Raw genomic sequence first — 202,075 nt, forward strand, 5'->3', positions numbered from 1 at the left:
ACCGTCTACCCTGCCTGGCCCAAGACTCCCCCTGCAAACTTGAAAGGACCAAAGGAATCCCACACCACCACCCCATGAAGCCCCCAGCACCCCTATGTTTTCAGAAAGCATGACATCATCCTTTGCACAAAGGGAGTTGGAGCTGAGGTTGGTGTGTGTGTGTGTGTTTAGGATACACTTCCATCAGTTCCACCGCTCTGCTGAATAGAAACTCCAGTTTCCTTGTGTTTTTTAGAAGCCTCGTTGGCACCAAACGGTCCTGTCTGTGGTTATGAAGTATCTGACTCTGACAAACACCAGTGTGATGTTGTGTTTTTGTTTTAGGATGCTAGTCATGCTAATGACGAATGTGGACTGGGCCCTAAATGTCTGTAGTGAACAAATTACTTCCAGCCTCCAGGATGCTGAATCTTAGCACTGAATGCTAATGAAGAGTCTGGCTTTAGTTCTCTGCAAGGTGAACATTTGGAGACCATTTTAAATTGTTGGTGACAATTGTTCTCAATTGGATACATGTAAAGCACATGTGTCAAACTCAAGACCCGGGGGCCAGATCCGGCCCGCCACAGCTTTTTTTTTGTGGCCCTCTAAACTCTAGACACATAAAAAGAACATTCAAGATAACAGCTTTTTGCAATCCTGTGTTTGTGGAAATTCATGCAAAATCAAGAGGTCTTTGCACTTTTTGGTACTAATGAATAATTGTGAGTTTATCGCAAATTTCCCACAAAAATCGTCTAACACATTGGGTTTAAGTGATGCTAATTCCCACCTGTAGGTGGCAGTACTCCTTACTTGCCTGATTTTATTTTTTTGTTACTTATATAAATTATTGTCATTTTTGTTTTTAAAATACCAAAATTTCCACTGAACTTTATATTTTGGTCCATCTGATGTAATTTTTAAATATTAAATGATTGATAATTTGAGTAGACTTTTTACCAAATACTCTAAAGTAATTTCTTGGACGGCTACTTTTTACTTTTACTTGGGTAAAGATATATTGAAGTATTGCTACTTGATTACAATTACTTGCTGCTCTACCACCTCTGAATATAATTAATCTGTATTGTAGCTGGATTACTTTCTTGTGCAAGTAACCAAGAAAGTAATCCAGCTACCAATAGCTTTACAATAATCAACTCAAATAAGAGTAACAACGTATTTGGTAAAAAGTCTGTTCAAGTACAGAGTAACCGATCTAACTATCAATTATTTAATATTTAAAAATTACATCATCAGATGGACCAAAATATAAAGCTAAGTGGAAAATTTGGTATTTTAAGGATCAAAATGACAATAATTCAAAAAATAACAAAATCAGGCCAAAGAAAATTTTTCCAAATCAGTTTCTTTCAATACAAAACAGCAGGTGTGCGTCTGTATCTGGTGAATTTTTGGTTAAAACTTGTTTGTTTTTCATTCAGTAGGTAGAAAATCCAGAAATTTTACTCAAGTAAGAGTAGAGATACTTCATAATAAAATTACTCAAAGTACAGCATAGTATAAATACTCCTAACAGTACATTTTTCAAAAAAGTTACTCAGGTAAATGTGAGTAGTAGTTACTACCCAACTTTAGTAACTAACTACTATTTCTAGGTAAGTGGTGGAGATCCAAACAGAGATATGATCCTGTCAGCGCCTCGGTCAAATTCGCTTTTAGATGACAATGAGCCCTGCAGAGGGCAAAGAGAGAATCAAAAGCACCAGACGGGCTGATGTCACGGCCACTGACTCGTAACTGCCACTCCCAACACACAGACACACACCCCCCCACACACACTCCCGTGTTAACAACCACTTAGGTTAAGATATACCAATATCCACAAACGTAAACTAATCTCTGGTTTGGCTTTCACATTCTGCGTCCGCAGAGGTGAGCACCGTCGCCCTCCGCTGTTTAACGGGCCGTCCGTTTGCCAACTGTTGCTTTGAGGGGGCCAGCGCGTCAGGCGTCAGGGCTGGGATTTGGGAGGGAGGGCCGGTGCCGCTGGATCAGACAGATGGAGGGGGGTCCGGCTCCATTCATTTAGCTCTATGAGAACAACAGAGCCCCACTTCAAACAACAAGAACGCAACCTGCTGGCCCCGACGTCTGCGAACAAACATGCAGGCACGCACATGTGCTTTTATTAGAATGTTCTCATTTGGACTACGTTCACTCTGCAGCCTGAAGTGACCCAATTCCGAAACACGTTGAGTCTGATCTTACAGTCTGAACAACACAGATCGGATTTTTTTCAAATGTGACCCAGGAGATTCGGATATACGATACGTATCCAATCTTTTAAAATGTGACGTGAGTCTGAATGGCCAGGTCGCATTCATCCGACCGGAACGTCATGGATACTTGACAAATATCACTATTCTGCTTCCTGACATGTGCCACCAGGAAAAAGACTACAAGCCCGTTACAGCATGATGTAATGCGTGCAAGATCCTAAATCCCTGGTGGAGGGCAAAAAGCTGCTCACTAACAATAACTAGCATTGGTTTTAGCTGTCAAGTTATCAATATAATCCGCTAAATCTTAAATGTACGCATGACATATAAAAGAAAATTCGACGCTGTACTTTGCTACTAATTGTCAGCACCACCACAACTACATAACAAGGAAAAGTTTTAATTAAGAAAAAATATAGTGAAGGAGAGGGAAATAGTTCAGTTATGATAGCTTGACTATGACAACCGTAACATGAAGATGTGCTGCAGAATTCTGTGTGTTTTGGTTCAGTTACAAAATAAAAAGAAAGGCGACCCACACACCAACTCTGACAGATCATCAGTAGAGCAGGTGTTTAAATTAGCTAATCAACCACCGCTCTATTAGCCTAGCTAATCTACCACTTATTAATAATCGCAAATTAAACATCAAGCCTAAAAACACAAACCTGTAATGAACAGAGTGTTCTGTTCTTTGTGTGTGGGAAATGTGTGAGTGTTTTTGGTGTTGAATCCTGAAACCTAAAGTGGCGTTGTTGTCAGTTGCTATGGCAACGAGTCTGCATGTACTGTAGCCGACATAGGGAGCGAGAAATATGTGGTTTAAAGTCGTTCTTCAACGGGTTTTCTGTGTTATTTTTCCCTTTGCTGTGATGCAGGGCACTAAATTAATAATAGCTACATCTCCAGGTTTCATTTAGTTAACAGGATCACGGCAGTGCGGCTACAGATGGCGGGTAAAAGAATCGTCTTTTCACCCTCCAGCGTTATGTGCATGCACTAGACTTCCAGTTGTAAACAACTACATGTATGGGGTCCATAATGACGATTAAGTTGTTAATGTTCTGGCTCCAGTCGGACAACAACTTCAGAATCGTAAGATATGCTCCTCCATTAGCATCCACGTTTACTTCCTCAAACTCCGAGCACTTCTTCTTCTACTTTTTTGTGGCGGTTGGCAAAACACTGAGCGTGCTCTCTATGTGTGACGTTATTGCGCCCTCTACTGCGCCTGTGGGACACTGTCAAGTCGTTGGCAGGAAATCACATACAAGTCGCATGTATTTGGAAGTGGGAATGACTTGAGAAAAAAAAAATGAGAAAAAAAAAATCTGATTTCACCAAAAATTGGTCACTTCAGGATGCAGTGTGAACGTTGCCTTGATCTGACAACTTTTACCTAAAAAGTTAGGTACTTTCAAAGAACAGAAAGTTAGCACCCGAAGATAAAGATATAATCTGCCAAGCTGACATGCATACACCAGGGAATCCAAACGCAGCACCCTTCCCGTTCCTAAACCTTCTCTCCTCCATGGGACTACCTCCTCCGTTACCACCCAAACCCACACCTCCCGCTCCGAATTCACTGGCACTTCCAGAAAGCTCCGAGGCGCCAGCGGAGTGGGGCTCATCTCTAGGGAACAATAAAGCCTGATCTTCATAAAAACTTCAAAAAGGCCTCGCCAAGTGTTTTATAGGTGCTTTAAAGGTTTATGGGCCCCGGGGAAGGAGAATGAGAGACAGAAATGAGTGATGCCGTAGTGGTAGGCTTTATTTTCTCCCACCCACTGTACACGCATATACAAAACCCCTCACACACGCGCTGGAGCCAGCATGTAAGCACACACGTACGCTGCTGATAATCTGCCGCTAGCCAGGAAGCTGGAATCGGCTGGTGTTGAAATGACAGGTGATGCCCTCATTGTGTCAGCATAAAGTCCAAATTACATTCATTTTTCATTTAGGTTTTATTATGTTATGGCAGCGTATCCCTATTATTTGAAAACAAGTTGAAGCTGCTGTTTCATGTAAAATCAACTTTTTTTGCGCTTTAGTCAGCTCCTTCAGACTAGCCAGCAGCAATTAGCAAACACCTGGTGGAACTGTGCATCATTATACAAGCTACCTCTGAGTAAAATGCTGGTAAAAACGTTGTTAAAGGGTTAATAGAGGAGCCATGTTGTGATGACTTTCAGAAGGCAGAGTTTCAGAAAGAGCAGGAGTTTTTAAAGAGACAAAGGACCAATTTTAAGGTGCTTAATCAGGAAGTCAAATTTCTTGATACATATAGTATTTTTTTTAAACACAGTTACTTGATTGTGCTATAAAATTTCACCCTGTGCCTGGAAAATACATCATTTTGCCCCTTTCATTCTTCAAGACACGGGTGCAGAATGCTTACACTGCAAAAAACCCCACAAACCTTAACAAGTATTAATGTCTAGTTTCTAGTGCAAATAGCTTATAAGACAAAACTAACTTACAGTAACTTTACAGTAAGATATAGAGGCTTGTTTTAAGTCAGTAATTTCTTAATATTGATGAAAAAAGTTTTAGTTCCTCTGGCAGATTATTTCACTTACAATGTCATTTTTCCATGTTTTTATTGATGAACCAGTACTTTTGCCATCAATATTAAGGATTTATTCACTTAAGTCCTATATGTTGCTGAAATGTTACTTGTCAGTTAGTTTTGACTTATTTCCTATATAAGATATTTCCACCAGAAGCTAAAGAAATACTTGGTAAGATTTGTGTTTTCGACATTTCTTACCGAGTTGCTCACAGCAATGGACCAAACTATTGTGTGAGGCATGAGAACATTTTTAATTTTGACATCCATGGATCAAAGAAGTGAAATAACTGAACATCATGTTGCTATTGAAAATAACTTAGTTAGATTTTCTGTCTCCACATGCAAAATATGTTTTGTGACAGAGTATTCCAGATGGTGTTCTCTTTCAACAAAATGAAAGGAATCCATGCTCAGACATGAGGGCGCCGACCAATCAGTGAACCGTCCAAGTGCGTGTTTGGATTTTTTTCAGTTGAAGTGATTGGTAAATAATGTTGCGTTCCATTGGATTTCAGAGTATTCTAGTTTCCCAGTTGGAGAAAACCAGTGGACCACGTTTCGAAGTTGGAACACCTACATAGAAAGTCAGATATTTCTCTGAATGCAATATGGCTGCCTCATGTGTGACGCATCTTGGCGTCTTGTTCATGAGGATTTGTAGGATGGAGTAGGGGATCTGTTGTAATGTCGCCATCTTTTAGAGGTCTTTCTTATATGTTCTCTCTTCTCAATCCATCTTCCTGGGACAATCCTCACTCACTGTCACTACATATCAGCATCAGGCGTAATGTTTTAGGTTCTCCACCAGTTTCCTGATTGTCCGTTACGAGTCAGTAATCATGTAATTCCTTGATCTTGATGGACTTTCCAGTTTCCCTTTTGTTGATTTTCTTCAAGCCATTGTTCTAATCTGTATTACTGCCCTTTATGAGGGAGATTAAGCCTACTTGTCTGGAGTAAATACCAACATCTTCCCCCACATGCATCAGTCCAACAGGAGAAGCTAACAATAATGCTTACCTACCACATCTTAGCTTGGATTTCCTGTCACTGTCTGCAGCACACAACCGAATTTATACTCATCCCACCATGTTGTCGCTAATCTGATTCTCTATAAACCAGAGGCTGATATTTTTTAGAGATTATCAGGGGATGGGAGTAAACTTTACTGTTAATCACACGACTGGGATGGTAAAGGATAAAAAGTTAATGGAACCAAAACAGGAGTGAGAACAAAAGAGTTATGATGACAAATGAAACATAGGACAGGCGCCGCCATTTTGTAGTTCTTTTTAATAGACTCACACTTTAATGGAAGTCAAAAGAACTACAAGGCCCAGAAGCACACAATGTTTCCTGTGTTTGTTGTTTTGATTAAAGCAGAAAATGCCTCCCTGTATTACCACAGATGGACTATTCCTGTTACCACATCTTTTCAAATAAAACTGCAGAAGGCAAAGTAACCTAAAACAGAATGGGGAGGAGACCAAATAAAAGTTAGTGTAAAGGCTAAATGAAGAAGAAAAACGGGGAGCGGTACAGGAGCGGGAGTCATTTTACTGGAAGTGGGATGGGATAGAAATCTTTTTCTTTTTTTTACTCTGGCTTGGGATTTGGACAGGAAAAGATTTTTTTCTGCGGCAGTGGGATGGGAGTGAAAAATCCACTCCTGTGTCATCCTCTAACATAAATCCAATGTTGAAAAGAAAACTTTCAAACGGTCCCTTTGATCTTTAAATGTTTCAAGCATTGAAGTCGCAATTTTTTCTCTGTCTGAGCCAAAAAGCAAAGCAATGACACTGATATATTCCAACTGTGGTCATGAGACCGAGACCTACATCTTCAAAAAGCAGAAGTGGAGCCTCCTGCATAACCTACAAGAGTGCAGCAAGTGGTTTTCTGATTGTAAGTCAACAAAACATTTGTATTTTCCAGCAGCCATTGTACACCACATACAGCAGTAAAACCAGAGTTAATTAGTAGTGAGTTACAGTTATTCAATCACATTTACTTGAGTAACATTTTTGAAGAAAAAAACCCCGAAAACTTTTAGGAACATTTTCAATATGCTGTAGTTTTTACTTGAGTAATTTTATTTTATTCTACTCTTACTTGAGTAATATTTCTGGATTTTCTACCCACTGAATGAAAAACAAACATGTTTTAACCAAATTCTCAGTTTCATAAAAAACCTGCAGTTTCATAGTTTTTTTATTCTTGTTATTGAAAAAACTGATTTGGCAAAATCTTTTGCTTGATTTAATTTTTTTGTTACTGATATGAATTATTGTCATTTTAGTCTTTAAAATACTAAAATTTCCACTTAACTTTAAATTTTGGTCCATCTGATGATGTAATTTGCAAATATTAAATGATTGATAATTTGTTCACTTATTCAGTACCTGAGTAGACTTTTTACAAAATACTATTTTACTCTTACTCTTGTAATTTCTTGGGCGGATTCTTTTTACTTTTACTTGAGTAAGAATATGTTGAAGTAGTGCTGCTCTTACTTGAGCACAAGTGTTGTGTTGGAGCTCTGCTTGGGTTTCTAGGTAACGGGGCAGTGCCTGTTGAATTTTGGAGGTTTTCTAAGTTTCTCAAAATGGCTGGTTGTTTTTTAAAGCAGTTTTATACCCAAATGAAATTAGAAAAATGTCCAAAATGTGAATTTTGCATAATAACTGCCATTACTAACTTCTGTAGGAATCAAAAGTAGCACAAGGAGTGGAAGTAGATCAGGACCCAAAAATCTGTCCACTGTGCCGGTGAAGTGATTTTCAGATGGACCGGAGGTCGTATCAGATGCTACGAGCTGTTTGCACTCATCCAGTTTCTGCAAGGAATCTTAACAACCTCCGAATCCGACGTCCATGTCAGTGGAAGTGCTCATAAAGGCTCATATCAGATGAATCCGACTGGTGCTGGACCTAAACCTGCGCCTGCTGTTGGACACAGGGATTTGTCGAGTCACGAGACGCGCTGCGTGCCGCTGCGAGGCGCATTCCACATTGAATCTCTGTTTCTGAGCATGAATAGCCGCTATTCAAGGCGTTTTTGGAATGTTTTCTTTATGCGTATTCAGATATGTGCCAGAGGTTATATTTAGATCGGGTCCTCCTGGAGTCAGAAGGTTTAAAATTAGGAGGTGTCAGAATTCCAGTACAATTCTTAAGTTACTGTCAATAAATGCTAAAGGGCTGCTCTTAAAGGTGTAGTGACTTGGCAGGCGTTGCTGCCTGGCTTGTGTGTGATAAGATGCTTGAGAAACATGTGTGGATTTGTCCTGATATAGCTTAAAAGTGTAAATCTTCCAAATGGTACACACGTGCATTTACACATCCATATATCAAGATTCTTGAGTGGCCGCTGTGTGCCAGTGCGTGTGTTTGTGCGTCCTTCTTCACATTAATGTTTGTAGGATCTGTTGACAGGGAAGCATGCAGCATTTTATTTGCTCAAGGGCTGAAAAAACACATGGGGCTAGCAAGGGAGCACTGTGATATGAGCCTGCTGAAAGCAAGCTGGCGAGCCAGAATTCAACCCCGGTATCATGAGTCAACTAAGCATATAAACACGCAGCGCATAAACAGGAGCGTGCAACATAAAAATGTATTAATGCAAAAGTAAAAATAGCCATTCTGCTGCTTGCTGACTTGCAGGATATACAAATGGAGGAGTTTTTATCTTTAGAAGCAGGAGTTCCTCCGCGTTTCTTTGCTGACGAATATTTAATCGTACATTTAAAGCTCTGGAATATTCACAGTTATTAGTGTCTTTTGTAAAATGTGTGAAAATGTGTAGATTTGGCATCATTTCAAATCAAACTTTACGTTTCCTATTGTAGATTACCAAACCATTCTACATCTACAAACACCAACTGACTGGATCTCATTGACGACTGGGTGCACATATTTAGAGCAATTCCAGTTTCTATTACAGCCTCATGGGGGCGATAAAGCATTTTGTCAATGGTGGGAACCGCAAACTAAAAATGAAAGCAGCGCTAATTCTAAATATTGTACATAGTGATGCTAATGGAGTGAATTCAACCATGTGAAGCGAGGAGAACATGTGGAGGCTCTTAAAAAATCATAAATGGGATTTCTTGCATGTTTTTGTTTTACTAACACGTGTAACCATGCACTGCAAAACAACAAAATCTTGGCAAGTAGTTTTGTTCTAGTTTCTAGTGCCCTTAAAATAAGGCAAAACTAACTCACAAGTAAACTTTTGGAAATGTAGAGGAGCTTCTTTTAAATAAGTAATTCCTTGATATTGCAGATTATTTAACTTGTAACAACACATTTTCCCCATGTTATAAGTGTAATAATCTTCCACTGGAAGTAGCACTTTTATATGAATATTAAGGAATTATTGACATCAATCAAACTCCTATATCTTGCTGAAAAGTTACTTATCAGTTAGTTTTGTCTTATGTTAAGTGTACTAAGATATTTGCACTAAAAACAACAACAAAAATAAGATTTTTTGTTTTTTCAGTGTTGTATCCCTCTGCATACCTAACTTGTTTGTTGGTTGTATGCGTAACATTTGCTCAATAAACTTTCTTTAAAAAAAAGAGAGAAAGCGAGGAGAGGAAACAGAAACAGTCTTCACTGACTTCAAAATAAGAGCATGAACGTAAACATCCAAGTACTTGAAGGATTAACAGTCGATAACTGAAACTTCAACACAGATGTCAAAATTTATCCAACTAAGTTTACAAATTAGTGCTATAGAATTTATTTAGAAAATTTAATTTAGAGGTAGTTGAGTGTGCTAAATGTTTTCAAGGTTAGCAAAATGCTAATGTGCAAAACAAAATCTCAGAACCGCTCTTAGCATGTTAGCATAAGTGTGCCCACCACTGTGCTTGCTTGTAGAATAATAAATTACCTGAACAACAAAGTGACTTTTTCAAAGCAAACCCTTTCACTTTTTGCTTCCTTTGGTCCCTAAGTGACAAATTATTGTTTTTCTTCTTTTCACAATCTGACACGTTTGTTTTTATCCAAACATGCGTCAGCATTCAGACTTAGAATAATGTTGACTGAGAGTCTGCAACTGACAAAGGCAGTGCTAAAGAGTGATGTACAATAGTTTGAAAAGCAGTAAATCCTTCCATCATTGTTCATCATTGGTGACCGAGTTGTAGCCTAAACGAGCGTGGGATTCATCCTGCAGCTGCTCGCCATCCCGCTTTCATCGACGGGGTGGCAAACGACGCTGAGGTCACCGCCTACAGGCAGAGACAGCCGGCTATACGTCACCCTGATCATTATCAGATGAATTAATGGAACATGTAGAAGCATAGATAAAAACATAATGTGCATCCAGTTAAAGTTTAAGCAGCAAGGACAGAATGCTACGGCTAATTTAAGCTCCAAACAGGAAGAGCTCAGAGGTAACAACCCATAAATGAAGCCAGAAAGTTCCTACGCTCCCGTACAGCAGATCTGTTAAAAAAACAAAACAAACTAGGGCTTTTATTTTGTAATATTCATTTATTGTTCAATAAAAATAAATTTTAAAAAAGTGACGTGATGTCTCCTTCATGACTTTGCCTGATGGATCCACCAACAGTTCCTTGTAAACACAGGGCTGTATTTTTACCACACCAGAAAGGAAACTCAAAACCTTCTTTTCCCCTCATTTCAGAGCCCGTAATGTCACTGACTTTTGACATCTCCAGTGGTCACAGCCCCCCCCAACTCTCTGGTTAGTTTCACATTGAGGGCAGATACAGTACATTCATCCCCTGATCTCCTCGGTTCAGTTTGAGTCATTTGTCTTTGCAGATGGCCGTCGTAAAAAAACAAAACAAAAAACAAAAACACGAATAAAGAGGACATCTAGCCGCTAACACGAGAGCTGGAGCCATCAGTAAAACCAGTTACGACGCATTAGAACATCTTTATACAGCAGTTTACATGTAAAACATGTCTGTGAATGTGTAAGAAAGGTCAGCTCTGTAAACAGTGAGGACGCGTCTGTTAGCGCCCCGCTAGCAGGTTCAACATGCTACAGTAACCGAGTCAGTAAACTCAATAAACTCGATGCTACATTGTACTCGTTTTTATTTACAGTAATAAATGCTGCTGAGCCTGCAGGCAAAATTTTGGAGCAGAAAATAATTTCATCTGGTGCAAAAATAGTCAAAGAAAATGAAAGATGAAATGGGAAATGTAACATAATTCTGTAATATTTTAAAAAGGGAATGTTTACGAGGCTTCGCTTTTGTGCAGGAAGATCTGTTAGAGTAGCCAGAACTGTAAACAAATATTCATTAATACCTTACTGTGGTTTCTGGAACATAAAAACTCATAACTAAAGTCATTTGAATTAAATTAAAAAATGCATCTGAGAAGGTAACAGTAGATACTTTTATTACACTTCAATTTTTTTTTCTCTTTCCATCGTGATCAGAGAGCTAACAAGCTTTTTTTTGCTTTCTTTTTAAGCATCAAACATATGGAATCAATTTTGTACCATATATATATTTACATCTTTTTCCATCTCCCTTGTTTTCTGTGGTTGGACAATTTATTTTGCTTCTAATTAAACTTTTTTTCTCAGTTTAATCTGTTTTAACTGTTTCACGTTATCAATTTTGTTACAGTTATCTGACATATATGAACATCTGAATCAGGGATGCACCGATGCAAAAAAATTGGGCCAATATTGATAATATTACCGTTATGAGCAATAACCGATATTTACCAATGTTATGCATATTTCACTACCATTTCGACACCGTTGGGGGAAAAAACCCAACCAGAAACAAATAAAAAATAAATATTGGTTGTATCGGCTGAGCTTTATGTATCGGACCAAGACCGATACGTTCAATAATGACTGGTATCGGATGTTGATACCGATATTTTGGTGCGTCCCTAATCTCAATATCTGGAATGGCATGTTCTCTTGTGTTTCTAATTTTTAAATATTAAAAATGCAAAAAAATTAAATTTCCTAGGAATTCTGATCAACTTAGAAAAGTGAATATTTTTTTCCTACCATTTTGATAGTAGGGTAACTTATTGTAGCACCAATAATTTTGTTCTAAAATATAATTTTTGTATCGAGTCGCCAGTGCTCCATTGTCAGTGTTTTAGACAGGAAGATTTTTGGTGGCGCACCGCCTCCAACCTCCATGTTTGATGTGTAAAACTTTTAGTTTCTGGGGAAATAACTGCTAAATATGATGTTTTAAGAGCTTTGTGACATTTTTCAGATTGGAGACACCAGAAGACCCATTTGGTTTTAACCCCAAACAGGTTAGCCGCTATCTTTAGCATTTTGTATTTGTCTGAATTTATGCTAAATGAAGACTAGCTAAATGTCTAAATGTGTTCTTACGACAATGTGTAACAAAGCTTATAAAACTAAAACAAGCAACATTTCCTGTGCATGTGTTTTTCAGACAGGCCAGTGAATTTCTACAGAGCCTCACCTCGCAGGTGAGAACCTTTGGTTTGCCTTCACTCGTCTTCTGTGACGTGCTTTTAAATGCTTGTTATGAAACCAAGTTTGGTTTATCTGCAGAAACACAGAACCTCCTAAAACCTTAAAAACATTCCTGCTGCATGTGGAGAAGAGCTCAGCGTGAAGTGCAACAAAACCAGAGACGTGGTTGGCGAGTTATGAAGAAGTCCTTCAAATCAAAGCAGGTGTGAAACATCCAACTGATGCATGATCAGGATGAAACTTACAGCTGCTCCATGAAAGGTCAAAGGGCCAGAATGGCAGCTAATGAATGTTTGCGTGATATCTATTTCAATTTAAATCAACACAATGGAGAGTATTGCTTCTTTTTCCTTGTTTGGAAAATCAGCTGGTTTATAGGATCTATTTTAGCTAGACTAGTCGACTTTAGAGAGGACAGCACCACCGAATTTTGTGCCAATGTTCATTATTTCCTGCTTGGCTGCTAAATACCAGGCAAGGGAGAAACCAAGAGCGGCTCTGACCGGCTTACAGGTCAAGTTTCCTCATGTTTTACCTCTGAACACGTTTCAATAATGCATCTCTGGAAACCAAAGCCTGAAGCTCTTTGGGAGTCGTAACATAAAAAGCTCATAGGAAAAGACTTTTCTGTTCGCAACGACAGCAAATTAGGACCACTATGTAGAAAAAAAGTACATTTCTGACAAAAAACTGAAGTTTTGAGATCACAGAGATTTTCTAGAGAAAACTGGAGATGTGTGAGCTTGAAAAGTCAAAAGATTTGCTAGAAAAACAATCTGAATTTTTTTAAATTAACCTAAAATTTTCTAGACCAAATATTCAGAGCTTGAAAAGTAAAAAAAAAAATTGCAAGAATAAAATCAGAAAATTGGAGATTAATCTCAGAAATTTTGTAGAACAAATCTTGGACATTTCTGAACTTCAGAAGTAAAAACAAAATCCTAGAAAAGAAAGTCAGACAATTTTAGATGGATTTCAGAAATTTTCTTGAAAAAAATTCAGAAATTTATAGGTTAATTTAACAAAATTTTAAGAAAAAGCAAAGAAATTTCAGAGCTCCAAAAAAAAAAGGCAAAAAAAAACAACCTCAAAACAATCTGAGAAATTTTCTAGAAAACTCTTCTGATTCTGAATTTCAAAAGTCTTAAAGTTTTTTCAAGCATATTTTGAACATTTTGGAGTCTTATGGTGTAAATTTACTCCTCCTTTTTTCTACAAAGTCCCCAACATGCCGTCGTAGTGTGACGATGATGATGATGAAGTCATTTTGGAAACGCACGCAGCCCAAAGTGCTGGTTTCAGCCGTGCCAAACATCAGACTGTGAGATTTGCTCAGTGTCACAATCTTCTGCTCAACAATTTCTGACAGCATGAAGAAAAAAAAAGACTTTTTCTCTGTTTCATGTTGAGCGTTCATTTGGCGTCCATATGAGGGTCTGATGTTCGTAGAAAAAAAGCTCTTCTGTTTGGGAGAACACATTTCACAGAAACAGATTCTCAGAAAAAATAAAAACACTCAGAATGTCACAGTTTGCAGTCAAAACAACAAAGACGGCCGAATTCACGGATTTAAACGCAGGTTTAAAAACCTGAAGGCGCGTCACACCGTGGTGGCCCGGCTGTGTTTGAGCGCTAGAGGAGAGTAGTCCTTGATGCGAACGCACAGTTTGCCCCGCAGCCAGGGGTTCTGCAGCTCCAGGGGACAAAAGTCGTCCTGCAGCCACTTCTCCCTGTTGTCCACCACCAGCACCAGGCCGAAGTGCTTCACCTGCTCCGGGCCGTAGCTCACACACTGCTGCTGCTCCTCGCCGCCGCCCAGCAGGCGCCGGGACACCGCGTTCATCTCCTGCACCACCAGCTGGATCATTTCCCGGGCCGTCGTGACCGAAGTTACGCAAAGCTGCAACACAAGGAGAGGAGGAGGAAGAGGCGACGCTTAGCTCAGCTTCAGACAGACACACACAGCAACAGCAACTAAAAACAGATGAAAATTAAATAGAAACTCAGGGAAATTATTTTAAAACCCCACAAAGTGCTACGGGTCAAACTAAGAAAAAAAAGGAGAATAAAGTTGTGAGAGAAAAAAGTCAAAATGATACGAGGATTAGGTCGTGGAACAAAAATGTCATAAGAATAAAGTTGTAATACTACGAGATAAAAGTTGCAATATCAGAAAAAAGTCATAATAATATAAGAAGAAAGTTGTAGTATTATAAAAATAGTTGTGGAATAAAAAAGTTATGAGAAAAAAGTTGTAATTATCTGAGAATGAACCGCCGGAGCTGAAAATGTTACAAATATTGGAACTTTGGTCCCAGTCAAACTGAGTCTAATAATAATAATAGATTTTATTCATAAAGTCTTTTATATCTTTAGATCTCAAAGGGCAAGAAACAAAAGCAAAACAAGCGATTGTAGTGGATAAAAATACTTAAAGAAATTCAATAAATTAGGTGTGAGTGTGTGTGTGCATGGTTGTTTGTCCTGTATGTCTTTGTGTTGCCCTGCGACAGACTGGCGACCTGTCCAGGGTGTACCCCGCCTCTCGCCCGGAACGTAGCTGGAGATAGGCACCAGCAACCCTCCCGACCCCATTAGGGACAAGGGTGAACAGAAAATGGATGGATGGATGGATGAAATTCAATAAATTAAAACAGCTATCTAAGAAAATGAACCAAACATTTTGCTAAAAATAAATGTCTTAACTCCTTTTTAAGCAGTGGGTGGATTGTTGTCATGGAGGGCATTCCGTAGCACCTAGAACACCGGTGTCAAACTCCAGGCCTCCAGTCGCTGTCCTGCAGTTTTTAGATGTGCCACAGGTACAAAACACTGGAATGAAACGGCTTCATCACCTCCTCCTTGTGTAGATCAGTTCTCCAGAGCCTTAATGACCTAATTATTCTGTTCTGGTGCAGCAGAGGCTCATCTAAAAGTTGCAGGACTGCGGCCCTTGAGGACTGGAGTTTGACACCCTTGGCCTGGAGGAAACAGGCTGGCGGTGCTGCGGTACCTTAACGCTGGTCTCGTTGGGCAGACCCGTTCGGTACTGTGGGTAGACTCTGAGCGTGGCGTGGCAGCCCTTCCTGAACACGGCCGGCGACGGCGAGTTGAGTCTCTGCGTGCCGCTGTCCTCCGATAGCGTCCGAGCCGGCGGACGCTGAGGCGCACAGCGCTCGGCAGAGCAGCAGCGGTCCACCGACGACGGCCGGTCCCACCGGCTCTGCGGCGAGGCAGAGGGGGAGGAGCGGTGGGGGTGCGGCTGCTGCTGGGCCGACGTGCTGGACGGGAACTCCAGGCTGCTGGTCCTCACGCAGAAGGCCTGCCTCTTCTCTGTGATGTGCAGCAGTTCGATTTGCCTGCTGGGGAGGATGAATTCGCTGTCGAACAGCTCCGGCGGGCCCCTCCGCTTTTCCCGCCCCAGCTGAGGCTCTGAGGCCTGGAGGACGTCCGGCGTGGAGTCCCTCAGGGGGCCGTGCCCGCCGGCACCGGGGCAGCTCAGCCCCCCTGAGCCGCCGCCGTCGCTGCGCAGGAAGCCGCGCGGCTCCAGGGGCGCCGAGGAGGACAGGGGGGACGGGGGCAGCAGGTCCAGCTCACGCGGGCTCTGCGCCCGGCTGGAGTCGTAGTCGCTGTCGGTGGTGAGGAAGACTTCAGAGGAACCCTCTTCATCTGACAGACCGGGATAATCTGATGGAGGTAATAAAACAGCAGCAGTAAACCTACAAAGCCTCGGAAAATGATTCACCAAAAGTAATAAATTAAAATGAGATCAATATTTTCATCATAATTTATCAATTTTCTCTTTCTACCAAAAACTGGATGATAAAAATGTTCAGTCTGGTGAATTGGTCTCAACCTTCTACAATTTTGTTTGCAGAGACTAGATAATTCATCTTATTTGTTGTTTTGTTTATTTTTAATTTATTAATCTCTGAGAATATGCTCTTGCATTATAATAATATTGCCGTTATATTACTTGAAAATGGTCTTAAAATAACAATATTATCGTTTATTACAGTAACTTCCAGGACATTTAATCATCCAGAAACATTTGTTATTGTGACAGACCTAATAACACTTTAGCTTTTTCACATTTTGTCAGATCACAACTACTGATGCTCCGATCCACTGTTTTCACTCCCGATACCGATATCTGATGTATCTGTCGATACTGATCCGATAAGAAAAAATGGCTGAACTTATTAAAGCGATTCTTTTTCTGAAACATAGATGTACTGACTTGCATATTAATATGATAACTCTGCACCAGTGCAGCAAGTTTAAGAACACCAACAGCTGCATAAGTTTGGTCAAATATGCAAAAACAACTTTCAGTGAAATTAGGAGCAGAACAGCTGACGTAAAATAAATATGAAACTGGTTCAGAAAATGCAATTAGAATCTCTAAATATAAAGAAAAAACTAGACTGAATAGATTTGCCCTCATGAATCAGGCAGTTTTTTTCCAATACTTTGACCGATACCGATTCCAATATTTAATCGGTGCAACTTCACCGGGATTTAGTGATAAATCAAGACTAAGTAGTGGATTTTTTTAAATAAATACAATTCTGAAGAGTGTGGCATGCACTTATCTTTAGCTTCCCTTAGTTAATACTTTACAGTTCCAAGACTTCTGCGATACGTTCACTATGGCTTTATTCTCATAATGAAAAATGGCTCTAATGCTTTAAAACTTTAAAAAACTCTTTGACAAAATGTTGTAATAACGCATTTTTGAACGGGACAAATGTTTCTGCGACCGTCTCCAGGTGTTTCTGACCTGAGTGTTTGCGGCAGGGTTCTGGTGAGGGCATGGGGGAAGGCATGAAGTCCGGCTGGGAGGAGGTGGAGGCCGGTTTGTCTGGCAGAACCTCTTTAGAGAAGTCTATGATCCAGCTGATGGAGATTCCTCCTATGGGCTGCTTGTAGCGGGCGTACTGCAGGGCGTCCATGATCCACCGGGCGTCCCGCCACATCTCCTCCATTTGCTGCAGAAAATCAATTCAGCTCATCATGAATATCAATGCATATTAGGGTCTCTGTAGATAGACAAGGGGGGAAAGGAATGTAAAAATATCTAATCTCAGAAATTTTCTGAGTCTGAAGTTACAATATTTTCCAGAAAAAAGTCAGAAATTTTGAGATTAATCAGAAATGTATTGAAAATTGTCTTGGTAAACCTCAAGTAGTGTTAAAAAAATAGAATAATTTTTTTCTCCATAAAAAAAGGTAAGTTAAAAAATATGATTGAATGAAGTCAGGTTAGTACAATTAGAGCAATTGTAAATTTAAAAAAGTACATGTCCTCCCAAAAATTTAAATTTCAGAATAATCTAAGAAAATTCAAAGAAAAACTGAAACGTTTCTAAGTTTGAAAAGTTAAAAATTGACTGGAAAGAAACTCAGACGTTTTGAGATTAATCTGGAATTTTTTGAAAATTGTTGCAATAAATGTCAATCAACAAAAAAATGATTGAAATATATTTTTTACTATGTTCTCCATCAAAAAAATGCTGAGCTTGAAAAGTGAATTTTTTTTTAATCTTATCTTGAAATAGTTTTCAGTATTTTTTAAAACTGTTTTCTCACGCTTTTCAGGCTGTTTTCCCACGAGAGAATAAAAAATATCAGTAAATTCAGAAACATGATTAAACAAAATGTAACATTACAACAGAAATTTTGAAATTTCTTATAAAAACAAGGACATTCCTGAGTTTGAAACGTTTGTCAGAAATGTGAGAACAGAGATGTTCTAGAAAAAAACTTGGAAATTCCTGAGTTGCCAAAGTCTAAATTTGTCACAATAAATTTAAATTAATGTTATAAAAACGGATTAAAATATAGGATTTCTTTCTTTTTTCTTTTTTTTTTTACTGTTTTCTTCTTTTTTCCACCAAAGAATCAAGAAATATCAGTAAATTCAAAAATCAGATTAGATAAAGTCAGTTAGTTCCACGGCGTTTTCATGTCTCTGAAGTTTACGGCTGCATTAAGTCCAATCTGTGCAAATTTTCCTGATGGTGCAGCTGATACCTGCATTTGCTCCTGGACCTGCTGGTGCTTCTTCTTGGCGGCCAGCAGCTCGGCCTCGGAGAAAGCTTCCCGCAGAGCCTGCTGCGACATGAGCGACTCCAGCTCCAGCAACGCCGACACTCTGCAGTACTGGCCGATGAAACCGGGGCAGTACGCGTTAAAGTGGACTGGAAGGACGCAGAAACACAGAGTCAGGAAATACAGGAACCCACAGCAGTGTGTTAGGGCTACTGTACGTGGAAAAGTAACAGAAGGAAGAGGAAATTACACTCGGAAAGATTTTGAGACTAATCTAAGACATTTTCTAGAAAAAGCTTGGAAACTTCTGAGTTTAAAAAGTCGAAAACTTGCTAGAAGAAAACTCAGAACTGTTTATATTAATCTCTGGCATGTTCTACTAAAACCCATCAAATTTCTGAGTTTCAAAAGTAACAATTTTGGACTCAGAAAGTTCCATGTTTTTTCTAGAAAATTTCTAAACTTTGAAATAAAAAACATTGCTAGAAAAAACTAAGAAATGTTCAGATTAATCTCAGGAATATTCTAGTAAAAATTTATGAGTTTCAAAAGTTTATATTTTTCATTCAGAAATGTTCATGGTTTTTCTAGAAAGTTTTAAGTTTGAAAAGTCAAAAATTTGATAGTAGAAACTTTCATGTAGAAACATGAACATTTCTGAGTTTTAACAGTAAAAAAATTAGTGAAATTGCTTTTTTTTTTTCTAGAAACCTTCTGAGCTTTGAAAGTCAAAGATTTCCCAGTAGGAACTCAGACGTTTTGAGATTAATCTCAGACGTTTTCTAGAAAAACACAGATATTTCCCACTCCTAAAAGTCAAAAAAATTTAACTCAGAAATGTTTGTTTTTCCGAGAAAGTCTCTGGGTTTGAAAAGTCGAACATTTGCTAGAAAAAACCCTCAAATGTTTACATTAGTCCCAGAAATTTACTAGAAAAACCAGGGCAATTTTAACTTGAAAAGTCGAAAACTTGCAAAAAGAAAACTCACAAATTTTTAGATCAACCTCAGACATTTCTGAGTTTCAAATGTCAACAATTTTTATATTTAGAAATGTCCATATTTTTCTAGAAAATTTCATTTTTTTCTAGCAAATTTTTGAACTCAGAATTATCCATGTTTTTCTAGAACATTTTATAATTTAGTCTCAAAATTACTGAGTTTTTTCTAGCAAATTTTTGACTTTCAAAGCTCAGAAATTTTCTTAATTTTTCTAGAATTCTTTTGGCAGAAATATACTCCTCTTTTTTTCCCTCTTCATTGGCTCTAGTCCTCTGTTCGCCGCTCTGTTCCAGGCTTTGGTTTCACCTGATAAAGTCTGTGGTAAAGAGTGAAGCCGACTCCTGATCCACTGACCGAGTTCGAAGATCTGCAGCGGCAGCGTGAGGAGTCCGGACCGGGGGGAGTACGGGTGGTTCTGACCGGGAGCCGTGCACACCTCATCTGAAGGTGGCAGCAGCAGCAGGAAGGACACCTTTTCTCCAAACTCCAACACTTCCTGGCTGTAGATCCGGAAATCCTGAGCCTGGAAAGACACAGAGGATTCAGCAAAAGCGCTGGAGGATTTTTACATTATTGTTCTCTCTTAAAAAAAAATAATCTGTGGACACATTTCTGAACTCAACTATTTACAGGGAGTTCTTTATATTTCACAGCACAGGCTTCACTTATCAATGGTAGTTATGCAGAAAGTTCAATGAACTGTTTTTATATTCTATAACTGCTTCAAAAAGTTTTCCACACTGCAAACCCACTAAATATTACCAAATATTTTTGTCTAGTTTCTAGTGCAAATATCTTAGTTACTTGTAAGTTAGTTTTTTCTTATTTTAAATCTATTAAAATATTTTTACGAGAAACAAAGCCAAAATTACTTTGGAAATGTAATTTTTTTTTTCAGCATTCTGTTGATTTTCTTTGTTTTTTTTAAATTTATTTGGTGGAGTAATATCTTCACTAAGTGATGCAAAAGTCAAAGTAAAAGATAATCATCAATAAAAGGTGGAACGCCAATGAAAATGGTTCAATATCTTTTAGCTATTCCTTATTTGCTGTAGATACTTTAAGCCAGACAAAAAAAAACAACCATGAGCCAAAGAAAAACTGTGGAAGAAAAAACTCTGCAGAGCAACTGATTCAAACAAAAACTGCATGAAACTTTGGCTGCTGGGAAGAAAAACGGCGACGTTGGAGGTGGTAGAGAGGTTTTGCTCAGGACTTCACTTTAAGATGCTGCAGCGGTGAAAGTGCAGCAACAAAGCTGATTGATTTTATGAGACTAGTTCTGATCATCACCTCTAGACTCACCTGGTTTCCAGGAACATTGATGTGCGCCATCAGATCCCTGACTGCGCCGCGCAGGTCGTGTAAGAGGCGATGCGGCGCGCTCTGAACGTCCTGATCCATTTCCAGAGCTTCATCCAGACAGCTGAGCGCCTGAAGCCACTGCCACTCCTCTCTGAGGAACAAACAAACTGAGAGTTATTACAGCTTAGTTACACATCTGCTGTCCATGTTACACTAATAAATGCTTCAGGGACCAAGAATATATGGCAGGAATATTTAGGTGTGCATGCTTAATAAGACTGAATGAGAAAAAAGTCAGATTTCTGAGAAAAAGTTGGAATTTAGAAAAAACATAAATTCTGAACTTAATGTCAGAATTCTAAAAAATATCAGAACTGTGAAATTCTGAGAAAAATTCAAAATTTGAAAGAAAAAAAATCTGAGATTAAAGTCAGGATTATTTTTTTCAGTCATTCTAATCCTTTCCTGTAAACTTTAGGAAATTCAAAAAAGCACAACATTTTTAAGTGTAAAAATGTTCCTGATTAAATGAAGGTGTGTGCACCATTAGTTTTTACAGCGTAGACTCGGAGCTCTCCCACCTGGACACGTTGGCGTTGTCCCGTATCTTGGTGTGACAGAGAACGTTGGGCAGTTTCTGCGGCACCAGCACCCTGATCTGCTCCACTGACGTGCAGAGCTTCAGGTAGCCCAGGTACAAACCCGGAGACAGGAGCTTCCTGCTGCGCCTGTGATAGGCCAACTTCTCCTGGGAACAGCAGAGAGCATGCTGGGAAACATTCCTGGAGACTCCATCAGAATACACTCGTTTCCATGTATCAGGGCTGAAAATAATCCGTTTTTTCATTGTGCAATTTGCTCATAACGCGCCACAAGACAAATACTTTAGTGAGCTGTGGTTTCGACAGAAGACTCTCCACCATTGTTTCAGAACCACAAGAACAGAACCAGCGCACACTGGAGACGAAAACAGCATTGCAACAATGCTATCAGGTTTACCGGCTATGGATGGAAATCAGCTTGTGGTTCCCTTCAATGCTGCGACTTCAGCGAACAAAACATCAGTTATATAACATTCAGTAACAACAGTTGGGTAATAATTACAAAATCCAAAATGTATGAAAACACAGTAAAATACCGAGCACTCACTGGGTGTTCATTCATTTTAGTCTGGTCAACTGTTCTCACAAAGAACGATGATTGATGTTTGTTTAAATGGGTGACAGCGATCAGAGGGACTTGTAATTGGACGCACTTATCAGTTTACAGATCTATTACTGCGGCCTCATGTTTTCTACATTTCTCTGAATGAGATGTTTCAAAATATGACAGAAATTTCCAAAACAATTAATCATGTTAATCGTGATTAATCGATTATTGAAATTAGCAATAGTTTAATTGTTGACTAGAGAATACAGACTCAAAAAAACGCCACTTGGTGAAAAGAAAACCATGTAGAGCAGCAACAAAGCAAAAAACTACAAAACATAAATAGATATTGTATTTAAGATTAAAAACTTTGGTCTGTAAATACGTTTTAGCTGGAAGTCCTGAAGTGGTTTGTTATTATTATATTTAGGCAGTAAATTTTTATTTTCTTAATTAAAAAAGGTACTGAATTATTTGTTTATTTGCATCTTTTTCTACCAAAAGCCCTCCATCCCATTCCTTACTGCTGAGGAAACTCTGAGAAACAACCTCAGAAATAACCATCATCTTGCGGCTGATCTGACTTCTGATCAGTTTTTCTCGCTGTGTAACTCACGTGGAGCGTGATGAGGAGCGTGTCCAAAGCGGTGGGCTCCTCGGGGGAGGAGATGGACTTGCGCTGCAGCTGGAGTTTACAAAGCTGCGTCCAGCGCACTCCGTCCAGGTTGGGGCAGGCGTTCATGTCCTTCAGCAGGACCAGCAGCGCGTTGCCATGTTTGTCTTTGATGGGCTCAAAATACACCTGGCCAAGGTCCTGCGTTCCCAGCATTCCCTGAAAAACAGAAAAGTGCCAAAGAGTTATCATAAAGAGGGAGATGTCAGGTGATGGTTCTGAATATTTGCTTGTAGAACCATCATGCTACCTGCAGCTGGGAGACGGCCTGCAGCATCTTCAGACGGGTCTGCAAGGTACACGAACAAGAGGACTGAGAGGCACTGAGACATTGCTGGAGCCAGGATATCTCCTCCCATAAGTACGACACCTGCAACAGAATTATGATTTAAAGTGGATTTCAACAAGAACTACACACAATTTCCAGACTTTGGCTGTTTTGCCATTGATCTGGCTAATGCATCATCTTTCTTTTAGTTATCTAATGCAGTAATTCCCAACACACTGTCCTGCATGTCTTAGATGTTTCCCTGATTTAAGACGCCTGATTCAAATGATGCAGCTCAACGAAAGTCTGTTAATCTAAATAATAATGTGTTCCTGAAGCAGGGAAACATTGAAACATGCAGTGCAATGTGGCTTGAGGACCAAGGTTAAGAAACACTGATCTGATGTTTCAGACTCACCTTGGAAACCTGCAGATACTGTTTAATGTGCATTATTTTCAATTTTTACACATATTTAGGCAAAGAAATGTTAGAAAATGTGACAACATCTTATTTGAACTGATGTGCATAAGACTAACATAACACCTGTCATGAGCATGAGTCTTCATGACTGCAGCAGTGAAGTCTTATTTGGTAGATAATGACGTTTAAAAGCAAAGTTGTATTAAAATTTAAATTAAAAGTGTCATTTACCAAATGAAACTTGGTGACAACAGTCAAACATTCATGTAGACTCCTTCGTGTTGTCAGTCTTATGCACACCAGTTCAAATAAAGCCAGGGTTTCCCCAGTGTATTATAAGCCTGGCGGGCCACCAGGCTTAACTTGTGCCGCCATCAGGCTTAGCATTGCTTATTTATTTACGCTTTTTAAATGTTTCCATTTTTTAAGACTTTATAGTTGGTGTTCAGATATTAATCTTCCAATAACACATAATTATCAAGTTATATTTTCCAATTTTCTGTCAACTTTAAGCATTTTTTAACTCAAAAACATGGCGGGCGGCTGAAAGAATGACAGCCGAGCGCCCCAACCACCAGGCAACTTCTTGTTTTCTACCTTCGTAAACCAAAGGAAGTCCTGCATTAGGCTGCTGGAGTATGAATCTTCTATCTCCACCACAGGAATCTGGTCCTCTGGCGTCACCAACACGTTGTCATCTCTGTAGAATATGGAGGTCAGGTAGAGACCTCTGGAGAGGAACACAGCAAGAAGAAAACCCTGAAGTTTAACAACTAAAATTAGTGCAAATATTGAAAAATAAAAGTTAGCTGCTGGAAAATAATGACACATCTTAGAGATACAGACTAAATAGTTAAAAGATGAACGTCTAATGCTTCTTATTGAACGTTGGCTTACCTTTTCAGGCTTTTTACGAATTTGCTGGTGGGTTGGAAGAGATGCCGGAGGCTTTTGGATACAGAGTGCTTCCTGCCTTGTGTTGGAGCTTTGCATTGCTCTGTGGGAAAAGATCGACTTTGTCTTCAACACATAAGACGTTTGTCCATTTAGCAAAAATATGTCTATTTGTACTCATTACTGATGTTGGTTTGTAGTTTGATTGGTTTACTTGGTTTTAGAGAGATTTGAAAAATTAATTATAATACTGGCTTTTCACCAATTCATGAACTGTTAAATCATATTTGATTATATCAACCTGTCCTGTGACTGCAGGGGGAAATCTGAGTTATTTTTCCTTTTGCTATAATCTGGCACCAAGCATCTCCTTTCAAAAGGTTAAAGAAAAGTTGTACATTGTTTCTGTGTAGATGAAGAAATAGTATAATGGTGCAAGAAATAGAACGTTTCAAAGAATACGACCAAATGTCAAAAGGTTTTACTGGCAAAGCAACATTAAAGCTTAGCTGATGTGGGCAGAGGACCCAAAACCTGTACTTAAGTACCGCAGTAGTGATACTTCAACATAGTTTTACCCAAGTAAAAAGGTATTTGGTAAAAAGTACCAAGTAACTGATCAAATTATCAATTATTTAATATGTAAAAATTGATGTGATGTGAAAATTACATCAGACAGACCAAAATAAAAAGTTAAGTGGAAATTTTGGTATTTTAATGACCAAAATGACAATAATATAATATAAAATAATATAATATAATATAATATAATATAATATAATATAATATAATATAATATAATATAATATAACGACAAAAAAACAATCAGGCAAAAAAAAGAAAGTTTCCAAACCAGTTTCATCAATAAAAAAACTTCAGAAACTTTAACAGGAACTGCAGGTGTGTGTCTGAGTCTGGGGAATTTTTGGTTAAAACATTTTTGTTTTTCATTCAGTAGAAAATCCAGAAATTTCACTCGAGGAGAGATACTTCAAAATAAAATTACTCAAGTAAAAGTAAAAAATAAAGAGTAGAAAAAGTACTCCTAAAAGTAATTTTTTTGTTTTCCAAAAAAAGGAAAAAATTACTCAAGTAAATGTAAGTAGTTACTACCCAACTGCAGCTGAGACTCTTATGATCCTGAGACAGTAACTCGGACTGACCGCCCCGTTTCCCTCACTGAGCCGACACTCGGTTCTGTTCTGTCCTGACGAGGCCCAGGTTTAAATATTCCAGAGACAGGCTGACTGACAACAAACCTGACAGGTCCAACAACATGGCCGACTGCTTCTCGCCTCTCCTGCTCTAGTGTGGTGCAGCACAATTTAGCAGTCATGCCGGCAGACTATTGGCCTACAGGGAGCCACTAGCTCCAGCCGTCTCAGGGGAGCACTAACTGTGTGTACATGTGTCTGTCTGTTTACATGCACTCACTGTGGCGGCCTTTGAGTGGAGTCCTATGTGTAGACTCAAGAAACTTGGGTAATTCATGCAGTTGTGTCTTAACCTTTAGCCATTAGCTGACAGGTAGGTCAGTTAGGTCTGCAGGGAAATGTTTATTTTTACTGGGCCACGAGGGGGTTGGAGGCAAGAGGGGGGGTTTATATATATATAGATATATAGATATAGATATAGATATTTAGGCATGCATGTATGTAGGTCTGAAGCGATTAATCAGATTAATCGTTTTAACTCAATTACTGAAATAATTGCCAACTAATTTAGTAATTGATAAATCGCTAAGTTTAGTATCCAGTCTGGTGAAAACCATATTCTGAGCAGGTAATCAATAGATTAACTGGTTATTAAAATAATCGTTTGTTGCAGCCCTAATATATATGCATGCTGGCAGTTGGGCTAAAACATTTAATCACAATCAATCACAGACAAAATAAACTTACAAGTAACTTTTCAGCCAGACGTAGGAGCTTCTTTAAGTCAGTTATTGATTTATATATTGCTGAAAAGTAACTTGTAAATTAGTGCAAAGATATTTGCACTAGAAACTAGACCAAAAATATTTGGTAACATTTTTGTTTTTGCAGTGCAGTGTGTAGGTTTACCCTCATTAGACACACAGAGCATCCCAGGTGATAAACCTCTTCATCTAAGATGCAAAACAAACTAATTTCTTCACGTCAAGGTGAAGTAACCAGAAAAAGTTTGCATCTTTTGCCCTCACCTTCCCATCAAACATGGGGGAGGGGGCTCTGCTGGCCTCAGTCCCTGGTTGACACTGAGTAAGACAGACAAGTAGGGCTGACTGCTGGGGAGGCTGTGTTAGTCAAGGCCTCTTTCACAGTTTAATTAATAGTGTTTGGACAAGAGGCAGAAGGAGGTGTGGGCCATAAGCCAGGCTGGGATGAGGCGTGGGGGGAGGGGAGGGCCAGAGCTGAACGAGAGAGCATGTGTTTGGATATTTGTGTCCGTTCGTGTACGAGCCCGTCTATCTTTACGTGCAAGTTTACAGTATATGTGTGGACAGTAGACAAGACGGCTAGTTCGCCGTGGGGGGTGCGAGAGGGAGGCAGCGGCAGTCAGTGTTAATTTATGCTCTCCTCAGACTCCAGCCCGAGACTCGTCTGTTACAGGAATAACAAACATGACCCGGGGGACACGCCACCTTGACTACTGTGCCTGAACTCTCAAGCTCAGTCAGTTGCCGCCTGACAGACCGAGAGCCACTCAATACTGACTATTATATTGCATCTGAGTCTGCCGCTAATGCGGCGCAGCCACAGAGGACAATAGTAAGTGGTGTTTGAGACAACTTTGCTCAACGGTAAATGCGGCTCGCTGCCAAGCGAAAAGGGGGACGGCGTGGACAGATTCTGACACTTATGGGACCGGCGTACAGGCGGCAGTGTTTGGGGATATAAACAGCTTGAGTGTGAGAGATGTTGATCTGCATTTTGTCACAGAGAGAGAAGTATTCAGCAGCGAGGGCTGAGTCATGGAAAGACTCAGGAGGGCGAGGGGGGCTGAGCGGCGAAGACAGAGGGGAGGTGGCATGCCATCTCGGTGTGTGCGGAGCCTCAAGTACTTGTCATGCCTCAGATTGTAAAGTGTCTGTCAAGGTGAAACGAAACACAGCGATTAGTGAAAACGTGTTGCACCTGCGAAGCTGAGCTGTTTTCTTAGGGAAAATGACTGGAGTTTGACTGAACCTGCAGCTCTGCTCCACTGACAGCTGCTTGGGTTAGTGGCCGAAGCGTTCAAACATCTTAGTACACGTAAAATAAGACAAAACTAACTGACACATAACTTTTCAGTAAAACATAAAAGCTTATTTTAAGTTATAAATATTAATAAAAAAGTTCTAGTTCCACTGGCAGATTCTTTCATTTGTAACATGAAAAAATGACTTATGTGAGATATTTTTTGATCAATATTCAAGAAATATTGACTTGAAACAAGCTCCAATATCTTACTGAAAAGTTTCTTTTGCCTGATTTTCTTATTTTTTTGTTTCTTATAAAATTATTGTCATTTTGTTCCTTAAAATAACAAAATGTCCCCTTAACTTTATATTTTGGTCCATCTAATTATGTAACATTTAAATTTAAAATGATTGATAATTTGATCAGTTACTCAGTTCTTGAGTACTTTTTTACCAAAAACTTTATTTATTTACTACAATTTCTGGCTACTCTACCCACCTCTGGGATTTTCCATATTGTAAAACACAATGTTAAGAAAAATGTTAATAAACTAAAAGGGATAAATTTAAAAGATTTTTGAAGATGAACTTGAACATGTCAAGAAAATCCGAGCTCATCCCACTTCCCCATGCTGGAGATTTTAGTTTAACAGTAATAATAAATAAAGTTATCTTTAAAATGAATCACTCAAGTGACATCAAGGCCCAACAGTAGACTTAGGTGTCAATAAAATAAATCTGGTTGTGTGTGTTGTTTTTGTCTAAAGCAAACTTTGCTTTAATTCTACTTTTTTCTATCTAATCATAAGAAATCATAGTCAGTCAGAGAGAGTCATGAAACAGGAAAAGCAGGTTTCCTGGAAAAAGAGGAAGTAAGTTTCCAGCCTGTAGATTTATAAAAATAGCTGAGACTATTCCTTATTTTAAAGCATGAAAGTTTAAAGAATGAAATCTAAACATTTTGAGTAATTTGATAAGATTCAAAGTAAAATACTTATATTAATAATGGTTTACTTGTAATAATATTTACACGTACATTTGTGGGAACACTTACAAGAAAAACAAGCAACTGTAAACTTTGGTATCAAATAATTAGAATCATGGATTATTCTTGGTTTCTTTTCAGAAAAACATCTGTAATAACTCACATTAAGATCATAATAAGAGTAACTAATAAGTTTTGGTTATAAAATTATAAATGAATGCTAAATCAGAGAAGCTAAAGAAAATAAATGTGATATAAATGTGATTTTGACATTGAACTTGAAATGGTGTAAAAGGTGTAACTGCAATTAAACATCACTGATATGTTGGAGGTAGATGGTAGGTGAAAGGTGAAAGGAAGGGAAAAAGGGGAACTAACAGGAGAGCAGAGATGATCAACGCCTTATTTAGGTAAAAGGTTGTGCAGGCAATGGACATAGGAGGTTGAGCAACCCTGACATTAGCACAGACATCAGGAAATGTCTGTAAGACAGTGATGGATATGAGATCATCTGTCTAAGCAGACAGCCAATGAAAACGCACCAAAAGGTGGATAAACCCTATATAAGGTGGGTGCAAAAGAGGAACCTTTGGTTGGATCCTCCGGGCAGCTTCGAGCCAAGATCGAGATGGACAAAGAACTCTGCAGCTGAAGAAGAGCCGGGGCCACAGAGCCGAAGACTGTCCTTCTCATGGAGACCAACCCGTCAGGCCCGCAACATGTGGCTTCAAATCGCACTTCTCTCATCGGCTGGGTTCAGACCCCAAAGACAAAGATGAAGACAAAGGCAAAGACGAACAACAAAGGCAAAGAAGAAGAACTGATGCCTTCCTTCCTGCAAATCCTGTGTGACCTCACCATCCATGCGGAGAAGAAGCTCATCAGACCTACAGAGATTCCTGCCTTCACTGATCAACATCTTCCTCCTGCTGCAGCACCTTCTTCATCATCAAGCCAGGTCTGGGGTTCGAAACGCCAAACTCCGTCCGTCTCTCTCAAAGGTTCCCTTTTTTAGTTCTCAGTGTCAGCAGTAGGGAAAGATAGACTAGATGATTGATTTACTTATTTGATTATTTCTGCTACTGAATTAAGCTGTACTGACCCTTGCAAAAATGCCTTACTAATAAAATATTTAGCATAAAGAAAATCTAAAAGATGTTGTGGACATTCAGTTAATGAGTCACCTTAAAGTTCTTTGATGGTTGTAAAATAGCTATGATGTTTGATTCTGGAGAGGAAAAAGTTTAAAATGTTTTTAGGTTGCTGGTAGCCCAAATTTAAAACGTCATCCTTGGGACTCGCCCGAGTCACTAAAACCTACCTGGTTCAATAACAAATGCAAGTTGTAAAATAGAGAACGAGCGACCGTTAACAGGTGTGCTCTGTGAAACTAGTTGGCTGTAGGCTGCTCAGTCTGGCTAATTCACAGGGGGAAGAAGGGTGGGACACCTGGATGTAGGCCGTCAGATAACCAGGCGAATCGTTTCTCGAAACCAGCTTAAACAGAGTTTACTTCAGTTCTGGACAGGGTAAATCCCAGCAGATTTAGGAAACTCAATTAACCCGTTAGAAGGAGAGCTGGTAGCACATCTCCCCTCTCAGAAGAGGAAGTAGAGAGTGAGAGAGTAGAGAAAGAAGGGGGAGGGGGGGTGTTGCGCAACAACAAACAACATAAACATTCCCCAATTTCAGGATACAAACATTTCCAGTAATGAGTAATTTAAAGATCTCCTCAGGTAAACTGTCATCGTAATGTTGAGTCTGCTGTGAAGATGCGGTCAGAATAAATCACCATGGCAGGCGCAGTGGCGATGAGCTTCTTTAATCTGACCAAGCAGCTGGTCCAGCGCCTCCTTCTGGCCTCTCTGGCGCGGAGGGTGGCCGTCGACGTCCCTCCAGCCTGCAGAAAGACGACAAAACGCCTCAGAAATCAATCAGATCTTAGAAACTCATAAACATCTAATGAGAATTATATGACAAGTGAAGAGGAAGTGGTGATAAAGCAGCAGTATTGGACATTTTGTGAAGAAGACAAAACCACACAAAATATTTAACTATATTTTCGTACAAAAAGAATGAAATAAATAAATATGTCTACTGCAAATATCAGCTGTGTTTCATTTATATCAATTCACATTTTTTGCTGCTATACAGCTTGCCAAAGCTTCCATTATGTGCAATAGAAGAAGACAGAAGATAGTTTGGGACTATTTCACACTACAGTGAAAGTACCAACCAGACATTTGGCAATTTCATTAGGAATCAAAATAATCTGTTTTAAATTGTGTAACAAATAATTACTGAAACGTGTGGGACGTCCACGCCTGAATCAACAGTCCCACAAAAACAATGCATGGAACCTTTTTAGTCAGTTTCCATGCTTTCATCCAGTTGCTCCGCAAAGTTTGAGCAAACTATTAAAGATGACCTATGATGCTTCCTGTAAAAGGTTAGTACAGATCTACTGGCTATATGAAACATGTTCATTACATTGTTTTATACAAAATAATTCATAGATGATGAAATTTCTGTTCTCTCAGAATGAGCATTTTAGGGCGTCCTGTCACTTTAAATCCAAATAAGCTGCTGCTGGCCACGCCCCCAAAACTCAACATTTACGTGAAAACAGCTGCAAACAGATGCACAATTATACAACCGCACGTCATTGAAAAGCAGAAGTGGAGCCTCCTACACAACCAGCAAGAGTGCAGCAGGTGGTTTCTGGATGGTAAGTAAACAATAAACACTTTGCCTTTTCCAGCAGCCATTGTACAAGTCACATAGCGGTAAAACCAGCTGGCTAAATGTGCTGCAGCTCTGCTAGGGGCAGAGCAACAGCCCTAATTGGGGTTGCTTGGTAACAGGGCTGTGGTTGCTTGGTGTGAATGATGTGACATTTCAGAGGTTTTTGAAAGGGCTCATTTTCCAGTCACCAAAAAACATAAATATTTTGCCCAAATAACACCTGGCTGTCTGTTTTATTTGTTTTTTTTTTAGGGGGTTGGGGGTTAGAAGCAGCAGAAACCCAAATGGAAATACAAAAACATGCAAATGCATAATGGATGCATAAAATTGCATAATGGATCCCCTTTAACCAAATGATCCAAACACACTGAAAAAATTATTGTCCTATAAAAACAAACCCAATCTCTCTTGTTATACAAGAGAGGCTATTCAGAAAAAAAGACTCTTCAGCACATTTTGTGTGAGTACAGGAGGATGAGTCAGCGATAACCCACCCCTGACCAACCATCACCCTCATCCCGAACCCCACCTTCCTCCAGAGCCCCCGGCGGGTGCAAGGGGCCAAAACACGGTGCGCTCTATTCCCAGAAAGGTGCCTGTCCCAGCAAGACAAGCGGGCCCTTTAATGGGCGTCTACGGCCCGGCATAAGGCCCCCACTGTTGGGGCCGTGCTGCTCGCTGCAGCACAGACATGCAAATATTTCCAGTGGTAGGCCCAAATGGAAAACACAAACACGCAACATCTAAATTAGCTCCGAGAGAGGGACGGAGGGAGGTGGGCGAGAGGGAAAGCCTAGTTTCTCTAAACCGACACCACATACACACACAGGCTGAAAAACAGCGTGTGCTGATGAGCACAAACATGTTCATGTGTTCCCCAGATGTGCCAGGAGAGAACCAGTAGAACCGCAAAGACAGTGTGTTTGGCTTGTTCTCTGTTCCAGTAGGAATGTAACAACTGGAGAAACTTTAACATAACCAAGAGAGAAACACAGAGGTTTGATTTTAACAACGCATTTCTTTTTCAACGAATACACACTGTGACGTTACAATTTACACGCTAAGATTCACATTGAAAGACTAACTGTCCATCAAATATTGTAAAAACTGAGAGAAAAAAATCAGTCGAGTTATTCATCATTAAAAAACAGAAACTCATCAAAGTGAACATTGTGCCAAGTTTTTCCACTGCAACATTTTTAATCTGATTTCTTCCACTAATATAAATGGAAAATTGTGCTTGTCCTATCAAAATAATGTAAACAGTTTCACTTAGTAGCTTTTTTTGCAGAGCCTGCAGCAAACAGAAAGGCAACTTGACACCAACGAACTCCACATTTTCTAAAAACATCTTCCAGCCAAATAAAGGAAAGAACAAGGAAAGAGAGGAGAGCATGGAGTGGTGAACATCTCAGCTGTTACACATGACTCCACGGTTAATGTGTTGGCTGAACCCAGAGCTCTGGACGCTGTGTGGGCCCGGCTGGCAGCTCAAAGAGCCAGCCGGGCCCACACAGCACATTGACACCACGGCAACACTCACTGGCATTTACAGCTCTAGACGCCCGCCATACATCCTGACTGGATGCGTGGCGGGCGTACATGCAGCAGAGAAAACGACCTGGGACTTTCTGACGGAGTGGCGAACCTTCAACTGGTCTGCTGAAACTTAATATGGGAAATAAACATACAAACATGTTGTTACAGTGATAATATGACCATTTTTTCTCAAAATAATTTAAAGGAGATCTATTATGATCTCTTGAACAGGTTGGAATAGGTATATAGGCAATACCAAACATGTTCATTATATTTTTTGCACAAAATCATTCTCAGATAATGAGATTTTATTCTGCTCAGTTCTGCCCATTTTGATTTGTTTTAGGGCGTCCTGTCACTTTAAATCCAAATAAGCTGCTGCTGGCCACGCCCCCCAATTCAACGTTTACACACACATGTGAAAATGGCTGCACAACTACTGAACTGTGCATCTTTGAAAAGTATCAGTAGAGCCGCCTGCACAACCAGCAAGAATGCAGCAAGTGGTTTCTGGATGGTAACATCAAAACACTTTGTCTTTCCCAGCAGCCATTGCATGCAGCGGAAAAACCAGCTCACCAAACGTTCTGGAGATCCGCTTGGGTTGCTAGGTAACCAGTGGAGTTCTGCTGGGGTTGCTAGGCGACGTTGTAATGCCAGTCGAATGGGACTTAACAATCGGGAGTTTTTTGATACGGCTTGTTTTCCAGACACCAAAATTCATGAACTTATTGCTGAAAAACAGCATCGTGATTTTTTAAAGCTGTTTTTTGACGCAGTAGAAACAAACATGGAAGCTTAAAAAGGGTGAATTTTGCATATCTGGTTCCCTTTAGAGTAACGGTAAGTTTAACTTTTGTTTACTGCGAATTGAAAAATTGTTTAATTTGATTTAATGGTCGTATCAGAGTTAAATTAAAAGATTTAAATTTAAGATTTGACAGGTAGGTTTATTTTGTAAAGCTGCAAAGTGTAATCTTCTTCCTTAGTTGTTGTGTTGCCATGGTTACAATCTGATGATCTGAGTTTAACCTTTGTGTTTGATCTCTGCTTGTTCTCACAGAGTTTTTAGCAAATAATAACCAATTAGCAGTGATTGCCTTAAAGCTGGACCAGTTGAACTTAGCCTCGTCTCCAAGAGAGAGAAAATGAGAATATCATCCCAGTCTGTGCCTTCGTCAGCGTTTTGTCTTCATGAAACATGAAAACACACTAAACGGAGACTTACTGGACGGTGCAGCGCAGGCCGGGGTGGAAACCTTCGGCGGGCCCCAGCCCTTCATGTTGTAGGCCGACACCTGCACATAGTAATGGGTTCCCTAAAACGGCAGCAGAAACCACAATTTACTGGAACAACTCATTTTATAGACTCACATTACAATTATTATTACGATTATTTTATTTATTTTGAACAGACAAAAACACAAACAAGAAAAAATAAAACAAATTACGCAATTTTACACGATTTGTTTGAAAAGGAGATACAAGATCTTTCTTTCTTTATTTAAACAAACTCTGTTTGAATGACACTTAAACCTCACAGTGTCATGAACGGTAGAGTGGAGGTGGTGAGGCGAATGCAGGAGACCCAGGATGAGGTGAAAGTAAAATGAATTTAATGGCAGATATCCAGAATAAACACAGTCCAATAGATCCAGACACCGGGCAGCAAGGCCGAGCGAAAGCCAGGGCTGGACACCGGCAGCACCGGGTCAACGAAGGACATAAAGACAGACTGACACTACAAACGACGAGGGCCCGACGAGGAACAAGGAACACAGGTGGGGTTAAATACACAGAGGGTAGTCAAGGAAACGAGACACACCAGGACAACAGGGAGACTCAGAGACAGAAACTCGAAATAAGTACACAGAAAAACACAGAACATAACACACAGTCTCATCCTTAAATGTACAATTATTTAAACATTTTAACATCAGCAGCATTTTTGGTCCATTTTTACCAATAAGCTCCTTTTCAAACACTTTTTAAATCTGGTTTATTTTTATTTGATCCATTCCATAAACTGACTCCACACACTGAAAACATACAAAAACTCTTTGGTTGTTTTTTTAAAGCCCTTCTTCTTTTCTATCATAGCATTTTTTTTTTAATACTGTGTGGAAGTTGATGGTTTCTTACATTAAATATGAATTTCACAGTTTTAAATTTTCCAGAATTTGAAAACATTTGATTTCTAAAATAATTGTTACCATTACCCCACTTTATAGAGTATTCAAATGTATTTATTTATTTTGGTTTTGTTTTGTATTTGTTGCCCCAAACGTCCACACAATAAGTCAAATGTGGTACAACGAGAGTATTATACAAAATAAATAAAGATTTGTAGACCTTATTCCAAAGACAGCAACACTTTTGATTAGTTTTGATTTTATTCTGTGGTTTCCATCCAACATGACACCCATGTATTCATCTTTCATTTTAATTGGTTCCAAATCCAATTAAACTGACATGTAGTTAGTTAAAAGGTTATTTTAGGTGAAGTAGATGTAAATCTCCATGATCGGTCCTCTGTCTGAGCTCCAGTTTGGAGACAACGAGGCTCTGGTTTCTTTTTTCTCAGCCCAATCAATTAGAGCAGCCGCCAAGATCCGCTGACCCCACCTTGACCTCTGTCATGTGACAGGAGAGCCCTTTGGTTGGGACCTTAAATGGGGGGGTGGGGGCGGTTTTTCTCACATAGAAAACGAATAAAAATGAGCGTCCACTTGTCTGTTTGCTTCAAAACGACAAACATAAATCAGTAAGGAAACTGAGTCCCACCTGTTCCTCAGCCAGGAAAGATAAAACCTGAACAAAGTCTGATTTAAAAGACTGCAGATCTATCACAGAAGAATCTAGAAATATATCTTGAATAAAATACTAAATACTTTCCAGGTTCAAGCTGGTGTGTATATAATAGTAAGAGCTGACTTGAGGGAAAATGGCTTGTAAATTTCCTCACTGGTTAGACAACAGCTGGAGAAGCAACAACACAGTTGTTTTCGGTTGACTTGTCATGAATAAACTCCAAAATAAAGAGCGACTGCAGATATTTTAGCTGGTGGTGAAAGAAAACTGCAGCTGCTTCAGTAGTTGCAGATGTTTATCATGGTTTACCGGGCTGAATATGTCTGTCTATTGACTCTCTAAGCAAAGAGGCTTCAAATAAATTCATGTTTTCTTGCAGTACAATAATCCTCCACACAGAAAATAGTAAAAGTTAGAGATTGGCTACATTGCTGACCATTTGCTGGTATGCATGTCAGGAAAAAGTCTTTTCTTTCCTAATGACATGGAAGCACTTCATGATCAATGTTAAGTACGGTGGAGGATCCATCATCCTGTGGGCCTGTTGGGAATCGGGAACTCGTTGATTTAACTGATTTTATTGGTTTCGGCTAAGAAAATCAAAATTCAGCAGGATGGTGATCCAAAAAGTTTCTCCAGAAAGAAAATCAAACGTCCTGATGGTAAAATAGAAATGAATAAAGTATTAAGGGAAGTGAAAAGTTTGGCATGAGGGATTTTTGTAAACACAAGTATTTATAAGTGAGTGATTGAGGCAGTTTTTACCCCCAATCGGTTCGATTTGGGACCAAAACTGAAACATTTGTTACATTGTCAGCTGATGTGGTTCTCTTTCGTACTGCACTGAGTCAAACAAACCAAGCTTTTTAAACCTGTTCCCCTCCTCGCCTGTGGGGGTGCTGCACCAAGAACCACTGAAAGAAATAACATAAAAACCTCTGAAGAAGACACTGAGCACAACTTCCTGTTTCACAAAATGCAAACAAAGATGGAGTGACGTCAGATTTTAGTGGTTGGAGGATTTCTCCTTTTTCTTTAGGTAAAAAACCAAGAGCCATTTTTCCTGCTAGCGCTAGCCTAGCGAGTTTGTTTTGGTTGTGCTTACCCAGAATGCCCTTCGCAGAAATTTACTTCCTGAGCGGTTTCTGATCCGCTTGGTGTTCACATATGAATTCAAGAAACACCAGAGTTCACTTAAACCAAACTGAGGCTTTTAGGCGGACCAGAGTTTGCTTTTTTAGTGCGCATCAGAGTTTATTACACTTTCCATCTTCCCAAACAAAACAAACCAAATCCACAAAATTAAGAAACCTAATTAAAGATTTTTCTCCTCTGAGATTTTGCTGCTGCCGTCGGAGAATCTGTTTTTACTTTTCTTTGCACATTCTCACCAGTGTTGACAATAATTCTAAGTGGAAATTTGATCCAAAAGTCATTTAAAATGAAAAAGTAAAACAGTTTTTTTAGGTGCGAGTTCTTAAATCTGTCCCTGTAATTCAAGCCAGAAACTAGAAGCAGAAAAAAGGCTAAACATTAACAGGTTCTAGAAGAACTCACAGAAGTCAGTCCAGTGATGCTGCACTGTGGAACGGCTGCATCGTCCACCATCATTTCACCCAGCATGGGGCTGAATGAAGGCGCCGCACTCCAACACACTTTAAATTCACAACAAGTTCCAGCAGATGTTAGTTAATTAGAAGAAACGTTTAAACGGTATTCAGTCGATAAACTGAACAAAAGTTTCAGACATTTCCTGTAGGTGATGCTGACCTTTGTACTTGGTGACCACAGCAGAGTTGACACAGGCAGGTTCGTGGAAGTCAACCTGTAAACTGGTGCTGCTGCTAACAGACAGAAGAACTACGCTGGGAGCATCTGGAGGGTCTGAAGAGGCAGGAAAGCAGAACAGAGGAGTAAACTCAGAGAGAAGCCTTTACAATCTTTAATTCAGGCATAACTTCTGTCAACTGACAAAGAGTTAAGGCTGAGACCGAGTCTGAGCAGCATTGGTGGGCAATGCTAACTAAAAGCTAGTTGCGCTAATACTAAAGCATTTGAAACATTAGTTTTGCTAACGCTAAGGAGCTATTCTGACATTATAGGGCACTAATGTGCTACAAAATCACTGTATTTAGTGAAAATGATCAATGAAGTCCTTCACCAACACAGTAATTAGTGAACGCTAACAGTAATGAGCTAATTTCAACCATGTTGACACCCACATTGCGCTCTGCATCACAAAGCAATTCACATGTCAATTTTTGCATGTTTTTTTAATCAACAAGTCTGATGTTTGTTAATGTGTTGTTTGTTTCCTGTAAACCTCATTTGTTATATACATATTATATTGTATATATTTATATAACAAAGTAAAAAAGACAAAAATAATGTGAGAAGAAATGAAACCGCTACGCTAACAGATTTCAAAATAAGAACATGAGGACAAGCCCAACTGCTTAAATAATTAACAGTCAATAATAAAATCTTTAGTCAACTGAAAGTCACAAAACTTTATATTAGCGCCTTTAGCATTTAAGCTAAGTGAGCTGAGTGAAACATTTGTGACATTATTAGCAGTGGGTTGGCAGAAGTGTGCCCACCACTGCTTGAAGTTGTGATTTTTACACTATTTACCCACCAAACTCATCCTATCACAAAGGCAGGATGATGAAAGTAAGAAAGTCAAAGCATAATTTATATCCGAGGAGTTGTCATCAGCTCGCAATCACATGGTCTTCCTCAGTTTCCCAGGGTGGAACTCGTTACCTCGCCACCGGCAGAAAGTCAGGAGAGGAAACATGCTGGACAAAATGATGAAAACTAAAAATAACCGCTGGAGGAGAGACATCAAATCCTTACTAGCATGCTCAAAACCCGTCTGCATGCGTCTGAAGAGCCGCAGCCTCCACTCCCAGGCCTTCAGATGTCTCTCCTGGTCGGACCCCTCCCGTTCGCTGGGACCCTCACTGCGGACCTGGGCCTGCAGCTCCGACACCCGCTGCTCGGCCTCCTGCACCAAGGTGGCCAAGTGCACCGCCCGGCCTTCCAGGCTAACAACTGAGACACACAGAGAGAGAAACCGGTGAATGAACAGCCACCGTACACATCCAAAACTTTTCTTTATTCATTCCAAAGTGAGCAAATTTAACAAAACATATGGAGCCCCTGCATGTTATTGTTTATATCCGGGAAATTTTATGCATGTGCACAACGCTGGGCGGCAAAAAGACGATTCTTTTACATGTATTTACTTAAAACTAACTCCTTTATCTTTCTGAATAGTTAATTTGATTTTATTTCAGGTGTATTAAGATTTTAGCATTTGACACTAGACTAAAAATACTTGTTAAGATGTGTTTTTGCAGTGTATCTCTCTCTCTACAGTAAATTTTTTTATGTCTGGAAAGTTTTGCATTGCATTTTGATTTCCATATTTTTCCTATTAAGTAGGAAGATTTCTGTCATCGTGGCATTTCTGAGCTGGTGTGATAAAGAATCTTAAAAGGTTTTTCCACCCAAATCTTCGCCATTGTAGTGCTTGTTGCCCATTTCTTTTCTGTTATTAATTTGGTCTCTTTTTCAAATTGCAGTGATATGAAAATTTGAATTTCTTTCAAACGGATCCAAAAGCCTCAAGTTCACAGCAACTTTGTCACAGAAATAAAAATATATGTATAAATTTGAGGTTCATTACATTCTCAGCCAAATTTATTCTTAGCTCCCACTTTGAAATATGCACCCAAAAAAAACCCCCACAAAGGAAAGCCGCCATGCTGCAAACCGCTTCAGCAGGCCACTTCTGTTTAATTCCTGTTTGCCAAAATGCTGCGGCAGATTCTCCAATAAAGTTCATTTATTGTGACTGAGCTGCCTCTCTCTGGGGATGACATCAGCTAGAAAATAAGGGAAAATGGGGCAATGAAAGTACGAACGGGTGAGAGAGGGAGGAGTGTCCCTCGGTGCGGTTCCAAGCGGTGGGAACACGCACGAGGGAGCATCAGCTCAGATGGCTGCTGTAAAACTTCTTGTATTTTTTATTTTTTTGCAAAAATTATGGAAATTTTTGTGTCACCGTTCTATTTATATAATGGAACACAGCCTGACAGAGACAGCAGAGGAATGTTTTCTTAGAGAGGTTTAGGGTGTTGCCACAATCCAGCGAACAATGAAACCCATCACTGCAGTTAATGAGATGTAACACCCCATGAAAATACTCAACCTGTGGCTGTGCAGCCGGCGATAGAGGCTGCGGAGGCAGGAGACCCAGATCAGAGACGTTTGCACGCTCCGCTGGCAAAAGCATGCAGATTATTTCAAATAAAAGTCTGAAAACGGTTAATATAAAGACAGGGAGAAGACAGTAGCGAGCTGAACTCCTTTGGTGGCTGCTCGTTTCTTGGAGTGTTTGGGACGGCTGCGGGTCTGTGTTTAGTCTGTGTGGTCTGCGTTTGTTCATTGTGGATTCCACTGCTGAGCGTTAGATTCCACTGTTGACAGTAAGTTTAGAGCTCCGTGTCAAAATGTCCATTTGGGTGTTTAATTCTCCGGCTCCCTCCGTGTCTCCACAGCGGCTCTGAGATGCTCTGAGAGTCCGAGTGTCTCAGGGACGCCGACTCCAACTCACTTTATCAGGACTCGGTATCCTGGACTAACATAACCACAAAAACACTGAGTCTTACCAAGTATGTCTGCTCTAATTTCTTAGTGCACTTGAAATCAGACAAAACTAACTTACAACTAACTTTTCAGAAAGAAATAGGAGCTAGTTAATAATTTCTTAATATGGATGAAAAAGTGCTAATTCTATTGGCAGATTATTTATGGGAAAAATGTCTTGTTACAAGTGAAATAATCTGAGTGGAACTAGATCTCGGTTGCTAGGTGACGGGCTGGGCTTGGCTGGGGTTGCTAGGTAACGGTTCTGGGCTCTGCTTGTGTTGCTAGGTGATTTGTGACATTATATTCAGAAGGTTTTTGAAACAGCTCATTTTCTAGACACCAAAAAACTTATTGCCAAAAAAACCCCGTCTGGTGTTGCGCCTCCTTTTTTCTTTTTTTAGGAGCAGTAGAAACTCGACTGCAAGAACAAAAACATGCAAAATGTGATTTTTTCACAATAGGTCCTCTTTTAAGAAAACAGAGGAGAGGTTGGCAAATCCTAATGAAGAGTTTGTTGTTCTTCTTTCTCTCCGTTAGCCGTTCATGCGTGAACACACAGTCTCATGAATGATTTGGGTTCTGGATGGAAAGCCCAATCAAAGACCAAAACTTCACTGATCACCACTTTCCATTCAAGTGTTTTCAATTTAATGATACCTTCATAAGACGTCTGGTTCAGAAAATGCATGTGGGGGTGTGTGTGGGTGTGTGTGTGTGTGTGCGTGGGTGTGTGTGTGTGTGTGCGTGGGTGCACAGGTGAAAACACAAACAGCCTTGGAGCCTGACTGGCGAGTTCTAATCATTACCAGAGGAAGGGTAATGTTTCTTGCTAAGATATTTGAAGTAGAATCCAGACCAAAATTACTTGGCTAAATTTTGTGCCCCTGCACATTTTCACATTATCTGTGAAAATGTGACTTTTTGTTACCTGCCACATTGACTACAGACTATAATTTGAAATCCAGTGAGGCTGAGGCAGCAGTGGAGTAACAGTAAGAAATACTGCCACCTCCAAGTGGGAGTTAGTATCACTTAAGCTCAATGTTTTTGACCATTTTTGCAAAATAATATATTCAAATTTTATAACTAACATGAAAAAATTCTGCTATCAGTAGATTTTGTGTGAACTGATTGATGAAATTTGGCATCTGGAGCCACATAAAAAGCCGAGGTGGGCCAGATTTGGCCCTCAGGCCTCGAGTTTGACACGTGACTTTTCGTATGAACAAACTTTTTCACGTGTGATTTCATTTGCGTTTTGCTCAAAGGAAACACCGCCATTGTGAATTAGTATTTTTTTGACATTAGAGAAATTTTGCGCAGCTTGTGTTGGAAACGCGGCTGCAGAGACGAGTTGGTAACGACTCACAGTGAGGGCTCTCCTTGGCACCGGCCCGCAGCAGAAGCTTAGCCATCGGCACGTTGTTGGTCATGATGGCGATGTCGAGAGGAAGGAGGCCTTCGCTGTTTGGCGTGTTGAGGTCCAGCTCCTCCAGGCTGTACTGGGACAGAAGCAGCTGGACCAGGTCCAGTTCCTGGTGCTCCACTGCCTCAAACAAAGCTTCGTTGCTCTGGAACTGACACACAGAAGAAGGGGACACTTTTAATGGACTTTTAATGCAAATTCTAACAGAACTTTGCATTAAAAGTGTCATTATTTACCAAATAATGCAAAATTTATGTTTTTAATGCAACTTTTAGTGTAAATTTGTATTAAAAGTGTCATTATTTACCAAATGACACTTTATGAAAACAGTCATTAAGCTCTATAAAGACTCCTCCATGTTTGTGACAGGTGTGATGTTAGTCGTATGCACACACCTTCAAATAAAGTGTTACCGTATAAATATAAACTATATAAGTACATATATATATATATATATATATATATCTTAACTTGAAATTAGACAAAACTAACTTGTAAGTAACTTTTCAGCAAGACAAATAAATACATTTGTTTTAAGTAAATAATTTCTTAATATTAATGAAAAAGTTCTAGTTCCATTAGCTGATAAATTCACTTATAACAAAATATTTTCCCCATAAGTGAAATAATCTGTCAGTGAAAGTAGTACAATATTTACAAAATGTGAATTTAAAACAAGCTCCTGTATGTTACTGAAAAGTTACTTTAAATTTAGTCTTGTTGCATCTTAAGAGCTTGTTTTAAAATAATGACTTGTAAATACTGATAAAAACGTTCCAGTTTCACTGGCTGATTATGTGACATATAAAATAGCAAAATGTTTTAAGTAAAATAATCTTAGTGTAACTAGAATTTTTCAACAATATTAAGGAATTATAGGATTAAAACAAACTCATATTTTGTTGAAAAGTTACTTGTAAAGTTAGTTTTTGTCTTATTTCAAGTTTACTAAGATAATTGATTGCACTGGAAACTAGGTTTTGTGTTTTTGCAGTGTGATTTTCTCTTCATGACATTCGTCAGACAGGTGGCTCAAAAGCTTTCGACCATTTCCGGACAATAATCCTCCTGCTCTCGTTACTTTGTTCCTCCTGTTCCCATCCTGGACTTACGACGGTGGTTTTGCGCAGCCTCTCCTTGTCTCCTCCCCGCGCTGACACCACGTTGTCCTCCAGAGCGGGGGGGTTGGTGCCCACACGAAACTTTCCAGACAAGTTGCGGTAGAGCCGGCGAGCTGCGCTTGGCGAGGACAGGCTGGCGGACTTGCGAGCCGATGCCGGCTGGTGGACCTGGTCCCCTCGCATGGGCTGCGTCATCTTGGCCGAGTCGGCGCTGGAGGAAAGATCATGGAGAGAGAAGCACAAGAGATGGGTGAAAGGAGTCGCATCTGGTCCCTCCGCACTGTGGCAGTAAAGAGAGAAGGCCCTTTTTATGTCGCTTTTTATTTTCCTGTTTAGGATGGACAGAGTGTTGCTTCTGGGAAAGAAGCCAACTTAAAAAACACAGCTCTGCTTCTCTGCATGAAAGCCGACAGAGGAATAAAAATGACTTTAAATTAAGATATTAAAACAAACATTTTGAACAGGATCTAAAAGATGTATTACTGCAGCATCACTCATTATCTGGGTTCCATGTTTTCCACAAAGGCCCAAACAGTTTGTTTATTTACACTGCAAAAATACAAAATCGTAATTTCTGGTCTCGTTTCCAGTGCAAATATCAATACAAGTAGCTTTCCAGCAAGATATGGGGGTTTGTTTAAAATCAATAACTCCTTAATATTGATGAAAAAACTACTGCCGCCGTTACCTAGCAACCCCAGCGAAGCCCAGCCCGTTACCTAGCAACCCAGTTCTAGTTCCACTGTCAGATTATTTGACTTATAACAAGACATTTTGACATGTTATATGTGATATAATCTGGCAGTGAAACTAGTACATATCCTGCTCCTATATCCTGTTACTTTTAGTAAAAATGTTACTTTTAAGTTAGTTTGGTCTTATCTGAAGCTGGAACTGGAAACTAGACGAAAATACTTGGTAGGGTTTTGTGTTTTTGCAGCGTATTGCAAGTCATATCATCATTCCAAGCAGACCTGAGACCACGCTAAAAGCAGGAAGCGGACTACAACGCAGGGCATTCTGGGTAAATATAACCAAAACAAATGTGTTACCTAGCACTAGCGGGGGAAGTAACTCATAGCCTTCAGCCAAACACAAAAGAGAATCCCTACGATCGCTAGAATCTGATGCCACTCCATATTTGTTTACATTCTGTCAGGAAGGAAGCTGTGTTGTTCCCTTCAGTGGTTCTTGGTGCAGCGCCCCCACAGGCGAGGAGGGGAACTGGTTTTTCACATGGCTTGGTGTGAAAGTGAACCACAGCAGCTGAAAATGGAACAAATGTTGCAATTTTTGTCCCCAATCGAACCAAATCTAGTTAACTGTAAGGTGTGAAAACACACAACTACATACAAAAACACTGCGCCAAGAGTAGCCTCTATAAAAACAAGTAAATAAATAAAAACACAACAGGCTACATGGAGATAAAGGCAGCAGTAGCACTGTCTGTGGCTACACACTGGAAAGAATCCCGGCTAAAAACAGAATCACTGAGGTGGGTGTAGTTTCCACGGGACATAAAGACACAAATTTAGTTTTCCCAGAAGAAAACAGCTAAACATAAAGTTCTGAGTCAGCAGTACTTGAATGGAGAAAAAAAATGGCTGAATGCAAAATGTACCAGACACATCATGAATTTTTATTCAAGCATTGGTAACGTCTGCAAGACGGTTTACTATTGCTTCAAAAATGGCTCCACAGATGCATTTTATAGACTCAGCCCAGTGGGAAAATCATCCCACCCTGTCATGAAGGAGACAGCATCACGTTGACCGCTCAGATATACGTAACCCATGTTCCACAGAGCTGACGGTCTTCAGAGAGGGATGAGGCAAAGAACAAAGAGTAAAACTGCCACCAGTGAGAAATACCCATGATGCTTCAGTGATAAATGATTCTGATTTGTCAGATTTCCATGATCAGCTCCAGTTGTCGTAATGGTCATCCTAAACAAGTCAGAATTTGCTCTATAACATCATTTTTCCCCTGTGAAACAATCACATTCACGTCTTTCCAGCAGATTCTTGGCACCGCTGCTTTGCTGATTCTACTGCGCCCTACTCCAACCTGCTATGGGAACTATGTAGATGACAAGTGTTTCTTGGGCGAGTCTGGCCTGAAGCGCTCAGACGCGTTGGACTGATGAAGGAAATGTCAGCGGGACTCCACAGGCGACGATGACAGACTCCGTGTTGGAGACACCAAAGAGATCCATTGAGATAAATAAATTCCTCAAGGAGGCGTTTTCAGCACCTTCTGGTCCAGTTCGTCTCACCCCTCTTCACACCATCTGAACTCGATTCTCCCTCTAATTTTACCTCTTGCTAAAATATAGACCCAACACTTAATATTTATGGAAATGCACATAAAGAACATAAAGGTACCTTACTCTTGTGGACATTCTTGAAAATAAATTTTCTGTGTACATTAAAGGAGACCTATTATACAAAATTAACATTTTGCACATTTTTGTATTTTCATTTGGGTTTCTACTGCTCCCAGTTCAAGCACTTGTATAAATCACTCAGCTGTTTTTGGCAGTAAGTTCAGGTTTTTTGGTGTCTGGAAAATGAGTCGCTTTAGAAACCTGCCCATTACCTAGCAACCCCAGCAAAGCCCAGCCCGTCACCTAGCAACCCAAGCAGCACTCCAGCGTTTTTGTCCAGCTGGTTTTACTATTGTATGCGCTGTACAATGGCTGCTGGAAAAGACAAAACGCTTTGTTGTTGACCTATTATTTAGAAAGAACTTGCTGCATTCTTGTTGGTTGTGCAGAAGGCTCCACTTCTGCTTTTCAAAGATGTATGGTTGTATAATTGTGCATCCTTTTGCAGCCATTTTCATGTGTGAGTGTAACCGTTGAGTTCAGAGCCGTGGCCAGCAGCAGATTATTTGGATTTAAATTGACAGGAAGTCTTAAAACAGGTCAACATAGGCAGAACTGAGCACACTGAAATCTCATCGTCTAAGAATGATTTTGTATGAAAAACGTAACAAAGATGTTCTGTGTCTCCCATAGACCTATCCTAACATGTGCAGGGAAGAATAATAAGTCACCTTTAACATATCAGTTTGCAGAATCTTATCTGATTATTCTCAAATTTAAACAGATAGTTTTACCATTTTTCTCTAAACAAGTGACATGCTCAGTTACTCAGTCAGACCAACGTCAGTTCTTGACATCGCAGCGCTTTGAACATGAGCAGGCGGAGGTCGACGCGCGTAAATAAAGGCATTAGTTTGGGCCGTCACACCACATGCCACAAGCAGATTTGTCAAGGTGAGAACATCTGTAGGAAAAATGTTATTTATACCGCCACTCAGCAACGGACGTATGAGACCACATAAGAGTCCGTCTGCGCTCAAACCCTCCCCATCACATGAAGTTTGTGCAACAGCTGACATCGGCCTACATTGTAGACTTTAAAGCCCCCGCAACAAGCCCTTTTTCACAGGGGCGGATACACCTAAAATACCCCCACAATCCCTGTCCCTTCCCGCTCCGTCCCATCCATCTCCACTCCATCCCGTAATAGAGGCCTTATTTTAGACATCCTCGTGTTCCCGGCTGGGCCTAACCTATTCCAGGGTTCCAGATAAAGCGCGGCAGGTATTTGGAATAATTTTTCCATGGGCCTGGCCCGGAAGATAAAACAGGAGATATATTTGTAATGCGTGTGCCGGTATCCCATTTCAAAGAGAAAGCCCACTGGAATGCAGCCCTGGGCTTATTGTTATATTCCTGAGATGGAACAGACGCACGACGGTGCCCCATCGCTCTGACGACATTAGGCTGTGTGTAACGAGGAGAGTGTACATCTGCGATTTCAAAGAGATGTTATATCGCACACGTGAGGGTGGCGTATCATTTACCAAAAGACATGCCGCGCAGAAATAGAGAAATATAGACTATTGATAATAATAAATGCCCTGCCACAGTAAAAAAATGAAGATACTTAATTATAATAGATTATTACAACAGTGTTAGGCTTTTGAAAAAAACATTTAAAAAAGTATTTTTGCTAAAAACAAAAAATGTACTAAGGGTCTTTGGTCTAATCCTAGTGCAAATATCTTTGTACACTTAAAATAAGACAAAATTTCATTACAAGCAACTTTTCAGCAAGATCTACGCCCATACTAAATCAATAAGGATTCAGTGATTTTTATTATGATGCAAGCTTACATTTGCATGTTTACACAAATGTTCCACTTGATTATGGTACGAAATCTGGACTCAGCTACCATGTTAAGAAGCAAAATTAAGAAATAAATATAAATAAGAGCATGTACAAATATACTGTATACAAATAAACATTTCAGCAAGATATAGGAGTTTGTTTTAAGTCAATAACTCCTCAATATTGGTGAAAAAGTTCTAGTTCCACTGGAGCCGTTACCTAGCAACCCCAGCCAAGCCCGGCCTGTTGCCTAGCAACCCAGTTCTAGTTCCACTGGCAGATTACTTCACTTGTACCAAGACATTTTTCCCATGTTAAAAGTGAAATAATCTGCCAGTGGAACTCAAACTTTTTCATAAAGGAATTATTGATTTAAAACGAGCTTTCTCTTTTGTGCAAGTTAATTTCGTCTTATTTGAAGTGTGCTAAGAAACTAGACTAAAAGTTTTTGGTAAGATTTCGTGTCTTTGCAGTGTAAGCAAGCCGTTAAAGCTTTGCTGCACTATGTCGTATCTGCCTAGCATGTCAGTGGTGTATGAAAATATGCAGCTTAAACTAAATCTTCTACATATTTCACTGCGTTGAAACTTAATTTCCTTTTCAGCCTGGTGGCTTTGATATTTCAGATATAATATCCTGTATATGACATGTCTGACATATTATAAGTCATAATCAAATGTGGCAGTAATGACCTGAAATCAATTCAAGTTAGGGCTCCATGATATTAGGATGAAATTACTACATTATTATTAATTATAGTGACATTTTTTCTCTTTTTATCATCACAATCAGTCACAATAGTCATAATCTATCCAGCTCATCAACTGGAGTATTACATTAAAGCAGCCACAGATGTTGCCATGACGACTGTGACTCAAGCCTGTCGCAATGAGCAATAAATCATTAAATCAATTCATCTGCGATTGTTTTTCCTCATGTTTTTCTTTCTTCCAAAGACTGGATGACACATGGCTTTTTAGTGCGGTGTGTTTGTCTCAACTACTCCTATTATGAAGGATAACTTTGTTTACAAAGACGTCGACGTTCATTTTATTTATTGTTTTAGTTTATTTAATATCTTCATGTTAAAGATTCATTAAAAATTTATGTTTATTAATCTTTGAAAGGGTGTACTTGCATTATTATGCCATTACCAACATATTACTTGAAAATGGTCTCAATACAAGAACATTATAGTTTATCGCAATAACTTCTGGGACGATTTATTATCCAGCAAAATTTATTGTGACAGGCCTAATGTGAGATGATATTTCATACAGCTGTAGCATCAATTAACCTCATGCTATGTTATGTAGTTGCTTTGTCTGCGGCGATGATGATTCACCTGCATTACAGGTTGAAAGTTTAAAGTGGCTCCAACTGCATGGCAGTCTGACCTATTTTCTGATTAAGTCAGTTAGTAATTGTTTAACCAGGAAGCGCTGAACTTTCAACCCAAGATGGTCAGACGGTCAGTGGGTAAGAAGAAAAAAGAGACTAAAGTTGAAAAGACTACAGATTTTACAACCCTAACCCCAAAAAAGAAAATGGCGGTGCATGAAAAGCTACACATAATTTATAGACACGACTGTTTGATGTTTCACAAAAATGTGCTCCCTTTCTTTATGCTTAGACCCATGTGAAACACGTTTATCAGATTAACCAACATCTGTGGTTACAGTCGTCTTTAACAAATTAAAGTATGGCTTTAATTTCCCCATGAGGCTCATTTTTCAGATTAAAAGTACCTTTTGCAGGGATTAATCAGATTTTTAAGTGCATATTTGTGTATTAAAACATCTTTTATTGGTCTGACGCAATTATTCAATCTTAAATGTTTTTTTTATTATCTGTAAGCAGAAATGAACAGAAATAAAGTTTCAAAAGCATCAGTCTGTGTGTAACTGAGTGATGGAGAAACTGAACTCTTAAATAATTTTCATATTTAGTCAATATGACGGTGAATTGGAAACAGCGACAGCAGCTTTAGGGTTTATGCGTTTCTACTGAAAACTAGAGACCAGAGATGGGAAATCTCAACCTGAAGCAATCACCCAAACATCTTCAACTGAAATTTGCTGCACGCCCACACACACCCCTGCACACCCACATGCACCCCCACATGCACACACACACGCACACCCCCACATCTCCACCGTTTTAAAAGTGCTGGAAAACAGGAAGCAGTTTTCTCTGGTAAAAACCGAGTCTTCCAAGAGCCAGACTCCCTCCTGGGTCCTTGATGCTCCCACATCAAATACTCCCACAAACACTCAACACCCTCATGTTGCAAACACCATACACAGAGCATCTGTTTTATTAGTTTTATCAGCTTAATTTACCGAAAAGAAAAGTTCGGTCCCACAGTCAGTGAGTCACATGTAAACAAAAACATGCAAACCGAGTCTAGACAGTTAGCAGCTCTTTGTCTGAGACTCGAGATGGGAAAAAAAACAAACTAAATCGAAGCATTTTTTTGGAAATGTTGGTAAACCTGTACGTCTGGTGCACAAGAAACGGAAAGAAAATGTCAGCAGGTTGGAAAATGCAACTTTGGCTTTAGGGTCAATGCCTTTGTTATGACATAATGCTTTACTTCAATCTTAAAACGATACCTTTATTGGTAAATTTCATTAAAGGGCAAAACAAGTGAGACCAAAATATAAGTAGAAGAAGAAAAAAAGACTTTTATCGTTTCTTTAAATATCCATAATGTTACAATCAACTAGACAATAGGAAAGGCCTTTAACTCACAATAAGATGGAAGTATGTTTACTGTATCTGGTGTGCATGAATGAAAAATGATTTCATTCTGCATTCAACCTATAAAATGCCTTGCAGAAGTATTCAAACCCCCTGAACAAGCGGAAAGAAAATACCTTTAAATAAATCCAGTGCAACTAAATGCAACTAGGTTTAGGGTTAGTAGTCGTCTAATCAGTAAAAACAGACTTACAGGCAGGCGAGGCAGTTTAGTTTTATAGCACATTTTCAGCAACTGGGCAATTTAAAGAGCTTTACATGGTTAGAAGGAAAATAAAACAACAAGGAAAAGATTACAGAGGCAAACAAAGGGAAAACGATGACAGGTTGAAAGACAAACAAATGTTTATGATGTTCCACTTATTATTATTCAAAGCCAACTGTAAGCAAATGAGGTTTCAGCCTTGATCTAAAGGAACTCAGGGTTCTAGCTGTTTTTTCTTTTCTGGAAGTTTGTTTCAGAGTAGAGGAGTATAAAAACTGAATGCTGCAGAGCAGAGGATCTGGATCAGCTGCATTTATGTCGAATTTAATCTGAGAATACAAACGGCTTTTCTGTGGCGTTTTCAGAAGCTGCAGAGATCCACAGCTGAGGTGGGAGAATCTGTTAGTTTGGCTTTTTGGACGAATGGCACAGGCAGAAAAAGTTCAATTTGCATTTTCCCACAGGCCATGTGCGGATGAAACTATATTTATACTCAAGTAAAAGTTAAAAAAAAATTACTCAAGTAGGAGCAAAAAGGTATTTGATGAAAAGACGACGCCTGTGTTGATCAATGCATATTTAAAAATTACAACAGGTGGATTAAAATACTTTTATATGAACATTTTGGTATTTTAAAAATCAGAATGAAAATAATTTATATAAAATAGGAATCAGGCACAGTGAATTTTTTTCCAAATAATTTTTTTTCCAATGAAACTTTAGGAAAAACTGCAAAAACTGTTGAAGTTTTGGTTAAAACAAACTTGTTCTTCATTCAGTAAAGTTACTCACAGTGGGAAGAGAATCCAGATTTTTTACTGAAGAGTAACAACACTTCAGAATAAAATGACTCCAATCAAAGTAAAATTAAAAATACTCCTAAAAGTACAGTTTTTCCAAAAATTACTCAAGTAAATTTATCTGAGTAAATGCAACCAATTCTGCCTTCATCACACCATCACAATAATAAAACATGGTGATGGCAGCATGATGCTGTGGCGTGTTTTTCTTCAACAGACACATTAATCTTCTTGCTCTTCACCATCACTTTAACTCAATCTTCACCTCACTCTGAGAACTGAAGAAAGCTCATAAATCTCAGCTTTATTTGAATGCGTGTCTAATTACATTTAATACACAAAGAGCCGCTAATATCAGCTGACGCGCATCAACAGCTGCTGCCTGTGCAGACGAGGTTTTGTGTTCAAAAGGGGAGCAGGGAGATGGATGGGGGAGGCCAGAGAGCTGCGCAGGGACGGCGAGTACCAAGCGGTGGCAGCAGGAGAGGTCGAAAGTTGCACAAACTCTCTCCCTCAAACAGCCACACGTGCGCGAGCAGAGACACTATATACAAAGTACACTGGCTGCTCTAAATGTGGCTTGGAGAAGGAAATTCTGAAATCTGAGTCTTGGCACCAGACAGGCTGGAAGCAGCCAGGCTGGGGGAGAGGCTGATGGAGGGGGAGGAGGAAGAAGAGCGGGGAGCAAGAGAGATGGGGGCTTTAATAGTCTTTTTGACTATAAATAAAAAAGGACAATAAGCCTTAATCAGCATTTGTAAATCGGTGCCTTTCTTTTGTTCCCTTGTGGATATTTTAAACTTTCAGTGTTTTGCAGATTTGTAATTTTCGTCTAAGGGGGGAGGAGGAAGAAGAGCGGTGGGCGGAGGAAGAAGAGCAGTGGGGGGGGAGGAGGAAGAAGAGCGGTGGGGGGAGGAAGAGCAGTGGGGGAGAGGAGGAAGAAGAGCAGTGGGGGGGGGAAGAGCAGTGGGGGGAGGAAGAGGAGTGGGGGGGCGTGTCAGTATAGCTAGAATTGCTTTTGCTCTTATCGGCTTGTAGCAACATGAGGCCACAGCGACACGCTGACCTCCAGGTTCTGGTGCATGAAGTGCAAACCAGTATGTTTAAACCAGTATGTTTAAACCAGTATGTTTAAACCAGTATGTTTACACACTGAAGCCAAAAGATTTTTACCCTCTCAACAATAAACTAAACATTCAATTCGTAGATTGAATAAAATAGTCAGATTTGTTGCTGGAAAAGGATGTGTAAATTATTCTAGGTCCAAAACCTGAAAGTCTGCAGATTTGCCTTATTAAAAGTAATGTTGCTAATTGTCTAAGTAACAACTGGGAAAACACACACCCACACACACACCCACACCCCCACACCCACACACACACACACACACACAATGTAATCAATTCTGATGAATAAAACCAGGATTTAGGTCACTTTTTCTTTGAAAATCTTTGCTGTTTTTAGCCTGATTTATTTAATTAATTAAAAGCAGATTTGAGTGAAGCAAAGTTTGTTTGGGTAAAATTCTCTGCAAAAAGTGAGTCCTTTGTGTTACAGTAAGAAGATTTTACTTATTTGTGATATTTTTGTCCTAATTAAAGATAGAAAGTCTACACACACAATCAGCCACACTTTGGACACCCCTGGACAAAATATACGAAAACAGAACAGCAATGAGTTCACAAGATGTTTGGTGTTGGTTTTGGAACGTCTAAGGTACAAAAAGAGACATAGATAGATTAATCAAGACTAGTTTGTCATTATTAACCCTTGAGAACGAATCAAGCTTGAGAAATCCAGTCAAAGACGCTCCACCTGTCACAGGTAGGAAGGTTAAAATGAAATCAAAGTGAATTTATAGTTTAGAAAAGCTGGATGTTTCGAAACAGAACTAGCAGTGGATTTCATGGGACACACACAAAGAGCGAAACAAATAAATGAAAAACAGACTGATACTTCAGGGGTATTTCAGGCTGCAGACCCCGGAGCCAGCAGATGAAAACTGTGATCCTGTCTCAGTATGACTGAAGCTGAGTGTTTTCCTCGGTTCAATTGACCAAAATTGCAACATTTGTTACATTTTCAGCTGCTGCGATTTGCTTTCATATCGCACTGTGTCAAAACAACCAAACGCATTGACCTCCTCGGCTGTGGAGGCGCTGCACCAAGAACTACTGAAGGAAATGACACATAAACCTCTGAGGAAGACACTGAGTGCAACTTCCTCCTTCACAAAATATAAACAAAGATGGAGTAGCATCAGATTTTAGCAGTTGTAAGATTTCTCTTTTGTCTTAATTAAAGATCACAAGACATTTCCCCTGCTAGCGCTAGGCTAGTGTGTTTGTTTTGGTTGTATTTACCCAGAATGCCCTGCACTGTAGTCCACTTCCTGCTTTTGGAGCGGTACGATCTGCTTGGTGTTCACATATACATCCGAACTGAATCAGAGTTCACTTCAACCAAACAGAGACCGAGGTTTACAGACGGACCAGAATTTTCTTTTTCACAGCGCCCCAAACAAACCGGACCTTCTAGACAAAAACTGGAGTCTGTTTAAAGCGGACTGAAAACAGCCTGAATGTTCCCGATTTTTTTTATTCATGATTAACATAAAACTGTGAAGGTACAAAATCTTATCTGGTGCTTTTTTCACATATAAGCACTGATAACACTCTTCAGTGTGAAAGTTGTTACTGCAGGATGAAGACTCATATTCTTGATTGTCAGGAAACACAGAAGCTGTACGAAGCTGTTTTAATGGGATTTATTTTCCATGGGTTCAGCTGTTCCTCAGGTTTCCACAGCAGAAACACAGAGTTTAGTGATTTCTGGTCATTTTGCTCCTTTTCATCGGATGTTTGCAGGTGTGGGGGCGTCACAATAAACGGAAACTCACCCAGAGTTGATCTGAAAATATAACAGAGACCACAACAACTTGCTGGAAAGTTGTTTTGTTTTACTTCTTTGAGTTTCCAGCTTATGTTTGTTAAGAAACATGCTGGACATAGAAAAGTAATCAGCCTTACAGAACGTTAAGGTAAAAAGAGTTTCTTTATGTGAAGACCTGATAATAGTAGATACACAGGTCAAATTTAGATTGTTTTCACTGAATAAAACCTTAATTTACAGTGACTGCTCTTCCACCCAAAACAGGGTGATGTCACCTTTGTTTCTTATTATTAACTGAATTAATATTTATTTAAGTTAATAATCACTATAAATACTTCAGACACTTTTAGATAATTCTTCGTTTTTGTAGATTTTATCATTTGCTGATAATGTTTTTGTATATTTATAGAAATTTACAAAAACATTGAAAATGTTTGTGTTTCCAGTTTCCCATTGTGCGCAAAACTTTCCTCATATTGAATAAACAACATTTCACAGTTGTGGTGTTTCCATTAAATAAGAAAACATAATTAAAACCATTGTGTTGGTTGACGCGACTCTGCAATGTCGCATGGACATCGGGGGCAGTTCCCCTGGATTGGCAGACTGGGGTGGTGGTCCCCCAGTTCAAAAAGGGGGACCGGAGGGTGTGCTCCAATTATAGAGGGGTCACACTCTTAAGCCTCCCTGGCAAGGTCTATTCAGGGGTCCTGGAGAGGAGGGTCCGTCGGATAGTCGAACCTCGGATTCAGGAAGAGCAGTGTGGTTTTCGTCCTGGTCGTGGAACACTGGACCAGCTCTACACCCTCGGCAGGGTGCTGGAGGGTGCATGGGAGTTCGCCCAACCAGTCTACATGTGTTTTGTGGACTTGGAGAAGGCGTTCGACCGTGTCCCTCGGGGAGCCCTGTGGGGGGTTCTCCGGGAGTATGGGGTACCGGGCCCTTTGATACGGGCTGTCAGGTCCCTGTATGACCGGTGTCAGAGTCTGGTCCGCATTGCCGGCAGTAAGTCGGGCTCGTTTCCGGTGAGAGTTGGACTCCGCCAGGGCTGCCCTTTGTCACCGATTCTGTTCATCACTTTCATGGACAGAATTTCTAGGCGCAGCCAAGGTGTTGAGGGGATCCGATTTGGTGGCCTTAGGATCTCATCTCTGCTTTTCGCAGACGATGTGGTCCTTTTGGCTTCATCAGATCGTGATCTGCAGCTCTCGCTGGAGCGGTTCGCAGCCGAGTGTGAAGCGGCCGGGATGGGGATCAGTGCCTCCAAATCCGAGGCCATGGTCTTGAGCCGGAAAAGGGTAGAGTGCCTTCTCCGGGTCAGGGGGGGTGTCCTGCCCCAAGTGGAGGAGTTTAAGTATCTCGGGATCTTGTTCACGAATGGGGGAAGAAGGGAGCGGGAGATCGACAGGCGGATTGGCGCAGCGTCTGCTGTCAAGCGGGCGCTGTACCGGTCCGTCGTGGTGAAGAGAGAGCTGAGCCAAAAAGCGAAGCTCTCGATTTACCGGTCGATCTACGTTCCCACCCTCATCTATGGTCATGAGCTTTGGGTCATGACCGAAAGAACGAGATCGCGGATACAAGCGGCCGAAATGGGTTTTCTCCGTAGGGTGGCTGGGCTCTCCCTTAGAGATAGGGTGAGAAGCTCAGTCATCCGGGAGGGACTCAGAGTAGAGCCGCTGCTCCTTCACATCGAGAGGAGCCAGTTGAGGTGGCTCGGGCATCTGGTCAGGATGCCTCCTGGACGCCTCCCTGGTGAGGTGTTCCGGGCACGTCCCACCGGGAGGAGGCCCCGGGGAAGACCCAGGACACGCTGGAGGGACTATGTCTCTCGGCTGGCCTGGGAACGCCTCGGGATTCCCCCGGAGGAGCTAGAAGAAGTGGCTGGGGAGAGGGAAGTCTGGGCCTCCCTTCTGAAGCTGCTACCCCCGCGACCCGACCTCGGATAAGCGGAAGAAGATGGATGGATGGATGGATGGATAATTAAAACCACACGTAAATAAGTTTATTTACACAATAAGTCATTAAAAACATCATCATTCTACAACGTCCTGTTGTCTTCTTTGTTGTTTCTGCCAGTAGCAACACCCAGTTTTTGATCACATGACTCATGATGTGAAAAATGTTTCCACTGCTGTTCTGCACCATTTTCAATACAATCAGGAAAGAAGAACAAAAGAAACATCCTAGTGCAAAAATAAGTTTTTCTTCAAATTGGAATGTTTCTATTAAGCTCATTTATTTTCATAATTCCAATTTTATGGCTAATGGAGGTGCAGCTAGTAAGAAACAGAAATTATAATTCACTTTAATCTGGAGAAAGTTAGCAGTAAGCATCAGATTTACAGCATATAGGAAAGAAATTTCAAATATCTTGTTTACTTTTAATAATTCAAGGCAAAAAGTTTTTTTCTGTTTTATCTCTTCTGACTTTCTCTTGTGTTCCCCTGGGAGAATGGCAGAGGAAGAGTGGGCAGTATGTTTAACCTTTGCAGCTTTCCTGCTGCGCTGAGCAAGGCCTGCCACCTGTTGGCTCTGTGTGTGTGTGTGTGTTGGTGGGTGTGTGTGGGTGTGGGTGTGTGTGTGTGTGTGGGTGTGAACGCAGAGGTAAATCTCTCTAATTCTGATGAGCAGAGACAACAGTGGAGTCTCCTTGGCGATGAGATGCCGAGCCGTGGCTGACTTTCCCATAAGAAAAGGTTGTCGGTGAGAAGCGAGCGTGTGTGTGTGCGTATCATGTATTTTATGCATTGTGAGGACAATTTTCCTAACACACATTATGTTGTGGGAACCGAAGCCTGGTCCCCACAAATAGAAATGCTGTTTCTGGGTTATGGGTGAGGTTCAGGACTAGTGCTGCGTTCCCACAAACGCGATTTCAGCATCAGGAGCTTCTGGTTTACATTCAGTCTTTGTGGGCGCATGAATCCCTCAAAACGGTCAAGCGCTTGATGCGCGTCCGACGCAGGAGTTGAAAAATCTGAACTTCCGCCGCTCGACGCAGAGCATCTACCAATCAGAGAGAATTCGCTGTGCGGCGTAGTGGTTTTCTTCAGTGATGTCAAAAAAACAAACTGTGGAGGATGAACTAATTGTCGCCGTTTGCTCTTGTCCTGTAATCTATGACCAATGAAGTTATGACTACAGAGACGGGAATAGAAAGGACCTCGCTTGGAAGAGGATCAGCCAGGAAGTTGGAATTAATTGATTGATTGCTGGATTGCTTTTATTCAACAGGCTCGTGGTCCGTGATACACAACAACACATACAAAATACAAAATTTAATCTTATAAAAAGAAAGAATATCGGTTAAGTTAAAACTTTCACAATTTCAAAATATTTCCCCGCATTTGAGCGCTTGAGTTTTCCAAATTCGTCCAGCAAAAACGTTAAATAAATGTTAAACGTTGGATTTATTTAGATGAAATGTGCAGGAGATGGTGCAGCATCAGATTTTAGCAGTTGTAAAATACCATGAGTCATTTTCCCCGCTAGCACCAGACAAGTGCATTTGTTTTGGTTATATTTACCCAGAATGCCTTGTACTTTAGTCCGCTTCCTGCTTTTGGAGCGGTTTCTGGTACGCTTTGCGTTCACATATGTATTCGAACAGAACCAGCATTTACTTCAACCAAACAGAGTCTACAGTTTGTAGGCAGATCAGAGTTTGCTCAGTGGAAGAGTTTGAGGGACGCAGAGTCTCCTCTCAACGCCTAGAGCGATTTTGACGTCAAAGTGCACACGTGTTGAACCTGAAGCGTCTGATGTGCTTTTGAAACACGTTGGGTGTGAACATAGCTTAAGGTGTGAACTGAGTTTTGGTCATGGTCAGCGTTAGGTATGTGATGGTTAGGATTAAGGTTGGGTTTGGCTTTAGAAATGAATGGAAGTCAATGGAAATTCAACGCAAAGATAGCAAGACAAACAGGTGTGTGTGTCTGTGTGTGTGTGTGTGTTGGGGGGGGCAGGGGTTCACTTCCAAGGTGGGATCACCCACACAGTCCCAAGCCCTCCCTTCCTGTGTCAGAGGTTTGGTGACACTGTGTCTCCCATGGCGATCGTGGGTCCAGCCTGGGTGGCTCCAGGCCTTCTGAGTCGGCGTGTACGCGTGTGTGTGTGGGGGGGGGTGTGTGTGTGTGTGTGTATCACAACATTGGGGTCCCTGCCTGGGCCGCCATATGCCACCCACCCAGCCAAGGGGAGGCGAAGGGTGGGGGCGACCCCTAGCAACTGAAGCCACCAGTTGGCTAGTTTTCTCAGTCACACGCCGGCCGGGCGCCATGTTTAAAGTCCCACAGCTATTTATCTGAGATGGGGTGGAGGGAGGCGTTTGGATGGGAGGCCGGCCTTCTTAAATGATAAACATGCTCACACACACACACACACACACACACACACCCACACACATAAAAACTGATGAGGAAAAGCGTGGCCAGTGTCAGAACAGGAAGTCCTTTTTTCATGAGTTTATTTGTAAAGCACATTTCAGCAACAAGGTGGTTCAAATGGATCAAACATTTAATTTTGTTACATGCAACCATCAGATATGTTGATCAATGTCCCACTTACTACTAATCACAGGCAGCTCTGAACTGATGGGTTTCTAGCCTCAGTGTTTCAGCTGTTTTGCAGTTTGTTCCAGATTTGTGGTTCATAGAAGCTGAATGCTGCATCTCCATGTTTGGTTCTGGAGATGCACAGCAGACCTGGACCAGAAGACCTGAGAGGTCTGGAAGGTTGATATGCTGACAGGAGATCTTTAACGTATTTTTGTGCTAAACCATTCAGTGATTTACTGGGTGATAGAAACAAACTCCTCTACTTTCTCCCAATGTTAGCTACGCTAGTTAGCAGAACCACTGATGTTGATAAATGGTTTTCCTGTAATTCTAAGTTGTTTCTCTTCCATTAGCACATTTAGAAGCGTGTTTATGAGGATGACTGACAGCGCTAAGCCCCGCCTCCTGGCTCTGATTGATTGATTGTGGTGCATTTCTTCAGACAGCAATAGCAGCTCAGGGAAGAGATCAATCTTTTCAGACATTATCTGTCTCTTATTATGAAAGTTACATACTGAAACTTTAGGGAGAGATTATAAAATATGTTAAGGGTTTTTCTAAAAAAAAAAAATTGCTTTGCATTTACAGCTCTAGAAAAAATGAAGAACCCACTGCACTGAACCCCGGTGAAAACCTCGAGGTACTTCCACCAAATACTGATTTCTGAACTCTTCCTGAGTTAAAACATTAGTATTGATGTTTTTAAATGAGTATGAACTTGTTCTCTTTGCATTAATTGAGGTCTGAAAGCTCTGCATCTTTTTCCTTATTTTGTCAATTTCTCATTTTCTGCAAATTTCGACGACATGTCTGTTCATAGTACAAAAGAACAATGTTCATTTTACTCAAATTTACACCTATAAAAAGTCAAATCAGAGAAACTGATCATTTTAAATAGTCTCTTAATTTTTCCCAGAGCTGCATGTTGAGAAACAATGAGAGACAACTTAGATAACTCTTATTCTGTAAATGTTTGTAGGTAAAGACAAACCTTTACTGCAGCCCATGTGGAGTGGAAATTATTTAAAATATTTAGAGTAAAAACCTGCAATTTCTATTTTTTATTGTCATTTTGCTAGTAGCTAAAGAATGTCTGTGCAGACACATACCAACAAAAAGACCTCCAGCACACTGACTATTCTTCTGTGCACTTCTCCATCCCTCCAGCACTAAGATATCTTCATTGCCTTCCTTAATCACTATCACACTCTCTTCTCCCACTTGTCTTCTGCCTCTTAGTTTCACCACTTTTCCTCCAACATCTCGTCTCTTAACAGGACACCAACAACTTTCCCTTTAGTCCGCCTGTCTGCTTCTCTCTCTCTCTCCATCTTAAGAAGCATCTCCCTGTGTGTGTGTGCCAAGATGAGGTTTGGACTGGAAACCAGAGAATCAAGTTAGAGACACACAGGACAAGAGGGAGCCAGCCTCATAAATCTCCCTTACAGCAGCCCAGAGCATCCAGAGCGGAGAACACGCTGACAGAACGCCTCCACTTCTGAATACTGGCTCTGTCTGTGTGGAAAATTTTAATGTGCCTCTTATAAAATTTTATGTCATATGGTGGTGTAAAGGATTACATTTTCAACATGTTAGCATGCATGGGTAAACAGACGTTTGCGAGTGTTAATATAAAAACACAAGATTTACCGAGACTGTTAAGCGGATGCAGCCACAACTATCGAGAACTGGGAACTTAACACAACGAGAAAAATGTTTTGGATCAGATTCAGAATTATAAATTTACAGGAATATTTTACATTTTTGTTGGACACAATGAAATCTTTTTAACAGAGGAAGTGTAGCTGTTTTTGACCTTCTTATCGCACCATGTGATCTTCATCAACAGGAAAAGCATTCTCAGCTGCTGCAGGATTGTCGCCATTCACGTTTCTCCAAGCAGAATTCGTGATCGCGTTGATCACAAAAGCCTTGTGCATACTTCCTGTTCAGAGTGAGGCTGTTGCTGTGTTCATGTGGAAAGGCATCCTGTTTGTAAATCTGCTGGCAGAATGGAGTGACCAAGGAGATTCTTACCAAAAAATGCAGATCAGTTTTCGTTCCTGCAAGGCTGCTGATTTTAAGCAAACAAAGAAAAAGCTAAGACTTCACCAGAGCAGATGCCAACACTACAGCTGCAAAGAGTTCCTGCACTGAAACACCAGACCTGTTAGCCTCGGTTATACTCATCACAGTCCGGTTGACCGTTAATTTACTCTGTAATAACAGTGCAACATTTTACAGTTGGATGAAAATAACAAGTAGACTTTGAAATAATACATTATTGATAATACTAAGGCGTAAACATAGGGTGCTTTCACATCTGAGTTTGACTGGAGACCAGAATTTGTTACATTTTCAGCTGCTGACCTTTGATAAACCTGTTCCCCTCCTTGCCTGTGGGGGCGCTGCACCAAGAACCACTGAAGGAAATGACACAAAAACACAAAATCTTATGTGTCTTAAGTATTTTTGGTCTGGATTCTTGTGCAAATTTCTTAGAAAACTTGAAATAAAGCAAAACTAACTTAAAAGTAACTTTCCAGCAAGATACAGATGTAGCTTGATTTAAGTAGATAATTCCTTAATGTTGATGAAAAAGTACTGCCTCCATTGGCAGATAAATTATCTTATAACATGTGAAAAATGTATTGTTATAAGTGATATAATCCGCCAATGGAGCCAGAACTTTTTCATCAGTATTGAGGAAATATTTACTTAAAACAAGCTGCATCTGTATCTTACTGAAACATTACTTGTAAGATGCTTTTCTTATTTCAAGTTTACTAAGATATTTGTACAAGAATCTAGACCAAAAATACTTGGTAAAACTTTGTGTTTTTACAGTGCTCTGAGCGCCACTTCCTTCTTCATAAAATTTAAACAAAAGTGGAGAGGTGTCAGATTTTAGACCACACACCATTTCTCCCGCTAGTGCTAGGCTAATGTGTTTGTTTTGTTTGTATTTACCCACAATGCCCTGCGGTGTAGCCCACTTCCTGCTTTTGGAGCAGGAAGTGGGCCATTCGGTCCATTTGGTGTTCACATACGCATTCAAACCGCACCGAGTCAAAGGTTCTTAGGCAGACCAGAGCTTTTGGTCTGCATCAGAGTTCGATTAGCATTCACACCTCACCAAACGAACCGGACTTTCCAGACAAACGCACTGGAGTTTGTTTGGCTGGATGTGGAGAAGCAGCAGCTCTACTCTGAGCCTCACCAGGTCATCCAGTAGATTCAGGTTGTTGAACTTTGACCTGACCAACTGCAGTAACTTCAGATGATAGCATTACCCTGACAGGCTGGGACAAATTGATCATACATCTGAATTCATCAGTTCACATGACCGTCTTATGCTTCCTTGCAGATTGAAGCTTTTTCCTCAGTTTCACTGATTAGCGGTTTTCTTACGGCTGCACAGCTGTTCAGGCCCAATCCTTTGGGTTTCCTTCAAACTGTGGTGTGGAAATGCTCTTAAATTCACTAGTAAACATAGCCTGACTTTTGCTGTTGTTTTTCTTCAATCTAATTTTAACCAAATGTTTCAGTGTTCGCCTATCAAGAACATTCAGAAAATGAACAGTTCTCAACCCAGTTCTAGTTGTTATTTTTGTCTTTTACAATCTCCTTAGATGTTTTATCCGCTTGATGCCAATAGTTTGATCTTTCTAAAACAGGATGTGTTTCCACCTGATTGTTTAACAAATGAGAAGCTACTCATTGCATCTGCTGGGGTTAAATAATTTGATTCGTTTGCTTTGTTAACTTCATTTGAAGACTTTTTCCCTCTTTGGCCAGGCAGGGTATAAACATAAAAAAATGTGGGATATTGAGTGGAAACAGAAAAAGAAAAGAAAATCAAGTGGATGGTGACACTCTGTAATTTTCGCTTTGTTTTTATTCAGCTACTTATGTAAAGCAAATGGTTATAATGAGCAGAGAGCTCAGGTTACTACAACTACACGACTGTGTGATAATGGAAAAACAACCAACACTCAGAGGGAGAATTACTTGGTGCTGTCACTGCTCCATTTACATCGTTTGTTGTTCTTAACAAGTCCATATTGACTTTTACATGATTAGAGTATATCGCACATGGAGAGGCTTCTGCATGTTAATACATTTTAATGCAACTACAAAGCAGAAATAATGAGTCAGACGTTCCAATAGAAGCAGGCGTCCCACTCGCCAATGATCGTTAATAGATCTTTACCGTGTTATGATTAGAAATGCTGCAGCGTAAAAAAATGACTGGCATTTATAAGCTCCTAATTTGTCCTTTCTGTTTGAACTGAGGGCCCTCTGCCACAGAAGAAAGAGGAAAATCAAAGGAGAGAATAAAAGAGTGGGTAATATTAAATTAAATTAGAACCAAATGAGGCAAGTGGCAGTCTGTCCAAAACCACTTTACACCCAGGCCCTCTGGGCATTGCCCGTCTTTTTCCAGTAAGAAATTAGTGATTTCTCTCTGTTCTTTTTATAATTCTTTGTGCGCAGCTCATAAGGATTAACACTACACACCCAGTCCAACACAGTGCTAAGTATTACAATGTGTGTTTGCTCATTTATATGAGTGAGTGCGAATATTAAGAAGAAAATCAGACATGCAGGCTGGAGTTTCTGCCGTTCTGAGAGCGTGCGCTTGTGTTAATGTAACGACTGAGGGTTGGATCCTGTCCGGACTTCAAAGTTAAGACGTCATCCTCGCAGGGCTGTCAGCGTGCTCTTATCCTCGAAGACAGTTTGGCACCAGGACTGCAGCCCTCCAGCGCTTTCTGCATAACCCACACACAATGCCTTGAAGCAGCTGCTCATGGGGAACCGACTTCTCTTTGCTTAAATTCTCCATTTTTACTTCAGTGGAGCTGGTGAAGCGGCAGATTGGTGTTAGAATGAGACGTTACAGTGTTTCCTCTGCAGGACGAATGTTTTGGTAACTAAAAACTCTCTGAATGGTTTCAATTTGTTCAACAGTATAGAGGAATACTTCGATAAAACAAGAAGTTTACATACACCAAATAAAAAGACACATTCACCTTTTCATCCCCTCAGTTAAATCAGAGCAGAAATGTGCTGATCCAGGTGAGTTAAAATTAACAAAACTATCTCCACACTGCAAAAACACAAAATCCTACCAAGTATTTTTGGTTTAGTTTCTAGTGCAAGTGTCTTAGTTCATTTAAAATAAGACAAAACTAACTTACACATAACTTTACAGTAATTGTTTTAAATCAATACTTCCAGTTGTTCCATTAGATTATTTCAATTACAAGACATTTTTCCCATGTTTGTAAATGAAACTCTTTCATCAATATTAAACAATTAGTGACTTAAACTCTTATTTCTTACAAGTTATTTTTGTTGTATTTCAAGTGTACTAAGATATTTGCACTAGAATTAGACCAGAAATTTTGTGTTTTTGCAGTGCATTCGTTAAATAACTCAATAATGAGAGAATATGTCAGAGATTATTTATTCATAACGTCAGAATCAGAAGTTTACATACGTTTCCTCGGTGTAGTGTTGCCTTTCAGCTGTTTGATTTGGGTTTCTCCCAATAGTTTTCTGGAGTTCTGGTCCATTCTTCCAAACAGAACTGGTCTAACTGGGTCAGGTTTGTAGGCTTCCTTCACGTTTCAGATCTGTCCACAGCTTCTCCAGAGGACCGAGATCAAGGCTTTGTGCTGTCCACTAAAAAACATCGACTTTGTTGTCTTAAGCTCCTCTGGCTGAATGCTTCGGGTCATCGTCCATTTGAAAGACATATTTTCACCCAACATCTTCCATTCTGGCCAAACAGTTCAACTTGGGTTTTATCAGACCACAGGACATGTCTTCACGTCTCCACAGGTTGAGGTCTTTGTCCCAGCAAACTGTAATCTGTCTGCTTTCTGTCCATGTCGGTACAGAACATGTTTCACTGTAGATAATGTCTTACCAGCTTCAGGAGCATTTTAAATTCTTTGTCTTTTATTCTGAGGTTAATTTGGACATTTCAGAGCAAAACCCGTTTCCTTCCTGAGCAGAATCATGGTTGGATATTCCCTTCATGTCTAGAATTGCACAGATTGTTTGAGCAGATGAAGGCAGCACTTTCGAGCGTCTGGAAATTGTTCCCAAGACTGAACCAGACTGAAGCAGCTCCATGATTCTCTTCCCAATATCTGAGATGATTTTTATGTTTTTTTATTTCTCTTTGTGTGAAACCAGAAAGCAGTGAGTTCCAGGTATGACCTCACAAATACCTCCGCAGGTGAAACACCAGTTAACAATCATCTCTTCTGACAGGTTCCTCACTAACAAACACACTTTGGTACACAAAGAATGTTTATAATTTTTTGTACCACATGACACAAAGATATAAAAATTTTAAATGAAACTTTACCGACTCATTCATAGTTCTCACAAGTCTGAACTGGAAGTGATCGGCGCCATCTTAGTAGGCAAACATGAGAGAATAAGAAATATCACAATACATATGAAAATGCAGCAGCCTGAAGAGCATCCGAACCCGGACTTAAAAGCACAGAACAATAGAAATAACACAGGTTTGACCATTTAACAGGTTAAATTGCTGGCACAGACAACAGGAAAGCATAAAAGTTAAAGAATTCAAGGAATGCAGCAGAGTCGGACCCGTTTCTGACAGATGCCACTGAACGGGTTTTGTCTGTGACTGTACGATGACTGTGCATTCCTCTCCGTACTCCCAGTCTCCTTTCACCTGACTCAGCCCTCAACCTCCACTCTCTCGTGCTTCGGCCTCTTTTTTTCTCGCTGCGTCACAAAGGGAGAGTCACGCTGATGTAACGCCGTCTCGGCGCGGGGAGAAAGTTGGAATCCAGCCGTATCTGCGCCCCTCCCTTTAAATGAGCATGTCCAATCTACCCACAGCGTTCCATTAAAACCAGACCACATCAATCTGGGCCTGAACTTTAAAGGCCAGGTCCCCTTTCCTGCGGCAGGGGAGGAAAACATGGAGCTGTTAAAGCAGAGGACCTCACACTGCAGGCGCACACCTCAGCTCATACACTTAACACCACGTTTCTGCTGCTGGACCACACATCACAGTGACACTCAGAGACCACACACTCCGTCTCACAAGTCCAACAAAAGATCTCGTAAGACCTCACAGCGGGTCCTAACGTGATTTGATAGGACCCCAGAGAATCCCACACCTGTAGCTCCACAAACCGCAAAGTAACTCCACTGAGCAGCTACTGCAGGCCGAGTTACGGTTCAGTTTCGGCTCTTAATTTACTATCATTGCAGCCTCATATTTTAGCCTAACTTGGTAAATTGGAATGTTTTATTTGATAAATCCTTTCGTGTTCAATGTTTCCTATAAGGGAAGCCTTATACTTGCTTAATTTTATGTATTTGTTCTGTTCCAAAAGCAGACATTCATACTTTTGAATTGATCGTTTGCACGTTGCACATAGCCCGCTCCGCCATGACGGCGTCAAAACAATGCTAGTCTAAAAACAGGCATCTGTAATCTAGTATCGCTTCTATTTAGGTGATTTCACTTTAAAAATGGTCATAGGATGCTCCGCGGTCGGCTGCACAAACAGACAAGGATGAAAACCAAACTTGTCATTTTATTTTATAACTTTTAATGAGGAAAGATGCGGCAGCGATGGATATCAGCTGTGAATAATACCGACTGGCAGCCCTCGGTATGAACACAGATTTGCAGCAAACACTTTTTAAAAAGTAAGATTGGCGTTCATATATTTTATAAGTATGTATGACTAGAACGATATCAAATATTGCGTTATGGAGAAGGTACTGTCTAACCATTGGTAACCATGGAGACAATGTAGCCTAGCACCGTCATGTAGCCTAGCATGTATGGAAAAAATCTGGTTAGCCTCTCCTCTTTTGTACGTTTTCATGTTGCTCCAGTGTAAAGGGAAACCCTGTTTATTACCTAGTGATATAAATCATGTGGTGTGAATTCAGGCAAAGTCGGTAATTTGATCAACACATCAGGAGGGAGGAGGTACGGGTCGGTTTCTAAGCTAGCTGTTTGTTGTTTCTCTCAGTTTCCTCGCTGACAATCTCGTACGGAAGCAGCTGGACGGGAACCAAGAATGAAACTGCTTCTTTGTCCCTGGGTAGATCGCCTCGGTAGCTTTAGCCCCCACCCACCTCAGATATTGTACTGCGCTTAATGCAAATCAACCAGGGCCGGAGTACCATACAACCAGGCCCTGCTGAGCAAAAAGGATTTACAGATGGCATTTATATTTATGGGGTTTTGCAACTCTCCTACTGACATCCGTCTACTGACACAGGATGGACTCAGCTGACTACTGTGTCTGTCCCCCGCTCTGTGTTTTCACTTACTGTTATTATCCTCATGTGATTACTGGCTGCCATGCTAATCAAAACAAAGTTCAGCAAAGCCACTGAAATAGTGAGACCAGAGCAGTGAAAGACGGGAGACTGCTCTCTCCTTCTCCTTCTCTTTCTCTCTCTCTTTCCATCCACCTGTCATGCGGTTTGCGGCTCGCTGCGTTGCTGTGTTCGTAGCCCCGCCCCTTATAGTGAAAACGGCTGTTAATGAAGAGCCGGCTCCAGTCGTTCACTCCAAAGAGCCGACGTGTTCTCATCACCGACCATCACTTCAAGTTTGACTTAAAAATGGAGTGGAAGATCCCTCTAAACCCAGACTTTTGTTCCCAACAATGAGGGGTAGAATAAAGGAAAAGCCAAGGAATACGTAGCAGGAAGTTCGGGGAGGACGCCAGATGGACGAACAGCGGGGTGAACGGGGAGATAAACGAGCCGAGGCCAGAGGGATTCCTGGGCCTCGACATGGAAATCTTTCAAGTTCCTTTCATCGGCTGGCTGACGACGGGAACTTTACAAGAGCAAGATGAGCTGGCGCCACCGGAGCAACTCGCCGGTCCTCAACGACATCAAGATGGCGGGGCAGAGAGGAGCCCCATCATCACCCGGCCCGTTCCCTCCCCGTGGCCCTGAAACACCGGGCACCGGCCCGCATCAACCCTCATTTTCTAAACAGACGCATCACAACAGTGTTGAGCTCAGAACCAGTTTCACCTAATGAGCATTATGGCCTTGAAATCCGCTGTGATTAGATAAATCTGCTCTTCGAGAAAATCCCCTCTGTCTCTTTACAATCTGGAAAACTCATGGTCACCAACATGTGTTTAAGACATTCGAGTGCAAAACTCAAGACTTTGTGTTTCATTTTATTTTTAACAACAGGAAGTTACAAACCTACTGCAGCTCAATAAATTAGAATATAATCAAAAATGTCATTTATTTCGTTCACCATTTATTGTGATAAATTACTTTGTATCAAAGGTGGAGACTCAAGTCACATGACCTGGACTCGGGTCATTAATATTCAGACTTTAAACTTAACTTTACAAAATGTGCAGAGACTTGAACTTGGTTTTTACACCAAAAACTTGGGACTTGAATTGGACTTGAACCTGTTTATTTGAGAAGACTTGATATTTTACCCCAAACCTAAAGTTTAAAACATATTATTTATAAAGCGGGCCCCATTAACTCATTTCAGTCATTTCATATTAATAGACGCAGACGGGAGGACATTCTGAGATGGACAGAAATGTCCCTCTGTTCTTCCACACTCTGTATGTTTGTTTCCTTAAGCTGCAGCACAACCAAATTAATTAGATTTAAAAATTTTAAAAATGAGAGACAAAAAACGCTCAAAGCAGATATTTCTTTTGGGTACATCAATTATGAAGTATCCAACAAAAAACGGACTGCAACATGCAAAACCTGCAAGGACTGGACCTCCGATGGAGATGCAACAGCGTCCAACTGTTCGACATTTGAAGTTGCACAAAGAACGACAGGCGGTCCTTTTCTTTTGCTCTGAGGTAGCTGACTTTAGCTAACTTTGTGTTTTTAGTAACATTAGTGATACCGCTTAGCCTTCACTTGTATGCTGATGTGCAGAGCGTTGGCTCAGGAAGCCGGTGCGTAGAAAGCAGGTTCTGGACCTGAACTCAGGGAAGAGAGTTTCTCTCTGTCCCGTCATAAAGCTGACCTCCTCCATGCCGCGCCGCATTAATGCAGTGAAACGCCCAGATTTATTTCAGGTCCACAGGACAAGATACTTTTAATTAGGATACATTTCTGTACGTCTATGAGGACCCCAGAAGTGTGAAATAAATCCCTCTAAATTAGTATTTCTGAGGCGTACCTTTAAACGGGCCACACCAACACACTGTAAAACCGTTTTATCTTTATCGTGAAGACAGTAAAAGACGTCCTTGTGTCTTACCAGTCCACACTTAGAGATCGTCTTCTGTAGGACAACGGTCTCTCTGAAGACGTCTTCTCTGCTTTGGCTGGTCGCTCTTTCAGGGAGAGACGATGAGTGAATTTGGAGATTCCCGACTCAGACCTGGATGGCAGAATAACAGAAGAAAACATTAAGACCCAACAGGCGGAAAAGAATAAATGATTAATCCCAAAGTGAGACTTTCTTCTACGGTGAGGTTTTTAAAAGCCCAGTGGGTTTTCTCTATGACTTTATGGCAGAGCAAACTTTGACCCCAGACTTTTCAGATATCAGTGGATGAATGTCCTCCAGGTTTATTCTGCACAAAGTCGTATCTTAGATGAGTAGAGGTCCAACTTTCAGTTTGAGTAAATTTATTATACATTTTTCAACAAAATCACAATTAGAAGGTCCAAAAAATCCCTTCAAAATCCAGTGGTGTTTGGGAGGCATGTCATAAAATAATTACTTTTCTGTCTTCCTATCACAAATGAAAATGTTGATTTGCTAAACTGTTTGGAGTTTTCAGCGGAAGCCATTTTATCGGATCAACTGAAAAAATTTCTTTAAAAAAAATCTATTTTTAAATAAATACATTTAAAAATAGATTCATGATGTAGATGTTTTCCCCATGGAACTAATGTAGTCAAATTAAAAGTTGGATTTTTCCAAATTCATCCATTGAGTTGAAGGTTCTGCAATAAATGAAATGATGTTTTTAAGACTTTTTACCCGACTTGCCAGTAACTCCACTGGGTGCCGTTAATCTTCATGAAAATGTTTCAAAAACAGCCCTTCTCAAAGAAAATGTAATTCCTGGAGCTGACAAACAGCATCGCAATGCTTCAGATCTCTGAGGAAACATCCAGTTTCAGGGGAAAGCCACATTCTTCCTGCCTTATTTCCCCTCAATCTTCCTCACAGAGAAAAAAAAAAATCCCACACATTTTAATCTCCTCTGTTGGGCTGACGACGTCCCAGCTCAACTTTTTTCTCGAAATTAAAAACAGGAAATGTAATATTTTGGTTTATTCTTGCCCGGAATACATTTGATGAGGCTGCGTAATATTGCTGCAGTTACACTGGAGACTAATCAAAATGAATTATTATACTCTATCAAAGAGCCGGGCTCAAAACGAGGAAATCCACTCAGCACCAGAACCGGAGATGTGGAAATTCACTACGCTTTTTAAGATAACTGTAACTCCAGCAACAAACTGTGGAGAACTTTAGGGATACTCTCTAAGCAAAGTAAAAAATAATTTAAAAAAAGAAATAATCAGTGACTTTTCTAAAAATAAGGCATTAATGAAGCTCCTTTTCTCTAATTTTTTCCCCATGTACGCTTGGATATTAAATGGTTTTTTATGTCATTATATTTTGATGCCCCAAGACTTACAGATTTGTTTTCAATGTTTATGGATGACAAAGTTTTATTTGTTTACAAAAAATACATTTCTAATATTCTGAGTATGCATAAAAACAGCGAGTTTCAAGGGGAGGAACTACAACATTTAACGGAGGCAGGGAAACAGCGCCCCCACAGGTTAGTCTGTGCTACAGCGATGGAGTCAACAGCCGGACCACCGAGGCGACTGCTGGCTGTGGAAAGCTTGAGGTTTTTTTTTTCTTTGCTTCCCTCAGTCAGTGTAAAATCTATTTATTATGATATCCACAGATTAATTAAGTCTCTGTCCAGACTTTCACTTCATGGTTGATTCCTGCAAAAATGACCTAATAATGATGTTTTTTTTCTCAGTGACTGAGCTAAATGAATGAAACTGTGGTTTGATTGTATATCGGTCTGCTTCCGACATTATCTTGTAATAACTTTTATTACAAGTTAAAATAAAAGTTATTTTAACTTGTAATAAAATACAAGTTAAAATAACTTTTAACTTGTTATTTTAACTTTTATTTATTTAACCTAAATAAAAATTATTTTAACAAAATGCACAAAATGCCTGTGCATTTTGTAAATGCACAGGCATTTACAAAAACACTTGTAAATGCCTGTGCAGAGTGCCTGTTTGCTAGGTCTCAAGCTAATGCTTCTCAAACATTTCTTTGTACTTCCTCCTTCTCACCGCACAAATTGATGTATAAATGTTGGGCTACAAGTTTGCATTTGATCTTAAGATTTTCCTATAACTACTACCACTTTGGCAGCCATTATTTTATGTGCTGATGGCCAAGTTTGGCGTTTGGTACCTAGAATCATTGGTCCATTGATCATATAATGGCACAATTTGACATTTGAAAAAAAAATTGCTTAATGGAAACACAACAATTTAGAAGAAAATGCTCGTCTTTCAATAATAGGTTTTGCCGCTAGGAGGTGGTGGGTTTTTTGCCCATATTGACATTTATTTATTTTGAAAAAGTAAAACGGAAAAACCTCTGTCGTGTCACGAGTCACATGATCAACAGCAGGATGTTACCGCAAACCACAAAGAAGACGACAAGAAGTAGCTTCTTAATAACTTTTTACGTAAACAAACTTATTCAAGTATCATTTGAATAAGGAAACACTATAATTATGAAATAGTGTCTTTTCGACATTAGAGGAATATTGACAAAGTTCGATGCACATTTGTAAAGGAAACTCAGCTGGTGACATTTATCTGCATGTTCATGCATTTCCTTTTAGCATACATCTCAACTTTGGTTTTGGAAATTAATATAACCATCATGACCTCCAAGCCTAAACACAATTTAAAAGGAAAATGTGTAGAAATCATGAAATCTGCTCTTTAAAACAGACAGTGCAACCCTGCATGCCTGCACAGTTGCTTTTTAAAAAAACTGACATAATTATACGAATCATCCATTACCATGACACAAGAAATCTTTAAACAATTCACATCTTGGAAATATTTCAAAGCTTTTTAATTCATGTACAGTCAGTGTTTCTCTTTTTAAATACATTTTAAATACAGTAGAAATAAAAATGCCCAGAGTCTCATTTTTGAATGACGTATTTCTAATGCATACAAAGCAGAAAAGTCCTCTATCCGTTACTGTGGCTATCCCAATCCAACATTCTACACACCATTATTTCCTGCCTCAGCGCCAGCATCTCCAAACAGTTAAGACAAAGGCATATTTTCCTATGTGAACCATCCACAAGGAGTTGAAGAATTTTTGGCAGACTGGTGATGAGCTCCTAATTCAGCGCATTAAATTCAGGCGCGGCTTCGCCGTCTACTTCAATGCTGTGCATGAATGCAACTGCAAGCTACTGGTGTTGGTTTTCACCTACGTCAACAGTAGCTCTCTGTTCACAGGGCAACCGTAATTAAGTCAGGATCTTCTGCAGTGATCTGGTTCAGATCATCTTTTGTTGTTAATGGACGGTTTGGTTTTTATGTGTCTAATAGGCGTAATCTGTGTCCGGTGCATAAAATAAGAGTCCCTTATAGAAGTTCAAGCAAATTTTTTCGAGCCAACAGATGACACAACATGACCGTAGGACTAAAGGATGAGAAGAGTAATGCTTAGAAACACAACGGATGACGACATCAAACGCCACAAAGGGGCAGAGGACACAGAAAAGGCCCAAGGGAATTCCTTTGAGGGGTTGAGATGAAAAAGCGCACATGTGAAGCAGGTGGGTTTGGTGGCAACTGGTGGGCTGGCGCTCGGCTCCACGAGAGCCTCAGTCCTGGATCGACCCCATGCAGCTGTCCCCGATAACATCACACACACACACAGGCACACAGTTGCGTTTTCATCACTTGTGGGGACTTCACATTGACTTCCATTAATTTCTACAGCCTAATAATTACCATAATCCTAACCCTAAACCTAACCATCACAGACCGAACCACTAACACAAAAACAACAATTTCCCTCATGGGGACCAAAAAAATGTCCCCACAAGGAGCAATGGTCCCCATAACCTCACATTGTAGACAGAAATGGGTTCCCATAAGGATATAAAACCTGGTACACACACACACCCACACACACCATGATGATGAAATCTTCTTGGAAGCCCATTCAGGGTGTCCTGGTGAATCACTCTCCCAGCAGAACCGGATTTGCTTTTATTTTCCTGCTGCTGACCTCAGTTCAGGAAATCGATAAAACAAAAGATAAATCTTCCAAATGTAATTGAGACAGTAGGGAAAAGCATATCTTCCACATTCAGGCAAGTTTATTCAATATGAAACTGTAACAAAATAAAGTTTTTGTACAAGGAAATCTGAATTTTACACTGCAAAAACACAGAGTAAATTTGGTCAAGCGTTTGGTGCAAATGTTAGTACACTTAAAAAAAGATAAAACTTATAAGTGGTTTTTCAGCAAAATAGGAGCTTGTTTTGAGTCAATAATTCCTTAATATTGATTAAAACTCTCTGGTTCTACTGACAGATTATTTCATTTATTACACAGGAAAAAAAATCTCCTAACCACTGAAAGTGTGACGAACCAAAATTCAAGGAACATGAATGACTTTGTAAGGCACTGCAGCTGTTTGTTTAGTAAAGTGTTTGACAGCATTTAAAAGATTAATTTGTCATTCTTATTTTATGCTATGATACTAATTCCTTGCCTGATATGTCTTCATAGATAAGTAAGGAATCAGAGTTGATACTGTGATGAACATTTCTGTTGAATGATTGTGGTTAAAAAACATTTAAAAAGAAAAAAGGAGGTTGTTTCATACATGCAATATGTATCATTTCTGTACTATTTTCTGATAAAGATTGTTCCAAAAATGTAGTCTTGTGTAATTTTTAAACATACTTAAGTTACTTACCGTTGCTGTGTTTTTTTAATAGGTTGTGTAAAATCTGAAACATGCTCCTGTTAAACAGCTAAAACCTGCAGTAGCCCAGAAGGTTTGACAAAATGCAAGAGCCACAATCTAGGTTCTGCTCAAATGAAACTTATGCTATCTGTCTAGCGTCACTTACATTTTTAGCACAACTTCTGTTGTGGCTTTTGCATTCTGTTAATCCTTCTGGGCCACCATACAAACTCTGTCATAACTCCCTCCATGCTTTAGGCATTCATTTTGGTGTGCTGACTGGTACTGCATGATAACTATTTGCCTCCAAATTTTCAATCACCCCCTAAGATGTGATAAGCAAACAATATATTTCTGCTACTAATCAGGGCTAATGTGATTTTAGCAGCGCCTGTAACTTTCCGGAATTTTGCAACACAAGCATGTCTTTGTCAGCTGTGAACTGCTTGTGTGATGATTTGGTGAAAGTGTTGAAATTCTCTCACATGCCCCCTCCTTCCTTCACACAAACATTCACTGCTCACCTAATGTTACCTTTCCTCTCTGTTTCACTACTGTGACAGCAATTAGCTCTTCAGAGGGACTCGTGTGCAGGAGCTCAGCTAAAGCACCGATTGTTCTCGCTCTCACTGCACAAAGCTGCAGACTCAGTAACCCACTGTTCAAGAAGAGAGAAAAATCACTGCTGCTCTTACAAAGCAAACATTGTTGATCATCATAAATTATAGAATGTTTTGTTTTTTATAAATGTTCAAGCATTGTAAAAAGTTAGAAACGGCGTAAGACTGAAATGTGACGTCTGTTTCCTGGACAGACGTATGAAAAGCACGGTGGATGTGTTCAAGGCAAACAACAAAACCTAAAAACAGAAAAATAAATTTATTTAGTTTCTAACAGAGAACACTTCCACTCTGATAAAAGTCTAAAAAAGAAATAAATGAAAGCGCAGCAATCACTCAGATTTCAGAACTAAAACGCTTCAGCAGGTTGATAAATCTGAAATTAAATCTATCCCCACAATATGTAGCAAGTAACTAGGCAATAAGTTATATAATAAAACATATTTAAGAAAATAAAATACTATATTGTTTGATATGGTATTATTTACATCAGTTATGCTCAATAATTCATTAGGAAAGGCTTCTAAATTGAAAAATAAATTTTAATCTTTGTTAATAATATATTTTTCACATAAATTCATTTTCAGACAAATAATATTTTCATTAACTGAATAATTACATAATCAAAATAGATGTTTCAGAAAGTAAAAGTGCTTTGTGCTTCCGCCAGAGTAAAGATGGAAATAATACATGTTGTTCAACATGTAGAAACTTTTACGCTATCAAAAAATGAGATGAGACCTACATGCAAACAGTGTGTGGAGAAAAACTACTACTGCACTGCTCTATAGACATAGGGCCAAACATGGTGGTGGCAGTATAATGCTGAGGGATGCTGCTTTTCTGCACAAACGGGTTTCAGAAAAAGACTGATGGAAGGTTTGAAACTGGGGTAGAGGTTCACCTTCCAGCAGGAAAACCATTCTAAACATACATGAGCTCATTCAGATCAAAGCATATTTATGTGCTAAAATGGCCTATTCAAAGTCCAGATCCAACTGCTACTGAGAATCTGTGGCCAGTCTTGAAAACTGATGTTCAAAGATGAAATTAAGATGTTTTCACAAAGAAACAGCTGCATGGTGGAGGATCAGACCTGCACACACTCACCCTGCTCACCCTACAGCTAGTCTCTGGTTTATCCATCTCCATCTTCTTCCGCTTATCCGAGGTCGGGTCGCGGGGGTAGCAGCTTCAGAAGGGAGGCCCAGACTTCCCTCTCCCCAGCCACTTCTTCTAGCTCCTCCGGGGGAATCCCGAGGCGTTCCCAGGCCAGCCGAGAGACATAGTCCCTCCAGCGTGTCCTGGGTCTTCCCCGGGGCCTCCTCCCGGTGGGACGTGCCCGGAACACCTCACCAGGGAGGCGTCTAGGAGGCATCCTGACCAGATGCCCGAGCCACCTCAACTGGCTCCTCTCGATGTGAAGGAGCAGCGGCTCTACTCTGAGTCCCTCCCGGATGACTGAGCTTCTCACCCCATCTCTAAGGGAGAGCCCAGCCACCCTACGGAGAAAACCCATTTCGGCCGCTTGTATCCGCGATCTCGTTCTTTCGGTCATGACCCAAAGCTCATGACCATAGATGAGGGTGGGAACGTAGATCGACCGGTAAATCGAGAGCTTCGCTTTTTGGCTCAGCTCTCTCTTCACCACGACGGACCGGTACAGCGCCCGCTTGACAGCAGACGCTGCGCCAATCCGCCTGTCGATCTCCCGCTCCCTTCTTCCCCCATTCGTGAACAAGATCCCGAGATACTTAAACTCCTCCACTTGGGGCAGGACACCCCCCCTGACCCGGAGAAGGCACTCTACCCTTTTCCGGCTCAAGACCATGGCCTCGGATTTGGAGGCACTGATCCTCATCCCGGCCGCGTCACACTCGGCTGCGAACCGCTCCAGCGAGAGCTGCAGATCACGATCTGATGAAGCCAAAAGGACCACATCGTCTGCAAAAAGCAGAGATGAGATCCTAAGGCCACCAAATCGGATCCCCTCAACACCTTGGCTGCGCCTAGAAATTCTGTCCATGAAAGTGATGAACAGAATCGGTGACAAAGGGCAGCCCTGGCGGAGTCCAACTCTCACCGGAAACGAGCCCGACTTACTGCCGGCAATGCGGACCAGACTCTGACACCGGTCATACAGGGACCTGACAGCCCGTATCAAAGGGCCCGGTACCCCATACTCCCGGAGAACCCCCCACAGGGCTCCCCGAGGGACACGGTCGAACGCCTTCTCCAGGTCCACAAAACACATGTAGACTGGTTGGGCGAACTCCCATGCACCCTCCAGGACCCTGCCGAGGGTGTAGAGCTGGTCCAGCGTTCCACGACCAGGACGAAAACCACACTGCTCTTCCTGAATCCGAGGTTCGACTATCCGACGGACCCTCCTCTCCAGGACCCCTGAATAGACCTTGCCAGGGAGGCTTAAGAGTGTGACCCCTCTATAATTGGAGCACACCCTCCGGTCCCCCTTTTTGAACAGGGGGACCACCACCCCAGTCTGCCAATCCAGGGGAACTGCCCCCGATGTCCATGCGACATTGCAGAGTCGCGTCAACCAACACAACCCTACAACATCCAGAGCCTTAAGAAACTCCGGGCGGATCTCATCCACCCCCGGGGCCCTGCCACCGAGGAGCTTTTTAACCACCTCGGCGACCTCGTCCCCAGAGATTGGAGAGCCTAACCCAGAGTCCCCAGGCTCCGCTTCCTCAGTGGAAGGCATGTTGGTGGGATTGAGGAGGTCTTCGAAGTACTCTGCCCACCGGCCCACAACGTCCCGAGTAGAGGTCAGCAGCACACCATCCCCACTATAAACAGTGTTGGTGCTGCACCGCTTCCCCCCCCTGAGACGCCGGATGGTGGACCAGAATCGCCTCGAAGCCGTACGGAAGTCTTTCTCCATGGCCTCTCCAAACTCCTCCCACGCCCGGGTTTTTGCCTCAGCAACCGCCCGAGCCGCATGCCGCTTCGCCCGCCGGTACCCATCAGCTGCTTCCGGAGTCCCACAGGCCAAAAAGGCCCGATAGGACTCCTTCTTCAGCCTGACGGCATCCCTCACCGAAGGTGTCCACCAGCGGGTTCGAGGGTTGCCGCCGCGACAGGCACCGACAACCTTGCGGCCACAGCTCCGATCGGCCGCCTCGACAATGGAGGCACGGAACACGGTCCACTCAGACTCCATGTCCCCCACCTCCCCCGGGACGTGTTCGAAGTTTTGCCGGAGATGGGAGTTAAAGCTCCGTCTCACAGGGGATTCCGCCAGACGTTCCCAGCAGACCCTCACAACACGTTTGGGCCTGCCAGGTCTGACCGGCTTTCGCCCCCACCACCGGAGCCAACTCACCACCAGGTAGTGGTCAGTGGACAGCTCCGCACCTCTCTTCACCCGAGTGTCCAAGACATACGGCCGCAGATCCGATGAAACGATGACAAAGTCGATCATCGAACTGCGGCCTAGGGTGTCCTGGTGCCAAGTGCACATATGGACACCCTTATGCTTGAACATGGTGTTCGTTATGGACAATCCATGGCGAGCACAGAAGTCCAGCAACAGAACACCGCTCGAGTTCAGGTCGGGCGGGCCGTTCCTCCCAACCACGCCCCTCCAGGTCTCACTGTCATTGCCCACGTGAGCGTTGAAGTCCCCCAGCAGAACAAGGGAGTCCCCAGGAGGAGCACTCTCCAGTACCCCCTCTAAGGACTCCAAAAAGGGTGGGTAATCTGAACTGTCGTTCGGCCCGTAAGCACAAACGACAGTCAGAACCCGTCCCCCCACCCGTAGGCGGAGGGATGCTACCCTCTCGTTCACCGGGGTAAACCCCAACGTACAGGCGCCGAGATGGGGAGCAACAAGTATGCCCACTCCTGCCCGACGCCTCTCACCTTGGGCAACTCCAGAGTGGAAGTATGTCCAGCCCCTCTCAAGGAGACTGGTTCCAGAACCAGAGCCGTGCGTCGAGGTGAGACCGACTATTTCTAGCCGGAACCTCTCGACCTCACGCACTAGCTCCGGCTCCTTCCCCACCAGAGAGGTGACATTCCACGTCCCAAGAGCCAGTTTCTGCAACCGAGGATCGGACCGCCAGGGTCCCCTCCCTCTGCTGCCACCCATCCCACACTGCACCCGACCCCTTTGGCCCCTCCCACGGGTGGTGGGCCCATGGGAGGGGGGGCCCATGTTTCCTCTTCGGGCTGAGCCCGGCCGGGCTCCATGGGTAAAAGCCCGGCCACCAGACGCTCGCCATCGTGCCCCCCCTCCAGGCCTGGCTCCAGAGTGGGGCCCCGGTGACCCGCGTCCGGGCGAGGGAACACCAAGTCCAAAGTTTTCCTTCATCATTGGGGTCTTTGGGCTGCTCTTTGTCTGGTCCCTCACCTTTATCCACCAATCAAAAGCAAATAATGTACATTAAGTTTGTGGTTTTTATGTGACAAAATGTGGAACATTTCAAGGTCATATATATATACATATATATAACTAAAACACAAGAGTGTTTTATGTTTATGCAATACATTAAATGTCGTATAACAATCCAAACTTTATAAACATCTCTTTGGGACTGACTGTGTTTTCTCAGATGGATTTTGAACAGTGAGCTGCTCCTCAGATCATGCAAAGTGATTTGTGTTTATAAAAGGATCGCGTTCCGACTGAATGCGCCGTTCATGTGGTCTGACTGAGGCTAGAGGGCCTCAATTACTGCTCCTATTTTAGATTACTAAGGGACATACAATGCAATAAATAATGAGCATGACAGACAAATATCCAGCAGTTATGGCTGCCGACCTAAAACAACTATTTTGTAAAGAAGGCAAAACAAAACTGAGCTTCTCTTTCATGTCTCTTATTACTGCTGTTGCTGCCAGTTGAAGTGTTATGACAAAGAGAACGAAACTGCCCACCAGCATAACAGACACACAGTGAAGGAACAGATGCATCAGCAACACAGATAAACATAAGCAGAGTTTAACTCTTGATGCATTTCATTAGGTCCACAAAAAAAGGCTTTCAGTGCTCCAATCATAAAAGGAGGCAGCCAAGCTATGAACATTGCTAATTAAAATCGGCTCAAAGAAAACCTTGTTTTCTACTCGCCATCTCCGTCCAAACCCCTGTCTGCCTGTACGTCTCCCTGCAAGACAGAGGTTGCCTTTATTTCACTGGGACTCGCTCCACAGCAATAAAACATGCTGATTTTTCTAGAAGCTAATGAGATTTTCACCTAGTTGTTATAATGTGATGTTATCTGCATTGCAGAAGGAGTGATCTGTTGGGGTTCCCGATGAGAGGCAGCAACACAGCAGGCATTACGCAACATCTCATGCACTATTTTTTTCTTAAATTGATGAGCCTATTATTGGAGCAGAGTCTGAAACAGAGCATCAGAACGACGCAAATCGTAATTTAAAGGGGGTGAAAACATGCTTATTCATAACAACATCCTGCTGCATGCAAAAATAAATGTGCTCCTTACTGCAGACTGCAACGTTTGCAGTAAGTAAACTTAATGCTCCTTAAGTAAGTTTGCTTGTTTTATGCGGAGCAACAAAAAGATGCACCAAGACGCCCAGAAGTGAAACCGAGGCTTTCATGAATGCAGAGCAGGAGCAAAGAGCAGAGAGAGGAGAAAGAAGCTCAAATCATCTCCTGGGGTTTTTCTGTCCGGATTTCTAATCTTTGAGAAATTTACAGAGGAGCAGCAAAAGCAAACAAGGTGGATCAGCAGCGCTCGGCAACAGCTAATGGTGTTGTCCACTACGTTACTGTGGAATACCATAGTTTAGCATGTTTTGGCTATCATGAGACACTTGTATACCTACAGTATTCAGTCAGAAGCTTCTTCAGATGTGTTGCAACATTGACTGCTGCAGTAGATCCTTCCTGCCCACGACGACTCTTTAGAGACACTAGGAAGATATGAGTTACAGCATTTAATTTCCCTTTGGGATAAATAAAGTATTGAACTAAATTAAAGCATTTTCCTAAAGCAGATTCTCAATTGTATTTAGACCCTGACTTTGACTAGGCCATGTTAACACATGAACTGTATTTAAGCATGTTGGCACGATGGAAAGAGAACCTGTAGTCAACAGATTTTCTTCCAGGATTGTACTGTATTTAGCTGCCTCAGTCTTCCCATCAAATCTAAAAAGCTTCGTCGGCATCCCCACAGTATGATTCTGCCACCACCATGTTTTACAGTTGCTGCTACAAACATCTCCATAACTTTCTCCCTGGTCTTCATGAAGCTGCTTGTTCACCAATGTTCTCTAACAAGAAGTTAAATGACACACCAGTCGACGCCGTTTGGAAGGGAACTGATTGCACTGGATTTTAATTTAGGGGTATCACGGTAAAGAGGGCCCTCCATTTAACAAGTACATGTCACTTTCTGCAGGCCAGCGAACGTCTGACGGAGACAGGAGGCCGGTTTCTAAAAACAAACTCTAAACTAAACCTGGATCAGCATCAAGAGTTAATTATCTAACTCACAGGTGTCAAACTCCAGTCCTCAAGGGCCGCTGTCCTGCAACTTTTAGTTGTGCCTTTGCTGCACCACACCTGAATGGAATAATTAGGTCATTAGCAAGGCTCTGGAGAACTGATCTACATAAGGAGGAGGTAATTAAGCCATTTCATTCCAGTGTTTTGTACCTGTGGCACTTATAAAAACTGCAGGACACCGGCCCTTGAGGACTGGAGTTTGACACCCCTGATCTAACTAAATGTTACTTTACAAGTGCAGGGACTCTGTTATCATCCCACATGTCTTTTCATATGTTGCCCATCCACCCACTTTGGTAAACAGAGATATTTCCATCTCGCCTTATTCCCCTTCATCTTTGTCTCTGAGTCACACTCATCATTTCATCTTTATTTTCTTTTTCACATGCCTTTCTATCATTATTTCACTCTGGCTTTCCACAAAGTCGGCAAATACGAAATTTGTCAGACAGACAGAAATATGGGACGCATTTGATGGAGTTTTTCAATGCCGTCTGGCTCCCTGCGGTGTCGGGTTTGATACCGTTCCCTCTGTGTCCTCTGCTGTGTTTGATGTGTTGCGTAACGCTGACTCCACGCAGCAAGATACACAGATGATGGATTTGCAGTGAAATTAAACTTGAATGGAGTTGGAAGCATATAGAAGCCTGTAAATTATTAGAGCCTGTTGCTGTGTTGCCACGCCGCCGAGAGAGGAGGGGCGAGGAGAAACTTTTCGCTTGCTTTCACTTCGGCAGAAATCATGAGATAACTGGAAACGTTACTTAGAAACCAAACACAGGCAGATCGTCTGCTGCCTTCAGATAAACAGAAAACACAATAAAGCTGCTAAACCTGGATTTATAAATTAATTCTAACATTAACATGCGAACACAGACCAGAAATCTGCTTCACAAACATTGAAGAGTTTTCAAAAATTATTTTTAAAAAACCTGAGTAAACATAAAATACAGTCTCCAAATGAGAATTCTGGTTATTAGGTGAAAAAACGTCATCAAAACCAATCTGGTCCTTTGTGTTAAAGTTTAATTTATTTTATAACCATAAATAAACTATTTTCCCCACGTCACTGTTCAAACTGTTTAATCTAGATTTAAAGACATGGGCCACTTTAAATTGTTTGGCCAAACATAAATCAGAGCAAAAAGAGATCAGATGAGGGGAACCCCAAGGCTCCGTTCTCGTCCTCTTTCATTCAGCATGTTGTTTACCTGCTTTTAATATGAAACATTACATAATTGTGTCACCACTTGACCATTATCCCCAACACTGAGCTAGTGGATGTGTCAAAACTTTCTCCAGAAAAGCAAAAGTTGTTATATTTTATCCCAAAAATGTGCAGCTAAACATTAAAACTCAACTGGATTTGCTGAGGCTAAAGATGAACGACACAGCAAATGGCATGAGAAAGGCTCCCATAATAAAGTATTTTGTGCATTATCCTATTGTTTATTTGAATTTCTCATTTTATATTCCTTTTCTATGTAATGCTTTGTGTTTTAAATATGCATTTTTAATACTCTTTATCTCTGGTTTCCTCTACTGTGTGGTTCTTGCCTTGCCAGTTAAATATTTGACAAATTATAGAAATGAGACACGTATAAACAAATCTCACAAATAATACACTTATATGCGAGATATAAGTATATTTTACAGGGATTTTACATTATATTCTGTTGATTTTTTTCTAATGAGTTGATTCCTCTTAATGAAGCGCTTTATATATCCTCTTATAAAAACAAATAGTTGTGAAGATGATAGAAAACTACTTTAAATCAAATTGAGTATAAAATGCCCTAAAAGCAGATCAAATTTTAAGTGTTGAATGTTCGTTTAAGTGTGAAGTTTGCACTGAAACTCAGACTAAAAAAAGGTTAGGGTTCATTGAAAAGTTCTTCAAAGTGAGCTCATTTTCTAACCTTGATATCTAGTTCACACTAACACACACAAACACACACATAATTATGTGGAAGCTTTAGCAAAACAATGTCTGTCTCTGCCTGCTGAGTCCTTTGGCCTGGGAGTCTACTCCTGGGAACCAGCATCCCTGAAGCCAACCCACATCAAATATTACAAATGCTCTCACACACAGTTACTTATTTTGCTGACATAAGTATACCATCCTCATGTAATGAACCAACACAAGATAAACAATAAAGCTATAAAAAAAAAACCCTCTTTGTTGTTGAGATCTGGTGTGCTTATAAAAACCACACAAGAAATAAAAAATCTTGAGAGCGGGCCAGCGGCGGTCCACTCTCTCCCGCTGAGTTAGCTCTCTCTCCTACCGCTATTACCACTATTGTAAATACTCCTCGATGTGTGTTTACACTAAGATTTCAGAAATCTGGAAAAGAAACGAGATGAAAGGAAATCCAGCTGGGAAATGAACAAAATGTGTTACTAATCAGACAGTGGGAATAGTAAGAAATCCCTATTAGCTCATTTCTAGATTAGCCTTTGAATATTTCTCTGTGTGTGTTTTGATGCGGTGGGTCCTTCACCTGCATCTCTGCACTCGGTCTACTTGGATTCAGAGTTTATCGCTTTGCTTGTTTCTAATTAATGCTGAAAAGTAAGAAAAAAAGAGACAAAAACAGAGCAACTCAACCGCTGTGGTCGACTAGTCAAAGCCTCTGTTGGCTGCGGAGTAAATAAAATATCACAAAATCAGTGATGTCATGAACATTATAGCATGGATTAATTGTGGAAGGCCTTTAGTTTATGTGTCACTAGTAACCACAGCAACAAGCATCTACTGCTGAGAGGGAAAAATGATTCAGTCATACGAAAACATGACGGTAAACTAACAACATGCTCTAAGTAACAGAAACGTTAATGAGAAAAAACTGGAACTTTGAAGAAGGCTTCAGCTATAAAAACAAAAAACAACATGGTGCAAAAGTAAAGTGTGTTTGCATAATGTAGAGGGTCCGCCAAAATGAGTTACTTTTACTACATAGAATGGATTTACACACAACTGGAGTTCAACAATTTCATTACTTAACCCTAAAAAGTTAGTTTTTAAAAGCCACTGAGAAAGTCTGAACTTAATCTTTTGCATGATCTGGTTTTCTGCTTCAAGGTTTAATAACTATTCAAATAAAATGAAACAAATTCAAAGCCAGCGGAAGTTTTGTCACATTGTTCCTGTAATTCAAACTCGTCTCACTGTGATGAGTAAACACAGTCGGTGTGTAAAACATAAAGGCAGTGAACGGAAGCAGCTGAAAGTCTCACTTGATCACACACAATGATTTGGTGTTTTTGTTTTAAGGGTTTAGCTTCACAGCTGTATAAAATGTTTTTGTTTTTTCTGAAGACCCCAGCTGCGCCTATAGTTACAGTTAGTTACCTGCCATGTTGTTTGGTTCTGAAAACTAACATCAAGCTAATGCTACATGTAGCAGTTAAAATACTGTCCTTCATTTGGCTCAGACACAGAGAAAATTGGAGCTTGCTTCTGCAACTACATATCATTAGTGAAATCTTCCGGGAGAAAAGCTTGAACTGAGCAGTTGAGTTTGTGCTTTGGTTGCTTTAAACATTTATCCATGATTTCTGTTCTTTGTGCCTTTCGATGCTGTTTTCTTTGATAAGTGTGAATCTTTTCGCCTTGATTTGTAGTTTCCTTGTATCTTCTTTATTTAACATTTAACTTCTCTCAAGTCAGCCAGTTTGCTCCTGACCTGAATCTGCCTACTTTCAGCTCCTTTTGGAATGAGCCGTTTCAGGGCGTCCTGTCACTTTAAATGCAAATAAGCTGCTGCTGGCCACGCCCCCCAACTCAACGTTTACACTTGCATCTGTATGAATGTCTACATACAGATGCACATATTTGAAAAGCAGAAGCGGAGCCTCCAGCACAATGAAGAAGAATACAGCAAGTGGTTTTTGGATGGCAAGTCAAGATTTGTCTTTTCCAGCTGCCATTGTACAGCTGTTCAAACATGCTGGAGCTCTGTTCAGGTTGCTAGGTAACAGGATTGGGCTCAGTTTTGGTTGCTGGGTAACGGTGCAGTGCCTGTCGAATGTGACTTAATTGAGAAGTTTAGGAAATGGCTCATTTATCGGACGCCAAAAAACATTATTGTCAAAAAGTTATTGTCAAAAAAGCGCTTTGGTTGTTTTTAGAAGCAGTTGTGACCCAAATTGAAGAACAAAAAGTCGTAAAATGTACATTTTGCATAATAAATTCCCTTTAAATTTTCATCATGTGAATCTGAAGCTCCTGTCTGTACTTTAGCCCTGCTGCAGCCACGCAAAACTGTGAGCATTTGGTTTTCTGTGTTTGTTTATTGGGCCCAGCGTTGCGTCTACCTCTTGATTGTTCCCAGCTGTCCTTCATTTCCCCTGATTTCCCTCTGTGTATTTAATCCCACCTGTGTTCCCCGCTCCCCGTCGGATCCTCGTCTACCGTCGCTTGTCCCTGTGTCTGCTCCGTTCCTGTGTTGTGCCGTTTTACCAGAGCTCCCAGTGCCTCATTGCTCACCTGCGCTGCCTGGACTTCTGTACACTTCTTCATTAAAACCTTCATTCTCTCATTTCAACCTGGGTCCTCCACATCTGTCTTCACCACCACCAAACACACTTCATGACAAAAACATGACACTGATTTATAAGGTAGAACATTTTCTTACCTACAAAACTTTCCGTTTCTCTCAACAAACAAACACGTCACCTCAACATACGTAAGAGTCCAATGTTGTGTCGTCATCCTGCAGCTTTCAGAAACTCCATCATCCAGATGCATGGTTTAAAAAGGCTTTTTTGTGTTGTAAAATTGTTTTAAGATAGCTAATCTGCTGTCAAAAACAATGGAAAAGCAGATTAGAATTTATTAATGTTTCATATGTTCAACTGTTTAAGTTTTTTTGACTCTAAAAATAGCAGAAAGGCAGAAAATACGTAACTCCCTGTCTGAACAATGCTGTTCCCATATCTGCCTTGGGTATTGAGGTCATACAAAGATAGCCAGCTTTAAGTGAATAATGTGCCTGATGCTGATGACATACGTAACGTAAACTCCAGCCAAGCCTCGTTGATTTGTTTAGACATGTTGAAAACTCCCATGCCATGATGATGTTCTCCTTTCTGACTCTAACACATGTGAATATGTACTCACATATTACTCTCTCTAGTTACTGCTGTGCTCATGTCTACTCTCTCACATGACCGTGTTGTTTTAAATCGGTACGTAGTAGCGTGTACATCCCATTTATTCCCAGGCATGCTCCTGTTACTTGTCATTTTCTCCACCATAGCTGCTTGTCTCCTGGCAACAGATGTCTCTGACTCCGGCACACCAAGCGCTCACTGTGCCAGAAAACGATACTCATCATGCCTCATCATGAGGCTTCTTCATACAGAACGTTGCCCACAAGTCGAAAACCTCCACATCACATCCAGGCACGCTGAGCGTAACCCAGAGAACAGATAAACACGGCTGAGATTTTCACATTCTTTACTCAATGCATCAACTCTCTGCACAGATTGAGCTCGATAGCAAGGCAGCTTTTTGTGTTTAAGTTAAAAATTACATATAATAAACACAGAAACGTCGACATGCATTATGTGCTCATGCAAACCTGGCTGAACTTGACCAGAAACGGAAGGAAGGTGGAAGAAAAAGAAACTCTTTTAAAGAAAATCAGTGAGTTAAAATCATCAAACTGATTTAATCAAATAAAAATTGGCTTAAAAGAGTTTAATAAATAAACAACATATTTCTCTTCAGGACATAAATAATCACTGCAAAAACACAAAATCTTACCAGGAATTTTTTTTGGCCGAGTTTCTAGTACAAATATCGTCGTACACTTGACATAAAACAAACTTACTTAAAAGCTTTGTAGCAAGATATAGAGGCTTGTTTCAAGTAAATAATTCCTTAATATTGATAAAAAGTTCTAGTTCCACTGGCAGATTATTTCACTTATAACAAAACTTGTTATAAGAGCTTTTTTTTTATCAATGTTAAGGAATTATTTATTTAAAACAATGCATATGTCTTGTTGAGAAATGACTTATAAGTTAGTTTTGTCTTATTCCAAGTGTACCAAGATATTTTTGAACAAGAAACTAGACCAAAAAATACTTGGTAAGATTTTGTTTTTGCAGTGCATGTGCATTTCTGAAGTTGCATTCTCCAGAAAGATGAAAAGCCAAAGAAGGTTCTTGTTAAACAAGCCGTCAGAGATCTATACCCAAACATGTTGATGGAAAGTTGAGTGGAAGAAAAAACTGTGGTCGGTTGTAACAGGGATAACCAAAGCCTTGTGAGGATTATCTGAGTGCATGTTTTAAGTCATGGACAAACTTTTTAATATTCCAAAAGAAACTGAATTTGTTTGTTTTTTAATCAGCTGTAAATCATAATCATCAAAATAAACATAAGTGAAAGTTTAAAATATCTCTCTCTGTGTGAAATGAATGTAATATGTGAGGTTTTAAAATTTCACTTAAATAAAATTACTTTTTGGTGAAATTACAATTTATTGATCTCGTTCACTTGGATCCATATCTGGTAATACTGTCAGATTTGGTATTATTTCTTTCCAGAATAATTCTAAAACTGAAAAGAAATACATACACAGTCATGCATTGCTTGCAAAGATGTTGCATTTAAACAAACGTAAATCTAAAAGTCGACCTGTTAATGTTCATTAAGTGTTTAGCTGCATGCAGATATGTTTTCAGTTCAGAATTAGCAGATTTGTATAATTCATGAGTTCAAACATCATTTTCAACAGCAGAAAGATTTTTATTTATTTTTGTGGCTTTTTTCAGTCCACATAGTGGAACGTTGTGAAAACCAGAATGCCGGAGAGGAATTACTGCTGTAGACTGGATTATGGCTCATAATCCAACTTGTGTTTCAAACAAACATGGAAATTTGATTACATTTGCACACAGAGGAATAAGGTCAAAGTTTCAAGTGAGCAGCTTAAAGGAACAGAGCAGAATGAAAGCACTGAGCTCAATACCGACTTTAATTTACAACATTTAGAAAACAGACGGAAAACAGCTGCAGCAAACCAATAAGGTGTATTTATAATGACTAGTTATTTCTAATAACTGGATTTTCTTACATGTATGCAGAGGTGGGTAGAGCAGTCAAAGGTTTTACTCAAGTAAAAGTAAAAAGTAGCTGTCCAAGAAATTACTCAAGAGTAAGAAAGTATTTGGTAAAAAGTCGACTCAAGTTCTGAGTAACTGATGAAATTATCAATCATTTGATATTTAAAAATTGGACCAAAATGAAAATTATGCATATAAGCAACAACAAAATAACAAAATCAGGCAAAACCAAATTTTTCCAAATCAGTTTCTTTCAATATGAAACTGATGAAACTTTAACAGAAACTGTGTGTCTGAGTCTGGTAAAGTTTAGGTTTGTTTTTCATTCAGTGGGGAGAAAATCCAGAAATTTTACTCATGTAAAAATAGAGATACTTTATAATAAAATTACCCAATCAAAAGTAAAAAGTACAGCATGGTAAAAATATTCCAAAGGGGAAAAATGTTTTTCAAGTAAATGTAACTGAGTAAATATAACTAGTTACTACCGAACTCTACATTCAGACAAATAACGGTTCATTATGAATCTCTGCTTGGATGGACTGATGAAGAGGCGGTTAATCTAAAGAGACTTACCGCTTTTGCTGGTTTTCTTTTCGGTCTGCGGAGCCCAAACTCTAAAAAGAAAGAGAAGAAGATCGTTCATTAGAATAACCAAGGAATGGATCCTTGTTTTCCATCATCAGGGACTTACAGAAAACTCTCAAACGCCACTGGAGGCTTTTAAGGGATCCCAGCTTTGACGGTTCAGGAGGTTCAGATAACTACCTGCTGACTATCTGCATGCGAAGTGGGAAATGTGCGGCTGTATGTTTGTGTTTAGAAGGGAGGGTGAGTGAGGGGTATTTTTAAAAGCCTTTTTTCCTGAAGGTAAAGTCCTCCGAGTTCAGAAAGTATCAGTTTGAAACTGATCGTTCCTGCAGGCGCTGCTCAACAGGGGACATTCAGATTCTTCCCTCCAGAGGGAGAGCAACCTTTAGGGCACCAGCCAACCGAAAATACACCCAAACAGAAAGGTGGCAGTACACAAACGGAGCTGCTGACGCCGTCCACATCTTCCTGAGATGCTCAGCGGTGACACAGCAGAGTGTATGCACACATGTACATGCATCTTCATCATCTGGGACCAACACGCGTCAACGCCGAACCCTGCTATGGTGCATCGTCAGCAGCATCTTGGGACTCAGCTTGGGATTTGGACATTTCAACTGAAGCCTGTTGTGAGAAGAAAAAGCCAGTTCTGTCAATCATTCCCAACCATAAGCTAACGCTAACAGTAAAACCCAATGGTGCAGATGAGCTGGAATCTTTCATCTCAAGTATAACCTTTGTAGACGTATAATACAACTCAACGTTTACACTAACACGTGAAAATGGCTGCAGTCAGACGAAGAATTATACAATTGTACACCTTTGAAAAACAGAAGTGGAGCCTCCTGCGCAACCAAAAATAAAGCAACAAGTGGTTTCTGGATGGTAAGTCAACAACAAAACACTTTTGTCTTTTCCAGCAGCGCATAAAACCAGCTGAATAGACATGCTGGAGATTTGCTTGCGTTGCTAGGTAACGGGCTGGGGTTGCTAGGTAACGAAGCAATGTCATTGTGATTTAACATTCAGAATGTTCATTTTCCAGACACCAAAAAACATTAAGGTATTGCCAATAAAACAGCTGGGTGTTTTCTGGGCTGTGCTTTATGTGACAGACCAACAAAACTTTTTACAAATTAAAACCTTAAAGTCGTTTCAGGTTCAGATTCTGCTACTCTGATTAAATAAAATCCAATAACCAATTAGCTTTAGGAGCTGCAGAAACATTTAGCTAAGATGGGAAAATCTAGCAGTCATGCACCAACCAAATCTGGCCTTAATGAAAGAAAGTCCATCTGTAGTTTGATACAAACCATGTAGAGGACACGGAGAAAGTGAGGTCATGCTGTGGGGATACCTTTCTTCATGGAAGAACACATTTTCTTTCTGTTTTCTTTTTGGTTTTATTGCAATAATTGGTAGAAACTTCAGAGACTTCAAACAGCCAGAAATGCTTCGTTCAAACTGGGCATCAGAGACGACGGTCGGCACTTTCATGTCAGTCACTCTGTGACATTTTGAACAGAAAGATGCTACTCCGGCGTTTTAAGCGCAGCTTTTATGTGAGCGATGAGTTGACATTTTAACCAGCACCTGACTTCTAAGCACATATACAGTCTCTTCATATGGCTTCAGGCTCCTGGCGGGGGGAGGATATGGTAACCTTTTACCCCAGCAGCTCCCCCACCGCCTCCTCAGGTATTACCACGCTCCTCAGAGCGAGGACGGCGGGCGGCCCGGCTTCATTTGACAGAGAAGTCTGCGGGGGGGAAGGACTATTTTAGGAAGCTCTATTAGGCAGAGTTAATGATCAGGATCAAAATTTTAGCAATACTTTAGGATTACACTGTTGGAAGTGCAATTATGAACAAATACATCTTTGTGTCAATGTGAAACATTTCTCAGTTAAATTGGTATTTGTAGCTTTTTTAATTTTCAACATTGATTAGAAAAGTAAAAATAAAAAAACACCTTCGCCCTTAGCAACAATAAAAATATCTGAACACAGACAGGTTTTACTACCAACATATTGCCAAAGTTATTATTTTAAGTTCTTAATATGGTATGAAATATGAACAGTCCAATTTAATGTAGTTACTAATTAGACATTATCTGTAAGGAGAAAGAAATGGAGGATATCCCTAAATAAGATGTCCAGTTTTAATGCCTTTTGCTGTCATTTGATGTTTGTCACTAAAGGAAAAGTCTCTGCTTCAACTCACCAGAATCAAATATTTAGGTAAATACTGGAACTCTATAAAACTTGACTGCATGAGGAGGTAATTCAATCTTTAGTTTCAGGTGGAACATCACTGGCTAGAGGACTGGAGCTGGACACGCCTGCACCAAAAAGGTTTCACTCCTTCCTAAAAGTCGGGTCTTTCCTGCTGTACATCTTACAGGTTAATAATTCAGGACACGAGTATGTTGTTACAGACAATAATGACAATTGTGACTCAATTATCAACATTGTTTTCAGCAATAAAGCGGTTCACTTTCACAAACCAACCGAATCCTTTGATTGGCTGCACCAAGAAAATTACACAAAAACCTCTGAAGACACTGAGCACAACTTTCTTCTTCACAAAATGTAAACTAAAATTATTTTAGCAATTATTTTTGCCTTTGCAAAAAAATAATTTCTCGCGCCATTTCTCCCGCTAGCGCTAGGCTAAAGCATTTGTTTTGGTTGTGTTTACCCAGAATGCCGTGCGCTGTAGTCCACTTCCTGCTTTTGGAGCGTCTGCGGTCCACTTGGCGTTCACATATACATTTGAACCGCACCAGAGTTCACTTCAAATGAACTTGGACTGGCGATTTGTTCGGACTTTCTACGGAACGAACTGAATGAACGCTTAGACTTATTCTGGCTTCATCGGAGCCTATAACAGTTGATCGGCCCAAACAGGAATAAGTAAAAAAAGAAATAGGATGTAACACATTTATAAAGTCCTGCATAGGCCTGTCACAGTGACAAATTTTGCTGGACAATAAATTGTCCCTGAAGTTATTGCGATAAACGATAATGTTGTTTTGAGACCATTTTAAGTGATATAACGGTAATAGCAAAATAACAATGCTAGAGCAATTTCTGAAAGATAAGTAACCTTTAAGTCTAATGAACATTTAACACTGGAACTGGAAGACATTTTATATTTCCAAAATAAATAAACATAACAAATAAAATCAATTTTGAAGTCTTTGTAAACAAAATTGTCCTTCAAAATAAGAGCTGGTTGAGACCAAAACATCAAACTAAAAACTTTTATCATCCAGTTTTTGGAAGAAAGAGAGAAAAAAAAGAGATAAATGATAAATCATACCAATGGAAATAACTGAGATTATTTTAGTTTATCATGCAATTAATTGAGTTACTGATTATTGTGACAGGCCATGGAGCAAAAGGTGATGTCTGCAGTTTCTGAATGCAACATCATCTGTTTTAATCATAGCAAAAAGTGTATCAACTATTATTCACAGTCTTTTTCAGAAACATCTGTCATTCGTACAGTAAATCTGAACTTTCTGGAGTATAAAATGTTTGTTTTACAGAAAAAAGAAATAAGTACACAGCCACATGACCGAGGGGTTAATAATGCACAGGCAATGAATCTTTTAGGCTGGCCCCCAGTGAATCCATTAGATTACAGTTTCACTCTGTGCATGATGGAGGCAGGTGGCTTTACAGTGCGCTCCACCACAAACTTGGCATTCCTCTGCAGCTGTGAAATCACACTGATTGGTAAACTAGAAGCCGTTTTTCTGGGTGAAGCTTCGAAAAGCATTAATCCTCCTCAGCGTGAGGTTGTTCCACACAAAACAAAACGAAACAAAAAAAAAAACACACACACAGGGTTAAACCCGCACAGGACTCCAAAGCACACAACACGGCATTTTCAGGATTCATCAGCCATCCAACAGACATACCTGTTAAATCTAACGCCTCCCCTAAAGTCCTCAGCGCGTCGCTTCAGTCACAACTCCAACTGCTGCTCACCTGTTCAACTTCAACCCCATTCCTCCCTGCCCTGTTTCCCTGCTTTCTGTCCAAAGCTGCCAGTTATACGGAGGTTTTGCGAAAGCTTGGTTGGTGGCTGCAACTGCCACTGACTTGTTGTACTTTAATTGTGGTTGCTAGGCGATAAGCTTCTCCAATTCAGCTCACCGAGTGGAGGGGAAGAAAGAGGAGAGAAGGAAGAGAGGAGGAGGGGAGGAAGCGAGAGAATAGGTGGCGGGGGTGAGGAGGAAATGCTCATTATGGACAGAAACCAGGAGAGAAAGATACAGACAGGAAGAAACAGATTTTAGACATGGAGGACAGAGGAGCCAAAAATGTACTCAAGGAAAAGTAAAAAGTAGCTGCCCAAGATATTACGCAAAAAATGTATTTAGTAAAAAGTCTACTCACGTACTGAGTAACTGATTAAAATATCAATCAATTAATATTTAAAAATGACATCATCAGATGGGCCAAAATATTAACTTAAGTGGAAATTCTGGTATTTCAAGGACCAAAATGACAATAATTCATAAAAGTGACAAAGAAATAAATAAAGTCAGGCAAAATAAATTTTTTCCAATTCAGTTTCTGTAAATAAAAAATTTATGAAAGATGGACAAAAACAGGGGCTGCACAGTGATGCAGTTGGTAGCACTGTTGCCTTGCAGCAAGAAGGTCCTGGGTTCGATTCCCGGCCCGGGGTCTTTCTGCACGGAGTTTGCATGTTCTCCCTGTGCATGCGTGGGTTCTCTCCGGGTACTCTGGCTTCCTCCCACAGTCCAAAAACATGACTGTCAGGTTAATTGGACTCTCTAAATTCTCCCTAGCTGTGAGTGAGTGCATGCTTGTTTGTCCTGTGTGTCTCTGTGTTGCCCTGCGACAGACTGGCGACCTGTCCAGGTGACCCCGCCTCTCGCCCGGAACGTAGCTGGAGAGGCAGCAGCACCTCCTGACCCCATGAGGGACAAGGCTGTTGGAAAATGGATGGAACAAAAGCAGCAGGTGTGCGTCTGAGTCTGGTGAATTTTTGGTTAAAACATGTTTGCTTTTCATTCAGTGGGTAGAAAATCCAGAAATTTTACTCAAGAGTAGAGATACTTCATAATAAAATTACTCAAATAAAATTAAAAAGTACAGTGCAGTGAAAATACTCAGTTAGTGTAGTAAATGTAACTGAGAAAATGTAGCTAGTTACTACCCAACTCTGAAGGAGGAACAGTGGAAGGGAAATTTTCACTTAGGTTTTAGAATTGCTTCATTCCTCTACAGCAGCAACAGTCTGTGGGGATTTTCAGTAATTTAAACAGTTTTAGTTTGTTTCAAAGAAGCCAAATACTCTTGCAATCTTTAAAGTTCATTTTGTCCAAACTCGTCTAAAGTCTTTATTTTCACTAATATACAGTCTTTAAATTATTTCCCCTTTTTTCAAAAACAAACATGCGGAATTTATATTTAGCGTGCAAAAGATAAATAAAACCTTTTCTTACTAATTTGGTCACAGAGGGAAAATAAAATGTAGCTGATTCCATCAAGGCAGGTGAGAAACCGAGGCTGCGTTCACGCTGCAGCCTAAAGTGACCCAATTCAGATTTTTTGTCAAATCAGATTTTTTTGCCGTTGTTGTTCAGATTTCCAAATAAATGCGACCTGTATCTGATCTTCAGGGTGAACGGGGAAACGACCTGACAGTGTCCCGCATGCGCAGTAGAAGGCGCAATAACGTCAGCGTTCTCAGTGTAAACATGGATGCTAACGGTTAGCATAGCTTACACATTTAAAGTTGTTGTCCAACCAGAGCAGCATATTAACAACTTAATCCTCATTATCGTCCGCCATGGTTGCTGTTTTTCTTCCCGCTTGTGCGTTTCAGGATGCAGAAAACTGACATCTGTCGAGTATCAATGACGTTTCGTTTGGAAGAAAGCGACCTGGACGTTTGGTGACATTTGAATCGGATGTGTATCGGTTATCCAAGTGGCCTGTGTTGCATTCGAAAAGAATCCGACCTGTGTTGTTCAGACTATCATGAAAAGATCAGATACAGGTCCCATTAAGGCAAAAAAAATCAGAATTGGGTCACTTCAGGCTGCAGTGTGAACGCAGCCCAAGACTTCAGAACTGAAAAATGTAGCGGACTGAACAGTACAGAGACGATGTGCTAAAAATAAAGCCTCTAACAACTGGAGATGCCGTAAAGCTGCATGCGGGAGATGTGATCTGCACTGACTGCAAGTTGTAAATTATTTCATTAACCTGATTGTAAATAGTTTAAATGGTTATAATGTATTCTTGCCTGCGCTCTGAAGGCTACATGCGCAGCAGAAAAGCTGCTGACGCAACAGGTCGTAAACTGATAATAGATTAGCGCATCCAGAAAAATTAATTTACGTTAAGCTAAGTGCGCTAAAGATTTTCAAAGTTAGTAAAAACGCTAAAGTGCTAAACAAAAAAATTAGATCAGCCATTAGCGCATTAGCAGAAGAGTGGATAGATGTACAAACCTATTTAAGAAGAAACAATTTTATCTGACATGGCGGTTTGATCAGGCTGCAGACAGCAGGAAGGCTAACCAGAGCGCTACATGGTTGCTCTATTTTTCCGGTTGTTTCTTTTTACAAAGAAAGACTATTTTATACTAAAAGTTGAAATGTGGCAAACCAATGCTAAGTCATAATTAGCATGGCTAACTGTTAGCAGCTCTTAGATTAACTTGGATAAATGTGAAGCACAGTAAAGTACAGTCATTTTTTTTCTTGGCGTTTTGAAAATACCTCACCTCATATGGCACACGACGCTGCTGCTACGTCCTGGATGTGTGTCATCATCAAGTGACTGGTTAAAAAGATGATGGAAGAAGACTTAAAGTGCCAGAGGACAAACATTTCTGTAGCAGCAAACGGCCCACGCTGCTCTTTACACCATGAACTGCTTTTCCAGATGAAGTTGACCTTTTCTGGGACCTTTTGGCCTGTGATATCCTGGAGGCAAGCCCTTTTCATCAGAGACCTTGGAAGTGGCTGCAAACCATAAATGGGCAAATCTTATCCTTAGCATGTCACGCCTGTCAAATATTCATTATTTATTTAGCCTAAGTCATGCTTATTTTTGTATAAAGGGGAAAAAATAAGTAATTAAAAAGATATGGAACATGTTAGGTAAGGTCAACAGTTACGCACGAGGAAACGTGACTGTTTCTGTACAGCAGCATCCACGTTTACGGCCACGAGTGAATACATTTTTAAAACATTCATAAAAAAGATTCATAAAAATGCAGCTTTTACTCCAGTATCATAATCTCACATGAAAAAAAAAAGTTTAATAAATTGATGCTTCATATGTTGGTAGCAGCGACATTCCTGCCACTCCTGGATCATGGAGAAGTTTTATATATGAATGCTTCGACCAAATGCCTTCAATCATTGAATCCTGTGTATCATTGAGCTTTAAGGTTTGTAACTGGTAGCAGACGTCTGACACATCATTGAGTTGTATGCAAAAGCTGAATGGCCTCCTTTAAGCGTACGGAGAAACAATCAGCTGATGATCCTGATTTATAAATCTCTTCTCGGCTTGGCTCCAGCATACTTTAGCTCTCCCTTACTGTTACTTCCCATTCTTTACGCTCTAATAACATTTTTCTTTTGCATGTTCCACGTGTTCGAACTGAGAAGGGGAAGCCAGCATTCGGTGTGAAGCTCCTACAGCCTGGAATCAGCTCCAGTCTGAACTCAAGATGTCAGAACTGATCTCACTGGATTTATTTTGAGCGGTTCTTAAAAACAGGCAGAGATTCTATTAAACAGTGTCACTGCTTTTAAATTGTTTTCTATTGTTTTACACTTGTGCATATGTATTAATTAGTTTTATTTTGTAACCAGGTTGCTGTGTATTGCAGACTTCTGCCCAGGTCCCTCTTGAAAATGAGATCTAGATCTTAACGGGGTTTACCTGCTTAAATAAAGGAAATTTTAAAAAAATGTTACATTAATCCAGGTGTTTAGGACATTGGAAAGAATTATTTTGCCTACACTACAAAAACACATCATCTTGTAAAGTAATTTTGGTTTAGTTCCGAGTGCAAATACCTTTTCATACTTGACATAATGCAACCTAAAAGTAACATTTCGGCAAGACAGAGACTTATTTTAAGTAAATAATTCCTTAATATTAATGAAAAAGTACTATTGGCAGATTATTTCATTTATAGCAAAACATTTTCCCACATTATAAGTTAATTTATCTGCGACTGGAGCTAGAACTCTTTCATCAATATTAAGGAATTATTTACTTAAAACAAGCCTGTATGTCATGCTGAAAGTTACTTTTAAATTATTGTGTCTTATTTCAAGTTTATTAATATATTTGCACTAGAAACTAGACCCAAATGACAAGGTAGGATTTTGTGTTTTTGCAGTGTAAATATGCTAATATACAGTGACAATAGTACATGTGGGACTAGCAGTATAAATACCAAATATGTTAAAACCAATGAAAAACTGAAAATAAAAAATTAAATACAGCGCCAAAGTGTTGCACATACCAAAATAAAAATAAATAAAAAACAAATAAAACTCAGATGTCAAAGGAACATTGAAAGAGTTATAATAAAACTTTTCAGATTTGTTTTATCAATCATCAGATATGATTTTAACAATAATATGAATGATGGATGGATAGGTGGCCACAGTTTGGCCAGTTTTAAAAAAAGTACCAAAGAAAACTGGAAAACAGCTGAAACACTGAGTTCCTTTAAATCAGGGCTAAAAATATCAAAATATCTACAATAACTTTTTAAAGAGTCTGAATTAATATAAGTTACAACAACAATTAATATTCCTTTGATATTAATGAAATACTTTTGAATTGAATTGTCTTTGATTCATAATAAGTGGAACACTGATCAATGTATTTGGTGTATATTTGCTTGATTTTGCTGTTTATTATGTGTGTTGTAATTTGTTTCTGTATTATGTTTTTATAGTGTAAAGCACTTTGAACTGCCTTGTTGCTGAAATCTGCCATACAAATAAACTTAACTTCAATTGGATGATGTCAGGAGGAAATTTTATTTAAGACTTTATTTAAGGGTGTGAATGGAAAAAAGCACACCACACTTTTCAGACTTTTATTTGGAAAAAAACATGAATCCACTTCTCAACTGAGATTTAGGCTGTGCTGGTGAATTGCAGGAAATTTCAATAAAATACACTGAAGTATAAGACAAAAAAATGAAAAAATGAATGGTGATAAACACTTCAGCAAGGCGCTGTAGTTTTAAGCTTCACTGTGGTTTAAGAGACAAATAATTTAAATAACTCCCACATTTCTAAGGCAATAAACATAAAAAGAGGGAAAGAAAAGCTAATTACAAGGAACAAAGGCATCAGACAGCCAGCTACACAGACTTATGACTTCATTAACAGCAGACCAAATTAAAAAAGTATTTCTACTGGAAGGAAAATTACAAAATTACAGGGAAGCTAGTTAGCAGGTACACATGCAGGTACACAATCGCGGAAACACACACACTATCTGTGGGGCCGCAAGTGTGAGACTCCTGCCTTGATATGTACTGAAGCTTTTAGTGTATTCCTCTAAAAGCAACGCAGCCTGTGCTGCGTTTCACACACAACATCAGCAGAGCGGAGTGATAATAGAGAGACCGGGTTGGTTCTCCCCCTTCTGCCTCCACGTCTCCACTTTTACAATTTCATTATTTGAATAGGATTCCCCTCCCAAGTCTCGTGGTCTCGGGACCAAAACACGGCTCATAAATCAACACAGCGGAGACTCTGGATATTTACCCATAAATCACTGCGGCAGAGCGGAGCCACCTACAATCAGGCTAATGGGCCTGGAAGACGTGCTGTCATCCAAGCCATGATGTCACTGAGCCTGAGCCTGTGGGTGTTGATGTTGGTGGTTGGTCTCTGGTTCGGAGTCAGTCTGTGTGTGTGTGTGTGTGTGCGTGTGGGGGTGGGCGGGGGTGTGTGTGTGCACGCCTGCATATGTGACTGCGGGTCTCTAGCTATGTGCATGTGGGCAGTTTGAGGGGGGTGTCTGGGTGTGTAGTGGTAGGTCTACAGTTCTTCTTGTGTAAGTGTCTGTGGTGAGTGTGTGTGTTGCACGTGGGAGGTAGGTTATCTGTTTATTCGGGTCTACCTGCAGGGGTGGCCGGCGTGCGGCGCGGGCCTCCTCTGTCAGTAGATACTTACATCATGTCTCACAGTTTGCGCTATAGCCACCTATTCACATTTGCACACTTCAGTTGCACATCTTTGCTCTAGACTTCACACACTCACCGACGCGCAGATGCATGCACTCCCATGCATATATTTGCTTTTGTGGTTATTGCTGGCTTACAATGGGTGTGGGATTCCATGGAGAGAATCTAAACAAGTCGAGCGGTTAGCACGGGTCTGCCACGTTTCCACACAGCGTTGCTCATCCACATACATAAAGGCGGCGGAGGGGGGGGGGCAGACTTTGTGAAACGGGACACCCATTTATTCTCTCCCCCACAGATAATTGCCCATTAGATGTTGGAAGAGTGCTGGATTGAGAAATAACTCAGCGCTGACGCTAAATGACACTTGTAATAATAAAAGAGTCACATTGTAAAACGGGCCTGGAATCCCTTAAAGGCGGGCTGGCTTTTTTTTTTTCTGCTATCATCCCGCCAAACGCTTGGATTATCAACAAAGAAAATATTGCGGGAGCTCTGCCGCCTGTGTCTCTGCTTGAGCTGTGCTTTGAACACACAAATCGATGACAACACAGGAAAAATCGACAAAGGAGGGAAATTAAAATTTAAAATTAAAATCAAACCTAAAGAAGAAGCAGGAACACTGCAAAAACAACCAAGTATGTTGGGTCTAGTTTCTAATGCAGATACCTTAATACACTAGAGATAAAACAACACAAAGAAGTAACTTTTCAACAGGATATAGGAGCTGGTTTTCAGTCAATTTATAAATATTGATCTAAAGTGCTGGTTCCACTGGCAGATTTTCCTTATTTTGTAAGTGAAATAATCTGCCAGTGGAACTTTTGCTATAACTTGTTGAAAAGTTACCTGTAAGTTAGTTTTTTCTGTAACACTTTATTTGAAGGGGTGTGCAGAAGACTAAATGCAACTTTGCTTCAGAAGCATAATTATTTGACAAATAATGCAAAGTTGACACTTTCAATGCACTTTAATGCAACTTTTAAAGCAACTTTAAATTAAAAGTCATTATTTAATGAATGACACTTCAGGACAACATTATGAAAACGTCCTCATGTTCATCACAGTTGCTATGTCATGTCAGTCTTTTGCGTTCCCCTTCAAATAAAATCTTTCTTCTCCAAAGTGTACAAAGATATTTGCACTTGAAACTAGATAAAATATACTTGTTAAGATTTTGTGTTTTTGCAGTGAAAATCTGAAATATTTTGCAAGAGCTTTGAGCAGGATGAGTATTTGAGGTGAGTCACTAACGCCTGCACTGCATCGACTTCTGATGCCACATGTGACGTTCACCATTTGCTTATAGACAGCGGTGACGGCAGCCTTCGCCTGCGATGAACCAAAGCGCACGGTTTTGTTGTCAGCCCTGCAGATTCTCTGGAAATTGATGTGCCTGTGTCACTTCGCTTCCATTTACTGTCATCTGCCATACTCTGTTTGGTTTGTTTGTGTCACAACGGATGACAAACGATCTGCGGCTCATGACTCATTCACAAATCCAAATGCCTCCTGCCTACGCCGCTCAGCGTACCACACGATACTAAAACGGAGCCGGCAGCGCGCGGTGAGTCAGTGTGGACGATGACGATGGGAATAATTATCGTTACAGTTCAGCTCAGGTAAAGCACAGATCCTGTGATGCACACAGATGGCTTTCATTGGATCCAATGGAAAGAGATGAAACATTAGAGACAAATGAACTTATGACCAGAATCTTAGAGCTTGACCGTCAGTGACTAGTGATTGGTCGGTTATGAATTCAAATGCACCAAGGTTGCACTAAGAATAAAAAATCCAAAATTATAAATGTATTTTTAATAAAGCCAGAGGAATCACTGAAATATAAGATATATCTTTTCTACATCATGATGTCTACAGTTCATTCACGCTGAGAGACGGTGAGAGAGAGCAAAACTAAATGTATTACAGCAATGTTGCACTTGGACTAGTTTCTAGTACAATCAATCAATCAATCAAATTTTATTTGTATAGCACATTTCAGCAGCAAGGCATTTCAAAGTGCTTCAAGTGCAATACATATTTATACACTTGGAATAAGACAAGCAAACTTAAAAGTAACTTTTCAGCAAGATACAGAGGCTTATTTTAAATAAATAATACCTTAATGGTGAAAAAGTACTAGATGGTTTCTAGTACATGTTTTTCCCATGTTCCCTGTAACATGGGAAAAATGATCTTTTGCAAGTGAAATAGTCTGCCAGTGGAACTAGAACTGGGTTGCTAGGTAACGGACCGGGCTTGGATGGGGTTGCTAGGTAACAGTGTCAGAGGAACTAGGAGTTAGTTACTTAAAACAAGCCTCCATATCTTGCTACAAAGTTACAGTTAAGTTAGTTTAGTCTTATTTTTCACTAGAAATGAGACCAAACATACTTGGCAGGATTTTGAGTTTTTGTAGTTCAGAGCCCAGTTTTTATGCTTTTGAGCTTTTTGTCCACTCTGGGACATGATGGAGTTCAGGTGAGGCGTTCCTGCTCCTCTGAATCAGCTGCGATGCTACAGGTATCCAATCAAGACGCCTTCAGAAAGTCTGGAGGTTTTCAGACCAAGAGGGAGAAGAAGAGCTCCAAGAAACTCCAGTTTTCCTGATGCCTGAAAGTTTATCCAACTGGAAAGTTTGAGCAGAGAGATGACTGGGTTTACTGGTGAACCTCTGCAGCAACATCAATCATATGTATAGATGGATGGTCAATAATTGGAGAGATAATGGATAAACAGATGGATGGATAATCTAATGGATGGATGGATGGATGGATGGATGGATGGATGTGCAGTTTTCATACGGTTTCATTTCTGAGCATCTTGTATTAAATTTACTCGTCATAAAAACTATTAGACAGGAAATGATTGTAAATTATTGAGGGAATTTTAAACTGTAATTCAATAACTTCAAACAGGAAAATCTACCTAAATTTTACAGATTTTAGAAATGAACTTTGATTTCTGTTCTTTTATTAAGCTTCCAGGTCACTTCCGGTAATCCACGTTTTCTCATTAGCTTTGCATTGGGAATTTCTTTTTCACATTTTCACTTAGCAACAGTTTCCAAACAGCAAACAGCCTTTCTGCCTGCCAGGATGTAAAGAAGGAACAACCACTCAAAATTACAAAGCTAACTGCTAAACTCTTTGAAAAACATGGATGCTAATTAAGCCAATAATCAAAACATAACTGGGAATTAAGCAAATTCTGATATGCATCAAAAACAGAAAAAAAAAAACTTTCTAACTTTTTCTAGGCCTAAATGTCCACAGATTATGCGTGCGCGCACATTTAGATTCCCTCCACCTCCGCATGCCGATGGCGGCGGCTCTATTTATTTTCCCTCATTAGTTTTAAATGGGCCATCCAGACGTTACCGTGGCCCCTGCTTTTAATCAGCCCAGCGAGCCGAGCCCAGAGCCCAGTCCGTCCTCTTTGATGTCTCTCGTCAGTCCAGTAAAACCAGCCCACGCTGCAGCAACATGACTGGCAAAATATAACATAAACCACTTTCAGATATCTTTTTAATTGCTGATTAAAATTGCGCAGATACCTTAATAACGACCGCAGCGTGTGTTTACGTCTGCCACAAAGTATGTAAACATCAGCCATGCTTAAGATGGAAATGGATAAATGATGGCGGACGAAGTGGAGCTGGGACGCATTTCCTGTTTTATCCTCCAACGTTCGAGGTGAAATGTTAACAAAACGTCTTTAGCTAACAGTTTATAGGATGATAAAAGAGGTATAAAAAAAAATCACCAGAGCTCAATGTGTAGGAAAAGGGCATCAACTTGGAGTCATCACGTCTCCATAGCAACCAAACATCTCCATGCCAACCAGGACATCCAAGAAATTACTCAAGAGTAAAAAAGTATTTGGTAAAACGTCTACTCAAGTACTGAGTAACTGGTCAAATTATCAATCATTTAATATTCAAAAATTATGTCATGAGACAGAGCAAAATGTTAATTTAAGTGGAAATTTTGGTATTTTAAGGACAGAAATTACAATAATTAATATAAGCAAAAAAAATGGGCAAAAAAACATTTTTCCAAATCAGTTTCTTTCAATAAAAATTTTCTGAAACTTTAACAGAAACTTTAGGCATCACAATAAAAGTCAGAAGTACAGTGTCGTAAAAATACTTTTAAAATTTTATAGAAAGTTCTCACTTTTGTTTCTGAGTTTAAGCGAAATACACTTTCTAAACCAACAAAATAGAAAGAATTCAAACAAATATGTTAGAAACCTGCACACTTGTCCTGTAATAAAGAAAAGGTCAGTTTTTAAAATCTAAAAAAAAAAAGAATTCTAATTGGTTTTATAAAAATATTCCATGATTAAGTCACAAAAAATACTGGGTTTTTTTGTGACTAATAAAAGTATTTTGCATTTTTAATTGGAAAGTAATACGGCCCCTAAGTGTGTTTATCTTGGTGATTTTGGTGCAAAAAGTTTGGACACCCTGTTCTGGGTATTTCAGCTTCCCAATATGCATTTTTTTCCTTTAGGATATTTTAGATATGCTCAGCAAAACAAGAATAAATCCCAAAATTTGGAGTTACGTTCCACAAAAAAATAAATCTGTGGAAACTGAGTGGCGGACAGGCGGTGACCTGCTGTCCTTTTCACTGAGGACATACAGTATCCGTGTCTGATACGTCTGTTACAGTAAGAACTGTTGCTAGAGATGATTTTTTATTTTTTAATCTAAAACCAGCTTAAATGAAGTTAGAGTGAGAAAACAAATGAGCTCATACTGCTCTTCCATTACCGCCTAATGTCTCCATTTAGGAAAACTGATTTGTTTTTGGCTCCTGCGAAACGTTTCTCAGCCAGAAGCAGAGAATTTCAATTTGTTTTAAATGCGGCACAGCAGACCACAAACTCCATCAAGACAAAACAACGCCAGTCACAAGCTGCACACCAAAGCAACATTTCTGAGAGGGATGGAAAGGGTCTTTATGCAGCACGGATATTACAAACTGATTTTTGCTTTTCCAAACTGGGAACAATGACTGATAGGAGACCAAAATGATTTTCCTCCTTGTCGAATTTGTGTGAAGAAATTAAAACAGGGGAATATTTATCAAAGTAAAGGCTGCCTCACAACAGGCAATCTAGTTGTGGTTTTATGCCAAAAATATTATGAACCCCAAACGATGACAAAGTATTTGCACCCTTACTCATTTATTTTCTTTTTGCCAGAGAAGCGCCAGGTCGGGATTCAAACCCCGGACTTTTTACGGTAACAAGTTCCAGTGTGCAGCCCGCAAACATCAGTTAATATATAACATCAATTACACAAACATACATCTTTGAAAAGATTGGTTGGTTGTGCAGGAAGTGGAGCCTCCTGCACAACCAACAAGATTGCAGCAAAATATTTCTGGATGGTAAGTCAACAACAAAACACTCTGTCTTTTCCAGCAGCCATTGTACAGCACATACAATGACCAAAACATGCAGGAGCTCTGCTGGGGTCGCCGGGTAACAGTCTGAGCTTCACTGGGGTTGCTAGGTAACGGGGCAGCATGACTGACCAGGACGTTTTTGAAGCGTCTCATTTTCCAGTTATGAAAAATCATGAACTTATTACCCCAAACCAGCTGGTGCTTTTTTTTTTATAAGCAGTAGAGACTGACATAAAAAAACAGTCAAAAAATAATAATTTTGAATAATAGTTGAATAATTTAACGTCACATTCTGATGGCAATATCTTAATAATATCCTTAAAGATTTATTTTTTTGCTTTATGGCAATTATGGCAAGGCACTCAGGTCCTAACCCCAGAGCATTACACTGCCACCACCGTGTTCAATGCCAGCATGTGGTCATTTTTCTGAAATGCTGTTTTACTTTTACCAGAGAGGATTTTCTTCCACTGCAGCCAATAATCAGTAATCTGATGTAGTGGAGGATCAGCTGAAGGGGAAGAAATAGTCGCAATTCACAGAGAAGCACAAACTTTTTTTCAATAAGTGTGTTGTAACATGGAGTCTTGCCACAGCGTCTTTCTCTGCGGTGGTCTTGGCATGAGTGGGCACAAACCCAAGAATTATATTTAGAGGCAGAAAATAAAACCCTCGATGCCCACAGACACATTTTGTTTAAAACTTGCGTAAGATAGATTGTTTTTCAAATGGTTTCACTGTTTCTGCGTCTCTGAGAAATTGGGTAAGTTTCACAAAGTCAAATAAAATGACTCAGTGTAGTTTTGCATAATCACTCGAGAATAAAAACGTGTTTTTCATGAGGTAGAGAGGGGCTTTGGCAGAGGACAGCAGCGCTACAGCTAAGGAGAAATGCAGTGAAAACTGATGGGAAATACATCGTATAAGCATAACGAGACATCAGCAAAGATAGAACTTCACTGTGATTAGTAACTAGAATCAGGTGATTAAAAAATACAGAGAGAAAGAGATGCAAAGGATAGAATCTATAGAGAGTAGTGATGGACTCAGATCTGAAGCAACATAAAGACAGTTATAAAGTCGGCCTTCTATCACCTCAAGAACATTTCCAGGATTAAAGGACTAAAGTCCCAAAAAGATCTAGAGAAACTCATCCATGCGTTTATCTTTGGTCACATTGATTAGTGCAGCAGCGTCTCACAGGTCTGCCTGAAAAATCTATCAGATCCAGAACGCTGCTGCTGGTCTGACTAAAACCAGGACGACGGAGAACATCACCCGGTTCGAAAGTCCTTCCACGGAGAAAATTGACTTTAAAAAAATCCCCAGAACCGAACCCAAACATGGAGCAGCAGCTTTCAGCTTCTATGCACAACAAATCTGGAACAAACTTCTAGAAAACTGCAAAACAGCCGAAACTCTGAGTTCCTTTAAATCTAGACTAAAATCTCAGCTGGTTAGAGTTGCCTTTGATTAATAATAAGTGGAACATCGATCAATATTTCATGTATATTGAAATATTGCTATACAAATAAACCTGACTTTGACTACACCTTTTTTCCTTATGGATGACCAGATACGCGATCGCATTGATTGATGGATTAACTTTTGCACATACATGGTTCAGTCTTTAGAGAATGATTGTATTTCTTTTAATTTTTCACATCCACAGAATAGCATCAGATTCTTTACATTTTCAAACTCTGCAGCAGCTTTACTAACATCCTGTCACGGTCTGAGAAAAACAAATTAATTGTATTCCACCCTCATGTCATCCCCACATGATTTCTCACATTTGCAGGGTTAAAGCATCAGTGCATCTGCTGCGGTGCTGCAGCGCGGCTCCGGCGCTCCTTCCCGGTACCACAGTGATCCAGTGATTTACCCCGTTTGAATGCAGCATGTTTGCTTTGGAGCGCGATATGGATTTAGTCATGAGACATTAATAGAGTAGAAAACATGCTGAAAAATGAGCTCTCTGACACGACTGTCAAAGCACTGTAGGGGTGTGTGTGCGTGTGTGTGTGTGTGAGTTAGAGTTTGTGGTGCAGCGCAAAAGTCTTGAGGCTTGCGCTGTCACTCAGTCCAGCTCGCAGGGTGGTCCGAACACTGAGCCCTCTTTACTCGGTCGCACACGCACGCAAACAAACAAACACTCTCTGGTGCAAAAGTAATGACATACGTAACAAAGTATACATAAATATATGGCTGTATATATGACCATAATGAAGCAATCAAATAACCTCAGCGCTTCCCCTCTTCCTGTCCGAAACCGTACATCTAAATATATTGCCACAGACTCCATCACACGGAACCGAAACGCAGAGTCCAGATGAAGCAAGCGGTGCCACACAGCAACCTTTTCATGCTCCATATTCCTGACACACAACAGTTTCACTTTAAACTGGACATGTGTTAGAACACTTTCTGAGAAAACAAGCTAAATCCACACATTAAAGTCTGATTGTCTCCTTTTACTGAGATTCTGCACTTGAAGTTTCATCCAGCAGTTAATAATTCTTAAAAATCAGGACTTTCATAAGCATGATGTATTTAACAAATGCTAAAGAATTACAGTAGCTTTCAAACACAGTAAATCCCTGGAGGAGCAGCACATCAAGGTTGATGTGCAGGAACTCTGGTTGGGATTAGACCTCTGTTGCTGTAAAGAAAAAAATATGGCAGCTCAGAAGGGTCAACAAAATGCAAAAGCCAAAACACAACAGCAAAAGTCACAACAGAGATAAAGTTAAAAGGAAAGTTATGATAAACTGCTAGTATAACGTCTGTTTTAGCATAATTTCTGTTTGTGTCTTTTGCTGTTGCAGTTTGGTTTTTGTGTTTTGTTTGCCCTTCCCCTGGGCTACCGTAGAAAAATGGCTATGGCAACATCCAGAGCGTCTTGATAAGTAAATTAAGTGTGGGAGAAGAAAATATCCAGATCAGGAAATTAATTATTTCAATTAAAAGAAACTGATTTAAAAGGGAGAACGATGGGAGTAGTTGAACCAAGTCATGCTTTTCATTTGTTGGATGAGAGCGACATTAGGTCAGCGTTTAAACTTCATCTCCACTTCTATCTGCCACACAGCTAAAATAAATTAGATGTTTAAGGGTCAAGAAATCGCTTGAACAAGAACACCGATCGTTCATCGACAGATTGTTCATCGACCGATGAAAGCTCCACTCATACCCTGAACATGTTTAATGAGATTGCGTATGAAACAATATGCTAACCAGACCGTGGCTTGACTTTCTCGATCTGTTCCTCCTGAAGACAGTGGGCCTCAAAGTGAGCCTTTCAAGTGATTTATTTGGGCTGTTAGCACAGATGTATCTGGATTAGCTTCACTTATGTCCTCCAGGTAAAGGGGGAAATGAGTCATTAACATCGGTGCTACGCTACAGTTAGCATCACTGCAGGAAGTACGGGGCTCCCTCCCTGCACCACTGTTAGACATTCACTGAACAAATACTGCAAATGAGCCCCTCTCTCCCCACCGAATGGTAATAAGACATAATTGCCTGTAATCTGAATACATTAGTCCTAAGAGGGTCCTGCTGCTTTTGTGTGCAATCATGGTGGAGCTAAAATATGATGAGAGAAACATGCATCTTTGTCTGCCAACCACTGAAGGACGTGTACTGCTCCGGCTGATGAATAATTTGCTGCATCTTAATTCCAGTAAATTGTATGCTGCTTAAACTGGAACAAAGGTTGGCAAATAAAAATTAGGGTTTCTAAAATGGGATTTGGTTAAGCAGAAAGCCAACAGATCTGACATCAAAGCGAGGTGAGGATCATTTTCTGTTTGGGGTTTTATCTTTATTAAGCTTTAAATCTTCTAGCCAGACTTTTCTGTAATATTAATCAAGTTCCCTTCAAGTGTAGTTTTCCACCAGCAGTACAACTTTTACAACGATTTGGTTTCCTGTTTTGTTGTAAATTGTTATTTAATCGAAAAAGCAAGCTTCCCCACATACATGCCCCGATGACATCACTTAAGGCACAAGGCAGCTAATAAAACTTCTTTTGAGGATGTTTGTCTGTATTTATTTTGCTTTTTCCTGTATGGTTGCATGTTTTTAATCAAATTCCTACTAAAGAATAAAATAATTCCTTCAAAAGAACAACAACAGGCTTTTTTTCTACACTGTTTACTTAAAATATCACAAATAGATATCAATATTAAGTATTTTTTGCATTTTTACTTGGGTGGGGGGGAAAAGGCCCCTGATTACTTTCCACTCTGTGGTTTTGGTCTGCGGTGCAAAGAGTTTGTAACTTAGAACCTATGTTGTAATTTATCAAATCACCCATCAGCCATGTTGTTTACTAAGCTAGCTGACCAGCTTGTTGTGATGTATTGGACACAAAAACAGAAAAAGCTTCTCTAATATGCATTTTTTTAAAATTCTTTTTTATTAAATTCTGCAGTGAAAATACAAACTTCCTTCTTAAATAACTGCAGTGACAAACTGTTGCATCCTAAATGCACGAAGGAGCGTTATCATAGATCCTTCCTGTCAGCAGCTGCTTGAATTCCAGCTGTTACTTGGAAATTTTACTCATTTTAAATAACATTTCTGAGGTTATTTGCACATCTCTGCTGTTTTGTCAAATAGTGTGGTTTTTTTTTAATGCACAAACATATTTGCACATTATTTAAGTTAAAACGATCTGATTCAGTAACAATCCTTGGATCGGAGGGCACCACGTCTGACAGCTGTTCAGTATGTTTAAGACCTGAGTGAAGTTGCCTCCTTTCTTCCACCTTTCTTCCATTATTCTATTTGTTGTTTTGGAAATTTAAAATGTCTCCAGTTCCAGTGTTAAATGTTCTTTAGAATCAAAAATTTATTAATCTTTGAGAATATGTTTGTGCATTATTACGCTATCGTGATTACGTTACTTGAACATTGTCTAAAAAAACAACAACAAAACTCAATATTATTGTTTATTGCAGTAACTTATGGGACAATTTATTGTCCTGTAAAATTTATCACGGTGCCAGAGCCGGACTGCTAGCATCAAAATCATTAATACAAATCACACATGTTCCATTTTTCATGGTTTAATAGCAGCACAAACTTTTGCAGCTGCAAGATGTTTAAGTCAGAACCTTGTCTTTACTGTTATACTTAATTTAGTTTGTTTGTTGCTTTTTAAAAATACATTTTGAACACTTTTTATTCTTTGTGGTCTATGATGCTGCTGATTAATACTCCACCGGCAGCATCTTTACGATAAAACACCTGAAGAGGTTTTTTTTCTTTCCACGGTGTTGTCAGTGTGAAGGCTGGAATGCTATTCGTCTCTCTCTCTCCTCCATTTCCTTACTATGCTCAGTTCTTCCTCTCTGACTCTCTAGCTTTGGAGGCGCCATTGAGTGCTTGCGGCTTGTTTACGAGGAACCCTGATTCAACCAGTGAGGTTTGGCGTGCTTGCGTGAGGAGGGAGAGAAATATGAATGAATTTTTACTTGTGCATTCCAAACCGCCACTTCGACCTCTTATTCTAAAATTCGGCCGTCCTCCTCCTCTCTCCCTGCGCAGTCCTCAGCTACATCCAGTCACACTTTTTCCACTGGTATGCGCCTGTGTCTCTGAGAGCGTATCTGTGTGAAGCCAGCGGCGGCCAGAGGCTCATTTTTGTGGCCGGGTCAGTGTGTATCCCGACGGCTCGCAGGCGTCTCGGGGGCCAGCTCCACCTCCCCGCTCCGCTCCCTCACCCAACGGCCTCTGCAGGCAGCCATTGCTTAGTCATTTCTAGATTCCCCTGGAGAGAAGCTTTTTGGGAAAAAAATGACGGATTCTGTTTGTGAAAACAGTTGGGAAAGGGAAGATAAGTCAAAGAAAGGAGGGGGGAACTCATGCATCCAGAAACTGGAAAGAACATTGAGAGTGGGATTGGTGGCTGAGTTTTGTGGTGGGAAATCTTGGACTGTCTCTTAACGGATGTCAAGTTTAAACAGCTCTGTTTGTCTCCCTTGTTATCTATCTCTCATGTGGAAAGCTGCCACTGCAACTTACCATGTTGCTTTTTCTTGGAAAGGACTTTTTAAAAAGAGGATAGCAGCTTGAATTGTCCAACTGAAAAATGCTAAACCAGGACGGAAGTCTACATTGAGCTGAGGAACATTTTATTGAACCAACAGCGACATGAAAAATCTCTGGAGCTTTTTAACAATACGGTTGCGTTCACACCGGCCCAGATTTAATCAGACTCGGTTCGTTTGGAGAGGCACGAATCAAACTCTGATGTGGTCCAAAAAAATCTAACTCTTCAATTAAGTGAACTCTGTTGCGTTTCGTATCCGTATTGTGAACACCAAGTAGACCGAAGGTCGCTACAAAAGCAGGAAGTGGACTACAATGCAGGGCATTCTGGGTAAATACAACCAAAATAAACGCATTAGCTTAGCGCTAGTAGGAGAAATGGTTCTGGGTTTTTTACGCTGAAATCTGGAGCTACTCTATATTTACATTCTGTGAAGGAAGAAGTAGCGCTCAGTGTTTCCTTCAGACTTTTTTGTGTCGTTTCCTTCAGTTGTTCTTGGTGCAGCGCCCTCCACAGGCGAGGAGGGGAATGGCTTTTTTGTTGTTCGTTTGACAGAGTGCAGTGTAGGAAAACAGCAGGTGGTGAAAATTTCACAAATTTTGCAATTTCACTCCCCAATCCATCCACCCATCCATCCATCCATCCATCCATCCATCGATCGTTTTGGTTTTCTATTGATGAAAATTCTTCAAGTATTTAGATGTTACTATCCGTGCTTTTATTTTGTAGCACCTGAAGACCGTTTATGCATCGGTTACATTTCCTTTTCTCTCATTCTCCACCTGTGATGCGGTGCATCAAATGACATTTACCCATCATGCATTGCTGCAGATCTACAGCCTGCACTGAAAAGGTTCAGAGGGGTAGGAATAGTTTACATCCCATCAGATTCCCACCCTGCATTTTGCTACAATCATACCAGCTCAGTTTTAATGGTTTGCACTGCAAGCGGATAAAACAGCACGTGGTTTTCGGAGAGTTCACAGGCTCAGGTTGTTTGTGCTGGGAGGGGGGCGGGTGTTTGATTTCTCGCTGACACAAGAGGAAAAAAAAAGTTGTTGATTTGATGAGCAAGAAAAGTAGACTGGATGGAGACACCGGCCTCTCCCGCTTCACACCTCATCTTTCCCAGGGTGTTTGGTTTGTTTACGGGGGGCCCGGTGGCAGGTTAGCCCGTCGTATTCTGGATCCGACCCAGATCCACGTAGGAGGCCTCTGAAGCTCCACGCTGCCCAACACAACCAGCAAGCCTGCACCTTCATCCTCCACACCTTTTCTCTTTCTTTTCTTTCTTCCTCCACTGCGCTGCCTTGTACCCTGACCCCGTTTCTTTTCTGCTTTTGGCAGGCTTTCCCCTCTTCAAGCGGCTCCAGTAACCGTGAGGAGCCACACTGGAGACTTCCCCCCGCTCTCCCACTCTTCCTCTCCTCTAATCGTTTCTGCAGTTTGTGCTGTTCTGGCGTTGATGTCCGGATGCTGATACCCAAGACAGCAAACCTGACCCCCGCTGACTCAACACCGACACATGCTCCCCAGTAACAGCCCCCCCCGCCCTATGGTTAGCTTTTACCCCTCCGTCCCATTTGGAAGACCCATTTTTCCAACTGCTGCCCTCTACTTTATAGTGTTTGTGTGTACAGAGACATCTGTGACGGGGCAGCTATTCTGGGCATGTGGAACATGGCATCAATGCCAGATAACATCCATGAGATTTCCAATATGTGCACCCGACTTTCGTAACATGCTAGCCATCCACTGTTAAAGCGTTTATGCAAGCTGGGTCAAGTGTCTTCCCCAGCAGTAGTCAATGAACCTGCAGAACGTTTCGCTTTGCACAGAAAATATTCCCTCACTGCGAATATTCTTGATGCAAATATCTTATTACACTTGAAATAACATGAAGCTAGCTTACAAGCAACTTTTCAGCAAAATATAAGAGCTTGTTTTAAGTTAAAAACTCCTTAATATTGATGAAAAAGTTCTAGTTCGTCAATAGAAACATGGGAAATTGTCTTGTAAGTGAAATCTCCCAGTGGAACTAGCACTTTTTTAGTTTAGTCAAGTTTCTAATGCAAATATCTTAATACACTTGAAATAAGACTAAACTAACTTACAAATAACATTTCAGAAAGAAATAGGAGCTTGTTTTAAATAAATAATACCTTGATTTAAAAAGTTCCACTGAAGACTACCTCACTTATAACAAGACATTTCCCATGTTTCTAATAACGTTCTCATCAATATTAAGGAGTTTTTGACTTAAAACAAGCCTCTATATGTTGCTGAAAAGTTACTTGCATATTAGTTTCGTCTTATTTCAGGTGTAATAAGATATTTGCATTAAAGACTAGACTAAAACATTGGGAAGATTTTGTGTTTTTGCAGTGTTGCTCCTCCAAACTAACCCAGAAGAAATTCAACACTTTGCCAAACCGAGGTTTATGTCAAAACATGCTCTCTGCAGTGTTTACGCTGTAGTTCAGTACGGAGCAAATAGCTGCTTTTCATGACAGTGGAATTGCACAAATTACCTAAAATCAACCAGAAGATTAAAAACATATTGAGCTTAATATTTTCTGTGCTTCCCCCCGTGGCACGCTTTCCAATCTTTTGAAAGACCAAATACCACAGTCTCTGTAGAACTACAGCTCTTGTAAATAATCCGAGTCTGGGCGCCACCTCAGAATCCCAGCCTGGTCCCCGGCCCGGCGGATGCCATGTCAGTTCAGGAGGAGGAGCTTCAGGAGTGGGGAAAGTGTGAGGCAAGGAAAGAAAGGGTTGAGGAGAAGAGAGAGGAGGAGAGACGGGGGAATCCAGGCATGAATGTGCATCAGTAGCAGAAAATCACTTTGAAAAAATGAGCAGGGTGTTTAAGGAAAGCTAAAGAACTAAATCAGTGTAGCTCTTCTGATCCATTCTCACTCTCTTATCTGTCAATCCAAGAGTGATTAGGTAAGTCTGCTTAAGTGGTTTTACAGTCCCATTTTGTTTTCTAAGTCCAAATGTTTAGCAAGACTTTACGACCCTAAAATAGGGCTGAAGTTTTCTGACCGATTTTTAAAAGACTCATCTGCCAAATCCGGTTTTGGTCAATACCAATTTTCTTTTCAGGAAATTCAGTAAATATAGCCATAAAGTTGCTACGTTTCTGGTGTTTATTGTTCAGAGCTGGGTAGAGTAGAGAAAATATTGTGCTCAAGTAAGAGTAAAAAGTCCCCATCCAAGAAATTACTGAAGAGTAAGAAAGTATTTGGTAAAAAAGTCTAGTCAAGCACTGATCAAATTATCAATCATTTAGTATTTAAAAATTACATCATCAGACTGACCAAAGTATAATGTTAAGTGGAAATTTTGGTATTTTAACGTCCAAAATTATAATAATTTATTTAAGTAACAAAAAATAAAATCAGGCAAAAGAAAATGCCTCCAAATCAGTTTCTTTCAATAAAAAACTTATGAAACTCTAACAGAAAACTGCAGCTGTGTGTCTACGTCTGGTGAATTTCAGGTTAAAACGTGTTTTTTATTCAGTGGGTAGAAAGTCCAGAAATTTTACTCAAGTAAAAGTAGAAATACTTCAAAATAAAATTACTTAAGTAAAAGTAGAAATACTTCAAAATAAAATTACCCAAGTAAAAGTAAAATGTACAGTGTGGTAAAAATATGGTTTTCTAAAAATGTACTCATTAACTTGAGTAAATGTAAATAGCTACTACTGATATTCGAGTCAGTCTTCTCTCAACAAACCAGAAAGGCATAGTGGTTGATTTTCCGTCCTGTCAGGTTAAATAATCCGCCTGTGAATCTAGTAATTTTATACCAAGATTAAGGATTTATTGATTTAAAACAAGTGGTGGTGGTTTTACAGTGCACAACATCCATGCTTGTGTTGCAAGAAAAGTACTTAAAACACAAAAAAGTTGCCCAATACTCCATCCATTGCACCTCCACACTCATGAGAGAGGGTTTGAAGGGGTGTACACCGGCGTGTGTGTGTGTGTGTGTGTGTGTGTTCTCGTGCAAAAGAACAAACAACAGGAACCAACTAATTACATGACATACTCATTACAGTAATAGAAATCACAAGCTTGAGTAGGAAACTTTTAGCTTTGCTGCAAATCAAAGAATTCCAGGAGCCTGACTGCAGCGTCTGGGAGCTTTGGGCCAGCAAACCCCAAAACATGGAACATTTACAGGCTAGACAGAAATCTGTCTAACGTATGACTGTGGTTCCAAAGCAGCCACACAAAACAGAGAGAGGGAAAGTAGAGGAGACATGAAAAGAAAGAAAAGGACAAGATCAAAGACGGGAAACCCTTTGAATATTTCACAATGAGATTATTAGGAATGGAGCGGATATATTAGGTCAATAAATCAGCATTTTATTGTGAAATGCAAGAAAAAGCTGTGTGAGTCAAAAGTACATTTGACTCTCAGTAGATACGACATGTTAATGCACAAATACATGACTGGATGAGGCATGAGAACGAACAGAGAAACAATAGAAATGAAGACAAAGGATTCACGATGGAAAGAGCGGGGGGGTTATCGACCGACCGGTTGGATGTTTAGATCAAACATTCAACCGGCCAACCAACCAACCAACCGATCATCCAGCCATCCAACTGACCGACCGACCGACCAACCAACCAACCAACCATCCAACCATCTTGATTCAAGTAAATAATTCTTTAATACTGGTGAAAAAGTTTGAGTTCCACTGGCGCTGTTACCTAGCAACCCCGGCCAAGCCAAGCCGTTACCTAGCAACCCAGCTCTAGTTCCCTGGCAGATTATTTAACTTATAACAAGACATTTTCCCAGGTTATTAGTTAATTTATCTGCTAATGGAGCAGGTACTTTTTCACCAATATTAAGGAATTATTTACTTGAAATAAGTTTCTACATAGAATTATGTATAAGTTAGTCTTATTTCAAGTTTAATAAGATATTTGCACTAGAAACTAGACCAAAAATACTTGTGTTTTTGTAGTGTGTAATATTAATTCCTTGTTTTATAATTGGTTACTGCATTATGTTTTTATGATGTCTCTTTCTAAAATATGCTACACAATACACTTGATTAAAATACTGTATCTGTAACGTTCTGCAGCTGAATTTCTCTGTGAGGTTTGTCAGCCTCTAGTGGTCACCTGGAATACATCAACTCTCAGTGGAGTACAACTGAAGCAACAATGTGGCCTAGGTTAGATAGATACAGGAGGCAGGAAACCTGTAAAATGACATGATGATCCTCCCATCGTTATTCATCTTCCACACAAATCCCCGTTTTTTTCTGCTCCATACTTCTGTGGCACCGTCCCCACCGGGTCTCTGTCTAAAAGTTTCATTTGTCAACGCTATTCAGGAGGGTTGACAGAGCGGATGAGGCCCAGGGGAGAGACATCAAACATGGGATGCTGGCCTTGGTCGGCACCCCGCCCTTCTGTCCTCTCCCCATCACATCTCTATTTAAGTAACTGGCCTCTTCGTCTGTCTGCGCATGATTTGGAGCTGGCTGTCGCAAGGAAGAAAGAAAAAAGGCCCAACAGCAATGACAAATGACAATCTCAGAATAAACACAAGTGTTGGTGGCGGTAGACGGGAGGGGCTGATTCACTCTTTCACCATCCATCAGCCTTTTCTTTGTCGTCTCATTAACCTCTGTTCTCCGCCTTTGACTCTCCTCTGGTGAGTCTTTGTTCCTTTCCAGTCACTGTCTCATTTTAGTGGAAATAAAGTGACAGAATTTCAAGTAATACAGCTTTATGTTTCTGTTTTGATACATTAAATAAGACAAAACTAACTTATAAGTAACTTTTCAACAAGATGTAGGCTTTTCTAAGTCAATAATTCCTTAATATTGATGAAAAAGTAAAAGTTTGACTGGGCGATTATTTCACTAGTAAATATTTTTAGCATAAGTGAAATGAGGCTTCAACTGAAAACTATTGTAGTAATTGATTAACCAATCAATTTGTTTGGTCCACATCTTTTTGTTTCATGTGATTATTGTACAATAAGAAATTTTATTCTATTCTGTTTATTCTGACGATTAATCGGATTTTACAGGTTTTTCATTTAACCATTTCAGCCTTTTATAAACAATATTAAAGGTGCAAATAGACTTTGTGTTTTTTGCAGTGAGTCATGTAGAAGGGCACGCAGACGACCTGTAAGTGTTTGCATGCTGAAAGCACGCTGCCCTGTAGCTCTCAGCACCAGCTAAAACCTAAAGGCACCGTGCCAAGCCCTGCTGATCCCAGCGCCGGCTCCACCAAACACACACAGCAGATGCCTCCTCTACAGCAGCACAGGAATTCGGTGCATCTCCTCCAACACCAAAGGCGTATTCCTTCTATAAACAGCCGGGATTAGGGCGTTTGGAGGAAGCCAGCATGTCCATGCGGACATCTCCGGCTTGCAGATGAAAAAGCATCTCAAATTGAATTAATAACCGCCAGCCACCAACTAATCCTGACCAGTCCCACTCATGTCCATACTCCAAACCTCTTCATCTTTTTATAACTCCCCCCCTCCTCTCTCTGGGGATGCTCAGGTGAGGGTCTTCTGACAGGGAGGGGTGACGAGCGGAGGGGGATGAAGCGGTAAACACATCGGCTCAGGTAATCCGTCAGCAGACAGGCCAGCTTTGGACGGCAAAGTGACTGGCAGCTGGAGAGCAAGTGGACAGCTGATGTGGGCAGAGCTGGCCGCAGTACGCCAGACAGGATAAAGAGATGTAAGCCTCCCCACCCCCACCCGTTTCCACATGCTCGGCGCTCCCCCTCGTCCTCCAACTGTAGAGCCGTGTCATCTTGAAACTCTTTCATCTTTTAACCCAATGGGTGCTAAAGCAAACTTTCCACTTTGGATCCCAGGGGCCTGGGCATTATGGAGCTGCAAAGAGACCGGTTCCCTGTTCGCAGTGGGTCACTGAAGGGGGCCAGGGGGGCGAGGCGAAGGGTCTGGCTGCCGACCCTTTGGAGCATCAATAGATGGTTGGAAGATACTGACGCAGGAATATCCACACTACAAAAACACTAAATCTTACCAAATCATTTTGTGCAGTGCAGCTTCTGTGGACCGTTAACGTGGGCCAGGCTGATAAACCGAAAATTTATAGAAATTTCTGACATCATTTCGCTCATATTTGTATTTTTGCTGTTTTAAAGTTGCCCTTGTCCTTTTTGACTGTCTATGCTCATATTCTTTCCAAGGGGACCTGTTATGAAAATGTATATTCTACACATTTTTGTACATCCATTTGAGTTTCTACTGCTTCTAAAAACAGCCCAGGCAGTAAAAAAAACAAACAAAAAAAAACAAATGAGGCTCTCCAAAAACACTCCAGAGTGCAACGTCACAAATCAGCCCATATGAACACGTGCAAAAAGTTTATTTACATATTCATAAACTGCAAATTCGATTCAATAAAAAAATCTATTTATCGCTCAATCCTAATCCAAAGTAACGTGAGCAGCCGATGGATGGATGACAGAAAACAAACCAGACAAAACAAACACACAAAAACCTTTCTTGATGGATTCTAAGTAGACGCAATGGGACAGAGAGAGCCGGCTGCTGGCAGACGGACAGACGGGCCAAGTGGGAGATTTCCATGTGAAACACAAGGTGGGATACAGTAGAGGCAAACAGCAGCCAGCATAGCCTTCATTAGTGAGGTCAGTGCCCCGGGGTACTTAGTGCAACACTGGAGGCCTATGCAGCCGCCCCCCTGGCCTTGTGCAGAGGTGGATATTGCATCTTTGCGATAACATCTCCCCACATTGGAGGGGGCCCCGGCATCACGGCATAAAGACCCCTGTTTTCGGCAAGTTTGAAATAAGGCTTTGTTCCCCCAAGGCCTTGGAGTCCTCCTCCTCCCCACTACCTTCTCCTCCTGCTCCTTCCTCCTGGGTGGGCCGGAGACTTTCCAAAAAACTGAGCAACTTGTGTCTGGGGATACCCCAACACACCCCTGCCCCTCAACCCGACCGACCAACCAACCAACCAACCCCCACCCTTCAATTGAGCCTACACACACACACACACACACACCCTCCAATCCAGACAGTGGCGTCCGCTGGCTTCCAGCCATGGCAGTGTGGACTGGTTGGTAAGAGAGCTGGAGATCCTGAGCTGTGGAGGGAACCAGGAGGGGCCTTGGTAGGCTCATCTCACCCCTGGGGGAGTGGGGGCCCACAGAGAGGAGTAGTGTGTGTGTGTGTGTGTCTGGCAGTGCCTGGCTCCCTTAGTACAGACACTCCATACACATCTACACAGTTTACTGTAAAAGCTCTAGGAACCAGTTATTGATGAATGAGTTACAGCTGCAGAATGTAACTTTTAGAAAAAATAAATAAAATTTGTTGCATATTTCTTGAAACTGGCACCATGCTGTGACAGAGTTGTGTGCATTTATTTTTATTTTTTTTTAATTTAGCTCCTCTGCCTTCTCCCAGTGCTAATAGAAACAACCAATCAGAACCAGGAGGAGGGCATTAGCGCTGTCAATCATGCTCACACACTCCCCTAGCCCTCTGAAATCCTACATCTGGTTCAAACCAACATAGTCTGCCCTGAACGCTAAGGCTAGTTAGCCTACCAACCGACAACGGCAGGTAAATGGTTATCTGTAACGCAGGGTGTAAAAACATTTTGCCATTACAGCCAAACATGTAAAATCGAGAGCCACATTTATCTTAAGATTATCTTAAATAATATACTAAATAGACAATATTTTAATAAAGCAAAGTAATCAAGTTTGTGTAGAAAAAGAATCTGTAAATCCTTGTCAATCCAAAATACAAACAGTCTTCCACAGTTGCTGTTTTAAATTACAGAAATATTTTTAAAATTTTTGGGGGGATTTATTATCCTAATTATTTTTTAACACCCTGAAAGAAAAATACTTTGTCTTGCGCCTAAATAAATAAATGTTTTAGGAATATTTTATTTGTCTTTAATAATCCCAAGTTAACCACACATTTGATTCATTCTTGAACTGAGGAGCCAAACAAAATCATCCTGAGGGCCACAAGTGGCGACAGGGATAAAAACAGGAACCTTTGAGGTTGCTCAATAGAAAAATAAAAGAGCAAAATATGTAAAACTTAGTCCCCCATTAACAGAAGCTGTGTTTCTATTTAACATATAGTTGCACAATTTGACATTTCAGAGATACATTTGCTTAATGGAAACACATCAATTTTGAAAATAGCTAGTTTTTTTCATTGGGTGAGGTTGTTTTTGGTTGTATAAAATTTTATTATTTCACAAAACTGCAATAGAAATTTCTTTTTTGCATCATGAGTCACATGATAAACAACCGGATGTTGCAACTGGTGCAAAAATACGACAGGAAGTAGTTGGAGGATGATGTTGCAGCGTGTTTTGTAATGATTGATCACATCAGCAAACTTATTCACATGCTATTTTAATTTAGTTTTTTATTTATGAAAAATACCCCAAATGCAAAATTGTGATTATTTCAACATTAGCGGAATACTGACAAAGTTTTGCTCACGTTTGTAATGGAAACGCGTCTTGAAAAAATATATTTTCTGACACACAGATGCCTTGTGAAGGTCTTACTGTAGGATGGACAGTATAAATATCTCTGTCTGGACACTGAGATGAGTTGCCAGGTAGGAAAGATGTGCAAACCGTCCATTTATATTCACATCAGCTGGTGGATTTATAGGACCTTTAAAACGGATCAATCATTTTCCACTGCAGGTCTCTTATCCACTCTCTCCTCACTTTCCTTTTTGATTCCCCCCTCGGCGTACGCAGGTGTGTGAGGGGGTTACGTGTGCGCCATGCCCCGCCCGTGCACATACATGTAGCAGCATGTGTGTGTGTGTGTGTGGTGGTGGTGGTGAGGTGGAGGTGTGCCTGCGCACACGGCTGTATGTGCTTAGCGGCTCAGTCAACTACCAGCACTCGGCGCTTTTCATGTTCATTATCACTTGTTTTATAGTGGAATATTTAAGTCAGGGGCCTTGGCATGGCTGCGGCTATAGTTAGAGAACAAAGGAAAGCGCTGGGGGTGTCAGGGAGGGGGTGCCATACCGGAGCACAGCATAAAGCTTTTCCGTAAGTGTTGCGACCCTTGCTTCATGGAAAGCAAGGGGGGCAGGCCAGGCGCGCAGGCAGACGGAGCTAAATTCAACTCATTCCCGTATTAATGGGAGCTTATGTGCCATTCCATCCCACTGAAGAGGGCATTAAGCTGAGCCAGACAGCCAGGATAAACCTCAAAATATCTTCCCTCACTGGACGAGTCTTTGCCTCCTGCATTTTTTGTTTAATGTCATTTCTTACGACGGCGTTTGGGGGGAAACTTTGTAATGTTCAGAAGATGGTTGAATGATCCCATAAAGCCAGAAATGCTTTAAATTGCAAATGTTTTCAAGTATCACTGCAAAAACACAAAATCTTACTCAGTAAATTTGGTCTAGTTTCTAGTGCAAATATCTTATTACACGTGAAATAAGACAAAATTAACTTACAAGTAATGTTTTAGCAAGATATTATAGAAGCTCATTTTAAGTCAATAATTCCTTAAAATTGGTGAAAAAATTCTAGTTCCACTAGTGCCGTTACCTGGCAACCCCAGCCAAGCCCAGCCGTTACCTAGCAACCCAATTCCAGATTATTTCACTTATAACATGACATTTTTCGCATGTTATAAGTTAATTTATCTACAAGTACTTTTTAATCAATATTAGGGAATTATTTACTTTAAACAAGCCTCTATTTGCTGAAAAGTTACGTTAAGTTAGTTTTGTTTTATTTCAAGTGTATTAAAAGTAGAAAATTACTTGGTAAGATTTTGTGTTTCTGCAGTGTAACATTGCTGTAATACTTTTCGTTTTGCTCTCTCTCTCCACCTTGCAGCGTGAATGAACTGTAGAAATCGAGATTTAGAAATAATATGTCTTATGTTTCAAGGATTCCTTTGGTTTTATTTTTTTTTCAAATGATAATTGTGGGTTTTAAAACAAAAATAAAACCAAAGGAATCCTTAAAACATAAGACATATTATTTCTAAATCTCGAAATGATAATTGTGGGTTATTTATCGTTGCTGTAACCCTGAGGTCACTGATGGGAAAAATTTTGAGTTTCCAACTAACCAATTATTAGTTTCAAGTGTACTAAGATATTTGCACCAAAACTTAGACCAAAATTATTTGGTCAAATTTAGTGTTTTTGCAGTGTAGCCTCAAATCCGTCAAGTCAAGAAATCCATTCAGCAGAATTTTACAAACTAAATTGTTTCAGTTTATCTTCACCTAGTTCAGCCATCTTGCTCCATGTAGACTTACAAAGCTGCCTCCCACACTTCTTCAATGGCAAAAAGTTTTTAAAATGTGCATGAAGTGAAATAAATGACTGCAAAGATTCATTTGAAAGTAGATTTGTTTATGGACTTATGGGATCCTGTCATTGACCACTTTGGTTGGACATAACTATTAGCTGTCCACTTGATATGTTAACATATTTATTTTTATTCACCATCTATCTTTGCAATGTGACAACATTGTGGAAAATGTACAGTTTTAGTTGGCTGGAAAACTGTTTTTTTAATGTATAATGTGTGTAGATAGCATTTGTTCTTTGGTTCTTATTGCTTTTTGTTGAAACTGCATATTGAATAAACAATAAAAAAAGATTTTTTGTTAAAAAAAACCCTTTTACTTCTAAGTCGGACTGTGACTGAACTAAGAGGTGAAGGAGGGAACATTTCTATATTTTTTTTAATGTTTTTTGCTAGCTGGTTTAAACGGAGATTAAAGAGAATTCAGAGTATTTATTAATGTTGTCCATTTTAGCCATGTTTAATTTTACAAATGGTAACTGCTGTTAGCTGCTCATCGGGAGTTATTGCTTGTAGTTTGTTTAGGGTTATTATATTTTATTTAATCTATAGAGGCAGAAGCTGCTGGTGTTAACCACCAACCAGATTTCGTCTTTTGTTAGAATAAATACAGTGAAGCTGAGTGTTTCTGTCGTGAAGTCAACCTACTGGACCTAAGACGAACACAGAAATGTTACACATACATAAATAAAAAGACACATCCACCTTTTTTTTCTCACTGTGTGAAGTTAAATCAGACCAAACTTCTCTTGTTTTAGGTCAGGTACTGTCAAGATTGGGTTTTTCTCTGTGTTGATTTAAGTTTTTCTGTGTATTTATTTAGAGTTTTCTGTGTCTCTGTGTTGTCCTCTCTTCCCCTTGATCATTCCCAGGTGTGTCTCGTTCCCGTGATTACTCTTTGTGTATTTAACGTCACCTGTGTTTCTTGTTCCTCGTTGGGTCCTGGTCGTTTGTTGCCGTCTTGTCGAAGCTGTCTTTCCAGTCTCTTCGTCCATTCGTGTAGCCTGTTGCTACCAGTGCTGAGTCCTAGTCTTCCGCTCTACTGTGCTGCCAGGTTTTTTGGACTTTTTGGATTCTGTTTGGTCAGTATATTTTTGGATTTTTCATCATTAAACTTCATCATCTCATTTCAACCTGGGCCTACAAGCGTCTGCCTCACCACCTCCTCACACTACTTCATGACAGAAAGACCCGACCGGACCGTTTGGTGAGGTACGCTACCATAATGGATCCAGCTGGTTAAAAAAACAATTAAGGATTATGTAGAGGAGGTGGCAAGACCTTATTCAGCCCGTCAGCGCCTGGGTATTGCAACACGCTTGGTTTTATTATTGGATTATTGGATCCCATGTCCGCACCTGGGGCTGGCGGAGTTGCAGCAGGAGACAGAGTGGGAGCGCCTGACAGCGATTGCCGTGCTGAAAGGCAACACTCTGCCTCCAAAGCCGGACTGTCTCTCCACCAGCCCAGCCCCAGCGACTCCAGGATCAGCACCACCTCCAGAGACCGCTGCAGCTCCCGCTCCTGCAGCTCCCGCTCCAGAGCCTGCTCCCTGTGTTCCCTCCGAGTCTCTTCCCCCTAGTGCCTCCTCCGAGTTTCCTAGTGCCTCCTCCGAGTTTCCTAGTGCCCCCTCCGAGTTCCCTAGTGCTCCCAGTGCTCCCTCGTCGCCCTCTAGTGGTCCTCCCGAGTCCCCCAGAGACTCCTCATCGTTGCCTCCCGGAGTCCATCCCCCGCGCCAACGTCGCCCGCCGGCCCCGCCTCCTGAGGCCAGGCCCCTCCTTTGTCGTCGTCCGTCGGGCCTCCTCCGTGGGTTCCGCCATCGGCGCCGCGGATGCCCGCCGGACGCTCCCCGTGGGTTCTGCCTCCTGCGTCTCCGCCCATCCTGGTTGGGCTGGTTTCTTTTTGCTTTTGGACTCTTGGCCCCGTTCTTTGTTTCCGCCCACCCTAGGTCGGTTGATTTTGTTGTTTGGACTCTCCATTCGTGTAGCCTGTTGCTACCAGTGCTGAGCCCTAGTCTTCCGCTCTACTGTGCTGCCAGGTTTTTGGACTTTTTGGATTCTGTTTGGTCAGTGTACTTTTAGATTTTTCATCATTAAACTTAACAAGTTGCTGGGGGGAGGGAAGTCTGGGGTCTCCCATATGAAGCTGCTACCCCCGCGACCCGACCCCAGATAAAGCAGAAGAAAATGGATGGATGGTTAACTTTTGGCACCTGGCTAAACACGAAACATCTGATTTAGAAACACGGTTGCTTTATTATAAAATAAAATCTGAAAAAAAAAAAACTGTATGGGATTTTAAAATCAAACTTGAATATTTTATATTATTTAAATTCATGGCTACAATCATTTGCAGTTTATATAATACAGTATATATATGCAAAGTTATATTTTTTAAAACCAATAACTAACTTGTTAATTCAGTGTAAAACTGAGATAATAATACCAGAATATGAATTCAGTTTTCTAATACGTGAAATTATAATCTAGTCTTCACTTTTAATTTTATGACAAAATTATCAGAATAATTTTCTATGTTCCAGATGTTGCTTTGTGTTTATGTGCATGTTAAAGGATACCAAACTAAAAAACGTTCATTGCATAACAGAGTTTTCAGTTTCGTTACAGACTTCAGTGTGTGTGTGTATGGGGGGGGCGTGTGCGTGTGTGTGAGGGCGTGTGCGTGCGGGTGTGTGTGTGTGTGTGTGTGTGCTATAGAACAAGCTGAAGAGTTATTAGTTGGCAGGGATAATTGGACTCTATGTAGGTGGCATGACCCAGCTGTCTGCAGCAGGAAGGCCCAAAGCTGAGTGTGACCTTAACCACTGACCTTACAAATGCAATACAGTGACCTCTGACCCTGCCCACATTAAAGAGACAGTGTTGTCTTTCTGCAGTCAGCCAGCAAATTAGGGCGAAAGGGGCCAAAGCGTCATCTTCCTCCCTGTCTGCTCACAGCACTGCTGCATCCTGATGAAGTGTCAGTAAAAAGCTACAAACTATATAATATTAGTTCCCCCATTTCCAACATTTGAGTTTATAATATGCGTTTTTGGTCAGTGAAGTGAAATAAAATATTAAAGAACTGAACTGGTTTTAAGATTGGTAAAAGTTCCCGTGTTTTTAATGAGATTGCAGCGAAAGTGAAGGACTGACCAGACTTTTTCCAGGTTTCTAAAGCATAATAGTGCAGGTTTACCCCTCTGCCATTTATTCCTCTGCACTGCCAGTCAGCTCGCTGAAAGAAAGCCAGGTCACTTTAACTTCTGTTAAAAGAAAGATAAAGCCAGCTATTGGGAATTATTTCCACTCGTGGTAAATACAGTCATAGTAAAGGGACTAATGGATATATATGCATGTATATTAGTGCTCTGCTATTAATTGTCAACAATACAACAATTACATAACATAAAATAAGAATAAAAGAAAAGCTTTAATTTAAAAAAATGAATGGCGAGGAAGTGGGAAGTATGTCAGTTATGCTAACTTGACTATGACAACTTTAACATGTAGAGATGCTGTGGAATTCGGTGTTTCGGTTTAGTAAGAAAAACCAACAAAACAAAAGTTAACCCACACACACTGACAGATGATCAGTAGCACAGGTGTTCAAATTAGCTAATCTACCACCACTGTGTTCTGATGATCACTTATTAATAATCGCAAAATAAACATCAAGCTGGGCGTGCCGTGGTGGCGTAGTGGTTAGCGCGACCCGTATTTGGAGGCCTTGAGTCCTCGACGCCGCCGTCGCGGGTTCGACTCCCGGATCCGACGACATTTGCCGCATGTCTTCCCCCCTCTCCTTCCCTGTTTCCTGTCAGCCTACTGTCACATAAGGGACACTAGAGCCCACAAAAGACCCCCTGGAGGGGTAAAAAATAAATAATTAAAATAAAATAAAATAAAATAAACATCAAGCCTGAAAACATGAAACTGTGATGGACTGAACGTTCAGTTCTTTGTGTAGGAAATGTTTGAATGTTCTTTGGTGTTGGATCCTGACATGCCAGTGGAGCGGTTGTCGGTCAGTTGCTATGGCAACAGCTCTGTGTGTGTGTAACGTAGCCAAGAGTGAGAAAAACGAAAAACGCCAGAGGTTTTCAGCTGTTTTTAAATGGTTATTTTTTCCTCGACTGCGGCGAACTGCACTAAATTAATAATACCTACATCTCCAGGTTTCATTGTGTTAATGGATTCGTTCTACTGCGGCAGCATGGCTATGGATGGCATGTAAAAGAAAGTTTTTAAATGAGAAAATACTCCTACAAAAGTAATCTGAGCACCTGATTCATAAACAGGCAACCAGAAAGATTAAGAATTTTTTTTTTTTTAGAAAAGCAGGAACAAAGAGCTCACCAGCTGAAACTGTTCCTGGGTATTTCCAGTCTGAACTGTCACCTAGCCACACATTTTTCTCAACAAACAAAGCCATGGATCTGATCAGCTCTATGAAATGTTGTTACAGTCTGTCAGGAGAGCACCTTCCCATCCAGAGTTGTTCTTATCCCCCTGGGCTGCTGTCACAAAGGGGGCAAGTAGGCCTCTCTGGGGAGGCATCAGAGGAAAGATATCTGTCAAGATGGAAGCAGATCTCCCTGAGGCAAACACTGAGCGACAAGTGTGTCCCTTTGCCTTTCCTCCTGTATCACAACGCTGCTGCTGAGTGACTGGAGGGCCCTAATGGATGCAGGTATCTGCTGTGACTCTGATCTCTTAGAAAAGCTCTTGGCGAACAAAGATAAAGCGAAAACAGAAGGCAGGCCACGAAAATTACATGAAACAAGTCTGAAAGGTTCCCCTTTGATGAGGAAAGGTGTCTGACTCAATAGCCACACATTTTTCCTGTGGAAATTATAATCACATGTGGTTGTGAGCATGGAACTGTCCAGCTTGCAGTGTGTGCGTGTGGGGGTGTACGCTGGGGGGGGTTAGGCAGTAGAAATTAATGGAAGTCAATGTGAAGTCCCCACAAGTGATGAAAACACAACTGTGTGTGTGTATAAAGTCATTAGCATGACTTAAAAGGCCACGGTCGCCACTTAAAACTCCAATAAAACAAATGAATTCAACACGAGATTAATCCATCATCTGGAAGAAACCTTTCATACATCATCAGGCATTGCATTATGACCACATGCCCAATATTAAGGTGGTGTACCATTTGCCTACACAATGCCTCTAAAGGCCACTAAAAATCCTTGAACCGGTTATGATAGGTCTATGTGCTAATCAAAACATGTTCATTAAATTTTTTTGCACAAAATCATTCTTGGATAATGAGAGTTCAGTCAGTTTAGTTCTGCCTATTTTGAGCTGTTTTAGGGCGTCCTGTCACTTTAAATCCAAATAAGCTACTGTTGGTCGCACCCCCCAAATCAACGTTTACACTAACATGTGAAAATAGCTATAAACTGATGTGCAATGTATAACCGTACCAGTTTGAAAAGCAGAAGTGGAGCCTCCTGCACAATCAACAAGAATGCAGCAAGTGGTTTCTGGATGCTAAGTCAACAATAAAACGCTTTGTCTTTTCTAGCAGCCATTGTACAGCGCATACAGCGGGAAAACCAGTTGACCAAACATGCTGGAATTCAGCTAGCGTTGCTAGGTAACGGGCTGGGCTTCGCTGAGGTTGCTAGGTAATGGGGCATTGCCTGCTGATTTGTGCTGTTACATTCTGTAGATTTCTGAAACAGCTAATTTTCCAGACACCAAAAAACATTCCCTCATTTGCAGGTCAGAAAACTTTAAAGTAAATATGAATTAAATAAGAAATGCTTCAATTAAATTTATTTTTGGGGAATTTTTAGGGGAACTGACATATATTACTCAAAGGATTTTGATTTTAGAAAATGTATTTTCTAATTTGGAATTATTTTCCAACTGTATTGAGACTAAAAGATGCTTTCAAACATTTCAGTGCGAGATTATTAGACACATTTACATTCCAGAGATTCATATGTCATTACAAGCACAAGTTAAAAATGTGGTGTAATGACGAGTCAAGGTTCAGGGAAAAATTATGCAGGGAAAGAGACTGTTGGGGGGGGGGGGGGGGGGGGGGAGTACATTGAGGGATGCAGAGACTTTGACAGGCAGCAAATTGAGGCTGAGAGGACGGCTTGGTCCTATTGTTTCAGCCTAATTTCATGGGATCAAACCAAAGCACAGCCGCAGACACAGACAGAGCTGCGGCAATCTGCTGGGAAAACTCTCCACTAATTGGCCCTGTGGAAAAATCTGCCGCCTGCACAAGGCGACCGTCTGCTGGTTGCTTTACACCCGGCGAAGGCGACTGTACGAGCAACTAGACCTGCCACTCAATCAGGACAGTGACAGCTCGCTGCGGCTAACAAGGAGGCTCCAATGAGGCACAGCGAGAGGTAAATTTATGGTGCAGGAGCAACGAGGGCCACTTTTAAAAACACAATAAAGCAACAAACAGGGCTTTCACTGTCAATCAGTCACACACTGAACACACAAAAACCTACCAAGTATTTTTGGTCTAATTCTTGTGCAAATATCTTAAGATACTTGAAATAAGACAAAACTGACGCACAAGTAACTTGTAAGATAAAGGAGCTTGTTTGAGTCAATAATTCCTTAATATTGATAAAAAAGTCATAGTTGCTGATCAGTGAAGATAAGTGAAAACATCTGCCAGTTTGGAATGTTGTTTTTTCCCCAAATGGCCTGTTTGTGTCTGTACTATCATTAAGGATTAATCGATTACTAAATTCGTTGACAATTACTTCAATAGCCGATTAATCGTTTCAGCCCTAAAGGGAAATAATCTGCCAGTGGAACTAAGACTTTATTTTGTCAGCATTAAGGAAATATTGACTTAAAAGAAACTCCTATATCTTAGTGAAAAGTTTGTTTTATCTTATTTCAAGTGTAGATATTTGACTAGCGACTAGACCAAAAGCACTTGGCAAGGTTTTGTATTTTTGCTGTGTGAGTTATAAAAACTTGCCAAGAAGATGTTATCTCCCTCTGCAAAGGCCTAAAAATCAATCACTGTCCACTTCTGTTCTTGCAGTTAACAACCGTCACCCCACTACTACCAACTCAACAACTTTCATGCTATACTTAGCAACATTTCAGACAAAAAAATTTGTAACGGCAAAAATCGGAATCGGCAGGTCAAGATTTTTAAAGATCAGTGATCAGAGACTGGCCAAAAAAAATCAATCGGTGCATCTTTACTAATTACACACGACTTGATATTCTTGGTGTTATAAATATTCCTACAAATGACAATATGGTCATTGACAACATAGTGTATGTTAGAATGGTCTAGTCAAAGTTCAGACGCAATTTGACTTGGGAATCCGTGGCAAACTCTGTGCAAGTTTGAGTCATTTTGCAGATCTGATAGAGATCTGCATCGAAGAGCTTCTTTGCAGCAGAAGGTGGTTTTACAGTTTGACTCACGTTGTTTGCATCGAGTTCCTCCCATTTTCCACTGCGCACCGTTTTGTTGGTCTGTTACATAAAGCCTCCATAAAACATGTTCAAGTTTTGTCGTGAGAAACTGAGAAAAGGTTTCCTTTGCATTTGCTATATGATTATTTATATGCTTGTAAATCTTTTGTTTTTCCTTCTCATTATAGAAATGTTGCAGTTTGGGAGAAAAAACCCTGCAGCTTCAGCTTTATGAGAAGTTTCATCACAACTACTGACACAATCATGTTGCGCGGAGAGGCTGCTTGGGCCCGGATCTGGGGTGACTCATTGTTTCCAGAACCTTTCATATGTGTCGCATTAGAAGGAGACAAAAGACACTCCCTCGCTGCTCTTTCCCAGCTCCTGTTTGGTTCCCATCCTCTCTTCTTTAGCAATCCTCACAACCACATTTCCCCTCTTGTAATCCTCACCTTCTTCTCACTTGTAGTTTCTTTAAAGATCCATTTCTTTGCAGTTTATTAAACCGAGGAATGTTGTGCGAAACTAAATCCCTGCTGGATGTTGAAGTCGTCCTTTCCTCATTTCTCATGTTCTTGTTTTCTTATCGGCTATCCCACCTAATTTGTCTGCATCACTCAGCGTTGTGTTTTTGGTTTGGCAGCAGGCAGGTTTTTACCTGGCATCCACGACCGTTTGTCTTGCACACAGCAGAGCTCGAGTATCTCTGTTATCAGATCATAAAAACCTTAAAGGTCTGCAGGATACATTTCATTCACATCCCACCTTGTCCGTCTTATGATTACCTGAAATGTTTCCAGCCTTTTCACAGGATGCAGCTAGAGTATTTAAAGGTCATCTACTATTAACAGGTTATGATAATCATAGGTGACAAAAAACATGTTTGTTAAATTTTTTCCTCAAAATCATTCGTAGATAACGAGATCTCAGTCTGCTCAGTTCTGCCTGTTTTTAGCTGTTATGTCACTTTAAATCCAAATAAGCTGCTGCTGGCCACGCCCCCCAACTCAGCATTTACACTCACTAGTGAAAATGGCTGCAAACCAATGTGCAATTATATAACTGTAGATCTCTGAAAAGCAGACGTGTAGCCTCCTGGACAGCCAACAAGGATGCAGAAAGTGGCTTCAGGTTGGTAAATCAACAACAAAACACTTTGCCTTCTCCAGCAGCCATTGTGCAGCACACACAATGGTAAAACCAGCTGAAAAACATGGTGGAACGCTGTTTGTGTTGCCAGGTAACGGGCAGAACTCAGCCGGGGTTTCTAGGTAACGGGCAGTGCCTGCTAATTTGTGATGTTATATTCTGCAGGTTTTGAAACGGCTCATTTTCCATACACCAAAAGATATGAAGTTATTACCAAAAACCGTTGGTGGTCTTGTTTTGTTTTTTTTCTCAAGTGCTTGGGGTATTTTTAGAAACACTTGGACGTACAAAAACCTGCAAAATGTGAATTTGCCAAATAACTTCCTTTTAATGCTGTGACCTGAATGAGATTCCCAGGGAATGTAACTCCAAATTATTTGCGAAAAATTTATCCTCTGCACATTTTTAGGTATAGAATATTTAAAATATTTTAAAGAAAATGCAGCTTGGGAAGCTGAAACACTGGCTGAACCCATGGATGGAGATCATGAACACTGTGGATGTTAGTTTCTGCTAAGACGCTTTGTACTGTGCAGTCACATTTACTCAGTAACAATTTACTTGAGTAACCTTTTTTTGAAAAAAATTTACTTTTAGGAGTATTTATATTACGCTGTACTTTGAGTAATTTTATTATGAAGTATCTCTACTCTTATTTGAGTTAAATTTCTGGGTTTTCTCCCCACTGAATGAAAAACAAACCAGTTTTAACCAAAAACCAGACACAGACACACACCTGCAGTTTTTGTTAAAGTTTCATCTGTTTTTTATTGAAAGAAACTGATATGGAAAAATTTTCTTCTTTTTTGTTGCTTATATAAATTATTGTCATTTCATCCTTGAAATAGCAAACTTTACACTTAACTTTATATTTTGGTTTGTCTGATGATGCAATTCTTAAATATTAAATGATTGATAATTTGATCAGTTACTTAGTACTTGAGTAGATTTTTTACTAAATACTTCTTTTCTCTTACCTGAGTATTTTCTTGGATGGCTACTTTTTACTTCTTACCTGAGTAAAAATAAGTTGAAGAAGTGCTAAGCTTACGTGAGTACAACTTTTGGGAACTCCGCATGTTACCATATAAGCATATTTAGAGGGAGTCCCAAGTATTTGTAGATTTCAACTATTTGTCGGGGGTCAGAATCGGGCCGTTCAGACTGAAATGAAAAAGTCAGATTTGGGTCGCATTTACCTGCTGTGTGAACATATCCTAAATTATACTCTAAAGATTGTTGGAAATATTTCAGGGATTGATGCGGAGTCGAAGCTGATGGTGAGATTGGTTAAAGCCCTGCCTAAACATGAAGATTTCCAACAAGCACACCTCAGTGTGTAAGACTGCAAGTGTGTAATGATGCATGTGTCCCTGGTGACAGGCACTCTTAGGGACTTACAGTGGCTGTGTGTGTGTCTTATGAGAGGGGAGAAGGCGGACGGGTAAGCACTTATAAATATGCATCTTAATGGCTGCTCTGTTCCCACCATTCACACCGAGCGACGGCGGGAGCCAAAGAGGCATGGGACGAGAGGGAGAAGAGCTGCTGCAGCTGACACAGAAATCTATCAGTCAGGGGTGTCCAAACTTTTACATGACTCAACTCTTCAAGTAAAAATTATTCGCAGGACAAAAACATTTTTTAAAAAAATCAAAAATCAAGGAAATAAAGTGGTCTTTTTTATGTAGGAAAGGGATGCTATTGATCCTAGATACAAAAATTAAAACAGGATTTTTCATTTTTGCTGTAGTAAAAGAAAGTCATCAAATGTTCAACTATTTTTTGGCTCGACGGAAATAATGTATTCTCATATAAGAACAGGACTTGGATCACTTTCTTTCAAAGCACTTGCTATATTTAGCATAGTTTAAAAGTGACCCATTGGTTTTCCTTGAACAGGTTGGGACAGGTTAAAACATGTTTATTACATTTTTTAGATAATTTCAGAATGAGTTGTTTTAGGGCGTCCTGTCACTTTAAATTGAAATAAGCTGCTGCTGGCCACGCCCCCTAACTCAACGTTTACATTTGCACGTCAAAATGGCTGTAAACAGATGCGCAATTCTACAACAGAAACATCTTTGAAAAGCAGTAGTGGAGCCTCCTGCACAACCAACAAGAATGCAGCAAGTTGTTTCTGGGTGGTAAGTCAACAACAAAACAGCTTGTCTTGTCCAGCAGCCATTGTACAGCGCATACAATGAGAAGATCAGCTGACCAAATGTCATGGAGCTCTGACTGGGTTGCTAGGTAACGGGCTGCAAGGTTTTTTAAACGGCTCCTTTTCTAGACACCAAGAAGCATGAACTTATTGCCTGATATTCTTTTAAGTGCTTTGTTTTTAGAAGTATTTGTTTGAATAAAAGCTGATTTCTGATTTTACCTGGTTTTACTTATTATAAAAGCTTGATTACAAAAAGACAAAACTTTGTGACAATGTAAGAAAACTACGTATGTTGGTAATGATTTTACCCTGATTAGAAACAAAAAGTCTCCATCTGCAGGGAACAAATTTGAATCATTCTTGAACTGCAGCAAAAATCAGTCCAAGGTCATAAATGGCCCCTGAGCCACACTTTGGACACCTCGGGTATAAGTAAACATCCACAAGAGACAAGCTATGCCATACCTGACTACTTCAACCGTGGCCCTTTTGAATGGACACACACGCACGCACACACACACACACACGCCTTAGTAGCTGTAGCATTGAGGAGCGGAGAAGCCGCCTCCTCAGGCAGAAGCTGTTTGTCGCTAAATGAAGGGCAGCATTCTTTGGTTTCCCAGGGAGCTGGGTGCCTGCCAGTCCCCCAGCCAGTGAGTGCCATTTTATTAAGAACAAAATGGAGCCCCTATGAAAGGAGCCCGGCGCTGAGCCTGCACAGGTCTCACAGAGCCCAGCCTCGGCATAAACAAACATCACCTTAAAGAGACAGGCCTGCAGAAAACAGGAGACGGCGGGGCCCCTCGAGGGCCGTCTGAGAGACACAAACAACCCCCCGGGAGTGGCGGGGCGGATCATTGGTAATCAGGATTCACCTTATAGAGACAAGATGGCAGCCGTGTGGAGGAATGCAGTGATAACGATGTCAGAAACAGTCAGCAGGACACCGAAGATAAAGAGATGTAGGGCTGCAACGAACGATTATTTTAGTAACCGGACGATTAATCTGATAAAATAAAATGACACATTCTGCAAAATTTTCATTTAACATTAGAAAGAAATCAAGAGATACAAATAAACTATTAATCAAATAAGTTTTAGAGACGAAAATAAACATTTTAACATCTAAAATGCAACAACAGCATTCCTTTAGTTGATGTTTGATCATTTCTAGCAGCTAAAACACTGAAAAATAAATATACAGTCCTTGGCTGTCTTAATGATTATTTTTTGCATTAACTGATTAACAATTGGATAGCAAAAGTTTTTTTTTTTATTCTTAAGATCTTTTAAAATGATCATTTTACAGATTTTGAACCATTAATGCTAAAACTGCCATAAGAAACGTTCTGGGTGGAACAAATTTCCAGATGAAGATGGTTTTGCTTTTCCCTTAAATGCAAAATCTATATATTTTTGTACATTATTGGCTTGATTGCTCTTCTCAGGATGTTCTTCTTTTAGCAAATATCTTTTTTTAGTCTGTATATTCCAGTTAACGATTAATCAATTACAAAATTAGTAGAAGATTATTTCAATAATTGATTCATCGCGATAAATCAGATTAATTGTTTCAGCCCCAATGAGATGGCAAATAGTCACAAAGCAAATAACTGCCCTGTCCTGCACATTTAAAAAGTCACGATTTACCGTTAAACTGAACTTTAAAAGATCTTTAAGTCAAATAATCCTGATCTGGTTTGGCGAACCGTCCACACCGCAGAGTTTTTATCTCATCAATGTTCAAGAGCTGTTGCTCTGATGCAAAAGTTCACAGTGTAACCAGGAGGGGTCAGTAAAACAGAGTCAGCTGAGGCACCCTGTCTGCGTGCGTGTGTGTGTGCGTGTTTGTGTGTGTGTGTGAGACAGAGTAGGAGAAAGAGAGAACCTCTCCGGTTTGTGGACACAAGCACACGAGAGGCTGTGGTTTTTCAACAGTACGTGTGCGCTGATACACAAGAGCCTGTGTGTCTGCATACTGTATGAGTGAGAGTGATGCCCTGTCAACCTGAGAGATGACCTCTGACCTCTGGTTATGTGATGGTTTAACAGAAATGACAGTGCTGATAAATGAGCTCGCCTTCTATGTACACACATACAGTGATGTTAAACACCGAAAACAAAACAGCCTCTTTACTTTTGTTTAAGTTTGGAAAAACATGTCAAATAGGTGATTATCTTCAGCAATTAAAGAAAGATCTTCAGTAAACATGAATGCATACCAACATATTTTTTAGTATACAATAAAGCAACTTTTACTTTTTAGCAACTTCATATTCTATGAAAAATGTGGCGGTACACTCAAAAAATAAATCTTGATGTCAATATATTATAAGTATACATCAGTTAGATTTTACTTGAAATGTGGTTTTCACAGTGTTTAGTTATTCATATTAGATTGAGAATAAAAATTAAAACTGTCAATTGAAATAATTTGTGAAAAAAAGGCTAAATAAAAATCATAAAGTATGAATTTTTTTTTACATGTAACCATGGGATTTTTTTTTACTCTGCTCCACCAGGGGGCAGAGTTGCACCTACATGTTAGTTTACCGCAACCAAGCAAGCATTCAAAACTGAGATTGGGCCCCCACTATTCGCAAATTAATTTTTTTATTATACATTCCTGTTAGCTGAAATCTGTGAATACTTGAGCCCACCTCTAAAAACATTAATAACTGCCTATTTTAAAAGTCCAAATGCCAAATATATCTGAGTATGTTTTATTGTGAACAGTCGAAACTGTCTTGGTGCTGCAGCAGAAGCTAGCAAGTACAGATTTCTTTATTTACACCAATCAGTGGCAAGAAAAATGAATGATGCTAATGGATTGGCTGCTCTGTAAACCCCAGCCAATAGGATGTCAAGTAGCATTGCACAGTAGCTAGTTACTACTTTAGCTTGTAAACTATTTTAGCTTGTTTACTTGTAACCTAGTATATCTATGAAGAAGCTAGTTTAGCTAAAGTAGTTCAGCTAAACTGGTTTACAAGCTAAACTAGATGAAATAGTTTGTAAAGCTATTTTAGCTTAAACTGCATTTTTTATATATATTCTAGATATGCTTTACAAAATAGCTGCGGTAATTTTATGTGAGTAATTTGGAGTTATTCTTTACAGGGGAACCTATGAATACTGATCCACACTGTAAAAGTAGGGATGCAATAAAAAATACAGTAAAACTAAATTTCCCTTCCGTGCCAGAACTCTGTCTTTTTTCTCACTGGCCGGTAAGATTTTGCCATTTCTCCTCAACTGACCCAGAAAAACACTTTCATCAGGAGCTGGGCTCATACAGCAACAACTGCAGAAAATCTTTTGAGTGTCATGTTTAAAATTACTTTTGGTTTCCCCATGACTTCTGTGTTAAGGACAGAAGTGTAAACATGGAAGATGTAAACAATAAGACCTCTTAAAATTTTGTGAAGACAATGAATAGAAAACACATCTTTAAATGTTATTTTAAAGTTGTTGGTTTTGCTGAAATGGGCTAAAAGAGCCTGATCTTTTTTTAGTTTACATTAAATAAACTTTCCTAAGTGTGTGTTGTAGTTTCTATTCTGGGATTGATTTTATCACTTCAATGTATTTGTTTTTACATTTCTGTTCAGGACTTTGGTCAGTCTGGGTTGTAATTTTTAAGTGCTTTATAAATAAACTGTTGTCTTAAGTGTGTCATGTTAAATCTGGACAGGAAATACAGGCTTATTTTTCTGGGCTAAAAAAAGACCAAGAACAGGTCGAGCCGAAACACGCAAAAAAAAGGAAAAAATATCCGATTTGAGGTTCGTTGTATGTCAGTGCAGACTGCTGTCAGAATCTATGTTTTAACTGAATTTATAAACGGCGTCAGTTCTTTTACTGATCAGATCAGACCCAAACAGAGTCCCCTCATTTGTGCCCCTGCCAGACTAAGCAGTGTTTATTTATTTATTATAGTTTTTTTTTTTTTTAAATAAACCAGTAACAGCGATGGCAAAGACAAGCTAAAGAGTCTCTGGTGAAATTATGGTCAGTATTTGAAGACATAGAGACTCTGAGGTCAGATGTCTTTTTCTATTCATCAGAACGCCGTAACCATTTCCTGTCTTTACTAATCTACACAATAACAACTTTGGCTAATAAAGCGATAAGTCACAGATAAACTATCAAAAAATGTGGACGCTAATTAGGATTGTACTTTTTTCATGTTTGCCTTTTAGTTGGTGTTTAGGTATCGTCAATATTGCTTTCCGATCTTATTTTAAAGTTTCCTGTCAACTTTAAACATTTTAACTCAAAACATGTTGAGTTGCTGAATGACTTCCCTATAGCGCAGCTACCACTGGGCTTAGCAAGTTTTACAGTATGAAGCATATTTATTTAGTCATTAGCTATTGCATGCCTCATGTCTGGAGTGTAGTCCCCCTAAAAACTAAAGTGTCGGCCGGGTTGTTTGGTTCTGGTAGCTGAATTTAGACTTTAAAACTTCCAGAATGCACCCAGCATCGTACAGGTTGACAACAGAAGTGAAACAATGAGAAAGCAAACGCCGTCAAGCCAACTGGCAAAGGATTTGCACTTACCCATGATAGATGCAAACAAGCTACCTAGCCAACTAGCAAGGGTATGTTAATTAATCAATCAATCAAGTTTAGTTGTATAGCACATTTAAACGGCAGTTCAAAGTGCTTTACATTGTGAAAACCTAAAAAAGTGGGAGCCAAACACAACTTCCTAAAGACCTACAGTACATTTGTGCTCTCAACATTTCTCTCCAGAAGACTTTGAGACATTTGAACGAGCAAAACTGACAAAGGTTCTAACAGGTGATTGTTACCTTAGCAAGCTAAGAGCAAATGCAGGGGTGAAAGTTTTTATCCACAAAGCGCCTATGACAGAACATCTGGCTGGAGAGCGAAGAACGCTGGGAAGAATATCAGACAGCGCTGAGAGTTCCTTTAAATGCTAACTGAGCTCTGCGGCAGTAGTACCAGCGACACGTTTATGTCCAGATGAAGACCGAACCAGCTGTTACTGGACCGGACACAGAGCTATAGAAGTACTTACTGGATCACACAGTCCGACCAGAGGTATGTGTCATTCATTGTTTCATTTTTGAAGCTGAAGGTAGCAGCAGCAGCAAAACAATAGCTCATACAGCGACGTTCGTTTCTAAAGTTTTAGGACTTTAGAAAGGCCCAAAGTTTTTAGGCCTTTCTAAAGTTCCAACTTTAGAAAGTTGGAACTTTCTAAATGAAACACATGAAAGCGCAGCACAGTTGGGCTGTTTTGGTTGTCCAGAGCCAGCGCAGTTGGACATTCAGACGTCATTTACCCAGAATGCATTGCAATGTGAACAACATGGCGACGTTCGTGTGACAATATTTTATTAAAAATTATAAAAACTAAACAGCCTACAGTATTATTACTATACTGCTTTTACATCTAAAATAAATATTTCTCAAATAAAATCCAACTAATCATGGATCCTTTTATGGGAAACAAACATTTCTCTAAATGAATTTACGACATTTTAAGACCTTAATTTTAGATTCCTGAATTTAAGACTTTTTATGGATGTGCGTTGACTTTCTGGGTCTCTCAAAATGTGCCTTAAGTAAGAGAGAATGCGTGTTTGGGTTACTCGTCTGTCGCTCTGTGATGGGTCGATAACATGTCCAGGGTGTTCCCCGCCTCTCAAATAAATGACTGCTGTAAACACACAAACCGCTGGAAAATCTTACCAATGCAACTAACCTTCCTTTTGGATCAATCATGTTAACTTTAACGCATGTCAGGTGTGAGCTCAAAAGGACTGAATGCTGAAACTTGCAATGTAAATTTAGGGTTGTGAACACTTGTGCAACCGTTTTATGTTTTCTCCCAAACAGATTTGTTTGTTTTTCATCATTTACGTCACCAAACCCTGGGATTTTAACACTTCTGAGATCCAGTGCTAAAACGCAGAACCACAACTGAAGCTCAACTGACATGTGATCGTTTTCAGGCGAACATGTGTTCCCGAGGAGCCGCTGCGTATCAGTCACACACACATGATAAAAACACACACAGAGCGATGGGACCGGAGCCAACATCTGTCTCTGATATTATTTAAGCAACCGATTGTAGTGGGAGCCCACCAGAACCGTCTGGCGCTGCGCGTTAAAAGTCCGTTCAAACGTTCCTGCAGCCCGAAAGCGTGCTGTTGGCCGTACCGTGTGAGTGTGTGTGTGTCTGCATTTCTCAGAATGTGACTGCATACCACCGTGCTATGTGTGTTTCCACAGACATGTGAGAACAGCGTGAGTGTGTGCGGGCGGCTGTCCCCCACCGCAGCGAAAAGCCGCAGCCTCAGACCACATCAGAGGGTGTGTGGGAGACGGAATGACAAGGCCAGGAACCAGCCAGCGTCGGCCTACAGCCACACACACAGACAGACACACACACACACCAACACACTCATGTATTTACAACACCCGCTCCATCTACTTATTGACACATACTGTCCTTTGCAGCCTGTCTCCTGCTTTCCCCCCTTTCTGACACATGCAAATGCATTTAACACCAGCCATCGTTACACCACAAACCCGATCCAGTGGCCACCGTTTAGGCCGGCGTGCCGCTCTGTTTGTGTTTGCATATTTTCTTAGAGGCAGACAGTAGCTGTGCTTCCATTAACTGTAATGGGAATAAACTCGCTTAATGGAAACACGCTATTTTAAAAAAACAAAAACTTTTTTGACAAAGAGTTGCTGCGTTAGGATGAGGTGGGGTTTTCTTTCAGCCATAGTATAGCATTAAGTTGTTTTTTTTATAGCACACAAGTCACGTTACTACTGGAGAAAGCGACAAAGAAGACAGGAAGTAGTCAGAGGACGATAGTTTGCGCTGCAAAAACACAAAATCTTATCAAGTATATTTGGTCTAGTTTCTAGTGCAAATATCTTAGTACACTTGAAATAACATAAAACTAACTTAAAAGAAACTTTTCCGTAAGATCAATACACGTTTTAAGAGAATAATTCCTTAATATTGATGAAAAAATACTTATTCCATTGGCGGATAAATTAACTTACAACATGGAAAAAATGTCTTGTTAAAAGTGAAATAATCTTCTAGTGAAACAAGAACTTTTTAATCAATTATTTACTTAAAACAAATGCGTATATCTAGATATAGAGCTGCTTTTAAGTTAGTTTTGTCCAATTTCAAGCATATTAAGATATTTGCACTAGAAACTAGACCAAAAATACTTTTCAGTAATACGTTTTTTCAGATAATGTATACAATATATATCATGATAGACGCGATTAAAATCAATAGATAATACAGCGGATAGAATATTTACTGAACTCCGACCCAGAACCGCACAGCATTCTGGGAGATGTAGGCAGAGGAAAGGATTTACCTGTTCAACATCTCACGCCCGCTTAGCAAGGCTGGTGGCATCAACTAACTCACTCACTTTTTGGTTACCCAGCAACAACCTTCTGAGTAGCTCATAACTGCTTAAAAAATAAAAAACAACAGTATGGAGTGAAAACTGTGGATAAAACAGGAACCAGCCATTTCCAGACATTTATAATCAATAATTATAAATTACCACCGTGTCGCTGCCATGTTTCTTAATGATTTATCGCATGAACAAGCTTATTTATGTGATTTTGATTTCACATCTTATTTAATGCAAAATTGTATTTTTTTTACATTAGCGGAATATAGACAAAGATTTGTGCACATTTGTAATAGAAATGCAGGTACTGACGGAACAGAGAGAAAACAGGCCTGTTGAATTCCCAAACCGCACAGTTCAGTCATGTGTGTGTAAGTTAAATAAAAATATCTAAATTTAACCTAGTGGAGGCAAAAATAATCCCTGAAAACCGGTAGGAACACAGAGGAGAGAGCAATGAGACGACTGCATGACTCTTTGTGAACACAAACACATTGCTGTGTCCGGCCGATGCGTTTTCTCACGCTGACACACACACACACACCCACGCACACACACACACACTCACACACACAAAGACGCAGGTCATCCATGGGTGAGTGAAACCTAGAAGCGGTGGGTTTTTTCTTCTTCTTCTCTTTCCTTGCGGTGGACACATCAATTTTAGGGAAATTGCTCGGCCCATTATTGGAAAGTGTTACCGGAACGTCAATTAAGGGGGAAGTTTTTAACCTCGTGCCGCAAAAATAAACAGAACGAGACGCTTATTAAAGGCAGGGTCAGCACAGACAGAGAGTCTGGAGGGAGAGATGGAGAGAAGGAAAGTAGGAGTGATAGAGGGATGGCGAGAGAGAAAGAGGGATGAGATCTGGACTTTGACTAGGCCATCAGTCTGGAAACTGCAGATCTGTGGCTCTTAACTGTGGCCAGCTTAGCTTTTGCTTATGTGTTTTTGTACCACAGAATGACACAAATCAATTAAGATTAGTTAATTTTTATGTTATAAGGCTGAACATTACATGTTGTTCATTTTCCATAAATATGGAACGATTCAAGAAAACAGCTTTAACTCTTCTGATAAGTTTGACATCTTCCTTTGTCATATTGAATTTTTCTAGGCCTTTCTATTAAATATGTTTTGATCTTACTGCATCATATCTTTGGCTGTATGCTGACAGTTTCACAGTTTTATTAATGTGTAATTTATGAAATAATTTATGAAATCACACCTTCATCACTAACTGAAGAGGTGACATCTAAAGAAATGCACCAAATGAAGTTGGTGCATTTGATGACAACAAATGCACCAATTTTCAATCACAAATCATTATTTTTAAAATTACGTATCATTTCTCTTAGACATCACAATCATATGTTGGTTTATAACATAAAATCTCAACAAAACAAACTGAAAATTTTGGATCTAACATGAAAAAAAGTAGCAAAAAAACGCAACAAATTCCTATGTAAAACTATGTTATCAACAGAACATCCAGGAGGAAACAAATGGAGTTGGAAGAAAAAGGAAAAGGTGTAAAAGTCTGCAAACGACAAGTGTGCAAAATGAAGAACACAGGTGAGTGGGATGGGAGAAAAAATGTGAATTAAGGAGGAAAGGAAGGTGAAGGGCAGATGGAGAGGGGCGGCGAACCCGAGGCGAAGTTTGCTCTGTGCAGAGTTACTTTGAAAATACAGTGGGTTCAGAGCAAATAAACACTGTGGGCGAAAAGGAGGCGGAGTGGGGGGTGCAGACAAAATGCTAGCAAGCATGTAGTCAAAAATCTGACTGAGAAATAACTAAAAACAGGAGAGCATAAGATGAAACAACCAGAGGAAAAAAACAAGTAAAAAAACTGACAAAGGAAATACAGAATCTCTCCATCAATAAACATCACTGTATATTTAAACACTAAACAACAGAAATCATTTGTTCCACATCAACTTACTGTTGAATAACTTCATCATTTCCTTCCCCTGACATCCCTGAATTGTGTTCAGCATTTACCTGATTAGTGAACACAGTTGTAGAACATGGTGGTGGCAGCATCATGCTGTATTAAAGCTGTTCCTCATCAGGGAAGCTGGTCAGAGTCGATTGATTTAAACTATCTACTTGTAGCTCTGGCTGTATGCTTAGGATGGCTGTCCATCTTCCAAAGAACATTCATGTGTTACATCGGCCTAGTTAAAGTCCAGACTTAAATACAACAACTTTTTCCATATGAAAATATTTGAAAACGGCTCCCCAGAGATGCTCTCCATCCAGTCTGACTGAGATTGAGCTGCTCTGCTCTGAGAGTATAAAACTTTTAGAACCGTAATAAGAAATTAGGGCTAAAACGATTAATCGTTATGAACTCATTTTTTAATTAATCGTCAACTAATTTAGTAATCAATCATTAACTGGAGTTTGCAAATTTTAAAAAAGGCAATTTACTGAAGAAAAAAACAACACATACAAAACAGTAATTTAATCAAAACTGTATAAAAATATATATGCATTTTGCATTTAAGATAAAAACGCCTTTGTCTGTCAGGATGTTGTACCCAAAACAGGTGGAATGTTTTACATTCATTCGGTTCAAATTCACTAAAGGATGCTGTTAATGTTTATTTTCTTATTTTAAAAAGTCTGATTATTTGTTTATTTCCATCTTTTAATGTATTTCTAATATTGTACAGGAAAAACTTAAGTGGTTTAATGAAAAATCTGGTGAATGTGCCATTTTTTACCAGGTTAATCAATTAATCATCATAATAATCAATTACTAAAATAATCGTTTTAGTTGCAGCCCTGATTTACAGCGGATATTTGTAGTATTTTAGTTTGTAAATGCTGCATGGATGATTTCTGTTAGATGTTAAACAGAACATCTCAATGGTGATGGACAGTTAACTTATATCATCAGTTTTTTATCCCATTAATCGATTAATCGTGAGAATAGTCAATCAATAAAATAATGTTAGTTGCATTAAAGTTTGCAGTCATAACGCAACAAAATGTGAAAAAGTTAAAGGATAATGGTTATATCTGCAAAGTTTGCCTGCACTTTATTAAGGCAACTGTTGGTTTTATTGAAGAGCATTAAAGGTCCAAAATATCCTGAAGGTGTTTACAGAGCAGGAACAGATCGAATGGCAAAGAAGCGGGTCTGCTGATGCTTTACTGACTCGAGCCTCCAGAACTGGGTGGAGTGTGATCAGATGGCTCCAGGGGGTCTAAGTCTGCAAGCTCACAGGCATGTGAAATGCCTTCACACAGCCAGTGTGTGGGCCTCTGTTTAGAAAAGGGCCTTGCCAAGAGCCCCATCACCATAACAGACCAACAGCTGCTGAGAGGCGGCCTGTTCCATGCAGCTTGCTAGATTACACACTGGACACAAACAATGAATCTCTCCTCTCGCTCTGAATGGAAAAAGAAGAGGCGTGAGTGTAGCTGAAATAATAAACAAACCGGCTGGGAGCAAGCACTATCTCCAGAGGGAGACTTACAGCAAGTTCCCACTGACACCTTCAAGAAATATTTCAATGTCAAGCAGATTTAGGCTGGAATGGAACTTTTTTCCACAGCAGCAGCAGGGGAAAAACGAAAATTAACTGTACAGCAGAAGTTACAGATCAATGAAAAAAAATACTGAGAAACTGGAAACAAAAGCAGGAAATAAGAAATAAAGTGGTGCGGCACAAATTCACTGAATTTAAGGTGAAGATGTATAAAAATCTTAATAAATGATGAGACTCAGATTCTCAGAGATTTTCCTGCTGACTGATGCTGCAATCCTGAAATCCAGTCTGGTCGCCACATATCAGCCCTTCATAAAAATGTAAACAACTTTAGGCAAGGAGCCATTTTCTGTACGAATATCAACACATAAATGACATGTTCTTCCGATATTTCCCATTTTGAGGAGTGGCTAAAAGAAACAGTCCTTTGTTTCACATCATATTTACACTAAATGGATGCAGGAAGCAACAAATGACCACTTAAAGCTTATTTGATTCCCAGATCAATTTTAAAATCTAAAGTTTACACTTTAAAATATGCTTTAGTTGCATATTATTACCTAAGGAAGACAATCAGGGCCACAAAAAGAAGAAAATCTGACTTTAATTACATCATTCTGAGTTTTTCTTTTATCGTAATTCTGACTTCAATCTCACAATTATGACTGTTTTATCAACACTCAAATTCCAATGTTTTATAACTTTGCCCTTTTTTTGGAATAAATTTTGAATTTAATATAAAAATTCTGATTATAACCTCTCAATTATGACTCTTTACCTCAGAATTCTTTATTTTCTGCAGAATTCTGAATTTTATCTCAAAACTCTGATTTTTTTTCTCAGAATTTTGAATTTTATCTCAAAATTTTGACTTTTTACTCAGATTTTTTTAAAGAGAAAAAAGTGTGGTCTAACAACTTTTCTAGAAATTCTGACTTCAACCTCAAAATTTTGACTTTAAATCAGCTACTTCAAAAAAACAACCACTCCAGTCCTGACAAGTTCCTCCAGGAAGTTAGTTCTCTTGAACATCTCACATTGAAGCTCCTTCTTCCCAGGTGCTTCTCTGCATCTAAACAAATGGACGAAAATTAATTGTCTGACTGTGTGAATTTATTCTTAAAGTATTTCTCTAATGTAGTCCAGTTTCAGGATCAGGTTTGGTTGAATAAATTTAATGACCCCAACAGGGCAGGAGATGAAAAACGACGTGTTGAAAATAGTTTACACTGAGCAACACTCCTCAAAGTCCTGTCTCAGCTCGGTTGCAGTTGTTTGTTTATGCACATTAATCATCTTTACCGCCACATCCATCCATCTTCCATCTGTAACACGAGACGGACAGAACAAGTCGATTCAGCACCACATGTCTCCCAACTTGAAGTGATTGTCAAGCTGATGTTCAGCACAGGAATGCTGAGTGGACAGAACGAGCCGACTTCTCTCTTCTCCAAGCATAATGAAGAAGAAGAAGAAGAAGAAGAAAGAGGAGAAGAAGAAGAGAGCGCAGGCGAGCCGTGGTTGATGTGGTTCGGACTGCGGTTGTCTCTGAGTTCGTCATCCCAGGATGAATGAGTCACCAACTCCAAACTCCACCCAGGGACCCGCTCAGTCACACAGCTGGTGCTGCTGAGGGCCATCGCTGTAGTGTGGCATCATGCTGCCACCATGTGGTCAAAGAGCAGAATGCACATGAGCTATGATTTAACATTTTTAGTCACAATGCAATTCAAACAAAAATAATAATTATTATTATCAATTTAGAATAAAATGTAAATTAAAATAAATAAAACACTTTGTTACAAGGCGTGTGCATTAAAAGTTGACACTTTTAACAGGTAAATAATCAGATATTCTGCATTATTTACAAATAAGGAATTTAAATATAAATAAGAAGAAAATAGATCTCATCGTATCACGTGGGAATATAACCATTTCTTTTAGCCTCTCGTCAAAACGGAAAAAAACGGAGAACTCAAGACAGATGTGTGTTGATCTCCATAATTCAGGAAGAAGAGCTCCAATGGAACAAAGGCTGAGGAAGGGCCCAGTTTGTCTTTCCAACTCAAAGACTGGGGAGACTGGGCGAGAGAACTGCAGCAAAGAGCGCCATCTTGAGGTCACAGAGTCACCATAACCACTGGATGCTATCTACATGCCAACCTTTTCACCTTCTTTTTAACCAGGGGTTGCAATAAGACTGAAACTGCACATTACTAGAATAGCTGAAACTACACAGAAAATGTAGAGTTTATTTACTCTGCACTGCAAGAGACAATAACACAAAAAGATTTGAAAAAACAGAGGCATGTTGAGGCAACAACAACATCTCTGCAGACCACACACATCCTGGACACAAACTGTATAGCCTTTCACCTCCCCCCTGATTGTCTCTATGATGAACACAATGAATATCTTACTTTCTGAAAAGTCTGGGAAACAAAATATGCATCACAACCGACCTTCCTCTTTTTTTCTCTCTTTCTTTCCCTAAAGTTAACCTGGTCGCTGTGAGCGTTTACAAACCAAAGTCAAAATTCTCCTTCTGTGCACCCGCTGATTTAAAACCATTCTGACTGATAAATGTGGGAAATCCTCAATGGAGCTAATTAAGTATAATTAGCATCAATAAGTCAACACACTATGACAGCTCAATGTGAACAATCATATGTGCATTGTTCCACTTCCTGGTGTCTTCATGGAGAACGACGACGATCCTACGACGGCAGACGGGATCGAGATGGAGGAGAATCAGCTCTACTGACTGATGTGGGCCACAACGTCTCACTAATTGCCCCAGTGATTACAGAGCAAAGGTGGCAAACGCTGCAAAAACCTCCAGGCAGTTCTCTGCTGTCCTATTTCGATTGAAAACACTCAAACTTGATCTGCTACAGATGGAGATCTTTAAGCTTTCAAGCTCCTAACAGCATGTCTTTGACGTCTATCATCCCAGCTCATTCAGTCCATGTGTACAAACATTTCACTACAGAATTTACATTTTTACAGTAACCCTCAGCAGCTCTGTCAGCTGGTATCACAGTAAGGCGGAAACGGATCAACCACTTCACCTTTAACACGGTTATCAGGAAAATAAGTGGCTGACCGCGTTAGGTTGCTCCGTGACATTTACCTGGTGCTGTCCGCGGCATCGCAGAGGCAGCGTAACTCATGTCACTCATGCAGGAAACAAGTGTGTTGATGTTTCTACAAGGCTACAAAAATCACGTCAGAACAAGATGCACCAAACGGGTCACTCAAAGCTTCACCTCAGAGATTAAACTACATCAATGCAATGTTTTTGCATGAATGTTGTGTATGCATAGCATGTAAAATCACAGAAATATACCGGGGCTGAAATGATTTATCATGATTAATCGATTCTTCAAATAAACATCAAATAATTTAGAAACAATTACTCTTTAACTGGAGTATACTAAATATACATTTTTCATAATTTTTACAAACTTTTGTCTGTAAAGAATGTCAATTAATCGCATAAATCATGATTCACTGATTCTTCAAATAAAAGTCAACTTATTTAGTAATCGATTAATCTTTAGCTGAAGTATACAAAATATACATTTTGCATTTAAGATATAAAAAAACTCTTTAAAATGTTGATTAATTGGATTAATCGTGATTATTCTACATTTCAATTAATCATTGACTAATTTAGTAATCTATTAATCTCTAACTGGAGTGTACAAAATATACATTTTCATTCAAGATAAAAAAAAACCAAAACCTTTCACTGTAAAAAAATTCAACCCAGAAATCCTCATGTGGCAGTTTTAGTTTCACTTCATTCAAATTCAGCAAAAACAAAAACATTTCCTACAAAGCACCTTTTGCTATCCAATTATTAATCGATTAATCCAAAAAATAACCAATAGATCAGATCATCAAGGAGAAAGGGCTGAGGTTTTCACATGTTGACTTTGGAAGTATTTTTTCAGATCCATCTTTTACTACAAATGGTCAACCGTAAACTAAAGGAATGATGGTGACGCATTTTAAGCAATAAAATGTTTATTTTCTTTCTTAGAAAATTAACTAAATTATTTGTGTACTAGCATCTTTTACTGCATGTCTAATAGTGTATTAAAAAGGCTCAAGCAGTTAAATGAAAAATATGCGTAATGTGTCAATTTTTTAAAATCCGATTAATCATCAGAATAATTGTTAGAACAATTGATTCATTGTCAGAATAATCAATTAATCATCAGAATAATGGATAGAATATTTGATTTATTGTCAAACTAATTAATTAATCATCAGAATAATCGATTAATCGTCTGAGAAATGTATAGAATAACAAATTACCAAAATATTCGTTAGCTGCCGCCCTGGAATATACAAGAAATAAAATGCAATTTTCCAATGCACAATTTTTAAAATTTATATATCAAATGTTTACATTGGTAAAGTAACATGCAGCTCCTGCATTCGCACAAGAATATAGTGTAGAAAAAAGTGTCCAGTACTGAGGACGCTTTCCGTCTTAATTAGGCAGAGTGGACAGTTGAGTCAATTGTCTCTCAGTGAGATGATTTACGGAAATAAAAACTCACGTTTCAACAGCTCTCAACCACTCTCACGTTATTGCTTAGCAATGTAATGGCTAGACTAACCCTCCCATGTTACCCAGAACACATCCGCTGCCCAGAGACCAGCTTGTTATTGTATGTGATCTGCTCGGCATGTTAATGGGGGAAAAGGAGAGAACTGGGTGGCTGGTTGAGCAGAGTCGCATATCTCACAGCCACACAAGCAGAAGCAATTTTGCAAGAAACTGATGGACCATAGTGGTAAATATTAAACTTTCACTCTGTGATGAGAATTAAAATGGCATGCCTGTGTTTCACTGGGTCGGGTTATTAAACACCTGCATCTTTTTCGATGTGTAATCAATTTTTAATCAGAAAATTTTATGTGTGAAGAAGCTTTTTCTGTGAATACAGCTTCAGTTCTTTTTAGGTGTATTTGCAGGTCTAGAGAATAATGCTCTGAACATTTTCTTTCATAAAATAGCTCAAGCCCAGTCAGAATACATGGATTTTTTAATTTTGCTACAAATCCAGTTGAACTTAGGTCTGTTGCTTTGACTAGGCCATTCTTGAACTGAGCTATATCTATTCAAAGCCACTTTTCTGAGTACCACTACACTAACACACATCTTGACACTAGCAGAAATTTTTTAAAATAAATCCATTATCCATTACTACTTCACTGGTTTAAATATGTTGAAATTTTACTGAAATATGTAAGTTTCCCAGTTCAACGTTTGAGTTTTTTTGTAAGAAAGTCTGAGTTTTCCCACCAACAGTAACGTCTTTATTTCAGACAAAATCAAGAAAAAATTATATACTAATCCACAAATGCTACTAAACAATTTTATTGTCTTTGTTTTGAATATATCCATTTAATGTATACTTTCTCGTTTGTTTATTTTATTTTTGTTGCTGTTATTCGTTCTATTATCTGATTACTTACTTGGTAGATAAATACCACTTTTTGCTTTTTATTAGTCTGTAATGTTTGTTGTATATACACCAATTGGTAAGTAAATTTTTAAAAAGTCTTTAAATGAGTTACATCATCATTTAATTTCCCCTTGAGATCAATAAAGTATTTTTGAACTGAATTAAAATCCAACATGGCTGCATTTGATTGATTCAGGTTAAAATGAATCGATTGGGAAAACTAGATGTTATTAAATCTTCCACACACAGTACTACATTACTTTATTTAATGCTTTTTCTATAGTGTTTGAAAGGGTTTTTAGCTATTTAGCAATTATTTAATTGAATAATTGTGAAACAAATTTAACTCCATAACACTTCTTCAAATTTAAAGGACTAAAATTGTCCATCAATTCTTCTAAAAATACTTATAACTGCTTGTTTTAATAGTTCAAAACCCAAAACATGTCTTCTTTTCTTAGAAGACATGTTTTTTTTATTAAATTAAATATTTAAAAATATTTTTTCTAATATTTTATTTGAAAAAAATGTTTGAAGTGCATCACTAATATTCCTTTCACTCCATCTCACAATGATGCACAAAATAAAATGTAAAAATCAAAGGCCAAAACTGATTTAGCCGTTTAGGTCAGTGAAAGTAAATTTGCAGCTTTCATTTACTTGACTTGTCTAGTTTAAAAAATGATTAGCGTTTATCTGCTGCTCATGCTGGATAAGTGAGACCTAATCAGAAGCCATCTGACGGGAAATCAGATGGTGAGCAAAGAAAACAAGCAGGAAGCTCTGAACCACTGAAAACAGCAAATCATGTCCAAAACAAGACGCAGTCTGGACGGCTGGACGGACTTTTCCAGACTGTAGAGACGCTTCTCCATCTAATTCCTTAGACGTGTAAAAAGGACTAACTTATATTAAACCAAGCTGCAAAAATGCAACATTTTACGAAGTATTTTTGGTCTAGTTTCTGCTAGAAATATATTAATATACTTGAAATAAGACAAAAGTAACTTAGAAGTAACTTTTAGCAAGATATAGGAGATTGTTTTAAATAAACAATTCCTTAATATCGACAAAAAACTAAAAACATTGGCAGATTATTTCACTTGTAAGGCATTTTCATCATGTTATAAGTTTCATTTAATTAAAACAAGCTCCTATATAGGTAGGTCACAGTAACAAATTTCGCTGGACGATAAATTGTTCCATAATTTATTGCAATAAACGATAATATCGTTGTACTGAGACCATTTTAAGTGATATAATGGCAAAAGAATAATGCAAAAGTACATTCTAAAAGATCAGCAAACTTTAAATTCAAATGAACATGTAACACTGGAACTGGAAGACATTTTAAATATCCAAAATAAATAAACTAAACTAATAAAATAAGTCTTTGTAAACAAAATTGTCCTTCCAAAAAGGGCTGGTTGAGACCAAAATACCAAACTGAAGACTTTTATCATCCAGTTGTTTGTAGAAAGAGAGAAAAAAAGATAAACGATAAATCATACCAATGGAAAGAATTTTAATTGTTTTAATTTATCATGCGATTAATTGATTTATTGATTATTGTGACAGGCCTACTCCTATATTTTGCTGAAAAGAACCGCACTAAGACATTTGCACTAAAGCCTAAACTAAAAACACTTTGTAAGATTTTGTGTTTTTGTATTGCATTCTTGATTTCTACCAACAAACAGATTACAGGTCAGAGTCAGAATTATGGAGATGAATGGAAAACAACAGCTTAGCAGAACCGAAGTGAAGGAAACATTCAGACGTCAGAGCTCAAGTTGCTTTATTCCTCCTAAATCCTGCCGGCGCTCTCTCAATATCAGATATTTGTATGAGTGCAAGACGCTCTCTGTGTGCGTTTGTTATGTCATCACAGGCTCTGTGCTGTGCATCACAGGTTCTTCACAGCATAAATGATCCCAAACAGAAAGCACTTAACCACACAGGAAGCCTTAGCCACTGCAGAAAACTCTAATGCTGCTTTTCTCACCAAAGTAAGGTGCTGAATATGATTTAGTTTATTAATCCATGGTGAAACCACTGAGCTCCTTGCTTGTAGTGCATTAGTGAGTCCTGGATGTGTCGGAGGTTTTATTTCTCCAAATGATTTGTCTGATAAGAGTCTTGCGGTGTTTCCTGTTGCTTTTCCAGCAAATCAGGAAGTCGTGACAAATTGCTATTTGCATTCGCTTCTTCCGTGGGTAAATTGACTCCCCTTGTTTCATTTGTTTGAGGAACTTTGTGAGTCATCAGAGGATGTGTCGGACCGAGGCGCAGCAAACAGGCGAGGACGGGGCATTATGTCGTTACAGCCATCCAATCAGCAGAAATGATACGCTCCGTTCTTTGATTAGGAGGTTTGGAGAGCATTTGCACATCAGACGCGCCTGTGCATAAATAAAACATCCACGCAGAAACGAAAACACACATTTTTTGTGCTGCCTCCCTCCGCAGGGAGTCGGCAGATTGAACTGCGATTTGGACATTTCTGTTAAAGATTTCTGCAGTTTGTGCATTCCAGGTGCCATTGTGGACAATATAATGAAACACACACACACACACACACCCCCACCTACACACACACACACACACAGTCCTTGAAGCTTCCAGCATCATCAGGACAATTCCTGGGGCTGGATGGAGATCTGAGCCGTATGACGCACTGCGAGGAACAAATGAAACCAGATTTGGCCTTGCTTTGCGTCACAAGTGTGTTAATGTTCGTATCATAAATCAAGACCGAAAGGTGATGAACTTCTCAAAGTCAATGATTTCTTTAAAAAGGAGGTCAGACTTTTTAAAAGCGATCTGCATTTTCCACACGTTGGTCTTTGATTCAGACTTTCTGCAGATAGCAGGAAGATTTTTAGATGGAGAAGAACTAATATCAATAATAATAATAATAATAATAATAAGATGACATGTCCTTAACTTGATTTTTTTTTTTTCATTTATGATATATTTGTGACTGGATTTCCCAAAATGATCAAAGAGGATCCTCTGGAGACGTTCATTCTTTACTTTCTCAGAGATTTAATTTGTTCTTCACACATCTATGTCACTTTGTCCTGAATTTCCACTAAACGTCCCACGAGAGCTGAAGAAATTAACGACTGAAAGCAAAAGATACATTGATGAAAAGTTACTTCAAAGTCAGTTTTATCTTATTTCAACTGCAACTAGACCAAAAAAATACTTTGTAAGATTTTATGTTTTTGCAGTGCAGAGAATGATGTTTTAGTAATCCCTGCCCAACTAAAACATGATATTAAATATAAGATGCTAAATTGTAACTTTTTACATTTTTTTAATAAAATCATATTAAAACCCTTTCATGCAGTAACTACTAACACTTACAATAAATACTTATAACAGAGAAACAAAAATAGCAGCTTTGTAAAATCATATAATGAAAACTGGCTGTACACTGCAAAACACAAAATCTTACCAAGTTTTTTTTTTGTTTAGTTCCAGTGCAAACATCTAAGTAGACCTGAAATAAGACAACAGCAGCTTATAAGTAACATTTCAGCAAAAATATATGAGAGTTTTGAGTCACTTTCTTAATTTTGATGATAAAATACTAGTTCCAGTGGCAGATAAATTGACTTGTTATAAGTGATATAATCTGTCAGTGGAACTAGAACTGGGTTGCTAGGTAACGGGCTGGGTTTAGGTAATGGTGCCAGTGAAACTAGAACTTTTTTCATCAATTTTAAGGAATTATTAACTTAAAACAAGCTGCTACTTCCTACTGAAAAGTTGCTTGCAAGTTTGTTTGTCTTATTTCAAGTGTACTAGGATATTTTCACCAGAAACTAAGGCAAAACTACTTGGTAAGAGTTTGAGTTTTTGCAGTGTTGGATTGTGGTCAATGCATCTTTAATTAGTAAAAACAAAAACCTGGCCCGTGTAGGTGAAGATGGAATGACTGTCAACAGACATCCTGCAGCCTGTGAGCATGTTGACGTGAAAAGCAGCTTAAAAAATGTAAAACTGAAAATAAAAAAGCTTTACTTTTGTCGTAAACCACTGAGGCAGCAGCAGAGACAGACAGACACACGGATAGTTCAGAGGATGGATTTCTGGAGAGGAGATGATACTGTTACAGAAAGTAATTAACTTTTACCATAATGCACAATTTGGCAGCCGTACAAACACAACCATACATTCACCCGCCATTACCTCACTCCCAGCACTTTCTCCTCTGTCTGCCTGAACTGCACACAAATCATCTCACCCAGCCGACCACGTTTCCTCCAAGATTGGAATCTCTCATTAAATTCAAGGAGATTAAGAAAGGTCTTCCCGCTAAGACGAGTCCTCGGCGTCTTACCGGTGGCTTCCTTTCAGGCCTGCATGGCCGTTGCGCTACAGTAACACTCAGTCCGCTCGTTTCTGTAAATACGACCAACAGGCGATGAACTTAGCAGCTCATCCTCTGCAGCTACCAGATGTTGCGTTAACCAGTAAACTATTATGCTTAATTTTGATTTGTCGTCTTCGCTGCACACAATAAAACAGAGATTCCATGGGAACTGATTAATCAATAGGCAATTATCAGAGAAAGAAACACAATCAGTAGATTTAATTAGACTTTGATTTAGTCATAAACTTGAGTAACTTCCATCCCGTCACTGATGCCGAACGGCGGCAGCGGCGGAGGCTTGTGGCGTGTTGAGCTCTCCAGAGGACGAGCAAAGACAAACCGAAGGATTCCCGTTTTCTTTGTGTCATTTTTAAAACAACACAAGAAATGTGTCACTTTACTAAAGAAAACCGGCTCGGTTTTCTTAAAATCTCAGCAATGGCCAACAAAAATGAGATATCTTCAAGTCAAGAATTACCAGGTAAAAGTTGTGAATAATTTACTCCTTTATGATTGAATACAGTTTGTTGAATGTCATTATTACCATTGTATTACTTGAAAATGGTCTCAAAACAACAATATTGTCGTTTATCACAATAATTTCTGGAACAATTTATCGTCCAGTAAAATAAGTTATCATAATAGGCCTCGTCATAAGTTCAATACAGATAAAAGAAGTTTGTATTTATAATAAATCAGCATTCAATTAGACACAAGGCTAAAAACTAGAAGACATGTTGTTGCTCCAATAAAATGTATGTTTATGTTTACACGTCTTCCTAAAACGCCTCAGATTATTTAGCAGCCAGGCGGTTCGGCCCGTCGGCTCCGTCCAGAGCGACCGCTGCCTCTGTGAGGCTGAGCCGAGTTTTCACCAGGCCAGCGGAGCATCAGAGAGTTGAGCTGCAAATAAAATCCTGCTCCTACTGCAAATTTACCCCCCAAAAAGTCAATTCTTTGGCATTTTGCACAGACAGTAAAAAAATTAAACGGAGTTGTAACCGACAGGAAGTACAGATGAATTATTAAGGACACGAAAGATCTATTTGAGGATCAGTCTGGATAGAGTTTTAAAAACTGGAGCTTCCAGTGGTTTTACTGGTATACGGCTTTTATTTTTGCCGTTTCTCCCAGGAGATGTGCTGCTTGTGTGCAAATGCACAAAAGGGCCGCATGAATAACAGCATCACCTGTTGCATTATCCCCCGCAATGCTTCAAACCAATTAATGTAATGCCATCGCTGTATTAAAAACAGGAATTATGTATTAATAAGGCATCTCTGTAAGTGCCTGTAGTGTTGCCTGGATGAGCGCTCACCCCAAAACACCGGCGGCAGGCCATCACATCCAGAGCCATCCCCATTCCTCCCTCCACACATAAATCCAAGCTGCTTCGAGAAAACACAAAAAATCAAATGAAAAATCCGTCTGAGGTTCAGCCAGCAGAGTAAAAACTTCCCTCCAGTCACATTTAATCCAGCAGAAACAAAACCAGCTGCCGTCTACCTGCGCAGGTGTCTTGTTGCTCTTCTGCCTGGAAGAGTCGATTACAAAGTTTGGGCTGGTAATGAGGTCTAAAGTTTCCGGATTAAATAACCAGAGGTCAACAAAAAGGTCTTTAATGTTTAATGGCTGCAGCGAACGGAGCCGAGCCGCACCCAGACGGCCCAAAGCGGCGTGCAGGGCGCTCGTTTAGACTCCCTTCATTAATTACAGGAGCCCCAACACTCCTGCTCTGCATTTATATCACATTAATATGATATTTTATCATTTAGAAGGAATCAGCTGCACATTATCTTTACCAAAACTCCTTGGTTCCTAAATAATATTTGTTTTATCTCACTTTATTTGGAATTGTGTCGAAACATTTTGCATACGTTAAATTTTTCAGTTTTTCCCTTTAAAATCCTTTAAATTACATGGAAATATTTATCTATTTAGCAGTTTTTAAGACGCTGATTCCTACTGAAATTCCAATTTTAGTCAGATTTTATTTTCATTTCCACCCGTTGCAATCTGAATAAAATGTCCCGTTTTGCTGGTTTCTGCTAGATTTTTACAAATTTACTGTAAATCAACTTATTTGCATTTATAGAAAAACATTTTTTCTGACAAGTTAAATATGTTTGGATTTTTAAAAAATGACTAGTATTTGTAGTATTTAAAAGAAATACTACAAATTCAATTCATGGGACTGGGTAAAAAAAATTAAGTTATATTTAAAAACAAGAAGACTTTAATCACTAAATCAAAAATTAAAGGAGTTAAGACTTCACAAATGTTTATTTTGAGGACGGACGTTAGCACTGCTATTTACAAAAAAAGACAAAAACATATTAATACGCAGTAATATTTCTACATTTCTTTAATTCAAGGGATAAAGATGGAGCAATAAATACTGTGTACTGTAAAAGAAAATCTTGTAAATGCTCAGATTATCTCTGATTTATATTCAGACATTTTCTGTCACAACTAAAATACAGGAAAATATCAATAAATAAAATAAAAACTTTCAATTTAGAAATAAGTGCTTTCAACGACGGACAAAAACTATATATTATAGTTTTAAGCCTTATTCCAATTCAGATTACAGAAATCACATTAATTATTTCCAATTTACTTAATAAATTGGTAAGAATTAAGTAAAAATAAGTAAATAAAAACTATTTGGTCTTTGAATATTTATGTGTGTTATAAAAAATGCCCAAATTTAATAAAACTTTATGGATACCCACGTTTTTAAAAACAAAATTGTAACAGTTTAAGTGCATGCACGTCTTAGATTTAATGCCTTTGATTAGAAATAATTAAGATTATTTTTTTTCTGACACCAATGATCAATTTAACCTTTTTGGGATCAATCACAGCATTGACTGTTTGAAATATTTTCACGTTAAGTTATTATTAATTGCGTACAGTGGATTTAGAAACAGAAGTTGGCCCAGTTCAGCAGGTAGAGAGGGATAAAGATGGAGGAACATTTTCAGTTCGGCTCTTCCGGCGCTGAACTTCCTGACATAAAAAAAGCCGCTGGGTTTCGTCTCCTGCCTACAAATGCGTTTAAAGGGTTTAACATTCTGTTTGCTTCATGCAAATCGGAAAACAAAACACACATAAAGCTGTTGAAGCAGCAAACAGCAAGTTCCTGCTCATTATATCTGAAACGGCTCAACTGGCTTAGTGTTGATCTAAAGCTGTAGCCAGAAAATGTTCTGGACCCGGCCGCCTGCATGCAACCAGGCCGACAGCTTCACTGAACAACAACCACCAGGAAAACGGCTTTTTAAAACTGTGTGTGGTTCAATATTTCATTAAACCAGTGACTTTAAAGCTGCTCTGCCGCAGGTTCCGGAAGCTGCTTTTTGAATATTCACTGTTTAAAAATCACAGGCCTCAGCGCCGACTCATCAGTAAATAAAAAGGTAACATTTATCAGGTTTATGAGGTTTTCCTCTTTTAATATCTCACTAAATTCATGACTTCTTTCAGAATCAGGTAACTGAACTCAACAAGTCAGCAGATGACATGGAGAAGGTCCCATGTTTCAAATATTTTTAAAAAAGGACTTATGCATGTTGTTTCCATTTCCTAACGTATTTGTGACAAATTCGACTTAAAGTCCGGAGTCAAAATTCCATGGAAAAAAGGTCAGAATTCCAAAATGAAAGTAATAATTCAGAGGGAAACAAAAGTCTCATTTCTGAGATTAATTTCAGAATTTCTAAGAGAAAAGTCAGAATTCCGAAAAAAAATGGGAAAAAAACTTAGAATTAAAATGATTAAAATTCCTTAGAAAACAGTCAGAATTCTGAGATTAAAGTTAGAATTCGGAGGAAAACAGTCAGAATTTCAGGGAGGAAAAGCCGTACTTCTTTAAAAAAGCAAGTCAGAATTCTGATTGAAACAAAAGGCTAAATTTGCCAAATGTCAGAATTTCTAAGAAAGAAGTCAGAATTCTTGAGTCACATCAGAATACTGATATTAACGTTAGAATTTCAAGGAAAAAAGTTAAAGTCAGCGTTCTGAGAAAAATATCAAAATTCCGAGAGAAACAAAAGTCTAAAGCCAGAGATTAATGTCAGAAATTCTAAGAAAAAGTCTGAACTATGAGATTAAAGTTAACATTCAGAGAGAAAATAAAAAATCTGACTCCGGTGGCCAACAGTAGGGAAACACTTATAGCAACATTCTCACTGAAGAGTGCATTGCTGAAATATGTATTGCATTAAATACAACAGTGATTTATCTCCATTTCTTTTGCAAGCCACATTTTAACTGAAATCCCTTTTATCAGAAATCAGAAAGAATCAAAGATCCACGCTGAGCAACACTGAAGCACCTTCTGAACAAGAAGGTGTTTAGAAAATGCAAAGTGCTCACACTCACAAATTTCCTCTTGAGCTTGCCCTTGTTGCTGCGCGCCGTCTTGGCTGAGCTGTAGTCCAGGCCCATGTCCAGGTGGTCGTCGGCCGACATGCTCTTACGGAGATAGGCGGCCCGCGCCCGGAAGTGGGAGAACGGCGACTGGGAGAGCGGGGGGGCCTCAGTGTTGCTGCTCTGCTCCGTCTCGTCGTCTCCCTCCAAGTCGTCCTCCAATCGCCACAGCTCCCCTAGAAGCAGAGAGGGGAAAAAAACAGAGACAGGTAGATAAATGAGAGCAAGACAAATTGGACGACACAATTATCGGAAGCTGTCATCCGACGACGGCCTCCATAAAACACGCCTGGAATGTAATTTAGCTTCCCTTTAAGCTCAGCCGCTTTCTAACCATATTATTCTTCGCCTGACTTATGAACAACTTGATTATGATTACAGCTGCTGGACAGAAATGATGGCTCATTTACAACAAAGCAAGAGTTCTGCAGCAACGCTCGCGTTTTTCTTCCACAGCAGAGACGGATCTGTGCTGTCGGAGCGAAGCTGTGCTGCACCAATCACGTCCAACTCTCATCGCTCGGCATCCGACGTTTGTCAAACATCTTCCAGCAGCGCTCATTAAACTGTTAACGAAGCCTCTTCAGCCGACACCAGAGCCAAAAACGGTCCAAGTCAACATGTTGCAACAACAGAGCAATCTGGGCTCTGTAAGGACAAACGATGCAGAAATTATAGTGATAAACAATATTATTGTTGTTTTGAGAACATTTACAAGTAAATTATTTAAAAAGGCATCAAGTTTGCAATTTCAAAAAAACTTTTTTGTAAAGAAAGGCAATTGAACTAAATACAACCAAAAACAAATAAAACAGAAATAAAAACTACACACAACCAAAAATGAACAAAATGAATATTGAAGTCTCAAAATTGCCCTTCAAAACATATTAATAATCAGAATTTAAATGATCAAGCTCATTTAAAATTGATTATGAGATTTTTATTTTTTTAGTTTATTAGTTTATTTAAAACATGGATAAAGTGGGGGAAAACACATTAATAAAAGATAATTTGCACCAGATTTAAGGCTGCGTTCACACAGCAGGCTGAAGTGACGCCAATCAGACTGGTTTTTTGTCTTAATGTGCCTGTAGCTGATCTTTTCATGGCAGTCTGAACAGCGCAGATCAGATTTTTCCGATGTGAACCAGGCTATTTGGATATGTGGTTCTAAATCTGATACTTATCTGATCTTTTCAGATGGATCCGAGTCTGGAGTCCATGTCGCATTCTTCCGACCGGAACGTCATTGAAACTCGACAAACGTCACTATTCTGCGTCCTGATGCACGCAAGCGGGCAGAAAAACAACAACTAATGACGAACAATAACGAGGATTAAGTTGTTCATGTTCTGGCTCCGGTCGGACAACAACTTCAAAATCGTAAAATATGCTACACCATTAGCATCCATGTTCACTTCCGCAAACACTGAGCTTCTTCTTCTACTTTCCTCTTGTGGCGGTTGGCAAAATAGTGAGAACGCTCTCTATGTGTGACGTTACTGCGCCCTCTACTGCGCATGCGGGACACTTGTAGGTCTTTTGTAGTTAAGTGAAAATTTTGGTATTTTAAGGACGGAAATAACAAGAATTTATATAAGTGACAAAAGAAAATGTTTCCAAATAAATACATAAATGAATTAATAAATAATAATAATAATTATTATTATTATTTCAATATAAAACTTATGAAACTTTAGTAAAAACTGCAGGTGTGTGTCTGTGCCTGGTGAACATGTTTGTTTTTCATTCAGTAGAGAATCCAGACATTTTACTTAAGTAAGAGTAGAGATACTTCATAGTAAAATTTCAAAAACTTACTCAAGTAAATGTAATTGAGTAAATCTAACTAGTTACTCTCCAACTCTGGAAAAAAATTAGCTAAATTCCAAACTTCTGCTTTATACTAGGCTGCTTTTTCTTTCCAATATTTTAAATGAACACTATATAAAATCTGGAAATAGGACAATTCTCCACAAATAACTTGAAGTTATGTACAGAAAAATCCATGAAGAGGTGAATCTGTGAATACTGAAGCGTTAACAGGCAGGTGTCTAAAATTTTCCTTAAAGACTGTGCTCTGAACTGTTACGCGTCGTATGAGACATGGTATGGGGCCAATTTATGGAGCAGAACAATAGTCAATTTAGAATGACGAGCTACCCTAGGGTTCATCTTTTTGGACAGAACAAGGAAATGGAGAACCTGGAGAAAACCTAAACAGAACAATGATCTGCAGACATGTTGGTGTGTGTATTAGTATTGTTCTGGTTAGTTAAAAGTGTTTTTATCTGTGTAGTACATGTATGATTCAGAAAGTCTTCGACAACATGCAGAAAGGTATATTTTTTGCATCACAGCTAAGTGACGTTGATTTTCTGAAACTCTGCTGACATGCAGATGCCAGCAGAGCTGATGTCTGTAGACATAAATCGAAGTAAATGCTGCGGCTGCTGCCTGCGCTGCTGTCAGTGTGAAGCGTCCTGAGAGAGCCGCTGAAGGGAGGCTGAGCAGCACAAACATGGAAATGAATGTGTAGGAGAAAACAGTTCCTCTGAGAGGCGGCACTTCCTGAAAATCAGGAGGAAATTAAGATATAAAATCCAAACTTTGGAAGAAAAAGATGGGGTTTCTCTTTTTACATTTTTGTAAACAGTCCAAGGCTAAGATATACAAAATGGTGCCTAGCTAAAGTTTTATTATGTTAAAACCACAAACTCCAGTATATTTTATTAAAAGGGATCTATTATGCAAAGTTCACACTTGGCACATTTTTGTTATTCAATTTGGGTCTAAAACACTTCAAGAAAACACCTACTTGTTTTCTGACAATACGAAAATGTTTTTTGGTGTCTGGAAAACGAACCCTTTCAAAAACCTCCCGATCGTTGAGTCAGACTGTGCCGTTAACTGGCAACCCAAACTGTACTCCAGCTGTGAAACTTTAATAAAACATGTTTGTTTTCATTCAGTGGTTAGAGAATAAAGAAACTTTCAGAGTAGAGATACTTCATAATAAAATTACTCAAGTAAAAATAAAAAGTACAGTGTAGTACTCCTAAAAGTATGTTTTTTCAAAAAAAGTTACTCAAGTAAATGTAACTAGTCACTACCAAACTCTGCTGGTGTAATGACAATAAGGATGATCCTATTTCACAATTATGTGTACTAAATATCAGCACACTTTGTAGTTTGAAAACTGTGAAACAAATCCAAGCAACATGAATGGATTTTGTAACAGAAGCAGAGACAAAACCAGATGGACCCGTTTCTTCCATGTTAGTTGAATTAATGCTACATCCAGAAGTTCTGCTGCTGCACGCACTGCAAAAACACAACAATTTACCAAGTATTTTTGGTCTAGTTTCTAGTGCAAATATCTTAGTACACGTGGAATAAGACAAACTAACTTAATAGAAACTTTTCAGCAAGATATACAACTATTGTTTTAAGTAAATAATTCTTTAATATTGTTGAAAAAGTTCTAGTTCCTCTGGCAGATAAATTAACTTATAACATGGGAAAATGTCTTGTTATAAGTGAAATAATCTGACAATAGAAACAGTACTTTCTCATCAATATTAAGGAATTATTTACTTAAAACAAGCCTCTATGTCTAGCTACAAAAATACTTTTAAGTTAGTACACTTGAAATAAGACAAAACTAAGATATTTGCTCTAGAAACTTGACCAAACATACTTGGTAAGAGTTTGTGTTTATGCAGAGCCAAAACACCAGTAATTAACTGGCTGTGCAGATGCTAGGAATGCGTGAAAACTTGTGTCCACCTTTGTAACCAACCGCAGAACAGCTGGCTCAAATTGTTTGCTGTATTTAAGAAGGAAATAAGAATAGATTGCAAGGCAGTCAAACATCAAACTGATCATAATCACACTTCTTTGTAAAAAAAAAAAAAAAACAGAAAAATAAATATTTTTTCCCAGTTGGATCAAATGCAAAACATGTTCAAGTACACACCTGGCTTCCACAGCTGGATTACACTGCGACACCAGACAGAGAGAAAGAGAGAGAGGCTGGTGAGTTACTCTTACTAATATCAGCCGCGGCTTAAATCCCTGAATGAAGTGCGGCTCGGTTATTAAACCGAGGAGCAGCGAGGGAAGGAAAAAAAAAGAAGTTGTCTTCCCACTCCTGCAGGGATAAGGAGTGGTGGAAAGAGTGAGGTCGCATCATGGTCGATGACAGTAGTTGCTAGGCAACAAGGAGCCACGTGAGACCAGGTTCTTTAATTTGATATTTGCATCGGAGCAACAGCCGAACAAGAGGAAACAGAAGAGAGACAAAGGCAGTTAGGATGTTCATAAAATGGCAGAACCTGGGTCCGAATCCGGCGACGGTTCGGTTGGGATCGTTAGAACGCAGCGGCGGGAAGGATTTATTGGATTAGGGCATTGATGGATGGAGTTCAGGCTCCTCTAATAAAGTGAGTTTATTGATAAAATAATCAAGTCATTGTTCCAACTGGAGGCCAAGATGGACCAGACAAAAGCAGAGAGATTATTTCTCCTTACGTTTTGTTTTTCACCAAGTATTAAGCACTAAAATTACCAAATTGCTGTGGAATGAATCGAATATTGGCTGTGATAATTTTAGAACATAGAGGGAAAAAAGCCATCAGAAAAGCTCAGTAAGGTTAATGGAGTTCTGCTTCTCCTTGGCATGTCGGAACGAAATTAATCTCTAAATAAGGTCGTGTCAACTTTGATTCAAATTTAAGCCAAGAAAATGAGAAGTTAAACATTCTTTGTCTACATGCTGCACGAAATCCCACCTTATGTTGTGCTTGCATGACTAATTCAATTCAATTAAGCATATTTGGATAAAGCACATTGATTAACATTTTTGTAAATGTGCCAGAATTAGCCAAAGAGTTGCTCCTGTTCAGTGTCAATATAAGATGCATTTGTGTCACTCTGCTAGATTTTGATACTTTATTACAACTAAGTCTTTTTAGATAGTAGAGTCACCCCACAGCATGATTCTGCCACTGCCGCTTTTCAAAATGCGTTAACAATGTTCCATACTTCTCAAAAGTCTGAACTGGAAGTGATCTGCGCCATCTTGGTAGGCAATCACATAGCAGAGCCATGCGCTTCGAGACCAACAAAGAGAAAATATGGGGACACTCTTAACCAATGTGCAAGAGAAAGATAGATGATGAACAAAATGGCTGCTGTCAGGATCGACAAAGAGTCAAGATTTGAGACGAAGAAGGAAAATACTGTATGTCAAACAATGTGGACAAACTGCCTCCAATCTCAAACTATGACATACAGTAGTTAATCACCTGGTTAACCACCTAGTGAACAACATGGAGGAGCTTCACAGCCTGGAATCCATGGACCCATATAATCAATGTTTCAACAGCTTTGTAAAGGACGCACAAACATTTTGTGTGAATATCAAGGTTCTGCTGACTGGCAAACAAGTACGTAGTAACAAATACATAGCTAGCAGATAGCTACATTAGCTAAGCTCATTTTGGTAGTTTGGCAGTAAGTACTACAGTAAATATCACTGATATTTATCTTAGTATCATACAAAGGTTGGTAGAGTACTCAAAAATGGCAATCGAGTAATTGTTGTAATGTACTTGCATTGTTTATAAGTTAGATAGGAACGAGGTGAGAGCTAGTTCTAAGCTTGTGTCTTTTTTATTGTTGTCATAGCAACTCCATAGCAACTGCCTGCCAAGATGTCTGTCAACTACAACGTTCACAGAAGTGTGACGTCAGATGAGAACTATGTATCGGACACCTGTAGTGACTACTTCCTTGTCAGAGGAGGATAAAGCCATTCCGATATTAGTTACTGACACGATTAATGGTAAGTTGGCGCCGCTAACCGAGCAGCTGGCATTGGCAAATGAGAAAGAGAGTACTAGCCAGTGCTAGCTTTGGAGAGGCTAACAACTAGCATGCCTACGCTGGTCTCTCACAACTCGTACTTTTTTCTTTGCTGTGTTCTACTTGGATAGGCTCTGAAGTCGGAGCGCTCCAGTTAACTAACATTTAGCTTTACTTTCCATGAGCAAACACCACTTTGAATTTGTTCAGTTTAGAGTTGGAAGCGGTGCATGTAACATTGATGTTAGACGTATTCCTACATGTGCATAATAAACGTGTTTCCGCCACAGCTTATTGTTCATTGTGATTAATCTGACTGAAGGTTTTAGTCGATTGACAGCACTAGAGATGCACCTCTGCTTCCAACACCTGAATCAAAAGGCTGATCAACAACTTTTGCAAAGGTTGTTAATCATTTGTTTGATTCAGATGTGTTGGTACTAAAGCATCATAACCCACTGCATGTAGGTCAATATTAAAAAAAGAACAGCGATGCTTCCCATAGCATTCATTACGTGTCTCACTCTTTGGTTAGGAATGTGTCTTCTTGAGAAATAACAATGAAAAAATATATTTTCTCTCCAATAATCTGTTTTATTTATGAATCCCCGCTGTACGCAATCCTGTCACATTACCTGTAAGTGTTTTCTTAACAAGGATGGATTTTTCTTTTCAAATGAAAGCACTCTCTGTCAGGGGGCTTCAGCTTCAAGATTCTCCATGACATGTTTTCCCTCTCAGGTAAGGGAACGCCGTTTGATTTACAAGCAAGAAGGAGAGAGAGACAAGAGATCAGAGAGAGCGAGATAGAGGGTCTACCACATCTGCTGCCTCTGAGACAACTGGATGCTGCGCGCTCTGTCATGTGAAGCAAATATCAGAATCAGAGCAGCAGATGGCAGAAAGGTGAAAGAAATAGGTCATGTTTGGCATATCTGAACACTTTAGTTTGGGCTTTTATGTACTTTACAGTTTTGTAAAAGCAGCTTAAGGATACCACAACACCATGTAGCCTTAAGTTCAAGGTGCTCTTACTTCATAAGTCAGTGCTGTCCAAAAGTTTTGGCAAAGGGGTACTGTGTTCATTAACAACATTTAGGGCTATTTGTAATTTAGAAGCACAATAAAAAGATAGACTTGAGTCTTACTGCTCAAGGCATAGAGTCGCTCAAAAGAATTGAATCGCTTGTGAACGACACAAAACTCGCTGCAGGTCTGACTCAGCTTCCTCCGATTATATAAGTATTCCTGCCGTTGTTTCTTTTCCACTGTATCTTCAGCTTTTTTTTTTTAGTGTTTAAAGTCATTTATCCATTTTTTAAAAACACATTCCTTAGGTAAGCTAGCTGTAGCGTCGCATTTTCAGCCCAAGTCATGACAAATAAATGGTTGTCCACATAGCAGTAGTCCATGGACCTCCGGTGGTGCGGGGACCTCCGGTAGTGCTGGGACCTCCGGTGGTGCGGGGACCTCCGGTGGTGCGGGGACCTCCGGTGGTGCGGGGACCTCCGGTGGTGCGGGGACCACAGCTTGAGAAAGACTTAAATAACCAATGCTGATGACACCATTAGAAAAAAAGTCATGAAGGTGTGAACATCACTCCTCACAATCAGAGGAGGAAAAAGCACAACAAAAGAAGCTGACTGGTGCCTCTAAGTGAGTCTTTTTCAAACTGTGGCCCGCGGGCACCCCCTACTGGTACGTGAAGTACTGCATGTAAACAACCATTTATTTGCCGTTACGTGAGCTCAAAGTGCAATGCCACAGTTAGCTTACCCAAGGATTGTGTTTAACATTAATAATGCATATATGGCTTCAGACCGGGTCACTAAAAAGAAAAGCTAAAGATATCGGTGGAAAGTTTTTGAGGATGAGTTGCTGAACTTTTGTTTTTGAACACTATTACGATACATAGCATGTTCACATGCTGCGCCCCACGCTGATTAACTGCATCTTAACACCTAAAATAAAATTATTCATGTTGGGCTATCTACTGGCTGAAATAAAATGTTTGTTTTTGCCAAAGCAACTCAAGTCTATTCCACATTACAAATAGTCTTAAAATATTATTAGTCCACACAACACTTGTAGTAAATACATTTTTTGATCTCCATATGTTTTCTATCATTGGAAAGTTTAGAATCCATACTGTAAATAACTCAAAGTGCCCTGAATTGACGTGTTCATGAGTTGTTGTGGCCAGTCACATTTACAAAACATCGCCATTCTTCACAATCGGAGGACCAAAGACAATGAGTTAAGAGACTAATATCTTTCCTTCAGGTTGTATATATTAAGATGTGTTATTGCAGGGGTGAGTGTTTGTTAAATCAGGTAAATGGTCCTCTGTGTGTTTGATTAAGTTTGAGAAACCGCTGCTGTTTACCTGCAGGGGGCAGAGTGCAGGCCTTTGATTGGCTGGTGGCAGGTGGAGGGTTTTTCCTGCGGGGCGGACTCCCACCAATCAAGTCCGAGTGGTGGACCCTGGATACGGTCGGCGACTGGGGAATGCTGGGGAGAGTACGCGACTTCGCCAGTAGGGGTCGCTGCAGCTTCCTTTCCAGAGACCTTCAGAAATAAGACATGGAGAGTACAGTAGATCTGTTTGGTTTATTGATACTTTCGACAAGAATACAATTATTGTAACGGAGAGAGCTGCAAATTAAAACTGAATATGATACCATTTTAAATATACAAATAGGCCTGTAATAATAAACAATAACTCAGTTAGTTGCATGATAAATTAAAACTCGATAATTTCCATTTGCATGATTTATCGTTTTCTCTTTTCTCTCTTTCTACCAAAAACTGCATGATAAAAGTTTTCAATTTGGCACTTTGGTCTCACCTAATATTGGTTACAGAGACTCCATAATTAATTATATTTGTTGTTTTGTTTATTTATTTTGAATATTTAACATGTCTTCCAGCTCCAGCATGAAATATTCATCACAATTTAAAGTTTATTGCTCTTTGAGAATGTATTCTGCATCATTATTACATTATTATTTATATTACTTGAAAATGGTCTCAAAACTTCAATATAATTATTCATCAAAATAACTTCTGGATATTTTATAGTCAAGAAAAAATTATCGTTACATATATGGAAGTATACAGCAATGCATACGGACTCCTATTAATGACAAAGAGCATTTTCAGGGATCAATAAGTTCCAGTTCTGCTTAATCAGACCCAGGTTCTTCCAGATGACTAATTGATTCATCATAGCAGCCGACATCATCACATCAGAAATCAATAGAAGCAATCAAGCGAACATCTTGGCAAAGTGCTAAAAGAAAACACACACAGAATGCTATTTATTCATTTATTTAGTTGGATTTTGCACACAAATGTGCGGGTTTTAATTTATTTCCATTCACTGTAACTAAAAATCTAAAGCTGGAAAGCAATAAGGAAAATATACTGACAGCACAAAACATTTCAAGAAACAAGTTACATAAGAAGAGAAAGAGAAAGAAAGAAGTGGGAAACAATAATATGAAAATCTACACTGTGGAGGAATGCTGCTGATAAATATTCATACACTAGGTTTTAGAAATTAATCTATATCCTAGAGGAGAGATAAAAATATTCAACATGATTAGCTACTCTGCCAACCGATTCAGTGTTGAAGAATTATTTCAAAGAAAATTTGCTCCAAAATCTGCAGAAGACAATTTTTTCTGCGTAGATTTCACTTGGAGCTGCAGAGATCCTGGATAAAAAAAGTATTTAAACACCAAAGTGACTTTTTTATGAATGTTAAATATCCTGGAAACAGCTTCTGAAATATACATCCTAAATACCATGAGTGTAGAAAGGAGGCACAGTTGTTAATGTAGCTGTAAGCAGAGACTCTTTAGAACAAAATGCCTGATGGATCTCATGTAAAAAACGGACTGGACCAGAAAAGCTTTTAATGGCTGCTGCCCTGTTTTACATTTACATGGCAACAACTGTCTTCAGGTTTTAATACCGCTTTCTCGCAATTCAACCACAGGCTTCCCTTTATTTCAATGGCCTTTTGTGCAATAGTCCAACAACAAGTCAAATTTCACTCAAAAAAATCTGAACAGTGCGGTGTGCATTTGTATTCTGCTCCTCACACACCCTGTTTGGTGTGTAGGACAGAAGGTTCCCACACTTCGACTCTGGAAACAGAACTTCTTCTGACTTTCTTCCAGAGATTGTTCTTCCAGTCTCTCTTCTCTGAATACCAGATTTGTTGACACTTTTACATTAAGAAAACATATGAGTATTTCCTAAAAACTAGCTTATTGCTGTTGTATGCAAACTGGCGTGATGCAAAGTGTTTCCATCACAATTTTGCAAAATACACAAATTTAACTGTGGCCAAAAAAACACCTCATCCTTAAAGGTGACCTATTACGCTTCCTTAAACAGGTTAGATTTAAATCTAACCTGTTACATGTTTTTGTCCAAAATCATAAATCTGCCCTAATGAGCTGCTTTCGGGTGTCCTGTCCCTTTAAATCCAAATAAGTGCTGCTGGCCACGCCCCCCAACTCACCTTTAACACTCACACTTGAAAATGGCTGCAAACAGATGAGCAATTATACAACCGTACATCTTTGACAAGCAAAAGTGGAGCCTCCTGCACAACCAACAAGACTGCAGTAAGCGGTTCATAAAGCCATTGTAAAGCTGCCGCTTTGCTGGGGTTGCTAGGTAACGGCACAATGCGACTCATCAGGACTTTTTTCAAACAGCTCATTTTCCAGACACGAAAAAAACAACCTACTGGGAAAAAAACTGCTGGATTTTATTTTGTTTGTAATAATGAAATACAAAAACGTAACACCAGTTTTTAAGTCCAGTCTTTATTTTTTATAATAAGATATTTTTTCATAGGTTTCCCATTTATTTATTTATTTAAATTTTTTTGTAAAAGTGGGCAGCGAAGGAAGCGATTCTTTTCCCTCCTCTCTTCCTCTGTGCGTGTTCTGCAGTTTATATTGCAGGCTTAAGTTTATCTAACTCTGGGGATCAATTAGATAAAACGAGAGCAGATCCTAGATCAGCACATCCACGGGTCTCAGAAGCAACGCACCGACATCAGCGATTAAACTCCAACCTGGTGGGAAACGCAGGTGTGCAGAGGTTGGGAATATTTAAACCCACTGAAGGTGAATCCTGCTTTTCACATGTAGGCAGGAAACACTTTGATAACAGCAGAAGCCGACAAGTTTCTCACTCCTTGGCGATCCATACCGACGTGTGCGAGGAAGAAAAAAGTATTTGCCTGAAGCGCACTCTCTCTCTCTCACACACACACACACACTCCATGAAGCTGCCTGGAGGTGAAGCGACTAAGAGTCCGCTTGTAAACACTTACAGCCAGCCGCACTCTCTACATTTGCACAAACACAGTTGTCAGCCTCCCACCGGCACAGCATGATGATAACGCACACAGGGTTGAACAGTCGGCCCAGGCCGCTCTGACAATTTGGGTTTCACTCATCCAAAGGACCTGTTGCTAAGTGACACTGACTACAAAAAAGGGGGTGAAAAGAAGAGGAGAGAGCAGAGATGAGGAGTGAAGAGCCTTGTTTTTTGTTTTCCTTCACCTCCCAGCAGCAATCTATACCATCAGGTTGGAAGAATCAACAGTTTTATGTTCACAGATGTTCTGGACAACAGCCACGTCTCTTGTTTATGTGTCACATAAACTGGAAATATGCAGAGAATAATCGAGATTCACTATGAATGACAGACATGAGCAAAACTAGTCAAAATGTGTGAAAAAAAAATACTGCAGGATTTGTAATTTTTTAACAGAAAGTGTTAGAAAAACATGTCCTACAATCTAGCTCGTCAGTTTGGCGTGGAAGAAAACTCTAGAAAATCTTCTGTTCTCGGACTCGCCGGCGCCCCCCGGGGGAAATGTGCCATTCTCCCACATCCACAGGCCCACGCTCCAGATCCAGACAAGCGCAGCGGTTTGTATTAGTGACCCATTTTAAGGCTAAAAGTAGAACACGCAACCCTCAGGCTTCGACGTCCAGCCATTCGTCAACCCGGACACTTTGTGAAAAAATAAAATAAATAAAAATGGACCATAACTCAGAGATGGACAGAAATGATTTTGAATGCAGAACGCTGCTGAATCCTGAATCGCTTTAGCAGTTTGTATGCAGAACCGCCGTGCCCAGTGTGATTCACAAACACTTTTTGGCTTTTCAGTAAGATTAATATCAGTTCAGATTAGCTTTACTGAGAAATTGTTGTTTTTTTTATTATTTTGAAATGTTTACTTCCTGTTGAACTGAAAAAAACGCAGAGTGCAGAAAGAAGCACAGAGTAACTAATACAGTTTTTGAACATTTTGGCGTGTTTTAATGTAGAGAAAGAAAAAAAATCCTATTTTTGTATTTGCTTTTGAGTTTTTAGTTAAATTCGCAGTTTTGAATCCATATTTTACTTTTCCAAGCGTGACACAAATACTGGATCTGTTGCCTTATCACCTGGTAAAGATGTACAAAAACAGTAAAGTTAATTTTTAGTCCAAAATCAGTGAAACTGAGGCACTTTAAGGATTATTTCCACTGGGGATTGGCATTTATCACATCTGCTACTGTGAAGAATTTTGATTTATCCTCATCATGGTAAACTTCAGTTATTGATGGTTAATAAAAAAAACAAAAACAAAGATGATTATTTCAATTACAGATTCATGTGTAGATGCATTTAAAACAATAATCTGCGACTGGAATTTGATAATTTTATGCTCTAATCAGCGACTGGCTGGTTGGAAACTGAAAAGCCAATTTTTTTCAGAACGCTAAAAGCGGAGCAAGCAGGTCAGACTGACGGCAACACTCCTGGGCTTCAGAGCTGCTACTGAATGAATGAGACTCGCTTGGCTGTTTCCAGCGTCTGTGTTGTGCTTAAAAACAAAACACAAAAGGTGCAAAAAGGAAACTGCGGCTTTTTCAAAGACATTTCAGTCAATAAGACTGAACAGGCGCTCATGTCTTTAAATTAAACATCAGGGGGTTTAGTAGATTAGGAAATGTTTGCAGTGTTTTTTTGTAAATGTTAAAGGAGCAAAATTAATAAAAGATGCATTAATCTAAATCGTGACAAAACTAACAAGAGTATTTATCTCTTAAACATCAATTTAGACATAATTATTGTTAAATGATCTTGTAGAAAAAAAACATAAAGAAGGATACAGTTTGAAAATACGAAGTATTAATGTACCTCTAAGTCTTTTCAGCTAATTTTTTGTATGAATGGCCACAGAACATTTCCACCAAATAATAAAATAAAATAAAATAAAATAAAGAAAGAAAAATCTCATATTTGCAAGTAAAAGGCCAACTTGTTATATTTTCCGGTGTTAAAAAGCTGCTACATTTGATATAAAAATGAGAATTTTCCATGATTAAAGGCATAAATTCACAAATTTAGACTATGATATTTGCTGACATCGTAAAATTTGAAATTGGTCTGAAGTAAAACAAATTTCCTGACATCATAAAGGCAGAAATTTGTGACGTAAAATGTATTTTGGATCCCGTTTGAGGTGTGCATGGCAAATCTACACCCAGAAAACTTAATCTGAGACCAGAAAAGATTTTATTTCATGCAATTCCCAACTTTATAATGCCAGAGAATACTTTAATTCTAATATTGTAAATTTATTCCTTTAATCAAGGAAAATTATAATTTTTGGGGTGGAAATTTATGCCTTTTGGACAGAGATAATCCATGTTTTACTTGTAAATGTTTTAGCTAAAGTAGAAATAATTTTTGGCTTCAGTGAAGCAGGAAAACAGCTCTGTAACTTCAGACTGGTTTTGTTTATTTTGCTTCATTATATTAGAAATATTTTACTGTTAGGCAAAATATATTGTCATTTAAGATGAATAAAGAACAATCAAAATTTGATAGAAGTGTTAATTGTTGATGGAGGCATGAAATTTATACTTTTTTTATGAAGTATGTAAAAAAGGGCAGAAAATTTCTTGTATTTCTTGTCGAGTTAAATATGTTTTCATCTTTCCACCAGGTTTGTGCCCAGCAGAGTTGAAGGGGAGATAAAAGCAGATTTTCTTTGGTATCTGGATGAGAAAATCTGGGAGCAATACGTTAAGAGCCGATTAATCTTTATCTTTATCCTTCAGTCATTCAGCAGACACCGGAGTCAATAAAGCAAATAAATTGAGCGAAGCTGCATTGATCCGCTTTAATGACGAGCTGAAGCGTGTGGACTCTCTCTGCGGCTTTCAGGCTGGACATTTACTGGTTCATCACAGACGGGCTCTCAATCACTCCGCTCTACCGAAGGCTGTTCATCTCACTCACGAAACAGCAGGAATTACGGCTCCGGCTGCAGGAAACTGCAAAAGTCTGTAATGTTTCTTTCATAGGAAGGAAACCGGCATCCATAAAACATAAACTTAGTTTGACAACAGAATCACTTTAAACCCCCATTTCATGTGAAAGTGAAACTTATTTAATATACTTTTTCAGATAATGAGACTTGGAGTCCCCGAATGATTCGAGTTTCTTGATTGTTAAAATTCCCCGGGGAAATTTATCTGCCTTGAAGTTTGGTTAAATTATGTTTTATTATTTAGCGTATCGTGTTCCGGCTGGGTCGTTATTTATGTTGCGCAACGCTTTCACTTCCACCTATGAGTTGTTGTTAAGTGATTGCAGGATAAATTCCAATTTTTAAATTCGATGATAATGTCCGGGTTGTTGTCGTTTTTCGGGGGACCAATGACAATTCTTAAATTAACTGGAGCGATGCCTTAACGGCGCGGAAGACTGCTGCAGGTGTATTTATACAGGTGAGCAGATAGACTGAACACGCCTGTTAGTTAATTGATCGTTAGTGTAACTGTAGCTTTATGGACGAATCCGGAAAATAAATTTACCACCATCCAGGTTTCAACAAATGGGTGGCGGAGCGCATCGTGGCGGTGCATAGCTGCCATTTGTGTTTTTATGTATGACGAAGGAGCCAAATCCCGTCGCTAACATGGACATAAAACCTATAAACGTTTTGGCAAAGTGAAAGTTCATCTATTAAATTGACTGAAGATGAATACATTAACTAAAAACTGTTTTTTAGACATTTTTTAAGTGTTTTTGAGAGCCTGCTGCTTTGTTATTAAATTTCATATTTTTGTATAATTTCGTCCAGGTTAACTTAAAAATGGAGCTACTATTGTTACAGGGTAATTTTCTAAACTACAGAACTGTTAGGGATGCACAATTATGAGAAATTAGGCCGATGCTGAAATCCGACAGCAACACTGCTGTTATGGTAGAAGTTACCAACTTTTACTTCATCAAATTTTTTATTCGATTACTTGATTAATCGTAAGAATAATCGACAAAATACTCGATTACTAAAATAATTGTTTACAAGAGCCTAGATTGCAGTTTTTCGGCCAATCACCAACCTTTAAGAATCCTGACCAACCGATTCCGATTTTGGATGATACCAATTTTTCTTGTCTGAAATGTCGCTAAAAATAGGAAGAAAGTCGCCGAGTCGGGGTGACTGACATGACCTGGTGGACCGGCCTGTCAGCAGGAGAGGGGGTTGATTTCTAGGTAAGATCGGCTTCATGTGTAAGTATCGGCACCAATAAATTGGTGCACTCCTAAATAAGACAAAACAATAAGAAATTTGAAGTTTGTCAAAGGTGCAGCTAAAACCTAAAACATACAAATCCAGTGTTTAAATCAGATGGTTACAGGAAGATCTTCAACATTAGAAAATGCCAGGAGGGCACAGTGTGCACGGCATTGACAAAACACTGAAAACAGGTGATTAATGAGGCCATGAGCCCAATTTCTTTTTATTCACTGAGACTCTATTTGAGTGGAAACCCTCCCTGCTACAGCTGATATTCTGTCCAGATTCACACACGTGTGTATTAGCGGTGTAATGAGATCTGGTCACAATATTAAAACTTTTCAGTACAATCTGTCACAAAGCAATATTAGCTGCTGCCAACATGTGACTCTGTCTGCTGAGGTAAAGGTGCAGTTATGAAGCCCGGATATGAAGGAGAGCGTATCTACGTTCAGGACACTTATTTTGAAGAAAAAAAAGGAAGTAGTTCTTGATTTTCTCTGTTCTACTGACAGAATCTATTCACAAAATGTTCGTCAACAACCCATGGTTGAATTAGCACTGATGAAGGACTCAGACACATTTGTTATTTTTTTAAGCAAGTATGTGTAATTATTCATAGCATCTAGGGGGGCGATAGTGTGCTGGTGCATAGACCTCATTCATGTTTTTATTATTCTGGAAATTTCATGCATGCGCACAACGCTAGAGGGCAAAAAGACGATTCTTTTACATGCTGCGACAGAACAATCGCTTTACCTCAATTAAACCTGAAGCTGTTATTGATTTAATGTTTTGCTTCACAGCAAAGGGGAAAATAACGCAGAAAAACCATTAAACAACTCAGAGCCACTTTTTTTCTCACTCTGTCGGCTACGCTACACGACGACTCGTTGCCATAGCAACTGACACCACCACCAGTTTATGTTTCAGGATTCAACACCAACACCAAAACAAAAACACACTCAACCATTTCCCACGCAAAGAACAGAACACACAGGCCGTTACAGTTTTATGTTTTCAGGCTTGATGTTTATTTTCAGATTATTAGTTAGTGATCACTGTGGTAGATTAGCTACCGCTGCTACTAGCTAAGCTAACAGCACTGGTTGATTAATTTAAACACCTACTTTACTGATGATCTGTCAGAGTTGGTGTGTGAGTCGCCTTTTTTTATTTTGCAGCTGAACCGAAACACACAGAATTCCACAGCACATCTACATGTTAAGGTTTTCATAGTCAAGCTAGCATAGCTGACCTACTTCCCTCTCCCTTGCCATTGTTTTTCTCAAAAGAGTAAAGTAGAAGAAAAGAACGTAAAAAGATAAAATGAATAAATTTTTTATTCATTCACATTGGGAAAACATCTGTTTTTATAGAACTCCTCCTTGGTTCTACAAAAAAATTGTTTCTTCTTTTTCTTATCTGCGGCATTTGGCGCCACCTTCTGACTGGGAGTATTATTGTCACTGTCCACAAGACACAAATATCTGGGTTACACTCAGTCATCCACAAACCATCCTTGTACGTTAGCTATGTAATTTTTTTGTGTAAATCCTGTGAAACTCTGTTGTTTTTACTTAACGTTATCGAACCATGAAAATCTAACAACTGTGATCAACAACTGCTGGAATAATGAAGGCCTGTTGACCGTTAATAGCATGTCTCCACCTGGTTTCATCCGTCTAAAAACAAGAGGCAGTGTTAATGTGTTAGTGCGGCTTTGAGGGAGCCGGCGTAAGAAAGGGCAACAAAGAGAGGAAATGATAAGTGATGGTTCAATAGAAATGGAAAGTTTCTGAGAGAGAACACATGAAAAGATGGAGAGGCGTAGGAAGGGGTGACTTGAGAGAAAGAGACGCTGAGTGGGAGACAAACTGTGGGGACGTGAGGGATTCATAAAGGCAGGACATCTTGTGTTGTTTTCCACCCACATTAACACTTTGTCTGTAAGTAAAGAATATAATGTTTGGAAAACATAAAGCAGCGGCATCAATTTTCTCCCCCAAAACATTCTGAGGTGGACACCAGAACCATAAAGACGAGATAATGACATTTGTATTAAAGCTTTGAGATTTGAAGAACAAACTCTCTGATCTACTAGAAAGATCAGAAAGATTCATCACCATATGGGCATTTGTTGATGTTGTTAATCTGTTAGCTTACACCCTTCCATGAGAAAGACAAACGTAATCTAAGTTTATATAACAAGTAGATTGCAAATATTTTTCTCATTCCATGCAAACCAACCTGATCAAATGTAAAATATGACCAACACCTTTGTATAGTCATTAATTAAATCGCTGCTAACCGCACTAAGTCTGCCAAAAGTTTAGAAAAAAGTTTTTTTTTAAAAATCCCTTCAGCAGAGCCAGTCTGACAGCACAAAGCAGACCAAAAGCAGCTAGCTAAAACGCTAGCAGCATTAACCTTAAAGAACTAATCAGAAGCTGTTCCACTAACGTTGAAGCACCATATCAGCATGGTGTTTAGCCAAAGCTAATGCTAAAGTGCTAAATTCAACCATATTCACACCGACCATGTGTCCAAGGAGAATTAGCGCTTATCCAGAAAAATTAACATTGAGGGAAGCTAATTGTGCTAAACATTTTCAAAATTAGCAAAACAAAATATTAGCTCAACTATTAGCGCATTTGCATGGAATGTGACACTGTACAATCATCTGGCAGCATCTTCACCAGTTTATCTGGGTTCCTGGAGTTTACTTTACAGATATAAGATGTTAAATGTGTTCAGGTTTTTGAAAACATTTAAACGTTTAATTTATTGACCAAGAGTTTTGTGTTGTACATACAACATGATCCACTAAGTTTTACATTCATTTTGGGATTTTTTTTTGTTTATTTGTTCTTTCTAACTTTGTAAGCATGTAATGTGAACAAAATTCATATTTTATGGTATATTTTTTATGCTGATTATAATACATACATATTAATAAAATAAATCTTATAAAAAATTAGCGCATTTGCAGATTAGGACCCCTAGCCAACAGTAACACATTGTACTCTGATTGATAATCAATAAATATTAATTTCTCGTGCCTGCATATCTTCTCTACATCATAATTTAAAGGTTTTTGCAGAGCATTATTATACAACAGTGAATTATTTACATTATACATAAAATAACTGTTGTTCCATGACTTTATTGGAGGATGTTGACTCCACCGCAGTAATTTGTCTCTTTGTTGTATCATAAAACAACATTTATTCTGTTCAAACAACTAAATTCTACATATGACCATACCGCAAGTCCAAGAAGAATTAACAGAGAATGTAAAATATGCACCACCAGATTTCCCTCTTTAATAATTCATGGAGCTAATTAAAGAGCTGTTATACAAAATTAAAAGTGTCGGAAAATTGGGTGAAACTGTGATGAAGTGGAAACTCGAACTGCCGTGATGAGATCATTTTTATGCTGCATACGATAACGCTGACAAAATATAATTGAATGGTTTTAAATCAACTGTGTCTGCTGGGATGGTTCAGTGTTTAAAGGTGATACTTACAAGTAAAGCGCAAAAGTTACTGGCTCCCCGAGCAAATTTGTGTGAAAAAATATTCAAATAAATTCAGCTGTAGGTGAATTTCACACAGAAAATGTCAGAAAAATTTCATATTTAATTTTATTACATTTATTCAAGTGGTAATTATTACCACTCAAAATGATGGCGCCCATAAAAATCCCTTTAATAAATGTAACCAAGAAATTTTAATACTTTATAATTTGGGATAAATAAAGTATTTTTGAATTTATTCAATCGATCTTTGCAAAATGTACAGTGAGAAGAACGGAAAGAGAGATTAAAGTAATGAAGCAAAAAAAATGGCACCTTGGTCTCATTGTGTATCCATAGCAACCATCACAAACGTAAACATCCATTTTAACTGCAACTCTGCACCTCGTGTATACTTTCAGGTAAAGTAGAGGATGTGTGATGCTGTGGGCCTGTTTCTCCACCAAGAGGCCTGGGAAACTCAGTAGTTTCACAAAGTCTTTAAAAAAAACAAACAAACAAAAAAAACCCAGAAGATTTAAACTAACCATCTGGTGACAATCTGAAAAATGGGTCGTCAATTGGTCCAGAAACATGACAAAATCGATCCATAGGTGGTTCAACGGCAGCCTGCTTCAGACCCAAACCCTCTAGTGAGCCTGCAAGGTGGACTGGATGAAGAAGGGCTGCAAATAACAACCACTTTACTTATCAATTAATCCGTCTGTTCTGACGATTAATCGATTAATTGTATAAACTGGCAAATTTTGCAGATTATTTTATTGAAGTCTTTGTCTGCATTATTATAAATTCACACAAAGATGCAAATAAAATATGTAAATTATTTTTTAAATAAAAAACTAAACATCTTATTGCCTAAAATGGAACAACAGCGTTCCTGTCGTCACCACTACATCATCTGTAGCAGCTGCAGCTAAAACATCAACATGTGAAAAACTCAGTTTTTCCTGCTTGACTAAACGCCACTTCAGGGCTGATCTGGTGATTATTTTTGGATCAACTGATTAATGACAAAGCAAAATGTGCTTACAGGAGAATTTTGTTTACAGAATTTTAACATGTGAAGCTAAAACTATATTTAAAAAGGGATTTCTTTCATCTTCGATGCAAAATGCATATATCTTTGTGCAGATTTGGCTTAATTACTCCTCTGAGCATATTGTTCCTTCAGCAATGAGTCCATTTTTGATTCTGTATACTCAAGTTAACAATTGATTGATAAATTTATTGATGATTATGATGATTATGACAATGAATCTGATTAATCATTTCAGCCCTACAATAAATGAACTCAAATTTCAGATTATGGACATATTTACAAATGTAATAAGTATATATTTTTGTAAGGATTTGGCTTAATTACTGATGTAAGTATATTGTTCCTTCAGCAATGAGTCCATTTGAGTCTGTATGCCCCAGTTAACGATTAATCGATTAATAAATTAAATAACGAATCTTATGATGGATCTGATTAATCATTTCAGCCCTATAATAAATTAACACAAATTTCAGATTATGCTCCGAGTATATTGTTCTCTCAGCAATTAGTCAAATTTTTTGATTCTGTGTACTCCAGTTCATGATTAACTGATTAATAAAGATGAAGATTAATCATTTTTCAGCCCTAATAGATTAACTCAAATCTCAGAGTATGCTACTGAAATTATTTTTGTACTCTCAGTTTGCCAATCTGTTTGTATCTAGTGGTATGTTCTAAAATAAATCCAATAAAGAAGATTTCATTCTTAATTTTTGATCTAAAAGACGAAGGAGGATTCATAATTTCCCCATTTCTCTGCAGTCAGTTTGCTGTAAATCCACTTCCCTGCCGCTGAATGATAAACAGCAACACATCCTGAGTGCTAGTAGGAAGCCGACAGTGTGAACGTGTGAAGCAGATGTGAGCCGAGACGAGCTGCTGGCTGCTTCCCCCTCTCCCTCCACGCTCCGTCGTTCCACATAACCAGCATGTTGACTCCACGCTTTTCTCTTTCTATCTATAGAAAGACGCTCCGTGTTGAAACTGAGTCAGTGGGAAGAACCTATAGTGGGCTCCAGCAGCATGCCTGACAGCACACATCCACTGCAACCTCCACACTTATGTAACAACGCACACAAACAGGGAGCCACTCCGAAGCTAACACCTGTGATCCTGACAGGTGTGTTCAGCTCTGCAGGTGCTCTTGGTGTTAAACGCAGAGAAGTGAAAGCTTTCTATAGGGTGCCATTTAGGCTGGCATGCCTTTGCACACACACACGCACACCCACGCACCCACGCACACACACACACACCCACACACGCACACCCACACACACACACACACACACACACGTGGGTTACCTGGCCTCTGCCACCGTGCAGCAGTAGCTGCCACTGCGCCGCGAGCTTCTCCCCACCCGCAGCTCTTCTCGAGACTTGCGGCGGTTAAAGTAGTCGGTGAGTTTCCCGAAACTTGCCATTTCTCTTTTTTTCCTTTCCTCCTTTCCTTCTTCCTCCGCCTCTCAGGCTCCTTTATTCCCCCCCACTCTTGCCCCACTCTTGAATAAACCTGGAAAAGTCCAGATTCTCGCAAGATCCCTGCGAGAGTTCCTCCAGACTTGGACGTGTCCGTTCCGGTCAGATGCTTGGCGTGGTTCAGCGGCGGGTCCTGGGCATCACCTCCATCTTTTCCCAAAGCCTCTCAGAAATTCTGCGTCTGGTTTTTGCTTTTGTTTTTCTTTTTGCTCCCTCGATGGCTTGCCACTTCGCGTGGAGCGTGTACACTGACTGACTCTCTGGAAATAGTAACGTTTGTAACTGCCTACCCATCGACACAGCAGGAGCGCTGCCCCCTCCTCCCCTCTGCTGGAGAGCAGACAAGGAGGAGAGAGAGAAAGAAAATGAAAAGGGAGGGCGGCTGAGCAGCGATCTCCTCTCAGGCTCATGGGAGAAAATGATGCTTGTACCGAAGCCCCCGTCTCTCTCTCTCTCTCTCTCTCTCTCTCTCCTTTTTTATTGCATGCTATCTTTCATGCAGGAGTTTTTTTCTAAAAACACGTCTCCCAATCAAAGCTGAAGAGCAGAGAACATCCTCCATCTCTCTGCTCTCAATCTGGGGACACCTGCGCCACAATCCCAGCTTCACCTGTTAGTCCCACTGACTGCAACTCTATTTAACTGGGAGGAAAACAGAAGCAGAGGAAACAGAGAAAGAAGAATGGAAACATCCAGTTATCAACTTTCTCATTATTTACAGTTTCAGGGCAGCAAAATCATTTTAATTTTTGTTTTTTGTTGTTTGAACTGAATTGAAAAATAATCTGGTTATTTTTGCAGTTCTGGGCAACAGGAAGAAATCTCAAAAGGGCTGCACTGATTGGTGGCGATTTTCTTCATTTTCGGTGATCTGCCGATACTTACATATAAAGACAGTTACAAAGTCGGCCTTCTATCACCTGAAGAACATTTCCAGGATTAGAGGACTAATGTCCCAAAAACATCTAGAGAAACTCCTCCATTTGTTTATCTTTGCATTTATTACTGCAGCAGCATCTTCACAAGGCAGCTTAAAAAAAAAATCATCAGATCCAGAACGCTGCTGCTGGTGTTCTGACTAAAACCAGGAAGACAGAGAACATCACCCAGTTCTACAGTCCACTGAGAGAACAGACTTTAAAATACTGATGTTAGTTTATAAATCACTGAACGGCTTAAAGATCTGCTGCTGCTGGATCAACCTTCCAGACCCCTCAGCTCTTCAGGTTCTGGTTCTGCTTTGCATCAGAACCAGAACTAAGCAGCAGTCAACTTCTATCCACCACAAATCTGGAACAAACTTCCAGAAAACTGCCAAAATACTGAGTTCCTTTAAATCAAGGCTAAAACCCCACTTGGTTAGAGTTGGTTTTGAAACATAATCAATGAAACAATAATCAATGATCTGATGTGTAACGATGGTAAAATGTAACGATTCAGCTGTTGACTGTGTTTCTGTGACTTTGTGTTTTTGTGATGTAAAGCACTTTGAACTGTGTTGCTGCTGAAAGATGCTAAACAAATAAAATTTGATTGATTGATTGATTGATTGATTGATTGATTGATTGATTGATTGATTGATTGATTGATTGATTGATTGATTGATTGATTGATTGATTGAAGTCTTATGCTAAAATCAGGCTCCTAGAGAATCAAATAACTCAAGACATCACAATATTTTTTGAATATCTTTGATTTCAGTTCCTGAAACATGTGCTTCCAAACATTTTGACAAAGATTTTACTTGAATAAAATCTTTCAACCACTGATAAATATGTTTTAGTGCATTTCTTTGCATAGACTCTGTTTTGATTGGTTTATGCTATAAAAAGTCTCATTTGCTTTGCAACCTTTAACAATCTGAATCGACAGGTTAGGCTTTTTATAAGATTGGTAATCGACGATCGGCCAGAAAACTGCAATTGGTGCAAACCTAATCTCAAAGACACAATTTTTTTAAAAATATCTTTGATTTGAAAAATGTTCCTTGTAAAGTCTTTCGACCACTCATAAATATGTTTTAGTGCATTTCTCTGCGTTTTCATTGGTTCAGGCCATAAAAAGTCTCGTCTGCTTTGCAACCTCTAAAAATACGGTCACATTTTCAAACTTCCTGCTTCCGTCCTCAGACTTGCTGCACGCTCTTTGACTTTCTGCGGCTCTCCTGAAGCCGTTCCTTTTGACTACCGAGCCCGAGGCCCGGTCCAGACCCGCTACCGACATGCGTCCCGGCTGATTCGGTCACAAGTTGACAGCTTCACGTAGGAGTGTGTCGCACCCGGCAGTGAAATCTGTCATGAATAGTTACAGCTCTGATTGCAGATAAACAGGGAGCCACGTCAAACAGTCAGCTGGTGGCGGAGCAGCAAACAGGACGACAGCAGCTCTTCTCATGTCCCCTCAACATCACCAACGCATGCATCCACTCACCCAAACCACGACCGTTTTAACTCGATCCTGATTCACCTGGGTCACATTTACAACAACTGCAAATAAATTCACAAGACGGTTTCGCAGACAGACTTCAGATTCTTACCTTATTGGATTTTCTGTCATCCAATTTAACTGAGACAAGTCCGAAACAATCAGTCAGACTGAGATCTGATTAGATAAAAAACAGAAATAATTCAGTGCGTCAGGGCATTTATCGCATCGTTTATCATTTATCACAATAAGAATTTTTATTCATCGTTGTCCCAAAAAAATGTTATCAGTGATAAATAAATAAAAAATCACTTTAATGCTAATATGAATGTTCTTAAAGGGCCAGAATATACTGATTAAACTGTTAAAATATTGATAAATTGTGATTTGTTTCAGCATTCAATAAGTGTTTCTTAAAAATAAATACCTGGTCAGTCTCTCCGGGATTTTGTGATTGGTTTGCGATCAAAATCACATTTGAATTATTTGCACTAATATATGATGTTAAATGTGACTTTTTATTAATCTCTTTATTGATCACGGACTATTACTTGACATCCAGTAAGGCTGAGGCAGCAGTCACTTAAACCCAGTTTTTGGTCAATTTTGAGATAAATTTGCAGCAAAATCAGAAAAAATTTGGAGATCTGTTGATTTTGTGTGAATTTGTGAAAAACTGAAGGGACTTATGTAAGTTGGAGTCTAAAGGGCCACATAAAAAGGTTCAATGGGTTTTATCAGTACATTCTGACACACCGGCCCTTTAAGAACATTTGTTGATATGGCCCAAAATGAAAATGAGTTTGAAACTCCTGATCTACAACACAGTCAGTCAATCATTTTAATCAGTCCTGGTGTTTTGACAGTAAAGCTGCAGAAACTTTACCAGACACTTTTTTTCCTGTTTCCTCCTGTGTACTTGGAGTAAATACAGCCTTGGTGAATCCCCCAAGAGGAGGAAATTAGCAGCTTAATCGCTGTGGATTATGTGGGCTACCACCGGAGAGAACAGGAAGCTTCAGTGGGAAAACCGCAACACTTTCTTTTCATCCTCAGTCACTCTTACCTTCTCATTTCTGAAGGTAACTTTTTAATTATATACCCTTAAAATCCTTCAATCAGTCTGACTTTAGAGTAGGTCATAATTAAATGTTTTTATCTTTTTCAGATCAGGAGTTGGGGTCTTAAATTTTCTGGATTGCAGTATTTTTACAGACATGATCCATGTTGTTTTAGAGTCAGGAAGGAAAAACTCGCTGCAGGTCCCTTTAGGTTCTGCATTTCCCTGAAGATGAATACATTTTAATCCTGCTTACCTCAGTTGTTGTGTTTATTCTGGAAATGGTGGAAGCTTTGCTCGAGCATTGCTTTAAACATTGTAAAAGCTGAGTTTATGGTATTTTCACAGCATGCATTTTCATGGTTGAGGTTTAAAAAAAAGTTGCTGAGCTGGGTGGAAGTTGTGATGCTGCTGCAAGTGCAGATTCACCGTCACGGATCACTGGCTCACTAAAGCCCACTGAGACATAATTTATGTTTTTAGCTTCACCCTGTCCTGTTTCTTACTCTGACAAGTTGAAATAACGCGCAAATTTTAATGCAAATGATAATATCAGTATTTTTATCGCAACTTTGATTCAACTCTGAAAGAAAAAGTAAAAAACAAAACAATAAAAAAGTAGAAATACTTTAAGCACCTTTTGTTATCCATTTATTAATCAAAAAAATAATCAGCAGATTAGACAGTAGTTTATTTTTAGCTGCATCTTTTGCTAGAAATGAACAAGAGTACACCACAACAGTGGTGTCCAAAGTGTGGTCCGCGGGCCATTTGTGGCCCTTGGACTGTTTTTTTTGTGGCCGCCAGCTGCAGTTCATGAATGATGCAAATTTGTTTCGGTTGAAAATGTTAAGTACAAAACAAGATTTTATAATAATTAGAACTACATATTTCCAGAGACTTTTTCTGAAAAATCGACTCTGCTGCACCCAAATCAGCTTTTGTTTTATTTATTAAACTTGGATAAATATAGCAAAGATTTTGACAATCAAGTCCAAAATAATTTGAAAAAGTGTTGTGTAGAAAAGACTCAAGTTGTTAAATGAAAAATATGTACAATGTGACAATTGTTTTATCCGATTAATCGAATAATCGGTTACTAGTTGCAACATTAGTTCAGATCAGAAGGAACAGAAACAGAAATTAAAGAAAACAAGTTAGAAAAAAAAAGACTTTAACATGACTTAACATCACTTTTATTCACATATTACAGAGCTCTGCCTTAGGTGCTGAGAAAGTACAAATCTTGCAGTCATGCTAATAGCCACTTATGTGAAAACGTCCAAAGCACAAGCAGCAGTGGAAGTACTTTTAGATGTGTGTCTGAAGCTGAAGTGTGTTTGAATGCATTTGCCTAATAGGTGTAACTGCTACTTTTACTGCCACAGCAGGTGTTAGTGGAATTAGTGCTTGAATCAAGCTGCTGTGTTGCATTAATTTTCTTTTTTTTATGTCTGAATTACAGCGCAGTCTCTGGTTTTGCTGCTTATTCACAATCTGTGGGCAGCTCACTGACTGTTATGATCAAAGAGGCGTCGACAGAGATAAGACGGGAAGAAACGAAGCTGAGAGTTCGGGGATAAAACAGACTGGAGGACGGCGGAAAACACGATATTTTCTTAAAGTAGAAAGGAGCTGAATGTCACAGCTGGAACACGCCGACACGTCTGCACACAGACGGGCGTTATCCCGGGGCTGCTATGCTGGGCCTTTAACTCATGACTCATAAAGAGCGTGGCGGTGTTGATCCCCGGCATGCTGGGAGACGGAGCGATTACGTCTCACCATTCCACAAGGATATCAAAGATTCCTGTGCTGTGATAAAAAAATGGCACCATTCATTGCACTGTGAATACTGTTGTAAGGCCTGCTACAATAAACAATAATGATTTATCATTTTTCTCTTTTTACCAAAAACTGGATGATAAAAGTCTTCAGTTTGGTGTTTTGGTCTTAACATGTCCTTTTTTAAAAAAACCAATTTGTTTACAAAGGCTTCATAATTATTTTTATTTGTTTTTTCTGTTGTTTATTTTGTATATTTAAAATGTCTTCCAGTTCCAGGGTTAGATGCTCAGTAAAATTTAAAGTTTTTATTATGCCTTTGCCATTATATTGCTTAAAAATTGTCTCAAAACAACAATATTATCATTTATCGCAATAACGTCTGGGACAATTTATCGTCCAGTATAACTTGTTATCGTGACAGGCCTAACCGTTGTTTTTGTGCATCAGTCTACTGATTTCTGCAGGGAACGCTGCGGAGTAATTACATAATTTTGCTATTTTTTAAACTCACTTCTTCACTTTTTAACTTGTAAAATAATGCATCGAGGTACAGGTGCACAATATGGATTTAAAGTTTTATTAGGATATTTTGTGGTAGTATTGTGATAAAGATAAAAGTGACAATAAGAAATATTTATTACTACTTTTTAGAGACTGAATGAAGCAGCAATCATAGTCACATAAACAAATACTGCTCTTGAAAAATGCTTCTTTAGGACTTCACAGTCAAACAATACAAATTATATATCTAACATGATATTAAGAGGACTTCAATCTGTAAAATAATTTTAAAAAACTGCAGCTTTAAAGCCACAACTGTTTAATATTTGGCTAGATTGAGAACAGTAACCAAAATCGCAAGAAAAGCCCAAGATGGGTTAGATGTTTGTTCTTACAGAATGATAAAAACCTCTGATGACGCTTGTATAAAAGATGAAAAGAATAATTATTTTGAACAATTCATACAAACTCTGTTCAAGTTTGATATATTTGACATTTTTCCTTTCAGTTGAAATGCTGTGGATGTTTCCAAAGTGAGAATTCATTTTGCTTTCTGACTGAAAGTAAACACAAAAAACAGCAGTGAATGAATTATTCATCTGCCAAAACTATTTCAGCCACTCAGAGAGGAAAGCCATCAGTAGCTGGAGCTCAGCTCTTCCTCCTTGTGTTTCTAAATTCCCTTCAGAGGTTTGACGTTCGCTCCCTGGCGCATGTGTTCATTTTTATAACCGTTTCTTTCTCTTCCCTCCGAACCATCAGTCCTAGCAGCCTGCCTGACTTCTCTCGTCCTTTTCTCAGTTTTCTCTCTGCCGTTGTTTCAAACAGAGACCCTTATTTGTCAAAATTAAAGTTATAGACAAAATATCTGTAATAAAAACACTCTTCACAGGATGGATGTATTCACATGTCTGATTTCTGATTCATTTATTCTTTCTATATTTGGTCATAATGCTTTAATTTAAACATTTCTGTTGCAACTTTGCTTCACTCACTATCCCACACTGCAAAAACAAAAAATCTTACCAAGTATTTTTGGTCTACTTTCTAGTGCAAATATCTTAGTACACTTGAAATAAGACAAAACTAACTTCAAAGTAGCTTTGTAGATAGTGAAGCTAGGGCTATAACGATACACTAATCTCACAATACAATACAATATGCGATATTCTGCTCACGATATGATATGTAGATATATCACAATATTCAGCAAACGGTACGGTTCAACATGATTCAATGCATTTTCATGATTTTCTGAAAGAGAGTGAATTTGGTGATATTTTGTAACTGTTCTATAGACTTGGATTGAATTCATTGAACTGATGTAATACTGTGTAATAAATGTTTTTGTTATATATTTGTTAGACATTTCCTTTGTTTAAATGTTAATTGTGTGGCTTTGTGTATTTGGTTATGCAGAAAATGAACCTTTTTTGTCTTATTCTCTTATATTAGATAATGTAGTTTATCTAGTTAAATTCATTATTTAATTGTAACTGGTTGTTTCACTACAAGTAATTTTAATGTAATGGGGGTAAAAACGGTCATGTGTGATAACTGTCATTTAATTCATAACACAAAACTCAAAGTAGGATCTAACTTATCGATCCTCTCTGATGAAAAATCAATACTTTCTGAGGGAAAGAAATATTGATACATATCGTAGAATCGACAAAATTACACAGCCCTAATAGAAGTTTGCTTTAAGTAAATAATTCTTTAATATTGGTGAGAAAGTTCTAGTTGTACTATTGCCGTTACCTAGCAACCGCAGCCGGGCCCAGCCCGTTACCTAGCAACCCAGTTCCAGTTCCACTGGCAGATTATTTCACTCATAGCAAAACGTTTTCCCGACGTTATAAGTTAATTTATCTGCCAATGGAACAAGTGCTTTTCCATCAATATTAAGAAATGATTTACTCATAACAAGCCTCTATATCTTGCTGAAAATTACTCTTAAGTTAATTTGTCTTATTTCATGTGTACTAAGATATTTGTACTAGAAACTAGACCATAATTACTTGGTAAGATTTTATGTTTATGTTTTTGCAGTGAACTTTATGTACTTGAGCTGCGTAATATATATACTATTTCATCAGCAGCGTTGTTTCACGCTCTTTCACCGGACGGCAAACCACCATGGTTCAAAAAAAGCTGAGACCCTGTGAACATAAAACTGAAAAATTGAAGAAGTGAGGAATGTAGCAGCTTTAAGAGTCTCTGATGTTACAGCACACTCCGCCTTCATCTATTCCTGTCCTTTCAGTGTTCACTCAGAGACTGGGACTCAGAATATTCCCGAGCCTGCTGGGCAGTACAGTCGGACCACTCTCAGATCAATGGGCTGTGGTGGCGGCGGGGGGCGGCTTAGGCAAGGGGGGCGGCAACACAAATCATGACAGAGAAGTGGGGAATGAAGAAAATTCAGACGGAGAAGGATGGAGACAGGAGAGGCCGATCGATAGGCTGAACACTTCAGCACACACACACACACACCCACACACACACACACACAACCCACACCTTTCACACAACGTTAACTGCAATGAGGGATCCCAGAGCAGCAAATAGCAGCAGACACACACACACACACACACACACGCCGACATGCTGCCTGAAAAAGGCCAGCCATCAATCTTTACCTGCAGATTCATTCCTGCACAAATTATAATCCTGGTAAATTGTTTCACGAAGCGTAGTTCATTAAGTCACGTAGTTTATAAAGCAAATGCTAATAAAAGTTGCTCAGTTCTGGTAAAATATAACTCAGTAAGACTGAATGAAAGCTATTTTTTAAATTATCATCAGGCACGACGGTGAGAACAGCTGGTTTCTGTGGCAGGCTTCACCCAGTTTATTTCATCAACAGGACATTTAATTCTTGCACAGCGAAAGGAAATTTGCTTTTGGTTGATTTTGAAATGGATTTAATAATCGTAGGGCAGCAATTCCTGCTTTTAGAATTTTTTTCTCTTTTTTATCTGATTGTTATTAATCTGATGGCAGATATGAGCAAGTTTTCAGTTAGTCATTTCTAACTAGAGCCACAACTATCAATCGTTTATTCAACCAATTAATCAATGGATCTGATAAAAACAAATTTGGCAAATTTTGAAGACTTCTCATTTAACCACTTAAGTCTTTTTTATACAATGTTAAATTTTATTTGATTGCTTAACATGCAATAACAAAGCAATCCATTATTGTACACTTGAACATTTGTAGATTAATTGATTAAATTATCATTAACCAATTAATAATTGGAAAAAAGAACAATAGTAAAGTAAAGATTGTGTGAATATGCTTTACTTTATTGCTGTTCTTCTATTTGTGTGTGTTTGTTTTATATTTATTTTGTTTATTATAACTTTGTTCATTCCTTTATTACACCATCAGGTTTTCCCTCAATAGTATAAGCCTGGCAGACCGCCAGGCTTTACTTGTGCCCCCAGCATTGTTTATTTGTTTTAGTTTTTTTAATTGCTGCCTTTTTAAAAACTTAATAGTTGGTGTTTAGGTATTAATCTTCCAGTCTTCCAATAACACATAATTATCAAGTGATATTTTCAAATTTTCTGTCAACTTTAAACATTTTTTTAACTCAAAGCACCGTGGACCGCTGGCTGAATGACTGTTCTAGCGCCCAGAGCACCAGGATTGGCAGGTTTTCTGGGGGAAACCCTGCACTATGTTCAATAAAGTCAAACCAAACCAAATAATTTGATAGCAAAAGTTGATTAATGGGGGATTTTGTTATTTTTACAGAATTTCACTGGATGGCGGTCACATAGAGTCTTAATACAATGCATTATTTTTTGGTTATACTGTGACATAATGCAGAAAAATTCAAAGGTTATGAACATTTTTGCATGGTAAAAGGTCAAAGTTATCTTTGCATTACAAACATAACTGGCTGCTAAGCTAGTGTTATTTAGTCAATACCGCCGTTTTTGTACGTTTTGTGTTAAAGCCTGGTTTTATGAGGCGTCTTATGCAAGACTTATCTCCAAATTGTGACCTGTGTTGTTTTCCCCTAAAAGCTACTGAATCCATCTTATTTTTCCAAGTCTCTCAGTTTGTCTGGTTTAAGTGAGTCACACTCACTTTGTTTTGAACATCCTCAGCCTCCTCGCCCTGTTTGGATGGACACTGACCGCTGCGTCTGTTTGTGTCCACGTCCAGCTGACCCTCCGTGATTCATTATGCGGCAGTTTGGCGCTGAGTGTCGCTCCTCATTGTCTCCGTTATCTGAAAGGCGATTAGGCCGCCGCTGCTCAGCATTGTGTTTTTTTGTTGTTGTTGTTGAAGTGGAATTCATAATGTGACACGAGAGCTTCTCCAAACGTTGTCACAAAAACACAATCGGTATCACTTGGACCGGAAATACGGAACAAAACACGGACAAAACAGCTGATACATAGAATGAAAGACCGATAATATCAGTACAAAGAAAAAAATGCAGTGAAAACAAATTATGAAACCAATACAATTTAATAAAGAGGTCAAGATCAAGAGGACATAGTTTGACAAGGACTTGAATTTATTCATTTTAAGTTGAGTGATTTGGAGCAGCAAGAAGGTTCTGGGTTCAAATCCAACCCTGGTGTGTTTCTGCATTAAAATCAATATGACCATTAAGTAGGCCTGCAACTAACAATTAACTTAGTTATTGATTAATCAGTTAATCAGTTATTCTAACGATTAATCGGTTTTTAAAAAAAGATGTATTTTTTATATAAGATTGGAAATACTTAAAAAGATACAAACAGACAAATAGTTTAATTCATTTTTTCCCTTAGTGAATGCTTGATTATTTGTAGCAATGGACGTGTCAGCAGCTAAAAAAAAAATACTTCTAACTTCTGACTGTGTTGCTTGATCTTTCAGCAAATGAAACTTTTTTCAGTCTGTAAACTCCAGTTAATGATTAATCGATTACTAAATTAGTTGATGATTAATCAGTCACAGATTTATAGATAAAGTTTCTTTTTTCCCCCATCTTAAATGCAACATATACATATATATATATATATATATATATATATATATATATATATATATAATTATTATTATTTTTTTTATTTTTTTGTACAGTTTTGGCTTAATTACTTCTCTGACTGTGTTGCTCTTTCAGCAAAATAAACTTTTTTGAGTTTGTAAACTCCACTTAATGATTAACTGATTACTGAAATAATCAAATAATTTAGTAATCGATTAGTCACAATTAATCGATTCAGCCCTACTCAGCAGATTGTCACTCGATAACCAAAGAGAAAGTGAGTTAGTTGATGCCACCAGCTCCTTTCCTCTGCCTACATCCCCCAGAATGCTGTGAAATTAATGTAGTGAAATTATTGAATATTCTATCAGACGCATGTTCTATTGATACCGATCAAGTATTTCAATATATGTATTTATAGATTCAGTACAGATTCAGTTCGGATGTACAGGGTTGATTCCTCCAAGAAAGCGTCTTTCCTAGTTATATTCAATATTCTGCATTAGCTTAGCACCAGAATAAACTCTTGATGCACTTATTAACATTAAAGGATTTCTGTCGTGTTATTGTTTTCAGTTTGGTATTTTTTCTGCTCATTCGATGATTCTGTGGTATTTTTCATAAGCAGAATGTGCCGTTAGTCCTTGTAAACACAGAGAGGAGGCGTAGCAGTTTGCTGCCTCAAACAGTCCGACTCACACAGGAAAGCAAGAGTACATAAAGACGCAGCAGAAGATGAAGCAACAATCTGTCTTCTGAATCCAGACGCATGCAGCAGATTTCCCGTCAGAACGGCTGCACAGCGATGAGATCAAGCCAAACCGGCACCTCAAGTACTCAGCTGTGACAAACATATAACAGATTAATATCACAGCAACAGCAAAAACAACTCCGCTGAGCTGACGTCGGAGCCATTACCCAAACAAATCTCACATCTGCAATTTAAGAAAACAGCAGAAATGATTTTTCTTTTGTTTTTAGACATCTACTTTGTCACTGTCATCTAGAGAGTGGTGTTCGAAGCTTTTACCGCCCGATGTGGTGTAATAAACAAGCAGAGATTTGGAGCTAAACCACCGGTGAATCATATTTTAAAGTCATTTCCATCAAGGCCAAGTATAACAGCACAGGCTTGTTTGTGCAGCCCTGACAGCTCAGATCCAAATGACCAAGTTTGGCCAGTTATTTCTCCAACAGCGATGACAAATTATTTACCCAGTTCATCACGTTGATGATTAAAACAGACAAATTGAATCCACCTCTCAAGATGCAGATTTCTGCCTTCTTCTCTAAGACAAACAGGAGTCATTCTACTGACCTACTTTGCTTGGTGATAAACAGTTAAATTCAGTCCTATTTATTATCCTCATTACCCTAAAATCCCAAAATGACAAATTAGCCACATCAGCTTCAGCTGGTACCTTATCTTCTACACAGGAGATTTTGCGTTAGGGGTTATTTGTCACATGTTTGACAGCTTAGTTTTCCTAACATCTCTGTCTCTGATGCTTTCATTAAAATACTGACAGATTCTTCCACACCTGATGGAAACGTGGAAAAACCAAAAAACATTTATAGGAGTTGCATAATCTCACATTGAAAAATAAGCCTTTTTTTTCCAGATTGTGAACAACAGCAGTTCACAAACTCTCTCAAAATAAGTCAAATATAATTCACTAGTGATACACTGATCCGATATTAATATCTGTATCACTCATCGGGTCTCGGTGTCACTGTTCTTGATCCATGAAGGCAGATCTATTCAGTCTAACTCTATGCTTTTTGCTCTTACTATTTATTTTACAATACATCTAGAATTACTAATTTAACTTTCTAAAGCATTTGGAAAAAAAAAGTTTGTTGCAGATTATTTTTACATGTTTGAGTAAAGTATTATTTTTTTGTTTATGTCAATTTCAGTTTATTATTTATTTTACATTGGCTCTTCTACTCATAATTGCACTGACTGAACATTGTTTTTACATATTTCACCATGTTTGTCAAGATATTGGTGTATTTAAGCTGGACTGGTGAGCAGTTATCAAATAAATTAGTAATTTATTGCATTTATGTTTGTGCTAAAAAACAAAAATTATTTATGTCAATTCTGCTGTTTCTGTGTATCGAATCGCATCGACTCAAATATCGTTATTGGAAGTGTTTTTTGAGGTAACTTAAATAAAAGTAGTTAAATATTCCAAGATATTAGTGTAAGTTTCAGTCCATGCCAGGGTGTGTTGATTAACTAATTTTATGGACGATAAATTGTCCCATAAGTTACTGGAACAAATTATAATTTTTCTGTTTTGAAATATTTTCAAGAAATATAATGGTAAGATAATACAAGTACAACCTCTTAAAGATCAATGAACTTTAATTTTTAATAATTCGCTGGAGCACAGACTGCTACAGGAAATCCTTCCTGCCTCCTGCCCACAGCCATCACCATCTATAGCGACTTTTAGAAGAATCTTAAATGATTTGAGTTTTAATTTTCCTTTGGGATAAATAAATAATTTTTGAATTTGAATTGGACACTTAACACTGGAACTTTAAATATCAAAAATAAACAAACAAAACAACAAATAAACCAAATTGTCCTTCAAAAAAGAGGCTATTTGACATCACTGCATGAGACTGAAGAAAGAAAGAAAGAAAGAAAGAAAGAAAGAAAGAAAGAAAGAAAGAAAGAAAGAAAGAAAGAAAGAAAGAAAGAAAGAATCATGCAATCGTGATTATGATTTTTGATTTTTATTAATAAAAATCTATAATAATTTATTGATTTTTATTTATCAATAAAAATCAATCATAAAAATCAATCGATAAAAGGCACAAACAGTCAAACAAAAAACTTACTGGATGAATTCAATTCCCAATAATAATGTTTATGTCGCCCCCTGTTGGCTGAATGTGTTAATCTAATTCTCCTGCACTAAAATAACCCGCCGCTGTCATTAAGTTCGGCTTTAACAGAATTGCGTCAGCAGTAATTGGAATGAACCTAATTGGCGATTACTGTTCAGGTTTTATGAAATTCATCTAAAAAAAAGAAATTCATTTGAATTTATTCTGACAAATACAAATAATTAGTGTAAGTGTGCCTGAGTGTGCCTGAGTGGGAGCATGTAGTTGCAAACAACACACACTCATAACTTTTATTGCGTTTGACTCTGGATTTAAACAGCTGCTGACGTTTCTACAGAAACGTTAGCAGAGTTTGTTGACCAACACAAGCGTGTCTACCTACACACAGGAATGCATTTCTAAAGCTCCTTTCCCTCTGCAGTGACTCATCAGTGAGTCAGGGGTCCCAGAGGAGACCAAAGTTGCCCCCCTCTGGCACTCCGCAGTTTGGCACCGAGCGGCAACAGGTTCCTGACGTCACTTAATCATTAAGGGAAAGAAAGGAGCCAGAAGGGGTGATTCACCGATCACTGGGGTGTCACAGTTAATCCGATATACGTGGGGAGAGGCAGGGGGACCGGCTGTGATGCGCCTCGGATGAATACTTTCACCTGACAGGTTTGGGGTGTAGCAGGTACGAGGGAGAGCGTGTAAGCACGGATCTGTTTTTAGGCATAGTCACAGGTATGAATTATACATGCCGCTTCAACTCTGCTGAAAGACGCGAGTAATGAAATGCCAGGGAGCGTATGTGACTCACACACACACACACACACACACACACACACACTTTACTGTATGTGAAAGCAGAACCGATGTACGGCTGAGTTACAGTCATCTGCAGAATGTGCTGAAAGGAGGGCAGAGAGGACTCCCACGGCTCTTATCGTTCTCTGCCCAGCTACTCGGCACGGACAGCGAGGGTTGGGCTACGACTGCAAAAGAAGTGTCTATGTGTTGGAAGAACAGCAACACAGGTAGAAAACCAAAACAGTGAAAGCAGAGAGAGAAAGAGGTAGGTGGGGTTCGGTAAATCCAGTTCCTGGAAACTTTAAGAAAATCCGTTCAGCTGTTTTAGCTGCATGCAGATAATTTTATGTCCTCACAAACAATGACACAGTGAAGCTGAAAGGCATTTGTAGCAAATACCCCCCAAACGAAGGCGCGCACGTCTCCGAGTTGTGCATCAGATGAACAGAGGTTTATTAGAAATAAACCCTTAGTTTCATGGTAAAAGCTGTATGCACACACAGAAAAACACAGTTTACACTACAAAACCACGCTCTTACAAACGTAATGTTTATAAATAAAAATAGCATTTACCACTAAAAATATCAACTGTAGTTCAAAAACTATACTCTAGTGTTTGTATACAATAGAACAAATTCACAGTTTTAACCGATCAATATTAGAAACACACCATATTTTTCGGATTATAAGCCATTCTAATTTTCATTTCCTTCCTGTTGAAAACTGGTATGATCCGTTTCTGGTGATGAATATTATTTTATTTTGAATGAATATGATGACCATAGTTAAAAACATAGGACATGGCATAAAGTTCATCCAAGTCATGAAAATTGATAACATTTCATGGCAAAATATTTCTTGAAAGGCTCACAAATGGTGGCCATCTTGAAAAAAATGTCCGTCATCCTGAAATTAAAGTGGGAAATATGAAAAATGGCTTTTAAGCTTGTATCCACACTTGAAGGATTTTTTTACAGTAAAATGCTACACCTGATGTCCGTCCTAATGCCAGGCGTACAGCTGGAGCGTGGGCAACAACATTCCAGGAAGTTTCAGAATAGAGACAGGAAGTGCATTTAGGAAACACAAAGCTTGTTGATAAAGCAGCTCTTACTCTATGAGTTGGTCCATCCCTTCACCCTGGGGCTCCGCTGGCTCCCCAGGTCTGAGTGGGTGATCTTTCTATTGCTTTCTTCTTTCCCTGCAAACAAACAGACTTGTCATGAAATACTTTGACCTCGTCAATCTGGGAAAACAGAAGGAACTTATGAAGGAAGAAAAATATTGTTTAATCATCAGTAGAATCATGTTTCATTTTGAAACTGACACTTTCTTTAATCTTTGTGGAAACAGACAGCGTAGGATTGTTCACACCGCTGTCTTCCGTCTGAACTCTGTCAGCTGCTCTCTGAAGGCCCCTCTGATCCCCAGGTGTTGAGTTTCAAAGATGTTCTCACATTCTGTGATTTATGATTGGAGCAGAGCGGGACTTGGCTTCACAGCAAAAAACACACAATCTTACCAAGTATTTTTGGTCTAATTTCTAGTGCCAATATCTTAGGACACTTAAAAAAAGACAAACTAACTTAAAAGTAACTTTTCAGCAAGATATAGAGGCTTGTTATAATATATAATAATTCCTTAATATTGATTTCAAAAAAGTACCAGCTTCATTGGCAGATAAATTAACTAATAACATGGGAAGAATGTCTTGTTATAAGTGAAATAATCTGCCAATGGAACTAGAACTGGGTTGCTAGGTAACGGCTGGGCTTGGCTGGGGTTGCTAGGTAACAGTGCCCATGTTATATGTTAAGTTATCTGCAGTGGAACAAGTACTTTTTCTTCAATATGAAGCAGTTATTCACCTAAAATAAGTCTCTATATCTTGCTAAGAAGTTACTTTTATGTTAGATTGTCTTATTTCAAGTGTACTAAGATATTTGTATTCCAAACTTAATCTTACCAATTACTTGGTAAGATTGTCTATTTTTGCAGTGTTCTCTGCTGTTATTTCGTCCCATTTTTATCCAATTCCTTCACCTAAACGTGAAATAATTGGAAAAGAACTGGTAGACAAGCTATATAGATATATCTCCAACCCAATCAACTATTCAGAAAGATTTCTTAATCAGCCTTTTTATGGTGACCCACTTTTCACCTGAGGCAAAAATAAACAGGGATCAAAATCCCAAAATCTATGCTAATGTGAGGTAACTCTGCAGAGCTGCAGCACCTGGATAAACTCTGTTTGGGATGTTAATAACTCTCTATTCCTCGAGCCAGCATGGTAATTAGGCTGAACATCTGGCGAGAAGGAAAACCCACCGTTCACATGAATTCGACTCAACTCCCTTGATACAGTGTGTTGATGTGTCTTTTGGAAGGTGAGCCTCAGGTAAACTGAGGACGTGTGTATCTCCATATGCCAGGACCTGCTCCTGTCAAAGGAGGTGAGTAGTCGTCCAGGAGAAGCGATGGCAGCAGATGCTAAGCATTCAGCTGCAAGGTCAATAAATGCAAATGAACCTGCCTGACATGCTCCTGCAGTTACCTAACATTAATCCTGACTGATTTTATAAATGAAGTGTCTATATGGTGCGACCTGTGTTAACCTTTTTCGGTTTTAATCTCAGGACTGCTGCAGAAAACATAAAGGTCAATATTTAGAGTTTATTGATGTCTTTAAAAGGTAAATCAAGTTTTCAAAGCGGCATTGAAACAACCAAAGTGTTTTTGTGTGAATTTATTTAAAAAAACATATATACTTAAATATACCTTAAAGTAAAGCTAACCAATGTTAAGCTAAGCTAAATAATCCAAGATAAGTTCTAATTGCACTCAGTTCAAATTGCTAAATTTCTATAACTTTAAAATGTCATTAAACCCACAGCTACAGTAAACTTACAGTGGATTCAGTAAATTAGAATATGCTCTATCGGATTAAAAGTACCTTTTCAAAATAAAAGCCTTTAAGCATGTATTAAGCATAATTTCAATTAAGCCCACATTTTTGCATTAGGATATTTTTTGTGTAATTTCTGGCTCTTAAAATATCAGAATTGACAGAAGTGAAGGTTTAAAACATGAGTCTACTCATGAAGTGGGTTATTGTGATAAAGTAAATTTCCAATAACATTCTAATTTATTCAATATGTCTGTATATTGTTTATTTTTTTATCTATATTCTAAAGAAACTTTTAGCCCTCCACTGTATGATCAGCATGTTTAAATCCTTTTTTTAGATCTACTTTCAGCATATAGCAGCTGCTGCATTACGCAGTGAAACTGCTTTTAGATCATTATAATGTATAATCAGAACAACAACAAAAAAATACTTTTTCCACTCAACACCTGGCTGAAACTCTGCTCCTAAACCCAAACATCATTTTAATGTGGTCCATAAAAATTATCCAAAACAGACAAAAACACATTCCTCTTGTTTTAATTTGTGTTATTTTTTTTTTACATATCTGCATCGTTGCCACATTTTTTCCGAACCCGATTCATCCACATCCTCTGCTTCCCCTCCACCTAGCCATGCATAATAATCTGCACCGTAACCTGGAGCGGTGGCCCGCCGCTGCCTGCCTGCCTGTCCCATCAAACATGCATAAGAAACAGATGTATCTTTGATGTACGTTTGTTCATGTCGTCCCACGTACATGAGAGAGTGAATGAGTGTATAAGCGTGTGTGTATTTTATGTGTCTTATGCAGAGTGCTTCCAGCCCCTGCGGGTGCAAGCCAGGCCGGGGAGATGCAGCTGCATGCCCCGACACACAGGCAGAGGGGGTGGGCAGCCATAGATCCTGGAAAAGACAAATAATCCGCACAGCGCCTGAACTATGCTGCTATACATTATGTTTCACCCAACCACTGCTTTAAACATTAAGGATAGCATTATGTATGCAAACTGTAGCTTGTTTCATTCAGATGTTTTTCTGCAAGACGTTTACAGACAGAAATGTCTCCAACAATATTCAACCAAAAACAATTCCTTGGAAAATAAAGTAGATTTTGATTTTGACCCTTCAGGGACACATAATGACGATTACAAATTATAAATGATTCTTTCACAGCTAGAAAACGTTGTCCAGGCCACAGAAAAACAGTTACAAAGTCGGCCTTCTATCATCTGAAGAACATTTCCAGGATTAGAGGACTAATGTCTCAGCAAGATCTAGAGAAACTCCTTCATGCGTTTTCTTCAGTCACATTGATTACTGCAACAGTGTCTCACAGGTCTGCCCAGACAAATCAATCAGATCCAGAACACTGCTGCTGGCGTTCTGACTAAAACCAGGAAGACAGAGAACATCGCCCCAGAAAAAACTTTCAAATACTATTAGTTCATAAATCATTAAACAGTTTAGCACCACAGCACATTAAAGATCTGCTGCTGTTGTACCAACCTTCCAGACCTCTCAGGTTTTCTGGTTCTGGTCCTGCTCTGCATCCAGAACCAGAACCAGAACATGGAGAAGCAGCATTCAGCTTCTACGCACCACAAATTTGGAACAAACTTCCAGAAAACTGCAAAACTGCTGAAACACTGAGTTCCTGGGCTAAAACCCCACGTGTTTATAGTTGCCTTTAGTTAATAACAACTGGAGCATTAGAAAGAGAAGTCTGTTTTTTAAAATCTGTTTTTGGTTTCCTGTTCTTTGCCACAGCAATGTAACGGTTTAACTTTTTTGTTGTTTTATTTTCCTTCTAATCATTGAAGTGTTGAAAATGTGCTATAAAAATAAAATCTCCTTGTCTGTTCTTAATGTTCTCCTTGTTCAAGCTGTTGGTGTAGGTTGACGGCCAACTCTTGATTTGTTTGGAGTTGTTGCTCTCAGATGATAGATTGAATGGAGCTCGGTGAGAAACTGAATAAATTCACAGCCGTCTGCATGATCCAGATCATTGTTTATGTTGTTGTCTTTTCCAAATTAATTGCACAACTAAATGAAAAGTGCATTCCTCCATAAATTACCGTAACTGATCGCTTTTACTGTTATCTTCCCTCATGTTTTGGTATACAGGAACAGCACACTAAAAACATATCTTCATACTTTCATTTTCTTGTAATATTTATTAGAAAGAGTTCAGTATTGAAAATGTCATTGAGGGTTGTCTTAGTGTTAGTATCGTTAGAAAGTTTTGTGTTGTGATAACAAAGATTAAACACTGACAAAAAAGAAAACTAAAACTGACACCTTTTAGCTTTTCACTTTATAAAAACATTTAAATGTGTATGTATCCTTTCCCTTCCACTTCATATTCAATCTGAATAATGAATCAAATCTAAACAGAAACTTATAAAAGTTTGCGGAAAACTTCACAGGCGCTCCAAAATGTTTCATCCTAATAAAAAAAAAAAACATTAAGCTTCAAATTTCTCCTTTAAGTAAATATAAACTTCAACGCACCAGTTTCTACTTTTAAGTACTACTGGTTTGGGCTGCAGGAATGATAATAATGGACAGTGTTGCTTGAATTACATGCAAGCGCTGCACTCAGTAGTAAGTATGGCGCTGGTCCATGACTGTGTCATACTTTACCACCTGGAGTTATGAAAACTTCCCTTGCACAAGTCTGTAAACAGGTATCATAAATGTGAGTCACTGCAGGCGTGAGCTTATCCTGCTTGTCATTAGCTTCATTCATGCCTGTGTAGCTCCTGATCAGCCCGTCTCTCTGTCTGTCTGCATATTCATGCATGACCCTGTAAAGTGACCCTGACCTGATCTTCCTTACTTCTACACACACGTGCACACAACCTCATATACTTTTTTTTGTTCCCATATAAACCCTGCACACACACGAACACACACACATATTTTTCCTTTTCCCCTTAGACAATTGTGTTGCTCATTCTCCACTATTGTGGAAGTCAGTCATTTCCACATGTGTGCTGGCCATAAAACAGCAAAGAGCCGACTAAAAGCATCCCTTTCCTGAGTAGCAGAGTCACAATTGGTCTCATATAAACACAGGACACACCTTAGCCCAACAGGTTCCACATATCATTCTGCTTCTGACCCGTTCAGTGACAATAAACAAGCCTCGCTTTAATTAACCGTCTCTGTTAACTTCCAAGATGTTTTTCTCCGAGACACAAAGTTTTATAGCAACGCTCCAGACCGCATCTGGTGTCTTTTGTGTGTGTGTGGGGGGGGCGGGGGGGGGGGGGGGTGCCCCCCCCCCACAACGTGCCTCGCGTTGGGTTTCCTGAGCATTGTCATGACAACAGTGAGCATGGTGGCCTTTGAAAACAATACTCCATACACACGTTGAGAGAAGTGTGCTGGACAAAGTGTGAGTTTAAGCACTTCCTAAAAACTTTAGACTCTCGGGAAGTTCCCTCAGAAAACGCAGAGGTGTCAGATACAGGAGCAAGAAGCGTGCATTCATTTTCTTACCCTTACTTAACGAAGAAAGTTTGTCTTTACGCCTTTTTCCCGGGGCTGTTCTTGCCTTGGCTTCCGTCCCTGTCTCTTTTAGATTTATTTTTCCGTAGCCCAACGATAATAAAAGGCTTGCTTCTCTGCTTTAGTGTGTAGTTATCCCCGTAGAGGCGCTGCGAGTCTCAAACCATGTGTGAAATCAGCGTCCAGCCGTGGGGCAACTTCCTCCGCCCAGACTCATTCTCTTCTTCTGCCTGCTTCTGCCAGGGGATGCTTTACTTTGCTTTGCTCCGCCTCGTTCAGCACTAAAGGTAAATCACTGCCATCTAACAACCCGAAGTTTTTCTAAACTAAATGAGGACTTTTCCAACTCTGTACTGTACCACTGAAATCGCCCAAAACTGGAACTTCAGAGCTTAAAGCTACTTATAAAGACAGCTAGATTCATTTAGAATATTTTTCCACTTACAGAACAATATGTCGTGCACAGTTTTTTCCAGTATTTATTTTTTTGCTATTTTGTTGTAAATCACCATTTAATCAAGATAAAACCTACCACAATCCCCCCCCAAAAAGTTTCTATTCTGGTGACGTCACAGAAGTCATAATGGTGCATTCCATTTCCAGTATGAACCCGGAAATTCCGACTTCCCTTTCCGAAAAATCAACTGGAACGTACCGCAAAGTCGGACTTCCCACTTTGAAAGTGGGAGCAACTCCAACAAACATCAGTTACGAACTAAAAGGCCCTTTTCAATATGGCCGCTAAAGTTAATATGTAAACAGTGTATGCATATGAAAAGTAAAGCGATGTTTGCAACATGCAGGTTGAAATCCCAACTTCCCCAACTATTGCCAATTTTTCCATCATCCATCCATCCATCCATTTTCTGTTCACCCGTTGTCCCTCATGGGGTCAGGAGGTGCCGCTGCCTCTCCAGCTACGTTCCGGGCGAGAGGTGGGGTCACCCTAGACAGGTCGCCAGTCTGTCGCAAAGCAACACAGAGACATACAGGACAAACAACCATCCACACACACACTCACACCTCGGGAGAATTTAGAGAGTCCAATTAACCTGACAGTCATGTTTTTGGACTGTGGGAGGAAGCCGGAGAACCCGGAGAGAACCCACACATGCACAGGGAGAACATGCAAACTCCGTGCAGAAAGACCCCGGGCATGGAATCAAACCCAGGACCTTCTTGCTGCAAGGCAACAGTGCTACCAACTGTGCAGCACACGTCTGTCAATGTTTCTTTATGCGCATTTTGTTGTATCACATTAGAAAAGGTTGGTGGAAACGGCAAATTTCAAATAAATTTGGCAAATGTTTCTGCTTACTTGAGTTGGTTATTGGCTTTTCTGAAAAAGAGTTGATATGCAAAAGAGGAGATGGAAACACATTTTTCGGAATAAATTCTGACTAGGCTTGTTGGAAGCAATTATTTTAGTAATCGAGTAATCCATAAATAATTCTGGTGATTAATCGAATAAAACAATTGATAAAGTAAAATATTGGTAAATACTGACAGAAAGGCAATATAAATATTGGATATCAACATCGGCCCAAATTTTCATATTTGTGTATCCCTAAAAATTACTTTTCTGTAGTTTAGAAAATTAAACTGTAGCAATAACAGCTCACTTTTTAAGTTAACCTGGACAAAAAACAGAGAAAAATCTGAAGCTATATTTAATTTACAATTTAATATTAAAGCAGCAGGCTCACAAATACACTTCTAAAACGAAGTTTCTACTTCTGTTTTTAAGTTTATTCAGTCAATTTAATAAATAAACTCTGACTTTGACCTGCCATTTATAACGGGGTCTTTAGCACCTGCGTCACACAGAAACACTTATGACCAGTCATGTCTGTGCTTACGACAGCTATACCCCACAATGCGCTCCATCACCCATTTGTTGTGACCGGGAAGGTATAAACATTTATTTTTGGTGCGTCCATAAAGCTACACTTATTATAAACATCAGATACAGCAGCCCAGTGTGTTCAGTAAATCTGTTCCTCCTGTATAGGTACACCCGCTGCACACTTCACCACCGTCAGCTCCGAACCGCCAGCGAGCAGCTCCTGGACAAAGGCCTTGTATTCCAGTCATTTTAAGGATGCTTATTGGTCCCAACAAAAAATATGAAAACTTGGACATTACCACCAATCAATAAAATCCCCACAGATCCCCAGACCGAAATTGAAAAATTGGACATGTTCTGCTGCTAGCACTTAGCATTCGTCAACTACTCTTAGGCGGAAGTGAGATCTTTGTGCGCTGTTAATCATCACCCGACTGGAATGCAGCGTGCTAAATAGTAAAACATAATTTAATGAAGATTCATTTGAGGAATAACATTAAGTGACTGAACGCTTTTTGCATTCTTTAGTACGTAATTGTTATCAGAAATCATAAATGACAAAAGAAAAACTAAATTGATAGAACAAGAACGTATCATATTGAATTGAAATTTTTTAAAGGTCTTATTGGCTCTGGTGGGCTTTATTTGATAGATAATTGACAGGAAAGTGGGTAACGAGAGAAGGGGAAGACATGCGGCCAGGCCAGGAATCGAACCTGCGACAGCTGCGTCGGGGACTAAGGCCTCCTTATGTGGGTTGTGCTTAACCCCTGTGCCACCACAGCAAACCCAATCAAATTGAAAAGTTAAATGTAATTTTTTTTATTATTATTATTTATCTACAGTCATGCTGAGAAATAAATATTTTATTCTGTCCAGAGTTTGGGCTGGTTTGATTTTATTTTGCTATTGAAAGTAATATAAACAAAATCTCAAATAAAGAGAAATAAAAAATATGTAATATAGACCTCAATAGAGACCTAATTTTGTAACCTTCCTATATCGTGACTGTAGGAGGCGCT

General features: G+C 39.4%; 1 protein-coding gene across 3 annotated transcripts; it reads right to left on the reverse strand.

Moving 5' to 3' along the window:
* Positions 1–10,287: 10,287 nt before the first annotated feature.
* Positions 10,288–199,421, reverse strand: ankfn1b (ankyrin repeat and fibronectin type III domain containing 1b). 3 transcript variants are annotated; one of them, XM_032575207.1, is made up of 24 exons: positions 199,199–199,421; positions 193,901–193,987; positions 165,069–165,250; positions 156,767–156,990; positions 87,713–87,753; positions 68,173–68,295; positions 42,473–42,692; positions 41,304–41,511; positions 38,135–38,332; positions 37,046–37,159; positions 36,833–36,930; positions 33,693–33,783; positions 29,973–30,080; positions 24,039–24,138; positions 23,739–23,871; positions 22,703–22,822; positions 22,396–22,611; positions 21,212–21,378; positions 20,631–20,781; positions 19,680–19,848; positions 18,307–18,473; positions 17,054–17,261; positions 15,284–15,957; positions 10,288–14,170 (listed from the first exon to the last, which is right to left on the reverse strand). In XM_032575207.1, the coding sequence occupies exons 2-24, from the start codon at positions 193,915–193,917 to the stop codon at positions 13,871–13,873; spliced, it is 4,029 nt and encodes a 1,342-aa protein (XP_032431098.1). In that variant the 5' UTR covers positions 193,918–193,987; positions 199,199–199,421; the 3' UTR covers positions 10,288–13,870. The 3 variants fall into 3 exon arrangements, with proteins under 3 accessions (XP_032431098.1, XP_032431097.1, XP_032431099.1); XM_032575206.1 differs by lacking the exons at positions 193,901–193,987; positions 199,199–199,421 and adding an exon at positions 178,187–179,437; XM_032575208.1 differs by lacking the exons at positions 156,767–156,990; positions 165,069–165,250; positions 193,901–193,987; positions 199,199–199,421 and adding an exon at positions 91,655–92,323.
* Between the last annotated feature and the right edge of the window lie 2,654 nt (positions 199,422–202,075).

The sequence above is a fragment of the Xiphophorus hellerii genome, chromosome 10, assembly GCF_003331165.1.
Source record: "Xiphophorus hellerii strain 12219 chromosome 10, Xiphophorus_hellerii-4.1, whole genome shotgun sequence".
Lineage (NCBI taxonomy): Eukaryota > Metazoa > Chordata > Actinopteri > Cyprinodontiformes > Poeciliidae > Xiphophorus > Xiphophorus hellerii.

Excerpts from the sequence above, each read along its gene's own strand:
- ankfn1b (XM_032575206.1), bottom strand. The coding sequence starts at position 178,305 with ATGGCAAGTTTCGGGAAACTCACCGACTACTTTAACCGCCGCAAGTCT. Across the intron at positions 68,296-87,712 it reads AAAGAAAACCAGCAAAAGCG|GTCTGAGTCGGGAATCTCCA; the intron begins GTAAGTCTCTTT and ends TCTGCCATCCAG. Across the intron at positions 23,872-24,038 it reads TTCGTAAAAAGCCTGAAAAG|AGGTCTCTACCTGACCTCCA; the intron begins GTAAGCCAACGT and ends GTTCCTCTCCAG.